The 272,229-nt window shown below is 42.2% G+C and overlaps 24 protein-coding genes across 35 annotated transcripts in view; 13 read left to right on the top strand and 11 right to left on the bottom strand.

Annotated features, from left to right (window-relative positions):
- The first annotated feature begins 1,878 nt into the window (after positions 1-1,878).
- On the top strand, positions 1,879-10,442 carry pbxip1b (pre-B-cell leukemia homeobox interacting protein 1b). 7 transcript variants are annotated; one of them, XM_080500641.1, is made up of 11 exons: positions 1,879-1,945; positions 2,104-2,176; positions 2,366-2,436; positions 4,057-4,457; positions 4,634-4,708; positions 5,730-5,966; positions 6,049-6,072; positions 6,772-6,824; positions 7,083-7,196; positions 7,359-7,449; positions 7,727-10,442. In XM_080500641.1, the coding sequence occupies exons 2-11, from the start codon at positions 2,150-2,152 to the stop codon at positions 9,133-9,135; spliced, it is 2,502 nt and encodes an 833-aa protein (XP_080356767.1). In that variant the 5' UTR covers positions 1,879-1,945; positions 2,104-2,149; the 3' UTR covers positions 9,136-10,442. The 7 variants fall into 7 exon arrangements, with proteins under 7 accessions (XP_080356767.1, XP_080356762.1, XP_080356764.1 ...); XM_080500636.1 differs by having other exon boundaries at positions 7,359-7,593; XM_080500638.1 differs by lacking the exon at positions 4,634-4,708 and having other exon boundaries at positions 7,359-7,593.
- Positions 10,443-16,672: 6,230 nt separating this feature from the next.
- On the top strand, positions 16,673-23,040 carry LOC308133891 (protein S100-A16). Its single transcript, XM_080501427.1, has 3 exons — positions 16,673-16,823; positions 22,306-22,429; positions 22,546-23,040. Exons 2-3 carry the CDS (start codon positions 22,310-22,312, stop codon positions 22,708-22,710), a joined length of 285 nt encoding a protein of 94 aa, XP_080357553.1. The 5' UTR covers positions 16,673-16,823; positions 22,306-22,309; the 3' UTR covers positions 22,711-23,040.
- Positions 23,041-25,713: 2,673 nt separating this feature from the next.
- Positions 25,714-26,135, top strand: s100t (S100 calcium binding protein T; the record flags this gene model as incomplete). Its single annotated transcript, XM_080500973.1, has 2 exons — positions 25,714-25,875; positions 25,971-26,135. 2 exons carry the CDS (start codon positions 25,714-25,716, stop codon positions 26,133-26,135), a joined length of 327 nt encoding a protein of 108 aa, XP_080357099.1.
- A 3,411-nt stretch (positions 26,136-29,546) lies between these two features.
- On the bottom strand, positions 29,547-50,805 carry chrnb2 (cholinergic receptor, nicotinic, beta 2; the record flags this gene model as incomplete). The annotated part of the gene is made up of 6 exons (XM_080500902.1): positions 29,547-29,699; positions 31,983-33,114; positions 35,222-35,331; positions 37,556-37,600; positions 39,190-39,335; positions 50,751-50,805. 6 exons carry the CDS (start codon positions 50,803-50,805, stop codon positions 29,547-29,549), a joined length of 1,641 nt encoding a protein of 546 aa, XP_080357028.1.
- Positions 50,806-54,040: 3,235 nt separating this feature from the next.
- Positions 54,041-62,787, bottom strand: she (Src homology 2 domain containing E). 2 transcript variants are annotated; one of them, XM_080501100.1, is made up of 7 exons: positions 61,908-62,787; positions 61,193-61,319; positions 59,580-59,834; positions 58,978-59,341; positions 56,849-56,968; positions 56,129-56,327; positions 54,041-54,058 (listed from the first exon to the last, which is right to left on the bottom strand). In XM_080501100.1, exons 1-6 carry the CDS (start codon positions 62,352-62,354, stop codon positions 56,135-56,137), a joined length of 1,506 nt encoding a protein of 501 aa, XP_080357226.1. In that variant the 5' UTR covers positions 62,355-62,787; the 3' UTR covers positions 54,041-54,058; positions 56,129-56,134. The 2 variants fall into 2 exon arrangements, with proteins under 2 accessions (XP_080357226.1, XP_080357225.1); XM_080501099.1 differs by lacking the exon at positions 54,041-54,058 and having other exon boundaries at positions 55,193-56,327.
- Positions 62,788-63,897: 1,110 nt separating this feature from the next.
- On the top strand, positions 63,898-83,693 carry cgna (cingulin a). The gene is made up of 20 exons (XM_080500230.1): positions 63,898-64,031; positions 69,659-70,535; positions 70,648-70,745; positions 70,835-70,904; positions 71,457-71,552; positions 72,294-72,415; positions 72,584-72,695; positions 73,065-73,277; positions 74,709-74,857; positions 76,279-76,399; positions 76,494-76,706; positions 77,244-77,465; positions 77,552-77,800; positions 77,927-78,097; positions 78,325-78,486; positions 79,218-79,391; positions 79,581-79,699; positions 80,022-80,130; positions 80,233-80,396; positions 82,046-83,693. The coding sequence occupies exons 2-20, from the start codon at positions 69,660-69,662 to the stop codon at positions 82,179-82,181; spliced, it is 3,576 nt and encodes a 1,191-aa protein (XP_080356356.1). The 5' UTR covers positions 63,898-64,031; position 69,659; the 3' UTR covers positions 82,182-83,693.
- A 6,897-nt stretch (positions 83,694-90,590) lies between these two features.
- On the top strand, positions 90,591-102,843 carry tuft1a (tuftelin 1a). The gene is made up of 12 exons (XM_080501383.1): positions 90,591-90,736; positions 96,908-96,985; positions 97,824-97,925; positions 98,030-98,116; positions 98,417-98,467; positions 98,608-98,694; positions 99,450-99,560; positions 99,674-99,897; positions 99,989-100,094; positions 100,190-100,273; positions 101,266-101,360; positions 101,462-102,843. The coding sequence occupies exons 1-12, from the start codon at positions 90,677-90,679 to the stop codon at positions 101,532-101,534; spliced, it is 1,158 nt and encodes a 385-aa protein (XP_080357509.1). The 5' UTR covers positions 90,591-90,676; the 3' UTR covers positions 101,535-102,843.
- Positions 102,844-103,578: 735 nt separating this feature from the next.
- Positions 103,579-106,660, bottom strand: ltap1 (lipid transport auxiliary protein 1). The gene is made up of 7 exons (XM_080500770.1): positions 106,561-106,660; positions 105,437-105,538; positions 105,206-105,314; positions 105,078-105,131; positions 104,841-104,995; positions 104,398-104,456; positions 103,579-104,301 (listed from the first exon to the last, which is right to left on the bottom strand). Exons 1-7 carry the CDS (start codon positions 106,621-106,623, stop codon positions 104,091-104,093), a joined length of 753 nt encoding a protein of 250 aa, XP_080356896.1. The 5' UTR covers positions 106,624-106,660; the 3' UTR covers positions 103,579-104,090.
- Positions 106,661-108,139: 1,479 nt separating this feature from the next.
- LOC308133888 (uncharacterized protein) lies at positions 108,140-116,839 on the top strand. 2 transcript variants are annotated; one of them, XM_080501423.1, is made up of 7 exons: positions 108,140-108,190; positions 110,346-113,150; positions 113,260-113,455; positions 113,816-113,914; positions 114,001-114,247; positions 114,335-114,451; positions 115,742-116,839. In XM_080501423.1, the coding sequence occupies exons 2-7, from the start codon at positions 110,689-110,691 to the stop codon at positions 115,894-115,896; spliced, it is 3,276 nt and encodes a 1,091-aa protein (XP_080357549.1). In that variant the 5' UTR covers positions 108,140-108,190; positions 110,346-110,688; the 3' UTR covers positions 115,897-116,839. The 2 variants fall into 2 exon arrangements, with proteins under 2 accessions (XP_080357549.1, XP_080357548.1); XM_080501422.1 differs by lacking the exon at positions 108,140-108,190 and adding an exon at positions 109,079-109,196.
- Positions 116,840-118,644: 1,805 nt separating this feature from the next.
- On the top strand, positions 118,645-123,088 carry aqp10a (aquaporin 10a; the record flags this gene model as incomplete). Its single annotated transcript, XM_080500469.1, has 6 exons — positions 118,645-118,728; positions 120,961-121,087; positions 121,463-121,600; positions 121,711-121,829; positions 121,922-122,139; positions 122,914-123,088. 6 exons carry the CDS (start codon positions 118,645-118,647, stop codon positions 123,086-123,088), a joined length of 861 nt encoding a protein of 286 aa, XP_080356595.1.
- Positions 123,089-129,232: 6,144 nt separating this feature from the next.
- On the top strand, positions 129,233-149,477 carry atp8b2 (ATPase phospholipid transporting 8B2; the record flags this gene model as incomplete). The annotated part of the gene is made up of 29 exons (XM_080500468.1): positions 129,233-129,257; positions 134,480-134,538; positions 134,655-134,768; positions 135,033-135,131; positions 135,242-135,303; positions 135,443-135,515; positions 136,080-136,150; positions 136,248-136,327; positions 136,813-136,971; positions 137,048-137,136; positions 137,356-137,552; positions 138,768-138,888; positions 139,551-139,638; positions 139,718-139,752; positions 139,848-140,007; positions 140,090-140,278; positions 140,854-140,969; positions 141,201-141,365; positions 141,712-141,823; positions 142,788-142,893; positions 143,274-143,526; positions 143,663-143,846; positions 144,875-145,098; positions 145,192-145,275; positions 145,480-145,725; positions 145,883-146,025; positions 146,796-146,922; positions 147,787-148,389; positions 149,379-149,477. 29 exons carry the CDS (start codon positions 129,233-129,235, stop codon positions 149,475-149,477), a joined length of 4,083 nt encoding a protein of 1,360 aa, XP_080356594.1.
- Positions 149,478-152,705: 3,228 nt separating this feature from the next.
- On the top strand, positions 152,706-158,129 carry il6r (interleukin 6 receptor; the record flags this gene model as incomplete). Its single annotated transcript, XM_080500467.1, has 10 exons — positions 152,706-152,787; positions 154,247-154,870; positions 155,178-155,301; positions 155,495-155,679; positions 155,754-155,923; positions 156,005-156,149; positions 157,106-157,143; positions 157,236-157,293; positions 157,615-157,711; positions 157,889-158,129. 10 exons carry the CDS (start codon positions 152,706-152,708, stop codon positions 158,127-158,129), a joined length of 1,764 nt encoding a protein of 587 aa, XP_080356593.1.
- Positions 158,130-162,170: 4,041 nt separating this feature from the next.
- otoa (otoancorin) lies at positions 162,171-172,913 on the top strand (the record flags this gene model as incomplete). The annotated part of the gene is made up of 22 exons (XM_080500466.1): positions 162,171-162,228; positions 163,091-163,139; positions 163,355-163,493; positions 163,932-163,994; positions 164,103-164,296; positions 164,389-164,522; positions 165,405-165,523; positions 165,623-165,756; positions 165,954-166,062; positions 166,166-166,372; positions 166,587-166,754; positions 167,205-167,336; positions 167,443-167,492; positions 168,084-168,225; positions 168,656-168,849; positions 169,813-170,110; positions 170,850-170,999; positions 171,072-171,214; positions 171,529-171,665; positions 171,747-171,844; positions 171,957-172,134; positions 172,391-172,913. 22 exons carry the CDS (start codon positions 162,171-162,173, stop codon positions 172,471-172,473), a joined length of 2,979 nt encoding a protein of 992 aa, XP_080356592.1. The 3' UTR covers positions 172,474-172,913.
- Positions 172,914-173,271: 358 nt separating this feature from the next.
- znf687a (zinc finger protein 687a) lies at positions 173,272-182,484 on the bottom strand. The gene is made up of 11 exons (XM_080500464.1): positions 182,449-182,484; positions 179,601-181,569; positions 179,139-179,400; positions 178,303-178,478; positions 178,011-178,195; positions 177,728-177,904; positions 177,478-177,640; positions 177,145-177,354; positions 176,936-177,048; positions 176,705-176,807; positions 173,272-176,093 (listed from the first exon to the last, which is right to left on the bottom strand). The coding sequence occupies exons 2-11, from the start codon at positions 181,530-181,532 to the stop codon at positions 175,503-175,505; spliced, it is 3,912 nt and encodes a 1,303-aa protein (XP_080356590.1). The 5' UTR covers positions 181,533-181,569; positions 182,449-182,484; the 3' UTR covers positions 173,272-175,502.
- A 637-nt stretch (positions 182,485-183,121) lies between these two features.
- LOC308133708 (26S proteasome non-ATPase regulatory subunit 4-like) lies at positions 183,122-187,804 on the bottom strand. The gene is made up of 10 exons (XM_080501194.1): positions 187,770-187,804; positions 186,549-186,689; positions 186,344-186,458; positions 185,794-185,880; positions 185,294-185,362; positions 184,965-185,180; positions 184,556-184,664; positions 184,317-184,454; positions 183,681-183,730; positions 183,122-183,588 (listed from the first exon to the last, which is right to left on the bottom strand). Exons 1-10 carry the CDS (start codon positions 187,793-187,795, stop codon positions 183,418-183,420), a joined length of 1,122 nt encoding a protein of 373 aa, XP_080357320.1. The 5' UTR covers positions 187,796-187,804; the 3' UTR covers positions 183,122-183,417.
- Positions 187,805-188,602: 798 nt separating this feature from the next.
- Positions 188,603-189,461, top strand: LOC308133162 (C-reactive protein-like; the record flags this gene model as incomplete). The annotated part of the gene is made up of 3 exons (XM_080500463.1): positions 188,603-188,619; positions 188,841-188,873; positions 188,951-189,461. The coding sequence occupies 3 exons, from the start codon at positions 188,603-188,605 to the stop codon at positions 189,459-189,461; spliced, it is 561 nt and encodes a 186-aa protein (XP_080356589.1).
- Positions 189,462-191,307: 1,846 nt separating this feature from the next.
- On the bottom strand, positions 191,308-201,877 carry pip5k1ab (phosphatidylinositol-4-phosphate 5-kinase, type I, alpha, b). Of its 2 annotated transcripts, XM_080500870.1 has the most exons (17): positions 201,807-201,877; positions 199,667-199,705; positions 198,594-198,628; positions 197,785-197,877; positions 197,382-197,512; positions 197,158-197,275; positions 196,187-196,339; positions 195,733-196,032; positions 194,850-195,085; positions 194,655-194,738; positions 194,509-194,557; positions 194,221-194,305; positions 193,983-194,120; positions 193,726-193,858; positions 193,231-193,287; positions 193,055-193,154; positions 191,308-192,811 (listed from the first exon to the last, which is right to left on the bottom strand). In XM_080500870.1, the coding sequence occupies exons 1-17, from the start codon at positions 201,850-201,852 to the stop codon at positions 192,809-192,811; spliced, it is 1,800 nt and encodes a 599-aa protein (XP_080356996.1). In that variant the 5' UTR covers positions 201,853-201,877; the 3' UTR covers positions 191,308-192,808. The 2 variants fall into 2 exon arrangements, with proteins under 2 accessions (XP_080356996.1, XP_080356997.1); XM_080500871.1 differs by lacking the exons at positions 199,667-199,705; positions 201,807-201,877 and adding an exon at positions 198,901-199,020.
- A 1,358-nt stretch (positions 201,878-203,235) lies between these two features.
- ecm1b (extracellular matrix protein 1b) lies at positions 203,236-209,960 on the bottom strand. Its single transcript, XM_080501048.1, has 11 exons — positions 209,712-209,960; positions 208,746-208,802; positions 208,241-208,309; positions 208,095-208,151; positions 207,744-207,779; positions 207,350-207,630; positions 206,384-206,589; positions 205,270-205,558; positions 204,980-205,179; positions 204,707-204,794; positions 203,236-203,807 (listed from the first exon to the last, which is right to left on the bottom strand). The coding sequence occupies exons 1-11, from the start codon at positions 209,779-209,781 to the stop codon at positions 203,628-203,630; spliced, it is 1,533 nt and encodes a 510-aa protein (XP_080357174.1). The 5' UTR covers positions 209,782-209,960; the 3' UTR covers positions 203,236-203,627.
- A 4,415-nt stretch (positions 209,961-214,375) lies between these two features.
- On the bottom strand, positions 214,376-232,942 carry rorc (RAR-related orphan receptor C; the record flags this gene model as incomplete). The annotated part of the gene is made up of 13 exons (XM_080501097.1): positions 232,810-232,942; positions 232,603-232,716; positions 226,735-226,764; positions 218,107-218,192; positions 217,681-217,822; positions 217,210-217,563; positions 217,020-217,121; positions 216,822-216,943; positions 215,891-216,023; positions 215,697-215,804; positions 215,505-215,615; positions 215,118-215,227; positions 214,376-214,540 (listed from the first exon to the last, which is right to left on the bottom strand). The coding sequence occupies exons 2-13, from the start codon at positions 232,652-232,654 to the stop codon at positions 214,376-214,378; spliced, it is 1,515 nt and encodes a 504-aa protein (XP_080357223.1). The 5' UTR covers positions 232,655-232,716; positions 232,810-232,942.
- Positions 232,943-236,014: 3,072 nt separating this feature from the next.
- LOC308133634 (acyl-coenzyme A thioesterase THEM4-like) lies at positions 236,015-239,529 on the bottom strand. Its single transcript, XM_080501098.1, has 6 exons — positions 239,255-239,529; positions 238,432-238,621; positions 237,615-237,777; positions 237,349-237,459; positions 236,916-237,040; positions 236,015-236,806 (listed from the first exon to the last, which is right to left on the bottom strand). Exons 1-6 carry the CDS (start codon positions 239,381-239,383, stop codon positions 236,760-236,762), a joined length of 765 nt encoding a protein of 254 aa, XP_080357224.1. The 5' UTR covers positions 239,384-239,529; the 3' UTR covers positions 236,015-236,759.
- Positions 239,530-240,794: 1,265 nt separating this feature from the next.
- On the bottom strand, positions 240,795-246,015 carry LOC308133070 (acyl-coenzyme A thioesterase THEM4-like). 3 transcript variants are annotated; one of them, XM_080500340.1, is made up of 7 exons: positions 245,651-246,015; positions 245,008-245,188; positions 243,912-244,074; positions 243,332-243,442; positions 242,885-243,009; positions 242,657-242,778; positions 241,274-241,390 (listed from the first exon to the last, which is right to left on the bottom strand). In XM_080500340.1, the coding sequence occupies exons 1-6, from the start codon at positions 245,777-245,779 to the stop codon at positions 242,705-242,707; spliced, it is 783 nt and encodes a 260-aa protein (XP_080356466.1). In that variant the 5' UTR covers positions 245,780-246,015; the 3' UTR covers positions 241,274-241,390; positions 242,657-242,704. The 3 variants fall into 3 exon arrangements, 2 of the variants coding, with proteins under 2 accessions (XP_080356465.1, XP_080356466.1); XR_013936719.1 differs by having other exon boundaries at positions 241,297-241,390; positions 242,637-242,778; XM_080500339.1 differs by lacking the exon at positions 242,657-242,778 and having other exon boundaries at positions 240,795-241,390.
- A 3,646-nt stretch (positions 246,016-249,661) lies between these two features.
- Positions 249,662-252,545, bottom strand: LOC308133116 (uncharacterized protein). The gene is made up of 4 exons (XM_080500399.1): positions 252,159-252,545; positions 251,960-252,014; positions 251,399-251,516; positions 249,662-250,494 (listed from the first exon to the last, which is right to left on the bottom strand). The coding sequence occupies exons 1-4, from the start codon at positions 252,453-252,455 to the stop codon at positions 250,473-250,475; spliced, it is 492 nt and encodes a 163-aa protein (XP_080356525.1). The 5' UTR covers positions 252,456-252,545; the 3' UTR covers positions 249,662-250,472.
- A 1,166-nt stretch (positions 252,546-253,711) lies between these two features.
- LOC308133659 (uncharacterized protein) lies at positions 253,712-256,459 on the top strand. Its single transcript, XM_080501124.1, has 4 exons — positions 253,712-254,056; positions 255,068-255,122; positions 255,235-255,349; positions 255,464-256,459. Exons 1-4 carry the CDS (start codon positions 253,763-253,765, stop codon positions 255,519-255,521), a joined length of 522 nt encoding a protein of 173 aa, XP_080357250.1. The 5' UTR covers positions 253,712-253,762; the 3' UTR covers positions 255,522-256,459.
- An 11,602-nt stretch (positions 256,460-268,061) lies between these two features.
- nbn (nibrin) overlaps positions 268,062-272,229 on the top strand; it is a gene marked incomplete at its 3' end in the record, with an annotated part of 9,468 nt that continues 5,300 nt past the window's right edge. The window contains exons 1-5 of the mRNA XM_080500462.1: positions 268,062-268,188; positions 269,789-269,910; positions 271,208-271,329; positions 271,439-271,598; positions 272,151-272,229. The exon at positions 272,151-272,229 is cut by the window's right edge and continues 25 nt beyond it. Of these exons, the coding sequence (XP_080356588.1) occupies positions 268,158-268,188; positions 269,789-269,910; positions 271,208-271,329; positions 271,439-271,598; positions 272,151-272,229 (514 nt within the window). The remainder of the gene's footprint in view (positions 268,189-269,788; positions 269,911-271,207; positions 271,330-271,438; positions 271,599-272,150) is intronic.

Below are 272,229 nucleotides of genomic sequence, written 5' to 3'. Positions count from 1 at the left end.
CCACTAATGCACCTTCTCTTGAGACTTTTAACTCCCAACTTAATGCAGATTATTGTTTCCTTGAAGAGACCTGGTGTCAAATATCGGCAAATATGCAAAGCTGTGTCACTTTTCAGCCCTGACTTGTGAGGTCAGACATTTTTTTTTTTTTTTAGGTTAAATAGGATATTAAGTGAAAACCAGACTAAAGCAGTATAAATGCCCTTTTTTTTTTTTTTTTTTGCTCCCCTTCTGTATTTAATCCCACTGGTTCTGTGGAGCTTGTAAAAAAGAAAAAAGAAAAGAAAAGAAATAATAATCCTTTTAAAAACTGTCCACAGAACACATTACTGCCTCTGTTGTGTTCCCTCATGCTTCTCTTTCTGTCTCTAGTCAATCTCATGCCGGCTATATTTAGCTGGCATCTATTTAAACCATTCCACTATATGCTTCACAATGCTCCCTGGGCCCGAGGCTAGATTCAGTAGGCTTCTCCTGGGAGGCACTCGATTAGGAGACCTAAATTGCAGAGCTGGGAGAGAATTGAATTTGGGGAGCGAAGTGTGTCATTACGCAGACAGTGTGGTATTAACCTAAGTGCCTCGTTCTTTATGCAGTCGTAAATTCAAACAAGGCTGCGCTTAATAAACACGCATCCCTGCTAAGTTACCCTGAAACTTGCTCCTCATGAGAGGGGGGGGGGGGGGGGGAGGAGACCTCGAGCTGGCTCTTTGGAAGTTGTCTTGAATGTTTAAGACCACAGATGTACAGTTTTATCACAAATTGTGGCACCAGTTGGCAAAAAGAAAAAAAGAAAGTAGTCCTTTCACTGCCTGTATTAGTAGAAAAGTGCTGAGGTGCCTTAGTTACCAATGTCTCTGCCAAAACATTTCTCAGCCAGTCAAAAGCCAGGGTGCCCAAAAGGCCCACGACACACTTAAACTACTAATGACGAACTGAATGCTCCCGGAGAAATTAGACTTCCTTCCCACTTGCATACACATGTCATGGACACACACACACACACACACACCAGATGGTACTAACAAGTTACAGTAGCTCCTTTATTGGTAGAATGGGCGAGGCTGAATAGCAGGGGCCTGTATTCAAATGCTGTGCATGTGTAAACGTGAGGATGTAAATCTCTTAAAGCTGAAGTAACGACACCGTTACTACAACACTGAGGTCGTGTGACATTGTTAGTTGTTTCTTCCAGTGAGGTTTCCCACTGTCATGTCTTGAATGGCTGCTACATTTAGCAATTCGCACACAGGTTTAGTGCATTCGTGTTTAGTGGCACAGGAGTCTGGAGCCATTTTCAATCTTATTTGATTCCCCCTTATTGAATTATTTAACACAAGGGAGTCGGGCCGGAATACACCTGCAAGAGGCTTCAACATGGCCTGCAGGGTAGATTTTGCAACGTGTAAAAATAACAAGAAAAAAGATAAATTAACTAGATTTTGCTAAATTAATGAATTATTTATTTATTTATTTTCGCTTTAGTAAGTTTATAGATCAAGATGCAACAGAAAACAATACCAATCCTAGTTTGTGGAAAATTGGTGAAAGTTGGGGAGTTAACTGTTATAAAAATAGTAACGGCATCGTCGGAGCCACACCGTGAGCAAAACACACTGAGAAGCAACAGGCTTTTGCACATCTTCGTGTGAAGAGAAACACTTTGGCTTGTTCATAGTTGGATTTGTAACAACCGTGAGGGTGTGACCATTTTCAGGAGGCGCTTATTTATTTGCCATAACCGAGAGAAAACTGTGAATCGTTGTGAAGCTTACCTTTTTTACTCAACTGACTATATCAAGATGACACTGGGCCCTGAACTACAATCAGTTTGAAACCTCTAACTTATTCATGTCCTGTGTGTGATTCTTGTGTTGCAGGAAACGGGCAAAGCCTCTCGGGGGCCATGTCTGGGGGCAACAGCTGGACCATCGTCACTTCTGAGGTATCCGTATCACCGTTTAACCAGCATAAGAACATGTGGATGTTTTCCTTATAGTTTGTTTTGATCAAGTTCTGTAAAAAAATTTTTTATATCTATTTATTTTTGAAGACAAGTGAACTGTCTTTAGCCACATTGACTTGTAAACATGAATTTTTTAGGAGACTGTTGCAGAAACCCTGAAGCCTTCAGCAGGAGGAGACCACCATGAAGAAAGCCACACATCTTCAGCAGGTGTCTTTCCATTGTATTGAGGCCATCATAGGAATATTAATGGCAAAGAAAAATCATTTTCTAATATTTTTTCCCCAACTCATCTCTCTGATAATTTAAAAAAAAATGTTACGTCGCTGCTCGCCCGGGTCCGCCACGCTAAATGTGTCCCCCTGTGTGTGTGTGTGTGTGTGTGTGTGTGTGCGTCAGGTTCTGGGGAGGCGGCTGGGCCTGCTAACGGAGCAGAGTCTGCAGAAGCTCTCCACGTGGACGACCACCTTGTAAGCCAACTCTTCACATCACACTCTGTTATGTAATGCTGCTATTTGCGACACGCTCTCCGAATATACCATTGTGATTGTCCAGTGGGGAAAAAATTCTGCCATCTTCTCTTTTCGAAGTGTCTCATAGTTTGAAGGATGACTCCAGATTACCATACGATGAGGATTCAGATTATTAGTCCAATGGTTGATTGAGATTGCTCTGACAGTAAACCTAACTATCTCTCCATATATGGAAAAGTCACTCATTTCACCCCCAAGTTTGGGTCTGAGTTTCACAGATAAATACCAACACACACAGTGTCTTTATTCTGGACAACATGCACTCAAACAAGCTTGTCTTTGGGATGGTTTTTAATCAAAAGGAATAATTATGGTCGTCTGCAACGTTTTTGCATCAGTGAGCTTGACTAGAGAAGCATTTTTAGAATCCGTTTCGAAACCGGCATGCAGCTTTTCTTAGTTATTCATCATGTTGAGATAGATGTGTGTTTTGTTGATTTCATTGAATTATGAATTATTCAGTCTTCGGTTTCTTCCTCCTGCCACTGACAGAGTTTTGGCAGATGAACCTCAACCTCGCACATAACCTTAACATCTCAGATGTTTGTGCTATGTTAAACTAACTCGTTTACTTGATCATTATAATGAGCGCCCCAGGACTTGCACAGTCTGATCATCCAATTACAGACCAGATTCGTAGGCGTGCTGCACATTGGTTACGTGACCTTCTCTCCACACTCGGAAACACGGAGTCACTTTGAAGGACTGCCAGACACTGAAAGATGAAGTTACCTTGGATAAATGGGCCGAAGCACTCACTCACTCACCGGACGTGTCCAGGAGTCCTCGTCCTCAGAGGCTTAATCCCTCCTCAGTCCGTAGTGGGTTTGGCTCCTGTCTCCTTAAGCCCTCTTAAACAGATTTTTACTTAATGGGGCTTTTTCAGGAACCCTCTTTTCTGCACTTCTTTCTCATCAAAAACAATTTCAGATGTATTTAACTCGGTATTATTGAACCCTGTCCAAGTTTTTAAATATCATCAGTGTTCCTACTCGTGCAGCAGCATTCCGTTTAATCATATTTTGAGTAGATGAGGGAGTCGGTTAATACATGTTTGTATATTTTGCAGAACAAAGAAGAACTTTATGAAGAATATTTGCTTTCTATTGAAGAGAGAAAACCACGACTGTGTGCAGATGTTAGTTTGCCAAAGTCGGCTTCTTGTAGTCAAAGGTTCTCAGTGGATTTTTGAATATAAATGTATTTATTTATTTGTTCCGTGTTTTCAGTCAAGCGTGCAAAGAGAAATTAAACTGAATAATTGTCAATAACAAACTGGACAAATTGGGGCGTTCTAAAAGGGGTAGTGTGTTTCTAGGTAGAACCTTAACATTAGTTTGGCTTCAGGCGTTGGAAGATGCATGTTTAACATTGAATTGATACCAAAAATGTAAATTAAGTAATGATTAATTGCTTAATGGTAATGCTTATAGTTATGTATATTTATCCTTAATTTAGAGCTTAGGAAATGTCTCTGTATTGTGTACTTTTCAACAACTGAATTATGTGAAATCGTGACATTCAAATGAATATTAACCTTTTTGCTTTTCTGTCCAGGCATCAGAGGAGAAACCAGCAGAGCTCAGCGCAGATCAACAGGCGTCCGTGTCCGCCGCCGTCACCGACGGCCCCGTCACATCCTGCTTTGAGGCGTCCGCCAGCCTGGTCCACTGTGATGACCCAGGCGGCCACGCTCGGAGCCCCGCCGGAGGACCAGGCACAGTCCAGCCCCGACCCCGACTCGTTCTCCGACTCCTACACCCACGTAACTCCGCCTCCCGACGAGCCCGCGGCCTCGGCGCCGAGCACAGAGACGCTCGGAAGCGCCGAGTTTCCACCGGAGGAGGAGAAACTCTCACCGGAGGCAACGTTGCATCCGCTGAACGGGGAGGAGCTCCACCAAGACCGGGAGGAGTCGGACTGTTATTTAAGGACGACCGACTTGGGAAAGCAGGCAGGTAGGAACGATCAGGTTCCTGTCGGGTCAATGTTGCAAACAAAACCATGACGACTTCAGCATATTTTGGTTTTTGTTTGTCCATATTTACATGTTAAAGCTGATCAGATCGGCACATCTGTATCCTTCCCATGCTGCTGCTGGAGACTAAGCCATATGTACCGTTTGTGTTTGAAGTGTACTTGGTGGACCAGCTGGTTCTGGACTTGTTCAGTATCTGGGCCAGGAGGTTGTCTGGAGAGGCTGTGGTTGGTATGAGGAAGGGAGCATGATCTGACAGAGAAACTTTTTAAGTTGCATGACATCCTGCGGAAGTAAATTGGCTTCAGAGGGACTGAGACCTCTAAGGTTTTTCTTTTTTATTAATAAATTTTTTTTTGCAGCGTGATGGTTTTGGCCTGCAGCACCTTTTATATTTCAATAGCGTCAAATGATTGAGTCAGTGATTTCTCCGAGGTGCCTGTTTTTATAACCATCGCTTATCAAAAGTGATCAATTTTAAAAATTGAAAATGTAATTTTTTTTTTTAAGTTACCATATAAAGGATTGGAATGAGTCTGCTGATCTGTGGCAGCACCAGAGAACTTTAAGGACGATGCCTTTTCCAAGCAGGAATGTGACTTTTGTCTTTGAAAAAAAAAAAAGTGGCAAATAAAATACTTAATTTTATTATTTTGAGATAAAAATTTTATGCAAGTGTACCAGACAAATTGAAATTAGGAACTAGGGTTGAGTGCAGCAGTTTCCAATATTGCAAAATCTAACAGATTCCTTAGTTAAAATCATCTAACTCGCATGTGACGATTTAGTTTTTTCCACTGCATGTATCGCTACAGATGATAATAACGTGAAGATTATTGTTATACAACCGGATGTTACTACTTGGCATGAGATGGAGTATGTGCTGGGTGAAAGTTGGGGGTGACTCGTGGTTCAGTCTCATTCTCCCACACTTTAAAAAACAAAACAAAACCACCGATCTCCATCATGTGTCCAGGATTTGTTTCCAAACACACTGGCCAATGAGCATGCCACGCACAGCAGAGCCTCCTTTAAGAAAAAGTCCTCACTGCTCAGCTGAAGTGTTGTCTAACATCAGACGTGTGAGAGCAACAATAAATGTATCCCAAAAGTCACAGATGGTGATCTTTCTAATGCATACATCCAAAGTTAACTATGAATTGTTGTTTTCACACTTTAGGTCAGAAGTAACCGTATAAATCAGTTGAACGTTTCCCTCAGCCGTCTTCACACGGGTTCCTTTTCTTTCCAGAACACGCTCCGGACTCGGAGGCGGCTGACGGGAGGACGGCGGCGGAGGAAGAGCCCGAGGTGAGGAAGCGACGGTCTCTCTTAGCGGCTCTGGAGCAGATTGGCCGGAGGGAGGAGGACGAGGCCGAGGAAGAGGAATACCAGCTGCCGCGGCGAGACGACGACAGCGGCTTCTCTGTCAACAAGTGCATCCTGGGCGCCGTGATCCTTTTGGGCCTCGGCACCATCTTTTTCTCAGGTGCGCGTCTCCGCCAGTGTCCCAACGTTGGCTCAAAAGCAGATTTAGACGCTCTTGAGACTGAGGTGTGTTGTACCTGCAGGTGTCTTCATGGACCTGGATGAGGGTAGGTCGATTCAGTGTCTCGTTTTGTGCTCAGCTCTGTGAGGAGATGAATGACTTCTCACTTGGACACGGCATGTTTCTGTCTCAGCATGCATGCACACACACACACACACACACACAAAACAAACAACTTTGCATCTGATACTGCATCTGTGCAGCTATTTTTAAATGCTCTCCACGCTTTTTTAGCTCACACCAAGTGAGAGATGGAGGGTGGGAAAGATTTCATGCAGTTTGGCTGTGAGGATTATTTTCTGTTGCCAAAAGAAAACCTTGCATCTCATGTTTATATAAAAGCATGAAGAATCAAACACTAGCATGCTATAATTTGCATTTTTCTTTAAAAAAAAAAAAAAGGACTTTCAATACAAAATAATCCTTCCAAAGGCAGAAAAGCATTAGAAGGTTAAAGGCAACTTAACAAGGTTTTCAGCCAGCAATTATTTGATTGTCTCTAACCTTTTTTTGTAATGAAGTTTGTTTTTTTGGTTTTTTTTGTTTTTAATGGAAATGTGCAGCACAAACGTCCCTTATCAGCTCAGCTTCCGAGGCCATATTTTAATGTGAAAAACCTTCCCAACACTCTTGCTGGATAATTGCTCCATTTTTAATAATGTGCATTTGCAGAAACAAAGCTTCAGTGCGCTCTGTGACGGTACATTATAAACGGCAACGTGAAGCTTTGCATAATGATTTGCAGAGAGCGACTATAATACCAGGGAGCTGAAGGAGGCCGCGGCTGCAGGAAAGCAGGTCAGTGTGACGTTCGAGTCTTATTCGTTGTTTATGTTTGTTTGCTGCAGTAATTTCACAGTCGGGTGTGTTCCACCACATGAATCTTAAGTGTGATATGACTAGGTAGGAAATCACCTACAACATTACTGCTTTTATGCAGCTTTTTTTTTATTCCCATCACAGTCTTTTCAGCTACCCCCGTTTTTTTTCCAAGCATAACAACAAGAACGCACCTAAATTCCCAGAATTGTATTGTGCCATGCGCTTTGTCGACAGGAATGGCTCAATCCCGAGGTTCCACCACACCCGGTAGATGCTGACAGTTCAGAACTTCTAAATAAGTTAGCCGAAGGGAGCGAGCAGATTTCTGTGCTCCAAGCCCAGCTTCAGGTGTGACTCCATTCTGTCCCTCACCTCGTCTCTCTTCTCCGTGTGTCTGCATTATTCTACATACACAAAATGTGGCTCTGCGCGAGTGTGCGCGTTGAATTCTCACTGGGCTCGCTTCCTGCTCTGTTCTTCTTCTTTTCTTCTTTTTTTTTCTTTGAGCAGGCCCAGAAAGATGAGCTAAAAGTAGCCATGGGACATGCAGCGGAGGGAGCAACGGAGCGACAGCAGTGGGAGGAGGTGGAGAAGGAAAACAGTAGGTTGAAGACAGAGATGGCTTCTCTCCCTATCCTTCACAAAGAGAACGAGAGGATGAAGAAAGAGCTGGAGTCTATCCCGGCCCTACAGAAAGAAGTAGAAACACTGAGATCCACTGTGACTGAATTAAAACTTCCATCAGGTACAAAGGGACGCAGGGAGGGAAGGATATCCCATATAGAAGCTTGATAGTTGGTAGAAACTGCTTAATTCTTCTGTCCTGTTCATTTGAGTGGCACCTGTAGGCGTTCAATGACCTTTTCTGTTTCCTCCAGCCCCTCACGCAGAGCCCGCCCCTGTGCAGCCGGCTCCAGCCCCCCCTGCTGGCCAGCCAGAGGACGGCAGGCCTGGAACGACTGCGTCTGAGGACAAACGGGGCAGGAAGCAATGGGATGAGCGAAAGGAGAAGAAGAAGGACCTGAAGAGGGACAAATATGACACGGGTGAAAAGAAAGATTGGAAAGAGAGAGAGAAATCTGTTTGGAAGGACGGAGAGAAAAAGGAGCATAGAGATGGAGGCAAAACGGAGCGGAAGAAGGTTATTCATGAGTTTGACAAGGAGAGGGAGAGGGAAGGTAAACATAGGAGGGAAGAGATGAAACACTGGAAGGAGAAGGACTGGAAGAAAGACAAAGATAGGAGCGGCGATGAAGGAAAACCCTGGAAGAACAGAGATGGGAAGAAGGAATGGAGAGAGAGGAGCGACGGAGAATGGAAGGAGGAGAAGGACAGGAAGAAGGTGAAGCCTGAGAAAGTGAATGAGGGAAAACCATGGCGGGGTAAAGGAGAGGACAAAGACTGGAAGAGTGGAAAGGAATGGAAGAAAACTAAAGATGGCTTCAAGGAAGAAGGCAAAGATAGGAAGGAGTGGAAGGTGAAAGGAGAGAAGAAAGAGTGGAAGAATGAAAATGGCAAAGATCAGGGTCAAGAAGGGAAAGGAAGGGGTGAACGGAAACAGCGGGAAGGCAGGATGGAAAGGCCAAGTAAGGAGGAGAGGAACCGCCTGGAAGAGCAAGAGTGGAAGAGTAAAAATGAGAAACATGGTAAGGAATGGAGGAGGAAAGACAAGCGGTTTGAAGAAGACGATTGGAAGAGAGGAGGACAGAAAGAGAAGAAGCGCCACGACGACGGCGCGAAAGACAAATCAAAGAAGAACCGGCTCAGAGACGATCACCTCTATGGAGACCAGAAGGCGACGCACTCGCACCGCAAGCCCCCGGTGGGCCAGCCCGAGTACTGGGTCCAGCAGAAGGACCGCCTCCACCACGACCCCGCGCCGCCGCAGCAGTGCGACTCGGTGGAGGCCTGCGCCCAGCAGGAGCGTCTGCGTCCCGTCCCCTTAGCCGAGTTCGACGCCATATTGCAGACCTACCTGGCCAAGGCGGCGGAGGCCGGGGTGGACCGGTCTCGAGCGGAAGAGCTCCAAAAGCTAATCCCCGAGTTCTTCCAGGACGGCGTCTTCGTTCACGACAAGATCAGCTTCCGGGACTTTGTGGAAGACGTGGGAGACATCTTGGAAGACATGGTGGAAGTGGACGAGAGCGACGACGAGGAAGACAGCGCCATCGAGGAGGAATTGGAGGCGTTCGAAAGGGAAGTCATGGAGGCGTTCGTGGTGGCAGGAGACAAAGAGAAGAGAATGAAAGGGGAGTGGAGGAAGGAGAGCGTCCGGGGGCGTGGCTGATGGAGAGACGGACGGAGGAGTCGGGACGGAGACGGTTTATTCAAAGGGAACACTTCTTATTGAACCACGCGTTTATCAACTTGTCATCCTGTTTACAGGATCTCGTATCCCACTTCCATCTGTTGTCCAGCAAGTTAATGTCGTTTCACTGTTAAACTTCTGAGTTTGTTATTTTACCGACACACACACACTACTATGTTGGATTTTTTTTTTTTTTGTGCTTAGTTTATTGTTTACTTCTAACTTTTTTATTTATTGTTGCACCTGCAGCTAATGAGCACATCTATTGCTGTGAAGATAATTTCTGCTCACTGGGCTGCAGTGTCATTTTTGCATATGAGGGATTAAAGCTGTTGGACACAATCGGTTGCACTGACACGTTTCTAAATAATTTACTTAATAGTTTATTTAAACACCCCCACACTCTCCCCTCTGCGCAGCGCCATTACTTCTCTACACCTGCTTCTATATAGTGCCATCATTATGTACTGATTTATAATAATTAATCCTTTGATTCACTGACGGAGTACTTTATTTTACAGTTTTCAAAGTGAGACTCGCCCTCCTCTAGTTCAGATTTTTTGAAGAATAATAATAAATTGTAATTAAAAAGAAATAAGGGAGAGGTGAAACCGTTAATAAAACATCCATTTATTGAGCTGAATTTAGTCTTAGTGTAAGAAGTCGGTGACGACAGTTGCAGAATGTGTGAAGACTTAACTATTTGTAATAACAGTCGTTAAAATAGTTAGGTTTTATATTTCTTAAGGATCCTTGACTCCCGGATGTATGGATTCATACAAAGTAATGCTGAACAGATTTAAAGTAAACTTTGTGAAATTTAAAAAAAAATATGAGTGCAGGTCTTTTACTTGGATTTTGTACATATTGCAGTGAATGTGTAAGAACTTGCTGAAATGTAGAAATCTATCATTTATAAAATTTGGCTTTGAAGTAGAAAATAATTGATGGGCACATAAAATGTATATTTATTTCCTGGTACTTGTGTTGTGCACTAAAGTGTTCTTAATAATTGTTTTATTTGAATGTAACAGTTGTGTTCGGTTTGGCTGTGGTACTTAATGAGTCAACGGCGTTCTCTTCCTCTGTTTACGTGTTGATGGACTTGAAATGTAGCCGACTGGGAAGTCGACAGCCGTGCAGAGGCAGTTTTCTCCGAGGGTGTTTTGAGGCAGGATGGTGCTCGGTGTGGGCTGGTTGGCAGCTGAAAGAGCTTTGAATGTCAGGATGTTCAATGTTTGCCACTGTCACGAAGGAAAATAAATGTAATGCCTCCCTTTGATGAATTGACTTGCTTTGTCCCTTCTTTTTTTTTTTTTTTTTTTTTAATCTTGCCATTTAATTTTTCGCCTACTGTTCATCCTCTACTATCCATCTGCCTTCTATACTCACTTTATCAAACTTAGTAGTATGTTGAGCAAAAGGCAGAATACACTGTGGATACGTTGCCGAGACAACCACAAATAAACAACTGAAACCGTGAGAGGAAGCAACTGTACCTGGAGCAAAACGGCCTTTTCCAGGGTGAAATGTATAAATCCCATGCAGCAAAAGCCCGAAGTCAAGCCACAGTTTTCCCTGTGGTTTGTAAAGAGACGTAGCGTCCTGGCAGATTGGGACGTCTTGGTGTGTTGCTGAGAGATAAAATGTTTGAATCAAGGGTTGCCATAATTATCTTATGTGATCGTTTGATCGGTTGCTGCTTTTTATGTGGTCTGATTGAAAATGTGTGGAGCTATATAACATGGTTGGGGGGGGGGGGGGTTGAGAATAAAGAAGCAGACATGGCGAGATAAGCTATGATAGTGTTTTGTACATCAGACACAAAGTTTGTTTTGGCAATCAATTATTCTCCCTGTTGGAAGGAGACTGGAAAGTGAGTGGGGGTGAATATGAAGCTTCTTTTTTTTTGTTTTTTAACATCAACTATGTACATATTCTTGCTCATTAGATGGTTACAATCTTAAGTGAAGCTTCAATTGTTATATACACACGCAATGGACCAACAGTTGGAGGAAAAACAAAAGCATGTATCATTTTCCTTGCAGTTCACGATTATACGGCACGTTGTTTTGGACTATAAAATTTTAAAAAATCCCAGTAAAAATATGTTTGCATTTGTGGTTGTAATGTGCCAAAATGTGGAAAAGTTCAAGGAGGTATGAATACTTTTGCAAACCACTGAACATAAAAACAAAAACACATTCTTCCATATTAGTCTGTTTGTGTAAAAGTCACTTACATTCCCCCCAAACATTCACTTCCCTCCAACTGATGTCTTCATGAGAGCGTCTGCGAGAGGAGACTCAGTAAATTGGCCCTGCGGCACCGTGAATATCCCCTTGTATTTATTCTTTCAGTCTGAATAGAACCTCTAAAGTCTAAAAACACTTTCAAGATATGAATTAACGGATGCGGTCGGCGTTCAGACGATCCAGGACATGAGTCATGTTTTGAACAAACGACAAGTCCTTGGGTACAGATATACACCTCCAGCTAACCATCGGTCACAACGTATGAATCACAAGACGGCTCGCAGCTCGGCCTCACTGAGAGCCCTCGTGGTTTTCAAACCAGCTCATACAGCAGGACCATTCCTCAGTCCTCCATGGAAGCTATTTATTTCGTGATAGTTGCGGCGCTCTTCTTCCTCAATGATGGCCCAGGGAACGGAGAGGGGAGAAAGTGTAGACTGCTGGTTCAGGTATATACGGAGGTGTGTGTTTGTGGATGTGCGTGTCATGCAACCCAGACACAAAACACCGGGCGCAGGGACATTTGGATGATAAAGCCAACGTGCTTGTTAGAGCTAACTGCCTCCCTAATATGCCAATTGTGCACATCCTGCCAGCGCTTTTGCTTAAATGATAGGACTTTTCTGAGGTAAAACCCAAATGCCTCGTTCTCAAAACTTTTCGCAACGCAGACTGTACAATTAGAGCTGATTTACCGTTTTCTTTTTGCTCTCTAAAGCATTCCACCCAGTTTAACACTCATACAATGGGAGGGGGGAAAATTAGGCTGTTGTCCAGGCATTGGCATGGACTGAGCGAAACATTAAGAACACTATCAGTGGACACACGCACACACACACACACACACACACACACACACACACACACACACACACACACACACACACACACACACACACACACACACACACACACACACACACACACACACACACACACACACGCACACACGCACTAATAAGTTGAGCTGGTCATATTTCCTCTCTTTGTTTGAGTTTTTCCAGACTGAGGTGTTGCATCCAACAGTCCATAATTCTCTCAAGACTGGTTACATATTGAATTTGCATTTGAAAATTCAAATACATCACGGAACCACATTGATGTATTTACTGGTTGTAATGGTTTATCACATACCCGAGAAGACGAGTCCCTCAGATCAGCATTTCCACATCAAAACTCTATTAAAGTTGTTGTATCTGTGCAAAACGATGATGTAATTCCTATCTTTTCACAGGCCTGGCCTTGCTTATCTCTTTCAGGTTACAATGGAGTCTGCAGTTGATGTTCAAGGCTCCTGCGACACAATGAGGAAGGATTAGTTGTGCAATCAGAGCTCACTCACCTTATACAGGTAAAGATGCACAATTTAAACACAAGACATCTCATATACACAGTTTCATTTGTGTAGTTTACCAACACAAAAGTCCTGAAGATGTAAAGTTCAAATACTTTGTTGGGATATTTTGTTCTCAGTTATCTGCATGTATTTTTTTTCCTGGTGATTTTTTTGCTTTTATTAAACATGTGAAATACAAACAGAGCACTGATACCGAATCCAACGCACTTTAATCCAAAAATATCCTGTTTTAAAAAAAAAAAGCCATGACAGTCCTATTTTCATTTCCATTGGTGCATTACAGGGACAGAAGAAAGGGAGTGACGTGATTGGAAGGAACACTTTTTTGGGGCATCTGCTCAAACATTATATCACTTCTATGTTTTCTTCTTGTTTTGTTGTGCTGTTTGTGTCTGCGTTGTGTTACTGCCTGCTCTCCAGATGAGAGCGCGTCCTTGTATAGAAAGGATAAAAAGGATAAAAAATAAAAAAGTGCCTGTAGACGTGTGACGGGGAGAATGAGAAGCGACGCAGCTGAAAGACGAGCAGACATCATTGAAGTAGATTCAGAACATCTGTGGCTTCATTTGAACAGATGTTTCAAGATGTCACCCTAAAGGACGTGACCTCCGGCCAGATGTTTAGTACATTTGATAGAGTCTGTAAAATCAGGCTTCAGAAAACTGAATCAGTATTTCCAGTTTTGTACTTTTCTTTTTTTCTCCAATGCATTTCCTTGTTTTACAAGTCAGTTATTTTCACTAAACGTCATGCTTTCTCCTGGCAGTATGGGTTCCCTCTCTCTCGGTACAAAAACATGCATCTGAGGTTTATTTTTTTTATTTTTTTAATGTGCTGTGGCCTTGGTGTGAATGCAAAAAAACCTCCCCAAAAAACTCTGAGCTGCTCCAAGGAGGCCTCCAAGACCCTGAAGTCCAACTCTGGAACGACCTCGATGCAGTATGAAAGAAATCGCAGTGGACAGCGGACAAAATGCCCCGACAAGATTTGCTTCGATGAGCAAATCGTACTGAGTTACTTCTGGAGTCTTTCACACAAATAAGCAAACTCAGAGACAAAGCAAAATGTGCTCTCTCTCAGACAACTGGTCAGATTACTGTAGCGATGCACAGCGGTCCACAAAACACATATGACGATCCAGTCTTTTTCATAGTCTCGCCTCATAAGAATATTTTTTGCCATCTTAGCTCTCGACTCCAATGCGGATTAAATGTTTTCACCCTGAAATTCACAGAATGAACTGCTTACACATAGATAAGGATTTTGAATAAGTATATTATATATTCTGACAAGCTTGAACTGATATGACGAGTCACCAATTAGCAAACTCTAATATTGCTTCTTCCTCTGAACGACTGACAGTCCATTCATTTGTGGCCAAAGATAATAGTAATAATAATACGGTAAAGGACACATGTATTTAGTTCACAAAAATATGATTCACTTACAATCACGTATGGCACAATAATAATCATTTGCTTTGCACTTCTGACAGCTTTTCCATCAGGTCAGATTCATGTTGAAATAGGAGTTGCCTGGATGTCTCATTGAGTATTTTTTCCCTTCTTTTGACATGGACCATGTAATTAAGAGTTAGTCATCGGTTGTGTACGTACACAGCCTTTAACAGATGTGGCCTCGCTGTGCTTTTTGAGTCACACAGCAACAGTTGGAGCAGCTTTCCTCTGCTCTGCTCCAACCTGTGGCCTCGAACAATAATGAGCAGTCGGTGCGGCTCCGCTTTTTAATGTGTCGCATTAAACGTCCCAGGTGGACAATATAGTTTGTCACAAAAACAAGAGTGCGGAGACTTCCCCCTCCAGCCTCCAGTCTTTTCTCGCGATTGTGTTGTGTTGCACTCTGCATGCCACAGCAGTGCACTGAGGAGCAGTTCCTGAGGCCCTGACAGAGGATGCAGGGCTGCTGCTCACAGCTGTGGAAAATTCCATCTGGTTGCTTCTCCACGAGGCGCTGGCTGTCCACTGGATGGCGACAGAACTGTAGATTTTTTTTTTTTTTTTTTGGTGCCAAACCACCTCTCTGCTGATGATGCATAATTTGTTCACCGGTGTCAAATTGCCTCTGTCTTCTCTCCCCCATCTGCTCTCCATCACGGTTGTTGTTTTTAATATCTCCGTGCATGTATTTTCCTGTTTTCCTGCAGAATGCTGGCGACCCTGCTGCCATTGATAAACTTATGGACGAAGAGCTGAACTTTCTGGAGTTTTGGCAGCCGATTGGGTCTCATGCAGGCCAGGATTTGGGTGTGGTGGTGGGGTGGGGGTTGGGGGTTAGATGGGGAGGGGGGGTGTCCTCAGATACTCCCAGGCCAACATGTTTTACTGACTTGTCTGTGTGCCACTCAGTCCAAAGTGGAAGTCAGCCAAATGGGAAACACCCTGAAGTCCCTTTCAGCTGTGAGTTTTATCTGCAGTTTGCATTTCTTCTCACCCCGAGTCTCACCAGCAGCTGCCAAGTTGATTAAGACACTGGCTGGATGTACTGCTGCACAGTTTCAGCTGCATTAAAACCAGTTCTGGATCATTCCCAACACACACACACACACATGCAGCAGCAGCGGCATGTGCTCACAAGCCTGTGATGAAGGATCTGAGTGAGGGAACGTATTGTGTCAAAGCTGGGAACGTGTGTGTGTGTGTGTGTGTGTGTGTGTGTGTGTGTGTGTGTGTGTGTGTGTGTGTGTGTGTGTGTGTGTGTGTGTGTGTGTGTGTGTGTGTGTGTGTGTGTGTGTGTGTGTGTGTGTGTGTGTGTACATTCTTTGCACCTCTTAATCCTCGTAGACCTCACCTCCCTAAAGCACACAAACAGAGGTGTGGTGCTGGGTTTTCATGAGCTGGGGGTGTGCATTTAAAATATCTGACAACTTATTGTATTAAAACACTTTTTTTACACTGGATTTATTGTAAAAGCAAAACAGCTTGAATTGGATCAGAGGGTGGATGGATGTAAAAGCTAAATCTTAAAATCAGCTTTGGTATGAAACCATAAATGTGAGGTGTAAAATTTTGAGTTCAAGATTGTATACAGTACACAGGTTTATGTATATTTTATTTTGAAACTATCAATCGTGTTATAGCCTATATATGGACCCTGACTGCTGTTGCACAGTAGTGTACAGTTGGTGCTTTTGTCTCACAGAAGTTCCATGCTTCAAGTCTTGTTGGATGTGTGGGACTTTGCATGTTGTCTGTGTATTCTGGTTTGCTTTTACCATCCAAAAAGCATTAAAGCCAATGTTTGAAGTCATTCTAAACTTGTGAGTGTGTGACTGTTTGCACTTTAATGGACCCTGACCTGGTTTGCCTTATAGGGTCAGCTGGACCTGGCTCCAGATCCAAAGGAACAAGATACATATATGGATACAAACAATTATATCAAATGTTGAAAAACGTTAGGGAGTCAAGCATTCAAACAAACAAACAAACAAAAAATACTTGGTATTTTGAAGAATCACATTATAGAGTTAAAGACTTAAAGGGAAAGTTAACAGCTGTGTGCACTGTTAACTTCACCTATTAGTTTGTGCAAGTGTATCGCTTGTCTTTCTTTGTGTTCACTGTATCTTACTATTTCAGGGTGTGGCTGAACCACAAAGCTTTGAACTCAATTGACCAAGGGCGCAACGTTGCTCCACGTTGGAATAAACCAAAGGGGGGAAAAAAAACCAAAAAACAACACATATCCATGTATGTGCAAAGATAGTCACGAAAAAGCTCAACGGAATAACAAAATGTGTCAACTCTCTGTTTCTTTTATAAAAAACAGCAGCCATGTCGGTTGGAAACTGTCTGTGAAAAATGATGTGTTGCTCAAGCTGCGCCTCTTTTCTACATTCCTGCTCTCAGGCACACGCCCTATGACAATGAAAAAAAGAAAAAGAAAAAAAAAAAGGTTGGCTGGAGTGAGAGAAGTTAAATCACGGAAAAGATATGTGTTGCTTAATCGAGCTCAGGACGAGAGAGGAGGATCTGTGAGAAAGAAAGGAGAGCTGCTGGAGTAGTTGACACAGTTTTCTGCCGCTCCCTGACCAAACGGTAAGCTTTAGTTTTATTATTCTGACTGTTCATTCTGTGCAAAGCCCATGTAATGTATTTATTTTTCCAATTCAAGCACTTCGCCCGGCAACCTAGAAAAAGAAAAGAAAAAAATCATCGGTTTAGCTTATTTTCTACACCGTGTCATCAATTTTGAATGCTCTCTATTGTCATTACGCAGCTTGGTGGCCACACGGATCGGGTTCTTCTTCTCCGTAATCTAACTCCAAACCTTTTACACTTCCAGAGACACCGGAGTCTCCAATCACGTTTACTTATTTATTTGCCGTGTGTCACTCCTGCCTTTGGCCGCTCTACAAATTGCCAGGATTAGTTAGGGCTAAATGTAAATGTGGGATGCGGGGCAAGCCCCGGACGTGTCCGTTACGCGCGACGCGACCTGCGTTTTCGGGCGTGCGCGCGCGCGCGGCGTAGGAGGAGGAGGCCTCCGTTATAAACCCAGTGAAAATAAAGAAATAGTAAATCGCGATCACGTTTGAATTATTCACATTATGATAAGACTCCGGTGGCATGTAATGACACGGAGGGGGGAATAGCGACCTGGGCGATGACAGGTAACATGCCGGCGGAGGAAGTGAGTCAGTCGCACCTTTGCGCAAACAACCGGGCCAGGGTGGAGCTGATCGGCCCGCTGGGAGTCATCGATGTCCATCAGTCATCGGGAACCAGAGCTCATCCTCTCCATCAACTGCTAAAGAAGAAGAAGAAGAAGAAGAAGAAAAAACAAAGACCTTTGCAGATCAAAATGTATGATTTATGGTGGGACTGGAAGGGTTGGGTCGTCTAATTTGGTGCACATGCAAACTGGTTTGTGCACCTCGAGCCTTCTCAACTTGTCTGAACACTCCTCGTGCTATTTGTTTTAGACGTGTCTCTCATGCACAACGTAAACGTTAATCCTCAGCCTATTCGTGTCCCTTGGTACATTACACACAGTAAATTACATTTTTGTTGCTATTAAAGCAGACTTTGACCAGCTGAGTCAGTTGAGAAGGGGTCAATGACTGAAGGGAGTAGTACTAGGGGCAGGTACAGTTTAGTAGTGGGGTGTGGACACTAAAATTGAAGGCTGCCACTTAAAGCAATTTGATATTAAAACCCACTAATTTAGAAATTAACTTTCAGAGTTCACGCTGCCTTTGCCTTTGTTCATTTTCCACTGTCAACATCAACATTAATATCAGGTTTAAGAATGTACCCCTGGTTATGTTGTTCTTTTCAACATCTGCTGTGTCACTGTAGCTGGAAAGCTTTTCAACAGACTGGAGAACAGCTTATTAGAGCCAGTAGAGAACACATGTGGCCAACTAGATTACATAGGTAATTGAAGCTCGGACTGTATCCCTTCATGCACAATCTGATTAAAAAAACAACTCAAATATCTGCATTTCTTTCAAGTCACGACTAAAATACACAATACAGCCCAACAAAAAATATTTATTTTACAACATGCATTGGCAACCTGAACCATTTAACTAATAAAATCAGTTTTGCAGGGGAGCATCAGTCAAAAACCATCCTGAGAAAATCTGTCTCATGATTTCAGTCCTGAATTATTCCAACAACATTTTATTTATAAGTCCCTCATACAGTATGTAATGCAATGGAACATTTTTACAGTTTGATGTTGTACACTGCTTTAAAGGACATGTTTAATTAATCAGCTGAAATATTTAATCAAAGCCCCCCCTGTGCAGAAGTTTGTAGTTAGTGGATAAAGTGATAATATGCATGAAATAGAGATAAAGTGACAACATTTGCATGGAGAACTGTGAGAAGCTAGCTTTAATATTTATATTTATGTAGAATTCTGAATCATAGTTTTGCAGCTCATGTAGTTGTATAATTAAAAAGGAATAATGTTCCTTCTCTGTTCCCTTATATGACGTTTGCGACTGGAACTCACCAGGAGTCAACAAATCTTTTCATTGTGAACCACCAGACTGTCATGTGTGCCGAGAAGAATTCCATTGAAAGGCCTGAAAAAGAGCCGGTCACACAAATAGAACAATAAACCAGGCTTTACACAAGCATTCATTCCACTTGAGTCACTCAGATCACAATCTCTGCCCCGTCAGTAAGAAACTACATGTGCTGAGAGGTCTGTCGGGAGCTTCGTGTGGATTCCCAAAAGCCGAGGCACATCTCTGCCTCGCCTTCAAACCCACACGTCTGTTCTCCTCTAATGTCTGTTTACAGCTCCGGCCACGCCACTTCTCTTATCGGACCAAATCAACAACATCCTCCTTTCTACCCATTTGTAATTCTGTGGGTTCTTGATGTCTCCCGTTCTTGTTGGTTTCATGTTCGTGTCATTACGTTGGAGAGAGACACTAATGGATCGCGTCCTGCCAGGCATTTTGACGTATGGACTCTGAAAACAGGAGGACGCTCTTCATACACCGTCTCCGTGCCGTTTGACTTGTGAAGGATGTCGGTGAGGTGTCGGGGGCAGTTACAGCTGCCTGTTAAATAATGAAAAACATGCTGATGACAGATGTTGGAAAAAGTTGTGTGCTTGTGTGTTTTTGTGTGTGTGTTGGCATGGTAAATAGACATGAAACTAAAACCTGGGTTTGGGTGGCTGCTCTCACTCACCCACTAATTAGGTTAATGCAACAGAGGTCCTAATTGGGCGTTGTCCTTTCCTCACTGTGTGTATGTGTGTGTCTTTTTGTGTCTGACTATATGCATGCTTTTTTTTTGTGAGTGTGTGTGTGTGTGTGTGTCTGTGTCAGATGGGAGATTCACCAGCTTCTACAGTTACTCCAACAACATAACCCCGAGCGCCTCCAATTATTATTATCCATCCTGTGACCACTGCTGCCTCGTGGTACTTTCCAATACACTCTGGAAATCCTGCAGCGGGGCCTCACCCCGCACTGCCACGATACTTATCAACACTGCTCAAGTATCTGAGGCATTTATTTAAGCCTTTTGTTCCTACTGTGAGCGGTTGCCATGGGATTCTGCCTTGTGCAGGCAACAGAAAACCAAGTAACCTAGAAAGTTTCCCTCCTTCAGCTGAGCAGAAAATTGTGGATCGGCTAAGTTAAACATGGTACAGCCACAAGCCTGAAGACTGTAGGCGTAATATTTGGTATGACCCAGTTATGTATCACACAGTCATTTTGACAAGATATTGATCAAAACACATCACAACCTTTTAGTTGTTTTCATTGGGATACTAGGAAATGGACAAGTTCAACATGTTGAAGAGTTAGTTTGCTTTTAACTGGTAAAAATCTGATGATTCTTGCATATTAAATTGTGAAAATGATTAATTTCTCCACATTCTATATATACTAAATGAGTATGTATAATAAAATGTATTTGCAAAGAAAACCCCTAATCATGACTTTATAGATCTCTTAGACATATGTTTATATGTTTATATATTCACTTAGTGTTTGTATGCATATGATCAAATTTGGTAACAGTTAAGAACTGTGAGAATTGAAAAGTAGAAGTTTCAAAAATCTGACACGAGTGACCCTGATCTTAATGTTTTCAATCACGTTTTCTGTGACTGTCATCAGGTTACAATTAGTTTGGAAGAAAGAGAAAGAACTGATCAAATATGCAGCCAGTGACATCTAGTTTCAGTCCTAACATGATTATGATGACGTGCAAGTTTTACATAAGCAACAACATTTTGTGTTTGTAAGCAAGTGGACTGAGTGTGAAAAAGGTGGCAAAATGTAAAGTGTCCCTTCCTGCCAGCTGCGTTATGTGCTCATTGAAACTCCAGCTTTACAATAAAAGAAATGTAAATATCACGTACAATGATCAATCATGACAATCAATTCAAAAGAAAGTGAAGGATAGATAAATGCAGAGTTGACAATTCTTTATGTTTGGTGGGATATTTTTGATATTTTTGAAGACTTTTGAATTTGTAATGAGTCATAAGGTTCGATGTAATAAGCTTGGTTTCGGTCTGCAATTTAATATTGTCTCATTTAAATGTTCTATTATTTGCTTTATTTTTGTTTTCTATCGTCTTTAGTTCTTTAAATCGTTGCCGTATCATTTTGTATTCTGGTTCACTAGAATAAAAATGAAATTTAATTGAACGTCACATCTCAGAATAGAATAGAAATGCTGTTTTAAAAAGCCATTTTGTAAGTTGTTTTCCTGAGGTGATGAATACTTTTTCATTTCCATTCTTATGTGTATGCAGTGCATTCTGATGGAAAGACGCACATCAACCGTGTTTCTCATCATCGCTCCTCTATTTTCATTTGTGTGATGCATTGCGAAACCACGGACCCCTTTTTTTTTTTTTGCAGCTGATATTTGTCATCGAAGGCAAAGCACAAGCGTTACTAATAATGGCTTTGTTCTACTCCAGTGTCCCAGAAAAGCATGACAGGGAGCCGGCGTGCACAATTTACTGAAACTAAAGCTGTGAGATGGAATGCCATCACCATTAATTTCCCTGCGTACACCTGTGTTTTTATTATTATTATTATTATGGTATGTCAGGATAGATGATGTGAAAGCAACTAATTTCAATCAGCAGCACACTCCAAAGTTCAATTGAGCTTTTATTACACCGTGATGGCAAAATGTGTGTAAAATTGACATGCAGTATGGAACTGGGGCACAGCTTCTGTTTTCATACCAGATTTAAAAATCCCATTGGGGACTCGCGTGGATCTCTGCTGAGTCAACTCATTCTTGGATGTTTTCAATCAGACTGGGTATTGATGTTTGTTTCGACTGGCGATGGCGGTGTTCTTCGGGGTGGTGTGTATTCTTCGGGGTGTTGTGTATTCTTCGGGGTGTTGTGTATTCTTTGGGGTGTTGTGTATTCTTACAGTGTGAGGGTGAGGTGTGCTGCAGCAGACGGGCATTAGGCAGTAATCTGAACTTGAAGCCTGCCGCTTGCTTCTGGGGATCAGATGTCCACTGTCAGAGATCACAGCACACATTGTGTTTACCTTCAGAACCCCCCCCCCCCACCCCCTTCTCTTCAGACTTCCATTGCTCCGGCTCTCTCGCTCTGTTTACCTCAGAGAGCTTTTCCCTCCTCTTCTATGCTGACATCACTTGTGTGTCTCACCTTTCTTACATGCTAATGGGAAGAAGACGAAGCTAAAAATGTCCTGAAAACTATTTCAAGATGTGATGCATCTGAAGTGGCAGTACTTCTCTGTGCGCTTGTGTATCTTTACTTTTGTTGAGCCAATTAAAATAAATCAGAATATGCACTGCGATTGCTCTGAAGAAAATAAGCGCTTGAAAGAATTTCAAGCTTTTGCATACTGCATTCCTCTTTTAGGCAATTTATTAAATATCATTCATTAAGTGGAAAGAGAGAGTGCAAAATGGTTCCTTATTAAAACAATTCACGGCAACTGTAATTAACGGCTTAATATTTGCGAGTCTGAGCGTTTGAGATATGGCCTTATCAATCGTCACACTCAATCCTCCTCTCTGCCTCTGTCTTCTATAGAAACATGGAGGGAGCCATTAAGACGATGGTGACCACATTTCTATCTTCCTCCCGGGGGAAGGACAACCTTGATTCCAAATCCTTCCAGAAGCTGGTGCAGAAGCAGTTCGGCGGCATGATGGAGGTGAGGACGAAAGCACAACACCTTCTGCCTGTGTTTAATCAAGAGTCCTAATATACATCAGAGAATGTTCGTTTTTCAGTAACACTGTTCCTCGTGTGCCGTTGTGTTGTGTTCAGGATACAAACAGCGGCAAAAAAATTAAGGAGATGCAGGCAGGGTTGGATGCCGACCATGATGGAAAGGTCAGCTTTCAGGAATACCTCTCTCTGATTGGTTACTTGGCCAACAGCCTGAGCGACTCCAAGACCGGCAATTCACAAGCTGCTTCTGACGCCTCGTAGACGACGGTTACGCTGCGGCGTTCACAAGATCTGAGATGTATCGGCCCTTTTTCAGCATCTTTTTCTCATTTGCAAACATTCCAGTCAGCAGATAAACACTTATTCTCAGCAGTCCATAATCCTTTTTTTTTTCCTGAGTTAATCACCCAGCTGTAAAATGCCCCGAACTACATTTTATTGTCTGTCCACATCACACCATGTTGTTTTCTTCTGTTAATGACACACTGAAGGACTTTGAGCTGGTTTTCTTTTTGTTTTCTTTTTCTTTTTTAATACCGATTATACCAAGGATGTACACTCTGTTTTCCAAATAAATGCTTTGTACTAAAACTACTGTTTATTGTGGTGATTCTACTATTATTTGAACTCCTGATACACTTTTTTTTCTTCTTTTTTTTTAACACTGTTCCACAGACACCGACGTTATGATACCTTTCATAGCGAGCAGCAACGCTTGCTAAATATAGCTTTGACATCCCTGACTGCTGGAACTCAGCAGCCCTCAGATGCATCAGCTATTGCAACCAGATCCTGACATACAGTACAAGCATCCCATTGTGCACTGTCCTCCATTCTGCAACACTATACACACACATACACACACACACACACACACACACACACACACACACACACACACACACACACACACACACACACACACACACACACACACACACACACACACACACACACACACACACACACACACACACACGCTGCACTACCCCACTCACTGACACAATATACGGCAGCACAGGCACACAAACAAGAACATGCACTTACAATCATGGCTGATTGAAACGGACGTATCCAGGAATTATGGAATCAAAGTGCATTTGCATTAAGGCTGATGTTGTTTGCTGTTCTACGTCTGATCTCATAGAAAATTTATTCAAGTCTACAAAGTGTCTCCGTCATTGATTTTTTTATATTTGTTTTGTTCCTTTCCTTCAAAGTCTGGTGAACATATGGCACAAACTATTTAAACTATGTCTCTGTTCTTGTTCAAATAACTGTATGGTGTTTTTTTTTTTCTTTTCTTGTGTTTTCGCCTGTGCATGTGGTGTATTTTTAAGCCGAAGGTGTCAATGTCTTTGTGAAAGTGTGCATGTGTGTGTGTCCTTGCATTGTCATGTTTTCCTTTGTGTGTGCACTGCCAAGTCTTTGTATGGGGATTTCTCTGCATGGCTACCAGGTGTGATGGCTCCATTCATCAGTGCCGCTCCGATCCTCCGGATACTGTATCAGACCTGACCCCCCCCCCCCCCCCCCCCCCCACACACACACACACTCCTGCAGTAAACATCCAGCCCATGACAATGTTTTCTGCAGCTAAAAAAACAGCTGCATTCATACTTGTGCTACGACCTTGTTCATCTTTATCTTGGCACCGTGTTAATTCAAGCTCTCCCTGCAAGACTGTTCTTTGTTTTGACACGAAGCACAACACAATTGCACAACTGAGGAGCTGGATTATCTCCTGTCACAATATCAAACTGTAACACCGTAAGTGATCTGTTGTCGCCATTGCAGCACAGCGAGCTGTGCTCAGCCACTTTCCCAGACAACTGAGATAATCTAAAGTATGACTTGTGCAGACGAATTCAGTTTTGTCAAGCACACTCGGAGTCCTTTAACTTACTTAAACCCTCATGTATATTGACTTCTTAGAAACACACGACGACATTCAAACAACCAAGGACTCAGATGGCTTGTTGTCGTATTGTGGGTATTTCAATTTACTTAATGTATCACGGTACTTACCATTAGGGTTTTGGTCGATACGTCACATCTGACAAGGACTGCAATGAGGATATTATCGGTGTTCCATTTAGCGGATGGCAGGTGTCTAATGCGTAAACAGAGAAGGAGGGATGGGTAGGAGGAGAGGGGCAACAGGTGGAAGGAGGGAGAGAAGAGGGATGGGTGGAGAGTGGGATGTATTTAAGACGCCGGTGTCCCCATCCTCCTTATCAGACACTGTTGCTTTCCCTCTCTGCACTCGACCAGCTGACCAGCACTCATCCTGCACTCAGGTAAGAACCAACCACAGGAAGATGTCGAGGACAGACTGTCACCGGACATTTCTCTCAGCTTGTTTTTTAACGTTATGAGTCAAAGCAGCTGTTTGTTTTTGTTTTTTCCCTTCTTCTTCTCTCGGTTCAGTTAGCACATGAGGCAGTGAACTGTCTGCAAGTGAACTGAATGTCCCTGCATGACAGGGAGAGCTATTTGTTTCTTCACTGAAAAGTTATGAAACCATCATTTATTTTGTTATTGGGACAGCAGGGAGATAACAATGTGCCAAAAACAAAGATGCTTTCTCTTCGTGCTGATTAATTTTGCAAACTGAGTCCCAGCGAAATGGATGATGTCGCATGTAAGCTTCTGATTGGCAGTGAGGAAAAGCCCTCTCAGTTCAGAGGTGATGAAGGTTCAGGAAAGGCAAGGACTTACACCTGTCTTTCGTGTTTTCTGCCATCCGGTCCAGTCAAAGCAGAAGCAGGATCAGGTTGCCTCTGTGTTACATCTCCTCTGCTCTTTGGGCTTTTTAACTGGCTTAGAGTTTCACTGCTTATCAGCTGGCTCACATGTCCAGCTGCTGACGAGGTCCTGACTCCCAGAGGCCCAGGCACTGGAGCAAAGCAGCAGACGCACTCAGGATTAGTTTATCTGTGATTAAATCTTATCTGGAGCACTGGCTGCAGAAGAAACACGAATATTCCCAAGAAATGTTAAACTGTGAGGTTGTGCATGGTTTCAGGTGCAGAAGATGAGCTTCTGGCTGTATCAGTAGTGGCTGTTATAGTCCTTGATTGGATTTTTCTATGTGTGTTTATTTTGCTATGCACATGTCTGGATTGGCAGTGTATTCAACAGAAACACACTGTCTGCATTGGATGTATCCTCCATGCTTCGCTGAGTGCCCTCAGCAGTGACATGCGCTGCTCCATGTTGTATCCTTAACGTGCCACCCTCTGACTTCTCTTCGTCTCCAGAATGTCTTTGCCCAACTTAGAGAACGCCTCCACCCTGGAGAACGCCATGCAGCTCATGATCCAGACCTTCCATAAGTACTCTGGAAATGAGGGGGACAAATACACACTGAGCAGAGCTGAGCTCAAGGAGATGCTTACTTCAGAGCTTGGCAACTACCTCGGGGTAAGGAAACACATTCACAGATGCTAGATTTCATGTGTAAAACAGATCAGACTAACTTTTTTCTTTTCAAAAAATAAATATCCTTACACACGCAGCATGCCCAGGACAAGGAGGCAGTGGATAAAGTAATGGGCGACCTGGACTCTAACAATGACGGGGAGGTAGATTTTACTGAGTTCATCATCCTTGTCGGAGCACTTACTGTGGCCTGCAATGACTTCTTCCTGGACTACAATGAAAAGCAAGAGAAGAAGAAGTGAACGTGTCCCTCAGCACAAACATGTCCACTCCACACACCCAGTGCTCCAGGGAGGAAACAGTTAAGGCAGGAGAGAATACCCACAAAGGGAAAACTGTCATGGACCTGATGTGCAAAAGTACACACACTTCTGATTGAGTAATACATGTTGGATGTTTGTGTATTTGTGTGCAATGTCCCATCACAACCATTCAAAACTGTGTTATTGTTGTTAATATTATTATTACAATGATGTGCAAATATGGAGAATCTAACAACCTGTAACTGCTCACAGTGTGAATATCTATCTTATTTCTTCTTCATTTCTAACATTTTGTTATACATCCATGCAAAGGAATTCCCCCCTGGAAAGAATAAATGTGACCTTGACTCAAACCATGCTCTTTCGGCTCCGCTTTCATTTGCAGCAGGAAACAAGTAAAGTGCAGAACATGAACACCAGGTGGCAGCAAAAGGCCCTTATTGAAGATGTGTCGTTATCTCAGGGATTCGTTGAATTAGTCTTATCTCCTATGCCACATGGTCACAGCTCTTCAGGCTACTGTGTGACAAATGTGGGTTTAGGATCACCATTACAATTAGAAAATAAATAAATAGATTGTATTATTTGAACATAAAAAAAATAAAAGCTTATTAAGAGACCAGTGAAACAATTGCACAGGTTTTTACTGTATATTAATGAAAAGTCGAAGCAACCTGGAACAAACCAATTGCTTAAAAGTCATGCCTTAAAAGCAGACCATGCGTGTGAAGGTAAGGTATATATGTCTGGGTATGTGAAAAGGAAATTGCTGGCTTCAATATTAGAAAGCCAGGAAATGCTCCTTCTTTCATTCCATCCTGTGGTGCAAGATTGATGGGAAATTTGGGTGATACAGTAAATTGCAGAGAGGAAGAGCAAGAGAGAGAGAGAGAGAGAGAGAGAGAGAGAGAGAGAGAGAGCAAAAACAGAGCACACAGACATCCTTTGAATAATCTGAACCTACAACCTTTATTGGACTGGTTTAAGGTGTGCACAGGAGCAGATTTTAGCGTCAGGAAGGGGAAGGTGAAGGATGGGTGGAGTGCATAATGAGAGAGGAAGTGGGGAGAAAGGAAAGAAAGAGGAAAGGTCAAAGAGACGGAAAAGAGAGTGGACAGCAGCAGCACTTTCTCCCGTGTGGAGCCAGGCAGCCTACAGTTTTTCACAGGTCTCTGATAGGCTTTTCACACTTATTCGGGATCTGCTGGGGATCCCCGTGAGTAATCCCATCCTCCAAAGACTGAGAGACACACAGAGAGTGAGAGAGAGTGAGACAGAGAGAGAGAGAGAGAGAGAGAGAGAGAGAGAGAGAGAGAGAGAGAGAGAGAGAGAGAGAGAGAGTGCTCACAGTCCAGAACTCAGCTGCAAACTGGCCACGCGAATGTAAAAAGCCAGGAAAACTGAGAGCAAATGACAGTGAGTGGGGGATAACAGCAGTTTTCCAGAGGTTTATGGTGCCTTCTCAATGCAGTCACAACATTTGTCTCTTCCTGTCCCGCTTTATTCACAACCTCAATTAATATTTTCTGCATGAGATTTTGCATAACTTATCGCCTTATATGACTTCCTGTTGGCATTCTGTTGCCCTTGTTGATAGAGAATGTAATTCATCCCCCCCACTGCATGTGTGCCTCAAAAGGCGTTTATCGTCTGGCTTGGGTTTTCAAAGAACCCCGGAGAGAATATGGAAATCAGACTAAAATCAGCCATGATGAAAGAGAAAACAGCCTCAGTGAGTCGTCTGAGATTACGGTTATTCTAATTGCATTAAATGTCAGAAACGTGTGTCCATGGAAGACCAGATAAGGGGAGAAGGACTGGAGAGAGGTTGGTAGCAACTATTAAAAGGGTGGGCAGTTATACATTATGCTCTTCCGAACATTGCATTTCATTTCACAGCTGTGATAATGCAGGAGTACGGAGAGAGCACACACGCACGCGCGCGCGCACACACACACACACACACACACACACACACACACACACACACACACACACACACACACACACACACACACACACACACACACACACACACACACACACACACACACACACACACACACACACACACACACACACACACACACACACACACACACACACACACACACACACACATTAACATCACATATATGAACAGAATTGCAGAAATAGGTATGTAGGGGGAGGGGAGGAATGGATGGGAGAGAAAACAAAGACAACCAAAGTGAAACGCTGTCTTTCTCTGATCTAGTAATTGGAGGGATGACATAAAATGAGCAGTTGTGGAATTATTACACATGTATGCTTAATACGCATGATTGAAAAAAAAAAAACCATCAATCCACATATACAATTTTAATTATATGTCAATACTGATCTCAGCCTCCTCTTGGCTCAGCCTAAAATACTCTGACATGGAGAAATTCTGTTGGCCGGCCGTCACACAGGCCTTTCACCCCCATCCTGGCTCCGATTCCTCTGTTTCTCAGGCGCGAGCCTCCACGCCGTGCAGCTGTGCCCTCTGGCACAGGAGGCTGCGGCTGCTCTCTACTTGCTGTGCACAACACTCTAAGCAAAAAAAACTGTCCATGCATAATCTATTACTTTATCCTTTTGACTTTTATGTACTAATGCAGCCTGGCTCTTTCTTCGGTTTGAGTATCCTGTATGCACTTCCCTTCACAATCTGTTGCTGTGACACAACTTATATCACATTCTTGTTATTTCTATACAATCATACAACACACCATAGCCTCTCTATTAGCAATACACCTTTGCATGAGCCAACACACAGAGAAATCCTAATAATATATATTTAATGCTATATTGTGGTAAGCTGCTATGCTATAATAAAATATACTGAATCAGTTGACTGATATTGTGGATTTCTAAATAAAAGGAAAAGTACCTTGGTATGAACCTCATTTCCCTCTGATGCTGACAATAAGTCAAGACTGTGAATGAGTTACGTCTGTCACAGTTGAAGGCGGACATGACGTGTCAATTAAGCAGTCAGTGTTGGGTGGTGAGTGATGATTGGCTGGCTTGAGGTTAAACAAGGAAAAGAGCAGAGCGTCTTGCTCCCTGACTGGCTGAAGAACGGAGCAGGAAGGGACTTTTCCAGCAGAAGGAGGAGGTCAAGCCCATGAAGCATCTGGACAAAAACTGCAGGTAGGAGTACGATGGTGCTTCCCTTTTGTCTTCATACAAGAAAAACCGTTGTTTGTTGCAAAAAACGTTACTATAAAGGTAATGGACGTGATCGCTGTTCAGTACCAGTTCTGGTTCTAGTTGCTTGGACACAACAAAACCCGGAACCCACCCACCCCCACCTCTGGCCCCTTGTCCTGCTGTGCTGATTGGTCGGGGAGCTGTCTGTCAGCATGTTCATGGCTGGGGAAGGGGTCAGCCTGGCGAGCTGGTGATGGTCTTGGCTGTGTAATTCTGGAAGAGTGGCTGCATGAACATGCCCAATGTGCCGAACACGCACACAAACACAAAGATCCACAAGAAGAGGCGGTCAATCACCATGGCAACATACTTCCAGTCCTCGCTCACCTGTGGAAGGAGGAGAGGGCAACAGGGGTGTTGGGAAAAGATTCAGGTCAGCAGAGGAGCATTCTTACATCCTGTCATTCTGTTTCTGAGTACGCTTTCGCACCGGAAATTTCTAGGTATTATTTGGGACTGAGTGTCAGCTGGGAACGTCACAATTGCTCTTTGGCCTGAAGGGGTGGTCTCAGTCTAGCTCTTATGACTTAATAAACACAAAACTATCAGCAATTTATAAGAACTATGATGTATATGCTGTATTTTTTTTTTTTTTAAACAAACTCATAGGAAGAGGCTTGAATCGCTCTGTGCAACAGAAAGTAAAATGTGGTTTATGAACTATAGTACTTGAAGGACCACTGCTGCTCGACATGAAAACATAACGCTCTTCATGACATCATGTTCAGTAGTAGTTATTTATTTATTTATCTATTTTTAATGCAGGTACAAACCCAAACTGAAGAAAGTCGCGAACATGGACCATTAGGTGTAAAAACACAGACCGGGTACATTAAGACCTCTCACACACGGACCGTTCAAAACAAACCCCGGGCGTGATTTCTTTTGAAAGGCAGGTCTCATACAGCTGCCAGTTCAAGTAAAGCTCTCTGGAAGAGTGAATCCACCAACGCCGGCCCTGAAAGTCTCCATAAGCATTGTATCTTTGCAGCGGTTCATAATTATTGTGCATCCCTGGAAGAGAACCTGCTGCTGTTTGGACACCTTGGTGCATTTGATAAGGTGAGCAACATTAAATCAGCTGCACAGAACCAGTAAACCCTGGTCCGGACCAGGGAACCGCACCGCAACTGTGAACGCTGCCTCACAGTCCTGCTGCCTTGAGCTGCACGGAGGGTTAATAGAGGTGACGGGTTAATGTGAACGGAGACTCGTTCTGCCACACAGCTCTGATGAGGTCTGACTCAAAGTCAAGGAATGGGAGGAAGGACACACACATCAGGAGAGAGATGGAGGACAGACAGACAGACAGACAGACAGACAGACAGAGAGAGAGAGAGAGAGAGAGAGAGAGAGAGAGAGAGAGAGAGAGAGAGAGAGAGAGAGAGAGAGAGAGAGAGAGAGAGAGAGAGAGAGAGAGAGAGAGAGGTGTTCTGACACTGTAACCCTGTCGGAGGAGGGCAGAAGGGGGAGCAAGAGGGAGGAGGAGTGCTGGAGAACCACGCACTGTGCAAGAAGAGGGAGGGATTTCAGTGGTCGGTGGTTTAAAGATGGACGGAATTACAGAGGATTGTTGATTCCCGTGTCAGTTTCTTTCACCCAGGAAAGAAGCGCGTTCCCCTAAGATGCCTTGAGGAAAAGGCAATAAAAAAATGCCACCCTCACTCTGCTGCCTCGGCTCCTCTATCCCAGCTCTCTTCCAGTTGTTCTCCTTCTCTATGCACGCGTCATGCCGCTGCTATAATTACATGTCGCCGCTGAATATTCAAAGGACTATGATTGCGTCACCAGATCAGTCTCCGTTGCTTCTGGTCTGTTGTGGTTCCCTCCTGCGTTTCAAATGGCAGTGTTAACCGGCACAGCTGTACGGCTCGATCGTCACTATAACATGATATGGCACTGAGCCGTGCAGCTCAGGATAGCGTCTCTGGCTGGCAAGACATTTGCATAAAAGAGATTATTTGTGGCAGGATTTCAGACACATAGACAGGATCGTGTCTTTATTTTCATATTGAGATGAATTGCAGTCACACATATGCAGCCTAATATTAATCAGATGCCACTGACAGAACAGCATTAAAATAGTATTTGGCATTAAAATTGTGTGCTTCTTTAAAAAAAAAAAAATAACCCATCCATTTACATTACTCAATTTGTGAAACACACTTTGTGATCATGTGATAACAACCTATTATCACATTACTAACATATAATTGCACATTCACACAAGCTTCCCGTTAGCACAAGCCTCAGAGCACATTAGCATTCACGTATTCCTGGTCTGATAGAGATTATTAGATCTCTAGTTTTGTCCTTTTTGCACTTGTGTTTGGTTTCATACTATTTTAAAGAGAATGAGATTCATCTTTAGTTGCTTAAGCGCTCTGTTTACAACTTCTATTTTCCCAAACTAACATGGACATACTTTTTCCGTCATGAATGTGATCAAGTTTTATTTTTGTTCAGGATTCCCTTCTGTGACTTTCACCAAAATCTAAGTGTGTGAACAACCCGAACGTCTAAACAACAGGTGGTTTCGCAATAAGTTTGTTTACCTCAAGTCTGTGCAGATTATTAGAAAGGAAAAAGAAGAAATGACGTAATACTCACACTCTGATCATCGTCTTCACTCTTCATGTGGTTGGCGATGAAGCGTACTCCTTCCACTGCCTCCTCAAAGCCCGGACAGGCCTGAGCCAGCAGGGCCTGAGTCAAAGCAGGACCTCCTGCTGCGGCTTGCTTCCCCCTGGGAAGGTTTCCGGAGCCCCCCTCCCGGCTCTCCCTCACCCTGTTCAGACCATCCATGGACCCCCCTCCTGCCCCTCCAAGATCGCCTCCGAACTGTTTGACAGAGGCCCGATTGACATAGCAGGTACAAGGATCACTGTCCTCCTTGCCAAACACTGCTGTTGAGGTGGCTCCCCCATTCCCACCAGCACCGCCCAGCCCAAGTCCCACCATCAGGGCCCCCGCCTCCCCGCTACGTCCACCATCTTTCTGCTCCTGCGCTCTCCTTCTCTGGCGCAGCCGCTGGCGCTCGCAGCTGTTCCGTGGCTGGCGCATGAAGAGCAGGGCGGGAAGCTTGTTGAGGAAGACCAGTTTAACCCACGGGGGCATGGTGTGTGTCGTGGGAGATCGGTGGTGCACATTTAGCACACACACGCTGGTGACGATGGAGAAAGTGACCAGGACCATGGTGAACATCAGGTACTTCCCCACCAGAGGGACGTCCAGTGACGTAGGGGGCACGATCTTGGAGATCAGCAGCAGGAACACGGTGAGAGCCAGCAGCACCGAGATGCAGAGCGTCATCTTCTCCCCGCAGTCCGACGGCAGGTAGAAGACCAGGATCGCCAGCGAAGTGATGAGCACACAGGGGATGATGAGGTTAATGGTATAAAAAAGGGGCTTCCGGCGGATGATGAAGTCATAGGTGATGTCCACATAGGTGGGGTCAGCCGGGTTCTCGTTCCGTCGGCCGGGCAGGGCGATGATGTCCCACTCCCCGCTGGGCGTAAAGTCGTCCATGCTGGCCACGTCGGCGCGCAGCACCAGATCGATTTCGGTGCGGTCGTAGGTCCAGGAGCGGAAGCGCAGGGTGCAGTTCTGCTGGTCAAAGGGGAAGTGCTTCACCTCGATCTTACAGGCTGATTTATAGATGGCCGGCGGCAACCAGAAGATGCTGCCGTCGTATGACACCACCGCATTCGAGTAGAACGACACTTCGTACACCCCGTCGGCACTGCAAGAAATGGGGCGAGGACAGGAGCAGAAGGTGTAAATTCAGGCAATTTGCATGGCGACACAGATCATCAGCACACGTCAAGCTCGTTATGCAATACAGCTTGATCAGAGCCTGATGGCGTCCATGCACACAACGTCGATGCTGAGAGGTAACAGAGGTGAAACTGCGAGGGGTCTCAAGTCAGCAGGGTCACAGATATCTGCTTATAGAGCGAGAAGCAGGGACCTGGGATCGAATTAACCGACAGTCTAGACAGGAAGAAGCTCACAGGTCACACCGGGTCGGATTAAGCAGCTCAAGTTAGACGCTTCGGTCAGAAGTCAGGTGACAACATTAGAGCTGTGGATTCAATTTCGCTTCAACCCAAGATTTGGATAAAAACCTTACCTAATGAAGGCTAATACTTTATAATATAACATACACTAGAGGATAATTCATAATATCTAAATCTACTTACAAAGTGACCCACCCTCTCACTTCATCCTTCCTCCAGATTCAATAACAAAATAACAGTGAGACATGGAAAGTGGAAACAGTTTGAATCATCGGAGACTTCAACGATAGGATGCCGACTTGGGGTCCGCAGGATTAACAGGATAATTTTTATTCTGGAGTTCGGTGGAGTCATGGATCTTTAATCTTTAGTAAAGTAAGGAGTGAAGCAGGGAAAGAGGACACGGCCAGGCAGATCACTGTGCACTGAATGTGCTGATTTGCATACTGTAGGCTGATACTCAGTTTCCATTGCATGAAGACGAGTGGCTTCGACACGCTGAATACCCTGAGAAATACGGACAATTTGTGAGAACCCAAGCTTGCTTTGTGATGCCCCTGTTGTTCCATCCTGAGGGGTCCTGGTACGGAAGTGCCTGACTTATGTTTCTCTTGCAGTTCCACTCGTTACTAACTCAGCACACCAGGCTCCACTGTGCTAAAGTTACTTAACCTCCGGCAGCAGGCCAGTTCTCAGTCTCTCCCCTGGCTGACTCCGCAGGCAGGCCATGCTCCGGGTTTGGGTAATGGTCGTCCAAGTTCTTCATCTTTTTATGGTTTGTACTCTGCATCGCTCTCACACAGTCAATAATTACACTCATGTAGCCCACATACACACATGTCCACCTCCCATTCAGGAGGTATTTAATTTCCTTCTTTATTTAGCCTGTTTTGGTTAAATTTATGTTTTTTTCCCCCCTTACCATTTCAGTCAATTCAACACACTTTCAACCTCTGATGAGTGTAGTGCAGTATAGTTTGCGGCACTTCAGTTTGGATTATTCTAATTTACATTCACTATGTCATATAGCCACGCTCATTTGCGCATGGTTGATTTTTACCTTAATATCCAGCTCACTCAAAGTAATTACCAACCTGGCAAAACAGCTCCCGGGTCCTGAATGTATATTTAATTAAATTACCATAAACTAATCAACACCCAAAAATTTTTTTATCAGACATTAATTACATGCCAGCATATATGTTTGTGCACAGTACCGCTCATACACAGAGGGTGGGGATAAGAGGGAACCCCTAAAACAACCATTCACGTTTTTGTTGTGTTAGCTGTATCTATTATCTACTAAAACTGCAGTTACATGCTTTGAAATGACGCTGTTTACACGACAATGTCACTGAGGAATGGTTCTGGACAGACACTTCAAGTTAAAATGCAAAGTTCACATTAGTTATTTATCATCATAAAACACACACACACGCACACACATTGGAACACAGGAGCTGTTGGCACGCTTTCATGTGAATGTACACTGCTGCATATCAACTGCATCATGCATCGACTGCATGTGTGTGATGTGCCTCTCTACCTGAGTGTGTTGTGCAGATGACTCCATCTTTGAAGCGTCTCGTGGGATTTGAAGGTAAAGTAATGTAGCATGAGCATATATATGAGTGCATAACTGGACACGTTCAGTCATGTGTGGCGGGTCTGCTTGTATTACACACTTGAACCTATTCAAGTGACGTGCAGCAGCGACAGCTGGGCCGCTTTAATGGGGAGCGGCGCCTAGCATGCGAGCCGGATGCGTTTTCATCGTCTCCTAAAAGTTTTCTGGAGTGAGAACAGAAGTGTTGGGGAAACATCACTCACTTGTTGTACAGCACCACGTCAGGCAGCCAGATGTGTTTGGAGGGCAGCCTGACCTTCAACATTCCATCAAACTCCTCAGGGACCCACGTCAGACGATAGTCCTGCCACTCCTGTGGGTCGACAGAAACACGTTGAGTTACTCGTCTGACAATCATGCAGCGGCGAGGTGCGTTGGGAGGACGAGGTCCGTCCATTTCTCGTGTAAGGAAGCACAAAGGCCCGGGAACACGCTGTGCTACACACCCTCTTTGGATTAAATATTCTTGTAAGTACAAGCCAAAGTGACGGTGATAGTAACATTAATGTCACTACTGACCCTGAGTGGCTACAACCACAAATCAATCAGCTTGATTAGAATTGCCTCCACTTCGTGTATGTGTGTGTGTGTGTGTGTGTGTGTGTGTGTGTGTGTGTGTGTGTGTGTGTGTGTGTGTGTGTGTGTGTGTGTGTGTGTGTGTGTGTGTGTGTGTGTGTGTCAGCTAACATGTCAGCGTCCTCTGTTTAACCCCGTGCAGAAGCACCAACATTAACTTGTTGTTCATGTTGGGGGTCGGTCATTGACATTGCTTCAGTGACCTGTACCAGCGGCTCCGTCTAAATGTAAACGCTCACGCTGGGTCGTCCGCAGTAACCATGATGCATTATGGTCATTACAGTTCGTCTTGGCCCACCACAGCTGTCCTTGGTTTCTCTATTCGGCAATGGCGAGGAATCCATAGAGCACTGATGGTCATTCTGCGCTCTGTTACGTGCCATTAATCCCTACACACTAGTATGATTGCTGGAGCACATCATGTGTAGGTGAACAGAGAACAGACGAAGGCTTTGTACAAACACTTTAATCAAACACGAAGCGCGCGTGACGATCACAGCATGTACACACAGAGAGGTGTTTTCAGGATCCTGTGCTCTGATTCAAACTGAGCCAGTGTACATAGTATTTTAGTCTCATCCCCGCCTCAAAATAAACGTGTACGTTGAGTATGAATGTGCTGATACGGGTGGTTGCACTGTGGGATTTTATAATAGTGCACGCGTGTACATACCTGACCCTTCATGTTATACGGACCTCAGCTGTGAGCGTAGCCGAATCAAAGCTGACGATCAAAGCTCAGTCAAAGTTAAATAATTCCCAGTGGGTTTGAACCATAAATACAAACATTTATTGACAAGGCGAAATCGTTTCAGTGTATCTTTTGCTACCGTTTCATCAATATTGTGAGCGTCTGACAACATTATCAATACCAACATGTTTATTAGTAAAGCTCCCATATGTGAAAACAGACACGGACAGAAGAGCAAAAGAACTATATGAATTACACTTAGGCATGAGAAAGAGTGCGTGTGATTGATTGTATGCAGCTTCCGCTTGTTAACCCTTTGATGGACTGGTGAGCTGTTCAGGGTCAAAGTCAGCTTCTAGTGACTCTGAATCAGATAAGGCAGGTGAAGAAGATAGACGGGAAAAAAGTAACCATAGGAGGCGGGAAAATAGGCAACACATAATATAATCCGAATAATTAGGCAATTAAAATGTTGTTTTTTTCCCTTTAAATATTGAGAGCATGAATACTTCAGACCAAAAAGTCGTCTTAATTATCTTAAGCTCTGGCAACCTATTGGGATTCACTGCGGAGGACTTATCACACCTGAATTCATGAAACCAATGGAGAAATGAGGGCTTCAGCAATTTTACACAGTGCTTAGGTTGTTATTTCACCACTATAGGAGTAAGAAAAATGGTCCGCCCTCACTCATAAATTTGTGCTCCTCTCTCATATTTAACCTGTCGCACTGCGAGCTTTCGAAGACGGGCGGTTTTTGATGTCTCTCTCACTAACTGCCAGACACTTGGACCAGCGTTGGCAGCTCTCAGCGTTTGCTGCTTCACATGAGGGTTAAACTCGGTTTGCCACAGAACCAGTGAAACATATGGAACGCAGATATGCATCTGTCCCCTTCGGTAACCACACCACAGCCTATGCATCATGCTCTACTGGTAAGATAACACTGTGAAATTTGATTATATAATGTAGGCCGAATTATCATATTCTGTAGTATATTGTAGAGTGAGGATTATTCACAGTGTGTGCGTGCATCCAGCTCACATTTATGACTACCATCCAAGTTCCTCACGGTCTGTGATTCACTGCACTGACCTCGCTGTGACACTATGAAATCTGAGATAAAAACACCCCGAATCAAACATTTAACCCATTGTTTGGTCTACATTTTGATAATCCTTTTGGCATTTAAAAAAAAATTCAGATTCTCTGCAAATCCAAGCACTGCACTGTTGTGCTTTTTAATGAGCCGAGGAGTGGAGAGTCTCACCTGTGTCAGCCAGACGTTGGTGGTCATCACCTGCTCTCGTTCATGCTGCAGAAGAAAACACGTAGATCATTTAATTTCAGCGAAATCTATGGTTTCATCCAACAGTTCTATGTGAAAGACAGGTCTTTGAATAGCCCAAGAAAGGGTGGCCTTGTCAAGATATGGTGATTTGTAGTCCTTATGTGACTGAAGAGATCTCTAAAAATCACCTCTCAAACTGTATGTTCCATTTTTGGAGCAATGGCACTTTGAAAATGTGTAAAACTCTTCAGGCAGAACTCAAGATATCCCCGATTCTGTGTTTGGGAACTTTATACAACAGCTTTTAGATTCCAGGCAGGTCTCAGCCTGTTGATTAAAGTAATCATTGTGTCTATATTTACATAAACCTAAAACCCATTGCACAGCAATGTTGTTTAAAAATAAGGCATTATATATATTTTTTCTATTTCAAGCCAAATGGTGCAGAGGTGGAAAGTAACAAGTATGATTGCACATGTAATCATAATTAGTGATTTGTTTAGCAGATGATTGAAAAGAAAAAAAAAAATCTTAATTTTTTTTTTACTTATTGACTGAATGAAACCAAAGAGTACAGCAAATCTTAAACATAGAAATACATATTTGCATTCAAATATTAGTTATATGGACATTTGTAATATGCAAAGTAAAGAAACACTATAATGTAATATTTTCATTGAAAAACTGCCGGATATTGAAAGTTGAAGTTATCTTGGAGAATAGGCTCTCACTCAATGCAGTTCTTAGAAATATTTTCAGCCATAAAATTAAATGCTAGAAACAGCATTGCCTCCTTGTTTGCACGCTCGAGGTCATCAGAAAGACCAAATGCACTGAGAATACTGGAGCCGTCCAGCAAATAAATATGAATTTGAACTCCTCATACAGACCTAATAATAAACAGAACACCTGTTTTCAGAGGTAGTAAATAACACTGCATGTTGTACCTATGACTATTCGCTTAACTCTGGGAAACACCTGATAATTAACTTTGATGAAGGAAAACAACAGCCTCTACTCATACCAATAGATCAGTTTCCACAGTGTGTGTCGTCTATATAATGTTTAATACACACTCCCCCTTTAACAGATCAGTCCCTTTGCTTGTATATAGGAAACAGGGTTTATTTATATTTTTTTGCTGTCAGTCTCAAAGTGCATCTTACTCTTTCATACATCAATGTAAACCTGTGCCATGCACTGTTCCTGCCCTCCTTTGTGGAACATTGTAGATCAGACATCCGATTAGAGTTACTACCCCATTACGATCCTAGTAAAAGATTTTTTTATGTGTTTTTGAATAAGTCAAAATGCTTTAAGTGACTAAACAGACCAAGTGTTTCTCAGAGTGACTAAACATTTCCTGGGATTTTCAGACACGTTAATGTTTGGCTTTAAATGATGTAACATGACAACAAATTAATTAGAATAAATTAAAAGTCTCCAAGAACCGGCACTGGCCAAAACCAGTGCAATCTTTCCACCTTGCTAAACATCTGCCACGAATAATTAACTTCATGTGAGGGATTTTCTAATTGTTGTCCGGCCTTACTAAAACAATATCGTCTCGACTTGTGCACACAGATTCAGGCCCGGCCGTGTGTACAACTCACCACACTGATGAGCTGGGCCAACGACACCATCAGCTGCACAGTAACCAGCTCGGAGCCATTAGTCGCAGGACGGATCAGTTTGTTGTAGTGGGCTGGATTTAGGAGATGCTCCACCAACCGCTCCTCTGTGTCTGCCCCAAGGCCGCCTGTAATGAGAACACATTATCATCATCCCCTGCCTCTGTGGAGGAGAGCGAGAGCGAGAGAGAGAGAGAGAGAGAGAGAGAGAGAGAGAGAGAGAGAGAGAGAGAGAGAGAGAGAGAGGGATGAAAAAGTCGGCGCCATCTGTGACTCTCCTGGCATTGTTCAAAAAGACATTTATCATGTTGTGTATACAGTAGAAACATAAGCGAACGGGGAGTCAAGAGGCGCTGTTGAGTTTCCGTTGCTCCACTGTCAGTGCGACACGGCCATCCATGTGCGTTGAGAATGCAAACCTTCTGAACCGTGGCATTACTCATCTCTGCCAGCTGCAGCGCGTCAGCGCGGCTCGATACGCTTCCTACAAGATCTGACATCACAAGAGTGAGTCAACCAGTCTGAATGTCTCTATCACTCTCTTTTCTGTGCCCATCACTCTCTCCATGGCTCTGCTCTGTCTGGAGTTCTTCTGCTCTGCTGTGTCGGACCTCCTCCCCAATGCCAGTCTTTTGTAGCTCCGGGTTACTTTCTCACCTCTCGCCCTGCTCTTCCTCCCTCCGTCCTCCATCCCTCCGTCTGCAGCAGGCTGTGGTCAAATATGTGTGAGCGCTTGACTTTAGGCAGAGCTGTCACAGCACCACACAGGAGGGAGGTTTATTTTTTTTCTTCTGCATCTTCTTCATGGTGGACAGACAAAAACAACAGTCCTTCACCGCTTCCCTCTCTTCTATCCACTCCCCGTCTCTCTGGCATCTGCCCTGCTCCTGCCCTGCATCTTCTCTCTCTGATGATTCCCTCACACGTCTCCCCTGAAGATAAACACAGGCTGCTTCCTGCTCAGTTGGTACCAATGTTGTCAGACTCACACATGCTCTTTCAGAGTCTATCAGCAGTGCAGAAAAACAAACAGGATGAAACTCAATCAAAGGTATTGTTGTTGTTGTTTTTTTAAAGAATTAAGGAAAAGCCTTCAAGCTGTCACACTTCATTTTTTTTTTTACTAAAAGTAATTTTTTTAACATTGCTGTTACTTGTACCTCTCAGTTGGACTGTGGGACTGGGAGTGGGAGGACGATGCTCTATAACAGGGTGCATTGAGGGACACTTACATTAAATTCAGAAGTAGAATACAACCAAGGGCAAGATTCGTATTATTTAGGCCACATTCCACTTTATTAGTTTGGACCCTTTTCTCTATAATCTGGTTGTCAGACGTGCATGAAAGAAAGGAAGCTTACAAGTTTATGACACGAACAAGAAGCAGCGTTCAGCCACCAACATGCAGAGGATAGATGTGAAACTATTAAGGTGATTTCTCCAAACAAAGGACACATCATAAAGTGTCAGTCAACTTAAATACATGCAAAACAATTAAATAAATTGAAATTTTAAGAATTTAAAAGAGAACATCCTTCATGTTGCTTTCAGGACTGAGTTACTTCTGAATTATCGGGACGATCAACAGAAGTCATTTCTGTTACAGTCACTGTAACCGTCTCAGTAAATTCATGATAGTTGATGTCATTACGTAACACAGATGTTACAATAATGCCCAATTCACCAACACGACTGACCAGTCAACCGACGGAAAGAAATACAAACAGCAAAACATCCCAAACAACCGCTGATGCCAGAGGTTTAAATGTGAAGGTTTGCTGCTGGATTCTGTTAATCTTGCAGATTTATGCACAACTCAAATAACCCTCTGATCTTATGTAACTATAATAACCCAAGTGCGATAAATAGATAATCACAATTAAAACCGACAGAAATGGAATAAGGAGTAACGGATGAAGCGGCTGCCTTTTTCACCATTTCATGCGCCTCTGAATGTGCATGTTTCTCAGCTCCTCTCTGTCCTCCTCCTCTTTCCCCCCCCCCCCCCCCCCCCCCCTTGATCTCCACCTCCCTCCTGCCCTCCCTCCTGCCCTGTAGCGCTGCTGTGCTCACTGAACAGGAATGATGGCCTCTGTCTCAGGATCAATGAGGACTCTATTCATACCCAGTGAACTCCACACGCAATTTCTTCGCTCCCTCCTTTTTTTTTTTTTTAAATCTTCTGCTTTTCTTTTCTTTTCTTTTTTTTGCTGCCACCACAGTTACTTTTGTACTTTCTACATCTTTCCATCATCTGAGTCAGCCCATATTTTCCTCTGAAGCCCATGAATGTCTCCACACCCCCACCCCGCCCCTCGCCTCTTCTTGCTATCTCCATCTCCCTGTCGCTGACAGCCACTGTCCATTTATTGCCCTTTTCCCTCACTAATCCAGCCTCATCAATACACATCCTGTCGGCATGTGTCTGTCGCACTGTGGCTGCTTATTGTGCTCACGGACAGGCAGGGATTGTTTATGCTTATATGAGTGTATATTCGTGCGCACATATTCATGGGGGAAATAAACATTACTGTCTGACTCTAAACCATATGAGTAATGTATATTATTCCCAGAAGCACAAGGCAATAACACAGTCGGATGAGACAGGAAGCCAATACAGTTCACTTAAACAATGATGAAGCAGAAAACAGCCACACTATATTCAACTTTGCTCATATCTGTGCTCAAACTGTCAACCGGCTGAAAGTCAAAATATCTCCAGCTATAATATGCAGCATTATCATAAAGCGCCTTATACCTTGAAATGCAAAAATAGAAGAGTGCAGCATCACTTCGCCTGCGCTCATCACACTGGCCGAAAAACCTCAATCAAACCTTATGAGTGCTGATTTACTCCGATACGCAATACTAGTAGGAAGTGTCCCAGAGGCATGTACAAATGATACGCGGAGCCAACACAAAGCTCGGGACTGAATGGATCAGATTTCAAAAGTTTGCGAATATTTTTCTCTGCCAGTTGGAAGAAACAAGAGTTTCTTTGAGCACATGGTGCAACAGCTTTAGGTCTGTCTGTACGGGTCTGATTTAAGAAGAAACCAAAGAAGGGATGATTGCATTTGTTTGATCAAAAGAAACATTAGAGAATATCTTAAATGCAATCAGGATTGATTGGAATTCAAAAATAAAACCTTTATTGAAAAGCTGTAAAAGCCATGATAGTTGCAGGTCTATAGAAAAAGACCTACTTGACTTCCACTGTCAATGTAAAGCCTTTTAACTGGCTCGCCTCTGATTTTATTGCTCAACAGACATTAGCAGCAACATTTTTTTTTTTTTAATATTTGATAGGAAGTCCTACATGAACCAAAGTTTGCTGCTTCGTGTGAAATTAAGCTCTTATCAAATAAAGGTCTAATATGGTTAAATATGGCATTTATGAGACTGAATTGAACGTAAAAGTGATTCAATCACATGTCCTGAGATGGAAATCCAGTCTGAATGACAACAAACCCTGGGAAACACTAAAACATTTGCATCCCTTGCATATAAATCAACAGCTGTAGAGAACTGCATAGTTTTTGTTCATGTATCTGATTCTTTTCATTATTTAAAGTTTCACTAAAACATTTGCGTGCGCTCTGGATGAAAGTCCTCACACTAATATTTTACAGCACTGAGACAAATTTGAGGCCCGGCTTTAGTCTATTCCTGTTTTTCTTATCTCACAAGACGACAGAAATGTCCTCACACTCCGTCCCGATCGCAGCGAAAACATGTTAACTCAGCTGTTCATCTCCAGCGCGTACTGATGCATCTAACCAGAGAGCGATATCCGCTTTTCCTCCGGCCCCACGTGCAACCCTCACGCCAAAGGCCGAGCTGAGGATTGCTTCATGTTGCTGGTAGCTCAGGTTGTATTCCAGTTGTTTCCCAGTGCAAATATTGCAAACTTAATGTGACCCTATGAATATTTCAGCAGGGCACCCCATTAGACCCTGGAGCAAGGGAAGTCGACGTCACGCACCGCCACGAACATGCAAACATGCATAATGCGCTTCAGTGCTTAAAGAGACAAGATAGTATTCATGTTCACTGTGTTCGATTGTTTAATGGCTGCATCTGTTCCTCTTTCATTTCAGGATGCCAACAGATCTCTGAAAGTCAGACTGTCTGTCTGTTTGTGTGTCTGATTAGATTGGCACTGAGAACAACTTGTCTGATAATCTTAAAGGAGTTAAAATTGGCTGCATCTGTTGTCTGCTGTTTATAACACGACTTACAGGCCGGAATACGAGCACGCTGCGAAGACAAATGTGGAGAAAATGAGGGCGAAGCGAGAGCTAAATTGAATTATCCCGCTTAGACTATTACAGTGATGATCTCTATTTATACAGCTCGCTCAAAAGAGAAAAGGTTGGAGGGAAAGTAGAGTCGCTCTCTGCTCTGTGATCTGCAGACTGCCAAAGAGGCTTTTTGGCTGCAGCCGAGACCTTTTACGCTGAAATATTCTTAAATCAATAACGGAGAGATCCATTGATCTCCTGGCAACACCCAACTGGCTCTGTAGTGGCCATAGAGCTGAGATATTAATATTGATCCTCCATCTAGCCGCAATATCACGGCGCTCCAAAAACAAAGCTATCCCACCGTGGACTAACGTAGAGCGGAAGCTTTACTGTCCCACCAAACCCTCACAGGTCACAGAAGGAAGGCCGGTAGGGTTTGTACTGTAGAAATGAGGGCAACTCACATGTTTTAAGCAGCTACTTCAACTTTGTCTATCATTAGTAGCTCAGTAAAAGCAACTTCAGATATGAACAAAAGTGTTTTCATAGAGTAATGCATGACAGTAAACCACAGTTAAAAGAAAAAAGCTTTGTCATAATCTCATACAATAAAGAACACAAGGTTGGAAATGACCAAAAGTAAAATCTGTGACAAGAAAGTAATAAAAAAAAAAATCTTTTTTTTTCTTCTTTATCACTTTGCTGGTCACTTAAACAATGTGTAATCTCCTATGCAGGATGTCTCCATGGCGTGTTGCTGTGACACATTAGTGGAGCTGCAGCGCCGTGCCGGTCAGTCTGATGTCTGATTCACTCATTAACCTCAACTCAACTCAGCTGGTTAGAAGCTATTTAAATGGTGGCAAATATTTTGATCTGGTTGACTCAACTAAGCCCGCATTTTCAACTACCGGTACACACGCATGTTTTACTGTCCGATCTGGGCAATTATCCAAAACTTGATGCCTGTTCTATAAAGAAATAGGAAAAAAAATGGACAAATGATTAGAAGAAGCTGCAAAACCATTGGGATGTACTACAAACATTCCCAGCTAATACGTTAATACAGTACGGGAACTAAATATTCCAACAGGTGCCTCAGAGAGCAGCAGAGAGAGACGGCAGCTCTCCACCTGTTTTCATGGCCGACAAAAGATAATAATGAGCTCACTGAAGCTGAGTAATCAACCGAGTTACTGGCAAAAGCACGGGTGTTAAAGTAATGGATTATTTAATTCAGAATCCAAACATGACAGCATGACAATAAATCTTACAGGCTAATTTGATTATTATGTTTCTATCAGAAGTCGTTGATGATTTTGGTCATTTTGTGCTAATAGAGCAACCAATTCCTCAGCTTTACTTCAACTTTTCAACAAATCCATATGAAAAAGTAGCTCTGATGAATGTAGGAGATGACCATGGATCCTGGCAGTTATTCTTCATGAATTAATCAGTGTTAAATGTCATCCATGTCACACGTTAAAAGGTTCACTATGCAATTTGTAATGAAAAAGAAGGGTATGGTGTTTGAAATCATAGTGAAAAAAAAGAAAAGGGTTAACCCTAACCCTAAGAAATGAAAACTTTGAAGCAAAATCGAATTTAAAGCACGTAAATGTTCATTATGAAATAAGTCGCGATGTGAGACTATGATTGTAACATGGGTGACTGATGCAAGCTGTATTAAGACGAGCACAATTCAACGAAGGTCATATATATTTCCCGCAAGGAGCAGCCACTGACGATACTTTTCAATGTGAAAATACAGGTAATCCCACGTTCAACCGAAAGCAATACTCGGTGTGAGGCTGATAGTTTACACAGTGAGCGTGACTTTAGAAATAATCAAATGACTTACGGTCTGTGACAGCCTGGCTTTAGTTGGATTTCACAAGACAATTCGTGGATGTGTTTTGTTTTTTTGTTTATTTCCCTTTGTGAGTTTCACCCCATTGTTATAAACAGCGAAGCAGCAAGGGGACAGTTGGACCAGAGGGAAGATATGTCCCCACTAACCCTTTCAACAGGCCACATCCTTGTTACGTTTAGATGTGCGTTCTTACAAAAACTGAATCTTCAAGGCTGATCTTACTTAGAATATAAACGTTTCAAAGAAATCAAGATAGAAAAGTTGATTTTCTTATAAACTGTAGACTCTGAGACAAAAAAAATGTCAGTTCCGTCTGCTTTTTGAATCAATGAGTGTGTAAAAGATGTGCCTGAGTGAAGCTCTGGAACAAAACATAATATATTACGGATGCGTCACACTGTCAAAAGTGTTTTAGCTCAAACTGAAGTCCCATCGAGGGAGATTCAATGTTGATGCGGTTTAAATTCTGAACAATCTGCTTCCCTCACGGAGGCTGTGGTTTAAAACATCCAGAAATCACCCGGTACAGTGGCATGTTTTATTTGTATTGTTTACAGGGAATAGAGCTCAGCTGCTGGACGAAAAGGGGGGGTGGGGGCTTTAGGGTGATGCCTATTTCAGCGACGGCAATAAAATACATCACTTGAGCGGCATTATGCCTCTCATTGCTGCTATCATTTGTGCATTCATTTAGCTCCTCGTAAATCTCGAGGCCTTGTTTTCGACAGGCCTGCAGAACGGCAATACGTGCACACGAAGAGATAGAAGGACTCCGGGACACTCCAGATAACATTTTGATTTATTCTTTATCTCGTTTAAGACCTGCTTTAGAGACATGGCTTGTTTCCCTCTCAACAATAATTTCTCTGGTATATTCTCCTCTTGGTATTTTGGAGTTTTTCTACGTACTTGTAGATGCCATATCAGCTCTACAATGTCTACAAGATAAACAACTGTTCTTTTATGCTTGATTACATCAGAGTAAGATAAGCCTTATCTTGAATGCACTTCGACAAATACTTGCATTAGAGCTCCATAAGCACAGCCTTGCTTCTTCAGTTTTTTTCTTTTCTTTTTTTTTAAGAAAAACCATATTCTTTTACAAAGTGAAAATTAAAACTCGTAACTTTCCAAACGTCTCTTATCTGCCTCAACTTCTCTACTACTTAAGTTTCTATTAAACCTCCGTGCTCTCCCGCTGCTTCTCTCTAATCTCCTGAGCCACACTGCCGTGTGCTGCTACTACCGCCACACGCTCATTCACACGCACGCACGCGCACACACACATGCACACACACACGTACACACACACCTAATCTCACGCAAATCACACATGAGCGCGCACAGTTTTACACATGAAGTCACGCTCGTTCTCACATACGATTGCAGGCCTCCGCTGCGAATCCACTGTGCATTTCTAATCACAGATGTTGCCCCGGCGCCGCTCATCTGATCCTGTTGCTGCTGTGCTTTGGGAGTCAGTCCAAACAGAAAAAAGCGAGATAAAGACAGAGGGTGGCAGAATGAAAGACGTGGCGAGAGGATGCTGCTGCTGCTGCTGCTGCTGCTTGCAAACATCAGAGAGCTGAGAGAGTGCAGCAGAATAGAGACGACAGCCTGAACCGACTGAGCAGAACTTTCTGGAGCAGCTGTGTCGATCTCATTTGAGTCGAGGGGTCACATACACTCATTTGATCCTGAGTAGGCCCAACACAGTGAGAACCTAGGGAACTTTTGTGGAAAAGTTTGTATTAGGTCAGTACAACCCAGAATAGAAAAAACTGTTTATGAGAAGCGTAAATGCAAAGTTGACATTATACTCAGCAAATGACTTGAGCTTTTCTTATGCAAATCTGCCACAGTGTTGCTAACATATGCTGGCAAACGCTCGTCCTTTCACAGGATTGCTGCAGCCGTCAGCATGCATGCTTTTATAAATCCGGCCTCATGGTTTTGTTTTTGAGACAGATGCTCCTTTGCTAGAATTAATGCAGCTATAGCTTTCACCGCTGCATCACTGATCTTGCAGCTTGAGTCTCAGGTTCGGTCGTGTGTTATGTCACCTACACTCACAAAACCTCGGTGAGTGAGCGTCAGTGAATGAATTAAAAGCGGCAGTTTTGTTGAAACATTACAATCAAAGATTTCTCTGCAATTGTCACACTTTGCTGGGTTAACCTATGTGGTGGATTGAGACCCCCTGACGGGGCAGTTTTGACCCTGGGCAATATATCTGACACCCCTGTGCTAAAGCACAGCTGAGGAAATGATTAGCTAACGGGAGTTTTGAGATGCAGATGGTTAAAGACGTGCAAGAGAACTATTTTCAGCACAGTTTCCATAGTTGGGGAGGGACTGTCTCACATTGTGCTCCATATCCAGTAACCTCTGCATCAGGTCAACCCAGCACCACAGACCTGTTTATTATGCATGGCCTGCTGGGGAAATGACAAGAGACATCCTCCTCACACAACGGGGACGGCCACATCCTCACTGCAGTCTCTCAGACAGGTGCCGTGATGTCCTTGAGCGTCCTTGCGCGGCCGCCCAACGCCACACTCCTTTTGGTGGTCGAGTGTGCAAAAATCTGTGGACGCCTTACAGAGAGGAAGTGAGCACGTAGCTCTGGATGTTTGAAGTTTTGACTTTTCGCCTTCACGTTTGATCAGCATCAATTTTCTGCTCCGGCATCGGATATGTTTGCGGGAAGGGAAAAAAAAAAAAAAAAAAAAGCCTGCATGAATTCACAGCGTGTCTGCTCTCCTTCTGCTCCTCTGATCTATGAATGTGATGTGAATGTTACAAGCCTGGGTGTCATCAGGAGCACGCATGAATAAATGAGACTGTATAAAGAAGGGATCTCAGTCTGGTTCAGCAGAGATGTTATGTTTTCTAAGTACGTATCTTACAATTATGAGTTATGCTCACTGCCTCGTGGGGGAATCTCTCCAACGTGTTATTATAAGCTCAAGCTCGAGCTCCAGGTGTGTGTGTGTGTGTGTGTGTGTGTGTGTGTGTGTGTGTGTGTGTGTGTGTGTGTGTGTGTGTGTGTGTGTGTGTGTGTGTGTGTGTGTGTGTGTGTGTGTGTCTGCGTCTGCCCCTGTGAGGATTTCTTCCAACGTGTTGGTGTGTGCTTGTGTGTGGACAGAGTTTACAGTCTCTGAGGATGATGCTAATCAGATTGTGTCCCTTAAGGGAAGATGACTCATTAGTACTCCGCTACTCATGAGTCTCCTTAAAGTGGAATTTCATGTAGATAGCGTTTTAAATTTTTGTGCAAATACCTCTGCCAAAATGAATATATTCATATTTTAAATTAACAACAAACACCAGGGAGATTCTGGTCAGACTCATATATTGTCTTTTCTCAATGGTTTTCATAAGTTTTTTGTTGATTTATTTTATGTCTGAACTGTGACAAACAGATTTCTAAAATAACAACAGGTTTACTTCTGCACATATTTTCTAAGTATTTTAAACCTATTGTCTCTAATTTAACACAAAACCTTTGTATTTTCTACATGCATGATTTGAAAAATTAATCTTTTGTTGTCATCTTAAGGCTATTTTTATAACCGCAACCTAACCGCATCTCTCATGTTCAATTCTGCCTCTGATGTCAGAGCTGAAACAGCTACATTAAATTTAACTGCTCTTTTATACGATTCCTCGTAGGTAGGACTTATAATTTGGAAACGGGCAATGGGATTTTAGGTTGGCACACATTCAAATAGGATTTGTGTTTGCTTGTGTGTGTGTGTGTGTGTGTGTGTGTGTGTGTGTGTGTGTGTGTGTGTGTGTGTGTGTGTGTGTGTGTGTGTGTGTGTGTGTGTGTGTGTGTGTGTGTGTGTGTGTGTGTGTGTGTGTGTGTGTGTGAGTGACTGGTGCGAGACGTGATAAGTGGCAGGTTAATGCAGGTCAAAACATTTGATCTCGTATTATATGTCTCTGATTGCTTCTGGATGTATTGTGATGAACTGCTCAGTATAAAGCTGCTCTCTCTCTCTCTCTCTCTCTCTCTCTCTCTCTCTCTCTCTCTCTCTCTCTCTCTCTCTCTCTCTCTCTCTCTCTCTCTCTCTCCCTCGTGTGTGACAGGAGGAAGCAGGAGTATGTTGCCGCCATGGGTGATGATGAACAGTTAGTCAGTGCGAGGCAGATGGTCAGGCTTGTGTGTGCGTGAGTAGACTGAAGTGTGTTAGTGTGTGTGGTTATTGAGCGCTGCTCCTCAGGCAGGCGGTGACAGGCAGCCTTTTTGCTTCCAGGCACTGAGCTGGCCTCTGCCCCTTCACTACTATAGAATGGTTGAAACTATTTCGGCAGCCACAGATCAGCCGATCACCTGACACCAACACCACACGAGAGAGAACTCACACAGTTAAAATATGTCCAAACAGCCTACACTTAACACACACCTCATTTGGCCCCGAATGCACTACAGCCACTACGTCGTAAACAATGGCTTATCTGCTCGATGCATGTCCTCAATAAAAAACAAAAACAAAAACAAAACAGAAAGCTATTTATCTGTCGAAGCTGTTACCGAAGGAGACAGAAGGCCTTTCCTGTACTGCTGAATGACACATCATTTGTCCTTTGGTGACAGGATGTAGAAGTTGTTTTAGCTCGACATGCCTCTCATTAACCTGCCCACTCAATGCAGGGACCTCAGTGTTAATGAGAGAGGGAGAGAGAGAGAGAGAGAGAGGGGGGGGGGGGGGGGGGGGGTAAGTGAGTGATCATGTATTTCACTCTCTCCCTCTTTATTTAATATTTAAAGAAAATAAATGCAGTATACCTGCAGTTTGTGTGCTATTTCAGGCAAGTTATGTGCGACTGACACTAATAAGCAACAGAAGAAAAAAAAACTGTAGATTGCATTGAAATGCTTCGATCTGCACACGAGCCCATTGAATCTGCTGTCAACACGAGAAAACAAAGCTCTACTTGGACAGATAATATCATCATTATATACTTATCACGTGGTGCTACTTCAGAAAGTGGCGTCTCGGAGCTATTATGGACACCAGGCGCATTAAAATCTCCTCCATCTTTTCACGCCTCTAATGTGAACCGCAGCAGCCGATGTGTTCAGTGTGTGGATGTATGTCGTGGGAAATATTCCTCCACGACATCATTCCGTCGCGCTCACTGCCGTTGCGAGAAAGACGGTGACACAGCAACGAAAGAGTCATTTTATCCCCAGCCTGTCACCGCTCCTATTCTTTTTTTTTTTTTTTTACACTCTAATTACTTTGCAGGGGGGAATTCTGGTCTGCTCCGACGCACCGTGTTTTTTTTTTTTTTTTTTTTTTTTTTTTTTTTTTTTTAGTTTTTGGCCCTATATAGGTGATGATGTAAATACACGCGCACACACACACAAATAAAGCGCATCGATGGAGCCATTACGCGGACAAAGTACTCACCTCCCGCAATGGCGAGGAGCGCCAGCAGCAGCGGCAGCGGCCAGCCGTCCATCATGGTGCGTGCGTCCGAGCCCCGGAAAGGTGTTCACTGGGATGGAGAGGCCACCCCAAAGCGCACCCGCAGTGTTCCTCCCCCCGTCCTCCTCCTCCTCCTCCTCCTCCTCCTCCTCACGCTCTACCTGGCATGGCGCCGTCAGGGCTCTCCGTCGGTGTCCCGCACTCGATCTCAGCCCCCCCTGGTGAGACGACGGTGCGGAGATCTCAGGTGAGCTCGCTCGCGCGCTGGGGTCGTGCTGCTGCTCCCGGTCCGTTGCCTTGGAACGCGGCTCCGCGATGCGACGCGACGCGACGCGCGGCGCAAAAGGGGGAGGCGGGGGCGGGGCGGGAGGCGCGCAGGAGGAGCAGGGAAGGGAGGATGTGGCATCTCAGAGGCTCCACGACGTCTCTGCCACGCAGCGACGCGATGCCAGCGTCTCTCCCCGGCCAGTCACACCTCGGCATGGAATATTCAGCACTCCCCGCCGCGCAAAGTCCCCCCCAAAGCCCAGTCCTGACTTTACCGTGACCTTGTCAAACTTGATGGCAACTGTCTGATTTATCTTTAATAACACCTCCCAGCAAAACACATCTTTTTCTCTCTTCATATTTACATTTTACTCACAAATTCTCAGATTTTTTTGTACACGGGAATAAGATTTGATAAGACAATTTGAGCATTTTAAGCTCTTGTTTGTATCGGAGAATAAACGTGTTTTTCTGTGTGAGTTTTCATGATTTCCCCCCTGTGTGCCTGAGTTTATTTATAATGCCCAACTGTTTCATTCTCTCTGTGTTTTTCTCTGTGACTTGACTGGCGGCTTTTCCACGTTGTACATTTGCTGCACTGATATATCTTCAGGTAGCTGCACCCCAAGACCTTAAGTTGGACAAAGCTGCAAAGAAGACAGATGGAGAACAGTGTGCAAATCACCCACACACAGAATATTGTACACTGTCTATTTTGCATTTGTGCAACGTGCCACAAATCATACAGATACTGCAAAACTAAAAATATTTGAAAAGGAAATGAATGGGACACCATTTCAATATCAAAACAAACTCAGTAAGACTATAGACAAAGTGGCAATGAATAGATATGTTCAAAACATTTGATGCATTACAATTATAGAAATAAGTTACTTTGTGCTGAGCTATGAATCTTCATGCCCTGGTTCCCTTGTGTGCTTCACACAGCACACATCTGGGCCTATTAAGGTATCCTCACAGCACCTTTCCTTGCACTGCCCAAGCCTAATGTGGTCTCTTGTTGTGTCCTCCATTTCCTCCATTCTTTTACATTCTTGATATGTATCTATCCCTTTTGGTTGGAGACCTCTGGGCCTCAGGAGTGACCTCTGATCCCCATCTGCAAAGTCAGACGAGGAAGGGGTCACAGAGTGCAGGCAGCAGGCAGGCAGGCAGGCAGGCAGGCAGGACTTAGAGCCTCTTATAACAAGAGAAAGATATCTACTTCCTGAGATGAAGAGGGGCGAAACACACGCACACTAAACAAACCAAGAGAAGGAGTAGTGGGGAATCAAAAGAGAGTGGGAGGGACGGACGGGGAACGAATAAATAAAGTAAATAGGAGTGTGGGATAGAGGGAGGAGGCAGTTGCCGTGGTGACTAAGAGAAACCAGAAAGCTCCAGGAGGAAGCGACCTGTTTCTCCTTCATTTTGTCTATTTTCATCACCAACACGCACATTTGCGCACACGCACACACACACACACACACACATTTGCGCGCATGCACACACAACACACACACACACACGCACGCACGCACACACACACACACACACACACACACACACACACACACACACACACACACACACACACACACACGCCAAGTCTTCCACGGTGATGTCTTTCTTTCACATGCTATCTTTATACACTCTTCCTCCCTCCTTTCCTCTCCCTGTACAGTCCTCTCTCTTTCCCTTCTCTGCCTCTTCTCTGCAGTGAATGAGCTGACCTGACAGTGCTCCTCCTCTGCACTGAGTGCTGCGAGTCTCTCTCTGAATTATTTAAAAGCTGGGACCCCCACGAGTGCTTGTCTTCCCCTAACACCCCCACGCACTCCCTCCCTCTCTCCTCTTTCCTCTGTCCCTTTCTCTTCTGCTGTCGTCCTGTCTCCCCGTGGCTGGAGTTACTTCCTGTGGTTCTATCACACGCCATATAAATCTGACCAACATGCACCATAAAATCTGTCAAGTGTACAAGAGTGTACGGAGTAAGAATCAACTGAGTTGATGTAATTACTAGTTCCAGTGACATAGATTCACACAGTTTTGAGACACGTTTCCATTCATGCTCATTTACCTTTGAAAACCACTGTAATTCTCTGGATCTGTCGAAAAGCAATTCCCTTTGCAGGCACAACATATGATAGCATCATTTAAAAAGTAGGAAATAATCCAAAGTTTAAAATGGAAAATCACTTAAAAGGCCACATGAAATGATATTTACATGCCTGTAGAATTGCAATCATTTTATATACTGCGTATACCTATAATACCACTAATTAAAAAAAAAAAGCAAATATATTATTTGACACAACTCTTCTGAAGTATGTCTTGTTTGTAGGGCTTCAGTATTATGTAACATTTTTAAAGCACATTTTTTGAGTATTTCCTCCTCTTCATCGTTTGTTTGGGTTTTGTTTTTTTGTTTTTTGAAGAAAGACTAATGCTTCTTTCGCTACTAATATCCACATATGCAGTTTTTTAGAGAGAATGCTGATGACTGCTATGCTAGTTATTCCACAAGGTGGTCAACGTTTTATGAGCGAGGAACGCTGCCTTAATTTGTGTGACAATGCAGTTATTAACAGGCTGTGAAAGACTGAGAAATGTCTTCTCCCATTCAGGAACTCACACTTATTATTATTATTATTATTATTATAAGCACAGCTAAAACTAAAGCTACACTGTGATGACATGTGAACTAAGACAGTTCAGTTTGTGAGTGAGATTATTTTCGACTCCAACCTTCCCGAAAACAGAACTGACAAGCACTGCAATCATCACATGTCAACACCTCCGGGCTTCTTGTTGGTTTTGACCTAGTTTGCGATATAATTAAGAGAACATTGAGGAATAAACACAAGATATCCCATGAACGAAAAGAGGAGTGTTGTGTGTGTAGTGTCTGTTGTTATGAAACTTCGTCATAAACTTTGAGGTGTCTCGGAAGAAGATACGTATTTTCTCTGGAGATGTACCTTGAGCCTCTGAGGACGTGTCACTTCGCCGATGAAGCAAGTCTGAAAAGTGATTTGTGGGACAGTTGTTAAAAGAGTGAAACACTTCTCTCGTCGACATCTCAGGCGCTCCTCTGACGTCCACCCAGCTCTCCATTCACAAACCAAGCAGGCTATTCTGTGGGGGACCTGCATTGCTACTATGGCTACGATTATTCATAGCTCTTTTTTATATTGCAGCCTGTCTCTCCTCCCTCTTCCTCGCTGTCTCTCCTCCCTCTCAGCACTCCCTGTAGAGACGGCCCTACCTCATCCTAACAAATCACCATGGCAACCTGGTAATCCCTGAACAGAAAAATTCAGACTCTCTCTTTTGCTGCGTCTCTCTCTCTCTCACACACACACACACACACACACACACACACACACACACACACACACACACACACACACACACACACACACACACACACACACACACACACACACACACACACACACACACACACACACACACACACACACACACACACACACACACACACACACACACACTCACGCACACACAGAACAGGATGGCGTGTGCACACACACGAGTGCACACACTTGCATTGCACAGGCATCCATGCACACACACTCCTTAAGAGATGCTCATGCAACCCAACACACTGGTGTTTACTGGTAAGACATATCTCACCAAAAACATGCGCCCTCCATGCATGATTTTGAGGATAAAGCTTTGCGCTATTTTGCAAGTAGCCTGTGTGTGTGTGTGTGTGTGTGTGTGTGTGTGTGTGTGTGTGTGTGTGTGTGTGTGTGTGTGTGTGTGTGTGTGTGTGTGTGTGTGTGTTGGCAAGGATTTAAATACAGCACCTTTGGGGTTGTGTGTAAAATGCTATTTGTGTGTTGACTATTTATACACGTATTTGGAGTGTGTGTGTGTGTGTGTGTGTGTGTGTGTGTGTGTGTGTGTGTGTGTGTGTGTGTGTGTGTGTGTGTGTGTGTGTGTGTGTGTGTGTGTGTAATTGATTTCACACTCAGGTCAATGGTTTTAAAGCTACAAAAGAAAAGCCAACAGATTTATTCTGGTTTGCTTCTCATCTCTGTTTCATCACAGGTTTCCTTGAACTTGGCACTGACTTTTGCTGCCGGTGTGTTTCTAATAATAACAACACAATATCTTCTCTGGAAATTAACTGTACTTTATTAAATGAATAAATGTTTTACAACAATAATATACAGCTCTCATCTCAGTGAGATTGGCATTTAAAAAACAGTCACTTCACTCATATATCATTTATGCATATAGATTTTCAGATTAAATCACATCAAGTTATTCCCGATGAAGTCAGATAGCTTCTCGCTGAAGACACTGAGCTCCACAAAGACAAGTGAATATTCACATATTTGCTTGCACACCTACACACAATTTTGCTGACTGTGCACTGCTACGTTACGAGACCCCCCTCCCACTATACACTCACTCTAAGCATTTAATCAATAAAACTCTTTCTCTTGACAGACAGAGTGGTTGGCAAATGAGCCCGATTTTCAGGATGGATCAATGAGCCAATCGACAGGTCAGATGGACAATTGAATATACTCCAATCAGGTGTATTGATCTTACAGGCCGAACTTTACGCTGCTAATTGATTGTGTCAGCACTTTTTGTGTGAGACCATCTAATGAGAAAATTATAACTCTCTTTTGAAGTGAACTCTGAACAAATAAAGTGCTCATAGTAATGTTTTTATTCTCGGAGTAAAGGAATCACTTGTATTATACTAAATGCTATCTATTAACTTCTTGGACAAATATACCAGGCAGAGAAGGTTGGGATGGCTCCCCTGTTATCACACGCACAATGACTTTGGTTTGCACGTGTGCAAGGCTGGTGTATTTTTCATAGTTTTGGCGAAACAAATAGTCAGCATCATAACAATGCAGTCAGACTATGGCAGTGTCTGTTTATAACCACTAGGTGGCGCATACAAGTGATCCAAATAGGCAAAAGTATCAAGGTAGTACAAGTACAAGGCATTTCCAAGCAGCACGTCTTGGAGTTTATGTGTACACGTGTTTATGTGACGGTTTGTGTGCATAAGCTCATTTCCACATCGAGCACTGCTTTACCCATGTTCAGTGTGGCCTGGGCACAGGATGCTGCAGGGTCATGTGCTCGGCTCCGGTGAAAGGCAATCTGTGAGTGCAGTAGTGGTAGACCAGCTCAGGGATATTGGAGAAGACGCAGCTACTCTGATCCAGCGTGTAGCCCAAGCCCTTACTGCTCTTAGTCTGAGCCACAATGATGTGCACACAGCTTTGACTGGTCCTAATGGAATGAAGCCGAGACAAAGACATAAATTAAAATACAGAAACACTGTCAGATGAAACGATCTCGCGAGCCGATGCTGGGAAATGGAAACGTTATCTCACTCCAAATGAGGCTGTGCATTTTCCAAGTTCAGTGAATGTGTAAATGGGTTAATGATGTGGACTCTCAAATGAATGAGCAGCATACAACAAATGTGCATTCAGGCGCATGAGCACACACGCACACTGACACACACAATGGCACCACAGGATTGCAGCCTTTATCCTAAAGAACCTGTTCCTGGCACGCTTGTTGGGAGTGTCTACTGTAAAAATGATATACATTCTCATGCATCGGCTCCTTGAAGGCTGCCACTACAATGGCAGATACTGCAGCTCCTCAGTAATATCACAGACATAGAAGAAACACATGTGGCATCATCATCATATTAAAGCGTCACCTTTATAATGCAGCAGATGAAGTATGAAACCGACACGTAATCCCATACACATGCACAGCACAAACATCTGCGCACTCACTTCAGAGCGATGGAGTATTTGCTGGTTCCTGATTCGCTGTCTCTCACCAAGAAGCTGGCTTCCCTGCAGCGCTGCAGCTGAGCCTCAGCCTGCTGCCGACTCACACTGCCATGGTACCAGCTTGGAGAGGCGGGAGAGGGAGGAAGACAGAACGCTGATCACTGACATGCAGTGACATATAGAGTCAAGTCAGACGTCAAGTTAATGATATGTGATCATACTGAGAGTGATAAATAAGAGAGAGGCCGACTGGAGGAAGGAAGCAGCTAGACAACGGAATGTCCGCGCTATAATAGGTCTGACAGGTGTACATGGCAGACGGAAAGAGATAACAAAGTCAAAGGGGAACCAGGGAGGGCAAACTGTTAAATAAAATCAACAAATAATGTATGTGGTGGATTCGCAGCGTCAGGAGAGGCCCGGTGGGACACAAGGTGGTGCTGACAGTGGCTACAGGCGAGAGCCATATATAAAACACTATATGTGGCCTTGATGCTGGGAGGTAAAACGCACTGACATTCAACTACAATATGAGAGGAGCGAATGCTATCAGGATGTGTTCCCGACACCCATGAAAAACATAATGAAAAAGACTATACAATCAACAAGAGTCTGGTTTGTCAAACCTCATCTGAATTCATCCTAAAGCCTGGTGTGTGTGTGTGTGAAGGGGGGGGGGGGGGATCCGGTTCACTCTCTTAGTGACAAATATCCAAGTTCACTTATGATTTTCCACAGTGCTCCGTGTGATATATTACCAATCTAAATTTGGCCAGGAAGACAGGCGGTCTGTACTATAGTTGACATTGTGACTCACAAGGGAAGACATTTAGGGATTTTTGCTTGATTGCTTCATGACTTCCAGAGAGAAAGAGAGAGAGAGAGAGAGAGAGACAGAGACAGAGAGACACAGAGAGAGAGAGACACAGAGAGAGAGAGAGACAGAGCGAGAGAGAGACAGAGCGAGAGAGAGAGATATGGGGGATAAATCTGAGGGAGGTGCTGTTTTCTAACAAGGCAGGTATAAAAACAACAACAGCATAGTTCTTCACTCTGTCAAGATTATGAGAAATGTGATTCTTTTTGAAAAGGACAGTTAATACACACAATATGCTAGAGGCAATTCAATTCCTCAACTCCCCCCATCATGTGTTAAAAGCCATTAATCACATTTCAAGTGGAGGCATTGACAGCTACAATTCATTATTGATAGAGTACTTTAAAGAAATAACCACAGCTAAAACAAAGTGTTGTAACTTTCAGGGAAAAACCGGCAATAAATTAAATAGATAAAAAAGTTTAAGAGTTTCTGGACCTCAACCTTTCACATCCCAAATAGTTGTAATCGGTGTTGAGGTATGTCAGAAAACATCCCAGGAGAAAATAATCGGGGAGATTTTCTGCAGAGACAACGCCCACATTTTTGACCCCTAACATATTAGTGACCAGGCATTAAAAGAAAAACATTTTTTGTCTATAATGTATTTGCAGAAAATAAAGACAAGTTTAATTGTATTAGTTTTGATTGCAATAACTTAGTCCTTGTTTGAAATATCTGAATAATATTTAATATAAATATTTATTTGAGCTCTCAATGATTCCAGATATACATTAAAACAGTTATTCCATCAGTGGCCATCAATAAACACAATAAAACACATTTCCCAGCTTCCTGTTCTCTCCTGTTGATCACGCCATGCTCCAAGTTTGACTTGTTCCTGTTCCACAGAGCTTGGAGGTTAGAATTCAGTAGATGTCTTGCTATTATATTTTGTTCAAAATAATCTTGAAAGACTTTCATGGTTGCTTTATTGTTTATCTAAGTTCTTGTAGCAAGAACTTGTTGAAAATATTACCATCTGAAATATCATGCCCAATTCTTTTCACACTGTGTAAATTAAAAACGAAAGCTAAACCTAGATTAAAGGAGTCTCTTCATCACTTCTCCAGTTCAGAGGCAATTCAAATTATATATATATATATATATATATATATATATATATATATATATATACACTTTGTCACGTCTTGTTAATATGGCTGGTTTTAACCCTTACTGCTTCATATCCACTTGGATAAGTCCAGTCCAGTTGAACTGTTTTCGAAATATATACAACAGGTTTTCTTACCTCTGCTTCTCCAAGGGCAGGCTGGGGTCCATTTTGACAGTCTCCCCATCCAGTGGGGCATTAATGGACGTAGGAGAGGGAGGGGAGAGTTTATTTGGGCTGGAGGACGGTGAAAGGGGGGAGAGTTTGAGAGTGGGGAAGGAGGGGGACGGTGTTGAGAGAGGGGAAAGTTTGAGGATGGGAGAGGATGGAAAGGATGGGGTAGAGGAGGATAACGGAGAGGAGAAGACAAGTGTTTTATGGCTCCAGCTCTTCTGCCTCAGGGTGTGTTGCTGCTGCTGAGGCTGCTGCTGCTGCTGCTGCTGGCGGCTGGACGTTGAACCGTTCTCTTTAGCAGGAGAACAATCCACTGTCTCGAACTGAGCTGAATCAAACAGGAAACATCAATATCAACCTTCCATAATCAAATCCTATCAAAGCATGCCAGAGCTACCAAGATAAACACATCTCTGGAAATTAATTCAGACGGATTGTTTTGTTTCCGCTCCAAAGCGAACGTGAAATTGTTGTGATGTGTGCACTGGACAAATAAAACTCGCGGCATCCTTCCTCCACACCCTAAACCCCCACCCCTCCCATCATCCCGCGCTCCTTTTCTCTACCTGACAGCGCTCTAACAATGTCCTCCTTTCTCCACTCCCACGGAAGCTCGTACTCCCCAGCAGGGCGGACGTCAGACTCTGGTCGTGTGACAGGGATCCACACCCCGTCACTGTCGCCCTCCAGTCCGCCTTCATAGGGTGTGTCATAGATATTAGGAGGTGGGGGCATGCCCTCCTCCCCCTTCCCCTCTCTTTGGCCTCGGTCCAGCAGGACACACACTTTCAGGAGATCTTTGGACCCTCGTCTCCGGACCTCTGGAATAGATGAGACATGTAATTTGTTGGTTAACAGCACTAAAAAGGATTCAATTAGTCAGACTGTGTATAAACAGAATGGAACTTTTTTCTCATAATTAAAACAGTTTGATATAATCCCCTCTTAGCAAAGGAACAATAGATATTACTGTGAAATAACTAACCGTATCAATCAAAATCCTTTGAATCAAGATTATTTTAATCAGTTTTTAATGCTGAAACGGTGAAGTTATATTAAAGTTGGTGAAGTAAACGTCAAATTAGGTGTACACTTTTTTGCCAACAAATTTGTGCACATTTTTTTTCTCTTCAAAACAATGTGGACAAATCAAACAAAGTTAACGACACAAAGGACAGTGTGAAAAACATACCTCAATATTTATTTTCTTTGCATCCAATTAGTTTGTGTCTGTGTAAAAGTTGCATATCAGGTATTTGGCCATGTTTAACAATATTTTTTCAATGTTTGTACAAATGTTTGGATTGAATAGCTCATTATGAGTTTTATAATGGCAGAGGGGCAATTTGTAATACAGCTACCAGAATATAGTGATTATGTGAACCATAAACCTTCTTGCTGCCATATAAGAATAAATCTGTCTCTCGTAGAGTAAATTGTCAATACTTTTTGACTTGTTGTTGCCTGAATGTATTGCTGTTGTTGCACATTGTTGTTTGTAGCTTTACATTTTGGGGGATTTTACTTGTGCTTCTTAGCTGTCTGACAGGTAGCCTGTGTGTCTGCACCATTGTGTGACCAAACAATGGAGTTACAGGAAGAAAAGGTCAACACAGTCGCTGATTGGCTGACTGACAGGGCCACTTCCTGGCTGCTGGGAAGTGATTGGAGGAGGGGGGCTGCAGGTTTGTCAGGGAAGTGTGATGGCGGGGGGGGTGGGGGATAGATTTTTTGTCACATGTAGAGGACTGTAAAGAATAAGGTGTGTGTGTGTGTGTGTGTGTGTGTGTGTGTGTGTGTGTGTGTGTGTGTGTGTGTGTGTGTGTGTGTGTGTGTGTGTGTGTGTGTGTGTGTGTGTGTGTGTGTGTGTGTGTGTTTGGGGGTGTTCTATCAAGAGAATGGGGCAGAGGAAACAGAGGCAGGAGACAGGAAGCGGGAAGAGGAAGTTGCACCCATTGTCCCTCCACAGTGCTGTTACTATGACAACCGCCAGAGGAGAGGGAAGACAGGGAACGATCTGGTTTAAAGTCACCATTTAAAATTTAATAAGAGAAAGTATAGTAGTAAATGTAAAAAAAAAAAAAAAAAGTTAGAAGTTCATTTGTCACACAATGAACTATAACTTTCTATGTCTTGCTTCATATTTTTATACTTTTGCAAATGACCCCATTGACCTTACCTGTGATGATGACCTGGGCATCATATGGCTCCATGTAGCCATCATTTACTCCTGCTCTCTCAGCCTCTCTCTGCTCTTTGGTTTTCTCCGCATCGAAAGGATCAGCATAATCTTCAAGGATGATCAGCTGTGAAAAGGAAAAGCAAATTGATCACCTGCGGACTGCCTGGATGTTACATTTACCTTAAAGCATCAGGGCAGACGCTACGAGAGTGATCTGATACAATACAAAATACTGTGTGTGTGTGTGTGTGTGTGTGTGTGTGTGTGTGTGTGTGTGTGTGTGTGTGTGTGTGTGTGTGTGTGTGTGTGTGTGTGTGTGTGTGTGTGTGGGTGTGCGTGTGGGTGTGCGTGTGTGGTGTCCATGACTGAATGACAACTCACGGAGGGACAAGCGGAAATACTTGTGCAAAGAGGTCAGTGCTTTGTGTTTGTCTGTTTGATCCGACACAATGTAGTGAAACTGCATTGTGTTCTTGTAAGAGTGATGGAAACCGAATACGTGGTTATGAACTGAGATGGGGAGAAAAAAACACAAAAGAGAGCACTGACCTCAAGCACACAACTAAATTGGATTTTTTTTTTTTTTTTTTTTAGCTTTACAGTGACTTTTAATTGTTGTGTTTTCATCCCACATGCATTAATTTCATTATAAATTAATTAAAAGTGAAAGATGGACATCAGGGTTTATTGCCTGTGGTTGCATTTTACTCACCGTTGTTTTAATGCCTGACTTTCCCTTCTCGTTCTCTGGCAGCTTCTGCTCACTTATCCCATTAAGTTTAGGCGTCTTGTCCTGTTTATCCACTTTGATCATCCTGCTGATGTAGGCTTGCGCCAGGCTTGTGGTTCTGACCTGGCGGTTCTCATCAGGTGCTCCACTCTCATTCTTGGAGTTCTTTCGACCTTTTCCAGGGGAGAGAGTGTCCCACATGGTCCCCCCAGATCCACCATTGTTACGGCCCAATTCTGTAGCAGAGTTTTTCCTGTTTCTCCCGGACAATAACCCCCCTACTCCCCCATCTTTGCGCTGACTTCCTTTCAAACTATCCCGTGAAAACGAGGCTTTGGTTCGAGTTTGGGGACCCGATTCAGAGGCAGAGCGCACCCTTTCACTCCCGTTCTTCAGGTTGATGGGGAAATCTCTGAACCATTTTGCCATGTTTGACAATTGTTAACACTTGTCCCAGTTTTTTTTTTAAACTAATAAGTCTGTGATCTTCAACACCTTCTTGCATTTGTTGTCCTGTAGAACTAACTTTGAACCGCGCGTAAAAGCTCCAACTTTACGCACGCGTATTTCGCTACCCTCAGCAGTCACTTTTCACTGCATTAATATTGGAATGATCGGATTTTAGCAGAGCTCACTTCACTGTGCTGACTCCTCGCGTCTGAGACTTCGACAATCAGACAACTTCTGACGTGTCTTGGTGATTATTGGCCAGTGGCTCTTGGTTGCGGTCACCCTGCACCTGCAGTGACGACTATCCCTGCAGTTTGAAAAGTAGCTTCTGGAGAGCGTATACTCGAAAAAACAGGAAGTTTTTCTTTGAAATCAGTAAAGTTCCCATTCCCGGAGCGTGAGGAGTTGCGTCCAGTCTGTCGACCAAGCGAAGTGATGGAGAGAAAAGTTGGTGCGCGTAGACTGTGGGAAGTCGCAGGATTCTAGGGAGGAGCTGTGTGGACGGGGGTGGAGAAGATGCTATATACTGGTAGTTGTATATTGGTAACATTCGTCACTGGCATGGGGAGGATTCAAAGAAAGCAAAACTTAATGATAATTGTAAAATTTGAAATCACACAAATTATAGAACAGAAAAGAGTAAAAGAGAAAACAACAACGACAATTGACATTTTCAGTTCTGCTTGTTGTGTAAAATGGAGAGGAAAAACAGCTATATTCAATGTATATCAGATTAAGGCAATCAGGAAATATGGAACCTCAAGTGAGGAACTGTATTTGTGTGACCATCCGTGTAAATGTTTATGGATTAATGACTTTAGGCAATTCATGAAAAATGTTGTGTCACACCAATAAAAACTCCTTAAAGAATCGTTTTAATGGTTTAAATAATCAGAAGTGTTATATTTCTCGATATTTCTGTGGTGTGGTTTATGTTTTCTTTTACTCTTTCAGCTATTTGAACAAGAAGAGAAACAAAACACGTCTTTATTACATACTTATCTAGTTTTGAAACCACTAAACAATTCCAAACAGTTAAAAAACAACAGTTAATGAAGACATACTTAACTTGTGGTCTTGAATTGTGTGACGAGAGAGGGTCTGCTCAGCCTTGGTGCGCCCTGGTTGGTAGATGGTTGCTCCATCTACTGGTGAATTAAAGAAACAAAACATTGAGAAACGTTTCTGTACTGTCACCCATTCTTCAATGGCGCTGGAAATGTGTTGCTTGTCGGAGCCACATTCATCAGTTCTTGTTTATTTCACCTGGATGTAAAATAACACACATTTTCTACATCAGCCGCAAATTCACAAAGTGGCTCAAAACAAGCAACGATCGACGTCGAGCGGCAACCAATCAGAGACGTCCTCACTCTGCATAGTCCCGCCCCCACCAGCTCAGCTCTCCAATCAGAGAGCGTGCTCTGGCTGGGACGGGCGGGACGAGTCGCATCCCTGACAATAGGTAACAGGTTGCAGTCCGTAATGTGTAACACTTGTGGCTGCGCTAATTTGCGTGGGAGTTGTTTTTTCTCTTCCACCCTCCTGCCTGTGTGGACTTTGATGGACGTTTGTTAGAGCGTTTGATTTACTGTCTGCACCCGGGAGGCGACGAGGCAAAAGCGGAGCGGCGGATTAAGTTGAGAAGGAGAGGAGGTAACTAAGTTCACGCTCGGTTTCGGACCTTTGGTAGCCGGACGGTTGAACCAGACAGTCCGGCGGACGCGACTCGTCTGACAGTTAGTTCACAGCTTCGTTCCGGTTTTTCTGGTGTTCGGCGGCTCCAAGCCCTTCTGCACGTCAGACGTGCCGTAATACGTGATTGTAGTGCAGTTGGTGGTGAGTCAGTTGAGGCAGAGAGAGAAAAGACCTGCGCTACCTGCTAATACTGCTGGACAAGTTCACGTTTGTCTGATTCACGAGCCAAACGCATTGAAAGTGTTTTAAATATGGACGTAAAACGTAACGTGCGATTTACAAGGATTCTGATCCCGCTAAAAATATTCACAATCAGTACTTTTCACTGCGAACGTCACATACCTGCGCTCACCTGCGCTTTGACAAACAATATCAGGCTGTAAAAGTTTCTACGTGACGTCATAACCTACCTGACGATCAAAAAGTGTTTAAATCACGGGGACGTGTCGCGCTATGTAAACGGCAGCTCAGATGAAACTGATGACAGATACAAGGAGAGGCCTCAGATTATAGTTTTGAGGAAGGGAAAAGCTCATACAGTGTGATCAATAATTGTATATATCTATATCACTGGCTCAACATGTGCAGCGACACTGCTGCGCTTCTCTCTCAAACAGCTGTATAAGGTGGCCCAGTGTTAAATGTACACAAGTGACAGGTGGAATCCCCGAAAGCAGCCTCTCCCTCCTGCTGACACACTCAGAGTTGGTGAGAAACGAGTGTCAGGAATGTGGGAAAGGGAGGGGCATATTTATGTGGCCCGAATATGGTTTCATTTGTATACTATTTGGTAACACTGCGTTCTGGCTTTGTTATGCCAATGAGCTCCTTTTTTGTTTTGGATTTGAAAAAAGGGTGAATAAATGGCTGATTGTTTGAGTGTGAAAGAGGGCCAGTGGCAAGATGCACAGAGGATGAGGGGGTTCAGGTCAAGGATGTAATGGAGAGGCAGAATCCTCCGAGGACTGAGTGGCTGAGTGTCCTTTAAGAGCTGAGAAGGACGAAACTGTTTTTTTTTTTTTTTTACCACTGTTACTTACACGCTGGCGTTTGAATTTACCAGATTACGACTGTAAAACCTGATGATTCATATGGGAAAGTCTGGGCGGAGAATGGTGTTAGAGTATGGACATGTCTGCTTCCTCGTTCTAAAAGGAATAGTCGACTAGCTCGTAATAATTGTAACTTCCACAATCATTTATTAATTTAGGCCAATGATCATTCCCTTGTTTTAATAATCAAGTCATACTCCACATTTCAAAATTGGAGTATCGGTATGTAAAACTTGTTTTCTTGACGTTGGAAACTATACTTTGACAATCTGCTCGTACAGCTGTCATTTGTGAGAGCTTTCTATCACTTTCACTTTCTTATTCGATGGTTGTTTTCCATCCTTTAATTTTGTTATTTGGGTTTCCCTGTCCATTGTATACTACCTGTTTTACTCACCTGTAATGCACAATAATTGTAGTGCATTTTAAAGAGAAAACACCTCCATTAGTCTGTTGACTTCAGTCATTTCATTCCATAAATGGTTTCCGGGGCACAGTTCTTCAGTGAGCTCAAAGGGCAGGCTGCACAATCAGTTTCCATCACAGGGCATGATGATGATCAATAATCAATTAGTGGGGCCGTTGGGTGGTGTGGGGTTAGTTGCCATTGTAAAGATAAAACTCTATCACTATTTTCTATCAGACCAGAACAACTGACCGCTGAAACAAAGACGTTATGGAGAAACGCAGAATACATGCATGGAACTTGAGTAACGTCAACTTTGGGGGGGAAAAAATCTAAGCAGTATGTTGGTTTGCAAAGTAGTTGCCAGTTATTTCCTGTTAATTGACAGATTGTTGAAACGTAATGCTCATCTTGGCCTTTCTTGCTTGTTCTGCCTGGTCAGAGACGAAGTGGTAATATGAACCACGAGGACTCTGGTGAGTCAGCAGGAGGATCTTGCACGTTTCCACACTTTGCTGTCGTTTCATTTTCATCCCGGCACTCTCCGATCTCATTCATTCTCGTTTTCAGTCCATCTCAGATCTTAAACTGAAAGGTAGCTATGTAATTCATTTTACCGTGTGAGAATGTACTTTGAAGCCAGAGGCAGCCGCGCCGTCAGCAGGACTGCAGGGAAGCATGACTGTCAACAGTGTCCAAGAACTCCCCGAGAAAAGCAGCAGCAAACAAGCCTGATCGGATGCAGCTGCTACAAGAAGTGTTTGCAACCTCGGAAGCAAATACTCTGTACTTACTATGTGACACATCATGGTACTTCAGTATTTATGATAATGGCTTGTTTGTATATTTATTGTTTATATATTCACAATCTTTAATTCACAGTGAGCGCTCACTCAGGCCTCACAGCAAGATTAGAACTGGTTCAATTCTCAGCTGGCCTTGTGCCAGGAACTGTTTATTCGTTGTTGTTGTTGTTTTTTTTGTAGTTTGCATATATCCTTGTGGCTGTGTGGGTTTTATAATTTGTTTCTGAATGTTTATTGCATGGTTATTGTTTCTACCCTAATATGGGCGTCAGCCCATTTGAACATAACATTAATGAAACAAGTATAGAACGTAGGATAAAGTTCCTGGGTTTTTAAAAAATAATATTATTTCTTTTATCTTTTCCTTAATTCACTCTACTTGGGTCCAAAACTCAAAGCTGTTCCATTTTTCAAGTGAGGAAAAGGGTAAAGTCTCCATGCATTGAGCAGATCATTTAGGTCTGTGAACATATTTTCTGAAGAGACATATTATTGTCTTTTATCGAAGAAAGCTATTAGCGAAGGTGTGAATGAGGTCAATTTTGAAATCACTAGTAAAAACTTTGTTTCAGATTATATTTTGTCAAGAGATCAGGACGTCTGTTTGTGCTCTTTCTGCCCCTTTCTCTCCCCGAGCCTCAAATACGGCAGACGGGGAGCTGCGTCCTTCTCGTAGGTTTATTCTAGCAAAATGTAGTTTTTCCCTTTCAAAAGTTGCTTGTTCTTTCTTATGTGGATTGGAAATGTAAAAGTTAGAAGGCAGAGATGTCATGGGGCGGGTTAGTTTTGGCATTTTCAGAATTGCTGCCCTCATTTTCCGCCCCACATCAGCTGGACAATGGGATGAGTCCACCCCGTCACCCCTGTCCCCCTCTCAGAGCGAGCTGGGGCGGGGGGCGGGGGGCGGTTCTTCCTTTGTGACACATAAAAAATGGAAGTGATGAAAACACGCAGATGAAGCGATACTCAAAGTGAATAAGATATAGTTTCTCCCTCTGTGTGGATTCTGTCAGACTCGACAGATCACCGCAGTTCAGATGTCCCACTGCATCGGTGGATATTGTTTGTAACGTATCCTCTTCCACAGTCGTCAGTGCATGTTGTGTTTGCTTGACCTTGGTGTAAAGACAGGGGGCTGCAGACTTCATGCTCGGCTTCACAAATCCGCCGTGACACAGTGCTGCCTCTGTGGCTCCCAAAGGGTGGAAAAATCGACAAGTAGGCCGGTCTGTGGACAATTCAGATGCACCACCAGCACACAGTTTGTTTGTTTGGTTTTTTTTGTCATAGAATGAATAATGCGACTTTAATCATTCGTTGCTTGGTCATTGACATCCCATTGGTTAACATCAGTCTTTGTCTATCCCAGATAGGTGGCCAGTCCATCACAGGGAGAAAGACACTCGCATTCCCTTCTATGGGGAATTTCAGAGTCGCCAGTGGCCCCAGATGCATGCTTTTGGACTGTAGAAGAAGAAACTGGACTACATGCAAACTCCATACAAAAAGGCCTCCCAAAGCCTGGAATCAAACAAAGTGTATTTTCTGTGTGATGAGACTGTGCAAACCACTACATCACTATATTTCTTGGCTCACATTGTCGACTGTCGTTAATCACAATTTTTATAAGACGCTATGAGGTTCTGTGCTGTGTTAAACAGCTTAATAAATCAGTACGGTAGTTATATGGGTGAATATGTCGGTACAAAATGAAGAGAAAATATTTCAGGTCTTCTTTTGTAGTTGGTCCTTTGTGTGTCTGGGAGGGCGGGTTGTTCACAGGAACAGCTTGACTTTGTATTTTATCACACAAAAGCACTGATAAGAGGAGAAAAGTGGAGTTCTCTCACCTCACCCTCCCTCCCTCTCGGTCTCTCAGCCCACTTTCCGACTCTCGCCTCGGAGACCAAGAGAAAGGTGCAGAGCCGAGCGATCAGGAGGGAGTGTTGTAATAGTTTTGGAGTGAATTTAATGACCCCTGCCTTTGTAATGACATGATGACGGGATCATAAACTAACCCAAAGCATGACCAATTAGTCGGTGTTACGCGCCGAATCGAGTCACCCTTTATGGACTGGCCAGTGACCTCTGCTATTTATTTATCGACTGATCATGTGTCATCACTATGTTGGGAAAGAGAACATGCACTCGTCAAAAAAACAAACTGAAAAGAGAACTGACATCTGGCGAGCTGCGGCGGCGGTAATTTGCATTCAGTTATCAAAGTTTTTGTTGAGGGAATTGTCTTCGGCGTCTGTCTGTGAAACTTTGAAAAGTCTGGAAAAGGGTTGTTTGGTCCCCACAAGGGGAAAGTGGTATGTGGGTGTGTGCTCTCAGGTTAATGACTAATGGAGAACACTCAGGACAAAGTCCACACAAGCAGTGAAGGGCCTGAAACTACGCACACGTTACTTCCTGTAAATCTGTCTCTGCATTCGTTTGAAGGCTGCACCACTGTGACTTTTACATTTACACAGGAATACTGCAACACCACTGTAATGAAGACCCTCGCTGGTGTTTTTATTTTACTCAAAACTAAAGCTAAAAAGGTTACAATTTTCCACGTTAAGCAATTTTACATAGCGGGATAGTTTTGTCTTACATGTAAGGGACATTATTGGACATTGTAGTGTATTTCTGAGCCATGTACTCTATCGCATAAAGTCTTACCTTGTTTAGACCTCATTTTACCTTCATCACTACCCTTGATTACAGTTCACAGATTTTAAAAAAACAATTGCCCTTGTCCTCAACAATTTTATACCATTGCTGTTAAATCAACTTCAGTTCAGGGGCCACATTAGTAGGCTGTACCAGTAAAATTATGGCATAACCTTTAACACGTGGAAAGAAGTGTTCACTTTCCAGATTTGTTTTTCAGACATTATTCCCTTGTTAATGATGCAAAATAGAGTGAGACTTCCACAAACCTTGGCCTCCATTTGTTAGCTCACAGTGTTTCCTTGAATGCAACAAATTACTTTGTCCGTTTTTGGCAGATCTGAAAAGCTGTTAGTCGTAGTGTTTCTCTTCATGCTAAAGCACAACAAGCAAGACCATGTTTACTGCCTTTAGCATACAATAAGCTTGCGAGCTTTTGCTGCTCGGTGAAGAGTTTAGAAGCAATACATTTATGAGAACGTCTATGATTTTCTCTTAGATTTTGTTGTTGTATTTTCAATAGGGTCGTCCCACAGACTAGAGAGGAACCAATGGCGGATGGGTTTTGGTTTGGCCCATGGGCTCTGGCTTTTATAAAATACAACAAGGCAACATTTTCTTTTTCAGACTAACTTGTTTAATATCTCCCCTTTCTCCCAGTATGAGTGCACCATTGTCCGGTCGGAGGACCCCAGTGGACCACGGCGTCCAGATCCGTTTCATCAACGATCTTCACGACACCGGCGGTGGGCAGCCAATGGCATCCCAGCCCAAACCGAAGGCCAAGTCCCATAACTCCAAATATGGTGTGGCGGTCCGGGTGCAGGGCATCGCCGGTCAGCCATATGTGGTCCTGAAGGATGGACAGAAGGGAGACTCGTACGGAGTCCAGCTGAAGACCCAGTACCACTCGGGCTACAGCAGCCTTCCCCGGAGGAGAGACAAGGCAGAGCGAGGGGCCGAGAGGGGAGATGCAGGAGGAGGGGAACGGGGAGGGCAGGGAGGGGCGCTGCGCCGGGCTCAGTCCCATGGCTCACTGCTGGACAGGGATGGAGGAGATGAGGATTTCCAGCTGTCTAGACCACCAGGGGACGGGAAGTCTGGTAGTTATGGGAATCTGGATGGAGGGATTGGAGTTAGTGGTGACAGGGAGCAGGGCTGGAGTGGTCGTGAAAGGGACACCAGCATAGAGAGGAACATGTGGGACGGTTCATACAAAGCGGGGCTCAACAAGTCTCTGGGGTCAGTGGCGAACACTCAGTCCTACCCTGACCCTCCTCCGTACTCTGGCGTCAACAAACTTAAAAACAGGTTTGATGGTGGTAAAGCTGGAGGCCAGCAGAGAGGAATCTCTCCTCCACAACACCAGCCCAGAGCTGCATCTCCCCTGATCGCTCCCAACCCCTATTCCACCGCTCCGTCTTCCACGCAAAGCAGCTTGGGACGCGGCCAGGGCCCCGTCACTAAACTTCCTGGATACTCCACGAATAAATGGGCTCCAGTGGAGCCACCGTCGGTGAATCTGAGGGAGGCACAGGTACGAATTGAGACCTCTTTCCTCTTCAGGTTGTTTACTACACCCGCTTTTCACATCAAACGCCACAAAGCACACAACATTGCAAGAGTAGTTTTCTGATCTATGTCTTAAGGTGACCCCTGACCTTTTGCTGGACCAGGGTCAGAGTGCAGAGATGAGCAGCGAAGAGGAGCAGATGATGAAGACTATATACAACATCCTGAGACAAGGGTACAGATCTCCACCTTATCCTCAATCCCCACAAAGCTTCATGCTATTTGCCTCATTTCTGTATGAGATTATCTCATTTCTCTCCTCAGGTCTAGCGAGAGTGACGTCACCATCAAGCACAAAGCTAAAGTAATCTTTCAGAAGATCCAGCACCTGAAGGTTTGTTCTTTTTTGAGGAATCTATTTTTTATTTTTACTTTTTTCAATTCACATGCAATGCAGCTACTTTACCTCTGATTTACTGTCTGAACTCATTTTTACTTCTTCGGGATGCGACAGCTTGACCATAACTCAGTCATTTTTAAAAGCTACTGATTCAAACAATACAACTATGAGAGAGTACAGAACTCGAGCTTTGGGTTCATGCTAACCCTCTAAACTTTACAGTAGCCCCCTAGATTTTCACAGTATAGCCATTCAATCAAACACAAGATTTATTAATATGTCACATATTTGTAACATGAGCTTCCCAGTACATTTAATCACAAGTGTCCATTGTATTGGAAAAAGGAGCAATTTTGACCATATTAATTTATAAAAGCTTCTTATTAAATTCACCTAGTTAACGCAACGGTGAAATCACAATTCTAACGTTTCATTTAATGCTTCCCTCTTGAATGGAGGAATTATGCCTCAAATTATTATTTGTGCGTTTGATAAAGACAGTTTACATTTGTGCCTCCTCTCCTTTTACATCTTTTTCAGCCACAGCCCAGAGAAAGCCTGAGGGAAGAGTGGCTCATGGAAAAGAGAGAGCTTGAGACAAAGATTTCTAAACTACAGTCTGCCCTTCACGAAGAAAGGAGAGTAAGTAGAGCAGAGAACGATGTGAGCACTCAGAGGTATCCTATGACCTCCAGTCATAAGAAAATACTTGTTTCCTCTTTCTTTCTCTTTTTTCTGTCCATGCCTCAACTAAATATAGTAAAAATGTCCCTTTACATTGCCCGTTGTTGTGTGTTGGTGTGAATTAGTTTTGTCTTCATATAAATTCAGCTGTCTGATTAAAACTTGTAGATTTTACCTTGCAGACAGAAATCTGCTGAATTATCTGAGTTAATTGCGTGGATGTCCTCCAGGGCTGCATGTAAACACGTGTTCAAGTCTCTTCAATGTGAGAGCGACATGATGCTACTACTGAGGAGAATAAGTCCCCTAACTTGTTCAATTGTTCGAGAGCATGAAACTGTTCTCAGGAGTTTTTCTGCCTTTTTAACTAATCTAACCAGGAGGGCTGAGGGGTCCATTGGAGTGTGCTCCCGATTAATCCTGGGATTAATCCTCAAAGCCCTGGGGCCTGGTCAGAGGTGCACACATGCACAATAATCTAACTCCAATAAGGACTCATTATATGTTGGCTTAAGGAAGCCGGGCAGGTCTTAATCTCTAATGGCTTTAAAGAGCTTTATCCCCTGTGCATATTGATCTGCAGGCAAATGTGAGGTCTGCGTCAACATTTTCTAAAAGCCCTTTGTTTCTGCCACCAGAGCCACTTGATGTCTAAAGTTTCACGGCACTCATTAATTCATCATGTCTGCTTGTGTGTAGGACTCGGCGAGCAATTCTGATCCCGCTCTGAAAGCCGAGCTCGAGTCTTGTCTGGATGACAATCTGCAACTCCAGGAGACGTTGGATCGAAAGAAGAAAGAATTGAGCGACACACAATCAGAGTGAGGACACCATGGCAATCATACACACACAAGGAAGCAGTCAGGGGAATTGGTACCATTGTCCAAAAACAAGCAGCCACTGTTATGTATTGACAATGTGCACAAGTGGTCAGTTCTTTTTGACTCGGAGAGTCACTCGTGAGCGTGTCTGTCCGCTTCTCCTCGCAGGCTGACTCAGCTGCGCATGGAGCGGGAGAACGCAGAGGCTCGGGTGAGAGGGATGGAGGACCAGCTGGCCGAGCTTCAAGATGAACTCCGAAGAGAAAACGGCAGCAAGACGGTACCACGGTCACACAAACACATCCACACAGAGGATTTTCAGTTTTTGACTATAAAGTTGCATCTAATTATTGCAAAAGATTTCGGTTAAGCTTTATTCAGTGAATTTAATTCAAGTACTGCACAATATATACAAATAAAAACATTCAAACATGAGCTTCTACTGTTTATATAGGTGTACATAGACAAAGCCTTAAAATCTATTTACTATATGGCTACGTTTTGTAATAAATGATGTACAATCAATGAGTACTTTATTTATATCTATATAGTTTTATCATACAAGTGAATTATTTCAGTGAAATACGATAAAATCAGAGGCTCTGAGGCATAACACTAGGAACTACTGATGTATTCATTGTGTCTGCAGGACCTGATATCTTACCAAACGCAGCTGATGGAGGCATGCCAGCTGAAACAGAAGCTGGAGGAGACACTGAGACAAAGGGAGAGGGAGCTTACAGCTTTGAAAGGCGCTCTGAAGGACGAGGTGGCGACCCACGACAAAGAGATTGAGGTGCTGCGAGAGCAGTACAGCACCGACATGGAGAAGCTCCGCAGCAGCATGGAGCAAGTCTCTCAGGTGTGCAATGCTGACCATCAGTAATATTTGACAGGAGATTGTCCTTCGGTTAAGCCAAAGCGGAGAATCAGTTCTCAGTAGGACTTGTAAGGTTTCTCCTCCATGGTGACAATATTGGTACATTTTGGGAAAAAAGCCAGTTCCACTAAAGTGTTCAATGGCTGCTTGATTCAAACAGAAATGTATAATTCCCACACAATGACGTGCAACCTTGGAAATTAACAGGAGAGAAAATAACCCCAAGCTTTTGTGTTGCATAATTCATGAAACCGGTCCCTCGTTGTTGACACTGATCCTCCAAACTGATTTCATTCAAGCCCACAATCGATTTACTACAGCTCAGTTCATATGGTACAGATGCATCAGATAAATAATACTGCTGCTTGTTTCCCTTTTATCTTCGGTGAAATAGTGAGACACACTTGTGGTGTTTCTCTCACACAAGGTTGTATTCACGCTGCCCCGACTATTAAAAGGGAACTCCAGTTCTAAATGGAACAAATTACTCATGCAAAACTATTAAACAAGTAGAAGTACAGAAACACACTGCATGTAAAGAAAACATCTTGTATTCTTTCAAAGTGTGTTTTTAACCAGATGTACATTGTTCAGCTGTGCCAGATAAAGCAGGTCCGGTCCACAGCTTCATATCTGTGAGCTGCAGATAACATCTCTCTAACGAACACGGGGCTCAGGCCAGTGCGCAGGGCAGTTTTACAAGATTTTTTTAAGATGACTATCCTGAGTTACTCTGTTCCTCCACACAAACTGTTATCAGCTCACATCACTGCCGCTGCGTGTGATTATTTAATCCAGCTTTCATCTGTTGCTTTTCACCCTGAAAAGTCTCTGGATGCATGTTAACTTTAGTTCCCCGTGTCATAGAGCCTGGAATTAATCATTAATAAGAGATGCTTCCACCAAATATGCACAACAACCAGAAAACATCTGTTTAACTCGTGTTGCATTCAGTCGGTAAATTAGAGAATGTTGAGTAGTAGCACACTCTGTGATATGTATTTTTGGTGTACTTTACATGAATTAAATTGTCACAACTAAAAAAACAAAATGAAAATCTAATAAAAATGAACAAATTTGAGATATTTTGTTTGTTTGTAAAATCTACATTACGTTTCAGGTTTGCCTAATTTATTTCTTATTTTCTTTGTGTTCAAATTGGGAGGATTTTAATTCGATCCCAATTTCAAAACGTGCTGAAAGATTTGAAGTCCTCAGAGAGCCTGTGGACAGAAATACAGGAGAAGCTGCACACAGTGCAGTGATCACGTTCAGCCATTGAACTCTCTCGTAGCGGCCAGTCCACAAATGTTTCTTGGATACTACAAAGAAATGAAACGTATCATGAATTTAGTGTTTGTCATTGGAGCGGTGTAAAGCAGTTGATTTAACGTTGCGTGTTCCCTCCTGTAGTCTCACGTGGGCATCGAGGCAGAGCGGCAGCGTGTGAACGCCTCGGTCCGCTCTCTGCAGCAGCAGCTGGAGGACTGCAGGGATGAGAGCAGTCACTGGATGGAGCAGTTTCATAACACCAGAGATGAGCTTCGAACAGCTAAACAAGAGTGAGCGTCTCAATTGTGTTACAAACTTCATCACCATTCACCCTGACTCGTGATATGCACTTCGTCCTTGTCTGCATTTTGTTTTAGTCTTTGCACCAACTACTAATGTGTTTCTGTTTTTTTTTTCCCCCTTTCTTTATTTTACACGGCCAATGTTTCCCACTTTCTCTCTCCCTCCCTCCCTCTCTCTCTGTCAGAGAGACTTGCAGACACCCTGAAACACAGTGAGAGTCGATAATTGAAAACAGTGTTTGTTTTAAGTTGTCCAGAGTTGTAGGTTTGGCTAACTGTGCTAACAAATGTCTCAATGTAATGTCAAGGCCATTCACACCGTCTTCACAACCCTAATACCAGCACTCGTGACTGGCTCAAAGTGGGCTTCCACCCAAATGTGTGCATGATCTGAGTTCAAATATGAAACAATCCTTCATTGAGTCACTTTTAGAATGTGGAAAACAATGTGATCAAACACTGCAGTGATATTGACAAGTTGTGTACCTTCAGGAAATCATTATTTTACATTCTTTATTGTGTTCATGCAGTGGATTCAGATATTGTGCACACTGCATGTAAGCAGAAGACATAATGATGCAAGTAGTAGTTGTGAATGGTCTTATACTCATGGGTCACTTTGTGAGGGGGACTTGTACAGTGTAACACAATCAAGTACAGCTCTGCCATAATGCTCATTTTTAGTTTGCATTCATTTGCCTCATATGACTTCATTTATCTGCATTTGATTGTTGCAAGATTGTCAACAAATACCTCTCCCCCCTTTAGAAGAGGAATTAAAGAGGAATTACATTTCAATATCTTTCCAGTCCTTCAATCTGACTGGGAGTTGTTTGACACACTGGTGAATCGTGCGTCTGTTTGGGTTTTCGAGATATCAAACAGTTTAGGAAAAGTATGTCGGCCACATCCTGTCAGCTGCGACAGAATGTAAATAGAATTTTCTTTGGTTCAGGCTGGAGGTTGTAATTTGCTGTTGTGTTGAGCTGAACTGCATCATATTACCTGGTATTCCTAATGAATTACACACCACAATAACATAAATGAAAAGGGACAGACTTGTTAGATTAACTCTCCAAAATGAACTTGAATGAATAGTTTCTTGAGCAAACTCCTGTTAGACTGTGCGAGTTGTACCTTATAAAGTGGCCACTGAGTGTATTTGTGTCTGTGTTTAGAATAGAACATCCCGCTAATAGATGTGGTTGTATCGTGGTAGCAGGCAATGTTCATTTCCATGTCGTCAATATGAAGTAATCGCTCACATTGTCATTATGTATACTTAAGCTAATTAAGCTCATTTGTCAAGAGTCACGTTGAAAATCAGCTAATGTTGATCAAATAATCCAAAACCAATACCTCACGGAATTACACGATGTGTTACTTGTGAATGTCTGTGCCTGTCTCAGACTCTTGCAAACCCGCCTGGAGAAAGAGGAATTTGAAGAAGAAATAAAGGAGGTTAAAGAAAAAGTGAGCACTATGAAACAACAGATACCGGATCCCAGTCAGACACAAACTCTCACCCAGGTGCAGTAAATTCCCACCAAACTCTTCAATATTACAAAAAAAGGCATCTCGCGTATCACTAAAAGCAGCATGTTGTTGTTGCATTTCTGTTCAGGAGCTGCAGCGATGCAAAGCTGAGCTGAAGAAGACCAAGTCCGAGGTGGACAAGCAGAGGACGGAGTTTGACAAGAAGGTCATGGAGGTCATCTCCACAAAGAAACATCACCAGGAACAAGAAGCTGAACTGAAGTATGAAATTGGCAGGCTGAAGGACCAGTTACAGCGGGCCAAGGAAGATTTCACCAAAGCACAAGAGAAAAACAAACGGGTTGGTCTCGTCTCACAGTATGAAGATTAGTGAGAGTTTGTAAAAGGATTATATTAAAATGATACTTTTAATGTCTGAGTTCTTCAAATATCACTGTATTTTTGAGAGGTTTGAGAATCCTGTCTGTGATTTGACAGGCAGAATGAGAAATTGTAGGAGTCATGGCAGTGACTCATATGTGGATTCATATGTGGTTGAATGGTTGTTTGATTTCTGCTAGTTTTTTGAAATGAGTAAAAATTGTTTTTCTCATTAAAATTTGTATTGAATTGTTTCAATCACAACAAGACAAGTAATAAAGAGAATAACAACAAGGCTAATTAAAAAAAAAAAAAAAACAGGATGAGATTGAGAGGAAAAACATATATGGAAAGAAGGTAAGGAGCTCAAGTCCACAATTATAAGAGTAGATATTTAAAAAGGTCTGAGGAGTCATGACTATCTAAAGTTGATCCTGGCTCAGTATGCAGAGTATTTGATTTACGAGGTTATATGATGAATTTATGTTTCCTCATGATTTCCTCCTCCCCTGTGAAGCTGCCAGACCCGGCCGCCGTCTCCGAGCTGGAGCAGAAGATTGAAGAGGCGCAGAGCGAAGCGACTCATCTCAGGGAGAAACTGTCCTTGACTCAAGATGAACTGGACTCTTGTAAAATGCGCCTCAGCAGGGCTCAGATGGACATTGACTCGCACAAAGAGTCCGAGCAGGAGCAGATGGAGGCCAGCGCTCGTCTCAAAGAAAAACTCTCAAGATTAGAGGTAGGATCGCCACCTGTGCTCTGTGCATTAGAAACTCGGAGAGCACAGGACATTGCAGTGATTTGTGTCCTTTGTGTTTTGCTCAGGCTCAGCTGCAGTCCAACGCTTCTGAGAGCTCGGAGGCAGAGCTCGCTCTCCACGCTGAGGTGAGGGCCCTGAGATCTGAGCTCGACGAGGCCAAGAGAAAAGCGTCCAGACTGAGCCAGGAGCAGCGCGAAGTCATCCTGCGTCTGGAGGGTTCAGACAAAGACAAGGATGCCCTCAAGCAGACCATCAGCCAGCTGGAAGAGGCCAAGCGACAGCAGGAGAGAGCGATGGAGAAACTCACCAAGGATGTAAGTAGCAAAGATCTTCTTTTTTTTTTTTAATACTGTACAAATAATAGAAGTCTGTTCTGGCTGAACTGTCCTCTGCTCAGTGGAGGATACAAAAAGTTGTTTTGTTCTGTCTGCCTCTGTCAGAATGAATCTCTGACCGTGTCCTCAAGAGAGGAGGTGCAAGCTCTCAAGGTTCAACTGGAGGAGCAGAGAGAGCGAGCACGCAAGGAGATGCAGGAGGTGCAGCGTCATGGAAGCGACGCTCACTCCGAAATGGAGCGAAGCCACGCGAATCTGAGGCGACTGGAGGAAGAAGTGTGTACCTGCACTCTGTTTGTCTCCGAATCTTTGAATACATGTTTGTTTCTCTTATGAAAATCATGTCTGCCCCGAATGATCTCAATACTTGCGGCATATAATATTCATGACTTATGCTTGGCTGCTCGTTCTTATGTGCCTCTGCGCCGTAACATGCAAAAACCACACGTGACGGACATTCAGTGTGGCAGCGCCGTTTCTAATGTTATGACGAATGTTGCCAGTTGTCACGACAAAAGAAGGAGCTTCTGCTGGTGTGCGAGGAGAGGGACAACCACCAGCTGGACAAAGAGCTTCTAAGCAACCGACTGCGCCACCTGGAGGGAGAGATGGAGGCCAACAAGAACAGCCACAATGAGAAAACTCGGGAGGTGCGACTCCTGGAGGTACGATCGTCATGTGTTGCCTTCTTGGCAGGGAGAACAAACCATCTGGGATTAGAAACCATGACAACAGGGCTCTCAGCTGGCGACGGTTCTGCACGCATTACAAAACATACTTCTTGATGAAGGTGTGTGTGTGTGTGTGTGTGTGTGTGTGTGTGTGTGAGACTTCTGTGATTTTCCTACACTCCATCCGTTCCAGGCAGTGTTCTACCTGAACAGGTTGCTCGTCCATCACAAGAGTACTGACTCACCGGCGAAGCACTACGCTACAGTACCGTGTGGCCTCTGGACTGCAGCCTGCACTATTTATTTATTAAACCTCCAGAGGGTTATAAAATATCCCAGAATATTATAGGTTTTTTTCAGACAACACGTCTCTAAATCACTGCAGAACCAGCAACATCCTGAACGGTGAAACACATCAGCTCTAATGGAACCATCCAAGCTGCAAACTTTTAACTGAAAAATCTTTTATCTTTTGTCCCAAGAGCTGTCCCGGAGCCAGACTTGGTCAAAAGAGTACAATAGCTGTGGACATGATCTACAGTGTTTTATACAATGACTTCTGATATTTATTTAAGCCACCAGCACCTACAGTAGTATTATACAAATGTACTATTAGTTGAAGCCGAGTATAAATGTGTGTTGAGTTTGTGCATATGTCTGTCGTGTTCTTTCATCGAACATCTCGTTTAGGTATTTTTGTGAAACAACTTTCGTCGTCCTGACAGGACAAGCTGAAGCGTCTGGAGTTGGAGTTGGAGGAGGAGAAGAGCAGCATGGAGATGATGACGGACCGAGTGAGCAGGAGCAGAGACCAGATCGATCAGCTTCGCGCTGAACTCATGCAGGAGAGGTCCTCCAAACAGGACCTGGAGCTGGATAAGAACGCCATGGAGAGACACGTATGTCCTCGTGCATCACATTTGCGTTTTTACCGGCAAATTAACTCTTCAGTCTGCCAGAATACACTTCCCCGCTCACACGTCACAACCCGTGTCCTCACTCGAATGCAAAATGCAGCCGGGAGGTGAAAAAGCCAACGTGTTTTATGGTTTTGTTGAGCTCCCATTTGCTCGTGTCTGTCGCCGTAGCTGAAGGAGCTCAGGAGTCGTGTGGCGGATATGGAAGGCCATTCCCGCTCCTCAACAGGCGTCTCCCAGCTGGAAAACAAGATCCAGGAACTGGAAGAGCGTCTGCTCAACGAGGATAGGTACAGATGACGCAACAGGAAACGTGCAGCACAAACACTGTATATAAATACTTGTTTAGTGTTTTTATGATGAGAATCTTTGAGTATAAAGTTACGTTTCTATCATTTATTAAAACGGTGAAACTTCCATGTATTTTTGATTTGTTAATGCAAGAATTGCTCATTTCTAATTTAATGAGAAGGTTTTAACTTGTCATCCATCCTGTATGTGACACTGCTTCCTGGTAATTTCACACACTATAAACACATCAGTGTTAAATAAAACCATATCTCTAGCTACAGGAGAAACATGTCTTTTTTTTTTTTTTTTTTTAATTTAAAGGGAAAAGACGTCCATGTTGGCATCTCAGCGCCGTTTGGAGAGGAAACTCAAAGAGCTCAATATGACGCTGGACGAAGAGAGACAATCACACCTTGAACACAAAGACCAGGTACAAACATTGACGGTGTAACAATTGATAAATGTCGCGTTAACTTTGTCCTTCACGATGTGGGAATAAACTGAAAGCCCCACCTGGAATCTGGTGTTGCAGCTTGCTCTGAAAGTGAAGGCTCTGAAGAGGCAGGTGGATGAAGGTGAGACGGAGCTGGAACGGATAGACGGACTGAGGAGGAAAGCCCAGAGAGACATGGAGGACCAGCTGGAGCTGAAAGACGCCTTGCAGAGCCGAGTCACCGCTCTGGAAACTGAGCTCAAGTAAGTTTTTCATTTTTTTTTTTTTGATTCTCATCCAGTTTGTTACTCACCGTGAGCTTTCTGTCACGTTCATGCAAGACACTTCCTGTCAGCCAGACGATCACGGCGGCATTCATGTGCATGTGTGAGTAAGAGAGAGAGACATCGTCTCCTCCTTATGTCAGAGAGGGAATTAATGTGCCTGTAAACGATGCCCTGATGAGCGAGCCCACATTCTTCAGCTGTGACACGGATTCAGACACCTGGTAGACATTCACACGAGCCCCCCTGAGGCGCAGTATTTTACAGCCTGACGTGTGTAAAACCAACCAGCAATCACCCACGTGTGAAAAGGGTATTTCATTAACCTGAAACGGTACATTACTCATGTATACCACAGGGGAAATTAAATCACAAACATGCTCCAACTGGCATCAAGGAAGTGCATGTCATGTCATGGTATGACCAGCAGAGGGGGTGCGACGACCACCGTTTCCGGGATTTTGAGACTTGACCATAAAAGTTCAGGTTTGTTTTAGTTGAACGCCTGAGGTGGTGAGGCGACTTTATGTGTGCAGTGTGTTTCAGTTGCAAGTCTTTACGTCAACAAACATGAACCTTGTGTCAAAAACAAAACAAGCAAAAAATAAAATAACATAACATAAGAATGGAAGATTAAAAAAAAAAAAGAATTTAACAGTGAAAGTAATAGAAGTTTATGATGCATTGTTTAAAATAAAGTAAAGTAAATTTTTAATGAAATGAGACAGAAATGGAATAAAATGGCTCTAATAAAAGCACAGTTGCACATAGTCGGTAGACTCGGTCCTAATAAAGTAGATTCGCTGAAAATACATTAAATCATATTTGAGTTCAAAGTCAGTATTATAAGATTAAACCAACAGTAATTGTATCATGACAAAAACAGTTTTGTAGAAATACCAGAGACACTTCTGAGCTCGGCAAGTTATCTAACTGGCTCAGGCCCAGAACTTCTCACTGTGTGGGAGGAAGAGGAGGATGAGAGTGAAGCTCGTTGTGCTGCAGCCTGCTGGGAAAAGGCTTCCCTCCGTCCTTCATGTTTGTCCTCCTGCTGAGGCCTGACTGGAAGCTCTCTGCTCTGCCTCACGCGTTTCACCCGCCACTGCTGTGGCCCTTTAAGGCCCATAATAGCTGGAGTTCTGAACCACTAAATGACGGCGCTCCACAAACAGGTGACACGTCTGTCGCTGATCCTGGTCATGATCCACCCGGAGTCCATTAAAATGGCACGTTGGGTCGCCTCCCACTCTCCCAGCTCACTTGAGGTCACTGTGTCGCTTCACGGGCTCATTGCTTCCTCGTCATACGTAAAGAACGATGTTTCCTCAGTGTTGCACCAAAGAAAACGCAACAAGCTCAATTAGACTCTGTAACAAATCAACCTTCAATGCTGGCAGGGTTCCAGGTAAAGCTGGATGTAGTCTTGTGTGGGAATGACACAATGCATTGTGGGATTGATCGACTATATAGTGTAGTGGGCTATGTGATGAACATGTATACACCACTTACTCACTGGACATATTTAGCATTAGAATTCAGTTTGTTTTTCATCGACTGACTAAATGAAACAAGAAGCTCTATATTGTCGATTCAACGAATATAAGTGTAACGATCCCCGTGTCTTACAGGAGGAAAACTCAGGCAGCGATGCGGCCGGCCTTGGATTCATCGGTACTGAGTTCAGACGACGACGACAGCCTGTTCGACTCCTCCACCATCGCCTCCTTCCTCAACGAGAGCAACCTCCAGACCAGCTCGTGTTAAAGCAGCCCTCCGGGAGGCGGGCGAGGGTGGGGAAACACAACACTGCCACGGCGCAGACACAAAAGTGTAGATTAGTTCCTTTGCAATCTGGGAAAGAAGCCAAAAGGCAGAATGATATGCACTTACTGACAATGAAGGAGAAGCACAAAGAGCTGGGAGGCGTCTGACATATTTTAAAGGGTAACAGGAGAACGATTTTTCCACACCGGAGTGAATGAAAGGAAGCAGAAACATCCTCGCCATTTCAGGGACTTTCCTCCAGTCCACAATATGTACACATGTTATCTGACATGCAGAGTGCAGACCACATTTCCAGAGATTCACTTGTAATCCTGGGTATTTTTCCCTCTGTGTACCCTGACAGGCTTGAGCTCATCAGGCCGGATAGCGTATCTTCCAATCCCACAGTTTTGTAGTTCCATTGCTCATCGTAACCATTTGAATTCACTCGATTTATGTATGAGGCATCTCTTGAAACTACATAACAGTCATGAACATTACTTCCATACCCTCTTGGCTACAAACCCTTCATAGCACAAGACGATACTCGAAACTGCTCGTAGCTTTAAGGAAATGCTGCAGGAACTGGACAGCACCTGGCATGATGACACACAACTATACCAACCATGCTTTTATCATTTTAAATACAAATCTGTATCTATACATGCACTTCTTTGACGCACAAATGTGAGTGCGGCCTCACAAATATCACAGACATGTCAACTCATTTTGCCTCACACACTGAACACTACTACACCAGAACCCTTTAATGCTCTGACTTACAAAATCACAAACATTTGTTCCACACTGAGTACATTTCCCTAATCCGTCCAGATCTTGGTTGCCACAGAATAAACAGCCTTTGATGGATCAAACTGCTTTTAAACAAACATTAAATTGTACAAATTAGTTAGAGACCTCATGTTGGTGTTAAAATGTTTAGAAAAAGTCACCATAAGCAGGAGAAGCACAGCGCACCATTAGATAGGTGAATTATAAGTGAGGGCATGAAATTACAGCCAGTATATAAATATATTAAAACATGTATTTTGAGGGGAGTTGTAAAACAAACAAAAAAAAAGGCCATATTTGTTTTGCTAAAGAGTTTGCTAAAGTATATTTGTAGAAGCTGCTCACTTTACTCTATGCATTCCTTTATGTTCAGTCGGTGAGATACACGAGCTTTGGTTTAATGATAATGCCTTGAAATGACATAAAAAAACACTTTGTAATGGACTTACTATTCTGTTGATTTGTTTTAAGTGTACTTAACATTTTTAGATATTTTCAGAGTTGATTTTGTAAAGTTTGGTTTAAGTATCGGTTTAAGTTATAAATGAAGTTGATCCATTTAATTTTTTGTGTGTTTTCAGTCAAACTGATAAATGGTACTGAATATGATTTATTCCATGTATCGAGAGGATGAACTTGTGCATACTGCAATTGTTGCCTGGAAAAGTTTAGCACTAACTGTACTTCTGAAAATATTTTTTCTTTTTTACTACCTTTTAATTTAGCAGCAATAAATGTGTTAAGTTAAACTGTTTCTCTTTGTTCTGTCATTATTGGCTTTTGCAAAATATCACACTATCAACACTGCTGTATGTTTACAATGTTTCTAAACCAGGATTTTAAAATAAAACCAGCATGTAGATTTATAAAGGTACATTTAAAGAAATTGAAACAATTAAAACATTTTCTTTGTCCACAGTGCAAGTCAAACACTGAAACTTACATATTCTATATTTATTTAAATTTAACTGAAAGAAAGAATTTCCTGCTTACGGTGCAAAATGCAAATGCTTTTTGCTCTCTGCTTTGCCTACATTGGTTTGATGTGTTTTTCACTATAGAAGCGACAAAGTAGATCGTAGATACAAACTGATCACAGTGGGACTTTAGTTCACAATTGACGCTGAAAACCAACGTAAGGTTTTTGGGGTTTTTTTTGCCACTTGTCTTTCAAATCTCTGGAGGAAGAACAGCAGCAAGACCCCCCATTTCTCCACAAATTAAACTGAAAACAAAGACTCAAAGTGAAAATGGAAATAAATGGTCTTTGTGGAAATGACGCTCGGTGAATAGGAGGAAGACACAACCAGAGGGAAAACCTATTAACTAATATTAGTATTTTGGATCATCTTGGTTCAAAGCCAATAATGAATTCCTGCCTGTGGTTAACTGGAGGAAGACAGAAGGCGGAACCCACAGACGTGATGAGACCAGCTGGCCTGCCGAGTAATAACAAAGATCAGAAGCAAACTTCTTCAGTAAACCAGGCTACAACTGGAAAATCTGTTCCAGGACACAGAATCCGTCTGACGTTCTCAGGAATCTCTTCAAACAGCAGGAGACGAGCCAGAAACTACCTGTAGTGGAAGGAATGCAGATGAGCTTTCAGACTTTGACTGTTGGGCAAATCCACTTTTAAATCTATCAAATAAATTTGGACTAAAGACATCAAATGGCTGTTTTCTCCAAAATGTGGACTCTGCATACCACATGAATGATCTGGTCCAGCATTGGGTCTAATGAAAACATGGATTCTGACCTGAGGCTGAGCCGCCATATTAAAGCAATCAAGACATCTTATTATCGCTTAAACAACTCTGACATCTTTGAAACGAGATCGAAGACCTGTCTGTCTATCTGTAACGTATTTATTTTTATTTCACTGTATTGTCTTTCCTCTCTCCGTCTCATCCGTCTGTTAACGTAAAATACTCCAAATGCATTAATGTTGAAATATGCTGTTTGAATAAAGCTCCCTTGCCTTCTTTTTTTTTTTTTTTTTTTTACCAAAAGCCATTAAGAAGAAATTTGGAAAGAAGAGACGAAGGTTGTTCTGTGGAAAAAGGTTGAGCTTCAGGCGTATTGTTGGTTATGGGAATCAGGCTGCTCCTGATGAGTAAGACGCCGCAAGGCCTGCATGTTTTAGATGTCAAATTGTACATAAATGTTGTCTGCTGCACGCCGCAGTGTCTGCTCTGTCTGGGTTGACCCACAACAAGGAAGTTTATAGCCGTGTGTTGGTGAATTTCTCAGGAGGTGAAGCAACTTCATTGGAATTGAGACCTACAGGAGGAAGTTGGCAAATGTTTTGGATAAGTCAAAGTGCAAAAGTGGCTGGTCGAATTTGATTCAGTATGCTTTAGGTTGTTTTTTTTTTGTTTTGTTTTTTTTAATAAATCGGTCTTTAAGCTCTTGTAGTGATCAAACTCTGATGTTTTTAGGTTCAGCTTTGCTCTCGGCGTTGTCTCACTGATAGTAGATCATTGAAAAGCGTCACTTCAGACGACAGGTTCCTGCCTCGTGACAGTTGAAGCTGCAATTTCAAAGTATTTGGCTGCACGGAGGAGCAGCATTGAGTTCAGCTGTTTCACATGCAAAATAGCTCCAATTACTGCTGAAATGATTGATCACTAATGAATCTTTTTCACCATGCCAACATTTATTGTGGCGAGACCAAAGCAGACCACATACCTGATAGCTACAAAACTTGCTTTCTTCATTTTAGTGTTTTTTGACAACTCCGTTTTTCTCCCGTGATTGTGTGCAGTATGGAATGTACGTCACATGAACAAACACTGATTAGAAATCTGTGTTTTGCTTTTTGCCAAAACATCAACATGAGGCCAACCAGAAGTAAAAACAAATCTCAGGACCAGCGAGAAACCAGAGATTCACACATGACTGTGAGCTGCGATTCATTGTCGCAGAGGCCTTCCTGAGGCAGTGTGAAAAAACATCAAAAGTAGGAATATAAATACAGAGCTTGTTGTAGATGACCCACATGAGTCCCTCTGTTATTCTTCCCCTCCTTATCTGTTGGTTTAGGACTGTTTTTCATTGATCACATCAGTGATAAGCACAGAGCGCGGCACAATCAGGTCGGGCTGAAGTGTTTATAGGCGAGGCCAGTGTACGTGCTTCGTGAGCAGTTGCATTCATCCCCGTCATTATTGTGTTTACACGAATTGGGAGGGATGATAGTAACTCTTTTTAGTTTTAAGCTTTATCTTGTGCCCCAGTAAACTCATCTTCACATCAGGTTTTGATGACAACAGATTAATTTGTGGTTTTAGCTTCATTCCTTGCCTTGTATCTCCGTGTGGCGTGTCACAAAGACTCTGCGCAGGTAATCCACGATGGTAAAGTGGTCATCACATCAAGATCCGACACAGCGGGGGGGGGGGGGGGGGGGTTGTATTGAAGGCTGACGGGTTTGAATAAAACTTACAAGCAGAACTTTTAGAAGCTTTCAGCCGCTTCCGAGGGTTGATTTTCCAAACCGAAGGATTTACATTTGAGGAGTGAAAATCATCCACTCAGAACACTTAATATGAGGAACCTGTTATTAGGGAAGAGACGGTGGAAACACACACAGGTGGAACATGCAAACTCGCCATCCCCATTGTAAAACCAGGTCTTTTTAGGCACAAGACACTGTGTGGCTCGGCATGACGGAATTCTATTGAACAATCTTCCTTGATCTAATTTAAAAATATCAAAAATGACCACAAGCTTTGTCCACCAGTAGTTCCCCACCTTCTGAACATACTCCGCTGAGAACGGCGCCCCTTAAGAGTTGGATAAAGCAGAATGGATAGATGGATGGGTGAATGGATTTGTTTATTGCCTCTCGGCTGGCAGAGTCGGTTTGGTGCCGGTTTGTTGGTGTCCGGATCACCGCAGGGTGAAGCATGTCAGGAATGTGTGAGCTCAGCCAAGAATTGCACAAAAAGCAGGTTCAAAGAAACTCGTGCAGAAGTACAAACCTCGCTCTGACTAACAAGCAGCCGATCCCCACTTTAAACAGCTACAGGTTTTGATCCCGCTCCTCCAATAACAACTGAATCTCTTAATCACACTTGGATTTTTATTTCCCTTATTCTTCCACAAAAAAACCCACAAAACAAAACACATTTCTTTATGACTTCAGGTAATTGTTTTTGCTGCTTTTCTCAAGAGAGATGAAAGCCAGAACACTGAAGGGGCTCCTCAGGTTATTTATGTGTTTACATCCTAATGGGTACATTGGCACACAACAAACGGATAGAGTGTTACACAGTTCTGAGCGTGTGAGGCACCGTTTCAAAGTCCTGGCTGATTGTCTTTTTTTTTTTTTTTAACGACAACCTCCCACGGTGCTATTGTGTGATTGATCTACAAAAGATGTGAAAGGGCTCTTTTTCCCGCTCCGTTTCACCGGGAATTCAGCTTTGGAGAGATTATTGGGAACAAACGTGTCGGCATGGATTCACACCCTGTTGTCCGTGATGATGATGATGCTGCACCTCAGTGAAACCAAACCTGTACATCTGTTTTGAAAGGCTGAAAAATGCACGGGCGCATACTTTCCTTGGGTGGGATTGGGTTTCCATATAATTCCAGCTTTCCAGCATAACTCTAAACCTGAAAGTCGATTCGCCAAGAGACGGGCGTGACCGGTTTTGAAACCATGGTGTGTTTGCCATTCCACACGATAGTAAAAATATTTCCATCTGCCTCCACAAGTTGCACATGTAGGAATACAAGTCCCTCCAGGTTGAACGTAGTAAATCGAGTTGCACAGAGACAATGACTCACGTTTTCTCAATGGCTCCGCCGCAATTAAAATGTCTTAGAAATTTAAATAATAATAGTCTGTTGATGGAATACCCACACTTTTAATACGTGAGTTCTATAAATAGTTCACAAATCAAAACAATGAAAAAGTGTACCAATGATATACAAACAAGTTTCATTCACATCAACGAGAATATGAGCCAGGTAGACATTTTTTTTTTGATATAATTTTTAAAAAAGCTTATTTTACAAAGTATTACTCTCAGATATTGTTTTTTTTTTTTTTGGTAGATGAATGACCTGTCTGTTGTTTTGGTATATCTAACGTCACTGTAGTAAAATTACACAATTTGTGAGGATGGACTGTCACAATGTCCCATGATAAAAATAATAGAGGAGTGACGAGGGAGGCAAACCAACTGATCTCTGTCATATCCACTTCCCAAATCAGAAGATGTCACTATCGCAGGTGTGTCATCATAGTTTTCCAGAAAACATTGTTACTCCATGAACTCACAAACAATTCATCTTTGTCACCTGCTTGCACCTTTAACCTTTGACCAATAGTTACCACATGTAATCCTGATTCGGTAAAATGTCCTTCTGTTCTACAAGTAATCTTTGTAAACTTCACTTGTAATATCTAAGCTCCCTTGAGATTTAATATGAACATAAAATCTAAGGAAAACTAAAATAAAAAATGGTGACCAGGTAGTTTTTAAAGACCTCAATCAAACTTACAGGCTTGCTGAGAGATAAAAATCAACCCTTTTCTCCCTCTAACCCTGCACATTACATTCACTGACATTATTCTGTGCAGATTTATTGTAATTTCAACCCGATCTATTACGAGTAAACTGAAGTCTCCATTTTTGATATCTTTGACTCCAAAAAACAAGTGAATTCCCTCAGAGAAGCTCCAGCTTTACCCCTCAAGTGGGACGAATACCCTAAACACACAACTAATAGAACTTTATGTGCTTTTGTGACTTTTGAAAACGATACATCGAGTTTTACATTAACATTCTGCAGACTTACCATAAACCCAGCCTCTGCTCCATTCTTCCCTTATGTCATCTTTAAGGTAACTTTAACATAACACACACTTAAATCTTGTGTTTTCCTTCAAATATGACTATTGTGGACTAGATTTTTGTTTCCATAAGAACATTAAACTTTAAACAGATTTTCCTTCCACAGTCATAATATTATGTGTGCGTGGTTGTCTTTATTTGTTTTTCCCACGTGATGAACTTGTTCCTGGTGTTTAGTTGTTATCTTTATTCCTTCCCGGGACTTTGCATTGACTGACATGCAGACTGAGTTAGTTTGCCTCTACATGCATTTGCATGATTGGATTTTCACGTTGAAAACGCCACTGAGCACATGAATGTCACGGCTCTTACTCACTCCATACGCTAAGCCTCAGACATGGATGTGTGTAAACATGGCTTCTGGCGTCTCGTCTCTGGATCAGTCTGTGTCGGGGTGTGATCAGATGAGTGATGTAAACACATAATTATTTCTCTGGTTGGGGAGACGTCAGGACCTGTGATACTATGTAGGTGTGTTATTGTGGAGGAGTCTCTTCACGCTTCATGACGAGGCCGCGATGAGACAATTCAACATTCTTATTTAGTGATTTGATTAAGACTTGAGTTAATGCTGAATTTCCTCGACGACGTTATCTCCTGTCCCCGACTGTGGCGTTTTTAAATTCACTTAGTGTGCTCCCTTGTTTGCCACTGTGAGCTCTTTGCTTCTCATTAATGCTGTTAGTGTCTTTATCCAATTTGACGTCTGTGGCGTCCTGGATCGGCTGTGGTCAGCTGCATGTCAGCAGAGCGGCGCTGTGCAGGGTCAGCTCTTCCTCTCGGTCTGACCTTGGGCCACTCACTGACATCTGCACACACACTTGATATCTCCCTGCAAACTTTATTCTAAAGCACAACATTAAACATGTTTCCCCGTGAAAACATGTACTTTAAAGTGAAGGCTTCTACTTTTTCTGAGTTGTTTTGTTTCTTAACTATTCCCATTAACTCATCACACTGCTGCTGTCGTTTACCAGCAGGTTTTGTCAGTAATAAATCTCTGTTCTGAGCGGGAAGTCACGTATTTTAGCCAAAGTTACAAGGTTGTTCTCGTGTGATAATATTGTTTTAAGTACAGACTGAACTGGAAAGTCTGTCCTAACCCTCAATGATAAAAACAACTTTGACACAAGTCGCTCATTGTTCACTGTGGCTGATGAAGTATCTAATGGACGCGTGAAACACATTATAATGTTATAATTTCACTTTTAGATAGTTAATATTTTGTTCATTTGTGGATGGATGGATGCAGAAAGAAGATTAATGCAGCATTATTATATATACTGTATATATATATATCATCCACACATAAATCTATATCTATCTATCTATCTATCTATCTATCTATCTATCTATCTATCTAATCCTCTGGTTTCCATTGCCTTGTAATTTTAGGACAAGCTCAGTCAGGAGTTAAATCCCCTCAATGATTAATTTATTGGTGATGTGAGCTGTTTGCCCTGAGGGGGCAGCATTTAGTGGTCAGCCCTCCGTGGGGCAATAATAGAAGTTGGGAGGGGGCAAGTGGGGGCTGTTTTCTGTCCCGGTCAGGAGAGATCAATGTTGAAATTTCAGGACGTTTCAGGGAGATGTTTGTCAACGTTTGAGCGCACTGCTACTTCCCTATTTGGTCTGTGCGCTGGTGGGCGGGGCCTCGCGCGCGGTGACGTCGTGAGAAAAGTTACACGCACACATAGACACACACACACACTCTGTCACACACACACACTCACCGGCTGCAGACTGACAACCAGCAGCTCCGCCGGAATCCTGCGATCTTTAAAAAACTTATTTTACTTTTCTTTCTGAGATATTTGTTACAACCGCGTCGAGATGAGTGGAGTGACCAGAAGTCTGTGCACGTTTGAAGACATCAAACATCAAGAATATGGGGTAAGTTTCTCTCCTTTATCACCTTGTGTGGATACATAATGAAGTCATCAATGAATGACGCTTGAAGTCAACGCTGAACACATCCACCAGTCCTTATTCCTGGCTTCTTTTTCAATCTTTTTTTTCTCTTTTATTTCTTTTTTTCCCCTCAAATGATCTGCTGTGTTTTTTTGTTGTTTTTTTTAACCAAGCGTAATTTGTGTTTTAATTCAATGTGCTTTGCTTTAACAAACATGAACAGCGACTGACAAAGTACATTGAGGATGCTGAAAACGTCAAAGCATTATTTAAAAAAATTCAGACAATGAAAAAAATTAATTAAAAAGAGAATGTCATTGCAACATATATCGTTCAGATGGTCACTCAGGTCTGAATTGTTCACAACATTACAGAACATCAGGGACTTTGTCGACTGCATCAGATGCTTTGTTTGCTGTGTGATTCTCTCACAGGCCTGAGTGGCTTCATCAGCTCTAAGTGGTGTATTTACTAATAAGTCTCTGGCTTTAAAGTATTAACCCCCCCTTCCCCCCTCAAACTACCAGCAGGCTCAGAATTAGTGGAAGTAACATCTGTGATTGTCACTTGTGGCCACATCATTGGAAGGCTTATGAGTGCAGTTGTGACAGACAGGCTGCAGGCAGCTCAGGACTTTGTTAAAGCTTTTGCTTGTGCAGTTTGTGCACCACCTGTGCGTGGGAAGTTTTGTTCCACAGGATTGGAACAGCACACGTCCTCCGGATTCTGCTTAGTTACACGCTTGTAAATGGGCCGTCGGCAGCTGCTCAGGTCGCACTCACTGGATGAGCCTCATCTTCTGTGGCAGTCAGGATTTTAATGATCTACCTGGCCTGAAAAAGCAAATAGTTAACCCGGGGTTTATGAGGCTGCGGAGCAACGCCACTCTGTCCACCTGAGTGGTTTCCTGCTGAGATCCATGTCTGCCCCCCTGCTGAGCTTGTATCAGATGATATTCAAACAGAGATTTAAAAAAACAAACAAACCATTAGAGGGAGAGTTTGCACATTTGTGTCAAAGGTCTGGACTTGTATGTCACTTTCTGTTGTGTAACTGTAAAGCTGGCAGAAAGGTCAAAGTGTACAAAGGGCAGCACACACCTAATAAAGTGATTAAGTTGAGGAATGTGCTTTGAAGCAAGAAATGAAACTTTGTTTGCTCGACTTTTGTCTCATAAACCTCACATCACACTTCAACGTGTGGCCCAAAGCACTTTCCCCTCCACTCCGCACACAAACGCTCATTTACTTATCTGATACGGTTCCAACGAGACAACCGAGGCCTTATTCACAATGCACAATGTGTGGAGGGGACAAAACAGTGAGGGGACACTCTTCCTGGCTATCTGAGGTATGTCTGGGATACACGAGGAGCGGGAATGTGCCTGACGTAGCACAGAGAAGCCTTTTTTGTTCCCCACTGAGGCGACGTGAATAGAAATGAACACAGGAGGAACGAGCAGCTCTGAACTTGAAACAAAGTGCTCCACAAAGGTCACGGTGGGCACTTAAAGATTATTTCAGTGCTTGATTACCTTGTTATTATTGTGACAGTTTTCCTCCCAAACACCCCCCCTTCTGCCCCCACCCATTTTCTGTGTGAGCAGTTCAGCGCATTCCCGACGTCTTCCCTCACTTTCAGTCACGATGTTAATCAGAAGAGTCTGACCTCACAGGCTGGGAATGAGCCAAACACCACATATTGGTTCCTGCTGACGAGACACTCTAATATACCCGAGAACACCTGGTTCACACGCCGCCACCACAAAAGAGTCGTAATAACCTAATTTCTTATTATTATCATTGGTAAGAAGATTGTGAAAATGACAGGTCTTTTTGACTTGACAGCAGCTGCGGCTTCTTGACTCAGATCTGTTAGTGGACTTTGTGTTGAACGTCACCTGCTCTCGTGTGATTGTTAATCCAACGCAAACACTTTGCTTAACATCTTGGCTCCTCTCCTGTCGTCAACATGCTTAACCTTTAATTTAACACAGTAGAATGCCATTCAATATTTACTCTCAAAGAAAGACCCCACTCTTAATCAAACTGTTTTAACAAATGACTTTTTGAATGGATGACTTGATTAAAATGTTTCTCATTTATTCCGTTAAATTTTAGGAAAAAGAGAAAAATGGCCTTGAGAGTTTCTCAGGGTTGCAAGGGAAGTATTCAAGGTTCTTGCTTCCTCCACCCAGCACAACACAATGACTCTCAGCTATTTTAAATGAATTTATTTTAAACAATCAGTCAGATTATTAAGTTAAGTTGTTGGAGGGATTTATGTGACGCATGTGACAGTGTGTTGGTGTTTAAAATCAATTCATCTCTTCAAACGTTTGATTATTAAATAACTCCACGCCAAATGTACGTGCTCAGAAGACACATGTCAGGTTTGCAGTGGAGATTAGACCTTGTTGAGTTATTCTTTGATCATCGCGTCGACGGACTTGAAATAATACCTGCAGCTTGAGCAGCTGAACTCCACCTGCTCCACCTCCACCTGTTCTCCCTTTAGCTTTATGGTGCATTTGGACACAAGACAAGAGTGACATCTGTGCAGCGTGTGTGTGTGTATGTGTGTGTGGTAAGAACAGTGCATGAGAGCAAGAAAGTGATTTTAACTCATGATGAAGTGCAGGCTCATAAACCTGAGGAATGTTTTCTTATATGGAATGCAGGAATGAGACCCGAAGGCACAAGAGGATGTTTGACTATTTATGGTTCTCATGTCTACAGCTGTGTGCATCATGCCTTGAATTATAAAGTGTCACAGCTCCAGTCTTGCTTGTTAAAAAGCCTTATCCCCCCCAGTTCCAGGTCGCCTCTCGGGAACTTGAACCTCGATGAGTTTCAGGCCTCCTGGTGCCAAAGACCAAAACACAAAGTGCCTTCATGGCCTTTCAGTCGTGTCCCTGCCCCCGTCCCCGCCATCTTTTGTGTCTATTGTCGTGCAGCCCGGGCTGTGTGCGAAGCTCAGGTTCATGTTCCCTCCTTTATACCGGCAGTGTGTTGACTTTGCGTTGTGTGTTTGTGAGTGTTTTCCCGCTCGAGGCTGTGTGTGCGTGTGCACGCCGGCATCGCCATCCGTGATCCGCCATCTGACTGGTCCCCTTTTGTTTGTGTTCCCGGGAAGTCCAGTATTACAGGTTGTCTGTGGAGGTGGGACGCGGCAGCAGCATTTCTGTGTGTCAGTAGATATAAAAACGAATACAGACCGGGCGACGCGCGAGTAAATAGCTTCTGCCCGAGCGAGGATTAGTGGTCTTTGTCTGGTTGTGTGTAGCCAGAGAAGTTGTATAATGATGGATTCCTTCTTAACAAACCTCCCACTGTTCCTCTTTTCTCACCCCCTCCTCGCCTCTCTTCCTCTAAATGGTGCGCCCTTATTACAGCGTTCAGGAGTCTGAAATCTGAGTAGAAAGGATGTTTAATAAGAGGTTGTTTTTTTTTGGCTTTCATTTTTCTGTGCTCTGTTTGTTGTTATAGGACCCCGCCACAACATTAGCCTATTTCCTCTGCCTTGTATTGTTCTTGCTGCTCTTTTTTTCATTTTTCTATTTCTCTTTGTCTTTTCCAGATCAGCCTCCCTCCATTTTCCCTTATCAATGTTATTCCTGAGCAGATAGCAGCTAATCTAAAGGCCCTCTGTAGTCTACTAACACAGCTATTCTTTTATAACCGCTCTTTATCATGGTATTATGTAACATTACGCAGTTCACCCCCCCCCCCCCCCCCCCCCCCCCCCCCCCCGTCTGCCTAATATCAATTGGCATTCTGCATGTCAGACAACAGGGTTACAGAGGGAGGGAAGGTATTACAGTAGTTTCTTTATTCACTCTGATGGCCACTCAGTGCGAATCCAAAAACTTTAGTAGTTTCTATGGTGATTAATCTATTTCAACCCTGGTTTCAACCCAGTGTTTATCAGACAAGAGACTTTAGTAACTTGATGACAGTGATTGAATGTACACAAAAATATAGTATTTAACATGAGACTCGTGGAGCACAATTCATTGAATTTTCTAAAGTTATGTGATGGCATGGCACTTGATCTTTGTGTCTTCAGTTGTTTTAATTGACTAGCCTTCAAAGGAATAAATAAAATTCTTGGTTAGTGTTGTGTGTTTATTCGCCTTTGATGGTTCCTTTTTCAAAGACCTGGATGTTCTGTTTAGTGTCATTAATACTAATACTAATACTAGATCTACTAGACACATAGACTACGAATACATGCTGTCAATATGGACCAGGACAAAAGGAAAGCAGCATTCTCAAATCTACCAGTCAGTGGTTAATATAATAGTTTTGGTTCATATTTAGCAGCAAATCATTGCAGTTGTAGTTTAAAACAGATTTGGCTCATTCAGTTATTTCTGTTACATGATGTGGTTTGAGATTTTCACTCTGATCCAATATAAGAATGAAAAAAAACATTTACCAAAACCTTTACCACTCTGTCTTCAATTCACATTTTTATAGTGACCAATCAGCCTCAAAAGCATTTTTTTTGGACTTTGGAAGTAAAAAAAAACCTAACAAAAACCCATTGACAATAAAACACACAGAGCCACAGGAAAGACATGCAAAAAATCTCCACACAGAAGGGCCAACATGGACTCCGGGGTCATTCTCACTATGAGGCGAGAGTGTTATCCACTACACCACAATAACACAATCTGGTATTTACCTGAAGAATTCTGCCATAAATAGCCAGCGAGGTTTTGATGTAACTCAACCAGGGAGCTTAAGCTAATCTCAGTTAAAACCTTCAGTTTGCTTTTTTTCCCCCTGAGTTCCTCAAAGTCACATCAGGTCTCATAGCTAAAGGTTTTATGTGAACTCCTTTTTCATTTGAAGGTCAAAACTACCATCACAGCTACAAAACAGACACAGAGATGTTACGTGACCAAAAAAAAAAAAAGACTGCACACTGTGACTGAGGCACATTAGAAAACAGTAATTTATACCAACTGTACAAGAACACACACACACACACCTTTTGACTTGTCCTATATTTATCTACTAACTACCTAACATTTGCCGAGCCTCAAACCACTTTAACTACAATGTAGTGATTTTTCTCACACAATTTGGGTCCATCAAGTCTTCTGGATGATGAAACACCTGAAACACCTGTCGATGTCCACTCACAGGCAGCCCTGCAGACATTATTCTATCATTCTGTGTCAGACATTTAAAAAAAACTGTACCTAATAAACAACCAGTTAACCTTGCCGTGGATGTGCGCCAGGTTATATAACTTAATGGGTTACACATGTCTGCGTGTTTGTTGTTGTTTACAATGGCCGCCATTTCGTCTTTGCCCGCTGTCGTGTATCCTAGTTGACATGAGGCGACTCAGTGAGTGACTGCCCTCAGGAAAACAAAAACAACAACTTCTGTGGACGAGGACCAAGTTATGCAATGTCTCTGACCTCCTCCCCGATGTCCGCATACTGACACACACTAACTGTGTTTTATTTATGAGGGACTTCCCTACACACACACACACACACACACACACACACACACACACACACACACACACACACACACACACACACACGTCCCACTGCAGACCTTTCCTCTCCAGTGGAAAATACAAATGCCTCTTAAAGGTTTAAGTGCTGGTTTCAAAAGTGTCGCATGTGTACATTGTTTGCCTCCACCTCCCGCTCACATTGTTACTGTGCCAGATAGTTTATGGCGACTGTGACGTTTTTGGTTGCCATGGAAACGTTCCGACTTGTTTGACATTACATTGAGCTCCCACTCTTCCAGAAATCCACCCACGGCTTTCAATTGGCTGCGAGCATCTGGAGGGTTTCCACCTAAGTCCCTCTGACGTCCACAGCACACAATTTAAACCAAACAATCTGTCTCTGTGCAGCTGTGAAAAACTTTTACTTTCTCTCTGACGCTCCCACCGCTCGCTCACTCGCACGCTCGCTCGGTCTTTCCCTCTTTGGCTTAGACCCCCCCTTTTCCCACTTCCTCTGTTTTACTCCGTGAGTATGACTCAGTCTCTCCTCCTCTTTTTTCCCCCCCTCTCTCCTCCTCCTCAAAATAGTCCTCAATCAGTCTCTCCATCACATAACGGTCTCTTTGTGGTTTCACTTCATCGTGTCCTCGCTTCATTGCCTTTCTTCAGGACGGGTGCAGGCGACTCCGGCTCACTCTGCACGACCAGAACCAGGCGGCTCGGAGTGCAGAGCAGCACAGAGACAAGGTAAGAACTTCCTGCTTCTCATAACAAACACGCTGGACTGTAACACCGCGGAAACCAGCCAAAGTGAGATACAGGGATGGAATGTTTCGTGGAAAATGTGAATTCTCATGCTTTGATACTTAGAATAGAAACATTTGTTGTTGTTGGTTGTTTTTTTTTTTTACATTGGCTTTAATTCTTTAGATTTTTAAAAAGTAGAAGCATGCTTTTTTTCAAATGCAAATGTGTCCATATTTGAGTCAGAATGTTGTGAAAGCTGAGGATCCCTGAAGAAGCTTACCTCAGGTCTAACTATTAAAATGATAAAGATTTATTGTCGTAAATATGCCGTGGCCACTATCCACTCATCATTTGGATGTTTTCCACACGTGCAACCCTCGAAGACATTCATAGTTAAATCGACGGGACCACCAGAGAAGCCAAGTTGCATAACCTTCCTCCAGCTTTCTCTGCACATCTCTCACTTGGTTCTGACCAAGTCTGTCCAGATGTTTCAGGGTTTGTCTCCATAGTGATTAAGTCTAAATGTTTCTGCCTCCTTTATAGAGACTCGCTGCTTTTCAAACGCACACAGGGATCATGGGCTCAGGAGAAAAAAAAATTTCATCATAGTCTAGTTTTCATTTTTATTACTTCAATTGCATCACGACAGATGTTTCATAACGAACAGATGTTGCTAATTCTTCCAAATCCCGTGTCGCAATATTGATCACAAATCAAAGTGCTCTTGGATCATGTGCAGGCACATTCGTGTTTACTTATGGTGTTTGGAGATGTATCACACCCGTCCACCGGGGATCACGCAACACTGTTAACTCCTCGGCTTTCTTATCTCCAGCCAATCGGACGAGCTTTTGCGTTGGTGCAACCGGCCAGCGACAGGACCGCTCTGACGCCCGAACCCGTGAAATCCACAGAGGAGCAGGTGGAAGTCATCAAGGTGGGCGTGGCCAAGTCACTGTTGTTTGTTATATTTGTTTTTAGGAAGGCGTGTGCTGCGGCGTGTTGTGGTTATGTCGGTATTTACACACGATGTTCCTCCAGGTGTATTTAGAGGCACGCAGACAGGAGCAGCACAAACACCAACAGAGCCTGAAGATGCTGTCCGATGAGGTTTCACAGATACAGGAGGTGAGTCTCTGGAAAGCGTCTTGCTCTGTCTGTTTGACTCATTCACAGACGCACACTAAAACTACAGCCTGTCATCCCTGCCTCCTGGGTTACATAAGAATTTGTTTGTTTGGTGCATGTAAATTACATTTTTACATTCGTGCGCCATACTTTTTTTTTTGCCTTCGTCTCTTTCTGCTCACGATGAATTCCCTGTGTTATATTGCATTGGGAACACACATGCTGATGTATTGTTGATTAAAAAAAAAAAAAACAACCTGATAATATTTCAACAGCTGATAAGATGTCTGTGTTTCACAGGTGAGGTATTGCCTGAAGACACTGAGAGAGCAGATGGCAGCCAAAACCAAGGTAGGCCTCACTCGGGCGGCTTTGTTGTGTCCTCGCCATTGTTAACCTTCCTTCCCGTGTGCTTAAAGGCATTTCCTTCACCTCTCTCGTCTGCGTCGTTCACCCCGTCCCTTGCTGACTTCCTCCCTTTCTCTCCCCAGCCGCACACAAACGGGTGGAAGGTTGGCCTTCCCTTCAAGAAGAGCTCCTCGGCCGCTCCCAAAGGCGGACCCAAAGCTGACGGACAGGTGAGCAACCTCGAATGTGAGCGACGACGTCCTTTCGGGGTCGAGCAAATACGCTCCGTACGCATGAGCGTTTTCAGTGCGTAAGAGCATTTCGCATTTCTCAAGCGAACATTATAGCCTCAGATTACCGTCAGCGCTCTTTCTCTTGACAATAAGCCGTTCCCTCTGACGCCTGTAAAGCGATCGGCTCCCAGAGGCGCAGATAAAGGGAGGTGCAGGGTTAAAGAGTCAGAACGAGACGTGATACGGGGAGTTAAAAGGGTTTGAAATGACAGTGAGAGAGTAAATACCCTTGCAGCACCCCTGGGTATACAAAAATGCCTGGAAATGCTGTTCCAGCACACTCTGTTCCTCTGCCTCCATGTGTGATTGTTTTCAAGCCCCCCTCATCCCACAGATGCTTCACCCTTTATAGGGCTTTAAGGCGTTAAGCACATTCTACTCTTGACAAGTCTTTTATACCAACAAAACAATGCTGACACTATTGTTGGTAGCTTAATTGTTTTTGTTTGGGTTTTTTTTAACTAATTTTAGCAACGTGTGAGTCACACTGGGACGTAGTGTTGCAGAAACGGGTGGGGAGATGTTGGACGCGAACCAACCACTCCAGTGACGCATGCCGACACGCCTGTTTTCTTTATGACAGCCAAACCGACGCAGCCCGAACGAAACGAGAACCACATTTTGAATTACATCATTTTTAAAAAGTATCAGTCTGCCATGCTTGCTGATACGACGCTTGTCTGGTCTGTCAGGAGGCAGACGACGAGGCGGAGAGAACCAAGCTGAGGGAGGTCAGTAAGCGCCTGTACGCACAGCTGCAGGAGGCAGAGAAGAAACACCTGGAGGAGAAAGAGAGGCTACAGGTGAGTGGAGTCACATCAAGCACTCTTTAAACAATCATTTCGACTGTTTCCAACCATATTTCAGCTTTACGAGAGTCATAGAATGAACAGAAAGAACTGGCTGTCCTCCTCAGGCTGAAGGCAGCAGGCTTAAAGAGCACCTGAGCGATAAGGAGGAGAAGCTGCGGGTCACGGAGGAGGCCAGTGAGAGGAAGGACAAACGCATCGATGATCTCCAGAGGCTGCTGGGGGGGATGGAGCAGGAGAGCGCCACCCTGAGGGAGGCCATCCGCAACCGCGAGGATGAGCTACGCGAACTGGGCAGGATCAGGGAAGAGGGCCACAGCGGGGAGCAAAGGTCGGCTGGCGCTCAGACATACTCCACACCGATAAAGAAACATTCCTTCTTAATCAGTGACGATAATCTGATGGGCGGTGTGTAATTTCAGGGCTGAGCAGTTGGAGAAGGAGGTGGCTATCCTCAAAGAAAAGATCCACCATCTGGATGACATGCTGAAAAGCCAACAGAGGAAAGTCAGACACATGATTGAACAGGTGAGACGCACATTTGCGAGTCTCCGTAAAGCAAACACGACGCCTCCGTGCTCATGTTTGAGCGCCGCTCACTCAGCGTGTTTGTTCACTTTCAGCTCCAGAACTCCCGCATGCTGATCCAAGAGCGAGACCGCGTGATCAGAGAGCTGGAGGAGAAGGTGGCGTTTTTGGAGGCTGAGGTGAGGGGCTGCACGCCGTCTTCTCATCAAGTAATCATTCAGCGGAGTTTCACATAAACCTAACGTGAAGGTTGAGAAAAAATAAGGGAACAAATCCTTCATAGTAAAGAAACAAGAGAAATCTCCTGTGAACATTCAATTCACTTCTGTTATGACACGGTAATCTCACTTTACATTGAAATAACATTCAAAGATAAAATCCGACATGAGCAAGCAAAGGTCACAGTGGAAATGAAACCACTGCACAGATTGCAAATATCCTGCATTGCAGCCAAAGATGCAGATGAGAATAACATGGAAATACAAGGGAAACCATTAAACAAGTGCAATCAGCTTCAGCTTGTAGTGTAAAATGAATACATATAATAGTTCAAATAGAAGTCTTCTATTCATATGTATATATATATATATATATATATATATACATACATACACATACACATTGAGATTACAAAGAATCTTTATCTCCTTCCATTGGACGTAAAGGAGAACAGATGATGTCCAGGATGGGTGGGGTTCTTTAAAATAACCAAGAACTGAGAGACTTCCCCGCATGCATTCCCTCACATTCAGAACACAAAGCTTTTATAGCTTCCCGTCTTTTGTAGTTGGTTCAGTGTAAAACTTCACAGAGGAGACGTGGTGGCCTGTTCTCCACGCTCCAGCAGGGCAGGAGGCAGGATCATCATTTATTGTGTTTTCTTTATAAGCTGGTCTGAACGTATAGAAGGAAATCGCATTTTTAGTACACATATGTTCAATTCATAACGTTTTATTTACCATGTGAGTGAAGAAGTGTACTTTGTCAATAAGTCTTGAAATGCTTCTCCAATTTTCCCGTATGTCACACGTACAATGAAGACGGAAGCTTTTTGTTCTGCTCCATGAAAACAGGGAATAAAAGAGCCTGTGTCTGTCCCGTGTTTAATTATTGGCACATTCTTCCTCTGCTATCACTGTGCCTGACCTCTGAAACCTTTCTGTGTGTGCAGAACCGAGAAATGCACGACCAGATGGACTACTTCCTCGGAGGTCAAAGGTCAAATTCTTACCTGTCGTCAGAGCGCAACCCCCAGATTGTCTACAGGTAAGTTATTCAGTTAACCCTGTACATGTACGATACAATTTAACTGTTTCCACTATGATAACACCCAATCTCTCCATTTCTCCTGCTGTCCTTTTCCACAGTAAACCAATCAAACCGTCAACTTCGTCCGGCAAACCGCTCCCGTTCATCAAAGTCATCGAGATCAAGTCCTGAAGTTACTGTTGAGAAGCGCTCAGAGCTCAGAGCTGAAAAAAACCCATTGCGTGCAGACTGAAACCAAACAGCTCTACTAAATATCACACACACACACACACACACACACACACACACACACACACACACACACACACACACACACACACACACACACACACACACACACACACACACACCGGCACAGTGGTGACCTCTCATGACTGCAGCAAAGAAGTACAACCAAACACTCTCAAAGAAAAGTGATCAGCATGTGTCTGTGTGGAGAATGAAAAGGTGTGTTAGCTTTAATGTCCATACTGGTGCATCTAAAATATTTTTTTTTTAATGGTTCATTAAAACCATGAAACTGATTTTAGATTTATTTCACATAAACTAAAATATTTCAAGCCTTTTTTTTGTTTGTTTTATTCTTCAAAATGGAGCTTACAAATGAAGGATATTCGTCACTGAATGTTATATTTCTCGAGTCTGTTTTCCTTTAATTTTCCACAATTATCGCAACCAAATCTAAAAGATGCTTGAACCATCGTTTTCAGATGCACCTGTATATAACACACACATATAAATAGGTCTCCCTTGTAAACGAGACTGCAAATCTCAATGGGACTGCCTGTATTAATGAAAATAAATACAGAGTTTATATTGTACATGTGATAGCGCAGACCGTCCGCTCGTTTCCTCCTCGTCCTGCTCTCACGACTCGTTTGACCTTTGAGTTTTACGCTTTCAATTTATTGCATCGAAACCAAACCGTTGCACAAAACTTTTATTGCGACAAAATCAATTAACAGCAATGTAGCATCGATATGTTGAAGCTAACAGCACTGACATGACGGCTCATGTAAAAATCATTGAGATGATCTGAATTCTGTCTCTTGTCACTCACCCACGACTCTGTTCACTTGTCAAGTGAACGGTATGAAGCTTAAACATGTAAATACTAACTGCAACTGAAATTCTGATGATTATTTTGTTGGGGGGGGAGGCTTTTTTAATATATTTAAGTAATTCTTGCTTCTCCTAAAGCCCCCCCTCCAATAAAAATGTGGCACTTTTAAGAAGCTGAGAGAAATCAGAAGGAAAGCAAAGCATTTCAGTTCCCAGTCGTCGTGTAAATACTCACTTTTGTTTGTACATATTATTGGATATGATTTGATGTTTTAATTTCTAATACCTTTCCTCTTTGTATTTATTTATATAAAATAACACTTAGTCACTGTTTCAAGTAGAAGCTTTTATATGAAGTACACCCTCATCTGTTGTGTGTTTGTGGTTTTCTGAATAAATCTCTGAAGATTAAAACATAGTGTTTGATTTGGTTCATTTCCCAGTCAATGTTTGTGTGTGCGCGCCCTCTACTGGACACTGTTTGAACTACTATAGACACACTGATACTCAACCATATGTCACAGTTTTATTTTGGATGTCAACTTTCACAGTAATCGACACCAAAACTGAAGTTATTCCGGCATCACATGCCTCCCTGGGAATCTTTAAAGATCAAACGAAACAGACAGTTCAGACATCTGAGGATGAGTCCGAGCAAAGAGACGTACATTCAGAACACATTAAAGACCTAAGATACTGTTAGGTTACATTGCACTGAGATACCCGATTAAAGTAAAAAAAGCAACTCATTCATCAGTTCCTGAAAACAAGGAAGGCCTCTGGAAAACAAATATTTAAGGTTTTAAAAAACAAACAGGTTGTTGAATTAACTGAGAAAAAAACAGCAGAGATATGAATGTAAACAAAAGTAAAATGAACAGTGTGAAGCTGCTGTGAGTTGGTTTTCTCAACAAGACTGATGAGCAATCACATACAGTTGATTCAATTGAATAAATCTGCATAGGCCTGTACATTGTGCAATAAATACTGATTGTCTTATGCCAGAGCTTTTTAAAGTGTGGTAGGACCCACACCCCCTTTGGAACGTGCCCCCCCCCCCCCCAAACTGTGATACAGCCCAAGCTGTGTGCACAATAACATCGTAAGTTGTTATTAAGGCATATTTCACATCATGCTAGTTAATGTCGAAGCTGGTAAAATATCTGGCAAGCTTCTTTATATCGTCAGTAACTGTTGCAACTATTACTTAGTTTTGGCTTTGCACCAAAGTTATCATGACTCATCTACGATACACTAAAAAGGTGTTTCAGTAACATCATTTATAGTCTTACCCTCCACATAAAAACCCTCACTTTAATGATACATTTTCACCCTGAAACTCACCCACCCCCACACTTTTAAAACCGCTGTCTGATGCCATTGCATAGCAACATATCTGTGGTTTTGTTTTGGTCAAATCAACTCACTGTCGTCGTTCTGCGACGGATAAATAGCACTCGTACATGCAATATGATAGGATACATGAAGAAACAACACCAAGTAAAGCACACTGTACCAGCAGTTTGATATGCGATACACTGTAAACCAGGCAGTACCAGTTAGTATACGAAGGCAGTGTAACTTTTCTTTTTGACTTCACAGGCACTGTGACCACCGGCAGCGCGGCGTCCTTGACCTTTCCACTGGACGAGCTCAACCCGGGACTCAGAGTGTGCTGTCCAGAGTGTTGTAGTTATCTTTGAAGTTCTTCAGCTCCAGGAAGTGCCGGGGCCTCTTGCTGCGCTGCTGAAAGCTGGACGTGAGGTAGGTGCTTTGGGTCGGGGAGGACGCCCTCGGCGACCCGCGGGTACTGGTCAGGTCTTTGGCTGCAGACTGGTGGTGCTGACTCGGATTGGCGCTTCTGTGAGACTTCACGCTGAAACGAGGCACGCAGAAGAGGATTGTTGCTCCCTGCCACGTAATTAACATTCCACGTCGGGATTAGCACAAGACCGAAGTTGTGTTTACTCACAGTGAGGCCAGTTCTGTTAACGCTTCCTTGTATTTCAAAAACTCTGCTTCACCAAAAGCCTGGGAATAGAAACAGGAAGAGATTCGACACTGAGCGCTTGTATGTTATCTTCCCCTTCAATGTGAGGGGAGAAACGCGCTGATGCAACCTCTCGTCCGTCCGCTTGCCACTCAAGTGTAAAAATACAAAATTACTAAATAATACAGATTTCATGCACTTGTTTTACAAAGTAATGCAACAAATCCCCTGGTCTTTACGGTGCTGGAATATAAAAAGCTGTAAATACGACAAAGTCACTTTATTACGTTCAGTTGTGTTTTTAATGCAGTGTTTTCAAATTCAAGCAGCTTGAGCTTCATTTTCATGAGGCGTTTACCTCTTGTGTATATTAATGGTCTGGCTGACTTATGAGAAATGTCAAAAATGCACACAAGGACGCTGACCTCTGATCCGTGGCGTGCTCTGCTGTACCCATCCAGCACGCTGTCGATCAGAGCCCTTTGGTCGCAGTTGGAATTTCTTAGCTGCAAAAGCCAGGTGCGAAATCGTGTTCCCGTTACGGCGGTGGATGATCCACCCAGCTCACGGAAAGGGAAATCTGCCGAAAGAAATGGACAATTTCGCGTGCCGTCACGGCAAAACAACAGCGAAAGAGCAACGAGAGAGAGAGAGAAGCTCACCGATGTCTCTGACGGCGTCCAGAGCTTTCATTCTGTACAGGTAGTCATATGAAGCTGTGACACACACAAACTCATGAAAAAATGGAACTTGATTTTTTTAATTTAACGTATACGTGTACTCTTATCACCAGTTTGTTCTCTGTGTTTTAGCCGGTCGTCATCTGGAGACAGCAGACGAGGCTCGAAGTGGATCTTCAGGACTTTACTCAGTTTGGCTTCGATTTCTTGTTTCAGCTCCTGTAACGAAGACCAAACACACACAGACACGCACACACAAAGCTTATTTAGGTCGCACATTGAGAAACAGCCAAGCAGAGCACAGACTCACACTTCAGCTAGATAACAATGAGATGGTTGACCTTGGGTGCATTGTGGCCGAGTGCAGCGTGTGGTCCTCTCCGAGACTTCATGGCAAGCCGCATAATTTGCCTTTTGACGAATACAAACAGCAAAACAAAGACCTACAGAAAACACAAGAGTTTTATTTCAATTTTAGGATAACATGCAGCTGGAGGATTAAAAACATGACAAAGCATCAATAACCAGATATACTTGGTTCACTTGCTATTTGATAATAGATGGGCCATAACGTTCCACTTGCTCCAGAACAGGATTAGTGCTGGAAACTGCTTTTGCCCTTTTAAACGTTTATTTTTTAAAACGTATTGTCCCGAGAACTCTGAAAGTAAAAACAGTTGTTTAATTGCATTTTTTGAATAACTGTTTCACAGCAGTTACACAAAATAACTTAAAATTTCAATACGATGCCGTTCACCTGACGACTTAGACCAGGATTTACCAGATTATATAAGATTACATTTAAGCCCTTCCTATAAAATACATTCTACTTATATGATGATTAAAACTAACTAGTGATTGTTTCAATCATATTTTACATTTTTTAAATGTTGGTTTGTTCCACTTTATTGATTATCAGCATACTCCAGAATTTCTACTTCTTCAGCACGAAATGTACGTGGTGTAGTGTTATTATACTTTTTTCTTGCTTCTTCAATACTGTCTACTGTAGTTTATATATGTGTACATGATGTGGTCAAGGTAAGGGAAGTATATTTGTACATCACATTTTGCATGCATTGAACAATTCAATGTACTTAACGGGGAGACAAATAGAAAGAAAAATAATTAGATAAACAATAAGATACAAGGAATGAAATAAAAGTGTAATGAACTCCAGTTTAAAGGGGAAGAAATGTATATTCCAGAAGTATTTGGTTTTATGAAAGGGTCTGAAACTGGACACAATTTGGGGATTTTATTCCATAATCAGGCGAATATTCTTAATCCGATCCACTTTTTAGATAAATACACAAAAACTTTAAAAACTAATACAAAACACATGCAAATCTCTTTAAGATCAATTCGACCAGTTTCGACTTCCAGGTTTTAAACATCTGAGCGCGTTAAGCTCAAACAACTTCAAACAAACGTTAGAAGAAAAAAACACATTAAAGAAACTTACCAGACTCCCGTAGGCCATCACGAGCACCACGTTAATCCTCGATAAAAACGAATCGGTCTGCATCTTCACGCTTTTCTCTACCAAACCAACAAGTTAAAATCTCCGCTCAGGGGTCGTCCGGGACTCGGGCTTCTAAAAACGTGCGGTTTCATTTGAGCTGTCGTGTTTAAAACACGCAGGATTAACATTAGAGGGAAAGCAGGAACAAAGTTGAGTAAAGTGCCTGTTGTGACATTCTGTTGACTTCCGTGGTAGTCACGTGACCGGTACGGCCGGGCTGACGTCAGGGGTGAGGTCTTCTTCTGCCCCCTGCTGTTTGACCTCACGAGGACACACTGCGGAAGCAAAAACAGACGGATGACACAGGTACGAGCAACACGGCGAGAGGAGTGAATCACTTATTTAACCCATAGTCACGGCATTAAATAACACTAACTCTTAAATTCTGACAATGTTCCAGAGTATATCTTGAATCTTCTGCTCAAAATAACTTGGTTGGATGCCGGTCGATGCTGGTGTTGCACAAGATAAACAAACACAAACCATATCTTCCTCCTTGCCTTTTTATTTGTTTTACAACTGTATCCATTTTGTAGTCAGTGAAAGCATGATAAATTCAAGACAGGTTGCCAGATCATCATAAAGACACTTGCATTCAAATCTATGAGGAATGTAAGGTTATCTGACCCCAAAAACAATGTTTATGAACAGGGAGAAAACATGGAAACCCATGCAAGCATAGAGACAACATGCAAACCCAACCCAGACTCAAACCAGCAACCTTCTCACTACAAGCAAGAGAGATAACCACTGCACCTTTTAGCATAAACATCATTGAGCAGTACAGCCCTGAATAAACCAACAGAGAGCAGCACAGACCAGAATAGAGTAACACCAGAACAGTGAAACCATCATCAATCAGTGCAGCCCATCAGCACCAGCAGAAACCAGCATCAGCCCAGCGAAATCCCCACAGACCAGCAGCAGTCCAGGATTAACTAGCATCAAATGAGCATAAACCAGCAAAGATAAGCAGAGACCACCGTCCACCGTGTCCAGACCAAAAGGTGACCAGCATCAGACCAGTAAAGAACTTATGTTGTTTTCAGGCTCATAGATTATTTATATTCACCGTGACTCATTGATTAAACGCTATGAACTGTTCCTTCTCACGCCACTCGTGGTGCATCACATGGCGTACCCTGAATCCTACGCCCTGAAGAATGAAGTTAAAGCACCAGTATCTCTAACAGAGCTTGGCTGTTGTTTGCATTCATCTTACAGACACTGGGAGCCATTATGTTGTTTAGAACAATCGTATGTGTCTGTGGAGTTCTGCTGGAGCTATTTACCCCCACTCACACTCTTATCTGTGTCCCGAGAAGCACAAATCGACCTGCCAGTGTTGTGTACGTGAGGCTGGTCAGTGATTGGACCATCAAAAATCAAATACCTAATCTGGGATCAATAGATGTCACTCGCTTGAATTTGAGAGACGCACACCAAGGCATCTAGCTACAAAGTGTCGTAACCACAGTTTCCTCTGTCTCAACGGAAGCCAACACAAAAGCAGCAGGTGTACGCCGAAAACCAGAAGTAAAAGGATGAGCTCTACAAGTCATGCAGAACTGTAAGTACTCTTTCAATTCCTCATACTCATGCATCCATTAGCTCCTTTGCATCTCTGATTTCAGGGGCTGTTTGTTCAAGCTCCGTTTCCAAGAACTCAGTTTTCCTCACAAACAACACTTTTTCCTGTGTGAGGAGGACAACGCTTATCAGGAATCTGGGATGCTTTCCTCCCTTCAGTCAACAGTACAGTCCCACAGACTCTCAGGAAGTGGATCTGCTGTTTTGCAGAACAGATGTCACACGAGAAGGGCACGTTTAACAATATTTATCCCGTGTGGTATTTCTGGCTCTTTGTAGTCTCTGGTCCTAATTAAAGGTGCTCTGTTATTATGTATCTTGATACCTGGTCAGGCCAGATGATTAGACTCAGGTTTACCCCGAGGTGGTGTGGGCTTATAAGTCAGTGTTGGGAAATGTCATTTTTGTACGGTTTCACACAATTATCCAAAGTCTGTCTGTTCTCCCTTGAGCCATGAAGTGCTGATGTCATGAAGCGGGCTGAAGAAGTGTGTGTGTGTGTGTGTGTGTGTGTGTGTGTGTGTGTGTGTGTGTGTGTGTGTGTGTGTGTGTGTGTGTGTGTGTGTGTGTGTGTGTGTGTGTGTGTGTGTGTGTGTGTGTGTGTGTGTGTGTGTGTGTGTGTGTGTGTGTGTGTGTGTGTGTGTGTGTGTGTGTGTGTGCATTCACTGTCTCGCTGTTTCAGTGGGTGACACATTGAACTGTAGTCAGGAATGCTACTCTGTGAGAGGAGGAAAAGAGGTAGAGAACAACAAGGGGCGGGGGAGGAGAGAGAGGGAGCGAGTGAGTGAGTGAGTGAGAGAGAGCGAGAGAGAGAGAGAGAGAGAGAATAAACCAGTGTGGCAGGTTTGTCACTGTACACAGTCCATCATGCAAAGCTGATGGAAAGCAAAAAAAAAAAAGAGAGCGAGAGAGAAGCAGAATTGGGAGCAGCTGATGTCATTACAGCACAATGGTGGAGGACGGGAACAGAGTTTCACATAGAGCAGGTAAGGTACATGTGTTTGTGGCTGTGTGAGAGGATCATTGACCTTACTTGTAAGAGGGTGAATGAGTGGAGTGGTGAATCATTGGCTCAGGTCAGGATGCACTTGTGTCTTTTTGTCCAGTTGAGTGGTAGTTTGGAATGAGCAGGACAATGTCGCCCAGGTCACACGGATGGGAGGCTCTGTGACCCAGTAGAACAGGTGTTTCAGTAAACTGATACGCAGATTCACTTGCACTGGAAACCACCGCCAGAGAACCTCCCTCAAAGAAATACTCTGTAAAACAGACAAAAGATAAATCTGAAAGGAGGTTTAAATGGCTGACATTTTGTTACAGTGCTTTTACCGTAGATATTATGTATTTTTATTATTAATGATGTTATACCACGTTAGATCATATTCCATTAATTTGACTTCATGAACAATCAAAGATGATTTGAATGGCTGGATGGGTTGAGGTTTTGTATCTGTTTACTCTCATCAGTTACTTCCATCAGTAATGCTATCTTTCCCTCTGGAGGCTTAAATCAAAGTCAGTCCTCATCGTTTGGCCATCTTATCTTGTGATTTCACACCAGTCTACTGTCGCAAGGTTTCGGTTGGCATTCTTTTGACTTCATTAGACTGATATGTACTTTGACTGAGACAGATGCTGGCACATTTTTTGTCCAGCTGAGTGGATTGTTGTTAGGTGAGTTTTTCTTGTTCTGGGTTTGTGTTTAGTTGGACTGACTGGTAGTCATGAGTACGTTGCTTGTGTAAACAGACGACATGATATGTATGTGCACCACAGAGCATTTCCTGAGACCGTGTTCTGTGAATGGGCTCTATAAGTAGCTACAAGGGGAATGTTAGGAGGGAAGCAACATCTTGCAAAATGAGATCGCTGGAAGGTTTTCAGCGCGAGTGGAGTAACCTCACTTTTGTTTTTTTATTGTCTTTTATTTCCTGATAGATAGATAGATAGATAGATAGATTTATCTTACTCTACTACTCTTCACTATATAGCATATTGTGTTTCTATTCCTATTCCCAGGCTGCCATTCTGTTTGACCATTTTGAGTTCCCACAATGACCACAATCCACATCTCACAGCATTCTTGCAGAATTTGTCCTGAGAATAGAAACTTGTACATGTTTCATGCTTGGCAGGCAGTGGAAGCCGCTCACCGAGGTCGATCTGAGGAACTGAGGACTCCTGAAGACAAAACAGCCAAGAACAAGGACAGGACCTACTTTCAGAACATACCGCTTGGAACAATCAGGAATATAAACCATTTAAATGGAGCTGTGAAAGGAATATAACTCTGCCACTCAACATTTTTTAATTTTTTTTTTTGACAGACTCAGAGCTAAAGCATCAATATAAACTGCCTTGAGATTGCCTTCTGAAATACAGTTGCTTGGGATCTCTTAAATATTAATTTTACTCTTCTGCTCTTTTTTGGTAATTGACATTCGACACTAGGTCGTTACCTATTTTTGGTTTAAAACAATGGACTTGCCTTTGCTTCCTTCTGCAGTGAGTCAATACAAGCAAAGGGCAGGGGTTCGCTTCACTGTCCGCTCAGCTAATTCTCCCTCATATAGTCCCAATCGCAGGGCAGGTTTTAGGAAGAGGGAGGCTGCTGCGGAAACTGGAGACAGAGTGAAATATGGAGCAAGTGCCATCACAAATCCAAGAAACACGGAGGGCACAATCTCCGTCGTCAGCACTGGGAGTCAGACAAATGTCAATGATCAGTGTGAGGAGACGGAACCATCAAGCAATAAGATGACTGTCAGGCTGAAGCAAAATATCACAACAGACCAAACAGTCCCAGAGTTTGGCGCCGATCTAAATGAAAACCTCGCACTAGAAAATCGGGGGAGAACAGAATGGAAAAGACGTAGCTTTGCAAATAGAAGTAAGAGTGTAGAATGGAGAACAAGGGACAAAAGCCCCGATCGGAGTACCAATGCTGACATGCCTGCCCTGTCACTCCAAAGAGACATGAACATCTGTAGAAGGGCTTCAAGTGTGATGGAAAGAAGGAATGGAGTTGAAGTTGAAGATCACATTACAGGTGGGGTGGATCACGGGAGTCCTAGTTTTCCAAGGTGTGGCTCAAATTCTCTTCCCTCCAGGTGGCGGTCGCTGACTGGACCTGCCAATAAGTTTGCAGAAAGAGATTTGTCGCTAGGGCTGAAAAGTGGTCAGAGCATTGTGGAGCGAATCGAAAAACTCTTCAGTTCAGCTGGGTTGGGTAAAACAGAGGAAGATAATTCACTGTCCAACACGTCTATGGATTCTCGACAGAGGTCATGTGGCAAGACAGCAGGTGGGACGTTTCCCAGGCGTTTCTCAGCAGAAGACTCCAACAGCTCAGTGAGAAGCCAGATGCCGCCCATCTGGGCACAAAACAAATATAATGCTTCCTTTTCTAAGACTTTATCATCACCCAAAAGAAGCTCTTCTCATGAGAGACCCATAGGAAGTCAGTGGCAAGGGCAGACTTGGACCAAGTATACAGATGGAGGTGGAGTCACCTGGAGAAAGGGATTTGTGGATTCAGGTACGCAATCCCTGGATAGGGCCCGGAGCAAAAACACCACTGCAGCTCGGATTAGAGCAGCTCGGGCTGCAGCAGAGACTTCTTCAACTCGACAGCCACACGACTTCTCGGGAGAGGCATCTGCGTCTTTCGGAGAGCCGCCAATTAGACTAAGAGAGCGGAGAGCAAGTGCAAGTAAGATCGAAAGCTGGGTAAACCTTGGAGAGGAGAAGAGAGACAGTCCTCGAATAAATGAAGTGTTGAAAGAGAGAACAGGAAGAGTGAGAGAGGAGCATAAAGAGAGAGTTGAGGACACAAATGAGAAAAAGGATTTAAAGAGCAGTGCTCTTGATGAAGTGTTTGAAACCTCACAGAAGATAACTTCGAAAGCAGTGGAGAGGAAGACGCTGCCAGATAAGCGGTCGGCTGCCTCCTCAGCCAGCGTGAAAAATAAGATCTATCAGTTTGAGGCTTTGACACAGAACGCCTCGATGCCAAGGAGGACCTACTCTGTACCAACTCTTAACAGGCTTCAGGATGGAGTGAAAAAGAGCAGGTCTGCAAAAGACATTGATATACTGAAAGACAGATCAGAAGGACTGAAAGAGGGATGGGATGTCAGTGATAAATCAATGAGAATCGCAACAAAACCTGCATCAGGAAGATCTTTCTCAGTAGATGAGGTTGGACTGAAATTAGGGAAGAAAGAGTCAGGAGAGAGTGATGAGGCAAAGGAAGTGGAAAACAATGTTTTTGATGATTATTCCAAGCTCAGAAATACCCTAGAAATACCTCTGAATGAAGGAGCGCAAAGAAAAAGAAGAAAATGTGCCATAGATGAGCCAGATTTCTTCAGAGTGTCAAGTACCGAGGAGGAAAATGAAACAAATGGGACAGTCAAGGACACATCTTCCTCACAACTGCCCGGTGATGTTCCAACTGGTGAGGAGAAGAAGACCGTCTCTGGACCAATCTCACCAATTAGTGACGACGACAAAACCCCAACCAACACCCCTGACCACTCACCCTCACCAGCTGAGACTCAACAAGATGCCACTCCCACTGCCGACAGTCAGAAAAAAAATACTTTCGTCTTCACTCCGGAAACCAACAGTCATGGTCCATCGGACACACCACCTCTCCCTGGTCCTTTCACCACCTCGTCCCCCGTCAGCCTCCCTGAATCTGCGTCTCCAGATGTCATAAGCGCCAACCCCAAAGGGAGAAAACAGCTTCTCGACTTGGATGCTTGGATAACTGGCCTAAACCCTGAGTTCAAGGGTTGGAATAATGATGACGAGGATTCTGAAGATGACGATGACAGCACAGAGAAGGATGACGATTCCAACTATGATTCAGACTCCGGGGAGTCCTCCATTACCATCACCAGCAGCAACTCAGATCGCAAGAGCTTCTCCGTGAAGTAGGTCCTGTTTATATGATAGTCTTTGATGGAAAAAAAAAAAAAAAAAAAGTAATTTTGAAAGGCACTCTTCAGATTTTCACCCTCGCCACTTCTTGTGCCCTTTCAGTCTTGCAGACCTGTGTAACTTTGCCGGAACTGAATACGAGTCGGACAACGACAGCGATGAGTGGCAGTCAACCAGCCGGCGCTCGGCCTCCCTGAGCTCAGATATGTCGGCGCTGTCCTACGTGTCTGTGATGCCTGCTGAAGAGCTTGACCGGCTGCTGGAGGACGTCAGGAGCCTTGGAAACAACACACTACAGGTACAGACAGCTGACATCACTTCAATGTTTTGTTCTGGCTTTGCAACCAGTGCTGATTGATTTCATTTACTTAGCTCAGAGGCCACATGTCATGTGCCATGTTTACATAAGATGTACGACACAGTTCTTCATTGCTCCTCAGTGAACGTTCCAGTGATTTTCTATTGAAACTATATGACAAGTTGTTCTGTGAAAAACACATGCCTTATAAATTACTCATAGTACACAGGACATCAGCAGAAATGTATGTTTCCTCGTGTTTAAATGTGAGGAAACCTGTCACCCTTTTCAACTGCTTGATGATGATGACAAATCGGTGTACACACTTTATACTATATTGTCCTAATGTCTGTCTTACAGGACTACAACGAAGTTCAAGTTGTGGTTCTCCATAAGGATATTGGAGTCGGACTAGGTTTCAGCTTGGCTGGAGGCGTGGACCAAAGCAAACCTATTACTGTGAGAAAATATTTCCTTCTTTGTTTTATAATTGCTGTGATGCTTTGACACTGTTCTCAATTCTTTCTCAATGCTTTGCTCATCAGGTCCACAAGGTGTTTCACTCCGGCGTTGCAGCCAAGGAAGGCTCAATAAGAGCAGGGGATCGTGTTTTGTCAATTAATGGTACCGCCCTGCAAGGGACTGCGCACTGGGAGGCCCTGAGGGTCCTGAGGAGGGCGAAGACCCGGGAGATGGGAGTGGTGGTTCTGAAGAGGGACGATGTCACTGGTCCCCCCAAGAGGGGGGTTCAGGAAAAGAGTCAGGACCCACCAGCGACCCAGTGCGACTCAGGTGAGAGGTCCCGCTTCTCCACAGGTCAGAGAAGACGGTAGTCTTAAACGAGAAACACTAAATGAGACACTGTTTGTGTGTTTTTAGGTCAGCGCCTGTGCGTGCAACTGCAGAAGAACAGCCGGGATCTGGGCTTCAGCCTGGAGGGGGGCGTAGACTCCAGTGAAGGGAACAGACCTCTCACTGTGCAGAAGGTCTTCCTGGGTGAGCACGGACATTTAAACCCGTCAAATTATCTTGTCAGTTGATTGAAAAGACAAAGTCAAGCAGCATGAAGGCAGAGCTTTTTCTACCTTGTTGTTCAAATGATTGATTGAGTATGAAGCGGAGCGAACTTAATCCTTTTTCTTCCCATCTTGAGAAAACAAATTTAATGTCTCTAATCCTGTGGCGCATGTTTCCACCTGAACGCTAATGACGTATGATTGAGTTTTCTTTGGTTGAACATAAATGCACAAATATTTGTAGATCTGAAAATATTCACATCTAAGGGACTTATTTGTTTGATATTGATTTCTTTGATTTCTGAAGTATATCATTGCTGGCAGGTTTTTGCTCAATCTAATTCTGTTTATCTAGGAATTAAGCGTCTTGCTGCAATTAGCTATTAAGTTCCAAGTGTCTGTGTTTTATCGTATCTAACACAATTATAAAAACCTTATAAACAGCAATTATTTCTGTATAAATAATTACCAGTAATGTCTTCTTTGAAACTCTTTCATGGTGTAACATCAACTTGGAGGCTGGTTTTTGGCCTGCGAGTCACATGTTTGACAATTCTGGTATTGTTCTGAATCTTCTGTGTGCAATTTACAGTGTGGCATTGCTCTAAACCAGGGATGTCAGACATGCGGCCCGGGGGCCAGAACCGGCCCGCCAGAGGATCTAATCCGGCCATGTGATTTTTTTTTTTTTAAGTATTAATATGAAAACTGACAGAGGCTGATCTAAAAACACTAGATTGGCAAAAATGACAATCAAAACCGCCCTTGGTCAGAATTTAACCCCCAACATTAATGCATCTGTGGAGGTCACATAACGTAACACCTTTCACAATAAAACAATGAGTCCAATTTATGTGAAGTGATACTTTAGACACGTAAACTCAAAAAAAAAATTCCAGATGATGAGAAATTGTTTTAATCCTGAATAAAAATAGGATATCCAGACACAGGTGACTGAGGGTTTTGTTGTTGTTTTTTTGCAAATATAATATCTGATTTCCTTTAATATGTATATTTCAGAATAGACTGGCAAATTCTTGCTGTTACAAAAGGATTAAATGAAGGAAAGACTTTGCATTTGTCCATATCTGCAGTTTAATATATTATGTTTGACTTGTTCGGCCCTCCAGAGGTCAGATTAGGTTGGATGTGGCCCCTCAACTGAAATGAGTTTGACACCCCTGCTCTAAACATCACATTAACATCATATGGTGAATCAGTTTTAATTCAATACATTTAAAATGTCAAATTTTATTTCTTTTACCATCAGGAGGTCCTGTTGATAAAGTCCATTCTGGTGACGAGGTCCTGGAAATTCAGGGTAAAAGCGTGGTGGGGATGAGGCGCCTGGAGGCCTGGACTTTGATCAGGACACTTCCCTCGGGGCCTGTGGACGTGGTGCTGCGCCGCCATTCTGAAACATGAGGATTGAGAGGCACTTCACGCCCTGTGAAGTTCAGGGACCGCCGACACTCTGCGATGAGGATGTTACATCCAAATGCCCCAATCTCACTGAGCTACAACGACCTGAGACTTGTTGGAAACACACAAAACCATAAAATACACAAATACTGTCAAATTGAAATCACACCGAATAAACACTTTGCATGACTGCCAGGAAAACCATCGAGGTCACAATTGTCCAAGACTTGATGCATGCCGCCGGACACTTGATTGAGGTTCACACGATATTCTGGAAAATTGCATTCTCAAGTGAAAGTTTGTCATTTGTGGTGCATGCATCCGTTTGTGGAATGAATGCAGAGATGTTGTACAACAATCACAGCAGTTATGAAAGTTAAGTGTGAATTCCTTAATATATAATTATGCTGTTTCTCCAAGTATTGTCATCAATTTGCTCTCAGATACCCAGAAACACAGAACTCATGAGCTGCCATGTTGACGGCTCATTTGCCATCGTCTGATCTTTGTAACTCATGGACAAAATATTTGAGACATTCATCCATCAAAAAAGAAAAAAACAAAACAACCCCAGAGGAAGCAGAAAACCAGTCAAAAGTTAAATGACACAGAGAAATGCAAATGTTTACAAACTCTATTGCAAGTTCCAGTTTGTGCAGCCGGTGTGATGGGGGCTAAATAGTACTTTTTGTATCAATTAACAATACCCATAAGTATAAAGAACCATAAGCTTGATGTGAAAGGTGAATATTCTCTCATGTTATCTTTTTTTTAAAGGTTTACATCTACCTCAATGCCTGGGATATGTTTGTATGTGTGTGTGCCATTACTAAATTGCACTGATGGCTCTTGCTATTATATCGAGTCCGCCAGCACTTGTGAGTTTTGGCCAGTTTAAAACGATTTGTCACGTGTAAATGAAGAGCTGCTTTCTCCATTGTGAATAAATGCCAGTTTCATAGTTTGCAAAGCCTTTTTCAATAAACGTTACGTCACTGATGTTTGTTGTTCGTCCAGCAGAGGGCGTGCCATGACTGTAAGATTATCTCACTTTTGTCTCAAGGAAAAAAAAAATCACAAAACCATGAAGTCGGTTAAAGGTATCTCTTCTTTAGATGTTACTCAACAGTAATGCTCATTAAAAGCAGATAAGAAAACAAGATACCACAGTGTACAGAGCCTGCGTGGTTTATATTGCCCAGAGATAGTCGTCAGTCTGTAATCGGGACAAAAATGAACAAATTTAGCCAAGAGAGACGTATCTTATCTGATGTCACCCTATGGTCAGAAGTAATCAGCAATAACATGTTTTCTCAAGCAACTATTATTGTTGTGTAATGTGTCTCTAGAGTTCAGTTAGTGTGCCTTCTCTCTGAAAAAAGTAGTATCTTGCATGTGGTAATTTACTGATATTGTTTGATCACAGAAATCAATGAAACATGATAGAAAATATGTGATAAAACCCAAACAAACAACACTTTTTCTTTCAAAGCCTGATAAACAAAGTTTCCCCCTTTTTATAAGAAGTTGCAGGGGAGTATATACATTGTCAGGTTGCCAGAAGGCCTGTCCTCACTACAAATGTCTAAGTTTGACTCACTTACATCAGATCATGCTTTAAAAGCTTAATAAATATAAAGCAGTTTTTTCTTTTTTAAATATTTCCACAAGGATACAGATTTCATCCATGACCAGAATGAGTGTCCTTGCTCAACTAATATCTCTAATATATCTAATATCTGTTCCTCCGCGCAAGTTCTTAAGGAAAAGAGGAAACTTATTGATATTTACGAGGCTTTAAAAGCATGATCTGAAGTGTATGCTCTATTCTGAAAGAGAAATGAAAAATGGATTTTGGTTTTGAAGACGCACATTCTGATAACCTGATATCACCTGTGACTTCCTGTAAATTCTCATATATAAAAGGAAAGTCTTTCATGATTACCAGACTTTGAAAACACAATATGTTCCTGAAGATTTACACTGAAAATGCAGGAGATTAAAATAATGTAATAAGCAATGTAAAAGAAGAAGTGGAAGCACATGATTTGTGAGTGACGGACTTGATTCTGAGTTAATGTGTGAATGTCTGGTAAATGGTGAATCTAGAATTTTCTCTTTTTCCCATAGTTTTTCATCTGCATTGACACATTTATAGAATTAATATTGTTAGAACCTACTGTGCCTGTCCTGGTTGTGCTTTTGTTGCACTGTTTATAATATGGAGTGTGACCCTCACGATTGTCTGGTGGGTGGGACGCTGGGATGGGGGGGGGGGTTATCCTGCTGTTGTGATAAATGTTATCTTTAAAATGTATTATAAATCATGAAAATAAATGCTTCGATTCTATAATGTACAAAAGTTTGTGAGCATTCCAGAATTTTTTTGAAATATCCTTTAAATGAGAAACATTCACATTACAGGTTTATTTATCATGAACACCAGTGACATGAAAGCCGCTGTGTCTCATAATCCTGTTATCACTGTCAACACCTAATCTGACTTGTTACAGCCTTTGTTTATATGAGCGGCCTCCAACACCTGAGTCAAGTTATTCTCTTTACGTCAGCCAATCCCGAGCCGTCTCAGCTCAGTAAAACAGAAAAGCAGTGAAGAGGAGGCTGAGACGTGGAGAGAAACAGATGCTCAGAGGGACTTTTGACAGCAGCATTTATTTTCGGCCGCCCGTTTCAATCAGCTTCCAAACAGACAGTGTGGGATCCGAGAAGTGATTTGATTTTACTCTCGTCATGTCGAAGCTGCGTTCACTGAGAGTGAGGAATGCCATGATACGAGAGTGTATGGCTGAGTTCCTGGGAACTTTTGTCTTACTGGTAAGTCACATTCAAGTTTAATTTGCTTTATTTCAGAGCTTTCGGTCAGTTTCTGGAGCCATCATTACAAGTAGCGACAAAGTGGGTTAGAAGTGAGATATATGTCTGTGACTTGATAAGAAAATCAACTTATAGAAAAGCAATTAAATGATAACGCATAGCCACAGAAGCAAATTGTTTAAAAACATATTTTATATTGAAAAAAAAAAAAGAGTGCGTACCATCTGAAAATAGCTTTACAATGTGCATTTGAGTCAGGTGCAATGAGCAACAGGTGCCATTTATGGTTAAGCTGTTTTTCAGGTTAGATTCTTGCAGTCAGTATGTGATCTTTGGGATTCTTCACCAGATAATCCAGGAATACTGTCAAGACTTCACCAAATGCATTTGATGAATGAAAGACTTGAATGGAATGAGACATGACATGTTGTTGCCAGTGATCTACAGCAGGCGATTTGCCCGCGGTCAAGAGATTCATCATGCATTTTAAAGCTTTGTCCAAAGGATTACGAGAGAAGTCAGTTGGGAAGCATTGTTCTTCGCCACGATTCTGAAAGAACATTTGAGGATCTCACAAATGACCGATGGATCAAATTTATGCGTGACAAACAATCTCATCCTTTTCTCAGTCTCTTCAATAACAAACACGTCATCCTTTATATTTAAAGGTACTAACCACTCCACAATGTTATGACATAATTGAAGACATAAACATAAAATAAAATAATGTTACATTAACCTAAACAACTCTCAAATCTAACTTGTTTTTAATTTGGCTTTATGACCAGATATTTGTCACTGTCATGTTTGTTTCCAATTTTGATATATGTCAGTGAAATTTTCACAATTATTGTCCCAACAGTAAACACTTAAAGAGAACAAAATATTATGATTATACATTATAATGCATTTTATTATTGCACCTTAACAATAGTTTTAAACCAAGTGCAGACAATAATTTACCCCCAAAATATGCAAATTCAAAGACGGCACATCTAAGTGTTTCTTATATTTCCTGTCATTGTTGTTATTTTATATATAACTATTCACTTATGAACTACATTTATTTGACTATAATGTGATAGAGTAGCCCCAAATATAAGATAAACACTAAATTTGAGAAGAAAATTACTTAAAACTAGTGAAATTATTTGTCCATGCAGTAAGTAAATTTTACCTGACAAGGAATCTTGAAAGATGATTTTTTTTTTTTTTTTTGAGATTGAAGATAATACTCTAAAATCAAGAACTAAAAATAAGTGAATAACTTTTAAAACAAGTCAAATTACCTATCGTGTCAAAAAAAAAATTTTTTAAAGCTGGGCAAGGGCCAAATAATTTGCAGCACAACTGTTTTCACATCATGAAATAGATGATCAGTAGTTTACCTCAGCTGGTCTGTGATGGTTTCTTCTTGCTGTAAATACTTAATTTACTGTTCCTTTTTTTTTTTTTTAAAGTAGTGAGTTCTAGATCTCCCACTTGCAGGAGTTCATTCAACTGAGCTCTTTCATTTGAAAAAAAAAAAAATGAAATGAAATAATGACTGATTCCCACACATTGACCAAAAACACACGTTTTGAATTCTAAATCCGTAATGTAACGTCAGCTGGAAGTCAAAATGACATGTATGCTCCATCATTTGTCTTCCAACTGAACAATATAACTTCAACAGAGTGAATTAATCATTAAACTGACCTGCACCACACTGACAGCTCAGAAAGTCTGTTAAGAGAGAAGGTGATTACTTTTCTCTCTAATTCTCTAATTGTTACGTCGCTCGGATGTTAATATGGCCTTAACTTGTAATCCAGATGCTGATCTACAGTCACCTGCTCCCTTCTACAGGGATCGCCAGTCAGTTCAACTTGCATCATAGAGTTTGTTCTTTTTCACACCTGATGCAACCAAGATGTGAAACTGATGTTCAAGGCCGATGCTTAACCCAATACTGCCTGTAATTCGTATATAACACAGTACTTCGTGGTGTTTTTCAGCCCAAAAACCTGCATCAGTCCTGCTGTTCTTTGACGTGAATGTAGTTAGTCTGCATTTGTTTGTGACACCTGTGAACATGAGTCATAGAGTTTGTCATTTCATTTTGGATAAGACAGTGAAAAGAGAAATTAATCATTCAGATGGAATCAAAACACATTGACAGATGAAGCGTTTCTTTTAACTTTTTGGGGGACCGACTTTCTCTGACTCTTGTCTCTTCCATCTGCCGTGAAGCTCTTCGGCCTCGCCGCGGCGGCGCAGGTAAAGACCAGCAGATCCACCAAGGGCGACTTTCTGTCAGTCAACATGGCCTTCGCTGTGGGCGTCATGTCTGCCATGTATCTCACCAAGGGGATCACAGGTGAGTAAACAAACACATACATACATACATACATACATACATACATACATACATACATACATACATACATACATACATACATACATACATACATACATACATACATACATACATACATACATACATACATACAGACCATCCCAACTCTAAAAGAATATGATTTCTGCTGACTCACACTTTGACTCAAACTTTTAATTGCCGTTATTAACTCATATAAGGACTCAATAGACACATTACTCAGCTCTTTGAGGTATTTCCTTGGCCTGATGATCGAACACTGTCCCTACAGCACTATTTACTGATATTGTGATATTTTTTGTCCACAATCATCTCTTTTAAATGACTTCTCCCCGCTTGTCAAATATTTCTCCTCAGGAGCTCACCTGAACCCTTCAGTGACTTTGAGTTTCTGTGTTTTGGGGAAGACGTCTTGGCGAAACCTGGTGCCTTACAGCCTGTCTCAGCTGCTGGGGGCTTATGCAGCTTCAGGACTTGTCTATCTGGTCTACTATGGTTTGTATACATCTGGTGCATTACAAAATATCTCATTATCTTATTATATCACCACTGCCTCAGTTGTATAGATCCATACTGAATGCTACATTGCTTCTGATCTGTTACAGACGCTATAATGGAGTTTAGTGGAGGAGTTCTGACGGTGTACGGCCCAAATGAAACTGCATCTATATTTGCCACGTATCCCTCAGAATATCTCAGTTTGGAGAGAAGTTTCCTCGATCAGGTTCGAATTACTGCCTCAATCTTTATTCCCAGTGCGACTAAATGACTGCTCTTCATTTAATTTATCAAAGTAATGAACTGTAATTTCTTCAGGTGGTAGGAACTGGCTTGCTGATGTTGTGCATCCTGGGTTTGGGTGAGAAGAGGAACACCCCCGCTCCCGAAGCCCTCATCCCTGCTGTCGTGGGAATTATCATTCTGGGGATCTCCATGTCAATGTCAGCTAACTGTGGTGCTGCAATAAATCCTGCACGAGACCTGGGGCCGCGCCTGTTCACACTATCTGCAGGCTGGGGGACTGAGGTCTTTACGTAAGTGTCTTATCTTACTATACATTGTACATACGCGGCACGAAAACACCATTGTCCAGTCAAGGAACGTGGAGTTCCACAAGTCCAACCAGATACCATGACATTAAGAAAGGGAAATCGTTTTCGATACTTTTGACCTTTTAACACTCGAGTGTCCATGAAGTCATTTTGAGCTCCCTCTGCACATACCTGGTTAACAACCCCAGCCCCGGACACAAGGGGCTTCATTCAGTACATGCCAGGCAAACCAGACAACTGTGGCAATACCTTCTGAATTACAACTAATGTAAGAAACAGATACTTTTTTCACACCGATCTTCTTCGCTCAAAAGCTCAAGACAACACATACGAGCCAGTGAGGCACTCTGAATTAAAACCTTAGGAGGAGCAGCCTCAAAAGAAAAGGAGGCGATCTGAAGTGAAAATTCCCTGCAGAAGAAAAATTTGTTAAACCCTGCATGAGGTGATGTTGACATGTTTGGCGTTCAGTGATTGTGCCGGTAATGAGTCGACCGTGAGTCATCGAATCACTGCAGAACAGCTACAATCCCAAAATCCTGGTAAAGCATGAGCAATACAATTGGCAGATACACATTGTGATGAGTCGGAATTATTTGACTTGTGGTTTTGACTCCACCAGAAAATGTCGATTACTGGATATTGCTGGGAAAATGCATCCCACTGCTTTATTTACAATGAAATGTTGAAGCCAACATGTAATTGTGGTGTTCTTTAACCTCCCCACCATGTTAATGTGGTTAATCCTTTCTCCAGGTGTTACAACTACTGGTTCTGGGTTCCTGTGGTGGCTCCCAATGTCGGAGCCATTTTAGGTTCATGCATGTATTTGATCTTCATTGACTGGCAACTGCCTGACCCCGACCTACCGGAGAAGATGGCCGACATCCCCACCGTCAGTGGCAAAGTGAAGCAGGAATTTGCCCTCTGACATAAAGGCTTCATGTTCTTTAACGCTGCTTTGGATAAATGTGGTCCAAAGGCAATAAAGAGGGGATTTCCTCCCCCCCTCAGGAATTGTTCCTTATATTTTTTACGTTTATTGTCGCTGCCAACACCAGCGTGTAATCTTCACCTCTGTCCTCTGTCCGGCCTGACACGCAGCTCCAATAACAGGTAATGAAGGGGAATCCTGAACCATTTAAACAGACTCACCAGCTCCTCGCCTTATCGCTAACATATAATCATCTCATTCTCATCTGTGATAAATAAATACAGCCTATCATGTTTAATGATGGAGCTGTTCCACACGGTAAAGGTATGGTAGAGGTGAAAGCAGTTCAAATGTTTGAACTTTCATAGTCATATGTCATCATTCCTTGTAAAGCTATAATACACTAATACGCTCACACTGACCCATACCAACATTCACTTCTATAATGTAAAAATATGTCTTTCTTGATATTTATTGAAAAATATTTTTGTTATGAGTGTTGACCCCTGTTCATTGTTTTATCATTTCCCATATTTATTTATGAATGCTTGTCTTGGTGAGAATAAGTTGGATCATGTAGAAAAGGAGAAGGTGATTTCAGTGACCCTCTTCAGAAAACACGGCTCTTCATCTCCTGCCGGCCTGTAATTGTGAATCCTTTCATCAGTGTTTTTGATTGCTTTGGTCTCTTGAGTTCGATTGGCAATGCAGGTAATAAAAGAACTTGTGACATGAACGGATTACGGAGTAATCATTTGTTGGAACCTTTGGTACATGTCCTAAAAGGTCAACACTGTATTACAGTTTCCCCCAATTGATAAGAGACTTTTTCTGAAATATATTTTCTGATTAAAAAAATAAATAAATCGAAATTGAAACCCCAAACTTTTCTATCATAAATAATATGAATTAACCTGTCCATTGCACACTACATGAAATAATTCAGGACTCAGCACATAAGAAGAACTGAGGCAATTAATTGAAATAACTCTTTGTAAAAGACAAATATAAATAACTGTACATCACATGAATACATAATAAAGACAAAGAGCACGATAATAAGTTAAGTTACCTCACAACTGGCTTCAGCTTTAAATCTTCAAGTAGCGTCACATGTAGGCACAGACACATTGTTGTACAAGAGAAATCAATTGTTCAAAAAAGACGAAGGAATTTCTGTGTATCAACTGTCTGGTAAAAAAAAATATATAGACAATCATTATTGCCATAGTTCTGTACCCAAGGGGAGTCTAATGGAGCGAGAGCTTTCCTGATTTCCGTTCCATTTCCTTATTGAAAATACATTTAGCAAAAATAAATAAATAAATGAAGGCAAAGTGAAATTTATATTCAGCACTTTCACAACAGAAAACTGAAAAATGCAAAAGCACCAAAGTCACTGAGGTTAACTTTGAAAAATCACCAACTCGGACATGAAGTCTTACTTTGCTGGATACACATGCAGCCACTGCAGAAAGAACCATTCAGGCTGAAGTGTATCGTCCACTCTGCAGAGAAGGTGATCACACCTCATGGAGGAGACAAAAGGAGATCAGCGTCCACTGGGAGCACAAACACAAAAAAGCACATTGAAACGTGCAGAATGTGCAGGAATAGTTTGCTATGACTTTTGTTAGCTCTTGCCAACTCTTCCTGAAAAAAATCTCCCCCCAAAAAGTGAGAAGATGTCACATACAAAGTGGATGGGAGAGGCACCCCACGGAGGAGATGAACGTAAATGTAAGGAGATCAGCGTCTGTTGCCATTGAGACGCTGAGATCGAAGGATGTCGACAGCGAGAGGCTGACGCACAAAATTTCCTCTGGAACATTTCCAGGCCGCTCACCACTTCCTTCAGCTTCACCAGCATTACAGTTCAGCTTCATTCTGCCTCAGCATGCACAGTTGCATTATCTTCAGGAAATGCAAACTGTCTAGTTTGTTCCACTGAAATTCACTGTGAATAAATTAGAAACAGAGGTCATTTCCATGGAATTTATTTCAGCATTTTAACTCATCGCTGTCACACCAGAGATTGTATATGTTTGACACCCCTGTTGTATAGAATGAATGAATGAATGAATGAATGCACTGGAGGAGAGAACGCTGATAGAACAATAGAGGGCGGTATAACACAAAACAAAACTGATCATTGTGATCGGTTCAAGCATAAAAAAAAGAAAGAAAAGAAAGAAACATTTCCTCAGTAAAATGATGATGAAGTTGTGATCACATAAGCAGTGATGCAGTTATTATAACAGTGATGATAAAGAAGATATCCTGAGTAAAACATCTTCTTTAGAGCTGCAAGTTCAAGCAAAGGTGCAAGAGGTGAAGGAAGTGACCCCCCCCCCCCCCCCCTCTCTCTCTCTCTCTCTCTCTCTCTCTCTCTCTCTGTTTCTGAAGCCAAACCCTCTCTCACCTCCACACGGTGCACATCCCCTGTGCCTTCCCCAGCCTCCCTCCCACCTCTGTGGCCTTATATCTCCACCTCACCATGACCTGGGCGGCTGGATCTTCCAGGATTCCCCCGGAACAAACACGTTTCTAGCGCCGACTTGCAACAAAGGTAGGAAGAGAGCCTGCAGAGCATCTGCCTCACATGCATGTGTCTGCCTCACTGTATCAGCTGGAAATATTGACGTGTGTCTCGGTTTTCACTGTGAAGTCCTCTGCTCTTATTACTGCACCAATGTGATGCACGGTTTATCTACCTACTGTTAGTTTTAACCCCAGTGGCTCTTGGTATCTGTCACAGCATTTCCCAAACTCAAAACGAAAGTTAGATATCTCACTGTGGGTTTCTCATAAGTCACTCGAAGACTAAGTGCATGATACAGAATAAAGTGATGAGGGATGTCCCTATGATAAAATTACACCAAGTTGCCATCAATTCCTTTATTATTTTTAATATCGTGTCGCAAAAACTCATGTTGAAAAATATTTTAAACGTGTATTCAAATCATTCATTCTTTACAGCCACACATTTATCAAACGTTTCTTTGACAGAATGTTTTCTCGTGCAGGGGTACAATTCTTGCCTACATGCCAGTGGATCCATGCTAAATTGTAATTCCATTATAGAAGTACATACTTGCATCATAATGAAAAATCTTCCAATGAAAAACCACTGGAGATCAGACTTAAAGCTTATTTATTGAACTTTGTTGGATTTATTGTTTTACTTTGATAACAACTTTCCCATCAATATATAAAATTGTCACGTTGGCATTAGAAGGCTATGATGTGAATATACCAATTACTGTGTGATGTGCAAATATTGAATTAAAGAATTGGTCAGAATGATTTGGAATTCTCAAAGACCCAGGTCACGGACAGCATCAGATGTTGTACTTGAGAAATTGGACTATTAATGAAAGATAACCAGCTAATTTTGATTGCAGCAACACATTTAAAAAGTATTTGGACTGTGGCAGAGTTAATGTTTTGGTGATGTCCAGGTTAAACAGTTGGATCTGGACTGATTCAGGAACAGTTCCAGAAACCACTGTCTGTGCACATTTTATATATGTTTTTGTTTTATTTTACCATCTTAATCTGCCTTGTGTCCCCCTTGGTTTTAAATTACATTTACCTTGACCTTGAAGGTTGGAGGGGGGCTGATTCAGTTTAAAGCTAGTCAAGTGCAAGCTGCGTTTTACTTCTGATGACGACTGCAAAAAGTGAGCAGTTGAATAAATATTCGTCATACGATATTCTGATAATACAAGGGTTTTCAATAAAGCAATCACGGGGCTCGCCACACATCGGAGTTGCACTCTGTAGTATTCAATAAGCTTGACATGGTTGGCAGAATGGAAAATAAAACACACCTACGTATTGCTATTCGTCCAGGTACAGTGTATCTCAAAGCATCTGAAGAACACCAACTGCACTGTAAAACCTAACAGCAGATCCTTATAAACAAATTAAGTTAAAATAACTTAAATGCAAACACACAAAAAGGTTGTCCCGTGCAGCCATTGTTTTAAAGTAATTTAACAAAAAAAATATTTTTTTAATGCCAACTAAACTGAAAACACGTAAACCCTTGTAAATGCCAGCATTGCCATTCTAGTCAGTTTAACTCATTCTTTTGACTTTAATGCCCAATGATAGTTATAATATAGTTTAAACAAAATATGACTATATATTCTAATTAAATTTTTTCATTAAGGTAGTGAGCTTCATTATTTAATTTGTATTCTCATTATTATTGATTAGGTTAAAAATGGAAAGGCCAAATATCTTACATTTTAATGTATTTTATTTATTTATATATTTATTTATTATATTGTGTCTTATTTGTTTTTGAGTAACCCTGCAAAAGGTACAAATTATTGCTAGTCAAGTATTTTAATAACTTAAAACTTTCTACTTTATTTACTAAAGTAAGGTACGAATAGTTGTTAGTCAAGTATTTTTAATAACTTAAAACGATGTACTTTAGTTACTAAAGTTATGACAGTAAATACTGAAGTTGCAATGAGAACAGAATAAAGATCAAGATAATATTTTAGGTTGCGAAACGTCTTCAAAGACATTTGACCACGTCTTGTTGACCTGGTTCAATTACATTGATCTACCTACATACGGTTTGTCAAAGATTTACCCTGCTGACACAGATTCTATACTCTTCTCTTTCCTTTTTGCAATATTCACCTCAACGCCTGTAGTTACAGCTCAAACTAACACATTTTATGGAGGATTTGTTTTTTTCCCCACTCCAAATCCTCAGAAACATCAACCAGACAGTGTCGAAAGAGAATCTGCTCAGAAAATAAGAAAGGTGCTCAGATATTGAGTGTGTCCCTCGTGGTTCTCACTGTCCTGCCTGCCAGCTTTATTTCATACGGGCGCAGTCGATCGACGGGGTTTCACAAGCCGCAGATGGAGGAGGTTGGGAGAGTGAGGTGTGAGAACATGGGACGCAGTGATCATTCTCACCTCGTAGATGGCCATTTGCATTATATGGTCTATGAAGTGAAAGGAGGGAGCCAATAAGACTGCACGACAGGCTAAGAGGCAAAGTTGGAAACTGTAGCTGAAAGCTGATCGCAGAAAGGCAGAGCAGCGCTTTCTCAAGAGTATTGATTGGATATGCACTGCCTCCAATCCTTGTCTGCCGTATGGCTTGGATCTGGTGCTCTGTACAAGAAGCTCAAAACGACAATGGAGTGGAGAGAAGAGAAGAGAAGGGTCACTCCATGACTCTTTCTCATTGGCTGCACACCGACAGTGGATATGGCCTGAGCCGCCAGCCCCCTGACACAGTGTGCCACTGAGGCAAATGCAGCTCTCTGCTGAATGTCATTTCCTTATCACGACTCTAACAGACCAGAAATGGTGCGACAGTGCAGGTCCTGTTGGGTTGTTGTGCACTCGCACTCTGACGCCTCACTGATTTTCACTTTTCAATGTGAGGATCAAGAATATATGTCAGAACAGCTCTGTACATTCTTTGGGTAAATTTTTTTTTTTTAAAGGGGTTATTCCTTTTTTTTTTTTTTATTCTTCACATCAAAGACAATACTGCTATTATGGCTCCTGAGGTGAAAAGAATACATAAAATGTACATTCAGGTACCACAAATGTTGCCCAATTATCCACAGTTAGAAATAAAACATCATCGATTAAAGATACGTGCTACTTTTTCTACAAAATACTTAAATAATACGTGCATTTGAACTGCTTTTCATTGTAATGTTGATGCAATTCGAGTTATGAAACACATACGTCCAAGTCAATATTCAGTTACAAGTATGAAGTTATTGGCCACAAAACTGCAGATAGCACAGTTTGAATACTAATTCAAATTGTGGGTGGACAAAGAGGAGACTTATCATTTAAAAGTAGTAAAGAACATGGTGTTAATTTGACCCAGGAAGGAGTAAAATTACATTTAAAAAATGTGTTCGTAAGTTCATGCACCCAAACGTATTGCGTAAGTACAGTGATGTTATTTGTTATGAGTTTCATGCCTTGTGGTTCTTACTGCACTCATTCCTTCACTCTCGTCTCTCTTGTCTGTCTCTCAGTGCTTCTTAATCACAGTGATTACCTGTGTAATCGTCACCTCCTCTGCCCTCCTTCACCAGACAGTCCCATGGGCCAGAGCAGAAGGACACCAGCAGAGTGGAGATGTTCAGAAAGAAGCCTCCTCCAGGTCAGCCCGCGGCGCAAAACGCTTTCTAAACACAGGAGTTTTAAGCAGGTTCCGTCCATTTAATGATCCCTTGCTGCCAGGGAGAAATCAGGGAAATAAAGCAGGGGATTTTCAAAAGCCAGTGAGGCCCTTCAGAGTCTCATCCTTTATAGTGAGTGAACTCTATGAGCCTTAACCTGCAGGTGTGATCATTGAAATGGAGTTGTAACTTCATATAGAATGCATGGACTTGAGGTTCCTATCTCATTGTTCATTGGTGCAGTAACAGGATGCATGAATATATCCACATGTTTTTATTAAGATAAGCCCAGAGAGAGATTTTCTAGGGTGGTGGGGCATATATTCCCTGCTGAATCGCGTGTTCCCATTTCTGCTGATTATTATTTTGGTAAATTAGATTTCCCACAGGTTTAGATAAGAATATATTTAGATTGCATCATGATTAAAGCTATTTTCAATAGCAGACTGGACCCATAACTAGTCTGCCAAAATAAAAGTAGAGCCAATCTCTTATAGTTTAACTTGTTCAAATGCATTTACTGCACAGAACTTAGCCACATGTTGTGTTGTTGTTTTTGGTTGAATGCTGGACTTTTTCTGAGTTGATTCATCCGCTGGAGCCGCTCCCAGCAGGCTGTGAAAAGTGCATCAGCCCATCCCAGGCCAAACACAGACCCAGACTCGCACACTCACAACAAAGGGCAATATAGAGACGCCAATTAACTGATATACACGCTTTTGCGCTGAAGGAGAAAACCAGAGGCTTGGAAGAAAATACATGCATGCATAAAGATTGCAAATTATTTTCATTCATGATTTCTTGAAATATAGAATAGAACATGCAAGAAAAATGTATCTATAACAGTTCAAAACACTGTCCGTTTTTCTATTTTGCAATATTTCATTATGCAATATAAACTCAACACCTTTTCCTGTATTTGTCTAACTAGTTTTCCCAATTCTCCAATATTTTTCACTGGATTAATTTTTTCACCCTTAAACAGTTTTTAAGGAATTTCTATATTTCTTAATATACTTGTTTTCTAAGGAAAACAAGTGTACCAACAATGCAGCAAAGTTGCAGGCAATCTATTGTCCTGTCTTCCTCCAGCCGTGTACTTTCGACCATAGATCGAAAACAAGATCTGATTCTTAATTAATTGCATTTATTATTGCAATTATATTCAATAAAGTAGTATTTTTTTCTCCGGACATACATGTAAACATATATTTTGTAAACAAGCGTTTAGAGTAACGTAACTTATGTTTCCTACATTCTTCTCTTTGTGCACGTGCACGACCACACGTTTGTGCTGCGACTAGGATCGCGGGGTGCACACTAAAAACACTCAAAAGCGGTTGCTCTGCCGTCTTTAACGTATCGGCACGCGGCTCGCAGCGCAGCACGTGCTGGGGCACCTGTCTGGCCCCTCCCACTGCGGCGCACCTTCCGCTATTAAATTATGCATGCAACTGAACTCCTGCGTAAGCCATTTGGGCTCTAAACTACCGGGTGTGAGTCTCGTGTGGTCAATGTTTTCGGAGCCAAAATGGCGCCCAGTTTCCTCACTCAGCGGCTCGCCTGAGCCGGAGGGTCCCTGCAGAGGCGGTATCCATAGAAACACCCTTCAAACTTCCAGCCGCCTTCGGTTACGTAATGCCTCCAGCGGACAGTTCAGGTTGGGGATGAGACTCAGACTGATGCAGCCTGCCGGACCGATGAGGCAGCAGATTTATAAAAACACTGCTGATGTGCGTTTGTTCAAACATTGAGACGAAGCCTCTGCAGCGTCTCGGCTGTGAGCAACCCACAACCTACATTTTTAATGCAGTTCTTTCTGTTCCCGGTGACACATTAATTGTGAACTCGCTGGTAGTAAATGATCTCATTAGAAGAAGAAAAAACATGACCTCAGAAGATGGTGATAGAGTTCAGAGGAAAACACGCACCAAGCCCGCACGTGCATGAGTGCATTATTTTGCGGTGATGTGGTGGGACGGTGGGGGGGTGCAGGAGTGGGACAGTCCGACTCCTTAATGCAACTTGTCTGAAGTTGGGAGCCGAGGAGGAGGACGACATGTGGCGGTCAGCAAACAGAGCTCAGGCAGCGAATATCGAGCAGTGATTTCCAGAATAACTGAAGATGACCGTACCTGCAGACATCCCGGAGAAGTGGTTTGAAGTGGTTCTTTCTCTGCACAGAAAGAAAAAGAAAAAAGGATTGAAAGGGGGGAAATCCAGAAAGAGGCGGACAGGTATGATCAATGTGACAGAGAAAGCTTTTGGTCGGACAATAGCTTTTTTGTTTGTTTTTTTTGTTTTTTTTGCAGCTTGTACTGTGACTCCCGCTGGAGGTAAACACAACCTGCACTTAATTTTTTTTATCTATTTTTTTTAAAAATAAATGTAAGCTCATCCTCATCTCATTGAGTCCAAGTTTCATTCTTCATGTCCATATCACATCTGTGTTAGTAAGCATGCTCTGAACACTTCATCACATGTCTGTATTACAGAAATATTTTTTGTACTGTACCAATTGTATAAACATCTCCTGCAGCAACTTAGACGGGCTTTATTAGAAATAAAATGCAAATACAAATAACAATCACGCTATAGTGCAACTTTTCACAGGCTTTTCTTTACCAATAATGCCCTGTGTTTATTGTTTTCAGTCATGTTGTGTAGTACGCAGGAGTTGAGTTGTCTAATGTTAGTGATGGACTCATTGTTTTTTTTAATATAAAATATGTATGCGACCACCAAGCGGTGTTTGTCTGAATCTAAATTTTGTGTCAGTCGCTGATGCCCTTGTCTGTGCCGCCTGAGACACTGATCAATCTTCCTGGCGCCATGCAGCCGTCACTGCACTGCTTGGTCTGTATCCTCACTCCTTTGCCTAACTATCGTGAATCACAATGGATGTGCACCTTCGTCTGACCTCCGGTCCATCAGTCTGTCACTGTCGCTCGCATTGTTTTTCAACAAATTAGATCACTGTGCGGGCACGCTCACATTTGTGCGCTCGACTGCAGACGATTCTCCTCTCCCCTCTCCATCTAATTGGATCAGCCACTGGGAGAGATGATCACTTCTCGGAGTGATGTGATTCTGACTTGGGGTTTGTCATGGTAAGGACGTTAGCGTTTCCCATAGCACAGATTCACTGTGCAGAGTGTGCTCATCAACTGTTACGACTCCAATCTGCCCCAATGCTGTCATTACACAGTGCGTGTCGCTCGTGTCGCTGTATGGAGATCCGAAGCTGTGTGTTTTTGCTCTCACATGTCCCAGCATGAGGGGAGGAGCCTTAGAGTGACAGGGGGGGCAGAGAAAGCAAAACGAGAGCTTTAGGTTTTGATGTATGGTTTTTCATGATGTATAACATTAAGTCAATCAATATTCATTTATCCATTTATATGCAATTGTGTATCGAAATCTTAAGCTTAGAGTAAGGCTGCAGATGAAATTGAGTGTTATAGCTCTATACTGCTTTGCTGTATGCCATGTAGGGTGCGTCAGGGCTTTTAATGCCCTTGAAGTTGTCAGAGACATTAAACACTTACTGAGCGATTTGCTAAAGATGCTCAAGCATTTGGGCTGAGTGGGTCAGCTTGCACCGGAATAGCTGGGTCAGACACAGTTTGGTACCGACAATAGATTCTGGAATGCCTCGGTGCTGATCCGACTTGGCACATGCATATTGCCCGCTGCAACGAGACTTAATGCAGCCTTGCACGTTAGGTCGGCAGGTATCTCTCTGGGGTACACGTGCCACGGAAAACATCAACATGACCTTCAGGGAGAGAAGAAAAAAAATGCAAGAGGAAACAGAACGTGAAGGGGGATGATAAGAAGAGTTCAAATTAAATGGGTTTTCCTTGTTAGTGTCCCAAACACTACACCAGCATGCCGCCCCAATATAAAATATTAGGATGTTTGTGTCCTGCATGCACTTGATGCGATATTTCATCCACAGCAGATGCCTTTTCTAATGTGTTCTTCAAAATAACAAGGAAACGATAAAGGACTTCACCCGTATCGCCACTGCTGCTTCACTTCACTTGAAATTCTTCTCAATCACAGTAGAAATGAGAACACAAAAAAAAATAATAATAATTGTCTTCCAAATTGACAATATCCGCTGAGACAGCAGCTCAGCTGGTCTGTGGCCGAGCAGAGCTCCTCTCCCAGAACAAATCTGTCTTGTGATCTGACAACAAAGCAGAGATCTAATGGGATTTTTTTTTGTTTTGTTTTTGAGTGGCCTGTTTTCAGTGAAGACAAGCAGGGACAAAGATGTAGGTTATGAGCTGTACATGCATGGTGAGAGGTCTTCACGGTGCTGCAAAAAACACAGGAAACCACAGTGCATTTGTTTATGTGTGTGCAAGTGATTATAGGGCAATGGCTTCTGCCGTGTGATGTCCCTTCCTCTGGCGCCTCATTGCCTCTCAGCCATCAGTGAACAGTATGTTAAGGACTTTGTTTGTTTTGGAGCTGCATTATCTCTATTTATTACAATCTGCATTTATTGACCAGCACACAGGCGTATAAACAGTGAGTTGCATTGTGCAAAACAGGCCGGTCATTTTGTTTTATCAGCCATCTCATCAATATTAGAGGAGACACTCCCAACATACTCTGCGTCAACATGAAACCTAAAAAAAAAAAAAAAGCAGGAGGTTAAAAAGCAGGGTCAGAAGGAGGAAACTCATACAAGAAGACATTGGATTATTTAATGTATAAGTCTCTGAAATGTTAAACATAAATGTTCTCTTGGTTCATTTGTGTGAAATTAGTGCCAGTACTCGTGTTGATGCTTGCAGTCGTGCTTGATTGTTTGTCTGACCCAGACTGAACATCCGGTCCTTAACAAGACAGAAGCAGCAGGTCATTAAAGATCCCGGGGCTTTTCTTTTATGTTCATCAGTTTTAGTGTAAGACAGAATGATTGTGTCTGGCGTTTATCGACAACATGGAAACAATGCTGCGTACTCTCTACGTCACTGGCCACTGATCTATGGATAAATACACTGAAATATTTGCCTGTTCTTGTGTCTGTCCTCTTCTTTTGCCCAAGATCATTAAATGATAACACTTATAACATTGCTGCCGAATGACTGTTTGCAGCACACCTCGCGTGATTGCAGTTGTTTGACATCTTTTGGTTTTCATGACATTTCAATGCTAATGTCTCACCTTGTGCCTTTTGTTTTTCCAGAGGAGGAAAGAAGGGTCAGAGCCAACGACAGAGAGTACAACGAAAAGTTTCAGTATGCAGTAAGGTCATTTTCTCATGCACTTCAAACCTGAAACATGTAGATTGTGGGTCCAAAATCACTTACATGATTGAGCCTCGACAAAATGATGTATTATCTTTCAACCTTTTTCATCAGAGTAACTGCATCATGACATCCAAGTACAACGTCATCACCTTTCTGCCCGTCAACCTGTTTGAGCAGTTCCAGGAAGTAGCCAACACGTACTTTCTCTTCCTGCTCATACTGCAGGTTAGTGTGTGTCTGTGTGTGCGTGCCATTTATCTCCTCTGTTTATGTTTATTTTTGCTCCATACTGTTAACGTAAAGAGTCCAAATCGTTAAAAAATATAAATTAAGCTTTGCAAGAGAGAACAGACGGGACTAAAAGTCCGATGAGGAATCATGTTTTTTGCACGAAAATGAAACAAAAACTGTTTGATGAAAACGTCCTCGGCTCCTGTGTCTCTCTCCTCTAACAATATTCAAAGTTCCCGTGTCTCTGCCTGTGTCCAGTTGATCCCTCAGATCTCCTCCCTCTCCTGGTTCACTACCATCGTGCCTTTAGCTCTGGTGCTGAGCATCACCGCAGTAAAGGATGCAACAGACGACTATGTGAGTACGATCTGAAGCACATGAGCTCCCCAGCTTACAGCTGAGATAATAATGAATGACCACCTGGCAAATAACCAGATGAGCTCACAGGGATTTTTCTTGCTTCCTAGTTTCGTCATAAGAGCGACAACCAAGTGAACAATCGACAGTCTCAGGTCCTCATCCGGGGCTCGTGAGTCATTTAAATAGCATTTTATTTTTTAATTTTTTTTTATTGAGCCTACGCAGTTTTATATATCATGTCAATTACTTCTATGCTTCCTTTTTTCCCTACATCTCTTTACTGCTTTGACTTTGGCCCTCTGTCGCAGGCTTCAGAATGAAAAGTGGCTGAATGTTCGAGTGGGCGATATCATTAAGCTGGAAAACAACCAGTTTGTGGCAGTAAGTGTGTCATCGCCAAGACATTGACGCACATCAACAAATGAGAGCGGTGCTGAAGCATTCCCCTAGTTTTAATTCACTTTCTTGTTACTTTATTGACTGAGGCGATTTTTACGGCTGTGGAATTGTCACATCACGTGCCGTTTTTGAACATTGCTGTATGTTTTTGATGATGCCCTTTGTTCCATTAGTGTGACACACTGGTGGATTGAGCGAATGGCCTCAAAGCTTTATTTATCTATTGTTTGTTTTGGTTTTTTTGTAATTTCCTTGATCTCATAAAAGTTGTAGGAGTTCATGTTGTTAGGATGCAGGCAAAATCGTTTCAGCCATAACAAGATAGGAATAGGAGAGTTTAGACAAATAGGCACAATGATAATTCCTATTTTTGAATTGCGCCAAAGTCGGTGTTGTAGAATTGCTGAAGTCAGTCACTAACATGTTTAATTAATTTCACCTACCGGAGTGATTAATGCAAACTGTCACCTAAATGTCGCCTTTCTAAATCTGTGCTGTCTGCGCCGTGCAGTCGATACTAACCACAGTTATTGTATCTGTTTCCAGGCTGACCTGCTCCTGTTGTCCAGCACTGAACCTCACGGGCTCTGTTACATCGAGACAGCCGAGCTGGACGGGTCTGAAAACGCACACGCTTGTGCCTTCTCGCAAAAATAACAGCCGTCTGACGACCTGCATGAGCATCATCTAAAAGTGTGTCTTATCATCTTGCAGAGAGACGAACATGAAAGTGCGTCAGTCTGTGTCAGTAACGTGTGAACTTGGAGACTCCAACAACTTGGCTTCATTTGATGGTGAGAATTCAGCACAAAATTGTTCTCTCTTAAAATTATACACTGGTTTTCATTGTGTGCCACATTCATGTCTCTTTATCCTTGTTAGTCTTGCATATTGACATTAAAAGATGCACATGAAATATTCACACACACACACACACACACACACACACACACACACATTCTGCACTCGTCTGCCACCACTGAATGACAGCCTATCATTTCCCACCCACCCGCATGCACATCGAAGGAGCATTGTGTCAGCAAAAGCACGCCCACACATCCCTCACCTGCGCAGGAAAATGCATTACTGCAGCAAACCAACCCCCCACTCGGCCTCATATCAGCTTACAAATATGTATGCATCTACTTCTACGTGTGTGTTTAGGATCCGACAACAGCTGGATCTCATCCGGACGTTTCATTTAAGTCAAGCTCCTCATCAGATCTAATTCGACTGTCTGTGTGTTTCTCCACTTGTCCTTCCTCTTCTTTGTGTGAAGGTGAGGTCGTGTGCGAGCCACCCAACAACAAGCTGGATCGTTTTTGCGGGACTCTGTACTGGAGGGACAAGAAATACCCCCTGACCAATCAGAACATGCTGCTTCGAGGATGCGTGCTCCGCAACACCGAAGCCTGCTATGGCTTGGTCATCTTTGCAGGTGTGTGACTATTTGCACATGAGGACACACCTGGGAAATGTTTAGAAATCTCACTGTGATCCTGCGTCTGTCGAAGGCCCGGACACCAAGCTCATGCAGAACAGCGGTCGCGCCAAGTTTAAGCGTACGAGCATCGATCGCCTGATGAACACTCTGGTCCTTTGGGTAGGACACCCCAAACCTCTCACTTTCATGGCTCATGACTATTTCAGGACATGATCTCAGAGGCTTAAATTTAGTTTCATATATCTATATCCCAGTAATGTACTCTCTCCTCATTTAGGCTAAACAGGTTACAGATCCAAATGTATGATAGGCGTTTGAAACCCCATGATTGCTCCCTCACTGTCCTGACTGTGACTCCCATCTGTGCATCTCTGTCAGATCTTTTGCTTCCTGGTGTGTATGGGTGTGATCCTCGCCGTGGGCAACGCAGTGTGGGAGAGCCAGGTGGGCTCACTTTTTCAGAGCTACCTGCCCTGGGACCCGCCGGTGGACAACTTCTTGTTCTCCGCCTTCCTCTCTTTTTGGTCCTACATCATCATTCTCAACACCGTGGTGCCTATCTCTCTTTATGTCAGGTAGGAAGAGGTCCAAAGTGAAAAGTTTATGTGAGACAAAACAATGCAAAACAAATAGGAAACAAAAGATGGGACATTAATGCTGACGACTTGCTGTTTACACCAACTGTGCCGGCCCGTCTCAAAGCACCACACTATTGTAACCCCATAGTCGTGCTATAATGTGAGCCAATGGCCTTGATGGTCTGTCAACACTGATGTGACACCCTTGACAGACAAAACATATGGTTGGAGTTGTTTTTGTTCTTTAAATTAAGCTGTTTTGAAAATGTGGGGGCAAATATGTCAAAGTAAATGTATTTTCAAAATGTAGTCACTCTTCCTCCCATAAAACTAAAACTGGTCAGGGCTAGTGTGCCAATCATTTACAACCACGGAAGACAAAAAGGGACAATAAGAAGTTTGTTCATGGCTTCAACTTTCAGATAAATCTTCATATATATGCCCTGCAACCATTGAACCTGTCACCCTCGTTGTTTTGTACTGGAACTTACTTCAAAACTGTACTTTGTCTTTAATAACATACATGTTATATTCAGTTCTAAAATACACATTTTATTAAGATCACCATCAGTTTTTAACTCCACTCGTTCCTTTTTATTTATGATTTCTTCAAAAACAAATAAGAGAATAAAACATACTGCTATAAGTGTCCCTCTACCAGAATCTCTCCCATCACAAATCACACCCTGCTCACTAATATTCTGAATAATCCTGATGCCACAGATGTAATTCAAAGTGATTTATATGTTTGAGTTAAGATTAAAATAGTCTTAAGGTTTTTATGGGTTTTTTTCACTCTGAGAGTCCCACTTTATACAGACATTTTTTTGTGAAGTAGCAAATAATACACCTTGTAAAAACATCTTCTTTTGATCATATTGCGAGGTACACATTTCCTTCTCACATAAAAGATCAACATTTTCCTCTTGAATAAGACATTGATAAAGGAATCGGATTAGAACAGGTGCAGATTAGTGCACTGATGTATTCTCATCATGGCATGGTTGTTTTGTTAAGAGCAGTGCCACTGTAACAGTGACCATTACAAAGTCTTACTGTTTTGATAACCCCCTCCCTCTCTCTCTCTCTCTCTCTCTCTCTCTCTCTCTCTCTCTCTCTCTCTCTCTCTCTCTCTCTCTCTCTCTCTCTCTCTCTCTCTCTCTCTGTCTCTCTCTCTCTCTCTCTCTCTCTCTCTCTCTGTATCTCGCCCAGTGTGGAGGTGATCAGACTGGGTCACAGCTACTTCATTAACTGGGACCAGAAGATGTTCTGCTCTCAGTGCAACACAGCGGCCGAGGCCAGAACTACCACTTTAAACGAGGAGCTGGGTCAGGTGGGCAGACACACGGCGGGTCCAGTCTCTGTTTGGGAGACACAACGATAGGACCATAGTGAGCAACGCTATTTCACCAGGAGACCAAACAAGCACCTCAAATTGATGCGTATTTCTCAAAGTTTCTCAAAATTATTGTAATTTCTATAAGACTACAGGGGATAAGACATGCTAGCATGGGAATCAACCCTGCCAGGAAACAACCCTCTCTAAACACACCCGGGGTATATTCCATTATGTTTACTGCTCGTAGGTTCTGCCCGCTTGTCTGTCGATCAGAGCATTTGTTTTACTGTCAGCACTTCATTAATTTAGCTGAGATTTTTATAAACAAAATGTTACTATCAATTGTAGTTAATTATGCATCTAATGAATGGAGCCGTAGTGTTCCTTTTGGAAACATAAAACTTACATCAAGACTAAAAGGATTGTTAAAACTAAAAGGATGCTGGCGACAGTCAAGGAAGGCATTTTGTTTTCTTGATGACTTTCTCTAAACTTTCCTGATGACTGAAGAAAATAGAGAAAGTGCATCCTGGATATGAAGGTGATGAAGGGTAGAAGGTTCGGAAATGAAAAATGAAAGAAAAACAAATGTTTAAAGAGCAGGAAACAGGAGAGCATGTTCTATTTAGTGTTTTTGTTGTCATTGTTTCTCTTAGGTTGAATATATCTTCAGTGACAAGACCGGGACCCTCACTCAGAACATCATGAGCTTCAACAAGTGCTCCATCAACGGACAGACATACGGTAAATGCACAAGAACATGCATCCCGACTGCATACAAAGAATAAACACAGGTTTTAAATCATGCTTGTGTTCCTGTCAGGGGAAGTAACGGATCCACTGGAAAGTCAGCCAAAGGTAAGTAGCCATTTTTATTCTCCATGCCATTTTTACGCACTTTGTGCGCTGCGAGTTTATGGAGTAGTTACCAGAATCTCTTGTTCCCCCCTCAGAGGATCGACTTCAGCCCCTTCAACCCTCTGGCAGACTCAGACTTCTGTTTCTATGATGACAAGCTGCTCGAATCAGTCAAAGTTGGAGACCCTCACACTCAGGAGTTTTTCCGCCTGCTGTCTCTCTGTCACACTGTCATGAGTGAGGAGAAGAGCGAAGGTGATAAGACAGAATAAATCAAGTAACAGCGAAGAATGACACCAGTTGCTTATTGTTTGTTATGTATTTGTGTCCCACACAGGAGAGCTTGTTTATAAAGCTCAGTCTCCAGATGAGGGTGCTCTCGTGACAGCCGCCAGGAACTTTGGCTTTGTGTTTCGCTCTCGAACACCCGGGACCATCACCACCACGGAGATGGGCCGGAGGGTCACCTACTCACTGCTGGCCATACTGGACTTCAACAACATACGCAAGAGGATGTCTGTTATAGGTGCGAAAGAGTCAACAGTCTTTTTGTCATCTGACTGTAGGTAAAAAAACAACAACTATCGAACGTGCAATATGTGTATATTATTTGCTATTTAGATTTTATTTTAAATATCCCATTTTATTTACTGACAAGTGCTGGTTGTAAAATGTTATATTTTGCAAAAGACAACACAATACTGGCTTTATAGAGAGAGTAGAGTCTAACTTATGTACATCCTGTGAAAGATTTTTCCATTGTAATCACTTTTTAACAATATGCCTCATTGGCTAGTTCTTTCCTTGATATTTCTCCGATCTCTCCTTAATCTGTATTATCCACAAGATGACTTGAAATGAGTGCTTGTCAGACATATATTTGATCCTTTCTGTGATGCACCAGGATTTATTTTTTAAAAGCTGCAGACAGACACAGGTCATTAATCAGTTGCAGTGTTGTAAACACACCGAGTACTCACTCATGAGTCAGTGTTAGACTGACATCATCCAGATCGGCTGTGTGACACACTTTATGAGAGAAAGATTCAGTGCCATTGAGTATTGTCTTTGCTTTCATCCCACCCCGTTTTTCACTTTCAGTGCGTAACCCAGAGGGCAGGATCCGTCTGTACTGTAAAGGCGCCGACACTGTGCTGCTGGAGAGACTCCACCAGTGTAACCAGGAACTGACAATTGTCACCTCAGACCATCTAAACGTATGTAATCACACCAGCGGTCCCAGGAACACGTCAGAAGGTTGAATGGAGCTGCACTGCCACCTAGTGTCATCTTTCTAGATTTTTACAGAACGTAAAATCTGTGAGGATATAATGAACATTAAATCAAACAGTTTTAGGGTTGTATAAACAGCTGTATGTTCAAAACGTGCATTTCCATGCATGCTCTGTTTGTGGTTACATTATTTGTGCCTGTGTTTTGTTCTCTAGGAGTATGCAGCCGATGGGTTACGGACGCTGGCTCTCGCCTACAGAGATCTTTCGGAGGACGAATGGGAGTCCTGGTCGGAGAGCCACAGCCACGCGGACAAAGCCACCGACTGCCGCGAAGACAGGCTGGCGGCTGTTTATGAGCAAATAGAACAAGATATGATGGTCAGTGAAGTAGTTTGAGTGCACCTGTCTTGTACCTGAATTTAATTTGTCTGTATTTTATGTGGTCAGGCTGACTTATATTATCATTATCATTGTTGCTCAAAGCTATTCTATGCTTTTTGTCTCAAAGCAAAGTAAAAAGAGTGTTTTGAAAAGAGGAACTTTGTGGTCACATTCAGGCTGTAAATCTGTTTTGAGCGGAATGGTTTTGCACTGTTTTGTTTGCTTTTTAAACTGATTTGCACTATTCATAGTATTTCCTGTCACGATGCGAATTGTTGTTAAGCTCTTTCTCAATGTCTTTGCTGGATTATAAAATCGTGTACACATGTATATGTGTGTCTAGCTCCTGGGTGCCACGGCTATCGAAGACAAGCTGCAGGAAGGAGTCCCAGAGACCATTGCCGTCCTCTCCCTGGCCAACATCAAGATCTGGGTTCTCACTGGAGATAAGCAGGGTGAGATGCACACATTTTACACACTCCTGTAGCTTAAAAGCCAATGTCTGAAAAACACCAAGTTGCAAAATTCAAACCCATGCGGAGCCACATCATGTTGAGGCGACCAGATGAAGCACTGCAGCATCACTGCAGGCTCCTCTGTGGCTGTGTGGATGCCTTGCTCGGTCATGCATGTATTCATATTGCCGCTCCCTTGTTGTCACGGCACACAGACACTATGAATGAATCCACCCAAAGTACAGAAACCATTCGTTCTGAACTACAATGGAATAAAAGGACTTTAAAATACTGAATTGCATCCAGACCAGATCAGGTTGTGTGACATTGGATCTCAAATGTGGACATTAGTTATGTAACAATATAGTATAATATGACCACTATATATATCTGGTATATTTATAAGTCACTGGGAGGAAGGAATTGTCAGATTTCCTACTGGGAATGCTGTCAAACTGGAACTTTGGACGAGGAGAGGGGGACATTTCAGAAGTAAATCTGATTCTACTCAACATGGCAACCATTTTGGAAAAACAAAAAAAAAATGTTACCATTTAGTTTGCACACACCTATAACAATAAATCATCTTAGTCCATCTCAACACTTCTGTGCAATTGATTGTTTTAACTAAAAAACTTTATATTCGGTTTTATAACAATTGTTACTTATGTAAAACAAAATAAAAACAGAAAACAGTTCAGTAAATTTTTATGAATATAGTATGAAAAGGTCATATATCATATATTTATTTCATCATGATTGATGTATGCAATGATGAGCTTGTTTCCCTCTTTCCTAAACTATATACTGTCTTCTGCCATGAATTTTAAACTGCAGTGCACTGAAAGATGACATTACGACTTTTCCACGATGAAACATGACACCTGTGTTCTTGTTGTGTCGTTTCCTTGTGTTCCTGCAAAAGGCTTAGCTGTACTCAGTCGTGTTGTGTCCTCTCGTTCAGAGACGGCTGTGAACATCGGTTATTCCTGCAAGATGCTGACAGACGATATGACTGAAGTGTTCATCATCGGCGGTCACACGGTCCAGAGCGTACGGCAGGAGCTCAGGTCAGTCCCGTCTGTCCGTCGACCCACAAGTCTCTGCTTCTCTGCACTGAAGGGCCCATATAGTGATTTCAAGTCGCACAGGACAGCTGCTGCACCAAAATAAACTGAGGAGTTCATGCTTGACTGCAGAGTAGGTGTGGCAACGCCACGGTCCCGCTACTTTTCAACGACTGAGCAGTGCCCAGTGTGGTTTTATGTGTTCTGATTTGGCCTCTGCAGTCAATGCAAAGAGTAAAACCATAAAAGAAATGTAAGAAAGTAAAACCAAAAAAATGTTTTAATGCATTTTCTCTGTTTCTCTTCAAGCTTGACAATTTTCTGTTTATTCTCGGAAGAATAGAAAAGCACCGGTGACATGACCAAACTCTGTTTCTCTTCAGGAGGGCGAGAGAAAGAATGATTGAGATGTCACAAACCAGAGAGAAAGAGGGAGGAATGGAGGGATTTGCTGAGGCCTGTTTGGAGAGGAACGGGTTCAGTGAAGGACAAGAAGGAGATGGTGCAGCGAGGAAGGGAGGAGGGGAACATGGAAATGGAGGACAAGAAGGAGGGAAACAGCTGCATTCTTCTCCCTCTAACTTAATGGACAACATCTCTGGAGAGTTTGCCCTTGTGATCAATGGTCACAGTCTGGTACGACAACCACACAAATGTACTCTCCACTGTTTTCTTTTACTCAGTCTCTTTCACCTCACTCTCTCTCTCTCTCTCTCTCTCTCTCTCTCTCTCTCTCTCTCTCTCTCTCTCTCTCTCGTTTGCTTCCCGGTAGGCCCACGCACTCGAGGCAGACATGGAGTCGGAGTTTGTGTCGACGGCTTGCGCGTGCAAAGCGGTGATCTGCTGCCGAGTGACGCCGCTGCAGAAAGCTCAGGTGGTGGAGCTCATCAAGAAGCACAAGAAGGCCGTCACCTTGGCTATCGGGGACGGCGCCAACGACATTAGCATGATCAAAAGTGAGTTGTGTGGTCCGGATTGAATCAGGGAAGAAGCAGAAGAAGTGCAAAGTGAGTTACTGTTGAGACTGAGAGAGAAAAGGGAGAAGTTCAGTTTGGCCATGTGGTGGTTGTTGTTGTTGTGTCTACGTTTGAGCAATGGAGGTTCTCAGCAGAGGCCGAGGGTTTGACGTCCTTTAACTACCGGTATGTTACAAGTAGTGACGAGGGCTCTGTGGAAATGTGTGTCTTCATGTGGTTGAAACTGGTTTCCAGTTCTCAGAAGAAGGGGAAACAAAAGAACATTTCCCACCTGCAGATTAAAAAAAAAGTTAATTCAGCCCAAAATGAGGACGTTTTCCACATGTCACATATGTTCGGCTGCACTTTGAAAGACGTGTGTGAAACGATGAAGGCACACTGAAGATGTAGCTAAAGGTAAAACCTTACTATCAAGTTTTATCTTTACATCACAAACTTTTACATCTCAAATAGTAGTGTATCTGATGGCCATAGGGACATATTAAACATGGTCCTTAAGTGTGGGGCTTCAGGATTTGAGTTTGAATCCTGATTTTAGCTGAGAAAAACCCTATCCAAATATATCACGCAAGTTGTGATGACTCTGTAAAATGCAGCAGCTGTATAGAGTAATCAAACTATTGCATCGTTTTGTGCGTGTGTCTGCAGCTCTACATCATGTCCGCATGTGCAATCGATTTCCTGTAATGAATTTGTGTAAGGACATTGCAGGGATACAAGTAATGGCGCTTTGCTGTGCAGGTTTGGTTTACATCTGGTAATTTCCCATGTTTAAAAAATAGAATATTTTCTACATTATCTTCTCTCTCTTTTTTTTTTTAAAGATGCATCTTTTCAATCAGTGAAAATTAAGATATATGGTTTCTGGTTTGGGCGAAATTGGAGAACTCAGAGAAAACTCCCAACTTGCACAGGAAGAATTTGCAAACGTCCCTGCCCTTAAGTTTGAGATAAAATTCCGGCCCTCCCGAATTCACTGCTTGTTTGTGTTCTTCTCGCTGCAACAGGCGCTCACATTGGAGTCGGTATCTCAGGTCAGGAGGGGATCCAGGCGGTGCTGGCCAGCGACTATTCCTTCTCCCAGTTTCGCTTCCTCCAGAGACTCCTGCTGGTCCACGGCCGCTGGTCCTACCTGCGCATGTGCCGCTTCCTCTGCTACTTCTTCTACAAGAACTTTGCCTTCACCATGGTGCACTTTTGGTTTGGCTTCTTCTGCGGCTTCTCCGCTCAGGTCAGACTTCCACCGTCGTGATGGAACCGCAACATCAAGAACTGCTTCGTTTTAACACTGTCCATGTGTTTCTTTGTCTCCTTCGTCTTGCAGACGGTATATGATCAATACTTCATCACTCTCTACAACATCGTCTACACATCGCTCCCTGTGCTGGCCATGGGGATCTTTGACCAGGTCTTCAATTTATCGCTTTAACCGAAACATACATTTCTAAGCATTCATGTTCCGCAGAAAATGAAATCTGATGTTTATCGATTAACATAGCAGCTAAAACCTAAATGTGTGAAGAACATTCAGAAGTCGAGCGTTCAACAGGAAGAGTGCGAGTTGCTGAGGTTCAGTTTTAGTGATGGAGGCTCATCTTCTCACGCTGGCCAGGATGTTCCTGAGCAGAGAAGCCTGGAGTATCCGAAGCTGTACGAGCCCGGGCAGCTCAACCTGCTCTTCAACAAGAGAGAGTTCTTCATCTGCATCGCCCAGGGCATCTACACGTCAGTGGTGCTGTTTTTTGTACCCTACGCCATCCTGTCAGACGCCACTCAGAGCACCGGCGTGCCCCTCGCCGACTACCAGACCTTTGCGGTCACCACGGCAACGGCCCTGGTTATTGTGGTCAGCGTGCAGGCGAGTAAATCCAGAGTGGCGTCCGCCTCTCTGCACGGCTCCATTTAAATATTGTTTGTTCTACTTTCCTGTATTAACTGTGCTCCTCGGCTGCTTTTTCTTTCTTCCTTTCTTTCTTTCTTTCTCTGTGTGCCTGTTTGTTTGTGTGTCTTTGCAGATCGTTCTCGACACGGGCTTCTGGACGGTCTTCAACCATGTGTTTGTGTGGGGCTCTCTGGCCTTGTATTTCACCATCATGTTTGCTCTGAACAGTCAGACCCTGTTCAGGATCTTTCCCAATCAGTTCCACTTCGTAGGTTGGTCCCCTGCTTTCTCAGTATTCCTCTGTCACAACCACGTCAACAAACTTCAGCCAGCAAGTCATATATCGATGTAGCAACGTTATACTGACATACTTAAATTACTGTTGTCTGTATACAGATAGAGATTGGGGATTTTTAAAAATTATTTATTTATTTATTTTGGTGGGAGGGGTTGCCTTTTTTTCTTTTTTTGTTTTCACATAATAAAATGGTGAAAGTCTGTATAAGAAGCTCGGACAAGGGACACGATGTTGTGAGATGCATGAACAATAGAGACACTTGACAAGATTAACAAGAGTAAAATAAATCCTGATCACAATCTAATGGCATGAGAAGGAATAATCAATTTATTAGGAATAAATGGACTGATATGTTTACTACTAGCACTATTACAGCTATAATCACTCCTATGAATTACAATATTATTTACATTATAGTATTTATGGTACATTTATAAGTTAATTGTGATCATTACAGGAGGTCTCACACGTGACTTAAATAGTGAATTTATTTTCAAAATGCGTGTTCTAATAAGATAAAACAGAGGTAGAAGTGAAGAGGAAATTTAATTCTGAATTGGTATGATAAATGATTTAAATTCAATTAAATATTTAAATGTACTGTGAGATTATTAAAAGGTTTAATATTCAACATACTGTATTTGTGTAGTACGAAAAATTTGTAATGCACTTTTGTGTGTGTGTGTGTGTGTGTGTGTGTGTGTGTGTGTGTGTGTGTGTGTGTGTGTGTGTGTGTGTGTATAGGCAGCGCTCAGAGCACATTATTGCAACCGGTGGTGTGGTTAACGATTGCATTGGCGACAGTGATATGCATCGTTCCAGTTTTGGCGTTCCGCTTCCTCAAGCTGGACCTCAAACCTCAGCTCTCAGACACGGTGAGAAAACACACACACACAAAAAAAAACAAAAAACTATTTTTCACTCTGATTTGTCCATCTCTGCTGTTGCGACATGTGTAACTGTCTTTCCAGTATGTCAGCTTCATACCTACCCGGGCCAATGATTAACAAGTTAAAACATCTGAGTGTGTGTTGTTGGGGATAATGAGCTCGTGCTTACCGTCACTCGCCTCCCGCACTCTAAACACCCTGCAAATATTGACTTTATCAGTGTATTCCGATGACACGAGCTGCTTTCAGTAGATGAAGTAAAGGCCTCTGGATTTTAGTTTCACGGTCAGTGAGTCATGCAGCAGCTGAGAAGTCAACCAAAACCGATGTCAAGGTGGTGTGAGGAAGTTCCTTTTTCAAATTAGATGTTCTTTCTCTGTGGTCACTGCCGGGTTTTTCTTCTGGGCATAAATTTAGATTTATTTATTTTTAACATAAGCTGATACATGAGAATAAAAAAATTAAGTTGACAAAGACTTTGATCGATTCACAAAGTACATGCTTTTCCATTCACTACTGATTACAAGCACAGTTTGAATGAAACCTTTTGATCTGCTCTTTTGAAGACATACAGGTTTAAAAAAAAAAAAAAATCCCTGCATTAAATCTACAGGTACTGCATGTATAAAACTAACGGTCAAAGTGTCAGTATATTTACTTCAATTGAGAAATGTGCATTTTAATATAGTAAAAAAAAGTAACTAAAACTTTCTGTAGTTTTTCTATCGGTTTTAGGAGTATGAGACACAATTTAACAGTAAATATTTTTCCAGTACTATTTCCTCACCTCCTGTACATATCACCAAGGCTACAAGCTAAAACCCTCTGTATCCTCTGGCCCTTCCTCAGGTGCGTTACACTCAGTTAGTGCGACAGAAGAGACGGAAGCTGGCCGGTCGCAGTGCCGCCGGCGCCTGGCGTGACGTGGGCAGCGTGTCAGAGGGCCGGCTGGGGGTCCGCAGCGGCTCCAGGAGGTCGGGCTACGCCTTTGCCCACCAGGAGGGCTTTGGAGAGCTGATCACTTCGGGGAAAAACATGCGGCTGTCGTCCCTGGCTCTGGCCACCTTCGCCTCCAGACACAGCTCGAGCTGGATCGACACGCTCCGCAGGAAGAGAACGACTCTCACTAACACTCCCCCCAGCACCTCGGGCGAGTGCAGTCCGGCACCCAGCTGCCTCTCCGGGTCCGTCCCGCCACTCTCGAACTCTTCCTCCGTTCTGGGCGGCTCTCAGGATACGCCCATCGAGGAGGAAACAATCAGTGCGCCAGCTCAGAACACACAGGCTGTCCGGGTTTCGTTCCCACAAAGCCCGCCGTCTCTCGCCGCAGCTCCAGAAGATGCCGAACCTCAGGGTGCAGCTCAGGCCTCCAGCTCCGTCGCCCCGGCTGCAGCGCGGCCCCACGGGGAGGACTCGCCTGGAGGCTGGACGCTCTCTCTGGGGGCTGTGCAGGTCAGTTACTGTCCTCTCCTCCCGGTACACACAACGGTATCAAGAAACACACAGGATAGGAAATCATATCGTGACTGTAACAAAGACATTCACTGTGTTTTTCTCAAAACATCACTGCGCCGAGATAGAACCACACCATCAAACATTTCAAGCATTCTAATTTACATTTCCTTTTTTGTTTTTATCACCACCACATTGCATTTAGACCAACACACAGCATTGCTTTGTGTTTTTGTGTCGTGTGTGTGTGTGTGACTGCAGTTTCCACAGGGATTATTTCAAAACTCGGAATAGTTTTTGGTTATTCATTGTTCCTTCATTTTAGGGTTGCTTGTTTCTAGATAAGGTCTATTTAATCAAATGGACTATATTCCATCATCAACATGAAAGGTTTATTCTGTGTTTAGTGTGAAAGCAGGCAGTTTATCAGGCATTTCCCTTCTGCGATAACTCATAATTTATTTTTCTCTTTCTTTAAACAATAATTCTTTCATAACAAGCACTGTGTAGATTAATTTTAAAATTGTGTAAAACACTTTAGTAGCTTGTTTAGTTTTGAAATTGTACACATTCATGACAATGCATGAGACTTTCACATTGGTTTGACTCAGCATCTTTTAATCAAAGTTGTTCCCCTCAACTTAAAAATACAAAAAAGATATGGTGGAAGATGCTTTAGGAACATGAAAATAGTGCACATGACAGTATGTGTGTTGCTCCATAGTAATTCATGCTTTCTTTTTCTGCTAAATATTGTATTTTGAGACACTGTACAGGCTGTACATATGATAATGATAAAGTATATGAAGTACTGGTCAGTAATTTACTTTCCAAAAGATTTGATTATTCTTAAATGACATCGAACGTCAAAAGTCCCCAAAAGTATAATAGTGAGTAAAACCTGAACGGGTTGAGATGTTCAAGTCTCTCCACAAGTGAACCTTTTTTTCAAAGCTGCTAACCTTTAACTTTCCTCTCTCGTCCAATAGGAAGCTCTGTTCGGCTGGAAGGCCATTGCTACTCGAGGCGGCGCGTCCAGCAGCACAGTGTCGCCTTCTGTCGCCAAGAAAACCAGCGAGAGCGTGTGAACCTCACACGACAGAGGGACGAACCCCATCTTGGCCACAGTTTCTGAGACGTCTGCACACCTGTACGGGACGCTCCGTGCTCTTCTCTGGAGGTTTCACAAGAATGGACAGAACACTGGTCAGAAGAAAATGACCACAGTCCTCAAAATAAATGAACGATGGGATTCACAGGAGGAAGTGGTACATCCTGCTGACCTGGACTTCCCCAAATATAAATTAAGATTTTAAGTGGGATAATTATTCTGACAGTGTGTGCGAATGTGCTGTGTTTCTACAGATGTTTCAGTATGTGTGTGTGTGTGTGAAGAAAGGCTGAGAAACACGAGAGGATCACTTGCTGGTTGATTTTCTACCAGACTGTTTCTGCTTCTCACTTTACAAGCTTCACTCACATCTACGCCTCAAAAACAACGTCTCCTGGAATCGACCCGGGGATGAATGTAGCGGAAAAGCAAACTGTGAGCCGCAAGCATTGTTCTCTGCAGAAGTTTTTGCCATTTAATGATTATAAACAAGCCTCTGCTTTGATTAACGCTCTCAGTGAGAACGATATTTTAATTTACAGAAAACTGTTGCTACACCGGTGTCCCTCTTTTTTCAGCTGTTTTTTTTTTTTTCCTTTTCTTACTTCTTATACGATACCGAAAGTTGGTTTTTTTTGTTGTTGTTTTTTCAAACTATTTTGTTTTGCATCATATTGATGTTTAAATATTGGCCTGTTTGAGTTGCACTTTTGAAGAAGTTTTCTGTGCTTAACTTTGGAGGTTAGACCCATTTTTGGTTTGACAAAGGCTGGCCCGTGTAATCCCTTTCTAAAAAATAAGAAAGAATAAAAAAAACAAACCAAAAAAAAAAAAAACGGCTTCTGGGTAAATTTAAGTCAGTGGGTTTCAAACTGTGGGCCTTTTCCTCTGGGACACCAGAGAGCTTCAGGGGAGGGGGTCCCAGAGTGTGTGTGTGTGTGTGTGTGTGTGTGTGTGTGTGTGTGTGTGTGTGTGTGTGTGTGTGTGTGTGTGTGTGTGTGTGTGTGTGTGTGTGTGTGTGTGTGTGTGTGTGTGTGTGTGTGTGTGTGTGTGTGTGTGTGTGTGTACTCCGGTTTCCTCCCACAGTTCAAAAACATTCACGTTAGGTTGACTGGTGACTCTTAAATCACTTGTACCTGTGAAAGCGAGTGTGTGTGGTTACATAATGACGGCCTGTAAAATAGAAAGAAATAGCTATTACTTTGTTAAAAATCTCATTTTATAACTGAATTTGTTGTGAAATTAAAAGAAATTGATGTTAAAAATGCTCATGCAAATTCCACAGTTGCACATTACATATAAAGATTTAACAAATATTTCAAATTGAAAGGATCTGATGAACACAGGAAGACCATGGTGTGTTTTATTGTTAAAAACATTAAAGGTCCAGCATTGAAACAGAGATGTGAGACAGAGCTTGTGCTGTACACTAGAATCAGAATAGAATTTCTGGACTTACAGTGGTGAAATAAAGACGCCCTGTGAGTGATGGTCAATCAACCTCACTTTGGAAACACGTGGGTCAAGCATGAGGCAACAGTGACTGAACCTCTGCAGGTGGTTTTTCAAAGTCTTCGGAATACAGGTAGTCATTTTGTGACTTAAAAGAGTTGTTACAGACGCTCCAGTGAAGTGCTTTCAAATTGTCTGTATAAGTGAAGGAAAGAGGACAATCATGCTTCAGTGATGCCAAATATTGGCCTGATTTTGTTCCGTCAGTCAAGCGTATCTGTGCATTATTGTTCTGGTCAAGTAATCAATGAAAAGAGTGATGAAAGGGCATTACCTTCTATCTCTCTAACACGGATGCAGTTTACATGAACTCTGCTCTGATCAGACCACCGTCTAATTTCAATCAGAGAGGGCCAATCTGATTTGTTACCAGTGTTTATACGGCACAACTTAAAACATCGTTTAATCTGATTACTGTCATCCATGTATTCACAGCTTCGGTCACCATTAAAGCCGTTGAACCCACGACATAATAACGATGTGATTTTAGAGACTTTCTGAATGGAGGGAACAGCATTTTATGGATTCTGGAGCCATTAAATAAAAATGTCTTTCTTTCAAAAGTGTGTGTGGTATGTCAATGCTACTTTATGACACGAAGAGTAGAAATTAATACACGAAATCAGCAGACAATTGATAAATGTGCACATATAAAACAGCATTTGAAAAATAAAAAAAATAACACTAATAACCTTTGAATGCATGTAGCTGTATTTGTGTACATGCGTGTACCGTGATACATTTTGACATATTTACATCTGTCTGTGCACATCAACATGTTGTGAGTGTGATGTACTTTCCCATGTGTCAAAACAAGACATTGAACTCAGAATCCCTCCCAGTGTACACAGCCGTCACTCCTGAGTGAGAACAAACGAAACCCAGTGGTCCAACTAATCTATGCAGCCAGGCATCAATCCACTTGTACTGTAAAATCAAATGGTCCAGGTCCATGCCGGCATGAGAGGCTTTTCCAGGTCCTTTATAGGCTTGCAAATATGGTGCCATGTATACAAATCTGATTAGAACACAAGCATACACATGCTTATAAATATGTGTTGTAACACAACCACACATGTTTATTTTGTAATTGAAGAAAATACATAAGCATAGATAGATAGATAGATAGATAGATAGATAGATAGATAGATAGATAGATAGATAGATAGATAGATAGATAGATAGATAGATAGATAGATAGATAGATAGATAGATAGATAGATAGATAGATAGATAGATAGATAGATAGATAGATAGATAGATAGACAGACAGGCGTAAGTATTCCTCTTTCCATTGCTATAGAAATATACTGTGCGTTCTACGATTCGCCTGTTTTGCGGACACCCTACATTAAATGTTGGATAATACATTAGATTATAAATAAACTTAGGGACATTACCGTGACCTCGCGGTGACGGACTTTAAATAAACAAACGCTGAAGCTTCGGTGAGGGTTTTCTCTCGACGCGAGGAGGATTTCCTCCGCGTAACGGCGCCCGGCAAGAGGAAGAGCGCAGGGATTTCACAATAACGGGTCTCACGCTGAGAGACAGAGGAACTTCAACTCTGTTGTGGGAGATTAAAATGAGAGTTATCGGCTGTGGCTATGTGACAGACCCCCCCACCCCCCGGGAGTGTGCGTGAACCTGTGCTGTCAGTGATGGTGTGAGGACCTGCTGCTGTGGAGCAGAAATGAGGATTTTCCTCCTCTGGATGTGTTTCTTGTGCGCCTCCCCGGGCCGCGGCGGCTCAGACAGAGTCTGTCCCAGGAAAGGTAGGCTCTCACTGTAAACCTTATTTCTGAGGTGGAAGGTCAAACCGACACCACCACCAACACACCAGGCGCGTGAATTATTTCTAAAACTTTTTTTGTTTTTTTTGTTTTGCCTAAATGTCCAGTTATTACGCACCTCGCGGGAGATATTCACCCGCGTTAGGGTTTGTGTGGTTGTTATGTAATTAATGATAGACAATAAACTATTTCGATTTGTTAAAACAGTACATTGATTGTTCGTTTGAATTGTTTTTTTTTTTTTTTTTTGGTATTAATAATCTGTCAGTGCACTCTAGCGCATTTACATTAGACTAGAAAATAAACTTAGAAGTGGGTTATGAACAGGGTTTACGATATTAAAAGCGTGAATAAATGGTTGAACAAGTAACTTTAAAGCATACATTCGAGCAGAAGTTAATGGGAATCGGGAAATAAAGCTCGATTCAGTCTTCAAATGAAATGTTTTCATTATATCTCAAATAAAATGTGAATAAAGGCAATAAATATGAAGCAAATATTGTGAAGTCCAGTTTAATATTCACAAGAGAATTCGGAAAATAAGGCAATAAGTCAAAATAGATCATTGGAGTGATTTTTGTTCACCACATGTTCACCAGACTGTAGTTGAAAATATAGATACGAGACCAAAAAACAAACAGATAAAAGAGTTTTTCTTGTTCTAACTCGCCACATGAAATCAATATTAAAGATTTAATAAAATGCTGTCAATTTTAAAAGTATGAGGGATGATGCAAAGAAAGTGTAACTCGGGACTGAAAAAGAAACTGTGAAGACTCTTAAAAGAGGAAGAACGGAGTAGCTGTCAAATTTAGTTATGCAACGTTGTGTCCGATCTCTGTTGTGGCTGTGGCCAATATTAACCGTGACAAAATATGACATTCAGCACAAATTAAGGAAAATATGCAGTGATTGTATAAAGGCAACACATTTGAGATGCACTACTCACCTATAAAGTATTGAGTCAGCACTCAGTGGTTTCTATCAGATGTCAGATGTTATTTATGTGTTTGTATGCGATGTGTGTATGTATTTTACCAGTTTTTCACAAAAACTATTCACTCAAATTGCATGACAATTTCAGGGATCATTTGTCTTTATCTCTGGATCGTCCAATTAAATATTGAGCACGAATGGGTCAAAGTCAAGGTCTAGGTCATGAAAAGGTCAAAAAAGTCTTTTAATCACAACACGGTCATTTTTAATTCACTTGATGTCTAACCAATGCCAAAATTCTTTCTTACAGTTATAAATTGTAAATTGTGTGTACATCACTGTCACGCAGTGATAACATGAAGCGATAGAAATGGTGGAAGGAGTGGTGCGCTGGATCAAAAAACCTCATAATCCATTGATTTCCACGGTGACAAATGTGACGTTGGCAAAGGTACGCGCTCTACCGAGTTCCCGTTCTAGATTGTATGTTTGCTTTTCTCCACAGAGCCTCCTCCTGGTGTCGTGGTCATATCTCCAGGTCGTGAGCTGGTCCTGACCTGCAGGGGCCATGTGACGATAGACGGAGTCCAAGTAAACCTGACCAGAAAAAGCCCAGAAGCCCATGAAAGAAGTTCTCTGAATGTCACCCCAACCAGTCAAAAAATGACGAGCAACGCTGTCGTGTTAAATCGAAGCGATGAAAACTCTTTAAAAGCCACTGCAGGCGACGGGAACCACTCGGACTCTGCTGTGGCTGCAGTCGGCACCGACGCAGGCCTCAACCTGGACCCAGCGTTCACAGCTCCCCCCGATCTGTTCCACACATCCAGAGCAAACACACAGTTTGAAGGGGAATCTGACTGGGAGGATGAAGAGATGGAGGCGGAGAGTGACTATGGCGATGAGGAGGGGGAGGAAGGCCGCAGGGTGACAAGGGGACTAAGGTCAAGGCCTCGGTGGAGCTGGAACAAGACCGCCGTGGGGAGAGGAGACACTGACTGGGGAGAAATCTCATTCGGGAGGAATGGCGCTTCTCTGAGTCTGTCTCCAGTCAGACTCACTGACTCTGGGAAATACGCATGTCATTATAGAGGCAAGGAGAGGTTCTCTGTTAAAGTGATAGTGGCAGGTGAGTAACATTCACGACACGTCGTTTATTTAGATGCTAAATTGTCAGTCAGTCTTCATCTTCATGATACATTTCAGACAATAAAGTCCAACTCCGACAGATTTTAGTCAATCTAAGTATACAAAACGGGATCAAACAAAAGAACAAGATTAACGAAAAACTATGTTTAAAGAATTTGAATAAATAAATAGATGAATGAATGATAATAATAATAGTACAGCAGATTTTTATAGTCATGTGAGCTTGAACATGCATCAAAGTGATGAATATGAGCTGTGCATCACCGCGGCATGTTTCTTCCTTGCAGATCCTCCCGAGAGTCCCTCTCTGTTCTGCTATAAGAAGTCGCCCAGCAGTAAAATCCGCTGTGAATGGACGCCTCGGAAGCCCGTCGTCAAACAGCCTCACTGCTACCTCCTTCTGAGTAAAATGTAGGAACACACGGTCTTTAATATATCCTACTAATGCTACTCTACCGAGATAGCGGTCATCGTAAATGAAAATGCTGTGGGTTTGATGCCTTTCTGTGTGAACACAAACGAGTGTATCCTGCCTCTTTTTTTTCTCAGTACATCATCCCTTCTTTTATAAATGTTTGTTTTTACCTATCTCTATCTATTTCAGTGCGACGACCCGTCCAACCTTCAGCCCTTTTCCTTGCTCATACTCGTCCCAGCGCTCCCGCTGTTGGTGTGCTCTGGACTACAACGACGACGAGCAGAGGACCCTCCACATGGCCTACTTGTGCGTCACGGGCATCGCGGGCAGCGCCACCAGCAACCTGCTGCACTTCACGCCTCTGGACATTTGTAGGTGGCCGTGTCTCACTCAGTGTGTGGGTTCTGGCTGATCGTCCACTGAAAGCTGCGTTCTCTGTCCCCAGTAAAGCCGAACCCCCCGTCAAACGTGTCGGTCCAGCAGGAGGAGGGACACCAGTCCAGGATGAGGGTCAGCTGGAACTTACCGTCATCCTGGAAGCAGCAAGACAGCCACTACGCTCTCATCTACGAGCTCCAGTATCGACCTGTCAAGTCCTCACTTGAGTACACGCAAGTGAGTGCAGCAGTCTGCGGAGCTTCCGTGGCCTTTAGCGCTCTGACTGCGGCATTAAAATGAATTCATGTGTTCACACAGAAGAGGACGATTGAGGGCTGGCGCTCCTACGCCATCACTGATGCGATTCCAGGTGAGGAGTACATGATGGAGCTCAGAGCGAAGGACGAGTACGACGGGCAGTGGAGTGAGTGGAGCACACCTGTCTATGAAAGGAGTTGGACAGGTAAGCACACACACACACACACACACACACACACACACACACACACACACACACACACACACACACACACACACACACACACAATTAATACCAACTATAAGTTCAGTTTAAATTTAAAACGTGTTGATTTTTGTACCCACTCGTATGACAAACGCCTGTAGTTTGAATTCAAGGAATCGAGTTCCATCATATATGTTGCTGATCGTATCATCAGTGGACTCTTCAGAAACGTACTTCCATCTTGTTCATGATTAGTTTTTCCAATCAAATGGAAATATAAACAGCCTCTGACACGCTTTTTTAAACTTTTCAACTTTCACTTTCCTTTGAGTAAATTTGCTCGATAAATGTTATGGATGCATTAAAGTAATTTGCAAGTACGACACATCCTATTTTTCTGATGTTTTTCAGCCCAGATATATAAAATATCCCCATTCAAAGTAAATTTCTCAAACAGAAAAAGTAGATAAAAATGACACTTTGGAAATTTCTTTTGTGAACGAATGTAAATATAAATCTGGAATTTTCTTCGCTAAAGAATAATGGTATTGTTTATTAAACAGCAGAATAACATGTTTGAATATTAATTCAATCTGTGGGTATACTCAGTTGCTGCTTCCAGGTTTGAAAATAGGAAATGCTGATTTTATGGTGTAATTCTACTTTCATAGTTCGTATTCATGGTAACTCATAAAACTAAAAGTATTTGAGTATTTTGAATTTTGAATTTGTCACTTCCATTGCTGATGGATGGCTGATGCTTTTTAAAACTTTTACACAGAAACTTGAATAAATCAACCTATTCGTATTTAAAAATCTAAATAAATGTATTCTTCTGCTTTTGCGTCCTTCTCCTAAATATAAATCACAATTTCATCTTGTAAATACTTAAAAATTCTCTCATGATGATGAGCGGCCTTTATTTATGTATGTTTGGATTTTCTTCTCTTTTTAAGTTGCCGTCACAGTGATTGACGACTTGTCCACCCCAGTGGTAAGACTCTGAACTCTCAGTTGTTCATGTCAAAAAAAGTTCTTATGATTTGAGGTTTAACTTTTCCTCTCAATTCCCCGTCTGACTAACAGTTTGACCTCACCAGCCTCATCGAAGGCTCTGGCTCCGGCTCGGATGGAGAGTCCGTTGGTAAGCCTGCGACCAGACACAAAAATAATGCTGTTGATCGCATGTGTGTTTGTTTACGGAACTGTAAAGCGACAAAAAAAAAAAAAAGAAGGAAGTCTTGCATGTCGTTAGTGCTGAGAAAATCCCCTCTGCCACCACTGGGCTTTAACAGGAAATATTGTCATCATATTAACTGAGGTTCAACAACAAACCGGCCACTGGAGACACACACACTCACACACACACACACACACACACACACACACACACACACACACACACACACACACACACACACACACACACACGATTTGTTAAAGTCTCCCTCATCTTTTTCCACAGTTATTGCCCCGGAGGTTTCCCAGGCGCCACACTTTGCCCTGTGGGTTGTCGGACTTTTTGCCCTGTTGTCTCTCATTTTGACGGCCTACATCTTCAGGTGAAGAGATCTGTGTCTTTTACATTTCCATCAAGTTCACTATAGATAATAACATGCTCTTTACTACCACAAAAACCTTGTCACATAAAATGATCTGAATGAAAGTTAAAGCCTGTACAAGTTACATTTCTGACTTCTGCCAACTTGATAAATTTTTTTTTTTTTTGTCTATTTTAGACACAAGGACAGATTTCTGTCCAAGCTCCACAATCTTAGCGTCATCACCCAGTTTGGCGAAGTGCCTCCGCCTCCACCCGCTGTAACAGCAGCCCCGGAAGGGCAGGCCCTGGTAACCTTTGGCCCTCCAATTTACAAAGAAGAAAATGAAGAAGAAGAGGAAGAAGAAGAAGAACCACGACAGCAGATGGAAGGCATGCACTTCAACAACACAAGTTACTTCTTTCTGCAGACGGAGTGATTGTTGAAGTAAAAGTGGAGAAATGACTGAGTATCAAACGCAGTGCCACAGAGGGCAAAATTATGAACTTAAACTGGAAACAAAGAGCTTGTAAAACCTGTACATTTATCTTCTAACTTTATCTGAAACCCAAACGTACCTCTAACAGACTTTGTGCTGTATTGTTTTATAAAGTATTTTGTCTCTCAGTGTATGTAAATTCAATCCTACAAGGATTGACAAAAGCTATTTTAAGAAATCTGTTAACGTTCAAGATTCATGTGTTTTCCTCTCTTTTGGAGAGCTTCCCCTGTCCTGCAAGCTGCTTTTACAATGTTTTTTGGTAACTGTAATATTTGTTGGGCTTTGAGGTTACTTTCTTAACTTGATGGCGAAACTGAATCCTAAAGATAAACCGAATATCATGTCAGCAGATTTGCAGTCTGTAAAAATAAAAGACTGGTTGTATTTCATGAAGGCAGAAACAAGTCTCCTTGTTGTCCTGCTGGGAATTAAGACGTCTGTCCTGATAGAGTTACTACAAAAAAACAATACTACTTGCGTTTCTGTTGTGCACATTATCTGTACATCTGAGATTATTCATTATTACAAATATAATAATTTTTGTAGGCCATTCATAGCATTTTGTGCCACTAACCTCACCCTTTTTTCCCCTACTTGTTCATTTTTCTATCTTTGCATTGTTTAAATATAATTTTCATTGCTGTATACATCCTGTAGAGATGTTGTTGTTGTTTTTTGTCACTTGGATTACTTGGATTTAAAGCTATATATTGTTGGTGGTGGGGGGGTTCCCCCAGGAAGATAATGTGTGTTACAGGTCAATTTGGGTGACCATAATGTTATCTAAGCTTTAGGTATTACTTTGTGTAAATGGATTACATTGAAGAATTTGACTGTATTTTTTAAAAGGTCAAATAGTCTTCAGTGTCCATGACTGGTTTAAAAAATATGAGTTAATTTATTAAAGTCTGGGTTTATTTTAAAGAGTCTTGACTCCACATGAGGTCTGTTTTGAAGCGTCTGAATGAGGTGTGATGAATTAACATGTTTGATTGATTCCAAATATGGGTCTCGTTCAAGAAAACTGTGCCTACTTATTAAAATACCCAGTCCCAATGTGACTGAATTATTAAAAAAAAAAAAAACGTTCATGAACTGTGGCCAGTTGTTTCTCATATCTGTTGCCCCCCCTCGTGGCAGAAGCCACAAACTGCTGCTCCTCGTTTCCATAGTAACAGCTGTTGACGCCGTGTCGGTCTCAGCTGTATAGCTCAACACGCTAACAACAACCTTCACTGATTGTAGACTTTAAGTCCGTCAAAAGCGACATTTAGAGAGAAATGATGGCTGAGAGAGACATTACTGTGAAACCTGACGTCGGTGTGTTAAACCGCGAGCAGCAGGAGAAACTGCGGCAGTTTAAAGTGAGTTTATAGATGCTTTTTTTCTTCAGTCTGTGATTGTAGCTTCAATTGATTTAACCTATAAATAAAAATGTCTTAACACTCAGATAAAGACAAGAATCGACAATGAGAAGTATCTGAGGTCTCATCCAGAAGTGGACGTGCTCATAGGAGACTTTCTAAGGTTTGCTGCCCTGCACTTTAAAAAAAAAAGACGGTTTTCAGAATTTGTCTTTAAGTTAAAATAATATCCCACTTCAGATGTTGCTCATCATTCATTATGCTGTTTCTGTTTGCTTCTGTTTGCACCAATTTCTTCTGATTGCGTCTCAGAGACGTCCTTCACCAAAGGCCGGCTGATGTCCTTGAGTTTGCTGCAGGTGAGTCAAACACCTGAGGTCAATAGTTAATTGTACCTTAGCTGCTTCTCCCATTTCTTTAATTACTTGATAAATCTTTACTGCTTTTATATCTGTTTTTAGCTTTGGCTGATGTAGTCGAATGCACTTTTGGACCTTTATCTGTGAAATGTGCATTTTACTCACTCACTCACTCACTTACTGATGTCTATTCCTTCATAAATGTGTCTTAATCTTAATTTGAAGTTTCTAATTGAAATACAAAACACAGACACCCCAGCCATAACATTAAGACCACTTGCCCAATATTGTCCTCATATGGTCATAATGTTCAATGTATGGTTTCTTATACTTGTAAACAACCTGCTGATGTTTAATATTCTAAATAGACCAGAATTATTGTTGAATTGAACAGAAGTTGTCTGCAAAGGATAAATCTGTGAGGATGGAGTGAGGAAAAGACTTAACACCATGCACAAACAAGCGGTTGGTTTTGTTGCAGATCACTTCACAAACCCAGATCTTCATGCAGCTGTTGTGTCCAGAATGGAAGGAAACAGCGACATGGAGTGAGATAAAGCCAACAGCTTGTTGTGCTGATTCCCATGTGTAGCTCAGTTGTGTGTTTCTTCACCGACATACAGAGACAAGCAGCCAGTGGAGAAGATGCTGAAAGTGTGATCAAATATAATGAGAATAAACTGTTGAAAAAAACAAACAACAACAACACTGAGCTGTTATTAAGAGTGAACAAATGTTTCCCGTGCCATTCCTCCTTGAAAACTGTTGCATTTTCAGGCGAAGAAAAATAAATAAATACAAGAAATCTCTCTTTGTTTTGTTTTTGTATTGAAATCATTACAAGACCAGTAATGACACTGACATTCAAATGTGTTCCTGAATCTTGTGCTCATTTAAATGTGCTGAGTCATCTCTGCTAGAGTGGAAAACAAACACGTATCCAGTGTTTGCATTGTCGCGGCATTTCCTTTCTGGCAGATGACATGTGGATATGTAACTTGTTTGCATAATATAGTGCCAGGTCATTATGTTGATTTTATGGTTTTTGTTGTTTGCATTTCATTTAAAAGAGTGAGCTGTGTGTAGTTATCCTATCACTGTAACATGGTATGATTATGTCACCTCTGAAAATGTAATGTTATGGCTGAGAAGAATACGTCTATTGAATTTCACATTTTATGTGATGAATCTCTCCATCCCTCACACGCACGCACACACACACACACACGCACGAACACATACACACACCCAGGTATAAGGGCATGCACTTCCTGTGGTTCTGCAGAGGGAAGGTGGACGTCACTCAGCTCACATCAGTCTCACTTCGCAACGAAAATCCTCATTTTGTCGACATTTAGTTTCAATTTTCTCTTCACGCATCGCTCCAGGAGAAAACCTCTGTAAGTATAAATGCAATTTTGTATTTGTATGGAGAAAAAAAATTTTTTTCTAAATTTTCTCCTTGTAAGCCTTGTAAATGTAAGTCTAAAGTAATATTATTAAAACCTGTTGTGCTTTTGTATGCTAAAGTATGAAGTGAGTTTGTGTTCTCTGAAATTATTTTCAATGAGTGATGGTTCTAGTGTCATGTTCCATCAGCCGCTTAATTCTGTAGAAAAAAAAACTTGTTTGATATCACAACTTATACGTTTTGGTTATAAAGAAAAAAAAAGGTAATTGTCGGGGAAGCAAACAACTTGAATAAACAAAAAATGTCAAAGAGACAGAGAACTATTGATTTTCAGAAGAGATACTAGTCCCCTGAAGAAGTAATGGAGAAAAGATGTTGTACACAATGTACAGTGTGGCGCTTGTTTTTCACCACATGCCATCCTCAAACGTCTACAGAGAATCCCACAGGTGAAGTAACGCAGATGGTTACCAGGGAAGTATGATGGCCAAACCTCCGAGGAGGAAGTCACCTATGTCATGTATCTGCACACACAGAGACAGCCTCCATAACAACTAGAAAACCCATAGAAACACAATTATACTGGAGACAAAAAACAGTTAGTCTATGTACTCACACATGAAGTAGAACACAATTAACTAACTGAGGAGATTTAAAGGAAATATCACGACTGTAGACTCACTTCTTAGATATTAAAGGTGTTAACATATAAAAAATACTAGCAAACGTACTTATTATTACATTTCTCGATCCAGAAAACAAAATGATTTCTTCTATCACGGGCAGACACATTTACACATTTATGTTTTTGAATTTGTATTTAGTTGATTCACAGGTCTTCATAATGGCCCTGAAGGGAGAGTCGTGGTTCCTGCTGCTCATCGTGGCCGCTGCAGTTCTGGGTGAGCAACTAAACTGACCCGTAAACCATTTGACTGTCATCAGTTTATACTTTCTTTATGTGCACATATGAAATACATGCGCTTCGTCTTTTGGTATTCATTCATATTCCCAGCTACACCTTCAGATGCAATGGGAAGAAACAGACCAAACTACAGGAACGTTGTCAAAAAATTGGTAAGCGAAGTCCTGAGAAAGGAACAACTATTGTTTGATTTGTACGATTATTTTACAGGTATTGAATGAGATGTTCTAGGTCGTATGTTTTGGGTTTCATTTGCATGTGTAGACCGACTCACAAAGCAGCTATTGTATCAGTCAGTACATACAATTACACACCCAAAATGAGAATATTTCTGCAACCACAAGGTGTGTTTGAATCATCTTGGTGTCATAATAAAGGGAAAACTTATGAGATTTGATCAGATGTGTAAGTTTCAGTATCTGTTACTGCGTCAGAGCAAATCAAGATGGCATCTTGATGCCATCCTTTCATTGTGACATCTGAGTGTGATTTCCATTCATTTTGAATGCAGCGATTTAAAAAGAAAACTGTCTTGTCTTGGATCTCTAACAGTATTGTCTGCTTTTTATCATCAGATGATGAAGTGCCGTGAAAAGGGTGAGCAAGCAATTTTTTTCTTCTTTGTGAAAGAGAAATAATTGCTCCGTATCGTGACTTCTGCTTTTCTGCACCATTGGACCGATTGAATACGCTAAACAAGCACACACCCCAGTGTGTGTGTGTGTGTGTGTGTGTGTGTGTGTGTGTATACACTAATGGACCTCTGCAATTTGAGTCTCAGGGAGCAAACATTCACATGAATCCTCTTGTTCTGTCTTTGTCCAACTCTGCTGTTCCAGGACACTCCGTGCCTCAAATGACCCTTTTGAAAACTGTCTTCACTGAAAGGTAAATCTGTCTTATTTTTAATTGTCTTAAGTTATAAAAAAACAGCTGCTGTCAGGGAAAATTATGTGAAATTAAGCTTTTTTTATTCATCAAAATATGAAGAAGCAGGTACAAACATGATTGTTGGGGGGGGGGAGGTTGTATTTAAGCTTTAGTTGAAGAACAATAAAGGAAAGGACAAAAACTGTTCTCACCACACTTGCTGTTCTTCTTAGTAACCTGCCGGTTGAGGGCAGAGACGGCAACCAAACAGAAACTCTCCTGCCTCCTTTTCTTCGTCTCCTGAATTCTGCCACTGGGGGAAACGACGTGGCCCCAGTTAGTCCGGCCCCCATGAAGGACCCAGAGAAAATGGTGCAAATGCTCTCACACACAACCACATGTTAAGACTAGAGTGAACACTTTTCTCAGTGGGATTTATTCCCTTTCATTTTTTGGAAATGAAATCAACATGAAAGGGAGTAAGTACAATTGTCATCAATAATAATCTGTATTTCCGATATTGCCCATCCCACTGCTGACAGCTGAGCACTGTGTGTTTCTGGGCTCGGCCCTTTGACCCCGACTGCTCACTGTGAAAACCCACTGCACCTGTGGTTTGACCTGTGAATTGGAAAAGTAACTTCCCCAATGGGATCAATAAAGTATCCTTCCTGCCCTCACTTTTTTTCTTTCTAAGCAATATCTGAAATATATGAAGTCACCGTACAAACCAGACTCAGCACCAGAAGCTATAATATCTAATCTTAATGTTTCTCTTCAAATGCTTCTTGTTTTGTGTTTTTCCGTCAGAAGCAGAAACTGTGGAAGTGCCGTCACCTCTCAGCAATCCTCAAGAGGATGAAAAACACTACTGTCAGTACATTCCTGCAAAGATTTTTTTTTTTTTTTTTAACAGAAAATAACATGAACCATGAATTCTGGTGGTGTGATTATAAATAAATCTTCCTCGTTCCCCTGCAGGAGGCCTCTGCATGTTACATGCGTGCATACATGGCCCCTGTGGCCTGGGCGTCTCTGAGGGCGCGGTGTGAGAACGACATCGACTCCAACGACTTCGAGGCTCTGCTGTGGGCCGCCAAACCTATGTTGGAGGAAAGTCCATCTGCACGACGGGATCTTCCCACCGAGTTAGACGAACAAAGGATGAAACCAATGTGAGCCGCCGAGCCTTTATGTGACTTTGTTTCCAACTTATTTGGGTTTGGTTCGTTTTTTTTTTAAACCGCCAAACTGGTTCTTGCTCCAGGATGTTGATGCTGCAGGACGTGTACTTCTCCATGGCCGACAGCGAGAAGACTTGGGTGGCAAAGTGGGCAAAGAATCAGATCATCCAGAACAAATTCAACTGCACGATGAAACCTCCGTCTGACCCGAACTCAAGTAAGAAAAAAGGGGTTTCGTCTAGTGCAATGTAGCCACGGATGCACACGTGAGCCATTACTTCAGACGCCATTTCCTGGAGATGAATCAGAGCTGCCGCCAGCCACGCCTCTTAAAAGAACCACATGGTTTGCCTTCCTGCCTCGTCCTGAGCTGGTCGTCTCACCTACAGGAGGAGATGAGTGAGGGGAAATGCAAATGATACAAAGTGCGTTCACAATTCCACAATTTGTTTATTTAAACCACAAACATTGGACCCAAATTCAGAAGGTCACATGACAAGCGTAGCCTTGGTGTGGTGAAACAGCAAATTGAACAAGTGCACGTAAAACACATTTTTAGGAATTACTTTTGATTAAAAGCTCAGTTGGAAACTGCATTTAAATATCCTGAAGTCAAAATTATCAAAAAATATTGGCATAATGTGTATAATCAGATAATTTTTATATCAAATTCACTCAACTTATTATCTAACTCACTCATTCTTCAATATCTGAGTTATGATGTGGAAATATGGGGAAATAATTATCAAACAAATATTGATTGTATTTTTTATTTTTTTTTAACTTCAGAACAAAGGCATTAGACTCATAAATCAAGTTGATTATTTTGTGCCAACAAATCATCTGTTTTCCACATCAACGGCGCTAAAAACACACTATATAGTCGTCTGTGGACGAGTTGTCAGTGCACAGTGTGCGTTGAATATATTTTACATGTAAATCACGAGCATGGTGACAATCGACATTTACATCCCATGTAAAGGAGTTGCCTCACTGAGACTGACACCATGCGACGCGATGACATGTTTAGTCCCTCGGGTTCTCTGTTTCTTCAGTATTCAGCTCGGATGTGTCTCACAACATCCTGATTCCATCACAGGCCACAAGAAATGGTGCACAGCTCCACAGAGACAACTGAGCTTAGAGGTGTTGACTGTGATGGGAAGCTTCATGTCCCACATGACCACAAGTGATGTGGATTCATCCTGCAAAGCAAAGGTGATTGGATGTGATTCAACAGGGGAAGATGCATCCATAAACAATCATCGTATAACAACGTTTTTGATTATTGTCTCACTTGGTTCCTTTCACTTCTAGTCGCAGATGCGTGATTTCTTCAGCTCAGGATTGTTGGGCTTCATGAAGGACACGATGCCGTCGAGGTGCAAATGGTTTCTCAAGACTTATCAAGCCTGCTTCAGTGGGGAGGAGTATCACAAGCATCTGGATAAGTGTGTATTCTTCAAATAATAACCCAGCAAACCTTCATTTAACAAGATAGAATTCGTTTTTGAAGAGTGAGGATGGCATATGAGCACGGCGAAACGTGAGGGAGAGTTTTTGTTGCAGGACTCGTGTTCGCCTGGATTGATTGGATGTTAACAAAGGTTGAAATAATCAAGAGGTTCTTGGTTTTGAACCCCCGCAGGCTCGGCCCCCTGACTTGTTGTCTCAGCGATCTTCCAGCCTTGCCTCCTGACGTCAGCAGAAAAGTTCTCGCTCAGCTTGAGCGCTGTGACAACGCCAAGGCCAAAAATGTAACTCTCACAAAAGTTTCTTTTTTTTTTTTCTCCCCCTACATTATAAGTTGAATTGTCAAATTTCATTACTCTGTGTGCTTCCTGTCTCTCCTGACTGCAGCTGAAGAAGCGCCTTGTCAACCTCTATATGCGGTTGAACTCCAGCGCTCAAGCCCTGCTGGACCTGGGCAAGAACGCAATGTTTCTGACTCCCAAACAATTCCTTGACCTCAATCCCAAAACTCTCCGAGAGGTTCTCAAAAACCAGAGCCTCCAGTGGACACAAAACCAGCAGTGCATGCTGGTTAAAAAACAGCTGGGTGACAAGGTGAGCTTGTTTTATTGTTCGTAATGAAAAGAATTGTAGTTTTCTTTTTTTAAATCCTAAGAGATATTTATAAAAACTATGTTATTACCAAACTATTTATACTACAGTCAATTTATGAGACATTTTCAAGTGTCTTGGTACCGGGCCACATGGAGTCCTTTGCAGAAATCATATAGGATTTGTGGCCTCCATATCTCACTCTGCTTCATTTCAGTGTGATGAGATCTCATACAAGGAGCTGAAAGACGTTCAGTCACTTGCAAAAGCTCTGCCGGTCTGCGTGATCAAGCGCTTGAAGGCTGAGATCTTCAACGACACAGAAGCTCTGAAGAATATCAGCAGGAAAATGAGAAAGGGGCAACTGAAGGCCATACTGCTGAACGTGAGTCACAAGACAAGTGAACGGATTCATTCTGAGTATTTGTAGATCAATATAATAAAGAGGTGAAAGAGAATTCCTGTGATTTGTATTGTACATATTTGTTGTACGTATAGCTTTAGAAAAGCGGCATGGTATTTCCCAAAAAAGAAGAATATCATTAATAATCAATAACAGCATACAGACTGAGAAGCTTGAACCGTTAAATACATTTTAATAAATAAAGCTTCTAATATGTTAAAAAAAAGGGACTTTTGATCTCATTGAAATATTGTAATATTTTGAGAAAAATTGATTTATGTCCCTATGTTCTTATACGAGTGTGGCTAAAATGATCAATCATAAGATGAATAAAGGTTTCAGTTTCTGTGTGAAATGTGTTGAAGTGTCAAAACTTGGCTGAATTAAAATAAACGGCTCCGTGGTCTGGCTCTATGAATGTTTATCCTGCAGTTTCCACCTGGTGTCCTGAAGAACAAGACGATGCCTCAGCGTTTGGCCTGCGCTTTGTCTCTCAGCACTCTGAAGAAAGCAAACATCACTTCTCTGGAACAAATGCAGAACAAAACATGGTGCCGGTCACAGGTAACATGCAGGATTATGATCTCTGGCCTGAGGATTTTTCAGTTAAAATAGAAAATCTTGGTCAATCTCGCCACATCGTACTTAAAAATCTTCATGTTTAACTTAGGCAGCGTATCTGGCGAAGAGGCTGAAGGGTGTGATGCAAGTCAAGTTCAGGTATATTTGTTTGTCACGACACATAAGCAAGATTAACCTGAATTTCATAAAATTTTTACTTCATTAAAATTAAATTCAAATGTTTTACATGTACAATTCTGTGTATTGTGTGTTTAACGTGTTTAAATGTTCTTTCTGGATGCATGTTGTTGCTGTCACTTGATTTTCTCGGGCAGGAAGATGCGATCCCTCCTTGGAGGTTTAACTTGTAAGATGATTCAAAAGGTGGCAAACATAAAGGAATTGGCTCAGGCCATGGCCGAGGCGCCACAGTGGGTTTCCAAGACTGAGGTGGGCTTTTAGTTTTCTTTCATATATAGTGTCGGTGTGATGTTATGTTGCGGAACTGAACCATAAAACATCTACACACAAAATGTGTTTCTAGGTCAGATGTGTTGCCTGGAATCTGTCTCTCGCTCTTGAGAAAGAGAGAAAGGACTATTTTAAGACCATCACTGAAGAGGAGCTGGATAACATTTCGACAATATACTTTCTTCACCTGCCGTAAGCAACCTGGACCTTCGTTGTCCGACTTCACTGTGCATTTTGAAGATATTTTTCTCAGTAGTTTTTACGTCTCCTGGGTCCCAGGCCTCCAAAGCTGATGGATTTGCCCGACACCGTGTGCCCCACCTTCCTAGAGAAGCTGGAAGAGGCCAACCTGAGCATGTTACCTCTGCGTGCCTGGTCCCGCCCCGCGCTGATCAGCAGAGCTCTGCGCTGCCTGGCCAAAGTACACACACACACACACACACACACACACACACACACACACACACACACACACACACACACACACACACACACACACACACACACACACACACACACACACACACACACACACACACACACACACACACAAAGAGAAGTTACAGAGACTCACTACTGCCACCTAAAGGACAGTGGTGACATTACTTAAAATGTACATAGTGCACCTTTAATGGATTGTTGACCATTTTAATAGAATTACTGGTTAAAGTGTGAATTACAAAAAAAAAACTACAGGGTGCATCTGGTGGTAAGTCAACCTATCAGTGCAATAAGTGAGGTAATTGTGACCTAACATTTAGTTGTTTTTTTTCTAGTTCCAATCAATATCAAGTTGATATATCTGTATGCATGATGTCCAGATCTACAGTTTGTTGACTGTCTCTTTGCAGAGGACAGATCTGTCTGGATTGATGATGACAGACGTGTCCATACTCGGGGAGCTTGTCTGTGAGCTGCCACCTTCCAAACTGACCCTCATGGCCCCTGATGTCCTCAACTCCACTCTGGAAATGATGGCAGACTGCCAACACGTCCCCAAACGTCACTGGAAGGACCTGATTCAGCTGGTCAAGAAGACCTTTGGGTAAAAAGTCTCTTTCTTAAACCAGAGACCTTACAGGATGTGAACTCAGTCATTTAGATTTTGTTTCAGGCTTTATGTTTCATGTTTACTTCTGTAGTTTCTCTCATAAGAAGATGACAAAATTGCTCATGTTCCATCACTCTTCATGCGGAGATTTTCAGGAAGTGTTACGGAAACCACAAAGACATACCGGTACATACATATAAATATAATAGAACACACTGGCTTCAGTCCATCTCCGTCTGTCCATATGGAGAGGATTTGTTCAGCTACTCTACTTTCCTCATACAGTCAAATACAACGTGAGGTGAATTATGAGTCTGAGCAACGACCCTGTTGTGCTCTTTTTCAGAGATCCATCAAGCTGGTCAGCCGAGACAGCCGAAACCATCGGTTCTTTTCTTCTGTTGGACGATGATGCCGTATCAACTCTGCCTAAGAAAGTGTGTACAGTGTATAGTTTTCCTGCATTTCACAGTACTGTGCCTTTTTCTCTGGGTCACATTATCAGCAATAACTAATGACAGTTTGATGACTAATTTAATTTCACCTTTCTTTGAATGACAATTATTTTTTTCACATAACTTTGGAAACATTTCGATATTGTCAATCAAATTCTGCTTATTCAACTTTTAGTCATTGTCAACTTCAAAAAGCAACTAGTCACTAATGACGATGAACTTGTTATGCTGACGACACTGGAAAGATGAGGGACACAATAAACAAGAGAAAAACTGAATGTTGATGCCCGACAGACTTAATTCTCATGGATGTGTTTCCATTTATTAATTTTTTTTAAGCATTATCCTCTTGTCTTTTTCCATATCAGCCTTGGATGAAGGATGTTTTTTATTTCCTGATGTCAAAGAGGCGCCGTGTTTCAAACGCCATAAGGAAGAAATGGTTTGAACTTGCCACGGACCCCTCGTCCGAGACAACAGGTGAAAAGATCCCGTGAAGCAGAAACGGCTGTTTTCCGTTTGAAACTTTTGTCCCGATTGTATTTCCTTTCCATGCTGTGTTTGCTCTTTTCTTTCACATCTCAGCTGACCCCAGCAACATGGACTCCAACGGTGAGAAGAACTTGGTCAAACCCACTGCGCAGGCGATTGATGAAGTAGGAATGAGCAACAGCTACTGGAAACCCTCGCAGCTGGACACCATGTCCAAGGAAACCTTCCTGGACTCTGTGGAGACGCTCGGCTCGTCTTCAGACTTCAGCGCCGAGCAGCTGGCCGTGCTTCGTAGGAAAGCAACCGAGGTACAGTGACGGCAGTGATCTGGTGCCACGTAACCTTCCAGCATCAGTAGAAATCGAACAATATTTCAGGAATATTTCATTATTTTTAGGAAGTGAACTTTTCAAATGTTATTTCTTTTCATATAGTTTCAATCTTGGTTGTGTTAAAGATTTCATGCATCCTTTCAAGCATCAAAATGTAGGGTTAGGGTTAGTCTATTGACTTCCTATTTAAAAAAAAAAAACTTCAGATTTTAACCTTTAGTTGCCAGTTTGATTAAATGTTGCTCATTTCTTTCATAATTTTTTTTAAATTATTTTCCATAAAACAAATGTTGAGTTGGCTGGCTACTGTTTTCTTAGATATTTGAAATAGCAGCCAGAATATGATGATGCATCATTAGTTTTTGTGTAGCATCAGTTTTCAATTTCAACACCATAATAATAAACCATATTCTTCAGTCATTAAGGACAAAAAGAAAATTCCCATTGACTCCCATTAAAACCTTAATCATCACCACTACAAAATATCATCATGCAATAATTAATTCTTAATTGTATTCAAGTTTAAATGGCCAAAGTTATCTTATTGGCAGGTAATACATAATGAGCCATCATTGTGCCATTGGTTGCTATGCAGTTTTATTTTAGTTACACCATTTCCTCCCTTGACTATTCTTATGCAGTTTCTATTTAACTTCAAAAGTCATTCCCAATGAGACAAATATACATCGATAACGATATCTATATGCGTTTACAGGCCTTTGGCCCAGTGTCACAAATGGCCGACTGCCAGGTCATGCAGCTGGGATGTATAACTCAGGGCTTCTCCGACGTGGACCTGGAGACCCTCCCCTTCCCTCTGGACTCCCTGGAAGAAATCGCCAAATGTGCCTGGACCGAATCACAGGTGAAGTGCGGCATACGTCTCGGCGTGCCCGCCACAGTGTAACGAAATGACTCTTAACTTGTACCTCAACAGATGAGGTCGGTGTGGAAGGGCGTGGCCAAGCGGTACCGCCTGACGGCGCTGCGACTCGGCGCTGCGGAGATGGTGGCGCTGAACCGGTTCATCTGTGGTCTGAACAACAGTGAAATCCAGCAGCTCGACACCGAGGCCTTCAAGTTTGTGCACATTTCATGGCTCCAATGTCGTTTTTTCTCCTTCGGGACTTTTATACGCACATGATTTTATGTCCGTAGCCAGCAGCCATACCAACTGACATTACTCAGAAATTTAGATTTGCAATAATCCTGAATTTTCCAACGTCGCCCATTTTCACATTTTCATCCTGGTTATCAGTGCTTATTCGTCCTACCTTCCAATTTGATGGTGCAAAACAGTTCTGAGTGCACATCCAGTGGTTAATTGGATTTGTGGAGGATACGGTTTCCAGAACGGAATCAGATCTTTCACCCATCGCGTGTTTGTGTCCCAGAGATGCTGTGGGCTCCATGGATGGCATCCGCTGTGCCTCGGCCATTATGAAGCGTATTAAAAGAACTGCCACGGATGCTTTCGGAGCCCCAAACACTTGGGATGAAGCACAAACCAGTGAGCTGAGCATCATCATCCGTGAGTAGACTTCCTCTTGTGAGTAATTAAGCACACCCCAGTGTAAAGTGGACCTGGTGTGACCCAGTCTGTCTCCCACAGCCGGGTTGGAGCCATCTGAGCTGGCTTCTCTGGAACCGTCCGTCTTCTCCTTCATCGAGGAGGCGGTTATCCCAGAAATCCCTCCAGACAGCTTGAAAGTCCGTAACACCAGCTGACTTTTTTCCTGTGACGGCGTGATCGCAAAAGTAATCAGAAGTGGAATGTTTTACTACACGCGTTATATATTTCTGTCCCCACTTTCCCCTCCAGGCGCTCTCTGAGGATCAGCTCAGGTCTTTCGGGCCGGACAATGCCGCCGCCGTCAACGACGCACAGCTCGGTGCGCTGAGCGTCGCCCAGAGCGCGGCGCTCGACGAGGCCGCCACTGGGTCCAGTAGCGTGAAACAAACCGCCGAGGACTCTGGTCAAAGCTCAGATGAAGTCTCAGGTGAGACGGCACAGTGCGATCTATTCCTTTTCAAAGAAAAGGGGGGAGGCTTCATTTACTGTGTTTGCTGGTTTATTGGCGTGCCACGAGTAAAGGTCAAGGAAATCCTGCTGCTTTCAGGGAAGGAAACTGGCATCTCTTTCAAATCTGACTGATTAGGGGATTGAAACAAACAAAAAAAACCTGGTTTTCATTCATTTTAATGCTTCTGACTGAAATGTTGCCGTGTCTCCCCGTCACCAACCCGTCTGTGCAGGAGCGCCATCACTGAGTGTGGAGGGGATCTCGGCCCTGCTGAAGCCCTTCCTCTTCCTCTGCATGGGCCTCCTGCTTCTCTAAGAACAGAACCATCAAATCCAACCGCAGGAGCTTCACTGCCGCTAATACAGCCTCACTGTCTGAGAATTATCATAACGCACTTTCAACTACACACGATGCCGTCGATGCAAACGACATTAAATGACTCGCTGATATTTTTTGTTTGATAGAGTGCATCTATATCATAATGCTCTGTTAAGATGCACCTGTTTTAATCAACGTTTCTGTTAGATGTATGCTGTGTTTAAGTGTATTTTACCGGCACTGAGACGATTGTGTAACGACGCTATTTGACCGGCTTCATGATTTAGGAGTCATTTGCTATTGCACTAATGCAGGATGAGATTATATATTTGATTCAATAAAGAATAATACATTAACAGTAGGTGTGGAGACGTTGCAGTCAAAAACTGATTCACGTGTTTGTGGAGTAACATGGTTAATAGCAGAGGAGCAAACAGACTGAAGACGACGTCTGATCAATGACATTAGGATAAATAACATCGATATTTCATGTATGTTTAGTGTTATTGTAACATTAATTGTAAATGGTCATTATGAGATCATGACGTAAATTCCCAAGATGTTACACCTAAATGAAATTAATTTTTGACATCAGTCAATGTGTTTTTGTCTTTTTGAGAAAAATTCAACTCAAGTTTTTTTTTTTTTTTACACACGGTTGTCTCATTTATGCTGAAGTTTCTCAGCTGCACTGAGAAAAAGTACGGACACTTTATTTGCAGTCAATTTTAGTGCGAGACTCAGAAAGACAGTTTGCATACCAAAGTTTTTTTTTTATTATTATTTTTTGCTCTTTGAAAGTAAACAAATCAGACTAGAAAAAAAAACAACAACATTTCACTAACAAGGTGTTTAAACATTTAAATGCTTTGAAAAGTCTGATCATAATAAATAAAGTGTGTACATGAGAGATTAGGGTCAGCCATTTTCAACAGCACAGTCATGTATACATCTTGAATTAAAATTTAACCATCACAAGATGGATTCATGAGTATTTAACCAGTTTAACACTGAATACACACAACACGTATCCACTACATCCGATATCTGCAGGCCTAAAATCCAATGTTAAACTTGAGCGGATGAATCTGAACATCTGTCATCGGACCCATTTCAAAACTTCCAGTGTTTTTAGAATGACCGTCACGGGAACGGAAACAGCAGGTTGGAACCCGACTCTCTGAACTGGTCTGAGCTGTACGAATGAATGAACAGTAACATGCTCCTGAAAAATGGCTGACAATAATCAACACGTGTGCTTGAGGAAATGTATCATCAGGCTTTACAGTAGTCCAATGATTCTCGATAAAACAGTGGGGTAAAAGAAAAAAAACGTCACTCAGGTTAACAAGTCAGTAGGATAAAAAAAAAAAAAAAAAACCTGAAACTAAACGTTTGTCACGCCGTGCATCAACCATCAGCAAGACCTGGTCACAGTAGGATTAGGTTTTAACAGAGTCCAAAGGTCCGCAGCAGTGGAACGGTCAAGACGGGGACGTTTCTCAACCGTAAAGAAGCATCTCAGTCACCAGCCTCACAAACCGAGAATCTAATCCAGACGGATGTCGAGAGCGTCCTCCACGTCCCCGCTGAACCAGAAGACTGAGCAGCATCGATACAGAAGGTGCAGCTTTTAGATACTAAATTATTATTGACGTGAAACATGTCAATTACATGGCATTATATAAAATATAAACGTGACAGAACTTTATTCTGACATTTTGTGAACCGATTGTTGAGACTAACTAATATTCTCCCACATTCAGATTTACATTTGTTTGATTGGAGTGACTAGTCATTTTTTGTCATCCTAAAGCAATTTTACACACACGCACACCTATTAAATAAAAAAAAACAACAACTTCAACAACATAAAAAAATGTTTAATTCTCTGTACTTACGAAGAAATATCATGCGAGTCAGGTCATTATTTAAAACAAGCGAGTAAAAGTGAAACTTTATCTAATGGCATCGTTGTGAACTGCCTTTTATTTAATCCGTTTTTGTGTGATTTTGATGGGTTTTTTTTATCCTCATAGTTCAACAAGAGAATATCAGTAGGAGTTGACGAGTTGTAACTTGAACAAAACTACAGATGAGGCCACCACACTGGTGTTTGTGTCCTCCACATGTTAGGAAAGTCTCTTTACTCAAGCAATGTAACTTGTGTGTGCATAAATTCATACTTTTGAGTCTGTAATGAGATTTGTGGGTGTATATCTGGATTTCTTCAACAGATTAGTATGCACGATGCAGAATTTGTCAGTAATACAATCTGTGCACGTAATATAATCTGTGTGGATGCGCGTGATGAGATTCGTGCTCACCTTTATTGACCCGTCAATGACAAAGATTTGTCTGAAATGCCAGTTTTTGTGTTTCTTTTTTTTGCTCTCAGTTTAACTGTCGTTTTCAAACCACGGCAGTATTAAGCTTCAAATCCCGGTGCTCTGAAGACTAACGCTGTGATACACCGTGCAGATTAAACAGCAAACAGGACGACGAGAGGCAGCCGGCGATGAGAGCGCGGATAAACAAGTTGAACAGTGTTGCAGAAAAGCAATAAAATCCACTTTGAATATTCAAAGAGTGGAGGTGTGAATGCCGACAGACATTTACATGCCCTCGTGGGCACACAGTAATCTCATTATTCACACATCAATGTGCATTCACAAGTCAACACACTATCCCCGCGATGAGAGCTCGATAAAGAGCCTCCTGCTGCAGTCTGATACCAAACTGAACAACCGTTTTGATGCTTTATTCACAATTGAGAAACCTCCGAAGCGTCCACTGAGGGCACGATGGCTCTCATGTCGTCTCTCAGTTTTACTAGTGAAGAAAATAAATGCAGCGTTAAATCCTGAGTGTCAAAGGGCAAAGGCTCATGTTGAAAGGTGAGAATCGTCGTTAACTATGTTACATTGCATTCACGGAGCAACAATCTTTGGATAAAATCAGTGCAAAATTCACACTTCGATGATTTTTTTTCTTCTTTCTAGATCACCCACATTTTTTTCTCATGATTAGGTATTTTTCCCTGCATTCCTAGCACTGATGAACGCCATACCGTGAGTTCGGAAGTGTGTGTTGAGATCGGTTACCTTTTCAAAGTGTTTGCCACACACCTTACAGCCCAGGGCTCCCTCCTCCTCGCTCCCCTGGCTGGCGGAGGCCTGGCTGAACGGCGACGTCGGCGCCGACCCGTTCACCGAGCTCTTGTCTTTGTGGACCCTGCTGTTGCCGGGCGAGTGTGGCTGGCTGTCGGGCATTCCGCCTTTCACTTTGTGTGTGATGAAACGGTGGCGCGAGAGGGAGGAGGAGGACGCGAAGCAGGCGCCGCACTGGAGGCACTGCAGGGCGGCGCCCTCCGCGCCCCGGTGCTGGCCGATGTGCTCCAGGAAGGCGGCCTGCTCCTCCGTGGTGAAACCGCAGGGGGCGCAGCGGAAGCCCGAGTCGGGAGGAGGAAAGGGGGCAGAGGAGCGCTGCTTCTTCGCTGAGCCCTTCTCTGTGGAATCCTCATCCAGCTTCTTCTTCCCGGCTTCTCGCCGCTTCTTGCGGCAAGTCCCCGCGCCGCCGTCCTGCTCCGATGAGGTCTCCGCCTCGTCTTTGACTCCCTGTCGACACCCAAGCATCAAGACAACATACTCGCTTTTTAAATTCAACAAATAATGCAAACGGTTACACAAATTGCATCAACCTCAGCCAGTGACGTCAACCTTCACAGTTTCGGATTCCGCTGCAGGGTCACCAAGATAGAAATGTATTAATGCTAAATACTGTAGAGGCAGTAAAGGGATTTGTAGAGGAACATGTACAAGATGGATACCGACGGCTATTAAACGACGGCTACTAGAATATGATGGGACACGCAGCAGAAACAAAGATCACAGCAACGCCACCGACACTCCAGTATAAATACTTTTACCGAATCCCACAGAGATAATAACCTGGACCACATTCATATCCTGAATGCACAGGTAGCATATACTGTTTGTTGATGCAGACTGCATCCAGATGTGTATCACAGTGACCGAGGTTATAAACCTGTGAGACCCATAAAAGCTTGAGAGGCAGGAGCTTTAAACTAAACCCCCTCAAACGACATTATGGCAAGTAAAACGGATGAAGGTTCCCGAGAAGAGGACACAAAACACAAGTTGCCTAAACCGAGGCTCCTACGGTCATTAACAACTTCAGAGCTTTGTAACCGAGAGGAGAGGCTCACCTGCACGGCGTCGTGGCTCTCAGCCTCCGCGGTGTGTCTCAGCAGAATGTGTCTCTCCAGCATCGCTCTGCTGCTGAACGTTTTCTTGTCCTCGGTGCAAAACCTAGACACACGGAGGTACTTTGTATTTGGGATCAAAGTAACATAGCCGCATAGCCGCAGTTGCTCCAATTGACATCAAATCTTCGGAAAACCTCCAAAATCCAGACAATAAACCAGAAAAATACTCACTGACAGTGAAAACCCTGACTTATGTCTGTGTGTTTGTCTCTTATGTGACGCATCATGTTGGAGTTGTTGGAGAAGGAGCTTGCACATTTGTTGCAGGGATATTTCTTCAAAATCTGGACAACACAAAAAACATGCATGCTCATCTGAAAGTTTGAAAAAAGAAAAAAATGTTTAATGTAGTTTACATATAAATCTGAGAACTTTCGAACCTGGTCATGCTTTTCCCGCATGTGGCTAACGTAGTCTTCTCTGGCTCTAAACCGTGAGTGGCAAGACTGACATGTCCACCCAGAGGGTGCAGCAAACTTTACGGACTTCTCTTTCTCCAGGCTCTCTTCGTTCGTCGATTCTTCGTCGGAGCTCTCGGTTTTCACGGCAGCTGGAGGTGAAGGCGGCTTCGGAGGGGCAGTCCGGTGAATCTGAGAAGTCGTGAGAGTAAACGACGGTCAAACGGCGACACAGACGTGTACAAATAAGACTTACTGGACACTAATTGAGCTGCTTTAGGAGAGGAAACAGAAAGAAAAAAAAACAATACATACCTTGGAATGTTCCAGCAGGGAATTCCTCTGAGAAAACAGCTTGGAGCACTCAGGACACTTGAACACGTGCACCTTCTGATTGACGAGATGAGAGTCAAAGTGGACGTGCAGCAGGGGCTTGTGTGTAAAAACCGTGTCACACATGACACATTTATAAATCAACCTATGGAGGGAGGGAAAAGAAGGGTTTGATTAGTTGAAGACAAAGCATCGTGCTCTCGTGAGTGCAAACGACCAGTGTTGCACATACAGAGTCTGTTTCTCGGTGAGGTTCGGATGCTGGGCGTTGATGTGATTCTGGATGCTGGGGGCAGATTTGAAAGCCATGGGGCAGCTGGGGCACTTGTGGAACAAGTCGCAGTGAGCCTGTTGAATGTGAGACTTCACAGAGTTCAGTCCTCCGAACACCACCAGGCAGCTGGAGCATCTGGAGGATAGACACAGATTATTTTAACCGATGAAAGGAGCAAAGGCGACTGCGTCGACAGCAGGGGTCGCTTTAGGCTGTACGGCCACGCGGGAAGACGTCGCACCTGTAGCCAATGCGTCGGGAGAAGTGCAAACAGTCGTCAGATAAATGTGTCTGGAACACCGGCTGCTTGAAGGTGCCGCCGCACTCTGGGCAGACGTGTGGAGCGCAGACCTGGTGGATGCGCTGGTGAGCTGCTGCGCTGCAGCTGTTGGGGAGCAGCATGGGAGGATAACACTCTGTACACGACTGGAAGAGGAGAAGAGGAGCGATGACAAGGAATTAACTTTGGGTTTTTCCCCCCCTCCTACAGTGATTCTGGATGTCAGGTGGAAAAACACACGCACGCAACTTACACTGCTCTGTGCCGCTTTGATTTCTTGAAAATGCTCAGACACCTCCTCCTTGCTGCTGAAATGAAGCTGACACTCGGGACATTTGTTCTTGTTGTATTGCACCGCCTCCGATTTCTTAATAGGTGCAACTTGATTGCCCTGGCCCACTGGTTTTAGGTTGGCCTGGCCTGAGGAGCCTGGAAATATTTTTAAATATTAGAAAAGAAAGGAAAAATGACATGGTGCAATCATTATTTAACCAACTGACCCCTCACAGCAAAACTGTAGAATGTGTAAGGGTTTCAATTTGTGGAGCAACTAGATTATCAGAGTAATTTTGCCACCAGCCGAATGTAATGTGCTTTGCCAGACAGTGACAGTTAATAGTTTAATGTCTATCTGCATGTATTAATCATTAATCGGTTATTTCATGTCTGCTTAAGTTGTGACAAGAGTCACAATGTGAGCGGGAGACAAAAGACAATAAACAGGACATGGCTCAGTGGAAATGGATGCCATGTCAGATAAAAATTTAATCGTTGTTAAATAAGGGGAATCCCAGGACTGAAACTGAAAATGTAGCGTTTACCATATTTGTGGAGTGCATGGAAACACACCAGATCAAACCACTACACTGATTTGATTACTCCCAGTAATCAAATGTTCCCTGTGAGGGAGCTGGACAGCATCACTCTCACTGAGGCGTATCGGCCCTGCCATAAGGTGACTGAAAGTTGGACTAAAACAGAGTGCACATAATTCACAGAACAGGATGAGTAGGGGCATGATTGTGAACATGCATACAAAGTAATCCAACTGGAAGCAGACAAAGGCATCCAGAAGCAGCATCGACTCACCGGAGGCTGCTGCTGCTGGCTCCTGCTGGCTGATCATCTGCTCCACAGGGACCGGCTTCATGACCAGATGTGAGCACTGCATGATCAGCCCTTTTTCCTTGTGCTCTCTGGCATGTAAAAGCAGGCTGCACTTATTGAAAAAGGCCAGGCGTTTGGTGCAGTGGTTGCAGGTCACTTCGATTCTCAACGAGCGCCGATCGTAGTGCTGGGCCAAACTCCGCTCCAGGGCGAAGGCGTCGCCGCACTCCAAGCAACGGTAACCCTGCAGGGGAAGCGGACGGGCTTTGTCTCAGATATGGACAGAGAATTGGGACACCGAATGATAAATAATAGCGTTGCTGCAGAGCCTGACAAGAAGCCATCAAACAAACAAAACACAGGTAGTGAATGGACAGAACGGTTACTTTTAGCCTTCAACTAAATCCACGACTTGTTTCCGCGAGAAAGGCAGGAGCAGTTTACCTGTGCAGGCAGAGGAATGCCCCACTCGGCTGGAAGAGGGACGCTCAGGTCAGGTTTATAACTGGGCAACAGGTTCTTGTTGTTGAGGATTTTGTTGAAGGCTTCTACCAGGTTGGTCTGACTCTTGGATATGATGGCCCCAGTGTTGTTGACTATGGACGCTGGCCTGCTGTTGGTCTGCGGAGGGAGCAGAGGGAAAGGCGCAGGCAGGGTCATTCCACTGTTGAGAGTTTTCTGCCCCAGGCTCCGCAGGCTGACGGCCCCTCTGCTGGAGGAGACAGAGGGCAGGGTGGTGCTCTTTGTGATGTTCACGGCTGTCGGGGAAACCTTTGGTTTTCTTTCCGCCGAGGTTCTCTCCTTGACGGCATTTTGAAGCGTCGCCGCACAGGCGTCCTGGAGCAAAGCTACTGCCGACTGCTGCACCAACTCCTTTTTGGCTCTTGCGTTACGACTTCTCGGCGAACGTTTCGAACCGTCCACACTTTTGGAAGTGGCTCTTCCGCCTCTTTTAGATGCGCCGCCCCTCCTCGAGCCGTTGCTCGTCGGCACTTTGATTCTCACTTTGATCGGGTGCAACGGAGTTGAACCCGCGTTGGCGACATCGGTGGACGCAGCGTCTTCCGAGTCAGCGTCACAGTTCAGCTCGTTTAAATTTTCTCCATCTTCAGACACCTTTTCACTCGACTCGACGCCACCTGGATGACCTCCCTGGCTGGTTTCCATCGGCTCCTCCTGTTGATCGACTTCTTTGCAGTTCACATTTTCACCTGGTGTTTGGTCCGAGGCGGAGCAGCTGCTTCTACTGGTGACAATAAGACCCGTCTCATAGGGCGGGGGGCTTTCTGGTGAGTCTCTCTCTTCAATTATACGGTCCGGATATTCATCCTCCTGGACCGGAGCAGAGTGTGTACTGACAGAAGGGAGATGCTCTGGGGAGCTTTGTGTCTCACCAGCTGAGAGGGGAGACTTACTGGAGGCTGGTGGACCATCATCCTGATGGCTGCTTTTAGATATTACAGGGGCCATGGAAAAAGTAAGTTTCGGAGGAGGAGGAGGGGGAGGAGGAGGAGGACTGGAAGTGGTGCAAGGAGACACACGGAGATCAGAGTGTAATTTACCTCTGCGTTTGAATGTGGGTGGCGAGGATTCAGGGCTTTCCTGGATCACCAGTGGCCCTTCTAAATCTGTGTCCGAGTCGTCATCTGTGTCCACCAGTTTGTTAGTTTCTGTGATTTTGTTTTGAGGAAGAGGGGATGATGGATTACTCTGCAAATGGGGTTCATCCTTACGAGGAGAGGAGGTGCGGGAGCTGACAGGCGGTGGGGAAGAAGGAGGTGGCGAGGTAGACCCAGCAGTGCTCAACGGCTCGGGGTAGAGGAGGGGCCTGAAACTATTTATGACATCTGCTGTGTGCTGATCGGATCCAGGTTCAGCTCCTGTATGACTTTCATCCGGTTTGTCATTCAGCACTGGCCTCAAAGGTAAAGACCTGGACCAGCACTCTGTGCTGGACTGCTGCTGATGACTGGCAACAGGTTCCTCAATGCCATTGGAAAGCTGTGGCTCCAATCCAGCGGCAGAAGACAGTTTGGGAGTAATCTGTGCGGTGAGGTCATCCAACTTGACCCTGACCCGAGAGACTACGGCACTGCTGGCAGGATTGTCTGCTTTATCCCTGACAGATTTGTCCTCCTCTTCAACAGACTCTGATCGCACTGTGTTCTTCACAATAACGCTGACAACAGGCGGTTCACTGTGCGGGGCAGCGGGGGGAAAGCCGGGTGGAGAGCCGCTCCGTCGCCGACCAACATTAGTCCCCAATTGATCCCGTTCTTCCTCAGGACCTGACTGAATAGCTTCTTTGGCATCAATGTCAGGACTGTCGAATGCTGCCAGCAGATCGTCAAAGTCGGGGGTCTTCATGTCCCCCATGGCCAGTAGTAGGCCGGACACATACACTGGCAGTGGACTATGGATGACAAAGAACCAAGTCAATTTTTATGTTGAAAACAAAGCACACCATTAAAGAAGACATTCAACATCCTTCATTGTCAGCATTTAAAAAAAAATCACTGTATCACTGTTAAATCGTTTCTGTAAATGTATACATGTGTGAATTGATAACCATAAAAACTAAGAGCTTGTAAATGAGTTGACACTAATAGCAACAACCTACCAAAGGAATTGGAAAACACAAATATACAAGCGAATAATAGAACATTTTAAGTCCATAGCAGGGATCGACTGTTAGTTACCAAAGAAAAATGTGGCGTGAAAAATGATAACCATTTTACAGACGTGCACAACAACAAACAGGAAGAAAGATTAGCGTAATAACGGTGAACAGTCATTTTACAATTTGAGTTCGACTCTGAGCTGGGGGACTTTTTGTATGAGGTTTGCATATTCCTCCTGTGTAGGATTCCTTTTGGGTGCAGCGTGCAGACATGTGGGGTGAGAGAATCGTGGAAGGGAAGAATAAATGTCCACCAAAATGCTTAATTCCTAAACATGTGAAACAAAAAAGCAAAACAAAAAAACAGTTTGCATGAGTAAATGCTCTTTATTTGGCGTTCTGGGGAATGACAGGCGTGTTTGAGAAAACACGGAAAGTTTGAAAAGTTTGCTGTGAAACTTAATTGACGTTGCAACAAGTGGGCGCTGCTGCTGCTAACAGCTAGCCACGTTAGCACCTCGCTGCTAACCGGCCTCGAAAAGCTGAAATCGAAATAAGCCAAAATGTACAGTCACATCGACATTACACCCGCAGCAAAGGCAGTCCAAACACATCGTGTTTAATGCATGCTGTGTTGGTGGAACGTGGAGAAAGCGTTATTAATCTTCGTACCTGATGCAGAGAAGTTGTCGAAGTTGGTTCCTGACTTTCTCGTCCGTCGCAGATGATTTACGTCACTAGTTTGTGCGACGGAGAGCCTACCGCATGTTTACATACTCAAAACTACCCGAAGCTCCATTCTGTCAAAATTCTGCTTAAAACACCCACTGCTCTCTGTGATCGTCTTCAATCACAAAGAAGCTTCAGAATTAAGAAGCAAAGGGCTTTAATCAAACTTTCTTTTGACACATTTTACAAAAATAAACCCAGTACACAGTTCCAAGTAACTTTATAATTCATGTGGCCATAACACCAACCTGGGCGTATACATTTTTATGGAGATATATCCAATCAAACATATAACCACAATGAAATAGTTCACTGTTAACTTAAAACCTAGCAAAATACAGAATAATTAAGGGTTACAGTTCAGACTGAAGAGAAAAAGGGTATTTCATTAATTTGTAGTAAAGTTCTGTTCTTTACATTTAGTTTTTTGATGTTTTAGATTTGTTTGCAAGTTGCACATATTCTAGGTTAATTATAGAATTTATAGGACAGGCATAATGAAGCCACTGGCATCTGTTTATTCATTTTCTTGATCATTTAATGTGTTTGTATTGTCCAAGCATTGATATATAAACCATTCATTCACTCAAATAAATTAATCGAATAAAGCACGTCCTTATATTCTACAGATTTATTGAGGAAATCTGCCCGCGTCATTTTGCCGTTACGATACAAATTATTCAAAATCAAGCCTGTGTGCTTGACACACAAAAAAGTGAGAATCATAACAGGCCCCAAACACCATAGAAGGCAAATGTTTACAGTTTGCACAGCTACATCAATGAAGTAAAAAAACACAAAAAAACAAAATCAACCCTGTAATGGGGATAGAGATTTTGTGACAGTGAATAACACATGCAGTGCAATTCTCTGGTCTTTCGGTTTATCTTGCAGTATCCTAAACTCTGCTCTTCATTTCTTTTTCTCCTCGTCCTTCTTGGCATCTGGTTTGGAGCCCGTCTGGGAAGCCAGAGAGCCCATGGCATTACGAATGGCCTCATTGTTGGGGTCGACTCCAGGAAGGTTTTCTAAAACACTCTGAAGGAACTCTGGATCTTGCATGACATCGTAGTCTTCTTCATCCTAAACACAGGGAAGTTAAATTATCCGATTAATCTTTCCATTGTTTCCGAAAAATAAAATATTTAGATTTGATGCAGTAACAGGACGTTTACCTTAGCCTCACTGGAGTCAGCACCTGTGTCCATGTCCTCAGCGCCAAACTCTGCAGACAGAGAGAAATATTCCTCGTGAAGAGCAAGTCTTGGCTGAAAAATGCACATCCAGTGAACTCCAAAAACCTGATCTTGAAAAAGTGTGTTACAGGATATTTCCTTTTTTAAACCAAAGATTATTCAAAGGTTCACTGTCAGATTTACGCCCGTTTCAAAAAGTCACTAAGGTGTCAGTCATCTCGGTCGTAAACATGCTCTACAGACAGGAAACAACTGTAGCAGATAACACAAATGCTATAATTCCAAGCTGATGTTTTCCAAGATATGCAAGTAAAGACTGACTAAATTAGCTTCACATACAAGTACCGTAACGTAAAGACATTTTTATTAACAGCTGACTTCACTGCAATATTGGTGACTATAAATTTGAGTTTCCTTCAAATCCACACTTTGTGAAAATAGAAACTACTTCATGGTCATTTGTGAATACCTCGTCGATATGTGTGCGAAAAGCAGGATTAATACAACTAGATGAGAGATATAAGAGCAATCAAAGAAAATAAAAGGGAAAAAAGGCAAATAGTGACTGAGCAGCATAAATTTCACTTAAAATCATCAAAAAATCAATGTCTGAACCTGCTCCTGATCCCTGCATGGACATCTGCAGAGCATAGGCAATCTGTTCATCCTCTGTCATACGGCTGAAGTCTGGAAGAGCCGGTGTGACCGACTCTGTATGTGGAACAGACATCTTCAAAAGGGCATCCTCAGACTCTGTGGCAGGGAAAAAAATAAATATACATCTATAAATATATGATGTCGACACAAAGCAACCCATCATGCTAAATAAACAAACTTTGCGGGGATCTTTTTACCATCTGCAACAGGGGAGGGAATGCCGGCTTCAGCAGCTGACGCAACAGCAGCTCTGCGAGCTTCATCCTCCTGCCGCTGCCTCTGCTCCTCCATCGACACACGCAGAGCCTCAAGACAAGAACAAACATCAAAGATTAGAATTAAGCTGTGCTTAAAAAAACAAACATTTATCCTATAATTAGTGGATAAAAATAGCAGAGAAAGAGCAGAACTGGTCCAGATATTGACAGTTCAATGCAATTCCACAGAGGTATCAGGTGAAGAAAGAACACAATCAAAACACATTACAATGATCTATTTCTAATAATTTATATAGAACCATGAGCCAACTGTTGACCCTAATAGATGTGGTTGTGAGCGTGTGTTACTGTACTGGAGATCCTCCTTTCTTTCTGAGCCCCGTCTTACCAAGGCCAGCTCTGGATCTGCACTTGGATCCACTCCAAACTCGAAGTCACTGGCGCCCAGGCCCAGCACTGCCCCGCCCTCCCCGGCCAGGATGGGTGACGACAGCAGAGCGTCAGCCAGACTTGGTCCTGGAGGAACAGTGACCAGGTGGGAACCTGCGCCTTCTTTCCCATTGAGTGTGTTAATGAAGGCTGTCAGCTTCTCTGTGTTTGACTCCTGAAGATGACAACCACAACCAGAGTCTGCCTGAGATCGAGACAAAACCATACGCAGAGTACAAACATCGCCAATAGACATTCACTGGGTCTGAAACGTCCGTGTAAAGATACCTCCTCTCCGAAGTTAATGACGTCCACGTTGACCTTTTCTTTCTTCAAACGCTTTGCCATTTTGACCAGCTGCAAGAAAATAAGATGACTTTATTTATACAAATGTATATCTGCATCAACCCCAGAGACATATTTTAACAATAAAAATGAAATTAAAACGTGACTTTTTGTATGAGCTGGAGAAATAAAATGTCTTCCCTGCAGTGTGACCCAGATGTTTCAGCACAGAAAATAAGGTCAACTGAGTCAACTGTGCTGACTCCACATTTTGATTATTTACATACAAATATTGCAAAAGCTCAAGTTGAAATTGCATTTGAGAAAGTGGCTACAGATTACATTGATAGTACAAAATACATTTGACTGTATATTTCTACTGTCACTTCATGTTTGCTGAGAAAGCGGTCAAATAAAACTTGGAAGGTTTTTCTTTTTCTTCCTTATACTGTATCTCACAACAGAGTGTTACATCAATCCACAATCGTCAAAACTGTGCTCACCTCCTTCTCGTTGTCCTCCACTGGGCTGCCAACAAACGCAATTATGCGCATCTTGTGGTTTTTCCCCTGTCTGTGCTTCAGTGCTAACTACAAAGAGGAGACAAAAACAGACCAGAGGAATTATTAAATTGTTTTTATGCTTGTTTTTTTTTTGTATATGTGAGAAGACAATCAAGGGCACTAAACACAGGATTTGCTTACCACAGACATTCTATCAAAATAAAATAAAAACGGAATCATTCACATAAAGGATTACTAAATTACACATCAGTCAGCCACGAGTAGTTGTATAATGTTTTCTCACGGAGACTCATCTTAACCTAGTTAAGGTTAATATTACTGGTTAAAGCCGCTATTCCCAGTTATGAAAAATAAGTAAATAAACATTAGTTTTGTAGCATGTTTTAATGGTTCAGTGATCTCTGTTCATTTTAAATGAATTGCCTCGTTCCCCCACTTGCTCAGATTCACAAACAATGGCTGCCATGCAAGGTAACATGTTTGCAGACCAATGGGAACAACCTGAGGTTCCGTGTCTTCAGAGACTTACATGTGCCACCCTGATGCCGGTGCAGAAGCTAATGTTTCCTCGAGGCTGCACAGCATGCAGCTTGGACAGTATCCTCCCGGTGTCAGGAGTCAGTGTGGTCAGCACCTCGCAGTTGCTACAAGAATCACATGCATATTTTTTTTTTTTATTATATAATGATCATATTTCAAATATCAATACATTAACTGAAGGGCTAGTCACTTACTTGGCCATGGTAATGAGGCCAACGTTATTCTCAGGGTTGCTTCGGGTCTTGGAGTGGCAAACGATATTGACAGCATCCTGCTGGGCCTGAAGTCTGGTGGGTAAGAAGTCTCCATTTCGCATGTACTCACTGTTATCCACACTATGAGGAAAAGAGCAGCAGTGTAAATACATGCTAGTTCTTGGGAAATTATTGTAAATGTTAAACCAAAAATATACACATCATTGTTTAGTAGAGGAAATTGTCAGAGAGAAGCCAATTAATAATAAATGATTGATTATTTATCGAGTTAACAACAATAGCAGTTTTGTAAATGTGACTCACCATTTAGGAGAAAACTTTATGACACTTACAATGCCAATGAATTATTACTCCAAAAATGTTTTATTTAAACAATAGTTAGCGCCAACTACAAACACAACACAACACAGCACATGTTTTCATTATACGTAAGGTTTTTGTTATTGAAACAGATGATGGTTCATCAAAAAACATTTGGGGGGAGAGTTGAACAGGATGAAGCGGTAAAGAATATGGATGGACTGAGGTTTGATTAAATGTACTGTTATCACATAAGTCGATTTGTCAAAACATACGAATTTGAAGCTTAAATTGTAAATATTAGGTTTGGATGATAAGTATCTTTGCATATGACAATGTATTCAACGACAAAATGTAAAAAAAGTAGAAAAACACGTCCCTTTGAAGAAGATCGATGACTTGAAGGTGTTTGCCCAATGCATGCAACATTTTAATATAGAATTTGTTCACAATAAACGGTGTTGTGAAGAGAACCTCTGAAAGATCTTCCAGCAAAACACAATGACAGCAGGCTCAGGTTCTGTTAGCTAGCTGATGCTAACACGTTATAAAGCTGTTATTATTTGCTCACTTAACTAACAGATTTGGCCTCAGGGGAATAAAAAGCAAGGCAACACGGCTTAAAGTCATGTTCAATCATAAAAGTCGTTAAATAGCCCCACTGTGTCTAAAAATGTTCGGAACAGAGCACGTTAGCTTTCTAGCTCCTTCTGGCTAACGGCAGGTTAGACAGTGACTCAGGGAGAAGCTCCAAAACGTGACCGAAACAACGCTAACAACCGCACCATGTTGCTCCCGAGAGCAGTAGCAGAAGCATATTTTGTTTACTGAACGGACCGCTCAGTGTGAACAAGACGAACGAGTGGCTATTCAACTTTAAACACATTTAAAGTTCCTTACCAGACCATAGTACTTTCAAGCCCCATCTTGAAGTCGGTAGGTTTCTACGTCATCACTGAGGCTTTGTGGGTAATGAAGTCTTGATCTCTGCTGACAACTGACAACGGCTTTTACTTCTCACCTGTGGAACAAACTTATTATAAATATAGCTTTAAAATCATTTCCCATGATTTGCTCAACCTTTCCAGGGCTTTACTCTGGATAATCTCGTCTCCTTCCCACAGTGAATAAAAGAGCATTATTGTGGGGTTCAGCTTTGAACCAGAGACCTCTATCAATGGACCTAATCATCCTTCTTCTATGCCAATACAAGGTGGGAGTAAGTATATAGTTCAAATGCACATATAAGACAACTAGTGAAGACAGATACAAATTGTTGATCAATAAAAAAGAAATCACCTCGTTTCAACCTCTACCTGTACTATTTAACTTTTCTGTTGTGAAAGAGGCTAAAGTCCTCTCTCAAGGAAACAGATCAATAGTTTGATTGACAAATAAAAGCAGGTTTGACCAAAAGTATCTCTCAGGAGTGTTCACAGCCAGAGTACAAGGTAAAGCTTCTATGTTCATTTCAAAATTGTGCTGAAACTGTAATATTTGCGTATTGGCTTTTTAAATTCAATTTAATGCAATGTATATAACAATATATAAAGTATTGCTTTTATTTTTGTCATTATTGTTATTGGGGAGGGGGAAAATTGTGATGTTTTACTGATACGTAAAGTTATTGTATTATTGAACTGGTTGCTCTTATAGTGACAGAAATTTAAAAAAAAAACAATGTTTTGTCCTCAGATGGAGAAACTGTTAATCCCAGTCATCCTTTTTGCAACATGGGCAAAATCAGAAGGTCTGTGCAGATGAGCCAAAGCTTCAGACATGAATTTACTGAAGTTTAACTGTGAAAAATGTTGTCAAATCGTCAAGTTATATTATCATGCTACTGGAAAACAGTGTTTTCAGGAGGATTAATGTACAGCTTTCATTTTCCACCTCGGCAGATCTGTCGGGCAAAGTGCTCGTCTTCTCTCAAGAGACAGATTATGCTCGTGTGAAACTTTTGACCCCAAGGAGCAATTTTGACTCTGCGACCGTCTGCCTCAAGTAAGCATTGATAAGTGAGAAGCAGAAATCGTCTTCTGTGACTTCCTTCCTTTATCTCACATGCCACTTGTGTTCAGATTCCTCACAGATCTCACCAGGATGTACGGACTCTTCTCTTTGTCCACGCCATCGCACAGCAACGCGTTTCTGCTGTTCAAGCCAGAAGACAGCGACACCATTGAAATGGCCATCACGAGCACAAGTATATACTTTCGGTCATTGTCATTTCCCGTAAACACCTGGCACAACATCTGTGCTACTTGGAACAGCAATAACGGGGTAGCTCAATTGTGGGTGGATGGTAAACCAAGTGTTAGAAGATTCGTTGACACTCGATCCATTACTGGAGATCCCATCACCATGATCGGTCAAGAACAGGACAGTTATGGCGGGGGTTTTGATAAGAAGCAGTCTTTTATTGGTATGATCTCAGACATCCACATGTGGGACCACGTTATTCTTCCTTCCGAGATCAAACGCTTTGCCGGTGGCCAGAACTTTAAACCAGGAAACGTGTTCAACTGGAGAGCTCTGGAATATGAAATCATGGGGAAGGTGTTCGTAGAAGAGGAGACCGCAGTTATATAACAAGATTTCCAATAGTGAAATGTCCTCTGATCCCTGCATGTACTCCAACATCTGTGTAACCTCGCTCATACTCTGTGGAGAGGAATAAATCTATTTGACAAAGCATGTTAAAGATGTATTATTCATTGTCCGCTGGTCACACAGCCGAGAAACAAAACATGACCACAACCAAGATTTAGAAAATATGTTTAATCATTTAAAATCAGAGATGAAAACATCACCACCACATGACTGAAACATGGCAGGAGGGACAGGCAGCACATATTGCATGAAAAGGCATTTCCGTGACTCCTATGTACATATACACAGTTTATTTACACAGTAAAAATATAGGAATTGAAGCATATAGGACAACCAGCAATGTTGGCTCGCAAGCCGAGTGAAACATTCATGTAGAAAAAGCATTTTTTTTTTTTGGGGGGGGGGGGATTATCAACCCAGAATCATCATGGAGATAATATATCTATCATATCACAATCTAAACATGAAATATAAAAAGGTGAAATTGTCAAATAGTCCCCCTTTATAGGCAGCACATGCTATAAAGTCTCAGACATCCTTCTGTCAGTATACGGTTTACTTACAATCATCTAAGTACATAATACAACTTTCCAACCTACAGCAATCGTCCAAAGCAATAAATATACTTCTTAAGAGTTGAAATGTGGCAGATTGTAGTTCATATTGCATGACTTCCAACTTCACTGTAGTGTCTACTGCAGAGGGCACCATAGCACCAGAGGATTGTGATCCACAATCTACGCCGGACCACCGACTAAACACCACAATCCAGGAGTTACAAAATATATAGTCTGGTTATCTAATCAGGAGATAGTTGGAGTGTTTTCTTTGGTGGTATTTTGACTCTCACGCAACCAAATTCAAACTAATTTATTTGAAATGATCAGTATTTCAAGCAACATACCAGACGTTATTACCATCAAGTACAAAAAAAGGTGGTAAACAACAGATCCTATGTGCTACCACACATCAAGTAACTTGAATTTCACAGGAATGTGGAGCTCCATATTAGAAATGTTTCAGGAAATAAAGTAAACCAATTGATTCGCATTGAAAATAAATAAACTGTTATTGGGCCGACTGGTTTTATGTCGGATACAGCTTTGTCAGAGTTGAAATGAATCGGCAAAGAAAATAAAATAAAATACAAACCATCCAGTTCAATAATAAATCCTTTAAAAAAAAACACACACACACACACACACACACAGATCAACCCAGTGTTATTACCACACAGAACACATCAGTCCATGCAGGAGTCGCACCTCCAGGAGTGTCACTATCATGTTAACTTCACCAATTCCTGAGCATTCGCAGGAATCCGTCACCCGTCTACTCTGCTCTTCTCTTTGGCGCCGTGACTTGTTTATAATACAAAAGTCCATAATCCTCATCTGTGCATTGATAAAGTAGGTGTACTTTTTTTTCCTTCTTCGTCATTCTGTACTTGCAGCTCGCATTCCCCCCCCTCTCTCCCTCCCTGGTGCATAATCCACATGTGCTTAAGGACTCAAACAGGAATTCCTAACATGAAATGACAACTTGACCTTTGCTACAGACGTGTGGTAGTGATTCAAATTTCTGTGTCATAAATATTTATCAAGAGGGGTAAAACCATCGCCATCCACCCCAGTGGCTGGTTTAGTGCCATAAACAATAAAATAAACAAAACCTTTTTTGAAAACAAAGCACTTCTTTTTTAATGAACAGCTACATTAAAGCTGAGTAAGACGCCCCAAAAAAAGCTTATACATGTGGTTAGTAACATTGGTCCAACAGTGAAGGGGGGGGGGGGGGGGGGGGGGGGGGGCAGGTGTCATTTCTGTAACCAGCAGAAATTAATTCTTAAGAAACAGACGTTCTTACTGTCTGGAACTGGGAGTGTTAAAATGAGGAGCTCAGCATAAATGTAACCAAGGAAAGAAACCCCCCCCCCAAAAAAAACAAACTAGTCTCGTGTTTGCATTCAAATCTGAAATTGTTCTAAACCCAGACGACTGTTGTGGTTGGTCCAGACATATAAATGGCAGTTTGATGACTTCAGCTGTAGTGATAAGGCAGGTTTCTATTTGGGAATAGAACAGTAACATGGACAAATGTCAGTTCGGGATCGGTACAAATATGTAAAGGCACAGACATGACAGACAGCAGACTGTAACTTCAAATCATGACTATTCCATTGAATCAATACCATTTACGTAACAGCATTTACTGGTAGCAGATTGTGGCGCTGCACTCCAGCACACGTGGCCACGTCAGAGGGGTGAGATTCTCGGGGGTTGTATAAATGTGGTCTGCCATATTAATAAGACACGTCGTATGCAAATAAAACACTAAAATGTACATTCAGCAATGGGGAGATCCAAGCGGCACCACTGTGGCTTTCAGATTAATAACTTAAAAAAAGAAAAGAAAAAACTACCGTACAGGTCTGGTTCAGGCCATCCATCAGCCAGTTTCAAATGTTTAGTGTAAATCCGCACTCAGCGAGGAGAGATGCAGCGATTCGCACGGTGTCTATCGATGGCTCCGAGTGCGTCTGCTGGTGAGGAGTGCCGAGGGTAAATGTATGTGCAGTAACAGGAACACCGGAGTGCGAGTCAAGGAAATGTGAACCCACTTTAAATGTGTGAACACGGGAGAAAAAAGAAAAAACAAACTCCTCCTCCTCCTCCTCCAAGATAAACTATGCTCTTTATGTGCTCAGAATTTGTTTTTGGTGTGTGTGTGTGTGTGTGTGTGTGTCTCCCTGCCCGACAGTCACATCTCTTCATGCTGTGAAAAAGTCGGCAGGACGACCGACTCTTCGGGGACAATTTGTCTTCACCATCCACTGGTGAGACGAGCGTGAATTTTTACAATATACAACTCTTTTTTTTTTTTTTTTGATGCGCTGTGTCTTCACAGCAGACCGACGGGAGGCAAATCTTTTAGTCAAAGTGATGCTGCCACAGCGAAGAGAAGCGGGCACTTCTTCTGGGTGCATGTTAAAGACGATCAGACATTGGGCCAGGTGTGGACGGCTGTGCACACGAGTGTGTCGATGGGGGGGGGGGGGGGGGGCTGAAAGCCTACCATATACCGTCTTCTTCTTGATCGTCCCATCATCCCTTGGTTTGCGATTGCAACCTCTCTTGCAGCTTGCTGCCTGCCCCGCGGCCCCGTTACGTACTGCAGAGGCAAGAAAACTGTGGAGGAGCACCGGAGAGTCTGCGGTGAAGGTCTGACCGTCACTCACTGTGTTGTTTTTGCCCACATCACCTTGTCCAAAAGTCTTGTCTATAGAAGGCAATTTCTCTTTTTTTATTTCTTCCTTCTTTTATTTTTTACTGTGGAGAAAAAAAAAAAAAATCAATGACAATCCTCCAAATGAATCTCTGTGAATTGCTTTGTGAAAAAAAACCCATTGCAACTCCTCTGTGTGAAAAATTGTATATATTCAAAATGGGAAAATAGTAAAAGTTCTTGCAGCGTTTATAAACAGCGCACCATATCCATCCACATTGTGATTTTAAATAATAGATTGAGTGATGCACTGGAAAGGATCGTCTTCAGTCACTGAGCAAACTTACAAAGCAGATGTTTGTCTCCGGGATGATGTCAGAGAGAGAAATGGCATCCTCGTTCCCAGACAAGTTGCCAGAATTATCGACGGCCCCTTCTGCCTCCAAGCTGGCGCAGAGAAACGACAATTCATGAGAAACAAGCACACAGATCAATCCAACCAAAACCTCAGTGCCTTGTCTACCTGTGGGAAGTCCCCTGGTCATATGTTGCCGACTTATGAACTTCCACTCCTACCGAACTGTTAACACACAGAAAATCACAGTCAAAAACAAAAACAGAAGTTATAACAGAGTGCAGGAGGGGGATTCCACCCCACTCCTGGATGGTGGATATCTGCTGCTCTGGCAGCTGGCTGGACCAGTGAGGTGTGATCCATCCCCTCCAAAAAAATAAGTGCTCAGCAGATTTCAATACACAAGATAAGTGGCAGGCTTAATACAGCCTGGTCATGTCTTTCTTATCTGCTTCACACAAACCCTGTTTGGTCCCGCCTGTATCCTTTTGTTGTTTGTTTCTTGTTGCATCAATTGAGGTCTGCATTATCTAAACATGATTGATGATGATCATTACAACCAGCAGATGAATTAATGCTCAGGGGAAATATGAACACTAGTTGTGAAAAAACAAACCAAAAACAAAGACAGTGCAGGTGAGACAGAGGAACTGAAGTCGGTACCGCAGGGGAGGAGAAGCAGAGGCGACTCCTGTGCTTCCAAGCGACGAGGTGGACAGGTTGGCCTCACAGTCAGCAGGGTTGTCTACCAGCGGTGGCGTCCTGGGAACCAGATCTGGTCTGCCCATCTGCACACCTGACAAAGTTGATAATAACGGCACAAATTGCTGAAAACGTTCCGTGTGACTGTATCCAGTCAGAGGACAGAGACGGTAAACCGCCCAATGTGACCCGACAACTTGTGGTGCTTCGGTTCTCACCGCTGTCAGTCTCCGACTCTGTGCTTTTGAACTGGCTGTGGATGGCCTGGGAGAGGGGAGTAGGAGCCCCCAGTGTGGGAGCCCTCCTGAGTCCCCCCTGACCTCCTCCACGACCCTTCTTCGAAGGCGACGGTTTCACTGAAGACAACACGCATGTAGCGATCATCAAGACGGAGGCCAGGACTTTTCACAAGCATGTGGTCAACTAAAGGAAGTTTAAAAATCAATGCACACTTACATGGAATTTTCTTGAACACTGTGCTGCACATGAACTGCTGAAAACGGTCTGCATAGAAGCCAGGTCTGTGAACTGAAACGGTGTCCTAAAATAGAGAAACAGCAACAGCACTATTACAACTTGGCAGCTACTGGAGCCAATACGAAAACACATCCAACGAATACATCACATTTCATTTGCTCCAATTCATTTGTAAACAACTATGTGGTGAATTATCCAATTTGTCGATTGCATATTAACACAATTTGTCACGTCTAGTATCTACGGAACGTTTAGCAAGCGGCTTACCCCATCATGGACCAAAGCCTTCCAGGAGTGCTCCAACTTCTTAATAAACCTAAATGATAGGTCAAAAAATAAATATTCACTGGAACATAAATCGAAAAGGATAAAATGTACACAAGCAACTCATTTGACATCACTGGGATTTGTACCTGTAGGACTGGAGAATGTCTATGATGCCAATGTAGATCAGGAGTCTCTCTCCTTTAGTATTTCGACCTGGAATACCGCCCATGCTGAAAGGTCAGAGAAACAGTACATCGTGTAATTTACCTTTACTCTGACAGTGACCGCTCCACGATACACCACAGAACCCCCAACACGGGTATGCCGGTGGTTAAACTCACTGGTCCTCTGAATCCAAAGCTCCCTTCCCCCGAGCCTCCCCCTGGATCGACTCCATGGCTGTGCAGTAGAGGCTTTTTTGGGCCTGTGGCCGGCGCTGGTCTGGGGTCACCGCACCCTCTGACCCCGTGCTGTCCCCGGGGTTGCCCAGACCACGCTCACGCTCTCGACTGGCCTGGTCCATGTTGTGGATGCCCATCAACAGACTGTAATCCATGATCTTAAAACTCTGCAACAGCTGTACCAACATATGGAAAATACAACGATGGAGCTGTCAAGTGGCACATTATTTAATATTAAGTTGCAGTTATTGCCTTTGAATTGCAGTGATTATCACCAGTCTCTTCCTATCATTTGAAATGGCATCATTCCTCAAAGTAAACAAAGTATTGCTTTTCAGTGTCATGCTCCAGTGAGTCATTTCTCCAACAACTGATCGTGCATGATCCCACAGCTGCCAGCACTGGTGGGGGTGGGAAACATGAAACTAAGAACACAGTCCAACAACACCAACTGAGAGGAAAAGAAATTATAGCCACTTTTATAAAAAAAATTATTTAAATAAAATCAAGTTTTCACTCGATTACTTAGAAAAAAAACTGTCAGTAATAAAACTAATCTAAATATTTTCTGGCAATAAAATCCTTCAATGTCTTTTTCACATTTCTAAATATACATTTTGTGGGGCAGTGAAAAAGAGGTCAATGTTGAGGAAGACAAAACCCATCTGTCTCTGATATTTTTCATGTGGGGCTATAACCATCATGCATTGTGCTGTGCACTATTTTCAGTGCAGTTGGGACTTTTGAGTTCATTTATTTAGAGCATGACACTTCAATAGAAATCCCTAATTCTATATAGAACAAAGGCTTCACTGTGACTCACCAAGCAGTCCCTCTGTATTGTCTTGCTCAGGGCATTGTAGTTGTCCGCTTCGAGCAGCAGGCCATCAGGCAGGTCCTGGATGAAATCCAGGTCTTTGTAAGTGGGAACAGCCTTCTCTCTCTCCTTCAGGGAGGCTCGCCTCTTATAGGTGGAGCCTTTCAGGTCATATTTGAGGTGCATGGGGATGATGCGAGGCAGAAGATTGTTCATCACGACAATACGGATATTCTTGCCCCCTGCCTGAACACAATAAAGTCCATAGAACTTGGGCAGCAAGGTGCGCTTGTTTTGGTTTATATTCTGGAAAGCAGAAGGAGAGGAAAAACAAAACAAAACAATATAATCAACAGAATTCAAAAAAAAAGTTTACATTTGTTCAAACCTTCCATGTCACAAGCTGGTTGCTCATCCTGTTTCTGAACACCTTTACAGTCTCCACTGGGTTTAGACTCACCATGAAATACCCAGGCAGGAGTTTCTGGAGGAATTCCGCCTCCTTATGTTGAACAGTCTTGATGATGAACTCATCGTCACTGGAGACGTAGAAAAGGGATCCACTGGCTCCGGGGTTTGACAACTCGATCAGTGGTTCGTTACAGAGAGAATACTTCAGAGAGAGATGAGTCAGCATTAGCATCTGATCCAAATATTAAACATCGGTCCCCATAACTACAATTCTTATTGCTCCCTTTAAAATACAGAACGGCCAAATCAGGAATATGAAAAAAAGTACTTGGGACAACAGTTTCCTGATCAGACTTTGACGGCACACATTCATACCCAACGCGCCAGGGAATGTGGCAATGGTGCAAACAAAACATTTTCACAAATATTACAGAAGCTGTGTGCCCAAAAGTCAGAGCTGTAAAATCAGTCAAATGATTGAAAAAGCATTGCAGCGTCGCTCATTGTTTTCTTCTCTGAAAGCAGTTGTGCTAAAAACACCTCATATACAGAGGCAAAAAAAACTGTATGATCCATTTCCCTTTCTATACAAACTCCTCTCAAAATGTGGTTTGTTATCATCCAAGTCACATACAACACAAACAACCTTCATAACAACATCAACACAGCCATGAAACCTGCTGCGATTCTGAAAAATAGAACTTGAGTCTAACCTGCAGGGAACTGTGTGTTAACTCCTGAATCCAATTTGTCATTTCATTAACCGAAGGGCTCAGTCAATGTTTTCCAGCAGCAACGTCAATTCATGATAACGGCATTCAACAAATAGGTATAATATTTTTTGCATACTAATAACTTAAACATGTTTGTTCTTGTGTCTGAGCTGGAGATCGGATTACATGGGCGGACCGATTCAATCAGAAAACAAGGGAAATCTGAACGGATTTATATGATTTTGCATAGCATAATACATAAAATAAAGTAACATTTAAAGAGAACATATGTGGTTCAAATACTAACCAGGTAGTCATCTGGCCGGATACCGAACAGTTCTCTGAAGTAACGAAAGGCAATAGGAGCATAGGTTTTAAAGCGAAAGTCACTGTAGTGATGAGCAGGAGTCAAGTTACTTCCTTCACTGGAAAGACATGAGGGAAAGAGACAGATATGGAAAGGTTAAGTACGGGTATATTCAGACATAAAACTTCACTATGTGTTCTTTAAATGTTTCTTGCAGTGCAGACCTGGGAAAGAAGATACTTTCGACCACCACAAAGTCCTGCATGAGAACGTCCCTCTCTGCCTTTTGACTTAAGCTGCCAACTGTGTGGGTGATACCCAGCTGGATTGCACCTTTTAGGGCAGATGATGTGGTCTGGAGAGGTCAGGGAGAGAACGAGAGAATGAGAGAGAGCAAGTTAACAAACAAACAAGTGCACAAACAACATTTCACCCCTGTGACTTAACTTATGCTGCGTCGCTCACTATTCTTGGGCTTCGAGCAAGAGGAACTTCCAGACTAATTTTAGCAAACACCAAACATTTGGGCCTGCACGCTATACTTTTCCCCACCTGGCACCACTGTTGCTGAGTGCTAAAAGAGTGTCAACAAAGCACTGGTGTCCCCGACCCCAGGCCCGTCCTAACCTTCTTGTAAGTGGTCTCTCCGGTGGTGGTCTCAACACCCCGGTGGCCAATGGTTTTCTTCATGCTTTGAGTTGTGCCCGAAGAGCCAGGCATCTGAGGAGTGAAGGAAAAGGATAAAAAAAAAAAAAAAAATGAATAATGTAGAATATGTGTGCATGCAAACAGGAACAGGCTGTACAATGTGTAGCTTTCAGCCTGAATGGATTTTTCTTAACATCCTCACATGACTACTGTATCCTATTAACACGCTGAAATCAACAGAGCTTTCAAGTCACTGAAATACCAGCAAAACTAGGTTTGAGAGGACAAGGAAGGGGAAGTAATTAATGTGATGTGAGTGTGATCAGTATCTGTGTATGTGTATGTGTATTTCACTATTTGAGTTTTATATTATTAGATACATTTGAATTTTTCACACCTTTTTGATAATGGCGATACGACTGACCAAATCTGCCAATAAATATCCTTTGTATAAATGACAAAACTAAACCCTGCTGTTGTAATAAACTATTAAGTTAAATACAGTTTATGGAGTTGGCGCACAAGGATTTAAAACACAAAAACTGTGATTCGTGTTTTCCTTGGCGCTCATCCACCTGTTATCACGTGCGGAGCGACACATAGGCTCTCGCCATTACAATAAACCTTTGTTTACAGATGTCTTGAGCTGCTGGTGCCAATACAAACGCAGAAACGAACTCTGTAAACCTGCTCCCCTTCCCTCTTCGAGAGCTGACGCCCAACAACATTCACAGAACATAAGGACATGCATAATGCAGTGCGTGAGAAGCAATTCTTCGTGTCCTTACCTCTGCAGGTGCCATTTTACGAATGCTGCTGGTGCCTAAGACGGGAAAAACAAATTTAATTCACACGATATTACAGATAATCACTCAGATATATCGTTACGTGTAGTTCACAACCATAAGTAACAGGCTGGTACTATTTGAAAGTCAATCCATGCAGTCAAGTGTGAAGTTATGACTTGAAATAATGTTGGGAGACTTTGCATTGGAAAAATTTGTTAATGACTATTTATGAAGCACACAGTTGGTTAATTAGCGGAGATATTTCCAGCACTGGCTGATGGCTATAAGACCAATGATGAGCCCAGACCTAAATGCGGCCACGGTTCCCGACTGCTGCAGCCGACACACCAGCTCTGCATGAACTGGAGCTACTTCTCCCCCGAGCTGACTGCTCCACATTAATCTGCTCCCCGAGGACGTGTGTCAACATCACCGCCCCTTTTTGAGTAAATCGGCACAATTTTAGGCTTTTTCTATCACGGCACACTTCTCTGTGTTTCCCCATAACTTTTCAAGGCATTTTGCATAGTGTTCGATCAAGTCGAGTGCGCACACGGATGCTTGACGGAGAGAAAAGACTCCTAAACGTGTGCTAAATAACTCAAGATGCGAAAAGAAATCCCACAATTGACATTTCACAAGAAAGAGTCAACATGATTTTTTAGGGCCTTACATAAACTTTGCTGTAGAAACTTGCTACCTCGCCCACTCTGCGAATCACCTCTAGCCTGTAACCAATGGCAACGTCTACTCCGATGCCGCAGTACAACAGGTCAATATATACAAAAGGAGTGAAGGCCTGAACAGGTTATAAACCAGGAGCAATGATGCTACGTGATAAAGAAAAAAAAATACAAACCAGGTTATCATATTAAAACTACGGTCAAGTAATAAAAACGAGGGAGTCACTGAACGCCATGCATCGCTTCAGCATTAACAGGACACACTTCAATCCATCAGGAAGGAAACAATGAGCATTAGTCTGCCCACATTTCCTCTCATTATGTCAAACAACACACTATCATTACGAGTCATGCAGTTTCTGCTCACACACTCGCACAACATGCGCGTACCTCGCTGTAAAGCTCTCCTCCAGAACCGAGTCCTTATATCTGTGGAGCAGGACACGGTCAGCCTCACGGGCTTAACCTAGTAATTGAGCCACACTGAACATCTCTGAGCCGCGATGGCATTTAATGTCACATAGGCGTACGGGGGATGGAAGGTATTAGTCAAAGGAGGGTCTGGCTGAGGAATCCCCCCACTGTTCTTTCACATTGAAAAATGTTATTGTTAGGGGATGTTGGAATCCACCAGCAAAAAAAAACTATTATTGGTGCTGTGCTAGTTGGAGGCTGCGACTTTCAAAGTGGAAGTAAAGTGGATGTGTCCTATATATGGCTGAACAATCCATAACTATCACACTTATGATTGTCCAATTGTTTTTTTTTTTAATTGTTATTTATCTTGATCACAGTAAGAACCTATGCCATTTTTAAATGTGTCTTTTCGTTAAATTCAATATTCGTTTTGAATTTTTCCCTTCACCTAATCGGATTTCTACCCAAATATCCTCCGACATATAAGACTGCATAATCTGCTCTTGTCGTCAGGCTTTAGTCTCGAAGTTGACACTGAGTTCTCTGGGACATCATGCGACAACAATTGAACAAATATTTAACAGACTACTTCGGAACACTGATTGGTGGATTTAAAAAAACTCCAAAAACAAACAAATAAACAAAAACAAATGTGGTTGTAGTTTCATAAATTGACAATTTTCTCCCAGGTCCTGGCAGAACTAGTTTTAACACACTTTAAGCAGGAGATCTTGGCTGGTAATCAGACTAACCCAATTACTTCACAATGACTTTAGCTTGTCTGCTGCAGACTTTGCGACAATAGGCAAACCATCTGTTCCTCTCTGTGTACTAAACAAGTCCCTGACAGCCCTGCTTACATGTAGCCTGCAGCTTGACCAAGGCAATAATATGGGACATACACGCTCTCTCACGAGTCCATAAATATACTGGTTCTCGGCCCGTTTGGGAAACAAGGCCAGTGAGAGTTAGTACAAAAACCCACCGTATAGTACTGTCACTCAAACATTTGACTGGATGCTGTTTCTTATATAGTCTCTGGATGGGGGCCATGTGGGAGCCATGAGAGGATTTTAAAGCCACTATTTTTAATTCACTGATTCAGAACGGACTGTTGCTGAGGGAAGAGCAACTCTTCTGCCTGGAAGCTAATAGGTGACACACAACTAAATGGATTAAGGAGAAGCATCATCCCAATCATCGAGTCCATCCTCGGGGGAAATGAGAAATCCCAGAAAAGCACATGAGCTGTCAGCCTCCAGCCTGTATCTGTGTGGGAACCACAGCAAGACGAGTTTAGAAATGATTCAGCATGCAAGGATCTGAAACTTGTGAGAACCAAGACTTTTATCAATTGGACAAGGGCGTCAGGATTATGGATGAAGTCTGGTGTTTAACTAGATAAGCCTGACAAACCAGAGGGTCTCTTTATAAAGGAATAAAGTGAGACCGGTGCTTGTTTCAGACAATTCCCCACCTCAACTGCAAAAGTCAAATCGCTCCGTCTTTACCGTAAATGTGTCGACAAACAGTCCGGGAAAGAGGAGGGGTGTAACGGCTGGGGAAGGCAGTAAAGGGAGGGGGCTTCAGGGGATCTGTCGTTTCCTTTACATCGAGGTATATTTGAAGAAAAAAAAAGCGTCTCATTCATTTACTACTCAAAAGTGACAATATTTTAAGCTTCACCCTTCGAGCTGCTGACTCCAGCTGTTTCCATGTCGCATAACCGCCGAGGGACGTTAACGGAGCGACCAGCTTGATAACAAAACAGTTCAGCCAACGTGGTCACGATAATTACTCGCGTAGCATATCCTATCGAGACGATTACGATTTAATTGTCAAAAAAATATAGGTGTTCCTCCCGAACTTAAACCTCGTGTGTTTAATCCCCCACAAATAAGGTTGATCAGGCAGAGAGGCAAACCGGCTCCCCATCGCCTGGTTCATTTGTTCGGTTGGACACTTCGATGCTAGCTGGCTAACGGGCTAACCGGGGCAGGATAAAGCCGCCACACCGCACCGCGGCACTTCCAGCGCCGGCGAAACGCTCCGCCGAGCTCGTTAAGAGGTCGTTGTCGAGGCGACAGAACAGGAAGGTCAATGTGACAGATACCTGTCGGGGCTGTCGATCCCGAGTCAGCTATTCCAGCAGTCGCCATTACGATTTGACTGTGAACATCACAGACAGCGCCGACGGTTGAATCCTGACGCTCGCGTCGCAGAGGCACCACAGCGCCCCCCATGGGGGGACCGGGAGCTGCCGCTGTTTCCAAGTGACCGGAGGACCACTTGCAGCAGCAGCACAGCGCCCCCCGTGTGTACATATCGGGAACTGCCTCTGTTTTAGGTCGTCCTCAGTGGATCCAAACGAGTGATGCAAGATCTCCATTGGGGGGCAGCAGAGAGCATTTTACTGTTTAAAAGTAAAACAAAAAAAAAAGCATGATGAAGAGAATCATAGAGCATGGGTCTTTTGATAATTTCAGTAAAGTACACGGAATGTAAAACTATATTTATTGTAACTTTATTATGGACCGGTATAAATTATATCAGCTTACTGCAAAACCATCATAAACTTTAAAATCCTCTAAGCACAACACACCATAAAAAAAGACAAAGATCCATGGAATTCCACTCACACACCTCCTCTCCAGGAACTGGCCTCCTTTCTTTCTTTCTTTCTTTCTTTCTTTCTTTCTTTCTTTTCAGTCATGTTATTTTCTTTTTCTCCGATTTCATGGAGCTCCTTCCATTGAACGTTTGCATAATTGGTGCCTCTTCAAAACACAATAACAGAAAAAAATATATATACAAAATGGACTGATGTGCAATTTGCAGGATATTCTAATGAGTCACACAGACGCATATCATGTAATTACAGCAGGATCAAATCAAGGTTGCATGTACCTTATTTTAGCTCATAGCTTAATTCTAATTTTGTGAAAGTTTTTGAATAAAAGTTTGGTTTTCATATACTCGAAGTCTGTGGAAATTTAGCTGATTGTTTAAACCTACTACATACATAAGACTATGCTGGTTGAGTCAAGAAAATTGCCCATACCTTAGCAAATTGGAGTAGTAGTATGTATAGTTCTCTTTAGTTTGCACAATAATAATTTCATATGATTAATTGACTGACTACGCTTCTGTAACTGTTGAGTACTGCATTGCACTTTTCGCAGCAAGAACATCTGTTTGTCTTTCATAATCTGAAAATATGAATCTATATTACATTGGAACAAACATCCCCAGCACTTACAATTTGTGTGTGCATCTGTAATATAAATGATATATGATCTGAAACAAACCCAAGTTAGAGGCATTTTACCACTGCTTCTTATACAACATCACATTTCAACAGCAATTTCATTTGAATATTTGACATTTTGTTTATTTCATTACTCTGCGAAATATATCCTTGCAAACAGGGTTATTCTTTAATTTTCAACAGTGACATTCATGTTCCCATCAGTGCCTGTCTTGACTTGCTATTGAGGAATTACATTACATACAGGATCCAAGAAAGAAGACAACACAAGAGGAACATTAAAAAAAAACAAAGTGTTTATTAGAACTGTTGCAGATATGATCTTAACCACAAAACCACATAACAAGAAACAAAAAGATCACAAAGCTTTTTTAAGAACTGGTAAAGTGTGAATCTACAAATATGCAAATATGCAAAAAAGCAATCTGACAACAATCTGTTTACAAAAATCTATATCCTGAGAAGGATAGTTGTAAAATCAGAAGTGACTGCAATGCTTGTCATGTGATTTCAGAGAGCAGTAAATAACACTGGCAGTAGGTGAAGCTAGATTTTGGTCCACATTTGGAACTCTTCTGTCATCCCATTCCCGGCATGGGCTGATGCCAGCAGGTTCTGCAGCAAACGCTCGTACGTTTCATTTTTTTTGTTGTTGTTGGGTTTTTTTTAGGAGAGAGGACATCTTTTCCTCATCTTCTGCTGTAAGACACTGACAGCTTTGGTGATGCCGTCCTTGAGAATGGTGGAGATGCAGTGTGGAGTTTCGTGCGAAGGCAATGCACAGCAGCGGCGGACAGCAGGCAGCGGCCTCTTCACTGAACACACGCTCTTGGAAACGTCCACAACCTGATTTCATGGAGAGGTGGGCAAAGAGATAAACAACAACAACAACAAAAAACCCAACATCAGACAAACTGTGTTTTTCTAGATTTAATATAATGTCACATCGCTGTTCCATACTTTTGTATTTTTTTTCTTGAGAAACAGATCCGGAGTGTGACCTTTTCTCTGTCTGAATCTATTGCACACATTCCCAACTCGCATATTAAACGACTATTGTGTTCTCCTTTCTGGTCTGTCAGAAAGTCCTCTGTTGCTGTGGATCTGGAATTCCACTGCACACGTGTTGACAAAATACCAGATGGTCTTGCAACACGATGACAGAAAAGCTTTTTTTCGTGTTCGAATCTGCAAACTTCTCATCCTTATACTGCTTTTAACCACTACGCTCTTTTTAAACGTAACTGGCTCTTTGTAATTGATGACTCCGTAGTTGTTTTTTTTGCACTAATGTCTTTTTATGTCGTTTTATTTAGTGTTTGGATTCCTACGGAGATTCCTAACATATTTATGTTGTATTTGTTTAAACCTTTTAATTTCAGCATACCGTATATTCTACTTCCATAGCATTTTACTGTTTTACTGCATATTTTTCCATATACATACTTTTAATTTCTCTCTCACTTGAATTAAATTGTTTATTATCACAGTTACTACCTCACCCACCTTACATTAAAGAGTATAAGTCTAAACTTTCGGTCTGTGTGAATGCGTGCACGCATGCGTGTGAAAACCCTGACATCCATATCTGTGGTTTTCTCTGTGATGTAATTATAAATCACCTCAGAGGTATCAATATGATATCATTTGAAGACTCCTGTATGAATATTCAAATATTGATATATTTTCTTTTTTTGCATTGATGATTTTTTTTTTTTTTTTTTTAATGACTCTTTTTAACTCACCTTCTGCATGAAACATGTGGTCTTCTCTTCTTCAGACAGAGGGCAGCATTTTTTCACAAACGCCTTGAGAGGAACCCCAACAGGGAATCTAAGGCCAGTCACAGTATTAATAATACTCGTTGCAATAATTGTCATCACAGATGTTGCACATATGCTGAGAGAGTTTTAAGCAATTTCACAATGTCGTACGTTTGAGACTTTTCAGTTTGCGACAGGGAAAGAAGGAGACAAAAAGTATTGGCAGACCTACGGACACAAGCGGTTTGGTCTCACCTCTTCCTGATGATCTTGTGCGTCTTACATATCTTGGTGAGAGTGATCTCTTCGGTGGCGGACGTCAGGTTATAGAACGGGTCATGAGAGATCGCCTGAAAGCAGTTGTAGCGATCCTGTGCGCTCTCGGGTGCGCAGCAGTTGAAATTAACCTGCTCTCCACTCTTAGGCTTGCAAAACCTGTCCAGTTCTTCACGCCACTGAAACGCACAACGACACGGTTATTCATACAGAGTAATTCAAATTATTCAACTGGGCAGAACGCCACGTTCGCTGGTGTTTGGTTTCACCTTCTGGTCAGCACAGTGGAGCAAACTCTTCTTCTTTTTGCAGCACTTCTTGAATCCATGTTCCAAATGGTTGACCGTCCTGGCCTGTCGCGCCACCAGATCGTAGCCTTCAGCAGGCAGGCACTTGATACTATAGAACGGGCGAAGCTTCTGGTTGTGGCATATTGACTTTACTGTCTCCGCCGTGGGCCGCCCGAGAGGAAAGTTCATGTCCACTTTCATGGAAGTGGGAGGTTTCTTCTGCTGCTTCCCTCTGTTTCCTCTGGCTCTATACTGAGTCACAAGTGTCCTGTAAGCACAAGGCCAGAGTCAAGTATGTGTTTTGCAGTTAGAAGTCGCTCAACACCCGCCTACAAATCACATGCAGTCCCTTTGTTTCTCTTTGAATGGATTATCAAAGATATGGTCCGCACCTTTCTTATTCTTTCTTTTTTCATCAGACAAAATGTTCTGACCACCAGAGAAGTGAACTGAATAACACAGATTTTTTTGTTTGTTATCACGGCACGTGTAAGTGGGTGGAACATATTGCAGCAAGTAGGAACTTTGTTGTCAAGGTTGATGTGCGAGAAACAGGGAGACCAGACGACTGTGACGATTTGAGTGAGTTTGATCAAATGGAAAGTTGTAATGGTGAAACAACTGACTCCAGTGGACGGTCTTATCTTCGAGTTTCGGGAAAGTTTTTAGCAAATATACTGAAACATAAGATGAGCAGCTCAGAAGAATGAAGTGTATCAAGCTTAGGCTGCAGAAAGAACATTTGTTAGTAGAATCAGTTAATTGTATTTAGTGTTTTTGTGCACTATTAGTTGGCCGTAAGAAAAACAAAAACAGAAATCAGACGTAAGATTTAAGAAAAACGTTTTTTTTATTTTTTTTATCTCTTTTAGAACATCTGCACTTTGTCTTTGTAACATAACATTTTCTAAGTATCATTAAAGTACTATCTTTCTGTTGGTATTTTGAAATATTGAAGGGCACATACTTGGCCCACGGCAAAAACAACCTTGCTTCAAATGATGGCCTTTTTTTGTGGAATTTTTCTTTGTGGAACGTGTAAATGTGTATATCATTAAATATTAATCTTTATTTTAGTCATTTCACAATGTACCTTTCGCAGGTGCTGGAGTCAAACGTGAAGTTGGCAGGAGGTGGAAGTGGCTGTACTGGCATCAGTTCAGTGGGATCATAGTTTGGGTTTGGAGCGTCGTTGTTGAAACAGTTCAATCTGTCTTGGCCAGACCGCCTGCAGCAGTGATAAAGACGATCCTTTACTGACGCGTCCTCCTCACAAAACAAATCCACCGAGAGCTCCCACTGCAGTCCACACAGAGAGAAATACAGAAACACACAGTGTGCATGAGTTAAATACTTTGACATACAATCTGAACGCTTGAGGCTGTACATCAGCTGAACAGACCACCTGAAGTCACACTCAGTCAAGAGACTATCTCACCCGACCCTGGAGACGAAAAGGATTAAACGATCAAATGTTTTTCCAATCCACAAAAAAAAAAAACAGGTTTGTTTTTGGTCTCACACAGTTTCCCAGCAGCTCATGCCAAGGCCTGTCTGTTTTGTCTATCTGGGCTGCATTTAACGGGCTTATCAACTGAAAGTGCCTCAGGCCTTTGACTTTGGTTCAAAAATGCAAGTACCGTCAGCTCTGCAATGTGAAGAATGTCTCGTCTCTCTTTATGTTCTGAGGATGATTCCAAAACATGGGAAAACAAAACACACCGTGTTTGGTTTGCTGCACCAGGCCTCCTACATTAGTTAAGCCAATGATATGACGCCTGTGACTGACTTTTCTTGATGAGGGATTGTGTGGATCACATAAATTACATGTTATTGTATGTTTGAAGTCCCATTGGTTTTAATCCCAGCTTTTATCTCCGCAATTACTATTGCAGAGTTCTGAAAGCAGAATCTCCCCCCAGTAAATGGAGACGGAAAGAACAGGAAATGGTGCAAGAAGACCGTGTCACACTGACAATGTGCATCTAAACAGGGCAAAACATTGCAGAATTGGCTTGAAAAAAAAAAAAAAAAAAAAAAAAAGACGTGAAAAACATACTGCCTGTGTGGCGCAACACAGTGTCACTTCCCTCTCCCACGTCTGGTTCCCTTTGCAGCATGTACCAAACCAGGACTCGGCTGTGTTGACGGCGCTGGCCCTTCGTCTCAGCTGGCCAAAACCAGAACTAGGAAAGTAGGAATCTGGGTAGCGAGGACGATGGTTTCCGTGGAGACAAATGGCTTGGAGATTTTCAGGCGTCGGCTTGCCGAGGGGAAACTGAACCTTATATTCCATCATGGGAGGGCCCCCGAAAGACCGAGGGCCGAAACTTGGCTGACCTTTGAGAGATAAATACGAACCATCATGCAAATTTAAAATGTTGACAGAAGAAGATATAAAAGGAGTTCAGTTCACAGAGCACACAATTAAGAAGTATAAAGCAGATACATACGTCCCCTTGGTGTCAAACCTCCTGGTCTGAAACCCCCTGATAGAAGAAAATATATAAATGACTCAACATGAATCACAGGAAAATGATCAGAGACATATTTTGTTTTTGACACACATGATCTCAAGAGTTTAGAACTTTACTTTCACTCTGGAAAAAGCACTATATAAGTGAACTCTGATTACCATTTGATGTATCCACAAAAGACAGTGGCTCTACTTTACTTATATTTCACATTTTAATTTTACGTTTCATATCCATTCTGTTGCTGAAGCAGCTTCAATAACTGTGAGAGGAAGGAAGATTTAATATAACCTGCAGTAGGAATGAGCTGGTCAGTCAGTAGAATCTTACCTCTTTCCCTTGTGCCATGTCCTGGTGCAGATATCATTATCTGCTCTACCGGAAACTCTGAAAAAATAAAATATAAGGGTTTGGCAAAAACACAAGGGCTTATTCTCTGCTGTTCATTCCAACTATATTTCCTAATAGTGGTCTACCTTTAGGATCTAAGAGCTCTGTCAAGTCCACTTCTCTCTGGAGCATGAATGAATCTGGGTCTTCCATCTCTGAATAGGACAGAAGAAAAATCGGTATGTTAATAAAGCAAACATAAAGAAAGATATACAGCCACACTGTACTCCAATTTCTGTAATCAAATCTGACCTACATAACTATAGTCGTGAGTCATGACTGCAACTTTCCCATAAGTGAAGTAATAACTGCTGACCTGACATATAGTGTTCAGAGCGCTACTCCTCACAGGCTGCACTATGTCTCCTACAGCCACACAGCCTATTATCATGCTGTTGTCAAGATTAGAGTAAACTTTTTGAGCGTAACTGATGGAGCATTCCTTCAACTTCAAGTTCAATTTCAAGTCCCGACCCTGCGACGGCCTCCCCATTTAGAAGGAGCTGGCAAAATGCCACAGGGAGCATGTGAGATTGTAATTAGGCCCTATGGAAACAGTGCACAAGAATGCACACATATACACGCACACACCTTGCATGATTTTGTCAAGGTCATCAGTGACTGCATGCTGCCTCTCATCCAGGTCAACTGGAAAGTTGCACACAAAAACAGACAGAGAGAATGAGAGAGAGAAATATACTAGAGAGAGAGCGAGAGAGAGAGAGCGAGAGAGAGTGAGAGAGGGCACCACAGAGTTATGCAAGACAATAGTTTTTGTTTGATAATCATGATGAGCTGCCAACTACAGTTAGAATATGAAGAGTTCTCGCACGCAAACATGTAATTATAGCGTAATGTAACTGTCGTTGGAATTGGCAAGAATTAATGAGAAAACTGTAAGTTGGTTTATAAATTCATAGACAGAATCACCACTGAGATTCATTCCATGTTTCATTAGATATGACTGTTAAAGAAAGTATTATAGTAGAAAAATAGTTTTGTCAGTTACTTCTAATAACATAAAGATAAAAATTAATTGAGACAATTATGGCCTCCGGTTATTATTAAATAATGTATTGTAATATGCAGTATTATAATACTGAAGCTTTGAGAGTTCCATAAAGAATAAAACAAACAGACGGGACATATTTGAGTTTATCTATGTAAAATCAATTGAGATTTGGGAAGCTTTGCGTGATTAGATATTGAGGTTTACATACTAAACATGTACCCCAAAAAAGAAAACTGTAACTCGGCAATAAGTATGGCGCACCAAGTTTCAAAGCATTTACAAGTACTTGGCAGCAAAATACATACCATTGGAGACACGCTTGACATCTAATCTGTTACCAAGTAAGCTTATTTTCTAAAACAATAAATAAATAAAATAAAATCTGTTCGCTGCGTAAAAATAGAGGAACGTAAACGCAGCTGCGGAGGAAACCAAACATGGAGCCGGTGGTAAACAAACAACTAAGTTTGGCACATCCAGAGAGAAAGAAAAAGTTAAAATAAAAAGAACAAAACAAAACAAGCAGAGAAATACATGGAGCAAACCTCGGGAGGCAGAGCTCAGCAGAACCAGGAGCAGTGTCGTGGGACAGAGGAGCAGCCAAGCGGAGCCCATCGTGAGGCTGATCCTGTCCGGGTCGTTCTGATCACGACCGGCCGGTGCTGGAAGCGGAGCGGCGGAGCAGCGGGGGGGGGGGGGGGGGGGGGGCGGAGGAGGAGCAGGGGCCGCCCAACGACCGCGGGGGCAGCGGCGCTTTAATTGGTCCAACAGAAGCCGCCGAGCTGTCCGTCCCACGGAGAGAGAGGTCGAGGCAGGCAGGAACAGGCAGCAGAACCGGGCGAACGCTTTTATGGCTGCCGTGGGGGGGTTCGAGGAGGGAGAGGAAGTTTTTTCTCCATGACTCATAGAGGATCCATTCTGATCCTGGGTGCTGGTAAATTATGAGCTGGACTTGATCCGACATGAAGCTTTATTGTGATATTGTCAGTTTCAAGCATTTATCTCGTCAGTCTTTGACATTTAGATTTGACTGCCTTGATAATCACCTCTTTTGCCAGATCAGTTACCCAACATGAAGTCATGTGAAATAGGCCTCAAACCCACAACTGGTATTGAGACTTACAAGACTGTATAGAGTAGTCAACTCAATAAAATACAACAATCTGTTAACATTTCTTACATATTGACTTTAAAAGATAAATGTGTTGCATAATTCTGCCATTAAAATCCAATATAAAACTTCCAAAATGTCCCCTGAGCAGTCAGACATAATCTTACTCTATAGGTTAGGAGGCTTGAATCAAGTTTTGATTTCTGAAATAATAGGACACTTCTTCTAGCCTCAAGATTGTTAAGGATGACTTAGTTTGGATATAAAGTGGGGTTACATAAAGTGATGTATCTTGATAATCAAAGATACAAGTTTAGACAGACTTCCCAGAGGTCAGCCATCATGCTTCACAACAAGATTTAACATGATATCTTTCAGTATCTCCTCAACTTCACATGAAATAATTGACTGTATTATTCTGTGTAAAGGGCCAGATGATTTGAATTGATCCTCAATAATCTATTGAAACGCAATGAAATCCAGATGTTGTCATGAATTCACATCACAGCGTCTGTACTGGTCACCATGTGCAAGTGCCAGTTCTGGACAAGTGACTTAAAATTAGTACTTGAATACAGTTATAACAAGCCGTGCAAGTTACTTGGTAAAGTAACTCATGCGCTACTTTTGTTTGTTCTCTTGTTCAGGATGTGGAAATGGGTGTAGCACTTTAGCCGAGCTGTCAGCACTGTGTTGGTTTGTCAAACGACTGACGCTCTCTTCGAGATCAGCTCAACTTGCATCACTTAGGTGGAATTAAAGTGTGACTGTGCATGAGTTTTTGGGGGTAGGAGGACCAGCACAAATGAAAATTGTACACAGGCACAAGGAGACCATACTCGATATTCTACTCCATGAACGATGAATACATGCGATGTGACTTTGCAGGACCACTGTGATACTTTCTGCTATTTCCATGTTTAAAAGCTTCCTGGTTGGATATCTCACCGTGTTACTTGATGATCCTTTCTCTGAAAAATCTGGGTTTGTTGAAAGTACATCGTTCCAATCATTGAGGATTTCTGCTGAAGATGAGTAGTTAGCCCAATGCTGAATTTATTTTGTTGATGTCTCTTGTAAATCACTAATGTCGTCTTTCCAGACTTCTTACAGTCCATCTGGATGAAATGTTACCCTACATGAAGACTAAACAGATCCGTTTCTGACACCAGTGCATTATGTGGAACAATTTCATCCAGTAACAATGTGTCTATACTGTATATGCATATTGCAAAGTGGTAGATTGTAGACTGTGTATACTTTTTGTGCATGATTCTCACGACGGTTGCAATTTAATGTTTACTCTTGTAAAAAGATATCAAATACCGTAAATTCCTTGTTATCTCCCACTGAGTCCAGGGTTACGGTTACGAGCAACCAAATGTGACCTCAAGGCACTTCCTCCCACCAAAACACAAACCAGACAAAAACTCCCTTTTTTTGCAGTTGAAGTTATTGTTTTGTGTCTCAACCGGCTTCTTACTGTGCTGTCCTTTGAAATTCCTCAAATGGCCCAAAAAGCTTGAAAAAGACTAAATGTTTTGTGAAACTCGACATTTTCTTTCATACTGTAACTGTGGTGCACGACTGGAAACTTACTGGAGAAGTGCACATATTGTGTACAAAAGTAATAGCGGCGTGGAATTAAAGGTGTCAGACAGTTTTTAGGGTCAGGGCCACAATAATTGAACCAAACCAGTAAAATGATTGCAAAGTCATGCATTTCAAAACATACACCAAATGATTCTCTTTGTTTTTGTGCATATTAATATTTTTAAAAGGTAAACCTTTAACTAAATGTCTTTCCACCAACCTGACAGTTGCAATTGCAAGATTTTACTGATGCAACTGGGAAAATGTTTTCTGTCTTCGAATATTGTTGCATTCAGAATTATATAGTGTTTGTATGTATGTATATAGGATATGCTTGTTGATGCTAATGCTGATGATTTTACATCACTGATATCAGTGACCATTGTTGAAAAAGACCCTGAAGTTGCTGGAATATACTCTTTTCATTTGGGAAATCTAGTGAAGTCACATTCATGATCTCATTCTTCGAGGCATCTAGACACATACAGGCAACATGCCAGTGAAATTACGAGTTCAGGAACAATAAAATTTGTATTGTGGAACATTGCAAGAATTGTTTACCTGATGTGAAGCCACAAATACAAAAAACAACAACAACAAAAACAACCCAAAACAAACGACTACATATGAAAGTTGTTCAAAAAAATTGCATCGTTGCCAAAAACCTGCGTCAGAGAGACGCAGACAGAAGGTGCACTTAACTCTTAGTGGTTTTTAGAAGAAAAAAATTTAACCTCATCCAATTGACGCAGACCCTTTCAATATCCTTCCTCTTCACTTGGTTAGCAACAGTTTTTTGTGTATGACAACTTTCCACAAACAACTTTCAAAAGTCACCAGTGACTAATATTTCCGACTTGTTAATCACTGCAGCTGCAACACAGAAATGTTGCTTACGCTACCTTATTCACCATGCTGCTGAGAATTAGAAATTAGCTTTTTGCTCTGATTAAGCTTTTTTTCCCCGGACATTCGATAAATGACTCTTTTGTCCGATTTATTACTGCATTTCAATGAAGAACCAAATGAGATCGTTACACTGGCCGAGTGTCACAGCTTCAGCAGTTTATTTAAAGGCTCACATAAAATCATCTCGATTAAAAATCTCAACTGTCGTGGGAACAAAGAAAACTACACCTGGAAGTCCAGTATTTAATGCTGAAATCCCCTCAACATTTCTTCTTCTTTATTCAGGGCTTTATTGAAGATACACAGTGAAAACAACACGTATGAGAGTTGATCGGGGAAAGAAAAGTTAGCACACAGACAAAGATATTATTACCAAATCTTGACATTTTACCTGGATATCAAGTCTACATTGAATGCAAAATCTTTCCAAAGCTCAAAAATATTTAATATAAAAAGAAAGAACCTGCGAGGGTTTAACTAGACAAACAGAGAACATTATAGATAAACCACTGCCCTGCAAGATTTATTGGTCAATCTGTGACATCATCCTGAGGAGAAATGCTTCTCTACAGACATACAGACACAGAGAGGCATGTTGTTTCACAATTGTTTTGATGTGTTCAGTTTGAAACTGGCACATTCAGCACTGCGTCGATTCATCAAATGTCACAGCAAAACTGCAGCCAACAAAACTTTTGGGAAAAAAAAAAGCTCAGAGATAAAACAGGAGGAGAATCCACCATCGCAGTATGACTGCATGATCAAACTGATTTCATTCTGAGCAAGTTGTTTTACCTATTTATTTATTGGGCTACCAGCATAATCCGTGTTAATGTTTGAAATATATGGTTTTACTCTTGAGATTATTATTATTATAATTTTTTGGCATGATCACTTTCCTCAGAAGTTAAACAGAAAACAGAATTCTAGAGGCAAGATATCCTAACGTTTCATGGAACTCTCTGTCGCCCCCTAGAGGCGGCTTACCTCACTATCAAAAGCACTACTTTTATTAATATGAACCAGTTTGACTTTTTTGGTGTGTTTTTGTTTGTTTTTTTTCTTCGATGATTTTTTTTTTTTTTAAGCAAATAAATGAGAAATAGAAACCTGTGAGAATTCAATCTGAACTCCACAAAGTGTTACTTTACAAATGTTAGAAATGGTTCGTCTCAATACCAATGGAAAAGTGAATTTCCACGCAAAAGAGCGGCTTTTTCATTTCTTGACCGGGGTGTTGCCTCTTTGAATCCGTACGTCTGAGACACCGTGACACACAGGAACTATGACTGGACAGAATCACAACTTTACAACCTGAGACAGAATGAATCACGTACTGGACTGATGACAAACTGTTAAAAGAACACCAAAATGTTTCCCTGGAACAACCAACATCTTCATTTCAAGCTCAAAATATTGAATCTCATCTTTGACAAAGATGACTACGAACATCTCTGTACCGTTCCGCAAGTTCTGTGCCTTCTTCCTTGATTATTTATATTAGAAAAATATATTGTTTTCAGGACGTACTGGTTTTTCAAACAACATGTCGAAACGCGAGTGTGTGCCACTGTCTTTGCATATTCCAGTGAATGATCAGTGGGTGGCCCCCGGCAGCAGCTCGGCCTCAGACGCAAACAGCTCCTTGTAGAGCGGAGGGAACATGGAGTGAGCGGTGAGCGGGTACCGCTGGCTGAACCAGCGCAGCTTCTCCATGTGCAGACTGCACAGGGAACGTAACACTGCCATCCTCTGGTACAGCTGCAGGGAGCAAACACACGCTCGGGTTACAAACCGACTTCAGGCGGCAGAGAGCAAAGTGTTACATGCAGTGTGATGGAAGGCTCTGAGGATGAAACACTGTGGAACTCCCTGATTATATAACGCATTATTTGTAATTTACTGGAATGTTAATTCATTTGAACACAAATTGGCACTTTAAGTATTTACAGACTTATTATGTTTTTTTTCATCACTTCCCATCAACAATATGGATTTCAAACTAATTGGAGGAGAATTGACAAAGAAAAATGCCAACAATTTGTGTATCCTGCACAGCATTCTATGCACAGGAGACCTACAACCTCAAAAAAAGTAAATAAAGAAATTAATTCTAAGAAAGTGTGATGATAAAAGCAATTGCTGATAGGCACAACCAGCACAATATAGTTAAGAATTTAAAAAAATAATGGACCCAACATCCTACTACTCTATTGGTTTTCGCACTTTGGTTACATTGCAGCGTATTTATTTTGATGCTGGATCAGTATTCCACATGTGCTGATTCTGCATAAAGACACTCAAAGTAACGACAGTGAGTATTTGTCCACGCTTTTACCTTGTGCATCAGATTTTCTTGGTGGTCTCTGTGTAAAATGTGTGTGAGTCCCAACTCCACACTTCTTTGCACCCTTTGCACTCTGCCTCTGTCCTCCAGACATGGACGGTCTGCAGAGAACAACATTTACAAAAATCACATGAACATTACTGTTATTTAAACAATTTACTCTGCAAAACTCTCAATACATATTCATATTTAAAGGCAGAACTGTGAGCAAACATCGAGGAATCAAAATGAATGGGGTTGGAGTCCAGCCAGATTAGATCAACATGAAGAAATTATAGGGAAAAAAAAGGAATAAGAATGAAAAATGGGTCCCCCCCTCAACAAAAATCTATATACAATCATTAATGTTGCCCGATGGACAGTTCCACGGATTCTCACCTGCGTTGATCAGCACCAAAGCACTGAAGAGAGCGATCTGCTGCTCGCTGAGCTTCAGAGCACACATATCATGAGCAAAGTCGAACACCGCCATGATCAGATCGCCACAGGCTGCGAGAAAAGACGCCGGTCAGCATCAACAAGTTGCCAGGTTTGTGGCATTTTTCCAGATATATCAGTCAGTGCGCTCACCCAAAGACTTGAAGATTTCAACTCGGGCAAACTTCCCATCAAAGAACACCGTGCTGTTGTCTGTGTTGAAGGCCCGACTCATCCTGACCAGAACCACCTCCATGGACCCTGTGTGGAAGAACGGCACGAAACTGCGTCAGTAAAGAGCAAAATGTTTTGACTTGGAGTGCATATTTGTGAAGTGAGAAACTCACCAGCTTTCAAGAGTGCAATCTGGTCGTTCTGGCTGAGCATTCGGAAACCTGGGATGTGTTTCGCAAACTCCACCACGTACTGCACGGCGTCGGTCAGCCGGATGGCGCAGTGCTGCCACATCTCATCCACCGACTGAACCGCAGTGACACACAGGGAACATCTGTTTTTATGTCAAGTGATTAATTTGCAAAACAACTAAAGGAGGAAAAGAGCACTGGAAATGTGCGCTTGAACATAGTTGTTTTGAAAATGATTTTTGTGATCCAGTGTGTTGTTAACATCTGCGTCATGTTTGGGTGTTTTTACTGTAGTATTCAATGTGTTTTCATACTGTACAGCATCCTTGAGTTTCATAATAAACACACAATGAAATGTGTTCATTTCTACCCCTGCTGTTGGTCTTAATGCAGCTGAGGTGTGGTATAGATACTACCAATTCTGCAGATGCATATTCTACACAAACTAAATATCGTATTGGAAGCAATATATACTATATAATCTCTTTATACACTCCCAGTGTAGGAGTGGTGAACTAGATTACATGGTGCCGATCAAGTAAACCTACATCTTTGGGAAAACTACAAGCAGCGAAAAGTGCTTCTCAATTGCATACAGAAGCAATAAATTAAAAAAGCCTGACATTTCACTGATCCCATACAAAGTCATTCCCACTCAATTCACTGGTGAAGGTCTTGTCATGTATCGCTCTATTTGCCACCTCTTCTTTCTCTTTGATCAGGACAGAGGAGGAGAGGGGGAAATAAGTGAAGATATTCTGTGCTTTCGCTTTGACTCATCAAATAAATGTGGCTTCGAGACATGAGACATGGCATGTTTTCAGACGAGACCGAGAGCAGATCACACACACATAAAACCAGAGAGGAGGAAAAAAAAAAAAAGAGGAGTGAAGAGAGAGAAAGTCAGGTGTACTTTGGTCTGGTAGGATTGGATCTCCTCTCTGCTGAACAGCTTTAACTTGAGAGCCTGCAGCTCCTCCACTCTGTACTGGCTGGTCTCTCTGTGGGAGCGCACGATGCTGGCGCAGAGTTCATCTGGAGAGGAGGAGGAGATCGTGAACGCTACAAATACAACTCGGCGTCCTGCCCGTTTTCAGTCCCGTTTGCTCACCTATGTTTCGCAGAGAGTGAGGATAGAGGCTGTAAGGATCCTCGAAGGAGTTGTAGGAATGAATCGCCATCAACTCGTGAGGCGATTGTCTGGAGTCAAACCCTTTGGCGACACAGAAACAATGAGATCTCCGTTAGAAACCAGGTGAGGTTGATGACTAGAAGTGTGTTGAGTGAGGTGTGCGCCTCACCTCTTATGTCAGAGTGTCCGCCGTTGTCCACCCTTCCTTGGGATCTCATAGTGGGAGAGACACCGGTGCTTCGGTAGATCATGCCGGAAACCTGCGAGTCGCCCGGGGAGCACAACAGGTACGGGTGAACGTCAGCGGCGTAGTTCAGCAGCTCGGCGTCCCCGGCGTAGGAGTACGCTGAGGAGATGGGCTGCAGGAGCTGGGGGGATCGGTCTTGACGGTTCTTGGTGCCGTACGACAGGACGGGCTGGTTTTCTCCCTGGAGCTGCTGTTCCTGCTGCAGCTGTCGGTGCCTTTCCACCTCGGCAATCAGAGAGTCCCTTTGACGTTTGGACATTCGACCAAACTTCACGGCTATAAAAAAAACCCCAAAAAAACCCCCAAACAAACAGAGAAGACAAAGAGCATGGTGTGAATGAAAGAATAAAGTAGCTTCATTAGGTGTTCAATGAGTGTCTTTTCATGTCTCACCATCTCTGCTCATGCCCTGGGCCAAACACTTCTGCAGGCGGCAGTGCTGGCAGCGGTTGCGGCTGGCTCGGTCGATCTGACAGTTACTTTGCCTTGAGCAGGAGTAGGACACAGTGGGCAGCTGGCTACGCCGGAAGAATCCCTGTGAGCAGGAGCAGCCGAGACCAACACCAGCATTATTGGTGTATGGGACGCACCGAGATTTGATGTTTTTGAAAATAAAACAAAAAAGGCGATTTGTGAAATGTTTTTTATTTTTTGATTTTGTTGTGAAACCAAGTCACCAAGTCTGCGTTTTATGGTCCAAAGTTGAAATTTGGGATGCAAAAACTCTCGAATAGAAAAACAAAAATTATTCTTTAAGTTGGGCTTTAGTGGCTGCGTGTCTAGGGTGTGTGTGTGTGTGTGTGTGTGTGTGTGTCTCACCTTGCAGCCTTCACAGGTAATGACTCCATAATGCACTCCAGAGGACTTATCTCCGCAGATCTTGCAGGGAATAACTTCAATCTGAGCTGCAAAACCACAAAAGTACATTTTGTGTCAACGTTTATTAAAAACCACTTTGCTCTTTCTGCAAAGGTGCCACATAATAGTGAGTCAGATAAATAGTAATTGGCCGTCAGTGAATTCCACAATGACCTTCTCACACACTCACACAGTGACGGTGAGTTGCCAGGTTGGGTGTTGGTCAGACATCACAAGCAACAGGGATCAAACTGTCAACTAAAATTCAAGGAAAGCTCAGCAGGCAAGTTTTTAATCTTCATGGCATCTGCTATGATTTCAGAAAAATAAATTTGTATGCTATTAGAAGTAAAGAAACAAATATCAGTGGATAATGTCAAGATCAGTACTGATAGCACACAGCTTTTGTCTGTTTTTGTAAAATATGACAACACATATCTTTAACCAAAGAAGCAGACTGCAAAGTGATTCCCACCATGAGAAGGTGAAGCTGTACTTCCCCTTAAACGTCGCATGTTGTGCGACCATGGCAAACCAACAAGGTAGTTTCCTCTCTTAGACACCTTTTGCTCTTCCTGATGAACAAAATAACATCAAATGCATTAAAAAAGAGAGTCTTCTGAAGATGTGGAATATTTGCAAATGGGGAAAGGCGGAGAATACGAAGGTGTCAACCTCAGAGTCCTTTCAAGTGGTTGCCTTGCTTCTCTTTCGGTCTGACTGTCCCTCTTTCATGTCAGGTCTTTCTTTGCGAATCCCTCTCTGTCTCGGTCATAAAGGACACTGCTGCCAGTAATACACTCTCTCCTTCATCACTGCCAGTAATGCCCCCCCCACCCCCCCACCCCCCAACACTCCCCATACCCCTGATCTTCAGAGTCTCACTCCCACCAGCCTTTGACTTAGTGGCGATTTTTCTCACAATTAGAGATCATTTCATTCAGTCAAGTACCAAAACTGTACCAGACTGTGCAGCAGCTTGATCACTTATCATGTGTCTGTATGGACACAGTCCACAGCCAGCGAGCATGAAGTATCAAGTACACTGTAAACACACAGTAACCTCGTTGATCGTCTTTTACTGCCGTCTTCTCGCTTCCTTCTACAAATTGCAGCAAGTGTGTGAGCGTTCACCGTCTGACTCTTACGTGTGCACGTTGATGATATTTATACGCCGTAGTATTTGCGTTTCCGTGCATAACTGTGTCAGATTTCTTCACAAGTGTGTGTTAGTGTGTCAGTGTGTGCCCTCTTTATCGTATGCCAAAAGGATTTCCTAAAGGCTTCTGGTGGAGGGCGGCCGGTCTGAGGCGCGAATAAAAATGACACATGAGACAAACATGTGCGACGAATGAGAAACTGCATGACGCGGGCCATTGACTGCAGTTCTCACAAATTATATGAAACTGATTAACCTCAAGATTCAGCATGAAAATAGTGAAGATTTTCACAGACTCAACCACTGCCACTGTAAGTCTCACTGAGACGTTGTGGTTTGAACAACAATACAGAAAAAGGATTTCTCCAAGGGTGGCATTAACTCACACACAAGACGAAAATACTGAAAGAGCCCACACCTCCGCCTTGCAATAGAATATTGATCTTAGGAAAAATCAAATCACTTCTATCGTGTCTCACTAATCTAATAGCTCACCAATTTTTGAATTATCCTGTTAATCGCTCAACAACAACAACAAAAAACAGCAACAGCAAAGAAAACACACACCTCAAACTTAAAGTGGATGAGTGTGTGATTGTGGGTCTGTCTGATGTGCAGGATCAGCACAGAGAACATTGGTGGTCTGTTCTTTCTGCTATTTCAGTTCTGATTGTCAACCTCAAACAACAGGAAATCCACTGTGACCCACAAGTTTTCGCTGTTCACTCACTCACCCATTCACACACAGTTGTTTCAACAGCTTTCCAAAGCAATGGTAGCTCAGGTAACTCAAATAAACACATTTTGAAGGCTAAATTAACATATCCTTTGTTTTCTATGCAAAAGTAATACAACAAAAAAAAAAATGCTTGCTGATTTTTAAAGCCTGAGAGTAACGGGACACCTGAAAGTGGAATTTGAAAGAGCAATCATTGACAACCAACATGGGCTGTGTGAGCGCTTTTGTCTGTATCAGCAGCGGCAGACCAAACAAACCCAGCACCTCCCTGCATGTACAGGAAAGGAAGCGATAAGAATATGACGCCGCTATTATTTCTTCCTTTAGTGGCTTTCTCAGTCACAAATGATGAACTGATTGTGTTTCACTTTGCAAAAAAAAAGCAGAAGAGCACTGTAGTATGGCAAAAAGGCATTGCTCATATACTGTAGCATGACTTGCTCTTGCAAATGTGGAATATGCCTTTTACAACATTAAAAGTCACTGAAGAATATTGTGAGCAGCGCAGGAAATGAGCTAAAAACACAAAGAAAATTGACTCAGAGTGACTGAGGAAATGCGGATCAGCGATCAAAACCTAATGTCTCTGTGGATCATTCCTATTCACTTTGATAACCCAAGAAGGAATCTATGGAAATTGTTTATTTTGATCATTAGCGCATTTGAATTTTTTTTTTTTGTCTTTTTACAAACTCTCAATATTTTAGATTTCTACTGTGCTCGTCTGACTAGACTAATCGGAACTCAACGCATCACACAAAGCTGAGTGAAACCAATCTGTCCAATCCAGAGGGCCAGTTGGACTGCTGAAGATGTGGAATATTTGCAAATGGGGAAAGGCGGAGAATACGAAGGTGTCAACCTCAGACAAAAAGTCTACTGCACAAAAAACATGGAAATAACAAGTAATGCTCTCCATCACATGAAACAGAAGAACCTCAGAGACATTTATAATCAATTGTATATGTTCCAAAGATAACTCAAACCTCAATCAACAGAATTACCAAACACTGTGATGCATCTCATGTTACCTTCTCAACACACTGGAAAGTTTTCAAACAAATATCACAACCGTTTCCTTTATTTTGACCCCAAAATTATTCAAACAGACCTTGTGGTCGCCTGAGATGCGCCCTTTTCATTTTGAGTGTAAAACTTTCAAGCGGAGGCCGAAAAGATATTCTCGGTTTTGAAAGGGTTAATGTATTCGTTTAAACCCGCACGTCGTCATGCTACGCGTGGACTTAAAAGATGGAGGAGTTTTTTTGTGTTCACCAACACTTCCAGTGATGGAAATATTTCGAATCGTCAGTGAAAATAAAAAGAGTGGCACCACCCACGCTTCCGCACGTAACAGTATACCACGCCACACAGAGATGGTCTCACGGTCTTTCAATCAGTATTTTCAGCGATCAATGACAAAACACTCGCGTGAACTTTAAAAGCACTGGAAAAACAACCGTGAGTTCCTATTTTTTTTGGTGGGGGGGCGAACACATAGCTACATATCATTTCTGGAGACTTGGACATTGATTTGGGGCTTAACGTGTGCAACTTAAAGAACAAAGAGGATCGCTGGTGTTACAAGTCGCAACTGAGAACACTGACATTGAAAAAAGAAAAGAAAAGAAAAGAAAGCAACTGAGCAAATTCTAAGAGGAATAAATCAAATTTATGGTTTTAATAATTGTTTCGGGGCATTTAAACAACATAGATGCAGATGAGCCGCTTCTCAAATCGTCAATGTCTGCCTGAAATCTCCTCGTCAGCAGTTTGTTTGTTGCACTGTAAACGGACAGAAAACCTCAACTTTCCTTTGATGGAAACTTACCTTTGGTACATACGCAAGTACGAGTGCAAACACAAGTTTGTATACCCACATTGCACCCATATTAACACACGCACGCACACACACACACACCCACAGACCCACACAATGTCGAAATATCACATGCTTTTGCGTAATGGATTGCTTACGTAGGTTTAAACACAATTCACCAGCGCATTTTTTAATCGTTTTTTACATTGCATTTTGCTTCTTTTCTTCAGAAAGATCCATCTTGTTTTAATATTCTGTACATTTTACATCACCATTTCAGAGGCAACGAGCATATATCAGCAGTTTTAGAATTTCAGTTACGTGGGGAATAACTGTCCAAAATGTTTTCGTTTATCATTGGCACACCACGATTTTCTAAAGAAACAGCTGAACGTCACACTTTAAAATAATGCATGGGTTTTATTTGTGTTTACAAATGTAGTTAATAACACAATTGTATTATATATCATGAGCAACTTCAAAATGACTGTTCCTGCTAAAAAAGAGGGGAATAGGACTGACAATGTGAAATAAGAGTAGCTTTCTTCTTTCATTTGAATAATTTTTTAATAGAATGTAATTTAGCACTCGAGAATGTAACCGGGACAAAAGAGAACAGGAAAATGAATATTGCTAAACTGTTTCAATAAGCATTGAAGCATTGTTTCATGTCAACTTTTTTTACTGTTTAGTTGTTTTACTCATTTTCTCCAAATTAAGTCGAAGTGTCGTCACCAAGTGTCCAGGCAGATAAAGCTGCATCCGGTGTGTTGGAGGCCCAAAGTCCTTAGGTGATATAAAATGCATCCCCCTGATAATGTGCTTAATTAGATGTGTTTTTTTGTTTTGTTTTGTTTTGTTTAGATTTTTAATGTGAATATGACCATGTAAACCACTGCTCAGCAGACGTACTGTAAATCAATGTGTTACAATCAAACTGTTCTGGCTGCTTCAAATATGTGAGAACACCTTTACAAGTGATTCCCATTAATTATTTAACAACAATAAATACCCAAAATGAAAATCAAACACTAATCTGAACACTTATGAGCATCAGATTTAACTCTGAAGTTGAATTTGAAGGTGTCTGATGGAGGTAATGGTTTGAAAGTAGTGAAAGCGATGAATCAGCTCAACTGCTGCATTTCATTTTTTACCATATTTTGGGGGGGAATGTGTCACCTGCGATTTTGAAGTTTTTCTTTGATCTGAAGCCAAACGCTACTGCAGCTTTGGAAGCGGAGTGCAGGTTTGTGCACCGAGAGGAACAAGGAAATCCTATCTGATAAAGACCCTGCGTAAGAATTCAAGCTGAAAAAAGCTATTCTGAATGTTGAGCTGTGGGAATTCGGATTAGAGCTGTGAGAGTTGGAACAATGCGTTGTACTCCAGCTGTGGCGAAGACACAGAAGTATGAAGCTTTATTTTCATCAGTTGGAGCTTGATTTCCTCTTGTGCACGCATACAGTATCCACACACAGCTGCAGGGCGAAGATATGATGCATGCCAGAGGCATCTGAACAACAGCTGTGCATCGGTCTGTGTGTGTGTGTGTGTGTGTGTGTGTGTGTGTGTGTGCGTGCGTGCGTGCGTGCGTGCGTGCGTGCGTGCGTGCGTGCGTGTGTGTAGGTAATCGGTCATTGTGAGGCTCTTTGCTTCTTTGCCGCCTCCTTGACCAGCGATGACTGTTAAATTTATGAAGCTTGGAAATGTACTGTTTGAGAAATGAAATGAATCACCGTCATCACCTTTGATCACAGTCTTGCATTTTGTCTGCATCCTGTCTGCATCGATCTACTCTGATGGATGAATTGCAGTAGCAGAGCATCTTGTTTTCTGTTGTTTAGTATTTGCTGTGCGCAAAAAGGTTTTTTTTATTGTTATTTTTTTTTTATTGCAAAGTCACATTGCAACCTGGTGCCCTGGATCAGAGGTTGACGTAAAATGTGTATCCTTATGTATTCATTTAAATAGGATGTTTTCATGTTCATTTAAAGTCAACATCTAACATCCTTACATGCAATAGTATTAGACTGCCCAAAGTTACACATGATGGTGAACTTTTAACTAAGGAAATTGGAAATATATGTCACTGCCTCTGTGTAAAGGATTAGTTCATACGCTATTGAGCATGATTGTCCTGTACAGTTTGTAAATCTGAAAAAAATGCCCCTTGTCCTACACTTCTAAAGATAACTCACTGTAAGCATTGTGGGCGAGTTTGAAAATGTACACCAGTTTTATCTGTACAATGCTTTGCTTGATTATATTTTCAAATTAAATGATAAATACTGTGAATTAACTGGAAGGAAATTATGCTTTGCTGGAGCAAAGAGGCAACAATATGAGCAGAATCACCTTTCTAATTGTTTAGCGTAACAATTAATTTATGTATAATAAGATTGCTTTCAATATAGAATCGCTTGTTTGAAAGAAAAAAAAAAGAGGAAAGAAGGGAGAAGTTATGATGACTTGCCCAATAAATGGTTGATTATGATTATGGAAGCATAGTGAATTCCGACAACAAACAGATTGTGAGCGTTAAGCATGAGATTTGTCTCCAAATGTTTGAGGTTTTGCACAACATTACTCGATCTTACATGAGAATAACTGTACATGTAGGAGTAACACACGGTGGAAATATCTGTGGCATTATTCAAATTTCAGATTGATCAAAGTGAGGACACAGATGAATCATTTTGCAGAAAAGTCAAAGTGAAAATCATCAGTTTGCGTGAATATAGCCATCTGCCAAGACAGATTCTCAAATAATTAAAAAAAAAAAAAAAAAAAAAGACAACTGGTCCTTGAACAGGTTCTGTACACACTGAGCTATAAGTACAAGGAGAATGTGTGTATTATGGACTGAACGACTTGAATGCAGTTTGATTTCGGACGAGTAAATTAGATGAATCAATGTTGTGTTAACATTGAAAAGAAAGAAGCAAAATGTAAGGCCACATGTGAATTTGCATAAACGAATAAGCTGGATGCCAAAGCATGATGACGCTGAAGCGTTAGAGGTTTCTGTGAAAGTTTCTCAGGTTTTGATGGAAGCAAAGAAAAGACGCGCCGTAATTACGAGACGTTCTGACCACGATATCAAACACAATCAAAAACATTTTGCACTTTACTCAGTGTTCAGATCTGCCATCATGAAGCATTCAATTGATCAAAGACACGCATACACACACACACACACACACACACACACACACACACTGAATCCTACCTCGCATCATCCTCACTCCTCCACTTGTCTCAGACGTTTGTCCTACTTTCACCTTTCACAAGTTCACTTTTCTTCTCACTTTGTCTCTCAGCAGTCTGCCTTAACACACACACTCTCTGTAGTTTTCTTTTTTTTTTTTTTTTAAAGTTTTGCACCACCTAAATCTTTCACTCTTCCCCCGTATTGTCTTCGTCCTTTGGTGAACCAGGTGGAGCGCTCACTGCAGCTTCATCGCACATATGCAGTCTTTTGAGTGTCAGTCACTGCCTCATCTTCCTTGTTCGTGTGTGTGTGCGTGTGTGTGTGAGAGAGAGAGAGGAAAGACAGCAGAGACAAAAAAGGGGGGACTGTCCCCTGCTCTGACTCTTTTCTCAAGGTACTTTTCTTGTATACCTTTGTTGTTGTCGTTCACCCCCTCAGTCTGTGTCACTAAATACTTTGTATTGTCTGGCTCCTTCAGGACTTCATGACGTTGAAGATGCCGTAAAAAACATGTGACTTGCCGAGGCAACGAGGCTTCATAAAATACTTTTCACACTTTAGAGTTATTTAAGTTCTCCTTTTCTTCATTTTGCACATATAAGATTATCGAAGTGAAAAAAGATCGATGACAGAATAATTCCTTTTGTCTTGCCGTATCTTCGCCTCTTGACAACCACTAAATACAATGAAGTTAACATAATTAATATACTAAAAAGGGGAAATTTACAAGGGAAATTAATGTCTCAGCATCAATTGTCAAATGTAACAAGGACAATTCTACTCAAGTCAGTATTTTAATATTACACTCGATTAAGAGAAGCACATTTTAACAATGTAATATACTGAGGGGAATAGGAATGTGGTCACTTTTGACAATTTTTGCCAAAAAATGAGGAGCATAGGTTGCAGAGAATAAGCAATTTCAAAAGAAATTTAAAAGACTGTCTACAACTCGAGTGAATATACTCAGTGACCTAACAAGTCTCTCATGTCTCCTGTTGGTATCAGAGCTTCATCTGAAGCATCTCAGCGACGCGCCGAAGCAGCCAAGACCACCACAATGATCGATACCCATCCTTTGCTCCAGCAGGAGCCCGTTTTTATCGTTTCACCAACTACAATAAAGACAGGCGGTGTGTTACACACGCAGCATCTCCACACTCGATAGCACGGCCAGGTGTGCTAAAGTTGTGGCAGAAAGTGTTAAACCAAAGAAGTTAAAAAAAGACTAGATGTTATCGTTATCAACTGCTTTCAGATGGCAAGGGTTTTGGGTGCGGGTGTGTGTGCGGGTGTGTGTGCGTGTGTGTGTGTGTGTGTGTGTGTGTGTGTGTGTGTGTGTGTGTGTGTGTGTGTGTGTGTGTGTGTGTGTGTGTGTGTGTGTGTGTGTGTGTGTGTGTGTGCAATACAGGTGCAATGATGTATGTTCACTAACTATGAAGCCCACCACAATGCATGCACAATTATCTAGCACAAACATAAACAATGTCATAACCATGCACACACACACACACACACACACACACACACACACACACCCACACACACACACACACACACACACACACACACACACACACACACACACACACACACACACACACACACACACACACACACATACACATACGCACAAACGGCATCCAGTGATAACTTACTTAAATGAGTCTTCTTGGACACGGCGCCTCCTGAAGGGAGAATGAAACGGGAGAGAACACTAAGTTTATTTCTCAGCATCATTAAGCGCTAATATATCAGACACACAACACGCAATGCAATCAAAGATCAATAGACGTAAGTTTCAAATCGAGATGAAACGCACAGAAATAATTTTTTTGTCTTTGTCTGGACAACGTAGTAGAGTTACATGAAAATGTATGCAGCCAGGCAAAACTCTCAAACTACATCATGAAAACTGACAATGAAGCAATATGATAGGAGGCTTCAGCACTTCTACACAAAAGAGATAAAAATCAGAGGAAAGTGGGTGTATATGAAGCAACAGGTCCCCCTTTTTGTCTGACTGTTTGACCGCAATTGTGAGTTAGTCTCAGTCGCAGACCGTGTGTAAGAAAAGGGTCTGTTTATTACCGTGCGTGTGTGTGTGTGTGTTTGTGTGTGTGTGTGTGTGTGTGTGTGTGTGTGTGTGTGTGTGTGTGTGTGTGTGTGTGTGTGTGTGTGTGTCAGGTCGGTACTGATAAGTATCAATGGAAGACGTGGAGCTCGTCGGCCTGTCTCTGGCGCCAGATCAGGCCCTCTGTGGTTTCCTCTGTTTCACTGCCCTCATCAAATCAGTTTTGCTTCATAAGCAGAAAGCAGAAAGCAGAGCAGCGTACACGCGCGGAAAGTGTAGGAGAAGAAGAAAAAAAACCAAACCCATTTCAACACAAAATGAGTAAGTGACGTCAAGTGATTGCTAAACCGAGGAGAGACAAACAAATATTGAACAACAGGTTACTATCAGAACAGAATCAAGGCGTCGTTTCAAAACAGAAAGAAGGACTTTCTTTTAAACGATCGCTGTGTTCGTAGTCTGTCATTGGTGCAAGACTTGATTCGCCAATCTGTCACATGTTTTTTACCCTCTCCTTTGTGGCTTCCTGTACCTTCTATACATTAAAGTAAACGGTTATTTTGATGTATGTTTATTTTCGTGTCCAGCCCATCTGACTTTGTCACATGTGACTATTGGTGAATTCCTGCAGCTCATAGATTGCTAACGACGGATAGATCAACTAAGTCAATGTGGAAAATGTGGAAAATAGTTGAATTCAATGTGGAGAGACTGATTTGGATACACTGACAATGATGTGACTTACCTGCATGTTTCTTTAAAGAGCTTCCCCTGAGGAGATAATAAAGCACCGGTACTTCTATTCCTTTTGTATTTATCAAACATCAAAATAAGATTTGCTGGAAACACTGAACAGTTAAGACAGAAATAAGTAAACAATTTCCAATTCATTTATGCAACGTGAAGTGTATATAAAGGTAATCAGTTGTGTTATTTTCGTTTTGATTTTTGGTAATGGGGCGGAGTTATTATGTAGTGCATTCGTAAGGCTTCAGTGTAGCAAGGGTACACCACTTGTCTTTTTCAGTGACAGAAATTCAAGATTTTATGATATCTAATGAAAAATACATGTACAAATGATTTTAAAAGCTGTTGGTTTTGTTTTGTAACGGCACGAAACGAAAACCTGCAACACACTCATATACCAACGTGAGTGAAAACGACTTATAACGTATAGCATGACTGAAACTAAACTACCTTTGGCTGTAATGTGATTGTAACTGATTACCCGTTTGACATCGACAACAGTTACAGAAAGTGACATTTCAGTAAAGTTGTGCTGTCATTTCTCTGTCGTGCTCCTGTGCTCATGCTTTAGCGTCATCCTCCGGTTTCCTGCCCCCACAGTGTCTGCACTGTACTGTATTCTCAGCCTTAAATAAACACTAGCTTATTTTTAAGTATCTGTCTGCTGCAGTCTTTTAATATAATTATTGGAAAGCTTTGTCACTGAACCCATTAGTGAGTTAGTCCTTAAACTAAACATGAGGGATGAGCAACTTTGAACAACGGGAGTGCTGCTGAGACATCCTGCTACCTGACGGACGTCTGAATTATGACCGAGCGCATCCACCACAAGGAAAGTCATTTTCATGAAAAATGGCTCCTTGGTTAACTCCAATCTTAACCTACATGCATATATTGTTATTAATCTAAAATTAACTTAAAAAATTGATTAGCTCTAACGTATACTTGCTTGAATGTACCTTTAAAAACACCATGATAACTACTCATGAGACACGTAATTAATAGAACTTAAAAAAAAGTTCTCATGAATCCTGGGCACAGAATGACCCACATCATGTGGACAGCCCCCTAATGTGTCATAGCACAACGATAGACACATTATTCAGGCAAATTCAAAAAAGTGATGTGTGAATGACTTTCCTAAATAACCAATCACTTGCTTTTTAAGCAACTCGCTAGTTGTTTTTTTGAGGTACTAGCAAGTAACTGTAATCAAGTAAAAAAAAAAAATGCAACTAGCACACCATGGCGGCTCAGAGTCCCCGTCGTTCATCGACCGTGTCGCTCATGATTTCGTATGATTAAAACTCTCATGTCGCAAAACGGAATAAAACTCAGTGGTTGGTGGTTAGTTTGGCAAACATGTATAACGCAATCACTGACACCTGCGTCTGTGCAACCTAAATGGGACACAGCATGGACACATTAAGCAAGATGCACCTGTCAGCTCGGCCATAAATCCACCGCATGCTCACCATACCCGACCCCGTCGACAGAAGAGGCACCAGCGCAGCTCATCGGTGAAATTCTCACCAATACATCTCCACATCCTGACATATAAGGTAAATGCTGAAATGCGGTGTTACATAACAGCGCTAAAGACCACCAAGCCCAGAGAGGGAGGTCAGCAAGTTTGCCTGAACATAACCAATATGGCGCACGGAGCACAGAACCTATACAATTTAATGTAAATGTATCACGGTGGGACAAGGTGCTTCGTTACCAAAAGGTAATGTCTTCAGTGTTTTCAAATATCCAGAGAGGTCATCAGTGTTATCATGTATTCGAAGATAACCGTTAGGTGATGCAATAAGTGAACTTGCTGCAGAACAACACGCAGAGAAGAGGATTGGACCCACAATAGATCCCTGAGGCACACCCTGCATGCCTGTCTCGTAACAACCAAGACTTTCTGACCGTTGGGAAACGGAACGGAACTCAAAGTGTCTCAAAATTCTAAACGTCGGACTCGAGAAAAAGAGAAAACACCCACAATAGCCACCAGAACGAAGAGGCTTGTCGCATTAAGAAGAGCTACCTCAGCAGCACGAAACTACCTGTGGAAATAAAACAGTCCGACCGCACTGAATCTCCACTTTAACCTGAAAAAAGCACCAGTGGCAGGATATGGTAAATTACCCCAGACTGCATTTTTTTTCCTTTCTCATAAATCCTTTAACTCCTTCATGTCTAGTTTTCAACTTTTTTCTTTCACAAAAGCTTGAACGTTAAAATTATTCCACTTTCACTCTGGCAGTCACATGCAGAGAGTGTCTTGTAGTACCCCCCCTTTGTTTATATTTAATAAGTTCCTTCTTTTTAATAGAATTGATTTTTTGGGTTGTTTTTTTTAAACAATAAGTGAAAAGGCATGATGGGAAAAGCACCTTCACAGCACGTAGGTAATACTGTCAAAAATCCCTCTGGTGGGTTGGGGCTGATAGTAGGTCAGATGGTCCTTCTTTGCTTTCTGCCCCACTCCACAGCTTATGATTTAAGGAAAAAAAAAAAATTCAAAGTTTTCATTCCTGTGACAACACACCAGTTTCCTATTTGTCTTTGACCAGAAAAGTCATTTCTAGGTTGTGTTCACATATAGTTTGTTGCATAACACTTAACTTGTCTCTGTGAACTGTAAAGCAAACCGCACTCAGACTATTATATCAGTGTTATTGACGCAATAGTTTTCCAGTAATCTGAATTAATTAATAATTTGAAATTGCACCTGTAGCTTTTTTTATTCAATGCAAGTTTTTTTGAGGTTCCTGCTTCTGTCAAGATGATATCAAGATGAGCGAATATGATTGATAAAATGTAAACGTTTCAAAATCTGATCAACTGTTTATGTTCTACTGTAAAGACAAAGTCTAATAATAATAATAATAATAATAATAAGAGGTAAATTGATTCTCTTTTATTTACATCTGAATCAGACCCTCTTGGGATTGAGGTAGTATCAAGTCCTCACTTGTTGTGACTTGTAAGAAAATTCATACAACCACTAACTAATGTGGAGATTTTCTTCAAAGCCCTGTTGATAAACAACATAAAGACTCTTTAAATTGTGCCCGAGCAGTTAAATATAACTGTACACTGTATTTGTCTTCAAAAGTCCTTCATTTAATTTGCCTTTCAGCTGGTTACATAACACCAAAATCACAATCAAAGTTAATGAATTAAAAAAAAAAAGATCCTTAATATATGGAGATAGGATTTAGGATTATAGTTTATTAACAAGTGCTAAACCTTCCACGACAGTTTAATCTCTGCTAGAGGAAAACAGCTCCAAATTGAAACTGCTGACAGTTGCGTCTAAAGGTTAACTGTGTCCATCAGCAAATAGCTTTCAGAGCAGACACACCATTGTAGATTAAAATCTTTCAAAACATGGAAAAATATGTAATAACATATTGTAAATCTTTTAAGTGAAAGGGAACTTTAACATGCAGGACTTTAAGACAGTCCCGTGCAACTATGGTAATCAATGCAATGTTGATGCATGAAAAGGAAACATTTCTTTTTTTTCCAGCCTTGAACTTCATGTGCCTTCAGCTGAGACAATGTTGTTGAAATAATCATGCCCGTCGGTGCAGTGCAAACAAGCCAGAGCAAACTGAGTGTCCGCACTGTGGGAGCAGTGAAGAAAGGTGTGCAGTGGGTCTCTGTGGCAAAGGGACAAGCTCTCCTACCTGGCGTGACTGCCAACGGTTTGATTATAGCCAAAGAGAGGCTTTGAATAGTAAAGCATTGACCAGAAACAGAAGCAAAAATAAGAGCTAATCCCCACGGATTATTCAGGCTTACTGCCATTCTTACCCACTCACAGCACCTTAACCACATCCCAGTGAGAAGGATGAGAAGGGTTATTGGGGTAAAGATGGATGAGAGCGAAGGGGCAGGAGATGAGAGCAAGCAATGTGACGGCGAGACGAGAAAACGAAAGAGAGAAAGCGAGACGGCTGGTGTAAGAAAGGTCAATCGACTGACATAAAGAGAGCTCGGCTTTGAGAGAGGTGCGGGTGGGAGTGGGCGCCCAGAGGCACACTGGGAAATCAGAGTTTGTTTTACTTTGTGTGGAAGAGGAAGGGAGAGGTAACATAGCACACAATACAAACACCGAAGGGCGCGAAAGCTTTACGTCAGTGTTCTTGTGGGTCCTTTACACTGTTACAATGACCACACACCTGCAACGGCAATGCCAATAGCTGCAGGGGCTTATTGGACACCCTTGTGTACTCATTCACTCAACATTGGCTCAGGTGCTATTAATCACTGCTCCCTTTGAATAATGAAAAGTAAAATTGAACTGGGAATGTTGGGTTTCTTGTGGACATTTGCCTCTAAGCTGAATCCAATGTCACAGTCACACCAATTAGTAAAATCATTGTTCTTGTTTTGAAGCTATATCTAGATTTTAGTTCGATGAGCTTACAAATTGCACAGATGTTGAAGAGAGTAATGTAATTAAGACATAAAGTGACATGCACCCTCTTTAAAAGTAGCAGTAATTTATCCAGTAAAGGCAAGATGAAAAATTTAATGCCCTAAACAGATGAAGTGCATTGGCACTTTGCAGTCTGCTTGTTCAAGAACCCCCCCCCACCCCGCCTCCCCCCCATATATATGTTTAACTCTCGGTCCCCCGCCTTCTACCTGGATCCGCCCCTGAACAACAGACAAAAACGTTGGCGGTGGATCAACTTACCTCTTTTGATGGGGGTCTCAGTGGGGGACACGTCGGACTCCTCATATTCCATAACTCTCCTGTCAAAACACTTGGAGGCCCTACACACACACACACACACTTCTCACTCTTACACTGACAGGGAGAAACCACAGAGGGGTGCTCAGTCAGTAACTCCGGCTACTGGCCACTGGAATCATGAAGTGACATTACTGGGACTCCCGCTACCTGTTGGAGGCTCTAGCGCCCGGGACGGCGCAGGCATTTGAAGACGTGCACAGCCATCTCCTCCTCTTCACTGCTGGCCCGGAAAGTCGGCAGTCATCCTCTTCTTCTACTTTCTTCTTCTCCTCTCTCTCTCTCTATCTGTGCGTGTCGGCTTCCCTTTCTTCAACTGCACTCCTCTTCTTGTGTGGTTGTTTTTGAAAGAATTCGCAGAGTCCAGCTGGACCGGGCCGGACTCGTACACAAACACAAGCCGTGCGCCCTGCGTGCGCTCCCTGCGCCCTGCCGCTGCGCGCTCACCCGCCCCGCGTGCGCTCCGTGCGCCCTGACAGTCCCTGGCTGGAGGAGTTATGTCACCGGCCGTTACGTAACAACAGCGGATCGGGTTTTGCTTTGAAGTGCTCAGTTGAGAAATATAATCCCGTGTTGCTGCCACACATTTCCGCCGCACTAATAGAGAAAATACAATAGTTGGGGGGGCAAAACTGTCAAGGACTACATGAGGAACATGCTTTAAAAAAAAATTTTTTTAATTCTTATCATAACGGTGATAATTATTTCGGTGCTTTGTGACAATCACCTCATAAGGCCTCTGTCTTCACCGCAATCAAGTCATCTGAAGATGTATATCAATGCTGCAGTGCAAAGCCTCAGTCTGACTGAGGTAGGAAGACACAAAGAAAACGATGAATAATCGATATGTCTTCTCGGTTTACATGATTGTGATAAATGCTCCTCTAAGACAGGTCCGGATACACATGCTGAACAGTCCCATGTATTTGTGTACACATGCCGAGGCCAAGATCAGGACAGAGGAGAGGATCCAACTATTTGTCTGAGCAGATTTTCTTTTTTGCCAGCTTCATCAGACAAGCTCATGAAATGTTGTAATCAAAATAATCATTTATCATTTGTCAGACAAACGGCAAAGTAAATTAAAAAAATTACTATTTTAAAGGATATATATAAAGCTGGTATTGTATTTATTAAAATAATACACAATCAAATATGAATATTAATTTTAAAGTGTGCTTTTGATTTCATAAGTAACACAGTAGTTCACATGGTGTAAATTGTTGCCACACAAACGTGGATTATTACTATATTCTACCCTCTTCAATTGTTGTTGTTGTTGTTGTTGTTGTTAAAAGCAGGAATCAAGTTGTGTTCATGAACCCTACGGGCCACTCAACCTGAACGATATTTTAAAAAGTTTGATACATTTACCCTTATATGACTTCTTCAATACAGTAATTAAAAACACCAGAAATTGTCCTTTGCAATAAATGTGTTCCAAATGCGTCAAACTAACCAAAATCTTAAATATTTCACACTTTTTGTCTGAAAAAAATGACTTCAGACATGTCAAAATCCTCACTGAATTTCTGTAAAAGGTTCTCACATGCATACGTTTGCTAACATGAAACAACTCAATTTGATTCGCTGACTATTAATCAAATGGGCTTTGGACTTTTTTTTCTTTAGTTGCAATAAAGGTGAAGTGGTACAAATAACAATCTCCCAAAACTAAATTGCCAATGCAAGCATTGGCAATTGCTATGATTAGCATTTATATTCTGTGACTCCAATGAGCTGCACCATTGTTGGTTTAGAAGAAATGTAGACTTTACAACATCACTTGTCTCATAGAGGGATAAAACTGACTGCGTGCTAGATAGACTGTCAAACTGTTAAAACAAGATGGAATACAGTGGACCAACTATGTTGCTGGTGGTTTCAACTGAAAGTGGAAAACAACTGCACCCCCCCACCCCTCATCCACCCCCCCACCCCCCCACCCCTCATCCACTCCCCCACCCCCACACACACCACCACCGCAAGCTTCCTCAAACCCAACTTGACCACAGGTCTGTTCAGAGAAACAACAACCAAAAAATAAAAAAGCTTCTGTTGTTCAGTTGCATTGGCCACACTTTGATCGGGTTTTACTTTTTCGCCTCAGTGAGAAGCACAATGACCCCAGAACTTGTCTGCAGGTCCAGGTCCTACAACATTAGTAATATCTCAGCAACTGACACGCAGCAAAAACTAAGGTGAAGCACATCCATCAGGCCTTTCTGCACTTTGCTGAGGTTAGACATGTGAGGGGCCCTCAGAAGACCACCAGGCCTATTCTGTGAGGAGCCCAGAAACCACACATCCACCAGAGTGTGTGAGAACTGAAGACAAATGCAGTTAAAAAGGGTGGGAGGGTTTCTACACTTCAAACTAATTGACTGAAAGAAACACCCACTTGGCTGCACCGGTCCATAACTAAAATATCTCTGCCTATAAACAGAAGGCTAATCAATTCCCAATGGCAGTGTTTCATTGATTTCCACACTATTTTAGAATGTTTTTCTTCGATTGACCTTTTTATACATCGGTAGCTGAAAAGAGGAAATGTCATGACAGAGGTGTAAATCTGTAAGGTGTTTTATGAAAAATCTACATTTTAGAACTGTGGTTGACACAAGCTCCCACAGCAACACTAACCCCTGTGATGTGGACAGGGTTACTTAATACGGCAATGTGTGGCGACCCCCGAGTCATTTCTGAATGAAGAAGCGCGTTCAAAGTACCAGAGAGGACCAGACAAAACCAACCCATGAACAAGGGCCACGCTTCATATCGAGATGATTTCGGGGTTTGACGCTCCTGTGCCTCCATTGAAAGTCATCACATTCTCATGGCGTGCAACTTCACACCTCACATTTAAATACGACCACATCCACCACACGATAGGGTGACAGTTCCAACTACCCACACCTGGAAATCAAAACTAAAATGTACGAAGATGTGTAATGTCGGTGGTACAAAACTCTCCTTTACGAGCTGAAGGACCACAAAACCCTCGTGCACACTTCAAAGTGCATAAATAATCCTTTGTATAACATGTTGACACAAGTGACTTTACTACTGAACTCTTCTAATATATAGCCGTTGAAGAATTCGTTTATCAAATCTATTTTTTTCTCTACACTGTCGTTAAGAGTGCACAGTGGTGTCGTTCAACTCCAGGCTCATTATATGTTGTCGCTGTCAGCAGGGATGCACTCGTTCATGAACAAAATAAGACATTCATTGTGTGAACTAGACAATAACCCAGAGGTAGTTTTATTAGATCAAAGCATATATATATTTGCATCACACAATTTGAATATTTTATTTTGAAAAGGCTCCAGAGAAACAGAAAAACCGTAAATACTGTAAAATGCTTACATTTTGTTCAATAAATAAGACTGAGGTAATGAGGTACTGTGTGTGTTAATTAACAATAAATGTATTAAGAAAAAAGCAGTTCAGTTAAATAATAGGACTGTTAATAAAATACTGGCATGCAATAAAAAAAAAAATCTCTCGTGGCAGACTAAAGCCACAGTCCCACCGTGCAGAACATGCCAGGGTGGGGAAGAACGGTACCGTAAGGCAAAGCGCACCCAGACCCAACTCTGTTGCGCGGTCACTGTTAAAATGTAAGCGGGGTTGTGAACGACACGGGTATCCCACTGAGCAAAGAGTGGTCCAACCACGTCTTTAAGGCATCATTTCCATACTTCCAGAAGACGTCGCCGTTGCTCAGTGGGACGTGTCGTCATTACGCAACAGTAGTTGGGCGAGCAACACGGAGCCTCTCTCTGTGACAATGCTTAAACTTTCCAATTCTAAACAGCAGCGTCCAGTTGAATGTCCTCCTCTCTGGTTACTGAGAGGAGTGTCTGCACTTCGTTGAAAGACTGCGGTGCTGTGTAACGCCGACATTTCAATAAACCTGTTCCATCGCGGCACAAGGCACAGTGGGACCGCGGCTTAGTGAAGCCTCTCTTAGAAGCCTGTAAAATAAATGGAAACGCACACATTCGTTCACATACACACCAAAACATGCACTCGCACACTCATTCTGGTGTCCTCTTGCCAACATTGTCAGTGGATGGCAGGCTGATGCTTTTATGTCAGTTTCCAAGTAGTAGATGGCCAACATTAATTGACAGGAACAGAGCTGTATGTGTGAAATAAAAAAAAAAGAAGAAGTTAAAAATCAGATTCTGAAAAACAAATTTGACTAAAGTGAAGTTCTCACACTGATGTAACCATTAGACACACGTTACCTGTTGCTTCTGTGTGCACCTTGGAGCCATCGGTGCTGGTCACTTTACATGTAACGAATGTTTTCCTGCCTTCCTTTTTTTCCAGAGAGGACTCTATCAATAAAGTGCTTCCCAGGGGGATGGGGCTGGGGAAAAAACAAATGTCTCTTAGTGAAAATGATGGTGACACACTCAGTAGTTTAGCAATGTTCAACTCATAAGGTCCCATACTGATGTCTACTGATAACTCAGCACTCAGAGGTTCTTACATGACTTCTGATGTGCAGCTTGGGTGTATGAAATATTAAATATTTCGATCTATAAGTTGCAAAAAAATCTGGTCAATTATATGTTCTGCTGCACATCAATTTAAGAGATGTGAAAAATACTAAAACAACAAAATACCTGTGTGAATTTTAAAAAAAAAACTAAAACTTATACGTTATTATTGTACCTGCGGTAGTTGATGTTGAGGTTGGCGGTCATAACAGGCCCAGCGAGTATGGTAGCATGAGTCCCCGTCACCGTGTCAATCATGGTGGCTGTTGCCCCCCCGTGGATATTTCTGGAACAACACAGGGTCTATTAAGATCACATGCAAAACACAGATGCAGACACATTACACGGACAGGTTCAGCCATTGCACAGCATTAGCAAAACAATATACAAAGAAATACAACAAACACACATACATGACCAGAACATTAAATATCTGCTCACCCTGGGGGCCCCTCCAATAGGTGACCGGCCTGGAAAAGGCACAAACACCTCTGTTCTTCTTCATTAACAAAGATAACATACTCAAAAGCTGCTCCCGCCTCTCTGGTGTTGCGTGTAAAAAGACGAGCTTTTGACTGGATTATTTTGCTGAGATACAGTCCTCCTGTTGGTAAAAACACAGAAATAAACAATCATCTGCTAGTAAAGCGGAAAAGACAGAAAAATATTTACAGGAAAAAGCTGTGAAAACACACCAGAGTGAAAGATTTCACTCTTCCCTATATCAGGATTGAATAGTCATTAAGGTGTTTGTTTTTTAAACTCAAACCCTGCAAAAGATTTGTAGTCGAGGAGGAGATAATATGAAAGGTATTTTTCAGTGGAGGTACACGTGTTACAGCTAAAACAGAACGAATGTCTGTAGACGGGTCAATATCATTCTTATCCAGACAAGTTGTAGGTGACATAAGACGAAAAAACTAAATAGCAACAGTTCAGGCTTGTTAACCACAGTAAACAAGGCATTTGGGGATTATCTGAGGGAAGAAATGCTGCCTGGACCAAATCAGTTTAAAGTTATCTTTATAGATGTCTATATGTCTCTATCAAACCTTTACAAACATGTCCTGAACATGCTGGATAGTGGGTAGACATACTGCTGAGGAGATACAGCATCTCCATTCTTCATCTAGGAAGTCTTACAATAGATTTAAAAGCTTTCAATACCTGTGTACAACTCACAACCTTTTAATTGAGTGGTGGAGGTCAAAACTGCCATAAAACATCACTCAAACTGCATCCTTGTCCATGTTTGTACCTGTTGCATACTTGAGTGAGCGATTGTAGCTTGGCAGTCTTTTCCACGGCCCTCCTACTTTCTCTCCCGTTGCCGTCTCAACTTCACATTGGCTGGTATAATGTTCATACAGCCGTATCATTTCTGGACTCCAGGAGGAGTTGGGCAGGCTGAAGTCCCGGGACTTGGAGAAGAGAGACAGAGGGAACGCCTGCCAAACAGGGAACACAAAGTACAGAGTTAGAAGTCTTGAGACATGAGACAATCTTATTTAAGCTTGAAAAGAAAAGAAAACAGAAACAAATGCTCTCTGAAAGAAGCTCGAAAAATTTAAAATGTATGTGGAGTGGTTAATTGCACTTGTGGATTTATAGGACTAATGTGAATCTTTTTTTTTACGAGTCGATGGAATTTCCTTCTGGGGATTAATAAACCATTTCTATTCGAGTTTACCTAAATGGAGTATGCATGTTCTCCCTGCGTGTGTGTGTGTGTGTGTGTCCCCTTGAGGAAGAGGCTAAATAAGACAATGTGCATGTTTGAGCATATTCTTTGTCCAGTAGCCTTCTCAAATACATTTCTCAAAAATGTACAACAGCCTTTATACAACTATATTACGATAAACACTTTTGTTTTCAGACAGGTACATTTTTCATTGTTACATATATTGTTCGTTAAATAAAGAAAAAGCTTTGTTTTACTTGATAACCTCAAGGCTGACTGTGTATGTCAATGATCAGCTAAAGGTAAAAGTACAGTCACGCCACAGGAGAAACACCTGGAAGGAGGGAGGAGGTCAAACACACAAACAGATAAACCGCCATTCATCACAGCTCCCACCTACCGTGATGGTCCGTACACAGGCGAGCCTGGATGAAACGCGGGCGGATGGATGACTGAGTCGAGTCCTCACGAGAGGAAGTGAACCGAGGCTTTGAAATCCTCCGAGAAGTCGCCCGAGATGTGTTGACATGATTTACAGGACCGTGTGGAAGCTGGACAGAGGCTGATAATAATGATATTAACCACACTGTGAAGTAACTCCTCACTGCTATGTAAGCTAATGCTGTCACTGCCCTGCCGGGAAGAAGAGCGACACGATAGAATCATTCAAGCACATGTTTTAAACGGAGTAGTTAAACGATGCCTTTAAAAAAAACAACCCAAAATAAACAAAAAACGAGTTTTACCGGTGACTTTCAAGTGACACGAGCCTCCACGACTGTCAACTTCCGGCCACGCGAGAGATACTATGGGTGGCGTCACAGGGCTCACGTGTTTTATCGGGTGGATAATGATTGGCTGTGGGGAAGAGGCGTGACTACATAATGTTCACGTTACCATGGCAATCGGCCCCTGATACATAACGCATCAATTTGTGTGGGGGAAAAAAGGAAGTGAAGAAAACCATGTTTGATCTTTAACGTGTGTTAAAATAAATAAATTGAAAAATTCTACTAAAAAAAAAAACTGGGAAAGAAAATTATTGTAATTTCATTTCTTCTGGAGGTAATTAAACGGATGAATTATTCCGTTATAAAATACGATTCTTTTTTTAATTGACTCATTCCCATTTATTCCCTTGAGGAAAACAATAAACTATTCATAATGAAAAGAAATAGGTGAAAGGTGAAACTAGTCTCTTTTATTAAGTTATATTCATGACTGAAATTAAAATAATAAAATACGTTTTATATTCAAACCATGTGTGTAATAACAGTTGCAGTAGCCCATATTTCAAATTGGCTCCTAACAGCACTGTGTGTTAAAGATCAGGAAGTCCTGCATTCAAGTATTATGACTATCTTGGATGAGGTTGTTGGGGACTTTCTGCAGTGCAGAACATGGAAAACTTCTGCTGATTGTTTGGCACCAGTGCCCCTGAGCCCCATTTCTGTTTGAGTCCATTAACACTCAAACGGTTGAAATGTTCTTATAAAAACATCAAGAGTTTAGCTTTTCTTTTCTTTTTAAATGAAAGCCATATTGGACCATGTGAAAGTGCCCATGGGGCAACACGGCCTTTGATCACTTCATTTTAAACAAGAGTTGCCACTTAATGTGAGATAAACTTCTCATTTTTTCCACTGAAGCTACAGGGATAATGTTTTAACAGAGGCAACACTGTGCAAAGTTGACCATCTAATATAATAATATTCCATCAACAATACTTGAACATGAGTATTTCCCAATGTCTCAAACCAAATGGAAATAAATCTGGATTGATCTCGAGAGCTGGGGCATGCCATGCATGTTTCCTACAATGGTCTAGCAGAGCTTCCGCTTGGAATAACACACCACTGTCCCATTAACGCAGAACAACACGGCCAATTTTTTATTTCTTCAGAAAATATTATCTCATAAATTCAGAAAAACAGTCGATTTTCATTTTTTTAAGTGAATGAAATATGCTTCTGTAGGAACTTTTTTTTTTTTTTTATCCCAAACCCAAATCAGTACAAAAATACAAATCGTGTATCTAAGATTTACAACAATTAGCCCAAAGTCAAGCCCAAAATACGATGTTCAGTGTTAACTCAACAGATTTTTCACACTTCAACATCTGAAATGATGACATTTTTATGCAGGTTCTCTTTCTATTTCGATGATCTTGTACTTTCCTCGTCATGGCGGTAACTCGGGTTTCATAAAGGATCAAAGCATCCAAATGAAATATGCTTCAGGCATGTTTGTTCATATAAACACACCAGTTCAACCAGGAGAAGATAGTTTTGATAATAACCCGATATAAAAGTGCTTTATAGTGACAAAGGACCAGACGGGCTCCTTCCAGACCCACAAAATGATGACAAACAATGCAACCGTTCCCACGTCAAATCTCTACACCACTTCAAATAACTAATACATTTAAAAAAAACATGCAGTGCGACAATAACGTTGGATCCAGCTTCAGTTTGTAAAAAGTTCCCTGTGTTTGATGAGCACGTCTCTGCGACTTGGTTAGCTTCCACAAAGCTTCCTGTGAAATGAAGAGAAGGAAAGAAAGAAAAAAAAGTTTATTTAAGTAGAGTTTTAACTGGAAACGGTTGCCTTCAATTTGCAATCGCATCTGTGAAAGGAATCGGTATGAAGTAGTGTTTCATGCTGGGTACACAGAGACCTCAATGGTGTACTGAAGAAACTGCTAAAACGAAATTTGATGATCGTAAGATAATAATATATTGAAAGCTACAATTTGGATAAGAAGATATTCCCAAACTATTTAGTCCAACATGGCTGAAACACTTTTACAAGTTGTGTGAAAGTGTATTAAAGTAACAAGAACCCTGTGTGTTCAACTGCATGGCAGTAAATTATACCAACATCGATTGTAATTTATAACCAAATAATATCAATACAATTGGAAAATAATGTCCATGTAAACACTCTAAATCTCAGAGAATTAGAGTGTTTACATGGACATTAGAATCCTGGTTGAGAGACTCGTCCTGGGTTCCAAACACAAAGCAGTCGTTTGTCAGTCTGTCTGACAATCAGGGTGAGAAGACTGTGATGAATTCACCTTCGCCTTAAGGAGATCGTCTGCCCACAACACGCTCAGCCCCACCTGGTACCAAAGATTGGCCTATTTGCTCATTTGAATGAAGGGGATGAAGGCACTTTTTGGTGTTGCTTTTATGTGTATGTATATTTATGTAAGCTCATTTTTAACAAACTGAACATATCATAAAATGTTAATATATCATGCATGCTAAATGCAAGTGTGGGAACAGAAAAGGCTTTGTGTATTTTATAAAAGATAATTGAACAAATGGAAGAATGGAGAAGTACATTAATATATGAACAATTAGCTGCATAGCTTCCACTATAACTCGTAGACTTTGTTTAATATTATATGTTATTTGTATATCTCCCTTATTTATGAGGAAGTCCAAAGTGATTTGGACGACTGTTGCTCAGTGGGATATGTCGTCATTATGCAACAATAGTTGGGCGAGCAACGCGGAAGTGGCCAGCTCAGGCGGCCATCAGAGTGAAGCGTTGAGCCTCTCTCTGTGACAATGCTTAAACTTTCCAATTCTCAGCGTCCAGCTGAATGTCCTCCTCTCTGGTTACTGAGAGGAGCGTCTGCACTCCATTGAAAGACTGCGGTGCTGTGTAACGCCGACATTTCAATCAACCTGTTCCATCGCGGCACAAGGTACAGTGGGACCGCAGCTTAGTGAAGCCTCTCTTAGAAGCCTGTAAAATAAATAGAAACTCACACTTTCAGGCACATACACACCAAAACATGCACTCGCACACTCGTTCTGGTCTCCTCTTGCCAACTTTGTCAGAGTGGATGGCAGGCTGACGCATTTGTGTCATTTTCCCAAGAGTAGATGTCTGACATTGACAGGAACAGAGCTGCATGTGTGATATATAAAAAAACAAAACTTAAAATTCAGAAGCTGAAAGAAATTTGACTAAAGTGAAGTTCTCACACTGACGTAACCATTGGACACACGTTTACCTGTTGCATCTGTGTGCACCTTGGAGCCATCGGTGCTGGTCACTTTACATGTAACAAATGTTTTCCTGCCTTCCTTCTTTTCCAGAGAGGACTCTATCAATAAAGTGCTTCCCAGGGGGATGGGGCTGGGGAAAAAACAAATGTCTCTTAGTGAAAATGATGGTGACACACTCAGTAGTTTAGCAATGTTCAACTCATAAGGTCCCATACTGACGTGTACTGATGACCAGAGTGTTCAGGGAAACTTTAAGCATCCCAATTATCTAATAGTGTATGCATCTATCTCTGTGCTGATCTAAAATATAATAACTCAGCACTCAGAGGTTCTTACATGACTTCTGATGTGCAGCTTGGGTGTATGAAATATTAAATATTTCGATCTATAAGTCGCAAAAAATCTGATAAAACATGTTGGGTTTTTTTTAAACTGAAATGTTATTATTGTACCAGCGGTAGTTGATGTTGAGGTTGGCGGTCATAACAGGCCCAGAGACTACGGCAGCATGAGTCCCCGTCACCATGTCAATCATGGTGGCTGTTGCCCCCCCGTGGACCTTTCTGGAACAACACGGGGTCTATTAAGATCACATGCAAAACACATACACAGCAAATTGATGCTTTCTCACCAATAAGCAGACATCAAAACAAATGGACACCCACCTAAACTGTGGGAGGGAATGTGGAATGTTCCAGGCTTACCGAAGTAACGTGGCAAAAAAATAATCCCAAATGTACCTGATTGACATTTATAACTCTCTATCAGGGGACCAGATTGACCAGACTAATGCATGTGATGGTGACTTTTATGAGAGCAAACCTAAAGTATAACAAGTGTATGAGCCAAACTAACCAATAAATGATAATATAAATGTTGTAATAATGGACACATTCATTCATGGTGCAGCATGAGCAAATCCATCCATCCATTGTCTGCCGCTTATCTGGGGCCGGGTCGCATTAGCAAATCAATATACAAAGAAATATAACAAACACACATACATGAGCACAACATTAAATATCTGCTCACCCTGGCGCCCCCTCCAGTAGGTATCCAGCTTGGAAAAGGCACAAACACCTCTGTTCTTCTTCATTAACAAAGATAACGTACTCAAAAGCCGCTCCGGCCTCTTCGGTGTTGCGCGTGAAAAGACGAGCTTTTGACTGGATTATTTTGTTAGGATACACTCCTCCTGTTTGTAACAACACAGAAATAAACAATCATCTGTTAGTAAAGTGGAAAAATCTTACAGGAAAAAGCTGTGAAAACACACCAGAGTGAAAGATTTCACTCTTCACTATAAACAGGATTGAACAGTATTGGCCTGAAGTTGTTCATTACTGATGCATCTAGATTACTCCTTTTTTTTATTTTTTAAAGAGAGGTTTAATAATTGTTGCTTTGCGCTTAGAAAAGTGCATCTCTGAAGAGAGCTGTTCACTGCTTGTCTCAGCCAACTTGGTCGCCCAAGTTTCGTTGGCGAAGGTAAAAAGGTTACGGACAAGACCGCAAGGCAGCGGGCCTCAGGTGCTGAACAGTGTCTTTTAGAGCCGCGCAGTCTAGGAGGAGATAATATGAAAGGTATTTTTCAGTGGAGGTACACGTGTTACAGCTAAAACAGAACGAATGTCTGTAGACGGGTCAATCTGGTTCTTATCCGGACAAATTTTAGGTGAAATAAGATGAAAAAAATAAATGCCAACAATTCAGGAGGGACTGATGCTGAAGGGTGAGTAAGCTTGTTACCCACAGTAAACAAGGCGTTTGGGGATTATCTGAGGGAAGAAAGGTTGCCTGGACCAAATCAGTTTAAAGTTATACATGCAAAGTTTATCTTTATAAATGTCATAATTAACTTGGATCTTAGTTTTTTCACTGCTCACATATCTGTTTGTCCATGGTCTCTTTCACACTTTTACAAACGTGTCCTGAACATGCTGGATAATGGGTAGACATGCTCCTGATGAGATAGAGCATCTTCATTCTTCATCTAGGAAGTCATACAACAGATATATTGTATCTTGTATACAATACCTGTGTACAACTCACAACCTTGTAATTGAGTGGTGGAGGTCAAAACTGCCGTAAAAGATCACTCAAACTGCATCCTTGTCCATGTTTGTACCTGTTGCAAAATGATTGTAGCTTGGCAGTCTTTTCCACGGCCCTCCTACTTTCTCTCCCGTTGCCGTCTCAACTTCACATTGGCTGGTATAATGTTCATACAGCCGTATCATTTCTGGACTCCAGGAGGAGTTGGGCAGGCTGAAGTCCCGGGACTTGGAGAAGAGAGGCAGAGAGAACGCCTGCCAAACAGGGAACACAAAGTACAGAGTTAGATGTCTTGAGACAAGAGATCTGGACATCTTATTTAAGATTGAAAAGAAAAAAAAACAACCCAGAAACAAACACTTTCTAAAAGAAGCTCAAACAACAGAACATGTATGTGGAGTGGTTAATTGCACTTGTGGATTTATAGGACTGATTTTTTTAGGAATCAAAGGAATTTTCTTCTGTGATTAATAAACCATTTCTATTGTCGTATATCTAAAGGGAGTATGTGCGTTCTCCCTGCGCGCGCGCGCGCGTGCGTGTGTGTGTCCAGCCTGGTCATGTCCTCGTTTAACCTCAAGGCTGACTGTGTATGTCAATGATCAGCTAAAGGTAAAAGTACAGTCACGCCACAGGAGAAACACCTGGAAGGAGGGAGGAGGTCAAACACAAACACACAAACAGATAAACCGCCATTCATCACGGCTCCCACCTACCGTGATGGTCCGTACACAGGCGAGCCTGGATGAAACGCGGGCGGATGGATGACTTAGCCGAGTCCTCACGAGAGGAAGTGAACCGAGGCTTTGAAATCCTCCGAGAAGTCGCCCGAGATGTGTTGACATGATTTACAGGACCGCGTGGAAGCTGGACAGAGGCTGATAATAATGATGTTAACCACACTGTGAAGTAACTCCTCACTGCTATGTAAGCTAATGCTGTCACTGCCCTGCCGGGAAGAAGAGCGACACGATAGAATCATTCAAGCACATGTTTTAAACGGAGTAGTTAAACGATGCCTTTAAAAAAAACAAACAAACAAACAAAAAAGGACAGTTTTACCGACGACTTTCGTGTGACAAGTTCCTCAACGACTGTCAACATCCGGTGTCGAGAGACACGACCGGCGTCACAGAGCTCACGTGCTTTCCGGGTGGACAATGATTGGCTGTGAGGTAGAGCCGTGATCATGAAATATTCACGTTGTCATGGCAACCGGCCCCGACACGTAACTTATTAATTTATGTGAGAAAAAAAGTGAAGCAAAGTATGTTTGATATTTAACGTGTGTTTGAACGAACAAGAAAATGTTGGTTTTCTCTGTAAATGTACAATGAAATGACTGTGTTGTATTTGGTGCTAAAATAAATACAAGGGAAATTTTCATAATAAAAAAAAACCACAATAAAAACCACTGGGAAAGAAAATTCCCAGTGGTTCCCGATCTGAACCCGAGCGGTGTTCTGTTATTGGACTTCTGTGCCAGTCACAGCTTGTCCATAACGAACACCATGTTCGAGCACAGGGGTGTCCATAAGTGCACATGGCACCAGGACACCCTAGGCCGGAGGTCAATGATAGACTTTGTGGTCGTGTCATCTGATCTCTGGCCGCGTGTCTTGGACACTCGGGTAAAGAGAGGGGCAGAGCTGTCAAATGATCACCACCTGGTGGTGAGTTGGATGCGCTGGACTGGGAGGAGGCCGTATAGACTCGGCAGGCCCAAACGTGTTGTGAGGGTCTGCTGGGAACATCTGGCCGAGCCCTCCGTCCGCGCAGCCTTCAACTCCCACCTCCGGGAGAGCTTCTCACAGATCCCGAGGGAGGTTGGAGACATTGAGTCCGAGTGGACCATGTTCTCCACTTCCATTGTCGAAGCTGCTGCTCGGAGCTGTGGCCGCAGGGTCTCTGGCGCCTGTCGTGGCGGCAATCCCCGAACCCGGTGGTGGACACCGGAAGTAAGGGATGCCGTCAAGCTGAAGAAGGAGTCCTACCGGGCACTGTTAGCTCATAGGACTCCCGAGGCAATCGACAGGTACCGGCAGGCCAAGCGAGCCGCAGCCCGGGCTGTGGTGGAGGCAAAAACTCGGGTCTGGGAGGAGTTCGGAGAGGCCATGGAGGAGGACTTTCGGTCGGCCTCGAGGAAATTCTGGCAAACCGTCCGGCGCCTCAGGCGGGGGAAGCAGTTCTCCACCAACACTGTTTACAGTGGAAGTGGGGAGCTGTTGACCTCAACTGGGGACATTGTTGGGCGGTGGAAGGAATACTTCGAGGACCTCCTCAATCCCACCACCACGTCTTCCATTGAGGAAGCAGAGACTGGGTTCTCAGAGGTGGACTCGTCCATCTCCCAAGCTGAAGTCACCGAGGTTGTTGTGAAGCTCCTCGGTGGCAAGGCACCGGGAGTGGATGAGATTCGCCCAGAGTTCCTTAAGTCTCTGGATGTGCAGGGACTGTCGTGGCTGACTCGTCTCTGCAACATCGCGTGGCGGGCGGGGACAGTACCTCTGGACTGGCAGACCGGGGTGGTGGTCCCTCTCTTTAAGAAGGGGGATCGGAGGGTGTGTTCCAACTACAGAGGGATCACACTCCTCAGCCTCCCCGGGAAAGTCTATTCCAGGGTACTGGAGAGGAGGGTCCGGCCGTTAGTCGAACCTCGGATCCAAGAGGAACAATGCGGTTTTCGTCCTGGTCGTGGAACACTGGACCAGCTCTATACCCTCCACCAGGTGCTTGAGGGTTCGTGGGAGTTCGCCCAACCAGTCCACATGTGTTTTGTGGATCTGGAGAAGGCGTTCGACCGCGTCCCCCGAGATGTCCTGTGGGGGGTGCTCCGGGAGTACGGAGTCCGGGGTCCCTTGTTGAGGGCTGTTCGGTCCTTGTATTCCCGGAGCAGGAGTCTGGTTCGCATTGCCGGCAGTAAGTCGGACCTGTTCCCTGTGCACGTTGGCCTCCGGCAGGGGTGTCCTTTGTCACCGGTTCTGTTCATCATATATATGGACAGAATTTCTAGGCACAGCCGGGGGCCGGAGGGGGTCCGGCTTGGGGACCACAGAATCTCATCTCTGCTATTTGCGGATGATGTGGTTCTGTTGGCCCCTTCAAGCCTGGATCTCCAGCGTGCACTGACACGGTTCGCAGCCGAGTGTGAAGCAGCTGGGATGAGGATCAGCACCTCTAAATCCGAGGCCATGGTTCTCGACTGGAAAAAGGTGGCTTGCCCCCTCCAGGTCGGTGGAGTGCCCTTGTCCCAAGTGGAGGAGTTTAAGTATCTTGGGGTCTTGTTCACGAGTGGGGGAAAGATGGAGCGTGAGATCGACAGGCGGATCGGTGCAGCGTCTGCAGTTATGCGGACGTTGTATCGGTCCGTCGTGGTGAAGAAGGAGCTGAGCCAAAAAGCGAAGCTCTCGATTTACCGGTCGATCTTCGTTCCTACCCTCACCTATGGTCATGAACTATGGGTCATGGCTGAAAGAACGAGATCCCGGATACAAGCGGCTGAAATGAGCTTCCTCCGTAGGGTGGCTGGGCGTACCCTTAGAGATAGGGTGAGGAGCTCAGTCACCAGGGAGGAGCTCGGAGTAGAGCCGCTGCTCCTCCACATCGAGAGGAGCCAGCTGAGGTGGCTCGGGCATCTATTTCGGATGCCCCCCGGACGCCTCCCGAGGGAGGTGTTTCGGGCATGTCCCTCCGGTAGGAGGCCTCGGGGCAGACCCAGGACACGCTGGAGGGACTATGTCTCTCGGCTGGCCTGGGAACACCTTGGGGTGCCACCGGAGGAGCTGGAGGAAGTGTCTGGGGCGAGGGAAGTCTGGGCAACTCTGCTCAGACTGCTGCCTCCGCGACCCGGCCCCGGATAAAGCGGTAGCCAATGGATGGATGGATGGATGGATGGGAAAGAAAATAATTGCGAATGAATTTCTTCTGGAAGTCATTTAATGGTTGATTTACTGCGTCATAAAATAAGTTTTTTTTAAATTAATGTTTGACATATTGTCATTTCCGATTCATTTCCTTGAGGAAAAAAATGAGTTATAATAAAACTACAGTCTCTTTTTTAATGAAGTCTATTTCATGACTGAAATCAAAATAAGAAAATACGTTTTATAATAACAGTTGTAGTAGCCCATATTTGATATTGGCTCCTAACAGCACTGTATGTTAAAGATCAGGAAGTCCTGCATTCAAGTATTATGATTATATAGGATGAGGATGTTAGGGATTGCTGCTGGACCATGTGAAAGTGCTCATCAGCCAACACGACCCTTGATCACTTTATTTTAAATAAAATAGTTGCCTCTTATTATGGGATAACTTTCTCATTTTTTTTCCAATGAACCTACAGGGATAATCTTGGGCTACTTTAACAGATTTCTATAGGATGCAACAGACAACAGAGGCTTTGATTCATACACACATTACACTATTTGCTCGTGTGAAAAACAATCATGCCACCAATGAGTTAAAGATGGGAGTTGCAAGTTGCATTTACTTCTTTTGTTTGTGCCACAGACAAAATGTTAAATATTAGCACAGAGGGCATGGCCAATATGAAGTTGGGCCTTGAGTTGTGTTTGACCCTGGATACATACTTTGGACTTGACTTATCTCCATAAAACTTAATAAATGATTTCCCAATGTATCAAAGGTGAAAATTGACCTTTCAGCTACATACTAGTTCACTGTGTCTGTGTTCGGAATAAGAGAATAACATCCCAAGCATAGAATGTATTAAAACAAATGCTTTATTAATGTCATTTAATCCCCAATTAGGGATAATCTGAACTGCACTTGATGTTTATTTTGACCGTATTGAGGCCTCACGCGTCAATAATTTATTCTGCACCAGGGGGCGGTATAGGAACATAATATCTTCCTTTTTTTTAAAATCCCAAACCCAATTTAGCGATCAACACAAAACTACAAATAGTGCATCAAAATAACAACTACAGTCTGGTTTAGTACAAATTACAGTTGTTGATCTGTTGGAGGGGGAACAATGTAAAGTTCATATATGTCACAAAAATAAATGGAGAATAATTAACTAAGCAGAAATCCCTCAATGCCAAGCCCAAAATAGATGTTCAGTGTTAACTCAACAGATTTTTCACACTTGAACGTCTGAAATGATGACATTTTTATGCAGGTTCTCATTCTATTTCAATGATCTTGTACTTTCCTCATCATGTCAGTAACTTGGGTTTCATGAAGGATCAAAGCATCCAAATCAAATATGCCTCAAGCATGTTTGTTCATATAAACACACCAGTTCAACCAGGAAGCGATAGTTTTGATAATAACCCGATATAAAAGTGCTTTATAGTGACAAAGGACCAGACGGGCTCCTTCCAGACCCACAAAATGATGACAAACAATACAACCGTTCCCACGTCAAATCTCTACACCACTTCAAATAACTAATACATTTAAAAAAAACAAAAAAAAACATGAAGTACGACAATAACGTTGGATCCAGCTTCAGTTTGTAAAAAGTTCACTGTGTTTGATGAGCACTTCTGGGCGACTTCATTAGCTTGATCAGATGATTCCACAAAGCTTCCTGTGAGAAGAAGAGAAGGAAAGAAAGAAAAAAAAAGATTATTTGAGTAGAGTTTTAACTGGAAACGGTTGCCTTCAATTTGCAATCGCATCCACAAGTCGTTATGTAGTTTGTCTTTATTTATGTGAAAGTAATTGGTATGAAGCAGTGATTCATGCTTGGTACACCGAGACCCCGATGGTGTACTTCTGCACACAACCATGTTAAATGAAACTATTAATAAGAAATAAAAAGAAAAGAATAAACATAAAGAAGAAAAGCCTGAACAATGAATTGTTTGTTTTTATCTGAAAGTAAATAGACAGTACTTGGTAATGCGTTAAATGGTTGGCTGAAACTGGTGAAGTGCAGCTGAAAGTTACATAGAAACATAGAAACCATCTACTGAAATGTAAAGTGCATCAAACTGTGTAGAAGCTGGACTGAAGAAACTGCTAAAATGAAATGTGACAATAGTAAGATAGCAATAAATTGAAAGCTACAATATGGATAAGAAGATATAAACTATTTAGTCCAACATGGCTGAAACACCTTTAGCAGTTGTATAAAAGTTTATTAAGGGAACAAGAATCCCGTGTGTGACATTAAATTCTATCCACATTTATTGTCATTTCAAACCAAATGATGAATACAATTGAAGGGAAGGAGCATTTCAATTTGTGGTTTATCTGGCAGGTCAAAGGGTTTGCAGTACCCAAATGCATTTCCATTATTCACCTTATCTATTTAAAAATATTTTCAGTGAGTCTATCAATCAAATATACAGATATCAAAAAAGCGTAGCACAAACACCCGTGGGAGGTTTTTGAACAGCATATACTTTGGTACCTCGATGACCTTCTGAACTGATTCACCTCAAAGAAAAACACTTTTACTTCACAAGGATTGATGTTTCCAGTCTCACCTTGCTTGTTCGTTAGTCGTGTCTGCAAAGGCGCAAATAGCTTTGTCTCGATCCAAAATCTGCTGTTTCAAGCTCTGAATTTCTTGCTGAGCTTTAGTTTTGGTTGCCTGGTGATCAACTGACAAAATAAGAGAGAAATGCGAGTACAAAATGAGATTAAAACACACACACACACACACACACACTCACACACACACACACACACACACACACACACACACACACACACACACACACACACACACACACACACACACACACACACACAGAGTTATTAGATAGTGACTTCAGGCTGAAAACAAACCAGCTTTTTTAGAAAGATCAAGAAAATGAGTCGAGAATTCTGATGGCAGCTTGTCATATCTGGTAACACAAGTTTCTAATTATGTGAGAATATTTTGAACACAGGCTAAAGATCTGAGGAATTTAGGACGGTTCACAGGCGTGTTGCGTATAGTCTTTCCGCCTTCAGTATTTTCAATTCATCCAGTCTTGTTGCACATGGCCTGCTCTCTTGTTTGGATCAGTATTAACCTAAAGTTTAATCAATAATGGACTTACTGTGCAGTTTTACACTGGCACTTTCAATGTCTGTCCTCTTCTTCACAATGTCCGCCTGTGAAATGAGCAAGGCAAACTGATTATTAGAACGCATACAGAAGACATAAATACACAACAGAATAAAGGCAGAGGCTGATTTACTGAAAGGTCAAGTTCATAAGCCTTATTGGAGGTCTAGAGGGAAAGACAGCAGCCTTGCCTTCTGCTTGTTGCAGGCCTCCAGCTTCGTCTCTTGATCCTTGGTCCCCTTGAGAGCGACTTCCTGTTTCATCCTCAGAGTGTCCATTTTGCTGTTGATGGTCGACAAAGATTCCTTCAAGCCCTTGATTTTGGTCTTCAGGTTCGCGATGTCTTCCTCCTTCTTTTTCACCTCCTCCGAAGTCATCACCAGGCCGGCCTTGACGTTGTGCAGTTTGAACTCGCGGTCCACGGTCTGGAAGAGCATCACGGCCATCACGCCCACGCCGAGGAAGATGAAGATGTAGTTCAGCTTCATGTTTGGTGATGAAGACCGACTGGACGCGGCGCGAAGGGTCGTGACAGGAGACGTGCTCGGACCGGGAACATCCGGCGTTGTACTCGCCGGGTTCAGTCGCTCGGTGTGTGCGTTCGGTGAACCTGCTCTACCTGCACGACCGGCTGGGCGTGACGAAGCACCTGCGCCTCGGTGGTTTACGGCACGCGCTGGAACAAACACGCTACGTGTATTCGATGCGTCCTGAGTTTCTTGTGGCGCAGCAGGGAAGATCGTACAAAGTGCAGCGAAGCGCACGCGCTATTTCTTGAAATCGCGTGTTAGAATACACTGTCTTATTAATATTAAATGTTTGAGTTTACATTGGTGTTTGCTACTATTGAAGTAAGGTATGGGAGGTTTATTTACAAAGCACCATTGAAACACGGAAATTCACAGTGCTTTACACAGAAGTTGAATAAATACAGGGAAGCTTTACAAAGAAACAAAAGAAACATTTCAATAAAATAAATACATTATAGCTTTAAAAATGAATGAACGAAAATGAGAGAAACCTCATTAACTACCGGTACCTGTTTCGGTTTGGCCTCTCCCTCCTCTACGCAAGTTTTTTTTTCTGACAGTTTAACAACATCAGACAGGAAAATACACATTAAATATTTGTAATTATAACTTCTGAGTGAGATAACCCAGTTTGATAAGTGGTGGGTCACAGTGGTGGGTCACTCAAATTGTGAAGCATGACTCTTCGTCAAAACATACATAATGCGACAGCTATAGCTGAAGTTAAATAACTCATATTTGCTTTATGTCGAGATTGCAGTGATTCTTGGTGGTAATTATTTGAGTTTCTGTGAAAAGTATAGACATTTTCATCATATATACTCTGTACCACAGCAAAGAAAAACTCTGAAATTTAAATCTAAAGGCCTTTATGGCACTACTTTATCCGCTCAAGATTAAATTAGGATTACAATGTGTTTGACACCTCTGATCTCAAGTAAAGGTGACCCCTGGATTTGACTTCAGCCTCGTGAGGATGAGACGCACAGGTGGACTGGAGCAATATCACTCCTCTACCAGGAGAGGGCGTGTTTCCAATGAACAGCAGGAAAGTTGACTCGAGAACAAGTTGGCTGCCGTCTCTGATGCTGACACAAGGGGGCGCACCTCCCAGGGAGACGCTCCTCCTGAAGACCCGCCGCGTCTCAGGTGCGTGAAGCCGGTGACACCTGTTGGAAGAGCTCAATTTTCACACGACACTCCTGGACGGAGACCTCACACGAAGCAGAACTCGACAAGAGAGGGGAAAAGAAAAAAAATCCACAATGAAGGTGTGTCTAATGGTATTCAGTTCATTATTATTGTCCGCCTGTTTACTGGCGGTCACGAAAATGCGCAAGGCTGAGTTGGAGAAGGACGAAAAACAGAGGACGTTTCTGGACATCAAACTTCGCGTGACGCTCGACCTGTGGAGTGAGTATCTGAGGCAGATCGAGGAAATGAATAAGAAGATCGAAGAGCTCGAGGCTCTCGAGAAATCGCACCTCAACGAAATGAAAGGTATCGAAGGAAAGACGGGGAGCGTGAAGTCGCTCATTCTGGAATGCACCGGACGTCAGGTGAGCGAAATACCCTGAGCTCGTGTTATATTCAATTCACAGAATATATCATTTTAAAAGGAAACAAACCAAAGAGTAGTTCCTCCTTGAACTTGGATCTCAGATAGAATTTTAACTTAAAAAAAAAAAAAAAGTTCTTTAAACTTTAAAATGAAATGCACCCTTTGACTTTTCTCCATCTGATCATTTCTTGTCATTGTATTATCGAACTCACGTGAATCAATAGTTTAATTCGTGGATTCAGAGGATGAGATCTGAGTGGCTCACAGAACCTGTTTGACATGGCCAGGACGCAAATACCGATCCAAGTCTGACAGAATGTAGTGACACTTTAAACGCAGCAGCAGTACTCTGCACCATCACTGTATGATTTGTTAACTGCTGATTTGTTTTTCCGTTGTTATCAAAATTTCCCAAACTGGGGAGCTAAAGTACAACTGTCTATTCCTAAAGTGGAATAAATGGATCTGCGTTTTCAGCTTGAACACAAGCCACTATTAATGAATTACTATTGATGACTATTAAAGAGAGATCTTCTTCCTTTAAGGGATATGGTACATGCTAAATATGAGCTATTATTGTCTTTTCGTATCATGTTTTGAATGTGTCTCCAAAACAACACTTTCTTTGTGCAATAACTCATAATTACGGAGTTAGATAGGACCGTGAAAACTGGAATGCAATATGCGAAACTTGAGCCTCTATTGATGCATTTACATCCTTATTACCGTTTTCCATACTGATCTGTTCCACTTGGGGCACTGGAGCCAATCCCAGCTGTCTCTGGGCAAAGGCAGGGTAGAACCTGAACAGGTCTCCAGTTCATCACAGGGCAAAAAAAGTCACCGTGCAGTCTTGGTCTTACATTTGTGGTCTAAATCAAAATTCTGAAAGTTTATGATAAATCACTGTTTCAAAGTTAAAGTGGCAAAGTTGTACTTTGTGGGCATATGCAAAGAAGATTGATAAATTCAGTGTATTGTTGGTGACATTCTCCTCTTCCACTTGCAGAAAACGTCCGCAGATGAGCTGGCTACAGCAAATACAGAATTAAGTTACCGCACAGGTAAATAGTGCTTCACTTCTGTTAATGAACAATGTGGCTTTTTTATTGTTATTATTCAAATTGAATTTTTGAGACAAATAAATTGCTTGTACTGTAATGATTACAATTACAGCCGATTACAAGAAGGAGGTGGCCGGCTGGGACAAAGAAAAAGCAGATTTGAAACAGAAACTTACTCAGCAGAGCTTGGTGTGTGACTTTTTGAGACCAAACGCGGAGGCAGTGAGGTATGTCTGCAGAAGCACTTGACTAAACTTTAAACTGTTGTACATCGTGATGCTTCTGCAGTCACACAGACGCACTCTCACGGATGTTTTCTGTGGTTCTATTTTCTCTCAAAGGAAATTTTGTGGCAATAAAGTGATTGGACTGCCTCCGAAGCAGCAGCCGAAAGCGTAAACCTCAAGAACCGCCAAAGTAAGAAGCCCCGAAGAACGAGCAACTGAAAGCAGCGGCCCCGACAAGAACAACAGAAAGCAGGAGGCTCCTAATAGGATATGAGGCACTGGGAGCCGTGGTTTGTGCTCCATTTGCTACTGAAACTTTTTTTTTTTTTTTGATACAAGTAAGCCAGATTACTTCATGTGGGTTGAATTGGAGTGTTTACATGGACCTTAGAATCCTGGTTGAGAGACTCGTCCTGGGTTCCAAACACAAAGCAGCCATTTGTCAGTGTGTCTGACAATCAGGGTGAGAAGACGGACGTCTGTCCACAACACGCTCAGCCCCACCTGGTACCAAAGATTGGCCTATTTGCTCATTTGAATGAAGGGGATGAAGGCACTTTTTGGTGTTGGTTTTATGTGTATGTATGTAAGATCATTTTTAACAAACTGAAAATATCATAAAATGTTAATATATCATGCATGCTAAATGCAGGTGTGGGAACAGAAAAGGCTTTTTGTATTTTGTAGAAAATAACTGAACGTCACAGGACGAGTATGTGAAAAATGTGTTGCATGGCTTTCACTATAACGCTTTAGTATACTTTATTTTTTCAGTGGTGTGATCACCAGGAACAAGAGTGTTCAGAGGAATTTATAAATCATTTAAAATGTTTTCATGCAATGGATTAACACTGATCTTCGGCTTTTACTATGTTTTTCATTCAATGGCCATTTATTGCTTTTATTAAAAACTGTTTTATTACCACCACATACAAGAACTAAGTTGTTCTTAATCATGCATATCTGCATAACACATGCATAGCACAGGTGTCCCCATGACCACGTTGATTGTTTCACGATCAGGTTAGGCTGCATATTACTGAGAGCAACACCCTTATTTTGGATTGAAACCAATAAACCACAAAAGGTTTCTCCCATTTAAAGTGCGAATGACCTGATTTAGACATTCATCTCCCACATCATCAGCGCTTCTTCCAGAAATCGGCAGAAAAATGATCAGTTTTAGCAGTCTGTCTCGCCACAACTGGAAATTGTTTGCTTTTGACAGTAACTATATACAATATTATTTATTGGAAAGTAAAACTGCTTTCAAATAAGCAATGGTATGTTATATGAAACTGTATTTGCTTTTACTTGTGTGAAGAAGTTGTTGATTCTGTAGAATCTTTTTTCCACTTATTGTGAATTTCCACTTAACGACAACACTGATTTTGACCTGAACTATATGATTCGGGGCAGAGGCGTCATGTCGTGACAGTCCGTGAACAAACGGCGGCGGATCATCAGGAGTAATTACGCACGACCACCAATATAGTTCCGCGGTGCTCATGTGCCATTGCGCATCGTCACTCTCTCTCTCGAATGTGGCGAATCGGTAGAATTTAGTTTATACGGCGGTGGATTTTGCTATGAGCGATGTGGGCAGCCACTCGGGGCGCAATCTGGGAAGGAGCACATTGCGCATGAGGAGAAGCGAGAATCACCCCGTCTCTGATGCATCCCATGGAGGCGCTCCACATCCAGAGAAATGCAGCCACAGAGTCGTACAGAGAGGATGCTGCGGCTGCAGCAGAGCAAATGCTTTATAACGCATCACAACACATCAACACGCAACATGCTCACTTGTCGAGTCTCGCCATTGTCATTCTTGGAAGACTTTCCTGCAGCCAAAAAGATGCTCCGCAAGTGTCAGGAATGTCACGCGCCGATGATTGGCAAATCATCGTGCCAATGTGTCAATGATGCAATTTCGCTTCAAATCAAATTGCAAGAAAGCGCTGTTAAACATGTTTCTCGCCATTAAAATGTAAGCGAATTACAAACAGAAATATCACAAAATTATGGTTGATCTGATTCTGGACAATTATTAAAAATTGCATACGAAACCTGCATAGACACACAACACACACACCGCTCAGATTGTGTGCATTGATGGTAGAAATGGGCATAAAATTGTCAACGCAGGTTGACATACTGAATGTGTTTTCCACCAATGATTGTATTACAGTGGACCAGCTTTCAATAAACTGTGTTGTGATCTTTATTGTGTGTCTGGACATGTAAAGCTAGGGAGAACCAACACTCTCAGTGGAGTGCGAAAGAAATTATTTAGCCAAGTTTGCAAAGTTGGGTATTGTTGTAGACCCTTAATAGTAAAATGTCTTACAGCACTTATGTTGTCTCTGTTGTGATTGGGAATAAATTATGGGTTGAGGAGAGTTGTTTAATGATTGCATCCTGTTTTTTATTCACATTTGACACACGAGCCAACCTTTTTTTGAATGTACCTGATCCACTTTGACCCAAAGCAGGCCAAAATACAGAGGTGCTGAAGGATGAGAGCCTATATTTGAAGCAAGTGTTCATGATGCTCCTCGCAGTCAATTCAGTACTATGTCCAGTTTTATTTATAAAGCGCTAATAACAAGGGGAGGGAGCTGCTGTTTGCATGATATCTGGATGCAAACATGCAATCACACACGCGCAAACATACGACCAATTCAAATGAATCAATTCATCAAATGCTTTTGAACTACGGGAGGAAGATTTGAGTGCCAGGAAAAGAAACAGAACATAGAAAATCCCTAAAGGGAAGGCCGGCTCTTCAGCCTCTAAATGAACAAGAGAACTTCTCATTGTGAGGTGACGTCGCTTGCCACAACACCACCATCACATTTATGTCTGATCTATACACGGCCATTCTTTTGGAAAACAAGTTTAGACATTTTCTACGTGTTGGTAGTACTTATTAAATGGAGATTAAATGCCTCTGTAACTGAAGTCATTCATTTTAACTGTGACATTATAGAGCTGCATCTGCACCTTTTTGGTTTATTTAATGTTGCAATAGGGCACATGGGCAAAATATAGGGCACAAAGGGAGATCGGACTCCTACTTCCGGGATGCCATTAAGTTATTATTCATATAAATCATGATACAAAAGAGAGCCAACCTGTGACCGCAGGCAAGTAAAGTGACCAGACACATTGAACTTGTTTAACTGCACTAAATAAAAAAATAAAAAAAGCTCCACCTTCAATTGTATTTGAATGCATTGTTTCTCCCATAACTTCCAGACATGCAGTGAGTCAGCTGCACCTCTATTCAACAGAGGAACTATGAAGCCTCATGGGTGTAGGATCTATTAAGAAATATTTTTTTTTTATCTGTGCAAAAGTACTGGTACATCTCTGGTATCTAAGTTCGCTGTGGAAGCCAAGATACTAGAGAGCCTACAGAAAGCAGTTGTGTTAAAAGTCATTTGATGGTAGTTCTTGATAGTTCTCATAGTTGGAAAAACAAAACGTGACAGTAATGGTAACATGAAAAGAAATGTCGGCGAAGCAAAGAGCCACACCCTTGACCAACTGCAGTGTGTTTTCAGCCAGGTGAGCTTCCTGAGCACAAGTAAAGGTGTTTGTACCTGACCCTTGTTAATGATTCCAGAGAAAAGAAAAAAGAAAGTTGTTGACCTTTACAAAATAATTGATTGATGATAAATGTGAAAACTGATTCCCAGAATCCCAGATTATAGGAATAGCATTTGCACTGTAGGGACAAATGGCTCAGTGAGGAGACATGGGGGGGGGGATTGAGAGTGTCTGCCACGAAAGTCTGCAGGTGGAAAATGAGGTGCTTGAAGAACACCCATGTACGTATGCACAGGGGAAGATGCAAACTCCCTCCAGCAGTGGATCCCAAAAGGTCCAATGAACCATTTCACTATAGGTATTATGTTGCTATTACTTATATGAGTGCGTTTTAAAAAAAATACATTTCTGTGAAGAAATCATGATGATTATAGTGCAATCAGACTTTTTGTTTAAAACACACATTTGTATTATTGAATGTAATGAATGCGAATTAAAATTATGTTTAAAAAAAAAAGGTTTAGTTTTAAAGTGTTAGGTTATATGCATAAGGTAATTTTTGTAGACTATTAATTAAACCCGAGGACAGCCGCCTTTCATATTGCCTATAGATCCCTAAAGTAGTACATGGGTCTAACAAAAATAAAAGAATAAAAAAATAAATAGTCTGCCCTGCTAATAAAGTATAAGAACATATATATATATATATATTTTTTTTTTAGGTCCATATTAGAAAATGGAAAACATCAAACAGGGGAGTGCTTTTTATGATGCTTTCTCAGTGTGACAACTGAACTTACCATCAACTCTGAATTGTTGTTTTTTTCTTTCTTTCTCAGCTCTGTTAGATAAGTCCTCCACCTACAACACTGCAGACACAGGGGAACATATTGAATAATCATGGTTAACCTTGTCTGCCTCTCTCTTCCTCCAAGAGACCATGCCTCAGGGTAGAGAGAGAGAGAGAGAGAGAGAGAGAGAGAGAGAGAGAGAGAGAGAGAGAGAGAGAGAGAGAGAGAGAGAGAGAGAGAGAGAGAGAGACTCTTTCCCAATCACTGGACTCTTAGCTCACTTTGTCCGTCAGTCCCTATAAACTTCATCCTGTTGTCCAGGAAAGCTTCGGCTCCACAGATCATCTTTTGGGTGTGTCTGTGTGCGTGTGTGTGTGTGTGTGTGTGGGTATGTCTGCGTTCTGCATGGATTCAACAGACAAATAAGCTGTTCATATTAGCGTTTGTATTGTTAGTATTGAGTTAGAGAAGATCCTTTTTCATTATAACAAATATTCTTCAGAAGAACTCACTATAAGGTTTGTGAATGGGAAAACATTATGGACTTTCATGAGATTTCATGAAGCTTCTTCAAAATGGCTGATTTTCTGCGTCATGCACATTTGCAAATGAATAATTTTCTGTCAGAAACAACTGCATTAATATTTTTTTTTTTTTAAAGTCTGTTCATCATATCTAAAATGATATGCCATCTTGACACTTTAGATATTAGTGGACAATAAATCATCTATTCAACTAAAGTGTGTGGGGGGGACAACCTCTGTGTACATCAGTTATTTATTTTTAATCTTATCTATTGTTTTATCTTTTGTATTAGAGTATTTAATTTACCACGCTATTATCTCTACCTGCATGACTGTGTTTTGTGATTTCTCTATAATAAAACACTATGTGATAGTGTCTGTGAAAAATGTTATATCGAATAAAGACATTTTAAAACATAGCTGCGAAGTTTGACACCGACTGACCGACTGACAATATAAACTTTGAACAAATGTTTTACGGTTAAAACGTATTCATATATATTTAGACCGGTGTAGTTTCCTGTTTTAATCATTTTTGCCTTACATCAGCCTGTCATCTTTCACTCACACTGCCCTCCATCTGTTGGAGATTAAAAAAATCCCCCCAGGCTCTCAATTAGGCAATCAGAGAACTATCATTCCGCCCCAATAGGCTCGCAAGGTCAACGTCGTACCAGGAGAGGATACAGAGCCGGACACTCACTCTGACTGATCACACGAGAGCCATTGTTCATGACGCATGTTGTCTAATTTGATGTGAATGTACATAAATGCATGCACTTGCATTCAAAATAGCATATTGTGTGTCACTGATGACGTTTGATGCGTGCAAATGGAAATAATAATAATGGGAAAGTAGTTTTTCCTCAAGTAATCAAAAAACTGCAAGTCTCCATGATTATTCTTAATCTGATTCTTATTTCTGGATACAGAGCACACACACACACACACACACACACACACACACACACACACACACACACACACACACACACACACACACACACACACACACACACACACACACACACACACACACACACACACACACACACACACACACACACACACACACGTTTTTACGCCATACCCCTTGTTTTTTTTCTCCAGTTAAAAACAAAATGTATGACTCAACCACAAGTTTAATCTCTGTATTCTTTAATAAGAATTATATCTGATGGATGAGCAAAGTTCAGCATGTTGGAGACCCACACAACCCCTCAAGAGACAAATGTAGTAATAAAACCATTGCTATTCATCCCGACATACAGAAATCATACGGCCAGCCTGCAGTGACCATGACTTTCAGAGTTTGTGCAGGTCTGATGTTGCGACTCTTCACAGGATCTGTTATAATGCCTAAATAAAACCTTCAAATATCAGACAGTTTACTATGAATTAGAGAATTAAAGATTGTTTCTGGGGACTTCCATCAAATGAGACTGGCATTCGAAATTCAAACCAATGCACTTAAACAGATTCCTATGTCTAACTATTGTTCTGTGTAAGAGGGACCATGTCTTTCCATTGAGCGATACTGTACTACACACATCCAGCTACAGTTTGCAGGTTTACACCTGTTCACATTAAACAAGTGCAAAATATAATAAGACATGTAGAGACATCTTTGCAAGGTGGAAGATAAGAGGGACAGGACTAAAATGTTTCCATCATTCTCTCAACTGTAAGTTGAAATACTGTGTTAAAAACTAAACTAAGCTAAACTAAACTAAACTATCAAATCAATATATCAAGAAGCAATGGCAAAACACATACAAGAAATAAGTCTCAATCAGTAGAATTAATACATTTTGATAAAGATCAGAATTATGATGATTCCTGTTCTTTATGAGTATTGATAGTTGTGTTAAAAACTAAACCTTTGACTTGTTGTGTAGAGGATTGAAATAAAAAAATCATTTGCCTTAAGATTTTGTGAAATTGAGACAAAAACATGTAGCGTACACACAATGAGTAATAGCAAGTGCAGATTTGTTAACGGCTTAAAATCTATCTTGGGGATTAAAGAAGTATTCTAACAAACATTTTGCCAGAAGAACTATAAAAAAAGGTCAAACATTTCTGAGAAAGACATTTTATGATGTGTTTGAATGTTCAGAGTGGACATTGTCAACAGGCTTCATCCGGTGACTTAGTGAAGTGACCGTCATGCTTCACGTTTGTCCTCCCTACAGGCGACAAATGAAAGTCATTGGCCTCCGCATCTGCACTCATTCCTGCGAGTGTGCGACTTCACAGTAGGATGAACATCACATCTATTGATCAGGTTAATGTGGGAGGAAAGGCTGCAGGCCACCGAAGCTGATCAATAGGCCTGTAATTACATGCGGCGCTGCGTGTGTGTGTGTGTGTGTGTGTCAGTAAGGTACCCCCTCCCAAAACATAAAAAAAAAAAAAAACAACTCACAGGATTGTATATAAATGCTGTCCCAGTGAGGAGAAACTCACTACCTCACATACATTCACCACTTCATCACTTTTTAAGCTGCACACACCGACAGATTAAAACTTTTAGGGGTCTCATCGTACTTGTGTTTTTAGCAAGGTGTCACTGACGGGACACTGAGGGGTAAACGAGTAAGTATCTTTATCTTTGTGACTTTGGTGTGCTTTTCCCTCAGTGTCTTGTTTTACCCTCTAGATCTCACCTCTCCTTCTCCGACTTGTTAGTATTGTTTCCCCACAATACATTTTTCCTGACGCAAACAGAGACATTGAACATCTCCGATCCTCCGTATGTGAATGACTTTGTGATGCCTAAGGTGGCAGCCTCTCCTTTGTGCTGAACAGGTTGCTCAAGTTTTCCTCTGTTAATTCCATTGCGACAAACCTGCTGACTGTATGACATGATGTCCCTCTTTCATTTGTTTTCTGCTACAGGTTTTTCCGGTCTGCTGGGCTCGCTCCTATTTGCTGGAGGCTGTGTGATATGTTTGATATTCGGTTGTTCTTGTGCTTGATCATGTCAACTAAATATCAGACATATTCCTACAGAGTCTGGCGCTGTCTTCTGAACCTCTGGACGAAGGCCCACAGGGTCAGCTCTCCAGGAAAACGGGAATTAGATGGTAACCTTTACAATCATGTTGTTGGCATGTTTGACGTCATCCCTTTTGGTTCCTTTGAATGCAGGCGCGCTTTTTATATCATGAATAAAGCAATAACATTGCCAATGTCTTGGCATTTGTAGTTATTTGTTATAATTCTCTCTTTATATTTTCAATGTACAAAACTAAAAAAGCGACATTCCAAAAAGAGTTTCTCAGTTTACCTTTTATTCTGTGACACACCTACAGTCAGCCTTACATTAAAGTGACAGCCGAGGCATTGCAAGCTCTTTACGGGGCTTTCTTGTGTGGCGAACGTCCTGTTTCACAATCAAACAGGTGCTACTGCTGTGACGACTGGCCTGATCTGAAAACATTGTCTGTTCAACTGGGATGAGGAAAAGTCAGATCTGTCATTCCGCCCATCTGATATATTATTCATAACCCTTGCACTGCCAGTAAAACCAACTAGAGAGGAGCCTGTATATCTTATTGTGTTTTATTTCCTTGTTGATTAAATAGATTTTTGCCATATTTTTGTGTGTGTGCAGAACATAAATAAAGCCCGATGACATGTTAACACTGAGAGTGACTCACTTTTGTCTCCATGAACCTGATTCACATCTGCTTGAACTGGTTAGAGTGAGCTTCATGCTTCACTCATCTTCCCCTTGTCATCAATTAATCCTAAACAGCGAGATTGTGCTTTTGTATTTGTATCTGATTAAAAATCATCCCTTCCACTTCAATGGATTTCTCAAAGGGCAATTTTATTATGCAAGTGTCTATAATCAACAGAAGCACGTAAGTGACATCCAAATGTGCACAAGCCTGTGGGAACACTGGCTGTAAAACTAGTGTAAAGAATAATAAGCTTTGTAATTAAACATGTTACTTTTTCATCTGGTTCATGAAACTCATCTATTGAGTTTAACCTTTCAGTATATTTTGCAAATTTCAAGCCACTGAAGCGTTTCCTGAAACCCTCACGAAAAAAAAACAAGTTAAAAATGAGATAATACAGAGGATATTAAAACGTGACTACATGTGATGAACACAATGTCCTCTTTCACATGATTTACGCTGTCCAAAACACCGCAGACAGCCTAAATGACGTGAATCTGGAGGACGTATCAGCTGCATGAGCTTGTTGGAACTGTAGTAACATTTAAGGACACTTATTTTAAATGATCTGGAAGTTTGATTTGAATCCTAAAATAACCTCTTTTTTTTTTTTGTTCACAAGTATGCAAAATGTGATATGAGGTGAATCGTGTGCTCCCAGATGACGGGGTGAGGTTAGTAAAGGCAGATGATGCAATCTTATTGAAAGTAGCAAATGATCCCAGTGTGTATGTTACACACAAGAGCACGTTATCAGAGGACTCCGGGTGGGTTATTCAAACAAATCCCAGCACAAAGAGGAAAGTGGCACAAACAAAAAGTGAGCTCAACAACCACTCAACTATCATGTCTGCTCACATCTTTTGGATACAAACCCCATAATATCACACACCAGGAGACTTCTCATAGAAAATGGCTCAGGAATTGTTTAAAACCGTGCTTCGACTTTTGCTATTTGCATGATGAGAGCAACAACCTGGCCTTTCTGTGGGGGTCAGGGGTTCATGTATGTTCTCATATACAGACAATAGGCCGCTGGCTGGTTGTCCTATAGATGGTGTTCCCATCCAGATCCACTGATAAGGGTCAAACGGCACCGCCTGAGACAAATGTTATCTGAAAGAGTGCACAGTGTATACTCTGGATCACTGTCTGTGCAGCTGTACAGGAGCAACATTCTGATAATAAAGCTCATTTACATGTATTTGTGTGTGCGTGCACACATTGTCTGTGTGCCTGCAGTTGCATTAGTTAAAATGAGAGCGGGTGGGGGTGGACAACATGCAACAAAGGCAGTAGAAATGAATGTGGAAATAAATAAATAAAAAACTCAGGCTGAAGCAGTATAAATATCTGAGACCACAGTGAGCAAGAGCATCAGTTCAGTAGCGACACTGAGAAGGAGACACGGGGAGCCAAAAAGGGGGAAAACAGGGTGAATGAAAGGACGAGGAGCAGGAAGAGACAGAGAAACAGCACATTTTTATACGCAACATTGGAAACTTCAGGACAGGTGAGACCAACAAAATTAATTCTGGAATATGTTCACTGCTTCCGTTTTCTTAACCATTGCACTAATATTCTATTTTCCCCAGAAATGGCAAACACGGCAGCAGTCCTATTGTGTTTACTCTCGTTTCTGAGTGCCAGTGTACCATGTTTCTCTGTATATAACGGTGGGGAATGCTTTTTCAACACTAAAGGTACAGTGTGGTTCAATACTAAAGGGACTGTATGTGTGTGTGAGAGAGAGTGTGTGTTATCGCTTGGCAATCATCTGTGAAGCACTTTGAATCAAACATTTATCAATCAATTCATATCAGATTGAAACTTAGAATTGCTCACAAACCACTAAAACAATTTTAGTAAAGAAAACAACAAAGCTTATATAGTGCACATCTCATTGTCTTCAATGTGTATCATATATTGCGGTGCCAAAAGCTGTAGATTACACAGAGAAAGTCAAATTAATTTTACAGAAACAATCTGTGTGAGTAAAATGTTGTCAATGCAGTTATATATTTCTGCACTCATCCTGAGATATCTGAACTGAGTACTTCCCGACAACTCTTGTTATTTGCTATATTGGAGACCATCTTCACAGTGACTGACGTGTGTCTTTCAGGGAGCTGTGAGCATATGGGACAGATATATGGGATAGGAGAGAGCTGGATCACCAATGACTGTTACCAGTGTGTCTGCATGGAGCCTTTTGGAGTAGGATGCTGTGACCAGTAAGATTTTCTTTTGGCACTTTAATTCTCAGCACATTTGAATGCGTTGGCACAGTGAATTAACTCCAATCTTCCCCACAGAGGATCCAAACCTGTTGATTATCCAGACTGGTGCGAGATCATCCGTAAGCCTGACTCATGTACCAGCGTTGCAGTAATGAGAGTCAATCATAAGCTGCCTTGTCTCTGGGGACAAGGCCGCCTGAGAACAGTTGCCAGCCAACCATGGAAATCTGACAACGATCCCTTATTTTAAACTCAGTCATGCAGACAAGAAGACAGCAATAGAGCAAATGTGATGGTCACTATCAATCCAATAAATAAGAGACATAGTTTTTCTACATCAACACGTTTGTGAGTGGCAAAACCTGCAAATGACTACATATCTGGAGCATCTTTTATGTTTATCATTTCATATTATAGCATATCAGTGTTTATTATTGTTGCCTGCTGCAGATTTGTGTTAAAAAATTAAATAAAAACCTGATGTCAATTATTTGTCTTTGTGAAATGTATCCCTCTTTATTAAACTTAATAGGATGTGTTGCCGCTCTAAAGAGTAGTTACTGTGTATAGGCAAGCAAATTAACCGCAACTACTGTCCACAACATCAATTTAATTTGATTCGATTCAATTTGATTTATTTTTGGAAATACAACAGCTTAGAGGATGAAAGAAGAGAAACTGAAAGGCCAAGAGCAACAACAAAAACAGATCAAATTGGTTGCGCTGCCAGGTGAAGTGGATTGTGGGAAGGGATACAAACTCTGGCTTGGATAGAGAGATGACACAAGCAAAAACCAACAAATAGATCAAATAAATACATTCACTATATGTGGTAGAGGAAAGAGACTCAAACTCAAAACTTTCATATTAGTCAGTCACAAATAGTGAAACATCACTGGATGTAGAGTGAGAACGAAAAGACACTCACTGCAACAAAAGTCTCTCAGCACTCTATATCTATAGACGCTTAACGAGAAAATGGTCCAGGGATAGAATACCCTAGCGTTAAGCTTTATGTCCAGGGATAGAATACCCTAGCGTTAAGCTTTATGAACAGAAAAGTCTTGAGCCTAACCTTGAACGAAGAGACTGTTCTAACCTCCCTAACTCAAACGGGGAGCTGCTTCGACATGACAGGAACCTTATAGTTGAAAGCTCTGCCTCAGAATCTACTTTTTAGAAACCCCAGGAACCTCCAGTAAGCAGCACTCTGAGAACTGAGTTTTCTGTTGGGTAACATGGGACTAACGGCTCTATGATTGAACCTGGCCAACACTTGCTGTCACAGAATCTAATTTGCAGGCTGCAACAGAAATACAAAGAGACTAAAGAGTCACACATCCCACACTGATGACTGGTTCATTGTGACCAGAGCCCTGCAGAGCTGGATGAAAAATGCCACTCAACTCCAGGCACATATAAGGGAGGCCAGAGTTCACAAGTGTCACGTCAGACCATGAGAACTCTTGTGGGTCTCGTAAATATAGAACTGCATGCTCTGTAACTGAGAGCCTCAATGACCCGAGGCCTGGTTTTCAAGAAGAGTGGCATGCCATGCCTCAGCGGCAGACAATAAAAGTCAATTTGTCAATTGATGCTAAAGGTTTGACAAGTAATTAAGAGATTGTTGTTGGGGTATATGCACTGCTGTTGCTGTGGTTTCAATAATGTTTGCATGCTTCTACTTGAATGTCCGACTTTCATGATGTGTGAGTAAAAAAGAAAAAATAGAAAAGAAAAGAAAACTTACAATGGCGGATTTACTGAAGAAAATTGGGGCCACTTACGGAAAAAAATGAATACAAAAAATTATAGGAGGGCTTTCATATTGAAATAAATGAGTGGAGTTTTCTTTTGAAGAGCACGGCGCAGGGTGATGACGTAGAGGAAGCGCGCGTCACACGCCTGCTGTTGATAAATGTCGCTGTAAAAACCCCATTTACTGAGAAAAAACATCACCTTATTTCAGACAGAATCATTTCAATACTCGAGAAACAAGAGGGGTCGAGATGTGGATACTGACTCCCGTGCATCCTGGAGGTAACTGTGGCGTTTTAAAGATTTTACTCGCAGCGTTGGCGGGGCAAAGTGAAACGAAAGTTAACGAGCACCAAATCACTGAAGGTCCAGATTAACTATCTCCAAACTGTCTCTGTGCCAGATAATCTATAGTCACAGTGTAGGTCTGCGTTTAATCTCCAAATGCGAGAGACCGACAATGTTAATCCATATGTCGATACACTTTGGTGAGGTCGAAGTAAAACTTTCAGATCTGTTCCAACACATAAACCACTGGCAGCTCTGATCCATCTCATTTATTGAAACTATGGTTTCTTTAGATTCTGTGCTGTTATTCTCCATACTATCGTTCAGTTAGGGCTGTTAATTTAACACCTGATATGTTCAAGACACCAGAGCCCTTTTCAATATGTTTTGGTTCTATCACAATATAAAAGTGATCAACAATAGTAATTATGCTTTAAAAGCAAATAAAGTAATTATGCTTTATGAAATTAAATTAGTCACCTCAATAAATGTAGTGGTAACTTTTAAAGGATTGATATATTTATATACAAGTACAGCATGTAACTGTAAATTACAGTCTTGTCAGTCAAGTTATGGGTTAACTTTCAAACAATTCATTACACAAAGAGCACCTATTAAATATGGAAAATATTTTTGTCTGCTGAGCATGTCTTTGCCTGTCGCATATAAGTGTCCGTTTACATATTTTTATGACTCTTACTTTGTCTGAGTCATCACAAATAATTTGCCCTCTGTAAAGTAATTTATAAAAATGATAATCTTTCAATGTTTTTGTCAGCGTTAGAAAGTGTTGGTTCAGAGGAAATGGTTATTGGACCATAGCAGACGCAGACGTTTTTTTCCATTTCAGATGTAAACTACATATTAGATGTTTGCTCTGAAAGAGCTGAATTGTATTTGCATGACAGATCTTGGATAATGTTTGACAATTTGTGTCGGTACTACTCCACATGCTGTGCTGGGCTGGACGACTCAAAAGGTTTGGACTGTTTGTTTTGTCAAAATTAAAATTGAGCTACACAGTAAACAAGCATTTTGATTAGTTATTGAAGCTAAGTGGTGTATTTATTTAACTTCAAACGACTTCATATTGTCCAATACTTTGAGTTGTGGCATATCAATATATGGTACAAATGCTGTCTATTATTGTTTTTGTTGTATTTTAGTACATATCCATTCATCCTCTGTACTGTTTTATCCTCTAGTTCCTCACTATGCAGCCCTTCCGTATGAATATAATAATTAGATATTGATAACAAAATCTGACTATATGTACTTTCTGAAATGTTTTGTGAAAGTCCCAGTATCAGTGTTTGATTATCATTTATCTCTTGCTGTGTTACACATTCTAATGATTTAAAAAAAAAATGTTTAAAGACAAAAATCACTCTCCGGGATTCCAGATTCTGTCACAGAGAGCAGAAATCATACTTCATAGAACCAATATATTTACAGAGGAATTACTACTTTAGAACATTTCTGCTGTGGCAAGACGTTTCACCACATTTCCCAGTCGTACAGGTGACACATGCAGATAAATCCTCACGACATTTGTCTGTGAGGACGTAGATAACCTGCCGCGTGCCCCTCACAGGTGAAACCCACTACCTCCTCTCCAGTAAAGAGTATGTGGTTGGACGCAAGAACTGTGACATCATCCTTTCCAGTGACCAGTCCATCAGCCGGGCCCACGCTCACCTCGCTGTTACTGACCAGGTCAGAGAAAGATGGGGAATACATGAGTGCTGTGTAAAGAGGAACCGCACCACACACATTAATATAGTGTACAACAGAACAGCTTGACGTTTTAATATTTTTATTAATGTCTTTATTCTTCTGCATGATGCAATATTCCCAGGCCCGTAACATTTCAATGGCAACAAAATTATAGTCAGGGAAATAATGACACATTGAAAATGCTATTTGAGGGCAGGTCAGAACAACATGTCAGCTTGATTTACCGCTGAGTCAACAAAGAGGATGTTTGATGTTTTATTTGTCGCACACAATAACTACATTGCCTCCTGGCTGAGGACACATGTATAACTTTAGAGGTGTGACACACTGAAAGACACACACACACACACACACACACACACACACACACACACACACACACACACACACACACACACACACACAGTGGCAATGTTAATGGACACAAATAAACCCTCAAACATGACTGTAATGTAATTGTAACTGTAATGTCACTAGAATTTTATATATATATATTATCGGTAAGAGAAATAATGAAATTAATTATTTACACTTCCATGTAGTTAACAAAGTTGCCCATAACCATAAATTGTAAATGTAGTAAATAAACATTTTCTCTGTATTACATAATCTTAGTAAGAATGGTTGAAAAAGATAAGTTTCACATGGGATTCACTGGGAGTAACATTTACCTGTGTGGTGACACTGCAGGTGGCGCCATTTATGAAACTGACACCCACCTGCATCTCCAGCTGTAAATGGAGTGCTTAGTAATAGATAATCAAATAAACAAAAAAACAAGTAATACGTGCATGAAATGAATATATTCGTTTGGAATTATTCGTGCATGATAAAAACACTTGACAAGCATGCAGATCAGCACAAATCAAAGTGCTTTACAGGAAGATGATACTGTGAGAACAAGGCACAGGACTTGCAGACATGAATGAACATTTTAAAAATGCATTTTATAAGAAATAACTCTGAAATACCCTTAAGAAAACAACTTTACAATATTGCAATAAATAAACAATATTTAATATTAAAAACAAATAACGTAACGTTGTGATTTTCAAAAACGGATCAAGTTTGAAGCACATAAAGTATTTAGAAAAATGTTAATATGACAAAGGAAATGTGTAACTGACTTTGAAAACAGGTATTCTTGTGCGTTTGCTCTCATGCTGACGGTGTCACTGGTTTTCTCATCAGGGATTTCTAGTTGAATAGAATAATGTAGGACGGTGTGTTTTGTCTAATGGGTTTCATTGTTGTCTTTTATGGTCTTTGCTTTTAGACGCTGACTTTAAAAGACACTTCGAAGTATGGAACGTCTGTGAACGGTAAGCCTCTAAAAGAACCTGTGGACCTGAAGTCAGGGGACGCCGTCACGTTTGGTGTTTTCGAGAGCAAATTCAGGTTTGAAACAAGATTTTTTTTTTAAAAACAGGATTCAGCTATCAATCTCTTAAAACTTTTTGAAATCACCTTTTTCTTTTCTTTTTTTGAATGTTTTCTCTTGCCTTAGTGTGAGTCATCAGAAGCCGGTGGTGTGCTCGTCGTGTTTGGACAATGACGGGAAGGCGTCACTCTCTCAGGCTCTCTCAGCGTTTGGTGGGAAGCTGGTCAACAGCTGGACTGAGGACTGCACCCACCTGGTTATGCCCTCTGTTAAAGTCACCATCAAGGTTTGACTTTATTATTTATTTATTTTTTTTACCACTAATGTATATTTTCTGAAAGTTTTGTTTTTATTTCTTCATTCTCAAAGCAAGTCAAATCATTTCCACTGGACTTGGACATGTGTCTTGAAAGACTTTTTGTCCCTTGTCAGTTCAAGCTGCAGAGAAGAAAGAGCAAAAGTGTTAAAGGGCATAAAGGGATTTCCACTTTGACGCAAATGGTTTCTTTGACATGTGAGATCATCTGTTTGTTCAGTTATAATTCCCTGTTGGCTGCATCGTTGGCATGTCTACTCGTGAACTTGTTACCTGAGCTCTCCCAACATTTGATTTATGACAACTTGAGACTTGTTAAATAAACTGCATGAACTGACGAAGCGACTTGGAAAACGGATCAAACATCCTCAAAGACATATGAGACACATTGTTTGCGTCGCATACGCGCTCTGTCGTGCTCTTCATTTCACTACAGTACATCACCTTCACTTCTACAAAACACGGTTGTAAGTTGTTTTCCTGCTCATGTGTTCATGCAGTGTCCGTTTTCCTCATGTTTAGACAATTTCGGCTCTGTTGTGCTGCCGTTCCATCGTGAAACCAGAGTTCTTCTCGGAGCTGCACAGAGCAGCGCAGCAAA

The sequence above is a fragment of the Blennius ocellaris genome (genome assembly GCF_963422515.1).
Source record: "Blennius ocellaris genome assembly, chromosome: 8".
Taxonomy (NCBI): Eukaryota; Metazoa; Chordata; class Actinopteri; order Blenniiformes; family Blenniidae; genus Blennius; species Blennius ocellaris.
Note: the sequence above shows the minus strand (reverse complement) of the source record. Positions and strands in the feature narration are given on the sequence as shown.

What these genes read in the sequence shown, in the direction of transcription:
- LOC308133708 (XM_080501194.1), bottom strand. Translation starts at nt 187,795, where the DNA reads ATGGGGCTTGAAAGTACTATGGTCTG. An exon ending in CAGATCCAGAGCTGGCCTTG is followed by an intron (nt 184,665 to 184,964) that starts GTAAGACGGGGC and finishes TCTTGTCTTGAG; the next exon opens with GCTCTGCGTGTGTCGATGGA. An exon ending in TCCCTCCCCTGTTGCAGATG is followed by an intron (nt 184,455 to 184,555) that starts GTAAAAAGATCC and finishes TCCCTGCCACAG; the next exon opens with AGTCTGAGGATGCCCTTTTG.
- ltap1 (XM_080500770.1), bottom strand. Translation starts at nt 106,623, where the DNA reads ATGCAGACCGATTCGTTTTTATCGAGGATTAACGTGGTGCTCGTGATG. An exon ending in TGATGGCCTACGGGAGTCTG is followed by an intron (nt 105,539 to 106,560) that starts GTAAGTTTCTTT and finishes TGTTTTCTGTAG; the next exon opens with GTCTTTGTTTTGCTGTTTGT. An exon ending in TCGGCCACAATGCACCCAAG is followed by an intron (nt 105,315 to 105,436) that starts GTCAACCATCTC and finishes TCTTCGTTACAG; the next exon opens with GAGCTGAAACAAGAAATCGA.
- tuft1a (XM_080501383.1), top strand. Translation starts at nt 90,677, where the DNA reads ATGAGTGGAGTGACCAGAAGTCTGTGCACGTTTGAAGACATCAAACAT. An exon ending in AGGAGAAAGAGAGGCTACAG is followed by an intron (nt 99,561 to 99,673) that starts GTGAGTGGAGTC and finishes TGTCCTCCTCAG; the next exon opens with GCTGAAGGCAGCAGGCTTAA. An exon ending in TGGCGTTTTTGGAGGCTGAG is followed by an intron (nt 100,274 to 101,265) that starts GTGAGGGGCTGC and finishes CTGTGTGTGCAG; the next exon opens with AACCGAGAAATGCACGACCA.
- cgna (XM_080500230.1), top strand. Translation starts at nt 69,660, where the DNA reads ATGAGTGCACCATTGTCCGGTCGGAGGACCCCAGTGGACCACGGCGTC. An exon ending in AAAAACTCTCAAGATTAGAG is followed by an intron (nt 77,466 to 77,551) that starts GTAGGATCGCCA and finishes TGTTTTGCTCAG; the next exon opens with GCTCAGCTGCAGTCCAACGC. An exon ending in CGTCTGCTCAACGAGGATAG is followed by an intron (nt 79,700 to 80,021) that starts GTACAGATGACG and finishes TTTAATTTAAAG; the next exon opens with GGAAAAGACGTCCATGTTGG.
- ecm1b (XM_080501048.1), bottom strand. Translation starts at nt 209,781, where the DNA reads ATGGGCTCCGCTTGGCTGCTCCTCTGTCCCACGACACTGCTCCTGGTT. An exon ending in ACATGGCACAAGGGAAAGAG is followed by an intron (nt 207,780 to 208,094) that starts GTAAGATTCTAC and finishes TTCTTCTATCAG; the next exon opens with GGGGTTTCAGACCAGGAGGT. An exon ending in TCCACTGTGCTGACCAGAAG is followed by an intron (nt 205,180 to 205,269) that starts GTGAAACCAAAC and finishes TGTGCGTTTCAG; the next exon opens with TGGCGTGAAGAACTGGACAG.
- pip5k1ab (XM_080500870.1), bottom strand. Translation starts at nt 201,852, where the DNA reads ATGGCGACTGCTGGAATAGCTGACTCGGGATCGACAGCCCCGACAG. An exon ending in GGGATCGACAGCCCCGACAG is followed by an intron (nt 199,706 to 201,806) that starts GTATCTGTCACA and finishes CCTGCTCCACAG; the next exon opens with ATATAAGGACTCGGTTCTGG. An exon ending in TCCGGCCAGATGACTACCTG is followed by an intron (nt 196,340 to 197,157) that starts GTTAGTATTTGA and finishes CTCTCTCTGAAG; the next exon opens with TATTCTCTCTGTAACGAACC.
- LOC308133891 (XM_080501427.1), top strand. Translation starts at nt 22,310, where the DNA reads ATGGAGGGAGCCATTAAGACGATGGTGACCACATTTCTATCTTCCTCC. An exon ending in AGTTCGGCGGCATGATGGAG is followed by an intron (nt 22,430 to 22,545) that starts GTGAGGACGAAA and finishes TGTTGTGTTCAG; the next exon opens with GATACAAACAGCGGCAAAAA.
- she (XM_080501100.1), bottom strand. Translation starts at nt 62,354, where the DNA reads ATGGCAAAATGGTTCAGAGATTTCCCCATCAACCTGAAGAACGGGAGT. An exon ending in AGTCAGGCATTAAAACAACG is followed by an intron (nt 61,320 to 61,907) that starts GTGAGTAAAATG and finishes TCCTTTTCACAG; the next exon opens with CTGATCATCCTTGAAGATTA. An exon ending in AAATACTCCATCGCTCTGAA is followed by an intron (nt 56,328 to 56,848) that starts GTGAGTGCGCAG and finishes TCATTCCATTAG; the next exon opens with GACCAGTCAAAGCTGTGTGC.
- LOC308133070 (XM_080500339.1), bottom strand. Translation starts at nt 245,779, where the DNA reads ATGTCAACACATCTCGGGCGACTTCTCGGAGGATTTCAAAGCCTCGGT. An exon ending in CTCAACATCAACTACCGCTG is followed by an intron (nt 243,010 to 243,331) that starts GTACAATAATAA and finishes TTTTTTCCCCAG; the next exon opens with CCCCATCCCCCTGGGAAGCA. An exon ending in GGTGCACACAGATGCAACAG is followed by an intron (nt 241,391 to 242,884) that starts GTAAACGTGTGT and finishes TTCATTTCACAG; the next exon opens with GAAGCTTTGTGGAAGCTAAC.
- LOC308133659 (XM_080501124.1), top strand. Translation starts at nt 253,763, where the DNA reads ATGAAGGTGTGTCTAATGGTATTCAGTTCATTATTATTGTCCGCCTGT. An exon ending in TGGAATGCACCGGACGTCAG is followed by an intron (nt 254,057 to 255,067) that starts GTGAGCGAAATA and finishes TTCCACTTGCAG; the next exon opens with AAAACGTCCGCAGATGAGCT. An exon ending in AGAATTAAGTTACCGCACAG is followed by an intron (nt 255,123 to 255,234) that starts GTAAATAGTGCT and finishes TTACAATTACAG; the next exon opens with CCGATTACAAGAAGGAGGTG.
- LOC308133634 (XM_080501098.1), bottom strand. Translation starts at nt 239,383, where the DNA reads ATGTCAACACATCTCGGGCGACTTCTCGGAGGATTTCAAAGCCTCGGT. An exon ending in CCTGTGTACGGACCATCACG is followed by an intron (nt 238,622 to 239,254) that starts GTAGGTGGGAGC and finishes CCTGTTTGGCAG; the next exon opens with GCGTTCCCTCTGTCTCTCTT. An exon ending in CTCACTCAAGTATGCAACAG is followed by an intron (nt 237,778 to 238,431) that starts GTACAAACATGG and finishes TTTTACCAACAG; the next exon opens with GAGGACTGTATCTCAGCAAA.
- LOC308133888 (XM_080501423.1), top strand. Translation starts at nt 110,689, where the DNA reads ATGGACTTGCCTTTGCTTCCTTCTGCAGTGAGTCAATACAAGCAAAGG. An exon ending in CGCAAGAGCTTCTCCGTGAA is followed by an intron (nt 113,151 to 113,259) that starts GTAGGTCCTGTT and finishes GTGCCCTTTCAG; the next exon opens with TCTTGCAGACCTGTGTAACT. An exon ending in TGTGCAGAAGGTCTTCCTGG is followed by an intron (nt 114,452 to 115,741) that starts GTGAGCACGGAC and finishes TTTTACCATCAG; the next exon opens with GAGGTCCTGTTGATAAAGTC.
- LOC308133116 (XM_080500399.1), bottom strand. Translation starts at nt 252,455, where the DNA reads ATGAAGCTGAACTACATCTTCATCTTCCTCGGCGTGGGCGTGATGGCC. An exon ending in AGGCCTGCAACAAGCAGAAG is followed by an intron (nt 252,015 to 252,158) that starts GCAAGGCTGCTG and finishes CTCATTTCACAG; the next exon opens with GCGGACATTGTGAAGAAGAG. An exon ending in TGCCAGTGTAAAACTGCACA is followed by an intron (nt 251,517 to 251,959) that starts GTAAGTCCATTA and finishes TTATTTTGTCAG; the next exon opens with TTGATCACCAGGCAACCAAA.
- pbxip1b (XM_080500636.1), top strand. Translation starts at nt 2,150, where the DNA reads ATGAAGAAAGCCACACATCTTCAGCAG. An exon ending in TCCACGTGGACGACCACCTT is followed by an intron (nt 2,437 to 4,056) that starts GTAAGCCAACTC and finishes TTTTCTGTCCAG; the next exon opens with GCATCAGAGGAGAAACCAGC. An exon ending in GTCTGGAGAGGCTGTGGTTG is followed by an intron (nt 4,709 to 5,729) that starts GTATGAGGAAGG and finishes TTTTCTTTCCAG; the next exon opens with AACACGCTCCGGACTCGGAG.
- znf687a (XM_080500464.1), bottom strand. Translation starts at nt 181,532, where the DNA reads ATGGGGGACATGAAGACCCCCGACTTTGACGATCTGCTGGCAGCATTC. An exon ending in CCCTGCTGGAACATTCCAAG is followed by an intron (nt 177,355 to 177,477) that starts GTATGTATTGTT and finishes ACGACTTCTCAG; the next exon opens with ATTCACCGGACTGCCCCTCC. An exon ending in TGCGGGAAAAGCATGACCAG is followed by an intron (nt 177,049 to 177,144) that starts GTTCGAAAGTTC and finishes TGTGTTGTCCAG; the next exon opens with ATTTTGAAGAAATATCCCTG.